The 208,974-nt window shown below is 42.7% G+C and overlaps 6 protein-coding genes and 1 pseudogene across 13 annotated transcripts in view; 6 read left to right on the forward strand and 1 right to left on the reverse strand.

Moving 5' to 3' along the window:
• Positions 1–15,687, forward strand: part of LOC110500629 (protein phosphatase 3 catalytic subunit alpha) — a 150,898-nt gene extending 135,211 nt beyond the window's left edge. For 2 of the 7 annotated variants that reach the window (XM_021578104.3, XM_090214741.1), the window contains 5 exons: positions 896–922; positions 3,041–3,125; positions 4,415–4,512; positions 10,506–10,535; positions 13,638–15,687. In XM_021578104.3, coding sequence (XP_021433779.2) covers positions 896–922; positions 3,041–3,125; positions 4,415–4,512; positions 10,506–10,535; positions 13,638–13,828 — 431 coding nt within the window. In that variant the 3' untranslated portion in view covers positions 13,829–15,687. The remainder of the gene's footprint in view (positions 1–895; positions 923–3,040; positions 3,126–4,414; positions 4,513–10,505; positions 10,536–13,637) is intronic. The other 5 variants (XM_090214739.1, XM_021578109.3, XM_090214740.1 and 2 more) reach the window with 3 other exon arrangements.
• A 7,910-nt stretch (positions 15,688–23,597) lies between these two features.
• LOC110500631 (uncharacterized) lies at positions 23,598–30,956 on the forward strand. 2 transcript variants are annotated; one of them, XM_090214742.1, is made up of 12 exons: positions 23,862–24,041; positions 26,073–26,132; positions 26,355–26,490; positions 26,536–26,561; positions 26,890–26,997; positions 27,371–27,460; positions 27,587–27,607; positions 27,713–27,757; positions 28,829–28,930; positions 29,038–29,062; positions 29,459–29,541; positions 30,556–30,956. In XM_090214742.1, exons 1-12 carry the CDS (start codon positions 23,978–23,980, stop codon positions 30,567–30,569), a joined length of 774 nt encoding a protein of 257 aa, XP_090070868.1. In that variant the 5' UTR covers positions 23,862–23,977; the 3' UTR covers positions 30,570–30,956. The 2 variants fall into 2 exon arrangements, with proteins under 2 accessions (XP_021433786.3, XP_090070868.1); XM_021578111.3 differs by having other exon boundaries at positions 23,598–24,041; positions 26,355–26,561.
• Positions 30,957–42,864: 11,908 nt separating this feature from the next.
• Positions 42,865–45,474, forward strand: LOC110500632 (DNA damage-inducible transcript 4-like protein). Its single transcript, XM_036958096.2, has 3 exons — positions 42,865–43,112; positions 43,414–43,538; positions 43,875–45,474. The coding sequence occupies exons 2-3, from the start codon at positions 43,445–43,447 to the stop codon at positions 44,363–44,365; spliced, it is 585 nt and encodes a 194-aa protein (XP_036813991.1). The 5' UTR covers positions 42,865–43,112; positions 43,414–43,444; the 3' UTR covers positions 44,366–45,474.
• A 24,341-nt stretch (positions 45,475–69,815) lies between these two features.
• Positions 69,816–71,568, forward strand: LOC110500633 (histone H2A.Z). The gene is made up of 5 exons (XM_021578114.3): positions 69,816–69,952; positions 70,240–70,317; positions 70,720–70,833; positions 70,996–71,125; positions 71,229–71,568. The coding sequence occupies exons 1-5, from the start codon at positions 69,950–69,952 to the stop codon at positions 71,288–71,290; spliced, it is 387 nt and encodes a 128-aa protein (XP_021433789.1). The 5' UTR covers positions 69,816–69,949; the 3' UTR covers positions 71,291–71,568.
• Positions 71,569–85,956: 14,388 nt separating this feature from the next.
• Positions 85,957–146,264, reverse strand: LOC110500634 (protein AF-9). Its single transcript, XM_021578115.3, has 14 exons — positions 146,053–146,264; positions 145,249–145,429; positions 110,095–110,177; positions 109,641–109,784; positions 108,746–108,784; positions 107,547–107,675; positions 103,257–103,850; positions 90,969–91,041; positions 90,773–90,826; positions 90,516–90,648; positions 90,153–90,252; positions 89,500–89,556; positions 89,143–89,214; positions 85,957–87,560 (listed from the first exon to the last, which is right to left on the reverse strand). The coding sequence occupies exons 1-14, from the start codon at positions 146,062–146,064 to the stop codon at positions 87,429–87,431; spliced, it is 1,803 nt and encodes a 600-aa protein (XP_021433790.3). The 5' UTR covers positions 146,065–146,264; the 3' UTR covers positions 85,957–87,428.
• A 7,265-nt stretch (positions 146,265–153,529) lies between these two features.
• Positions 153,530–193,519, forward strand: LOC149973256 (focadhesin-like; annotated as a pseudogene).
• A 9,879-nt stretch (positions 193,520–203,398) lies between these two features.
• Positions 203,399–208,252, forward strand: LOC110500635 (uncharacterized protein C4orf54 homolog). Its single transcript, XM_021578116.3, has one exon. It carries the CDS (start codon positions 203,813–203,815, stop codon positions 208,250–208,252), a length of 4,440 nt encoding a protein of 1,479 aa, XP_021433791.3. The 5' UTR covers positions 203,399–203,812.
• Positions 208,253–208,974: the final 722 nt, after the last annotated feature.

The raw sequence follows: 208,974 nt of genomic DNA on the forward strand, positions 1-208,974 counted from the left end.
CTGTATGGCAGGAAGTGGCGTGTTATAGAAAATGGCTTCTAACCCTTGACTCTAACACTGGTTTGCCTGACTGCCAAAACTTCCTGCTCCGGCCAAACGCTGCACCACACCAACCTAAGTACCTCCCCGAAGATTTCAAGAACACAGACACATTCTGACCATTCTGATTGGTCAGAGAAACCGATGGGTTGGGCGAGAGCCAGAACACATGTGGGTAAAGCGGCGTTTTGAAAATGTGTCATTGGCTTTGATACTCTGATTTGTTAGAGATAATCCAATCGCTGATGACTTTGATTTGAACAACACCCCTCATTTTGACGTCACTACAAATGACTTGAATGATGGCAGTCTCAGACTGAAGTATGTAGTGAACATAAAGCAGTGAACATAGGTCATATCCTGTTCCTGTATGGCAGGAAGTGGTGTGTTATAGGAGAAGGATTCGAACCCTTGACCCTAACGTTGATAGCTGACAGACACTTCTTAGTCACTCAAAGCCTTGGTGACTAACATCTCATCATTTCCTAGTTTTCTTTCCTTCACTGTCTTTCTTCAGTAGCTTAATATTCATTTTGTTGATGTTCCTATTCTTTGCGTTATTTATTTGTTTCTCTTCTCTCATCTAGGTCTCTCTCTCACGTCTCTCCCCCTCGCCGATGCTGTGTCATTTCATTATTTCCGTGGTTACCTCATCTAATTTGTCTCTCTTCTTTTCTGTTTTTCAGAGTTTTGTTTTAAGCCATTGCGTTTCTTTATGCTTGATAGGTGTGTGTTTGCCTTTTCTCTCTTTCCTCTCCACCTCCTCTTCCTCCTCCTTGGCTTCCTCTGTCATTCTTCTGCCATTCACTGATCTCTCTTGTCTTTTCTGTTCTCTTCTGGGGGTGTTCTTGAGAAGGACACCTAATATATGTCCCCAAGAAAGGTACAACCCTCAGCTCTACCGCCAATATACCTTTGTGCTGGTGCTTGCTCTTGCACATGCATTTTGGGAGCCAATTAACTAACCCAAGACGTAAATGTGTTGTAACATTTATGCTCAGTTTGGTTATTGATATTTATCAGTAAAAATAGAATATATAATCAATCTATAAAAATATAGAATGTAGACATGCACCAATATTCAATCAATTGCAGGTAAAGGTCAACTGTAGGTTCACTCAGAATGTTGACACTATACAGTATTGGGTCACTTTTTGGATAGTCCAAATGTTCCATCTATTGATGGTCCACCGATGGTTATAATATTAACAAACTATCTGTTGATAAGCAACTGCTTGCTAGGGTTACGGTTATGGTTAGAATATGGGTTAGGGTTAAGTTTAGTGTTAGGATAAGGGTTAAGGTTAGGGTTAGTAGATAGTTAGTGTAAATGCTATTGATAGTCTATAGAGCATCTACAGATGGACTATCCAAATAAAGTGTTACACAGTATTTTAACAGACTGGTATAGTTTTGAGTGGTGAACAGCTTGCACGGTGTGTTGGCTTCAATACTGGTAACTTAAACATAGCTTAAACATTTTCAGCGAACCTGCAGGATGGTTATCTGCACTTGAGTGAATTAGCGTTAGCCTATAGCTTCAATAGAAACAGTGCAGGGTAGTCAGTCCTCGATATGCTTCACCTCTTTCCTGTGTAGAATGCCCAAAAGTCCAGCTAGCTGTAGCTCAATGTGAGAAGATGGGATACTCAGTACTGTCCCTAGTTGTCCGACCAAGGGAACACACTCCACTAGAGTCTCTCACTGTTATCTGCATACTCATTATTCTCTCTCCATATATTTCTAAGCACTTGTATTCATTTCCGTCTCTCACACTCCACCTCACTACCACTTTCCAAGCTGGGTCACAAAAGGGTCCTAGTGTCAAACACAAGTCATCCTGTCACAACATACAAGCTCTTAGACCAGGCTATATTCTAGACCAGGCTATATTCTAGACCAGGCTATAGTTTTCACCAGGCTATATTTTTCATCAGGCTATATTCTAGACCAGGTTATATTCTAGACCAGGTTATATTCTAGACCAGGCTATATTCTAGACCAGGCTATATTCTAGACCAGGCTATATTCTTGACCAGGCTATATTCTTCACCAGGCTATATTCTTCACCAGGCTATATTCTTCACCAGGCTATATTCTTCACCAGGCTATATTCTTCACCAGGCTATATTCTTTACCAGGCTATATTCTTTACCAGGCTATATTCTTCACCAGGCTATATTCTTTACCAAGCTATATTCTTCTTCTCCAAGCAGAAATAGAAACATGGGTCATGTTCATTAGGGCACACCGTAGAAACACTTTTTGCAACAGAAAATTAAAACAAGCGTTTCTTTCAAATAGTACCTCCCCATTTATCTCTGTTGAAATGTTTTCTTCCAGTCCGTGCCAACTGAACACGACCATGTAAGATGACAGTTTTAGATTGTTTACACCTTGTACGTTCAGAACCATTATATAACACGGGCCTCACAAAGCAAAGGGAATTGATAGCAGGTCATCTGCAGTGCTTTTCAATGTCTGATTAGGCCAGGCAGAGTGTTTGAGGGAGTACTTTATCGATTGGTGCCTACAGGGTCCCTCTAGACAGGCTATTTATTGGTGCTGATGCATCGAACACCAAGCTTCACCTCTTTCTCAGAATGCCTTTCATACTAAGACATAACCAGGGAATCGCAGTGGTGGAGTGAGATTCAAAGTCCTGGTTCGGGTTGGTTTTACTTTGAACTTCAATACTACATAGTGTATTTTGATGTGATATGACACTCCTGTGCAAAAAACATTTGCTAAATTATTCAAGTGTCAAATAAATGTCAACTAAACATTTAGGAAACGATTCCTTTGTATCAGTGGTAGTCACTCAAACATGTTCTCTACTTAGACACACAAAACACAACTTAGTGTTAAGTTTTACTAGCTCATGTCTGGTAATGAGCACACCTTAAAGAAAATGCCTTACCCAGATAAGCAGACATGTTGTGATGGTTTGAAACAGCCTGCCTGTCTGACCCTGAGAACTGCGTGCGTGCGTGTGTTATAGGTGCCACAGCCTCTGCACGCAAGGAGGTCATCAGGAACAAGATCCGTGCCATTGGCAAGATGGCGAGGGTATTCTCTGTCCTAAGGTATTTATTAGGAATCATCGCTGTAAGTCTGGGTGTGCATTTCCATTATACCAATGTTTATGTATTTTATCATATGTGCCCAGTTACATGATCCTAGGCAGAAGTCATTGTACATTGTACATTACAGGAATGCCGTTTTACATAAACAATGTCTACATAAACAGGTCTTAATAACAACCCACTGGGCACAGACGTCAATTCAACGTCTATTCCACGTTGGTTCACCAACATTTCATTGAAATGACATGGAAACAACGTTGATTCAACCAGTGTGTGCCCAGTGGGAAACTCACAGCTGAGAATAAGGCTGCAATGAAAAGCTTTTAACAAAGGCTTATTTATACAGTATAACTTACTCAGGGGTATTCAAAGTCGGTGCCGTGACCCCTGGGGGGGGGGGGAGTCACCAGTGAACTGCAGTGGGGTATGCAATTTATTTGTCTTGTGTACATTTTTATAAGAACAAAGACTTAAGAATACAGATTATTGTATGGGACAGTAGCTCTGCCACTAGAGATTCTGGGTTCGAGTCCAGGCTCTGTCACAGCCAACCGCGACTGGGGCGGCGCACAATTGGCCCAGCGTCGTCCGGGTTAGGGGAGGGTTCGGCTGGCAAGGATGTCAAGGATGACACGGTCGCCAGGTGTACAGTGTTTCCTCCAACATAATTGGTGCGACTGGCTTCCGGGTTATGTGGGCATTGTGTCAAGAAGCAGTGCGGCTTGGTTGGGTTGTGTTTTGGAGGACGCACGGCTCTCGACCTTCGCATCTCCAGAGTCCGTACGGGAGTTGCAGCGATGGGACAAGACTATAACTACCAATTGGGGAGCAATAGGAGCAGTAACTTTCATAAACATTGAGAAATCAGATAAATTTGTTGAATCATGTGTGCTAGTATAGGTCTAGGAACACAGGACATTGGTGGCACCTTAATTGGGGAGAACGGGCTCATGGTAATGGTTGGGACGGAATAGGTGGAATGGTATCAAATACCATTGTTCCATGTGTTTGATGCCATTCCATTAAATCCGTTCCAGCCATTATTATGAGCCGTCCTCCCCTCAGCAGCCTCCACTGGCTAGAACCACAATGTGTGATGTTGGGAGTACGTGAGACTTGAGAAACACTATTTCACATGAACGCATCAGTTCTGCATGCTATATTTCCATCTGAACGTTGCTTAATGTGTTTTTCACATGCAGGAATGAGCTTGCTATAAGGCCGACATGTTCTAGGGGCTATATTTCTATCTGAACTTTTTGTCATTTGTTTGTTTGTTGTCCCTGCAGGGAGGAGAGTGAAAGTGTGTTGACACTGAAGGGGCTGACCCCCACCGGCATGCTGCCCAGTGGAGTGCTGTCCGGGGGCAAGGAGAAGCTCCAGAATGGTAAACCCCACAACACACGCCCTGGACCTCCATGTCCAGCCCACAACACCCCTCACACTGTTATACATAAGATTTTATTAGCAGTACATCTACTTTAAACACCTGAAACTTATTGAGCCTTTTGGGTGGGGGGGGTGTCTAGAATTAAGCCTGCTATATTTTATATGACTTTTATGTCACAGAACACAGTTGCAGCAGTGGTAAATACTATGTAACTACCTGTGGGTCAGCGTTTCCTCAAACTCAGTCCTGGGGACCCCAAGCGGTGCACATCTTGTTATTTACCCTAGTACTAAACAGCTGATTAAATAATCAACTCATCATAAAGCTTTATTTGAATCAGCTGTGTAGTGCTAGGGCAAAAACCAAAATGTGCACCCCTTGGAGTGGCTTTAGATAATACAGATATTAAATGTTAGAAGTTGACCCTCTGTGTCCCCATTGTCTCTTCTAATGCTGTCTTGCTTTCCTTACCCCCCCCCCCCCCCCCCCCCCCCCCCCCCACACCTTTCTCTCTGCAATCTACTGGTTATATCTCAAATATTGTCTGTGTTTTCTTCTTTCTCGTCTCTCCCTAGAAACCACAGGTATAATCTGTTGTGCAAGTATTCTGTCAGCAGTGTTTTGTGAGAATATTGTAGAATTCACCCTCCCATGTTGAATTCCAAACACTCCCAAAACCAGTCTGACGATCGATCGATCTCCTTTACGTGACAGACTAGCATTAAAATATGCTTTTCCACAGGGAAGACATTTCTTCCAAAGATGATGAGTCGAATTGAATAATCTACCCACTGAATCGGGCTACAACATAGCCAATTTAGAATTTCTATTTATGTTCTATAGAACCAAAACGTGGACCTTGATTTTACAAATTGTAAGTCATTTTTAAGAAGTCAGGGAGGCTAAGGATCGACTACGATTCAGATTAATTGGAATTGACATAAACAACTGTGGATGTAAGGGGATCAATATTGTCCACCTTGTCATCCACAAACAAGGCAGAAATCCAAACAACTTCACTCTCCTCTCTTCAGGCTCTCTTGGTCAGTTTGTCTCCTCTGTCAGTTTTTCTGTCAGTTGTTTTAGTATGTACAGTGGTTCCTCCTTTAAATGTTGTGTCATACTGCAGCACACCTTGCGGGCTGCTGCAGCATTCTATGGCACGTTATTTAATTGTCAGCCATTTTTTACATTAATGCTAGTTTGACCACCAGAGGGCAAATTTGAAAATCTCCCATATTGACATTACTAGAGAATTTAAAACCTTTGTTGTAATAACATAGTACATGGGATTGATTGTAAGAAATTTGGCTTAATTCATTGGATTACTATCATGATGTTTCCATTCCGAGATAAACTAAAAACTAAACACTCAGGGTTTCCGTTAGGATAGAATGGGAAATATTGAGCTGTACAACGTGACGGTCGGGAGTAGGCTACAGCATAAGAGGATTGGAGAAATCTAAATTAATATGTAAGGGGCATAACATTTCCACACCCTAATTGTAGTGTAACCAATACTCATTTTGCCTATGGTAGGCCTACATTATATCTAAAAATATTTTTTTCAATGAAGTGACTTTCCGCCAATAATTACATTTAGAGGATTGGAAGATTCTAAATTAAATATCTAAGGGGCATTTTCCATTAGGATCTGTGAGAATACCTAAGGGGCTTTTATATAATTCTAAATTCATTAATAATAATAATAATTGCTTTGTTTAAAAAGTATTGATATTTTGGAGATCGTGTTTTATTTAACATAGAGTGAGCGAGGAAAAAGGCAATTATTGAACATTGGGTGAGCCATTCTCACTAATTTGTGAATAAAGAGTCATCAGAGTCCCTGGGTTCGCGCCCAGTAGCGACCGGGAGGTCCGTGGGGCGACGCACAATTGGCCTAGCGTCGTCCGGGTTAGGGAGGGCTTGGTCGGTAGGGATGTCCTTGTCTCATCGCGCACCAGCGACTCCTGTGGCGGGCTGGGCGCAGTGCGCGCTAACCAAGGTTGCCAGGTGCACGGTGTTTCCTCTGACACATTGGTGCGGCTGGCTTCCGGGTTGGATGCGCGATGTGTTAAGAAGCAGTGCGGCTTGGTTGGGTTGTGTATCGGAGGACGCATGACTTTCAACCTTCGTCTCTCCCGAGCCCGTACGGGAGTTGTAGCGATGAGACAAGATAGTAGCTACTACAACAATTGGATACCATGAAATTGGGGAGAAAATGTTGTAAAATTACAACAACAAAAAATAAAATAAAATAAAAAATAATAATAATAATAATTTATTTCTGGAGAAACCTAACTTGATTATTTAGCAGACATCACATGCTTACATTCAGTCAATACATATAATTATATAATATAATTGAGCATTTTCATTTCTCCAATAGACGTTCACATAGACGTTCACAGCGGGAAGGCTATGTACAAAGATATTTTGGAGATTATTTTGTTTTTAAAAAACAACAGTGAGTGATTGTAATCTGACTAAAGGCCAAAATAATATTTATAAAGGCCAGAATATAGCCCTGCTAATAGCCATAATGACGCTGTACATCGTGACCATGTGTGTTTAAAAGAGTATTTGCCTTCATTTGACAATTTTGTTCCAATATTTCTGTAATTCCTTGATATTTATTCCCATAGTAATTCGTTATGGATCCATAACTAAATCAACATCTGCATATTTTTATCATTATTTTATTAACGAAAGCATAAAGATGCTGATGAAGAAATACAGTACTGCACAGTGTATGCTTTAATAAAGCATTTAAAGCATTTTGAAGATATAAGCCACCTACATTTGTTTATTAGGCTACTGTGCAGTCTGACAAGTAAACATAGCCAGCCATACATAATGTAGTAAATGGGAAAGTGCTTAATTCCTTACATAAGGGAGAGCAGGCCATGTCCAGACTTTCTCGGTGACTTCAAGTACCTTCAATAATGGCTGTACTAGAGAGCGGGGTTCAATTCCCCGACAGGGAGGAAGGAGTAGGCTGTACTTGTAAATAAGAATTTGTTCTTAACTGATTCCGTATGTGTTATTTCATAGCTGTGATGTCTTCACTATTATTCTACAATGTAGAAAATAGTAAAAATAAAGAAAATACCTGGAACGAGTAGGTGTGTCTAACCTTTTGATTGGTACTTGCTTAATTCATTTGATTAATATTATGGTGTTTCTATTCCAAGGAAAACGAAAAACTCTCTGGGTTTCCATTAGGATGGAACGGAAAATATGGCGCTGGACAACTTGACAGTCGGCAGTACAGTACTGGGCTATTTAGCTACAGAATCCCCATGTCGTGCAGGCAGGGCACGTGCGAGACCGGGGTTCAATTCCTCGACGGGGAGGAAGGAGTAGACTGTCCTTGTAAATAAGAATTTGTTCTTAACTGACTTCCCTAGTTAAATAAGGTTTACATTAAGAGCATAACATTTCTGCACCCTCATTTTTTTATTCAAGTCTAACCAATACCCAAACGGAGATTAGGTGAAAATAAAAATCTCATTGATTTATCAAGACCAGTCCCCATGCTTCTCTGAGCTGTGTGAAACGGTGCTAAATTAGTTGTAGGCTTTTGCTTCTAACTTCAATATGCTCTTTAAATAAATAAGACTACGGTAGGCCTACAGTATGTTGAAAAATATAACGTGATTCTCCGAGGATTGGATGACATTTCTATAATTCAGTGATATTTATTCCCATAGTAATTCGTTATGGATCCATAACTAAATAAACATTGGCATTTTGAAAGAGTATTTTTTTTCATTATTTTATTAATGAAAGCATAAAGATGCCATTATTAGTTAGAACATGCAGACTGGTACTAAGAACAGGACCGCGGGAATGTTTCCCAAGTCAGCGCCATTATTAGTTAGAACATGCAGACTGGTACTAAGAACAGAACAGTGGGAACGTTTCCCAAGTCAGCGCCATTATTAGTGCAATGCCCCTTAAATATTTTGGAGATTATTTCATTTTCAAATAACGTAAAACGAGCATGGGGTGAGACATTGTTACTAATTTGTAAATAAAGCCAGTTTGTTATTTAGAATGATTTATTTCTGTTTTTAGAGGGAGAAAAACCAAAAACCTACAGTCATCTCATGGGTCTCCCAGTTGAGCCCGGCACATGTTTTGAACCTGTAACAACACAGCTTGCACTGCTACAGTATGCAGTGTCTCAGACCGTTGCACCACTCAGGCGCTGTACAATGTGACCGGTCAGGAGTGGCCTACAGTACTACAGTAAGAGCAAAATAATCCTAACAAAATAAAATAATAAAAACCTTAGTGTAGCAACAGTTTTAGTAAGTAATACTGAAGTCGTGCACAATTATCAGTTTCTATTTAGGTTTATGTCCCCCATTCATCGTTAGTTAGAGACACAGTAGGACCCAAAAACATAATCAGTGCTCTAACTCCCCCTTGTGCTGGTCTGGTGCAATGAAGTGGTGACGCAGGGTACCGTACTAAACCACAAATCACCTCTAAGTCCCACGGCGTAAGCTAGCAACTTTTAAAAGAGGAATCACTGTAGGCCTACAGAGTATTGTTTTCTAACCTTCACTGCTCTCATCTGACACTCTATTTCTGGGTTCACTATTTCTGGGTTCACTTTTCCTGAAGTTGACCACAGAAATTCTACATGTTTGCCCTCTAACCAGTAGTCTATATTTCTATCTCAAACACACGCACACACCGATGCATATACCGCTATTGTTGATTCGGACTGCATAGGAGCAACCATGTAATTACCAGTGAGGCAACGATGGGCCAAAGCCATCCAATGGAAAGGCAGCAGCGAAGAGGAGCCATTTTGGGAGGCAGAGTGACGTTCGAGAGATTTTCTGTCGCGGCATTGGTAGAATCACAGCTCACCATAGGCTCCTATTGTTCAGACAGTCTGCAATGTGCTTCTACTGCAATGTTGTGCAATCCATCAACCACTTGATTTCATTTGGACCTCCTTATAACTTACCTGTGTGTGTACGTCTCTCCTGTGTATTATGTACTGTGTTATAACTCAATAGCAACACACACCTGTTCAAGTGTAGAGCTGTAGCCGCTGAGTATTTGTTTATTTGCAATGCAACTCGTACCCATTTATTTGTCTGTTTGTGCACCACCTGACTACAGAGTCATTTCTGTATTTCTGGTGATAAGTATTGCTATAAAACAGAAGGATTTGTACGGTAAGTGGTAAGTGTATCAAAGTCCTGCAAATTTTAAAATGCATCATTGGCGTCTGCTCTTTTGACGGTTCATATCAGAAGACGTGGCGGCGCTACAGTTCTAGATAGCTGTTTCCGACAACATTTGAAGAGTTCTTCACCTTTTTATTTTCTTTTACTTGGTCTCGGTTGTTCAGTTGCAGCCGCATTCTTGACTTTGGCAGAGTTGTCTCTGTTTTCACTCACACGTCCTTATGTACTGTACCCCAACCCCAACACCCGTCATGTCACCCCCGTCCAATTGTGTAGTTTGTTGAGTGAAGATACGTCAGACATCCACTGTTCCCCTTTGATTATCACTATTGTAACCCACTCCAGTCCTACTTGTCACGGTGTCCCCCTTCCAGACGTCCATTGTCTATATTCGTCCAGCACCGCTTCTTGTCCCTTTGTCAAACACGGGTGACGTTTTTTACAAAGCTCAAAATACCAGCACACCACACATTTGTCTACAATGGGTATTTGACTGGCTCCATTCCGTCTATCCCCTTTCTTATTTCCTGCCCCCTTCCTCCTTTGTCCGTCTTAACACACCCGCCTAGTCCCTCCTCCTCCTCCTCCTCCCCTGTTTTTGCTTCCATCCATGTGTTGCCTCTGTCCCAAAAACACGGAGAGTTTTTTTTAACATTGTTGTCTTTGCATTGGCTCTCTCTTTTTGCTGCTCATTGACCGGTTGGGAAAACCAAATGAATTCCTCGCTGCTCACCTTCCTTCTCATTCGTTTTGCAACCCCCGTCTTCTTCTCTTCAGCTACTATTGAGGCTATTGAGGCCGATGAAGGTAAATAGGCCGGCAGCCCTCTCTGTTGCTTCTTATCGCAATAGACATGGGAGTTTTCATCCTCTTTGCCGTAGCTTGTTACAGAGTGTGTTGGGTGTTTGGTCTAACAAATTGTGACACAATAATTTACCAAAACCAAACCAAAAAAATTACAAATGAATATACGGGGGAGTACAAAAAAGCGACATTTGTTTTAAAGGGGAACAAAGTTCATATCAGTCAGGTGGTGAGACATTAAGTGCATGACTTTTCTTTAAACCTGCTAGGATATACAGTAGCCCCCCTTCCCATCCCTCCCTCTCACAAAGTTTTTAGTTTAGGGCTGGATTCAATCTGTAGCGTAGAAGATCTGTGTTGTAGCGTGATTGACATTTAAAGGCAATGCTATCATGTTCGCCGAGACTGCATTCACGGTAAATGCTGCATGTGTCTGCTCTATTGGAAATGACCTATGAATTTTAAACCGCGCTAAAACGCAGATCTTCCGCGCTACGGACTGAACTGAGTCTTGGTCCCCTCCACTAAATAGTGCCCAATCATAAGTTTCTATTAAAAAAAAACACCAACCAAGGATATTATGGCACACCAGCATCTTCACACCCCATGCCATTGCACCCACTCACCCACCGACTCAGTCTTGCCATTCGATTTTCCCCTTTGAAACAACATGCAGTTGTGCTTTGTTTTTTCACTAATATACAGTACGTTCGATAGAAACAAATCGGAACAAAATGTGCTTTTCCAACAGAAGCTTTGAAAGCCAAATTGGACTTTAACTCCAGAAGCAAATTGTCAAACAAACCCACGCAACAAAGAACAACCTCAACTACGCAGTAAATAGCGGTTTGTTGGCTAGCTGCTATTTACGTTGGAATTGTTCAGCGACTCCTCTTGAGCACCCCCTAGAGGATTACGTGCATCAGTCCCAAGACTCTTTTTGCCTCTTTTTTCTTGTGGTTCCTCTGTGTCTTGTTCTCTTTGTTGAGCTGCTAATAACCTGTGACTGACCTGTGCTATGCAGCAACACAACTACAAGTCCCATCAGCCCCCTCTCTCTACACCCATAATTCCATAATATGGGTAATTCCTCCAAAATGGTGCCCCCTGATCCAAAAAAAGGATCTCTTGAAAATGTAGCTGCCCACAACCACTATACCCCCCTTGTCCCTTATTTGTAATTTGCTGCATGTTCTGAGCAGGCTTAACAAGTGATTAGCACCAAGTACCTCTGTAGTAGTGTCTATCAGAGAAGGCTGGTGGGAGGAGCTATAGGACGACGGGCTCATTGTAACGGTTGGAATGGTATCAATGGAACGGAGTCAAACACGTCGTTACCATGTGTTTCATGTGTTTAGTACCATTCCATTGATTCCATTCCAGACATTACAATGAGCCCGTCCTCCTATAGCTCCTTCCACCAGCCTCCTCTGGTGTCTATGTATGTGAGCGTAGTCTTTTTGTGGTATACTGTATGTTTCAGTCTAGTGGGCCCCACTCTCTATTTTCCATTTCCTTTTGTTTTGTTTGTATAGTACAGTGGTGGGGATGTCTGGTCCTGGGGATCCTCAGGTGTTTTATTCGTGCCCTTATTCAATATGCACTCCGTTATCTTTAGGTTTATTTTAAGAGAGAGCATCAGCTGCAACATTGTTGTTTTTACTGTTTTACACTATTTCCTTCCGCATTACACTACATTCACGTTCACATTGAAAAGTTGCACATTTATTTTCCCCATGTCATTGTCAAAATGCTTAATTCCATCTCATAATTGACTTACACACTTGTCTGTTTGAGTCAATTATGTGATTTATCAGTAGTGTTTTTTACTTTTTGTAAATCTGTCCTTGATTGACAGGCAATGGCACCTATTGTCCTCCAGCACCAGACACTCACCTATAGTTCAGTCAGATGATGTGTTCCTTTTGTCAATCGGGTTATATAATTGATATATTATGGTAATTGGTGTTGGTATTGTGTTGTAATTTTATTCAAATGAATTGTTCATATTGATTGATTGTTCATACTGCTGTCTTCAAAAGGCAGAATGAACTACATAGGATATGTTATTCATCATTTACAAGGGCAGCAGGTAGCCTAGTGGTTAGAGCATTGGGCCAGTAACCGAAAGGTTGCTGGTTTGAATACCTGAGCCAACAAGGTGAACAATCCGCTGATGTGCCCTTGAGCAAGGCACTTAACCCTCATTTGCTGCCGTAAATACGGTGGCCGACCCTGTAAAACAACACATTTAACTGCACCTAGACATTGTATGTGAAAGTAAAATATAATTGATTAACCTAAGTTACATTTCCCAGCAGAAAGAAGTTAGACTTGTATTAGATTTACACTGAGTGTACAAAACATTAAGAACACCTGCTCTATATAGACATAGACTGACCAGGTGAATTCAGGTGAAAGCTATGATCCCTTACGGATGTCACTTGTTGAATCCACTTCAAATCAGTGTAGATGAAGGCGAGGAGACAGGTTAAAGAAGGATATTTAAGCCTTGAAACAATGGATTGTGTATGTGTGTAATTCAGAGGGTGAATGAGCAAGTCAAAAGATTTAAGTGAGATTTCAACATGGGCCAGCATCCCTGTGGAATGCTTTCGACACCTTGTAGAGTCCATGCCCCGGTGAATTTAGGCTGTTCTAAGAGTAAAAGGGAGGGGGAGGTGCAACTCAATATTAGGAAGGTGTTCCTAATGTTTGGTATATTCAGTGTACACACACTCAGTATCGATTTTTATTTTATTAGATTTTTTCCCACAAATAACTATTTATAATGTTAAAATGGTGTGGTTTCTGTCGGTTGACCCACTAGACCTCTGCTCAGCTACGAACCATCAAGTGACTTTTCCATTCAGTGCAATGGTTTATATAACCAACCAATTCAGAAACAGATTTTCATTCGTTATTCTGTCATCACATAACTTGATTCACAAGTTAAATTCTTGACGCTGAACAAAACATTGATGTGTCTGTGTTTCGGCATGTGAACCAGAAATAACTAACCTCATATTTTACGTGTTCTCTACCTCTAAATCACCCCTCCATCAATTTTCCCCTCATCCCCCACTCCCTCTCTCCATCCTCCAGCCATCAAGGGCTTCTCGCCACAGCACAAAATCACCAGCTTTGAGGAGGCCAAGGGCCTGGACCGCATCAACGAGCGGATGCCCCCGAGGCGGGACGGCGTCCCCTCCGACGCCAGCCTCAACTCCCTTAACAAGGCTCTGTCCTCGGAGACCAATGGCACGGACGCCAAGGACAGCAGCAACATCCAGTGAAGGGGCACACTCCACCGCAGCGGGTGGTGGTGGCAGCCTGTGGCGACCAGGGTGGGGTGTTATACCACCATCCTCCTCGTCGCAGTCTGCCACAGGGCGGAATAGAGGAGAGAGCAGGGTGGAGGAGAAAAGGGAGGGACGAGATCAGGAATGCGCTTACAGGAAGTGGTGCTCACAGGAAGTGGCGCTTACAGTACAACAACCGCAGGAGAGACTGTAGTCTTTGGGTATGCCTTTAAAAAAAATAACTTGTAGAAACGACAAAGTTTTTCGCATTGTTCACTCTTTTGGGCCCTTGGCCTCCTCGAAGCTGGTGATGACGTGCTTGATTCTGTACTTCAGTACGAGAGAGACAGACTGAGAGACCAAGAGAAAGAGATCCTAAAGGAGATGTTTTATGAAAGCCCCTCACTCATTTTACTGCAGGGCTCTCCAACCCTGTTCCTGGAGAATTACCCTCCTCTAGGTTTTCACTACAACCCCAGTTGTATCTCACCTGATTCAGCTCATCAACCAGCTAATTATTAGAATCAGGTGCGCTAGATTAGGGTTTGAGTAAAAATCAACAGGACTGTAGCTCTCCAGGAACAGGGTTGGAGAGCCCTGCTCTACTGGATATGAAAATGTTGTGTAACTTCTTACTAACTATTGTACGTTTACAAAATACAGCACTAAAAAGGACAGAACATTAAAAAAATGTTTTTAACATAAGGGTGTACAAACTAAGTAAAGAATATTTATTGATAACTTTTTTTGCTACTCTTATAAAATAGCTCTCAGATAAATTAGGCAGTCTTAAAAATAATGTTGCAACCTTGTTGAAATGCCAAACATTTTTAAGTTTTATGGTTTTGTACAGATTATGCTTACCCCAGGTTCATTTGGTGTGTGCTTTTGACCCGGATTTCTGTATAATGGCTAATTATTACCTATTTTTGGGGAAATTTCACAACTGGAATTTACATTTATCTATAATTTGCAAATATAAAAAAAATGTTTTTGGGGATAGAGTTTTTATTGTGTCTTGCTGGAATTCTGTGAATGTTAATTTCTCTTTTTAAAGTATTGCGAACAAAGTAAGCGTAAAGAACCGATATTGTGTAAAAAAAAAAGACAAACTGAAAGTGTCTGCCTATGCATGTTTTATAAACTCAAACAAAGGAAATTGATAAATGAATTGAATACCTTGGCTGCCGGGGCCTGTTTTGAAATGTAGTGCGTTTAGTGGACATATACTGGCATTCATTAAATTCCATCATGATAATGCTTTTTCCCTCAACTTCTTTTAAAATTCATGCATTTGATTATCTGACATGGAGGAGGGATCATATTTTTAACATGCGCTTGTAAGTGCACACAGTCAAATTTAGTATGTTTGACCATTCTTGTGAGGTTTGTGGTTACATGTGGAACTCAAAATGCATGATAGCTGTTAATGTCATATAACGGTTAAGACAGTCGTTCTGTTTTGTACACGTGCCACAGAAAGTGTCATTTGATTATTAGGATTATTGTTATTATTTGGAACTCTGCTTTGTATATCAATAAAACAAAAAACTCCATGACCTTTAAAAAAAAAAAATATATATATATATATATATATGCCCAAGTATTTCACTACATGACATGAAGCTTTGCTTTTGTAATTTAACTTTGAAACAGTTGGCAGATGAAGCATGCACACGCAACTATGAAAAAGTATTTTATATTACTGTTCAATAAAAAATGTGCATGAATTTCAACTTAACGAAACAGTTTTTTGGTGTGTGATATAGCCAGAATTTCCTCTTCTCAGATTTCAAGTCTGCGAACTGAAAATCAATGTAAACATATTAAATAAAAATGTATTGCATTCTAAATATTTACTCTTCTGGATATTTTTGCCTGATGACTGTGAGTGATGACACAGCATTCGCCAAAACATTCATAATGAGCTCTTCATAAATTATTATTTATATCATAATGTTTATTTCATAAATTGGATTTCACCGCTGTTTCCCAACAAGTATGTATCTCTCTTCAAAAGGTGAGGACACAACAGTTCACAAGACTGAATCCAAACATTACATTGTTGATCTTATGTGCATTTTACATTTACGATACTTTTCGCCGAGTTCGTTGATAACAAAATCTTAAAATACTCTGGATACATTTAGTAACAAAATAAGAATATTCCTGAAAAATGTGGGGTAGGTGCAACATAAGACAAAAATTACAAGGGTTTGAGAGAGAGGACTAACTAAAAGTGTGAACAGTTCCTAAGTAATTCCAATGCACTTTTATGACTCCAAGAAGAGTTAACTATAAGGTGCTTTTTTGAGCTCTCCTAGCTGTGCCGTTGAGGTAGTAAAGCAATCACGCTTGTAGTTTTGTTTTTAACACAACCCTGCACCCCACCCCCCATCCACCTATAAAGAATCTGATTAAACAGCAGGATCATTACACAGGTGCACCTTGTGCTGGGGACAATAAATGACCACTCTAAAATGTGCAGTTATTGCACACAACACAATGCCACAGATGTCTCATGTTTTGAGGGAGTGTGCAATTGGGATGCTGACTGCAGGAATGTCCACCTGAGCTGTTGCGAGATAATTTAATGTTAATTTCTCTACCATAAGCCACCTCCAACATTGTTTTAGTGACTTTGGCAGTACATCCAACCAGCCTCACAACCACAGACCACGTGCTACCATGCCAGCCCAGGACCACCACATCTGGCTTCTTCATCAGCCACCCAGACAACTGAGGAGTATTTATGTCTGTAACAAAGCCCTTTTGTGGGGAAAACTCTGATTTGCTGAACTTGGTTCCCCAGTGGGTGGGCCTATGCCCTCCCAGGCCCACCCGTGACAGCGCCTCTGCCCAGTCATGTGAAATCCATAGATTAGGGCTTAATTTATTCATTTCTATTGACTGATTTCCTTATATGAACTGTAACTCAGTCAAATCATTGAAATTGTTGCAAGTTCCGTTTATATTTTTGTTCGGTATAAAATATAACAAAAACTATTTATCCCAATCAATGCAGTTTTAAGAAAATACCTAAAAAAAAGTAAGAAATAAAAGTAAGAAATAATTCAATAGCAGCAGTAAAATAACAATAGTGAGGCTATATACAGGGGTTACCGGTACAGAGTCAATGTGCGGGGGCACCGGTTAGTCAAGGTAAATGAGGTAATATGTACATGTAGGTAGAGTTATTAAACTGACTATGCATAGATAATAACAGAGAGTAGCAGCAGCGTAGAAGAGGTGGGGGGGGGCAATGCAAATAGTATGGGTAGCCATTTGATTAGATGTTCAGGAATCTTATGGCTTGGAGGTAGAAGCTGTTTAGAAGCCTCTTGGACCTAGACTTGGTGCTCCGGTACCACTTGCCGTGCGGTAGCAGAGAGAACAGTCTATGCCTAGGGTGGCTGGAATCTTTGACAATTTTTAGGGCCTTCCTCTTATACCGCCTTTAATCTAAATAAGATGTGGGTGTCCATGGTACTGATTTTTCTGTGTGTGTGCGTGTGTGCATGTTGACTCACCCTACTTGTAGAGGAACGCCAATGCCATCCTCCTCTCTTTCATGTTGTCTAAACAGTCTATGACTGTCATACATTACACACTTTTATATTTCGTTGTCCTAGGCTACCTAGCTAAAATACTTGCTCACTAAACTAACTTCCTTTCATGGGCAATTAAATGCCAGGCCAGCTAGTTAACATTAGCATAATACAACATTCAGGCACAATGAATGTATGAATTTGTTGTTGGATCAGAATCACCGTTATAATCATTGGCCAGTACCGAGAATTAAGTAAAACCACAAGTCCAAATCCCTATCTCTGTTGTTGGCTAATTTAGGAAAGGGATGATTTTAGCTAGCTAGCTAACCAGCGGAGGACAACAACATAACACAAATGCAACAATTCAAGTTTTTTTCTGTCAACAATCTCATTTGACTTGTGATCTGATTGGTCTGAAGCCAAATCCAAACTGCCTTCCCTTTTACTTTATTTTGTGCTCCAGGACCATTCACAGCTGAGGTCACTCAGTTTAGCTCAATGCTGATTGGCTATCAAGGAAGGCCAACTGCTCTCTGGCTTCCCTTGCATTCAATGCTACAGGCGGCAACAATGTCAAACTCTTTTTGACCAGACAGCATCAGATAGATGGCCTACACATACAGAGACAGAGGGGTGCGGTTTTGCTCACTCGAATGCTTTCTCTTGCGAATTCAAGGAAATTGATGAAACACAGAGCGATGAAAGATCCATTATTTTGTATGTATTTTTTCCTTGGTACATTTTTGGGAGAAGCCTGGCTTCCCTTGGAACCCATGAATACACGCCACAGGTCAGGTCGGCATCATTTGAGACCTTATTCTAATTGCCAAGCTAAGTTATAAAATTGTACAGTGTTAGGCTTTCACAATGCAATTCAGGGAAACAGATCATTTTGGTGACCAAAGAAAGGAGTCATGAGTGCATTCAGGTGCGTGTCCTATGCAAATGTTCTTCCCAATAGACATAGGTTAATTCTGTTCAGAACAACCATTGGTATGACGCCATGTCATCTTGTAACTACATCAAACATAGTGATCATGAACGTCGACACTGTATATGACATGAGTATTATGATATGGAAATGTGAAATGGATATAAAGTCAAATAAAGGTTACATTTAAATAACATTTTAATAAAAAGTGCATATTTGGACTCACGGGTGTTTGGCCTGCTTATATGACATCAAAGCGGTATTTATTATAATCATCAACGTCTCATCTTTCAAAATACATAGAGTCCTCTTAAAACTTCTTATGGTTGAGATCCCGCTAACGGGATCGATATGACAACAGCCAGTGAAAGTGCAGGGCGCCAAATTCAAACAACAGAAATCTCATAATTAAAATTCCTCAAACATACAAGTATTTTACACCATATTAAAGATACACTTCTTGTTAATCCCACCACAGTGTCCGATTTCAAATAGGCTTTACAGCGAAAGCACCAAAAACAATTATGTTAGGTGAGTGCTTATTCACAGAAAAACTCAGCCATTTTTCCAGCCAAAGAGAGGAGTCACAAAAAGCAGAAATAGAGATAAATTAATCACTAACCTTTAATGATCTTCATCAGATGACACGCATAGGACTTCATGTTACACAATACATACATGTTTTGTTCGATAAAGTTAATATTTATATCCAAAAATCTCAGTATACATTGGCGCGTTATGTTCAGTAGTTCCAAAAACATCCAGTGATTTTGCAGAGAGCCACATCAATTTACAGAAATACTTATCATAAATCTTGATGAAAATACAAGTGTTATATATGGAACTTTAGATAAACTTCTCCTTAATGCAACCGCTGTGTCAGATTTCAAAAAAACTTTACGGAAAAAGCATACCATGCAATAATCTGAGTACAGAGCTCAGAGACCAAAACAAGCCAAACAGATATCCGCCATGTTGTGTAGTCAATAGAAGTCAGAAATAGCATTATAAATATTCACTTACCTTTGATGATCTTCATCAGAATGCACTCCCAGGAATCCCAGTTCCACAATAAATGTTTGATTTGTTCGATAAAGTTCATAATTTATGTCCAAATACCACCTTTTGTTAGCGCGCTTGGTAAACAAATCCAAACTCACGACGCGTGTGCAAGTCCAGCGGAAAGTACGGACGAAAAGTCCAAAAAGTTATATTACAGGTTGTAAAAACATGTCGAACGAAGTATAGAATCAATCTTTAGGATGTTTTTAACATAAATCTTCAATAGTGTTCCAACCGGAGAATTCCTTTGTCTGTACAAATGCAATGGAACAGAGCTAACTATCACGTTATTGCGCGAGACTGAGCTCGTGGCTCTCTGGCAGACCTCTTGACTCATTCCCCTCTCATTCGCCCCTCCTTCACAGTAGAAGCATCAAACAAGGTTCTAAAGACTGTTGACATCTAGTGGAAGCCTTAGGAAGTGCAATATGACGAATGTATCTTCGATAGGCAATGAGTTGAAAACCTACAAACCTCAGATTTCCCACTTCCTGGTTGGATTTTTTCTCAGGTTTTTGCCTGCCATATGAGTTCTGTTATATCATTCAAATAGTTTTAGAAACTTCAGAATGTTTTCTATCCAAATATACTAGTATGCATATCTTAGCTTCTGGGACTGAGTAGCAGGCAGTTTACTCTGGGGCACCTCTGGGCACCTTATTCATCCAAGCTACTCAATACTGCCCCCAGCCATAAGAAGTTAATTTACAACATTTTCTTCACTCAAGTTCAGAACGGCTGACAGTCAAAACCCATACAGCGCTGTGAAGCGCATAGCCAGAGGTTTGACATCATGTATAGCGTGTTACTGTACAGCCACAGTGCTCCAATTTAGGCACTTATCAGTGCCCAAATCTGCCATTTTCAACCTGTACACAAGTACGAGTGTAAAGGGCTAGAGCAATGTCTTAGCAGGCCAACTTTAAGGTGAGTAATGAACAGGTTATTTCAACAAGGGAATGTGGCCTTGACCGGTAATAAATAAGTGCACGGGAAATTAGGACTTGGCAGCACCAAGAAGAAAAGGTGTTTACTTTGGAGCACATTATGAACGTCTTTGATTAAAGTAGGAAAACATTAGGTGGAGTATCAAAACACCTTTGTGTGTGTGGATGTGAATGTTTAATTATTTTGCTATTAAAGGGGTTACATAAGTTTGGTTCATTGCAAATATAATGCCCTTAATGAATACGTTAGAAGGTATTATACAAAGTAACTTTATACACAACCTTTACCCAGTGTTATGCATCCAGTCCCCACTGAATGATGTGGGGAAATGTGACACTCTTTTCCCAGAGAAAGCCTGTTCCTTTGGGAAGATGTGTAATGCCTGGGATGCTTTAGATATTTCCTTAACACACACATTCCCACCCTAATTCTGACCTTTGATCAATGGCTGTATTCCCACAGAGCAAAGTAAAATTACAATAGGGCCAGTCCCTTTACTTTTCTCTGAATTCCCCTTATCGTGATAAGAGCCATTCTGGGAATAGAAATCCAAGAAATTGCTAGATAGAACATGCCAGGAAACAGATTGTTATTCAATGGACCATAATAATAATAGTAACAACAATGATAATGGTCATTGATAGTAATTCGTCAAAAGATTGAAGCTCGGTTAATTCAATAAATTATACTGTATGTTGAGCAATGTTAGCTTTTTAAAGCCACACTCTGTAAGATGTGCATATCATCAAGAAGAAGGCAATCAACATTGAGCTTTGGTGGGGCTCTGACAGTGTCACTTACAAGTCTGAGGTAAAGCTGTAGCCAGATTTTGAGTCCCTCCCAATGGCCCTTGTCAGATGTGTTCAGTACGTGAGTCACAATGCACACTGGAAGGAAGCGGGTTCTAACATCCTGTTTAGGGATAGCATTATAAATAAATGTTTTGTCACATACGCCGGATAGGTGCAGTGAAATGTGTTATTTTCCAGAGTCAGCGATAGTAGTACAGCACCCCTGGATTAAATTAGGGTTAAGTACCTTGCTCAAGGGCACATCGATAGATTTTTCACCTTGGGTATTCAAACTAGCGACCTTTCAGTTACTGGCCCAACGCGCTAACCGCTAGGCTACATACACTACAAGCATTCTTCATAAGAGTGAAGTGAATGTCACCCTCAATACAAATACAATTACATTCCCAAGCAAACAGTGTAAGGTCATCTGCGTGCGTGACACTCTTCTGAAAACAAAGAAGAATGGAAAACAGCATCAATAATATTCGATCTGCTTCGCACTCTTCCGCTTCTTGCATTTCTTCAACAATGAGCTGACTTCACGAATCCCATCGAAAAAATGAATCACTTGTGTATTTGAATATATGAAACATGCCGTTGTTCACTGCCCATCTAAGAATGAGATCCCTTCACAAAGAGATGTGCTGTCTCTGCTCCTACTTTGTATTTGTCAAATAATAAGTTAAAATGATCATATTGATGGCTTTAAGTTGCTACAGGTCATGACGCTGAGCTGTAGCCTATTAGGCATTGTTGCAATAGAGTATTAGGTGATCTCTATAGTGCAATACATTTTGACAGCCATTTTGACATTTACCTTTTTTTTCATTTTTTTTTTTCATGTAACACTTGACACAAAACTTTGACACTTAGTACCTTAAATTGATTTATCAAACAATATTGACTACATTTCTATTGGAATTGATTACATTTTCAATGCAATTACAGTTTGCATAATAATATGATTACATAATACACCTAATAATTGTTTTAGGTGTATTTTGGAGTTATGGGAAAAATGTACAGTACCAGTCAAAAGTTTGGACACACCTTCTCATTCAAGGGTTTTTGTTTATTTGTACTATTTTCTACATTGTAGAATAATAGTGAAGACATCAAAACTATGAAATAACACATGGAATCACATAGTAACCAAAAAATAGTAAGACAAATCAAAATATATTTTAGATTTTAGATTCTTCAAAGTAGCCACCCTTTGCCTTGATGACAGCTTTGCACAATCTTGGTATTCTCTCAACCAGCTTCACCTGGAATGCTTTTCCAACAGTCTTGAAGGAGTTCCCACATATTCTGAGCACTTGTTGGCTGCTTTTCCTTCACTCTGAGGTCCGACTCATCCCTAACCATCTCAATCGGGTTTAGGTTGGGTGATTGTGGAGGCCAGGTCATCTGATGTAGCACTCCATCACTCTCCTTCTTGGTCAAATAGCCCTTACACCTTACACATCACACCTCCTCCTCCATGCTTCACGGTGGGAACTACACATGTGGAGATCATCTGTTCGCCTACTCTGCATCTCACAGAGTTACGGTGGTTGGAACTTAAAATCTCAAATTTGGACTGGTCTAATGTCCGTTTCTTGGACCAAGCAAGTCTCTTCTTCTTGTTGGTGTCCTTTAGTGGGGGTTTCTTTGCAGCAATTCGACCATGAAGGCCTGATTCACACAGTCTCCTCTGAACAGTTGATGTTGAGATGTGTCTCTTACTTGAACTCTGTGAAGCATTTATTTGGGCTGCAATTTGTGAGGCTGGTAACTCTAATGAACGTATCCTCTGCAGCAGAGGTAACTCTGGGTCTTCCTTTCCTGTGGCAGTCCACATGAGAGCCACTTTCATCATAGCGTTTTTGCGACTGCACTTGAAGAAACTTTCAAAGTTCTTGAAATGTTCCGCATTGACTGCATTGACTTTCTGACTCTGGCCTGGATTACCGACCACGGCCTGCCCTTGACCTGTCTTTATCCTGCATAACTGCCCATTAAAAAAAACTGGAACGAAGACGATGGGGTGTGCCTCTCACCATCTCGTTAGAGTTTGGTGCCAAGTCCTAGCTAATAAAATGGTCAAATGAGAGATGCGACTGACCACTATATTGATTTCAATTACCGTTGTTCACATAAGTGTAACACATGTTAGCTTAAATGAGTATGTTTGAAAATGTTGGTGTCTCAAGGGTGAGCTGAACATGTTAAGTTTCAGACAACACTGTTTTCCTGAAAGCCCATCCTGAAGGGTATACTACAAAGCAACGTTGATAAACAACCAGAAATAACTATTGATTTTCTGGTTCATTAAGATAAACTTAAGGTATATGTTGTTGGTTGTTGAGTCAATTAGACCATGCTAATTTCAAGCTTATATTTCTACTAAATAAGCTATTTAAGAATATTAGCCGGTTAACTCCTTGATCCTACTGTACCCTCTGAACTGATACTGTACATGTTTCGGGTCATTCACAGCCCATCCTAGTCAGACACTTACTAAGACTCCTTCACACCAGTACACCACTCCTGCAACGTGAGGGCAGGAAAAAATAAGTCACAGGAGTTGAGGATGGAGTACAAACAGCCTTAAGGGCCGGTGTCCCTATCCAGGCTGGGGCCGGAGAAAGACTTCTCCCACTGCCCGAAGCAGCCTCCCCATCCTCTACAGCCCCCCAACCCTCCGCCCTCGAGGGAAACTCCTCTACTTCCTCCCCTTCTTTAAAGGATGTGCCAAAATAAGCAGCTATGGGCCAGACGATGAACACCTTTTCCACTGGTTGATAGCAGTGGCTCACACAGCTCTGAAGAACCATAAGAAGCAGCCTGGAGGGGAACGCTCAGTAGAACCACCATGGAGACCGTTAAGATAGCCTTACTCATCTTCCTTCTAACCTCGCTCCAGCTCCTCACAACAGGTAAGCCAACAGGGATATTTAGACCTGCTTTTGGCAGTCCAAAATGACTACTAAGTGGCTTGGATAGGAGAGCGCACAAGGTGACAAAGGATTGTCTCACAGACAGAAATGTCGAATTCAATTCATAATGGGTTTTAAAAGTTACACAGTTACGAAGTGTTTAACACTGTTGGACAGATGCGAGTTTTAGTCAGGCAAAATGGATGCTTGAAAAAATAGGCAAAAAGACTTGCCAGTAGTTGCATTGTATAGTGTTTTATGTTATTTTGTAGAATAATTGCTTTTATTAGCTGTTGTATTTACTTATTGTCTTAATCAGACTTGGTTTGCAAATCAAAAAATCTTGCATATGGACATGTGGTTAATTAAATATCTTATATAATAACACACGAAACACAACTGGCGATCACAATCAAGATATCCAGAACAGTGTGTTTGTGAGTTGAACTAAGAGAGGCTCACACTTTGAAATTTTTTCCAGGGACGTCCAATGATGCCTATGTGCATTTTTCCGTTGGTACGAGCCTGAGATACGAGCAGAATTGTTTTTTGTTGTTGTCGATTGGAATCTTGTGTAGTGTGTGTGTGTGTGTGTGTGTGTGTCCCCCCCCCCCAAAAAAAACGGTATATTATCCTTGTCAGCCACGTGTGGAGGAAGGTACAGCCTCAACCCTTAATAAGGTGCTATGAATGTTAATAAAGTAGCATAACACTTCGGGTTAAGGTGTGTCAAGTATTACCAGGATAACTCAGAGACCTCCCCATGGTACAAGTCGCCCAAGAGAGGCATATGGGCATGAAGGTTGACAGGGAGATGCACCAAAGCTGTTGGCAGGACATTGAAACATTCATGTTTTACTAAAAGTCAATTGTAAGACCAGATGCACACCAAAAAATAATCTTTATTAGGTGTGTGTGAGGAACACTGTTCAGCACATTGTGTGCTTTACACCTACACTGAGTGTATAAAACATTAGGAACACCTGCTCTTTCCACGACAGACTGACCAGGTGAAAGCTAGGATCCCTTATTGATGTCACTTGAATCCACTTCAATCAGTGTAGATTAAGGAGAAGTGACAAGTTAAATAAGGATTTTTAAGGTTAGAGACAATTGAGACATGGATTGTGTATGTGTGCCATTTAGAGGGTGAATGGGATAGACAAAATGTTGAAGTGCCTTTGAACAGGGTATGGTAGTATGTGCCAGGCGCAGCCAACAACTCTGGAAAACATTGGAGTCAACATGGGCCAGCATCCCTGTGGAACGCTTTCGGCACCTTGTAGAGTCCATGCCCCGACGAATTAAGGCTGTTCTGATGGAAAAGGGGGGTTGCAACTCAATATTAGGAAGGTATGCTTAAAATGTTACGTACTCTCCGTGTATATTTCAAGTCTCTGCAAGTTCAGTGAATTCCTGCAACAAATTCACTTAAGATTAGCCATCCTTGGCAATATTTTCATTCGACATATTGCATCGGACAACACAGATAATAAGACAGGACCTATAGGAATAAAAAAACATTGTTTGACGTCCAGGCCGAGACAAATGAATGTGGTTACTTGGGCTTGTGGAAAAAATAAAGAGGGAGTCTCCTGATTTGTTGTTTTGCTTGGAGCATGGGCACAGATCCAGGACCTGCGCTGCCCAGAAAGGTGATTGGAGCTGTAGATAGCCAGTGGGAACCAAACTGCTCCTTCTCTAACAGAGGGTGAGAGATCATTGTCCTGACCATTTCGAAGTGAAATGATCCAATCGGCAGCAAATCTCCTTCCTGCATGAATGTAAACATCTGCAGGAAACACCTAAGCAAAGCCCTAGCGACTACAGTGCAAGCCTCTATGGAGTGGACAGAGACATTTTACTTTTTTTCCCTTGCAAATATGTCCCACCATAATATATACAAAACGAAATTGATAAAGAGTTCTCTTAGCAAGAAGTATCCACCTACAATATATTACATCAACAACAAAAAAACTAAACTCACTGAATGATTGAATTGTTTTTGTCTGCCTCTCGTCTGTTGTTCAGATGCTTCTTCTGTTGCCGCACAAAAATCAGCAGAACATTCAACAACAGGCAAACCATCAGGTAGGTAATGTTTCAAGAGACAGTGATAGTAATTTCGAAAAAATCTCGGGGATTCCTTATTTTCTTTTTTATTACAAACAAAAAAGTAACACTCAAGAGGCTGGTTGCATTTTAAAGTCTGAAAGATTTACGCATCACATATGTTTATCCTGCTGCTAAGTTTGGTGATTTGAATCTTATTGTACACTACTGAGTTAGAACATCTTTGATCTGTCATCACAGAAACTACGACACCCGTCACGACTGTTCCTCTTTCCACTGTAAAGAACCTTGGTGCAAATGTTACTGCAGCCAGCGTTACTGCAGCCAGCATTACTGCAGCCAGCGTTACTGCAGCCAGCGTTACTGCAGCCAGCGTTACTGCAGCCAGCATTACTGCAGCCAGCATTACTGCAGCCAGCGATACTGCAACCAGTGTGACCCCAACCAGTAAGTCAAATAAAAACTTTTCAAAACATGGTCTAATGTTACAATGTTCTAGTTCAAAGTGTCAGAACATTAGGACATTGTAACATTAAAAAGTGTTCAATCTTTAGAGATAGGTACAGTATGCTGGTTTAGAAACTGCTGTTAACACAGCATCATAAAATGCATCATACCGGCTGTATTTCTGTATTTTGAAAGTGATATATCTTGTAAACTTGATTGCTGACATGCAAAAAAAAATTGGACTATATCAATAATGGACTAATGAAACAAACACCAAAATATTGTTTTTGTGGTGGAATTTTCCTTTAAGACTGATTTTGCATTCCAGAGAATTCTACCTGGAATTCTACTACATCACCAGTAACAGAAAAAACAAAAATGTCATCCTCACCCCAAGTCCCAGTGAATTCCGCATCTCCATATACTAAGGACAATGGTGAGACTTCATAGACATTTCCTTTAAATTGGCTATTGAAATGTAATCTGTCTTCTCTGTAAACTTTATTTTTATGACAGAGGTCCTACATCATACAATAGGTCTGATGTGCTCACATGTGATTGTGCAATAAGCTCTACAGATGTAAAAAAACAGATAATAGCCAGGGTTCGAACATATATATACATCATCTCGGAGTGCTGATTTAGGATCAGTCTTGTCTTTTAGGTCCCAATGAATAAGATTACATGGACAGGGAGGACCTGATCCTACTGTAGATCACATCTCCTACTCTGACAAGCTTAATACTGGGCCAGATCTTTTAAAATGTTAGACATTTTCTGAACGAGTGCATTCTACCTCGTTCACACAGGAACACAAGGGACCCAGGCCCCAACAACTGTTACCAAGAGTGACTCACTAAACAAAACCACCATTTCTCACCTTACCAAAAAGCTCTCAGGTAGGAGAAGATTTGTTTACCCTCTCTCAAATCACAATAGAGATAGGCTAGAGGATAGCAAGTACTGCATTGGGTTAATGATACCATGACCCCATAACAATGTTTTGCCATGAATGTTGTCTTCAGGTTCAGAGGATGAAAATACAGGTAAGTCTAAAGCACCATCACTGTCCCTCAGTGCACTATTTTGTCTACTACCTGTGTAGGAAGACACGATGGTATAATGATAAAAATGACAATTTTTTCCCCCAGGTCAAGATAGAGTCAAGGACAATAAGAATACGGATCAAGATGTCGGTACGTCCTCTACTACCATCATCTGTATAGGAATAAACTCACATTGTCACGAATGGTGCTCCATTTTCCTTGCACTGAAAAACACACGGTCCGCAAAATAACCATAACATTTTAAATGGACACATTATCCAGATGACAAGTTACCTACACCATATATACAAAAGTATGTGGACACCCTTTCAAATTAATGGATTCGGCTATTTCAGCCACACCCGTTGCCGACAGAAGTGTAAGATCGAGCACACCGCCATGCATTCTCCATAGACAAACATTGGCAGTGGAACGGCCTTAATGAAGAGCTCAGTGACTTTCAATATGGCACCGTCATAGGACACCACCTTTCCAACAAGTCACATTTCTGCCCTGCTTAGAGCTGCCCCGATCAACTGTAAGGGCTGTTGTAGTGAAGCAGCAAAGGGGGGGATCAACTCCATATCAATGCCCATGATTTTGGAATGAGATGTTCGACGAGCAGGTGTCCACATACTTGAGGGTATGTAGGGTATTATGCAACTAGCATCTCCTTCTCGTGGTCGTCGAAAGTTCAGTTACCGCATAAATCACACTGCAGAGTATATGGAGTTTTACGTTATGTTATTGTTTTCTACCAGGTCAACAGGCTGGAGGTGAGAGACGGAAACTCCTAAATCAATTAATGTAGCACCTTTATGGACCCATTTACCTCAGCATCTAATGTTCTACCACACCCACCAGAGGGTGCACACACTTCAAATTTGACTGGGTTGTGTGTGTGTGTGTGTGTGTGTGTGTGTGTGTGTGTGTGTGTGTGTGTGTGTGTGTGTGTGTGTGTGTGTGTGTGTGTGTGTGTGTGTGTGTGTGTGTGTGTGTGTGTGTGTGTGTGTGTGTGTGTGTGTGTGTGTGTGTGTGTGTGTGTGTGTGCGTGTGCGTGTGTGCAAAGTCAATATTCAAGCCATGTTTGATTACAAATCATCATAAATTGCCTACATTACACATTGTCCCAACAATGGTACTAATCCAACTTCTCATGGGATGTGAAAAACAACAGTTTTGTCTGCCACACTAAAAGATATACCTCCTCTTTGTCTTTAGATAAGAACCTGCTGTGGATTCTTTTGCCAGTCCTGGCACTTGTGGGGGCTGCTGTCGTGGTCCTTCTGAAAAGTAAATGCATGAAGGACCACGATCACACAGGTACAACTCAATGACTGAAACAGCTGTGACTCTACACAGCATTATGTCTACATGCTCATTACAAACTAAATAGCACTCATTATTCCATGTTTTTTGTCCCTGAACAGAGATAACTGATAATGGAACAGAAAAGTAAGTATAGTCGTTGTACATAAAGATAGGACTCCATTTGAACAGTTCAATTATAAACTGGGTGTTTCAGGCCCTGACTGCCGATTGGCTGAAAGCTGTGGTATATCAGACCGTATACCACGTGTATGACAGAACATTTATTTTTACCGTTCTAATTACATTGGTAACCAGTTTATAATAGCAACAAGGCACCTCTGGGGTTTGTGGTATATTGCTAATATACCACAGCTAAGGGCTGTATCCAGGCACTCCGTGTTGTGTTGTGCTTAAGAACTGCCCTTAGCCGTGGTATATTGGCCATATACCACACCCCCTCAGGCATTGTTTAAATATACTGTGATCTTGTCAAAAAATACTATTTTACCACCAATATGCTGTGCTGTCTCCTCTTTGCAGTGCCTCTTTCCAGAGCAGGCCGGACAACGCCAAAGACGGTGTCATGCTTCTCGGGGTGAAGTCTTCAGGCGGTGAAGACAATGGTACGTTTAAACTGTTTACTTACTTAGCATCGTCAAACGGTGAGGCGCTGTTATACTGTAAACTTCCAGCAGCTCTGGTGAATGCATAACCAGGCCATTGCAGTAAAGCTCGGCTCAGTAGTGTGAAAATATTATAACAAGCAATTAGTCTATTCAGTTCCCACGACTCCTCCCCTTCAAGTGAAGTAAAGACCAGGAGGAACATTTCAATAAAACTGTAAAAAGTTCAAGAGAATCATAGTCTTCTACTTAACTTTCCCAAGTTCTCGCACTCATTTCCACCATCCCTCTACATTACAACTGTTTCATCAGGCGTGGACCTGCAATTATTGCAGTGAAGCCTGGAGCTTTTAATATCTCATTGTGCACATTCAGTAAATGAGCTTGGGCTGCAGAGAACAGGGGAAGGTGTTTCCTGTGATTTCTCATCCCCACCCTTGAAAGACCAGCAGAGGATGAAAGATGGGGACTTCCTCACACAAACACAGATTATTTTGGACGGGCCCTATTGTGTGGCTCCCTGGGCCGGCAAATGTCAATGTGCCCTGGGCAGACCCTGTGTGTAGTTTGCATATCAGGCATAAATAGGCCTACCTCCCCAAATGGGAATTTGGCTTAAAATCCCTACCTTCCTCCCTTTTCACTCTATCTGTTTGCTGGTAAACTCTGATATCTGGACAATAATACAACACTGAACTACTGTTCTGTTGAGCAACCACGAAGCAAACACACCAGGGCTGAGTTCAACAGGACGCAACGTTATGGAACATTCAGATAGAAATGTACTATACGGAACAAGGATGCCTCTGTCATTTAAAATAAGGAATCACGCTGTCTCTATTCCTGGCATTTCTATCTGCAACGTTCGACAAAGTTTGGCTACTGATCGTGGCTCTGGATATTCCTATTCTAATGCGAGGGATGTTGTAATGTAACCACACCTGTCAAATTAGATCCTGGGTTAGGGTTTTATAATACATTACCAGTTTGTTCATTTTGAACTCTCCATTTCAGCTGCTGCAAGATAAAAGGGATGCCATCCCATTCGAAAGGACCAATGGATGAGGACGAGCTCTTACAACCAAAAAATGGTCCAGATCCCTTCACCTTCAACGATCTAAACCTTATGGACTATCTAATACGGCGTCACAGAATCACAAAAGTTACTAAAGTGGGAACATTTGTATATGGTTTGTGAGTATTGTAGGATATGGGGCTCTTAACTGAACACGTGTCTGTTAGAAGGTATAACATGTTTTATTATGTACTTCATTGTTTTGTGTATTCCTATTTTGATGGTAATTTAGTCAAGAAGGAATTGTGATTTTAATTTAATCAAGACCAACATCCAGACATTTTAGTCAGGAAAACGATGCTGGATTCTGAATTAACATGAATAAATTAACCCAAATTCTCATTGTCTGAGTGTAAGATGATTGTCTCACCCCTGTATTCAAGATACTGGTTTTGATTTGATTAAATCACCCAAACATGCATGAAATCCAAATGTACTGAACCTGAATTCAACACACAATTCCTCGATTTAAACCAGTTAGTGACCAGTACACATGGTTAACAAGTGTTTGTATGCTTTAAATCGGTTTAAAATAATGATTTAGTTTTCAGTGTAAATGCCAGGATTGTAAAGATGAGCTTTTTTACCAGTATGTTTCCTGCTTTTGAACAAGTTATTTTGTATATTAGCTGTTGCTTGTCAGAAAACTTTTGTCATATGTTTCCCAAGGAGGGTTGGGTTTGTTTAAATCACAGATGTATGTTTCCCAGGGAGGGTTGGGTTTGATTAAATCACAGATGTATGTTTCCCAAGGAGGGTTGGGTTTGTTTAAATCACAGATGTATATGTTTCCCAAGGAGGGTTGGGTTTGATTAAATCACAGATGTATGTTTTACAAGGAGGGTTGGGTTTGTTTAAATCACAGATGTATGTTTCCCAAGGAGGGTTGGGTTTGTTTGAATCACAGATGTATGTTTCCCAAGGAGGGTTGGGTTTGTTTAAATCACAGATGGATGTTTCCCAAGGAGGGTTGGGTTTGTTTAAATCACAGATGTATGTTTCCCAAGGAGGGTTGGGTTTGTTTAAATCACAGATGTATGTTTCCCAAGGAGGGTTGGGTTTGTTTAAATCACAGATGTATGTTTTACAAGGAGGGTGGGGTTTGTTTAAATCACAGATGTATGTTTCCCAAGGAGGGTTGGGTTTGTTTAAATCACAGATGTATGTTTCCCAAGGAGGGTTGGGTTTGTTTAAATCACAGATGTATGTTTCCCAAGGAGGGTTGGGTTTGTTTAAATCACAGATGTATGTTTCCCAAGGAGGGTTGGGTTTGTTTAAATCACAGATGTATGTTTCCCAAGGAGGGTTGGGTTTGTTTAAATCACAGATGTATGTTTCCCAAGGAGGGTTGGGTTTGTTTAAATCACAGATGTATGTTTCCCAAGGAGGGTTGGGTTTGTTTAAATCACAGATGTATGTTTCCCAAGGAGGGTTGGGTTTGTTTAAATCACAGATGTATGTTTCCCAAGGAGGGTTGGGTTTGTTTAAATCACAGGTGTATGTTTTACAAGGAGGGTTGGGTTTGTTTAAATCACAGATGTATGTTTCCCAAGGAGGGTTGGGTTTGTTTAAATCACAGATGGATGTTTCCCAAGGAGGGTTGGGTTTGTTTAAATCACAGATGTATGTTTCCCAAGGAGGGTTGGGTTTGTTTAAATCACAGATGTATGTTTCCCAAGGAGGGTTGGGTTTGTTTAAATCACAGATGTATGTTTCCCAAGGAGGGTTGGGTTTGTTTAAATCACAGATGTATGTTTCCCAAGGAGGGTTGGGTTTGTTTAAATCACAGATGTATGTTTCCCAAGGAGGGTTGGGTTTGTTTAAATCACAGATGTATGTTTCCCAAGGAGGGTTGGGTTTGTTTAAATCACAGATGTATGTTTCCCAAGGAGGGTTGGGTTTGTTTAAATCACAGATGTATGTTTCCCAGGGAGGGTTGGGTTTGTTTAAATCACAGATGTATGTTTCCCAGGGAGGGTTGGGTTTGTTTAAATCACAGATGTATGTTTCCCAAGGAGGGTTGGGTTTGTTTAAATCACAGATGTATGTTTCCCAAGGAGGGTTGGGTTTGTTTAAATCACAGATGTATGTTTCCCAAGGAGGGTTGGGTTTGTTTAAATCACAGATGTATGTTTCCCAAGGAGGGTTGGGTTTGTTTAAATCACAGATGTATGTTTCCCAAGGAGGGTTGGGTTTGTTTAAATCACAGATGTATGTTTTACAACATTTGGGGTTAAAGCAAATAAACTAAATGCGTTTATTTTTGTAATGGAGCAAATCCATAAGATTTCCCTCTGGTCAAAGATGATTTGAATTTCTCGAATACAGAACAGCGCTGTTTTACTGATCGGCACTGGTTGAATATTTGTTGTTTTGCACCCGTACATGCTAACAAAACATTGGCGCCATTATACAATGAATGAAGTTCATGTTGATTTTGGATGTTGACTACACCTGGCTACACAGCATATCTGATTGATTTGAATGTGTTGAGTTATATAATGCACCATTGGTTCTTAACGGTATGCAAATAAGCAGACCTTATAAGCATATCGTATTCCCAAATAGTAGACACGTTTTTAATGGACAGCAAAGTCCAGGCCCAGCTGCTCCCATCACTCCTGGAGGGTTTAGTTCCAACCAGGTTGTCTTTCTTTGTCGTCAAACTGCACAGATTATCAGATCTCACAATGATTTGTCTGAGAAACCATTTGAATAGGCTATATTATAACACAGGCTTAGTAATCTTCTGAGATGCGCAGCATCTAGAGCCTACTTGATTCGACACCTGTAAAATGTCTAATTTATCAAAATAAACAACATGGCTAATGTAGCCTGGTAACCTTTCAGAACTGCACAGCCGAAGAATAGCACACCAAAGAGGGTATTGTCCCTTTACGAGACATTACCCTCACTGGGGGGCGAACAAGGAGGAAGCGGTGATGAGGGTGGTGAAAAGCTGAAGAGTGCTGCTAGTGCAACTGGTGATGATGAGGAAGGAGCGTCTGCGATATGTAGGTCTTCAAAGGTAAGCATAGAGTTGTTGTCCATCCAGACACTCAACCTCTCAGTGCAGGCCCTGATAGAAAGGGTGGACAGACTCCAAGGAATACTCTCTTATTGGGCAGGTGGAACATATGAGACTATTTGGATGTACTCCAGTTCTCTCCGAGAATGCTGACTAGGAACACTATGATACACCAGCCAGACCAACAATCACACTGACTCCTCAACAAAAAAGAGCATGATACAACGTTAATATGTATTAAAACATTCAAAGATATGAGCCAGGGAATGACCCCAGAGGACACCTCATAGACTACTATAACTCCCTACCCATGGAGCTTAGCTACTCATTGCCATTTGTTAATTAGGTTTTGCAGAAGAGGTAAGAAGAGACCCCTCTTCCTGGGGTCCACAAAACATGAAAAGTGACAAAACACATTTTAAATACAACGATATGCAATACAACTAAAAAAGGAATACAAACAATACAACTGAAAAAGTATGTGTGTGTGTGTGTCACAGTCCCCGCGGTTCCATGAGTTGTTTAATCCATTTTTTTTAAAGGTCATTTCATTGTTTGCTTGAGTAATTGGACATGGGAGTGCCATTAGAATCATGGCTCTGTATAAAACTGTGTGTTGCCGTGAATTTTTGTTTTGGACTTGGGGACTGTGAAGAGACCCCTGGTGGCATGTCTTGTGGGGAATGTACAGGTGTCTGAGCTGAATGTTATTCGATTATGCAAACAATCTGGAATTTGTCACAGTAATATTTATCATAAAAACTAGAAGAGAAGTAGTTAATCTCTTGTCAACCCTCAACCATCTCAACATGGCACTGGGTCACCTCTATTGCTTTGGCTGCATGTTTGGGGTCATTGTCCTGTTGGAAAGTAAAATCTTCGCCCCCAGTCTATGGTTGTTTGCACTCTGAAGCAGGTTCTCATCAAGGATTTTCCTGTATATGGGTCCATTCATTGTTCCCTCTGTCCTTACCAGTCTCCCAGTCCCTGCCACTGAAAAGCACGGTAGGAATGTGTTGAATGGGTAATGAGCTATGCCTGGTTTTCTCCAAACATAGCACTTTGCATTCAGGACAAAGAGTACAATTTTTGTTTCATCAGACCACATAATCTTTTGACTTGTGCTCTCACAGTCTTTCATGTGTCTTTTTGCAAACTCCAGGCGTGCTGTCATATGCCCTTTTCTCAGGAGTGGCTTCCATCTGGCCACCCTCCCATAAAGCACAGATTGGTGAAGTGCTGTAGAGACTGTTGTCCTTCTGGCAGGTTCTCCCATCTCAGCCAAGGAACTCTGTAGTTATCTCAGAGTGGTCATTGGTTTCTTGGTCACCTCCCTGACCAAGGTCCTTCTTGCCCGGTTGCTCAAATTGGTTGGATGGCCAGCTCTAGGCATAGCCTGGGTAATTCCATATTTTTTTCAATTTCCCAATGATGTGCTCTTGGAATATGTCAACACTATAGAAATTGTTTTATGGCATTTCCTCCCAAATATGTTCTCACTCGCCTATAGTAGGCAACCCAGACTTGCCAAAAGCCCTGAGGGATGCCAACTTTAATCTTTGGCATACTCTAGGAATCAGGACCTTTTCAGACCTATTTCATCAGAAAACCACTACACTGAAATCCTTTCAAGAGCTCTGCAGTGAATTCGATGTGCCAAGATCCCATTTTTTCAAATATCTTCAAATTAGACATGTGATTTCCTCATTTACCTCCAAGAGGAGGTTTAGAACTCAGTTGAATGAAGTTGAAACCCTTCTTGTCACAGCACAATCCATTAAAGGCAAAATATCATACATCTATAGACTCCTTTCTGAGAAAGGAAGCTCCTCCTTTACTCCTTTGAAAATAATCTGGGAAAAGGACCTTGGTCTGACTATCAGTGATGAGTTATGGGCGGAAGTTTGCGACAGGGTATACTGCTCCTCTACCAGTGTAAAAATGAAAGAATCTAATTACAAATGTTTGTACAAATTTTACTATACTCCTTTGAGACTCCATAGAATGAAAACAGATATGTCTCCTAACTGTAAAAGATGTACCTCTGAAAGCGGAACCTATATGCATGTATTTTGGAGCTGTAGGGAGATTGCCAGATTCTGGCAATCTGTACATACTGCTGCACAGAAAATACTAGAGGTACAGTTTGATATGAACCCGTGTATCTATCTTCTTAATGCCCAGCAGGACTTTGTCATTGATCCTGACAGAGAAAATTTGCTTATGACTATTACATACTTTGCTAAGAAATGTATTAGTCTATTGTGGGCCTCTAATACCCCTCCTACATTTAAAATGTGGATTGACCAGATTGTTGACTTTCTTCCTCTTGAAAAGATCACTTATGACCTCCACAAGAGACAGCCCAAGTTTGATAGACTCTGGTCTCCACTATTCAACTATATTTCAAACTGGACAGAGTGAACGGGGTGACTAGGGAAATGCGCAGATACATGTTGTGTAAGGTACTGTAAAACCTAAAAACGAATTATTGGCCCGTCGTCTCAGCGAATGCTTGAAATAGCTGATAAGAACCTTGATAGTGCTGCTGCAAGTGTTATATGTTATTTATTTTATTTTTTTATTATTTTTTTTTTTTCATTTAGTTTTTGAGTACGTGTGCGTATGTGTGTGTGTATGTATATGTGCGTATGTATGTACGTATATATATATATATATATATGTACCAAGGAAAATATATAGATTAAAAAAATTTATTTGTGATTTATTTATTTGACTTTATCATTCATTTTAATTGTATTTTTATTTTTTCAAAAGTATTATTATTTTTTAATTTTTTTTAAAGCCTGTCATATCTGTGAATGTGGAATGTGTTTTGTTGGTTGAATGAAAAACAAGAAAACTTAATAAAACTTTAAATTGAAAAAAAGAAATTGTTTTATACCCTTCCCTAGATATATGCCTCATCACAATTCTATCTCAGGGATTTACAGACAGTCCTTGGACGTCTTCCATTTAAGAATGATGGAGGCCGCTGTGTTCTTGGGGATCGTCAATGCTGATCTATGATCTATGTCTTGACACAATCCTGTCTGGGAGCTCTAAGGACAATTCCTTCAACCTCATGTCTTGGTTTCTGTTCTGACATGCACTGTCAACTGTGGGACTTTAAATAGACAGGTGTGTTTCTTTCTAAATAATTTCTGAACAATTGAATTGGCCAGTGTTGGACTCCAATCAAGGTGTAGTGACATCTCAAGGATGATAAAAGAAAATTGGATGCACCTTTCAGCTCAATATGGAGTGGCATAGCAAAGGGGTATGAATACTTACAGTGGGGCAAAAAAGTATTTAGTCAGCTACCAATTGTGCAGGTTCTCCCACTTAAAAAGATGAGAGAGGCCTGTAATTTTCATCATAGGTACACTTCAACGATGACAGACAAAAGGAAGAAAAAAATGAAGAAAATCACATTGTAGGATTTTTAATGAATTTATTTGCAAATTATGGTGGACAATAAGTATTTGGTCACCTACAAACAAGCAAGATTTCTGGCTCTCACAGACCTGTAACTTCTTTTTTAAGAGGCTCCTCTGTCCTCCACTCGTTACCTGTATTAAGGGCACCTGTTTGAACTTGTTATCAGTATAAAATACACCTGTCCACAACCTCAAACAGTCACACTCCAAACTCCACTATGGCCAAGACCAAAGAGCTGTCAAAGGACACCAGAAACAAAATTGTAGACCTGCACCAGGCTGGGAAGACTGAATCTGCAATAGGTAAGCAGCTTGGTTTGAAGAAATCAACTGTGGGAGCAATTATTAGGAAATGGAAGACATACAAGACCACTGATAATCTCCCTCGATCTGGGGCTCCACGCAAGATATCACCCCGTGGGGTCAAAATGATCACAAGAATGGTGAGCAAAAATCCCAGAACCACACGGGGGGACCTAGTAAATGACCTGCAGAGAGCTGGGACCCCAAGTAACAAAGCCTACCATCAATAACACACTACGCCACCAGGGACTCAAATCCTGCAGTGCCAGATGTGTCCCCCTGCTTAAGCCAGTACATGTCCAGGCCCGTCTGAAGTTTGCTAGAGAACATTTGGATGATCCAAAAGAAGATTGGGAGAATGTCATATGGTCAGATGAAACCAAAATAGAACTTTTTGGTAAAAACTCAACTCGTCGTGTTTGGAGGACAAAGAATGCTGAGTCGCATCCAAAGAACACCATACCTACTGTGAAGCATGGGGGTGGAAACATCATGCTTTGGGGCTGTTTTTCTGCAAAGGGACCAGGACGACTGATCCGTGTAAAGGAAAGAATGAATGGGGCCATGTATCGTGAGATTTTGAGTGAAACCTCCTTCCACCAGCAAGGACATTGAAGATGAAATGTGGCTGGATCTTTCAGCATGACAATGATCCCAAACACACCAATGATCCCAAACACACCACCCGGGCAACGAAGGAGTGGCTTCGTAAGAAGCATTTCAAGGTCCTGGAGTGGCCTAGCCAGTCTCCAGATCTCAACCCCATAGAAAATCTTTGGAGGGAGTTGAAAGTCCGTGTTGCCCAGCAACAGCCCCAAAACATCACTGCTCTAGAGGAGATCTGCATGGAGGAATGGGCCAAAATACCAGCAACAGTGTGTGGAAACCTTGTGAAGACTTAAAGAAAACGTTTGACCTCTGTCATTGCCAACAAAGGGTATATAACAAAGTATTGAGATAAACTTTTGTTATTGACCAAATACTTATTTTCCACCATAATTTGCAAATAAATAAATAAAAAATCCTACAATGTGAATTTCTAGATTTTGTTTTCTCATTTTGTCTGTCATAGTTGAAGTGTACCTATGATGAAAATTACAGGCCTCTCTCATCTTTTTAAGTGGGAGAACTTGCACAATTGGTGGCTGACGAAATACTTTTTTGCCCCACTGTATATACTGTACTCGATACCATCTACTGCATCTTGCCTATGCCGTTCTGTACCATCACTCATTCATATATCTTTATGTACATATTCTTTATCCCTTTACACTTGTGTGTATAAGGTAGGAGTTGTGGAGTTGTTAGGTTAGATTACTCGTTGGTTATTAATGCATTGTCGGAACTAGAAGCACAAGCATTTCGCTACACTCGCATTAACATCTGCTAACCATGTGTATGTGACAAATAAAATGTGATTTGATTTGATTGTTGCAAAAGCCATTATACCATAGAAGAGAAATGCAACCCAACAGAAGAGGCATGCTGGGCCTCCTGTTAGATTCTACAAGAAGGTCAGGGGATGCAATAGGAGTCATGAATCGCTGAGAAGAAATGGGTGCCAGCATACCAGACCCCTTGGGCAGGGAGATAACAAGAGGATCCGCCTCCATTGCACTGGATTAGTAATGTGAAGCTCAACCAGGGATACTTTTGCCTCATTCAGGGAAGCTTATTCGACAAATGGAAATATTTCACAGGCAGAGTTTGGCAGCGCTCGCCTTGCTCACTAAAACTGAAGGTCACACAGGCAAACTGAGGGACTGAAGACTATTGCCCTTATTACAGCCATTTCAAAGTCTTTGACAGACCATAGTGCCAAATACAGTTCTGTCTATTAAAAAGTTATATTTTCTTAATATATTTTATTCAACCAGGCCTCTAAAGCCGGATTCTCCAATTTATAAGTTGGGGTTAGCGAAAAATGCTATCACACAATGTTAGCTCTCACACAAAATGTGGTTTGGAATTTAAGACATTGCAAGTAATTTGCTTGAATGAGGAAGTGCAGTGCAGAGTACACCCAAACCCAATCTGCTCATGATTCAATTGAAATTGAACACTGAACCGGCAGGGGGCAGAGTTAAACATTGTTGTTTTGGTATAACCACGATGCCTCTCAATAACTGCTCATTTCAGAGAAGGAAGTGACCAGGGTGAAGGCTGAGATGGAGGAGAAGAGAGAAGGAGGTGGCCAGTTGTAAAGATCGCCAAATGGCGCAAGAGGGCTGTAGGAGATAGATGGAGAGGGTGTGCCTGTGTACTGTAGGCCTGCAGAGAGATACAGGGAGATACACTGCATTAGGAAAGTATTCAGACCCCTTGACTTTTCCCACATTTTGTTACATTACAGCCTTATTCTAAAATGGATTAAATACATTTTTGTCCTCATCAATCTACACATAATATCCCACAATGACAAAGGGAAAACAGGTTTTTAGAAATGTTTGCACATTTAAAAAAAAATATGTAAATAAGTTATTTTTTAGATAAGTATTCAGACCCTTTGAAATTGAGCTCAGGTGCATCCTGTTTGATCATCCTTGAGATGTGTGTACAACTTGATTGGAGTCCACCTGTAATGAATTAAATTGATTGGACATGATTTGGAAAGCACACACCTTTCTTTACAAGGTGCCACAGTTGACCCTTGCATGTCAGAGCAAAAACCAAGCCATGAGGTTGAAGGAATTGTCGGTAGAGCTCCAAGACAGGATTGTATCGAGGCACAGATCTGGGGAAAGGTACCAAAACATTTCTACAGCATTGAAGGTCCCCAAGAACACGGTGACCTCCATCATATTTAAATGGAAGAAGCTTGGAACCACCAAAACTCTTCGTAGAGCTGGCAGCCCGGCCAAACTGAGCAATTGGGGGAGAAGGGCCTTGGTCAGGTAGGGGACCAAGGCCCTTCCAATCAGGCCTTTATGGTAGAGTGGCCAGACGAAAGCCACTCCTCTGTAAAAGGCACATGACAGCCCGCTTGGAGTTTGCCAAAAGGTACCTAAAGACTTTCAGACCATGAGAAACAAGATTCTCTGGTCTGATGAAACAAGGATTGAAATGCCAAGCATCACATCTGGAGGAAAACTGGCACCATCCCTACAGTGAAGCATGGTGGTGGCAGCATCATGCTGTGGGGATGTTTTTCAGCGGCAGGGACTGGAGACTGGTCAGGAACGAGGCAAAGATGAACGGAGCAAAATACAGAGATCCTTGATGAATACCTGCTCCAGAGCACTCAGGACCTCAGACTGAGGTGAAGGTTCACCTTCCAACATGACAACGACCCTAAGCACAAAGCCAAGATACTGCAGGAGTAGCTCCCCATCTAACCTGACAGAGCTTGAGAGGATCTGCAGAGAAGAATGTGAGAAACTTCCCAAATACAGGTGTGCCAAGCTTATAGCGTCATACCCTAGTAGACTCGAATCGCTGCCAAAGGTGCTTCAACAACGTAATGAGTAAAAGGTCTGAATACATACGTAAATGTGATGTTTCTTTTTTTTTTATACATTTGCAAATATTTCTAAAAACCTGTTTTTGCTTTGTTATTATTCACTGGGGGAAAACTGTCTGACCTCGCATTGGTAACTAAAGAGGGCGGAACTTGACTTTATACAGATGTGGGGGGAAATGGCCTTGAAGGGGATTTTTGGGAATTCTGCAAGAGGGACCTGGCAACCCTGTTTGTGAGTCATGAACACGGTACGTGTATAACTACAACCAGTTAGCAAGTCGGACATTTCCAAGTTTCCTAGTTGCGATTAGCATGTGATAGTGGCATCCTTATCAGCGAATATTAGTCTGGCTGTTGTGTAATGCCCTTATTAAATTTAAAACATTAGCAATGTTAACTGTTCTTCTAGTCTCCAGTTGCACTGGCAATGCATGTGACTGTGTTTTTTTAGGGGTATCTTGTTCTATCCATGTGACAGCCAGAGCTCCCTGGTGCATTGGATTCCATTACCCTCAGCTGTAAAGAGGGAGGGCCAGGCCTGGAGAGTCAGATTGCATGGGGGAAATCAAATGGCTGTTGAGAGGGATTGATAATGGATTCCCAGAGTGTGGCTGTTGCGCTGCAGCTACAGTTAAACATCACTCTTCAAACATCTTATTGAACAATGCACACAAACCTGCCCGTGTCTCTCCATACTGCATAAGTTTGTGATGAGTAACTTTGCCTGAGAACTGAAGACTAGTGATTGCTTCCTGAGCTGAGGATTTAGCTCAGAGTCTTGTGCCGTGCAGAATGTCATGTAAGAATCATCCCAGCTTGAAATAGTTCCCAATCGTTCTGACACAGGACTCCTGGGTTCAAGCCCAGTCTGTCACATTGGTTCCGTGACCGGCATGGGTCTCTGAGAAAGAGGATGGCAAACGGGGGTGAAGTGTAATTTAGGTGGTTTGGTGAGTAATGCTCATGTGATGAGTTAATGAAAACATGTGTAAATTCCCCAAGTCAACGCTAGGCTAGCTCAGTGGACTAACAGTCTTCTGTTGCACAGGAGACCAAAGAAAACATACCATACTGCACTTATCTTGATTTGCCTGGCTACACAGATTCCTTGCTCCAGCCAAACGCTACACCACGCCCACAGACGTTAGTTTCTTCTACGCAATGAGTCTGGATCTGAGTACCTCCCTGATCGACAAATGTTAACACATTCGGGGCTATCTGATTGATCCCGAACCCGATGGGTTGGGCTAAAGCCAGAACACACGTGGCTAAAGCGGCAGTTTGAAAATTCATCATTGGCTTTGATACTCTGATTGGTTAGAGATGATCCAATCACTGATGACTTTGTTTGTAAAATACCCCTTGTTGTACTCATCAACACAAACGACTTCAATGATGGCTGTCTCAGACTAAAGTATGTAGTGAATGACAGAGCAGCGGAATAATTTTGTGTGAGTCGTCATGTGTTCTATTATACTTTCCACCAATTTCAATCCATGACTTTGGGAAGCTGCTCAGTGAGGCTCCCCAGATCCCATTTCCAGAGGTGTCTGGAAGCAACTGTCTCGTCAAATTTTATGCTCAGTTTTCTTAATTAAATTTAGGAGAGCGTCAAACCATTTTAGATCCATTACTCCACCTCTAAAATGTACCCAGAGTGCAAAATGAATGTGCAATCCATCCGTTCATACATTTCTCAGCCACTAATAATATCATGTTATAGATAGACACAAAAGTTAAGGTAGCAACCATTGATTGGCACACATCTCATTAAATTCTGAACATTGAAGTACAAAAAAATACATGAGTTTAAGAGACTACCTGTTGAATATGGTCCTTATGGTAATAATTTGACTACTAACCCTTTTTCCCTGATGAATTATCGCAGGTGAGCGAGTAATTGCAAAATGCAGTTAGCAACAAAGTAATGTTTCTTGATTATTGGTTGACGCAATTTTTTCCGTGGCCAATCATGTGCCTCTGGGCAGACGCTATCTGAGCGCCCTGACAAGCGCGAGGTGTGTTGCTTGGTAAACTTCAGCCAGTACCAGAATGATAAAATGATTCCGATTGGTCAAAGCTGCGTCAGCTGTCAGGAGAACGGTATAAATATTCCCCGACCCTTTTCTCGAGCTGTAGACATTGTTGATGTCAGTGTGGTTGTGGTGGAGAAAATATTATTGTTGACCCTATGTGGGGGAAGTATTTATATAAGAGAACATTTATTTAAAAAAACTAAGTTATTTATTTTGGGCAAACATCAAGGTAAGACATCTCTTTTATGTGATAATCATGTAATACTCTGCAAGCAAATGTTCTGCTACACCATGAGGACTAATCAAATGTTATTATACAAAGTTTTCGAAACATTAGCTAGGTTACGTTAACTTGGTTGTAACGTTATCTAGATGCAAGTTAACAATTTGATTCCATCTAACTTTCGTCAACTTGTCATCAAAACAAAGCTTTTAAGTTATGTAGACTGTCTATGCCAAGTTGGCTTGCAAATTGTTGCTAAATTATTATTGAACATATTCCCTTTTTTTTTTTTTTTTTTTTTTTACAGCACTTTAAAAAGGAACAAACGGTGTGTCACTATGGTTGTTGCTACAAGCACACTGAACAGTAAAAACGCTGAATGCATATCAGAATTGGTTGACCGTAGATACGAACAGGCTTGTATCGACAATGGTAAGCTTGGAAGTAGTATTATTATTCTACAATGTATACTTTCATGTGTAGGCCTATTTTGCAACTGGTTATTTCTATAGTCTCCAGCGCTTGTTTACTTCAATATTGGTGCATAGCTGCAGGGAAGAATGGCGCAGGAGGGTGGGAGGGGAGTGGATGGTGAAGTCAACAAAAGATGAAGTCATCTTTTCTCATCAGCTCTGTGCTAGCCTACAGGACTCAGTTTATTTGTTAATGAAAGTTGTACTTTATGGAGACACATCAAATGTTGTTCAGTGTTTGTTCCATAATGTGCTCTTGCCTTGCCTCAACTATTGTCTTTTTGTCTTCAATTAGAGCTGGATTTCTGGGACCACTGTCTGGCTGAACCCCACCTGAATGTGGAGGTGTCTGAGGACAGGACATGTCAGCAGCTGGCCAAGATGTTCGAGACCTGCCTGTCGCGGGCCAAAAAGACCACGCTGCACTGCTCAAAGGTGCTGGTCCCGGAGAAGCTCACTCGGAGGATAGCGCGTGATGTCCTGCGCCTGTCATCGGGCGAGCCATGTGGCATGCGCGGCTGTGTGCTCTACGTGCACCTGGAACAGGAGAAGTGCTGCAAGCAGCTGGAGCGCATTGTGTATAACGCAGATGTGGTGCCCACCTTTGAACTGACACTGGTGTTCAAACAGGATGGCAGTGCTTGGCCCAGCCTCAGAGACTTCCTGCACATTGGTGCCTGTTTCACTCCAGGCTTCAGGCATGTGCTGAAACTCAGTCCGGGCTTCCGGCTCATCAAAAAGAAGCTCTACTCCTCCTCGGCTGGTACCGTGGTAGAAGAGTACTGAGGCAATGGCGGAAGGTGGGACTCTTGGGGGGGGGGGGGGGTGTGTAAGGGTACAATGCACTTCTACACTTGAGTGTGAATGAAAAATCACTCCTGGAGGGTCTTTTGTTTGTTTTATATGATTAGTTTGTCAAGTGATGGCGTGCTGGTATACGAAGGTTATCGGAGGTGTCCAAAGGCCGGTCAACCAGCCTGTCTGTTCCAATGTCCAGAATGGTACAGCTTATTATTCTAAATGGACAGGCTTGGTTACTGTAATGGATTATGGTCTAATGCCTGAACAAGATTAGCATAACTGTCATTGACTTCACAATATTTGAACAAGCTTTTCCAATCAGCTGAAGTTAAATGTAACATTCTGAATATATTTATATTGTCACATACACCAGATGGGTGTTTTACGGGGTTAAGTGCCTTGCTCAAGGGCACATTGACAGCTTTTATTTTTCACCTTGTCTGCTCTGGTATTCAAACCAGTGACCTTTCAGTGCTGGCTGTACGCTCTAACCGCTAGGCTACCTGCTGCCCTTTAGAGAGTCTTTGGTAATCAATAATTGTCCTACTCATAATTCAAAATTATAAAGATTTGGCAATTCATGTTTTAATGTTTTGATGTCCTGGTTTTCCACATTTTAGTAAGTGTGTTTGTTCAGTCACTAGCCACTTTGAAGTTGCATCAGTCTGGAGTTTGTTTCCAGATTTGTCCACTATGTTCAGCAAAGTGAACACTCCTAGAGGAACAGGACCTGGAATGTGGTCAGGGGCCATAATGTAAGTGTTCAATGCTGATTTGCGGGTATGTGTTTGTTAGCGAGTCATTGAATGTTTGTCCTTGTGAACATGCTGCTCATCAATGGCGCAGGCTCTCCAACCTCGATGCCTTAAACTGCCATTTAGAAAATGTTAATCAGTTCCTTTTTTTTGCACTTGTTTAGATCCAAGCTCCACGGGATTTCTGTAGAGCTTTCCTTTTTAATACCATATTTTCTGTCGTTACAATGCTGTTCTCAATTCACTGTTGCATTGCTGTTTAAGCAACTGAGGATTTTAAAATTCCTTTTGAAGGAAGTGGGAATCTTGTATTTTTGACAATAAAACATTTTAAACTGACTTGTCAAGTGTTTAAATATTAATTCAAATGTTTTCCAATCTGGGTTCAACTGCATTACACGCAACTCAAGTTGGTGACTAATTTAGAAAAATTGGAATTTGACTAGATTGCAAATGTTTTAATGGTAAGAAGTTGACTTGCCACTAGTTTTGTACAAGCGCTTTTGGCTAATCGATCACCTAGCCAGCTGTGGTGTCTCTTCTGGTGCTATGAATGAGACTGACATGAAAAGTTGCACAATCCAGGCTTCTCAAAACATAGCTGCAATATGAACATGACCAGTGGGATTCTCTTTGTGCTGGGGGGCTGGCATAAAACAGATTTTTCAGCATGGTGCATTACTGAAGTACTCTGCCTAGAAATACTAGTGGCCCTTGACTGCCTCAGGTGGGTCTAATGCTGGTTAACTGCATTTCAGCCGGTGTCTATTCCACAAGATACCACTGGCTAAATTTACCGTATGACGTTGAAAGGTCTCTGCTCTGATCAAATCAATTTTATTTGTCACATACACATGGTTAGCAGATGTTAATGCGAGTGTTGCGAAATGCTTGTGCTTCTAGTTCCGACAATGCAGTAATAACCAAATAATCTAACAATTCCAAAACTACTGTCTTATACACAGTGTAAGGGGATAAAGAATATGTACATAAAGATATATGGATGAGTGATGGTACAGAGCAGCATAGGCAAGATACAGTAGATGGTATCGAGTACAGTATATACAGAGCTTTGCTCTGTTCCATCTGACTGAACAATCCACTCATCAGCCCAGCCGGGCACTTCAAACTTGTTCACTATAAAAGGCATCTAGACTAACATTTGTTTTCAACAGCGGAGATTTGTATAACCTTGGCTGTCTGACATTTGCAACATCGCAGCATTAGATGTTAGTTTTCACTAGAAGTACAGAAGCAGCTTTAAACATTTTCTAGATTTGCCTAATTTCCTTTTCCAAATTCTTAAAATTTCACATATTGGGGTTGAATTTACACGTTTTGTTTACCATTTGTAGTGAGTGATCTGTACCAAAGTCCATCTGAAAATACATGTGTTTTGCAGTTTCTTGAAATACTTTGCAAATCCAACTAATTTCTCAAACTGAAATGGTCTATTCATGCCTTTCCATTTTAGTAGACTCTTATCCAGAGCAACTTACAGTAGTGAGTGCATACATTTTCATACTGGACCTCCGTGGGAATCGAACCCACAACCCTAGCTCTACCAACTGAGCCACATCACATAAACCACTTGATGTCTCAATGTATTCAATTACTGTATTGTGCATAGTTTTTCTTTATGGTGATGGAAAGTCTACAGGTACAAACCCAGATGACCAGCGTATGTATAATAACAGCCTCCACTCTTCTGGGAAGGCTTTCCACTAGATGTTGGAACATCGCTGCGGGGACTTGCTTCCATTCAGTCATAAGCATTAGTGAGGTCAGGCACTGATGTTGGGAGATTAGGCCTGGCTCACAGTTGGCGTTCCAATTCATCCCAAAGGTGTTCGGTGGGATTGAGGTCAGGGCTCTGTGCAGGCCACTCAAGTTCTAGCACACCGATCTCAACAAACCATGTATGTATGGACCTCGCTTTGTGCACGGGGGCATTGTCATGCTAGAAAAGTAAAGGGCCTTCCCCAAACTGTTGCCACAAAATTGGAAGCACAGAATTATCTAGAATGCCATTGTATGGTGTAGAGTTAAGATTCACCTTCACTGGAACTAAGGGGCCTAGCCTGAACAATGAAAAACAGCCCCAGACCATTGCTCCTCCACCAAACTTTACAATTGGCACTATGCATTCGGACAGGTAGGGTTCTCCTGTCATCCGCCAAACCCAGATTTGTCTGACTGCCAGATGGTGAAGCAAGATTCATCACTCTAGAGAACGAGTCCACTGCTCCAGTCCAATGGCGGCAGGCTTTACACCACTCCAGCCGACACTTGGCATTGCGCATGGTGATCCTAGGCTTGTGTGCGGCAGCTAGGCCATGGAAACCCATTTCATGAAGCACCCGATGAACAGTTCTTGTGCTGACATTGCTACCAGAGGCAGTTTGAAACTCGGTAGTGAGTGTTGCAACCAAGGATAGACGATTTTTACGCGTTACGCACTTCAGCACTTTGATGTGGATGTTTTGTGTCTTTGCCCATACAGTTGAAGTCGGAAGTTTACATACACTTAGGTTGGAGTCATCAAAACTAGTTTTTCAACCGATCCACAAATTGTTAACAAACTATAGTTTTGGCAAGTCAGTTAGGACATCTACTTTGTGCATGACACAAAGTAATTTTTCCAACAATTGGTTACACACAGATTATTTCACTGTATCACAATTCCAGTGGGTCAGAAGTGTACATACACTAAGTTGACTGAGCCTTTAAACAGCTTGGAAAATTCCTGAAAATTATGTCATGGCTTTAGAAGCTTCTGATAGGCTAATTGACATAATTTGAGTCAATTGGAGGTGTACCTGTGGATGTATTTCAAGGCCTACCTTCAAACTCAGTGCCTCTTTGGTTGACATCATGGAAAAATCAAAAGAATTCAGCCAAGATCTCAGAACTATTTTTTTTAAATTCCACTTGTCTGGTTCATCCTTGGGAGCAATTTCCAAACGCCTGAAGGTACCACATTCATCTATACAAACAATAGTACGCAAGTATAAACATCATGGGACCACGCAGCCGCCATACCGCTCAGAAATGAACGTACTTTGGTGCGAAAAGTGCAAATCAATCCCAGAACAACAGCAAAGGACCTTGTAATGATACTGGGTGAAACAGGTACAAAAGTATCTATATCCACAGTAAAACAAGTCCTATATCGACATAACCTGAAAGGCCACAGCAGGGAGGAAGCCACTGCTCCAAAACCGCCATAAAAAGCCAGACTACGGTTTGCAACTGCACATGGGGACAAAGATTGTACTTTTTGGAGAAATGTCCTCTGGTGTGATGAAACAAAAATAGAACTGTTTGGCCATAATGGCCATCGTTATGTTTGGAGGAAAAAGGAGAATGCTTGCAAGCCGAAGAACACCATCCCAACCGTGAAACAAGGGGGTGACAGCATCATTTTGTGGGGGTGCTTTGCTGCAGGGGGGACTGGTGCACTTCAAAAAATAGATGGCATCATAAGGATGGAAAATTATGTGGATATATTGAAGACATCTCAAGACATCAGTCAGGAAGTTAAAGCTTGATCGCAAATGGGTCTTCCAAATGGACAATGACCCCAAGCATACTTCCAAAGTTGTTGCAAAATGGCTTAAGGACAACAAAGTCAAGGCATTGGAGTGGCCATCACAAAGCCCTGACCTCAATCCTATAGAATATTTGTGGTCAGAACTGAAAAAGCGTGTGCGAGCAAGGAGGCCTACAAACCTGACTCAGTTTCACCAGCTCTGTCAGGAAGAATGGGCGAAAGTTCACCCAACTTATTGTGGGAAGCTTGTGGAAGACTACCCAAAATGTTTGACCCAGGTTAAACAATATAAAGGCAATGCTACCAAATACTGCTACCAAATTCTAATTGAGTGTATGTAAACTTCTGACCCACTGGAAATGTGATGAAAGTAATAAAAGCTGAAATAAATCATTCTCTCTACTATTATTCTGACATTTCACATTCTTAAAATAAAGTGGTGATCCTAACTGACCTAAGACAGGGAATTTTTACAAGGATTAAATGTCAGGAATTGTGAAAAACTGAGTTTAAAAGTATGTGGCTAAGGTGCATGTAAACTTCCAACTTCAACTATCTTTGCACCTTTTGATGTAAATGTTTGAGGACAGGGTTTTGTTATTTCTGATTCAATTAGAATGACAATCCCAGAGAAAATGACAAGACAACAACTCTTACAATTCCAACTATTGAATCCTGCAAAATACTGTTCTTTATTACAGAAAAAATGTTTTTCCAGCACTACAGACTCTCTATATTGTTCCGCTAATACAAGTACAGGCCCAGTGCACTACATTTGTGATCATTTTTTTATTTCTTCTTAATATAATTTTTTCATTACGATTTTTCAGGTGGTGCTGCAACACCCTCAGCACCCTTACTTCCCGTGGCTATGATGATACGTTGAACAATCACATCATGTCCATGATCTTAACGAATACGCTGGTTCTGTAGGGCCTAGGCAGAGGTAAACATGCTCTAGGGCAGGCGACTGGCATTCCATGACGGGTCAAGATGGCGTAGCGGTTTCGGAGGTGGCAGGTTGTGTGTAAATAGCGCAGAGGGATGTAAGTACATCAGATGACCGCATGACCCCTGGCTAATAACCGGCAGAGAGCATGTGACATTTCTTGCTGACTCTTTAAATGGTGGAGGGGCCTCTAGACTGATCTGAGGATAACGTTGCTGGACTCGACTGGACACTTAATGAGAAGGTGTCAAATTTGAGGGCTGTAACTATGTCACTTTTGTGGGACATTCACTAAGGTGGCACAACACAGAGTATGACTACTCTAATGAACTTTCTCACCATTTTGAATGCTTTATGATGAAAGGGTTTAGGGTCAGGGGTCAAATTATTAATCAGTCATTTGTAAGCAGAAATGATACATGGGGCAACATGTATCCTTAACATTACAGAGCCTTGCACACCCTTAAAGGTCAATGCAGCCATTTTTTTCTCAATATTAAATCATTTCTGGGTAAAAATTAAGTACCTTACTGTAAATGTTTAAATTTAATATGGTAAAAAAAACGAAACAAATAGCTTCTTAGCAAAGAGCAATTTCTCAAGCAAGAATTTAGCGAGGCGTGGTTTGAGTGGGGAGGGGAGAACATTTGCTGTTATTGGAAGAGAGGTTTGGATCCATAGCAGCGGGAAGTAGGGATGCTGATGGGTGGTGCAGCAACCCCTGACAAATCAGATCTGTTATTTTTTTTAAGTCCAGTATTAGTAGACCTATATAGCTGTAGCACTGTCAATTTTTTGGTTTACTTTGTCCATAGAACGCTAACAGGGTAAGGAAACAAACTTGTCATTTTGTAATTTGGGTGAACTATCCTTAGATTTCTTGTCCTTAAGTTCTTGAAATTTGATTTGAGTTTGCAATGTATACATCAAATGTTTTATCTTGGCATATATTTCTCTCTGACCTGCTCCTTCCCTGTGGTTAATTGTGGTGTGGTCGTAGCCATACGTAGTCTTGAGCTGGAGTTTCCTAAGTGTTTATGGAACACAGTAAATACTTGAAACTGTCCTTTCCTCTCCTTCCACACCTCTTACCTCAACCCAAACCAATGAATATAATGTCCATTAGCATAAGTTTGGATATGCCATGACTGGAAAACAGATTTTAAGCCAGGTTGAAGTCCTAGTGTGAAAACACTCAACACTGAGACCTAAAGTACTTAGCCTCAAGGCCAAACCTCGTAAAACTATGTTCAATGGAAGATGTATATACAAAAGTTCAAATACTGCACACATATCTCAAGTTAGGGTGCAGCGGGGGCTTCATATGGAAGAGTACTGGAGCCCCCCCCACCCCCACCCAAATGTTTTGTAGGCTGATGGATATTCTCTCGAGCACTCACAGGCTCTTTGTCAACGTGACTGCTTCCTACACGATGTTTCCCACTGGTAGTCTCTCTTCCCAAGTCATTGGATATGGGTATTTAGGAGTCTTAGGAGAGGGGTAGGGCCTTAGGCCATAGAAAATACCCCGGGTCAGATCGGAGCCCCGTTCCAGGAATATTGAAATTTGATTAACTTGGCCAGAGTGTGCATACGTCATACTGTACATCAACATGGTATTAAGTCTTGGCTGTCTGTCTTGTGGGGAATGATCAAGATCATCTTTGTAAACACCAGGACAATCTGAGCTGGAGACGTTTGTGGCTCTGGCAGTACACCTTTTGTTTTGCGCCCCTAGAACCAGTATCTGTGCTCTTAATTTGATATCTTTTTGACGTACTGTCTATCCACGTACTGTCTATTTGAACGTTTATGTACACAGCATCTAGTCTTGTTTTTCTGATGAGAAAATTACTCAATTAAATAAAAAAGTGAGTTCTGTCTTGTTTCAACATATAATTATTGTCTGTAGGTCAGAGATTCTTGAAAGACAGTACGATCTCAACTTTTCTTTCACAAATATTTGTCTTAATATTAACAACATTTGAAATATACAGTACCAGTCAAAAGTTTGGACACAGCTACTCATTCGAGGGTTTTTCATTATTTTTTCTATTTTCAAACTTGTAAAATAACAGGGAAGACATCTAAATTATGAAATAATAAATATGGAATCATGTAGTAACCAAAAAAGTGTTAAACAAATCAAAATATATGTTATATTTGAGATTCTTCAAAGTAGCCACCCTTTGCCTTGACAGCTTTGCACACTCTTGGCATGCTCTCAAACAGCTTCATGAAGAATGCTTTTCCTCATGAAGGTCAGCCTTGAAGGTCAGCCTTGAAGGAGTTCCCACATATGCAGGCTGCTTTCCTTCACTCTGCAGTCCAACTCATCCCGAACCATCTCAATTGAGTTGATTGTCAGGTGATTGTGGAGGTCAGGTCATCTGATGCAGCACCATCACTCTCCTTCTTGGTCAAATAGCCCTTACACAGCCTGGAGGTGTGTTTTGGTTATTGTCCTATTGAAAAACAAATTATAGTCCCACTGAGCGCAAACCAGATGGGATGGTGTATCAGTGCAGAATGCTGTGGTTGCCATGCTGGTTAAGTGTGCCTTGAATTCTAGATACATCACTGACAGTGTCACCAGAAAAGCACCCACACACCATCACACCTCCCCCTCCATGCTTCACGGTGGGAACCACACATGTGGAGATCATCCATTTACCTACTCTGCATCTCACAAAGACAAAGACTAATCAGACCAAAGGACAGATTTACACACATGTAATGTCCATTGCTCGTGTTTCTTGGCCCAACAAGTCTCTTCTTATTATTGGTGTCCTTTAGTAGTGGTTTCTTTGCAGCAATTCGACCATGAAGGCCTGTCTCCTCTGTTGATGTTGAGATGTGTCCGTTACTTGAACTCTGTGAAGCATTTATATGGGCTGCAAATTCTGAGGCTGGTAACTCTAATGAACTTATCCTCTGCAGCAGAGGTAACTCTGGGTCTTTCTTTCCTGTGGCGGTCCGCATGAGAGCCAGTTTCATCATAGCGCTTGATGGTTTTTGTGACTGCACTTGAAGAAACAACTTTTCCAGATTGACTGACCTTCATGTCTTAAAGTAATGATCGACTGTTGTTTCTCTTTGCTTATTTGAGCTGTTCTTGTCATAATACGAACTTGGTATTTTACCAAATAGGGCTATTTTCTGTATACCACCCCTACCTTGTCACAACACAACTGATTGGCTCAAATGCATTAACCTCGGGGGCAGAACTGTCACTTTTGGATAAATAGCGTGTCCAATTTCAACTTCCTGCTACTCATGCCAGAATATAAGATATGCATATTATTCATAGATTTGGATAGAAAACACTCTGAGGTTTCTAAAACTGTTTGAATCATGTCTGTGAGTATAACAGAATTTATGTAGAGGGCAAAACCCAGAGGACTAACTGTTCAGAATAATTTAATTTTTTCCCCCTCTCTGTTCCCTGAGTTGTCTTTGCCAAGGGATATTTCATAGGAACCTATTTTCAGTTCCTACCGCTTCCACTGGATGTCACCAGTCTTTGGAATTTGGTTGAGGTTATTCCTTTGTGCAATGAAGAAGTAGGCCAACTAGGAACTGGGGACACTTTTGTGAGTTGCGCAAGATGTGAAAAGCAGCGCTGGTTTGTTTTCTTTCCTGTATTGAATACAGATTGCCCCGTCTACAATTTGATCGATTATTAACTAACGTTTAAAAATACCTGAAGTTGAATTTCAAAAGTAGTTTGAAATATTTTGGCAAAGTTCATAGGCAACTTTTGAAATATTTTGTAGTGACGTTGCGTTTTTTGTAAGCAGTTTTTTTCTGGATCAAACGCGCTTTATAAATTGACATTTTGGATATATATGGATGGAATTACGGATATATATGGACCAATTGTGATGTTTATGGGACATTGGAGTGCCAACAAAAGAAGCTCGTCAAAGGTAATGCATGTTTTATATTTTATTTCAGTGTTTTGTGTAACGCCTGCAGGGTTGACATATGCTAACTCATTTGTTTACTGCTGCTGCAGATGGTGCAGGCTATCAGATAATAGCTTCTTATGCTTTCACAGAAAATAATTTTAAAAATCTGACATGTTTGGCTGGATTCACAACGAGTGTAGCTTTAATTGAGTGTCTTACTGGCGCTCTGCATTTTCCCTGGCAATTGGCCAGTTGAGACATTTGCGTCCCGCCTATCCCTAAGAGGTTTAAGAAGGAAAGAAATTCAACAAATGAACTTTTAACAAGGCACTGTTAATTGAAATGCATTCCAGGTGACTACCTCATGAAGCTGGTTGAGAGAATGCCAAGAGTGTGCAAAGCTGTCATCAAGGCAAAGTGTGGCCATCTCAAATATAAAATATATGTGTTATTTCATAGTTTTGATGACTTCACTATTATTCTACAATGTAGAAAATCAAATCAAATTATATTTGTCACATGCGCCGAATACTTACAAGTCCTTAACCAACAATGCAGTTAAGAAAAGTATTTACTAAAATAACCTGAAGTAAAAAATAAGAAAAATAAAAATAGAAAATTAACAAATAATTAAGGAGCAAAACTTAAAATAACAGTAGCGAGGCTATATACAGCAGTTACCGGTACAGGGTCAATGTGCAGGGTGCACCGGTTAGTTTGAGGTAATTGAGGTAATATGTACATGTAGGTAGCGGTAAAGTGACTATTCATGGATAATAAACAGAGAGTTGCAGCATCATAAGACTGGTGGGTGGGGTGGGGACAATGCAAATAGTCCAGTTAGTCATTTCATTAGCTGTTCAGGAGTCTCATGACTTGGGGGTAGAAGCTGTTAAGAAGCTTTTTTTGACCTAGACTTGGTGCTCTGGTACCGCTTGCCGTGTGAAAATAGTAAAGATAAAGAAAAACGCTGGAATGAGTAGGTGTGTCCAAACTTTTGACAAGTACTGTACATTTTGATAGACCAAAGTATCAGCTATCACGCCATGTAAACAAACAACTTAATTTTTGTTTTCTTTCATAAAATGCAATAAACTGGACTCCGCCAGACACTATAAAGGCTATTTATTTTTAACAAGTGTTTGGAGGACTTGATTGTTTCATTCTAACATCAGATTTTTCACATTTGTAATATGAATCCACACTTCTTTTTGTTTTGTTTTATAGCACTATATAATGCTTCAGGGCTAACTTCTTTAGCATTTTGGCATGTTTTTCTAGATTCAGAACATAAAACAACGTTTATAAAGCAAACATCATCCCGTAGGTCAACTAGCCCAGCAAATTATTAAATAGTTGAAGCACATGTTTCAGAACAGCTTTTGAAATATTTATTCAGAATATTGACAAAATAATATATCTTACGGGGGTCAGCGATCAGTGACAGAGTTGACAAGCCTCTTATGGACTTGACAACAGATCTCAAAACAGACATAGTATTCAGACCCCTTGACTTTTTTCACATTTTGTTACGTTACAGCCTTGTTAAAAAATGTATTAAATAAAATACAAATCTCAGAAATCTACATACAGTACCTCATAATGACAAAGCGGAAACAGGCTTTGTGTTTTTTTTACAAATGTATTAAAAACAAAAATGCCTTATTTACATACAGTTGAAGTCGGAAGTTTACATGCACTTAGGTTGGAGTCATCAAAACTAGTTTTTCAACCACTCCACAAATTTCTTGTTAACAAACTATAGTTTTGGAAAGTCGGTTAGGACATCTACTTTGTGCATGACACAAGACATTTTTCCAACAATTGTTTGCACAAAGATTATTTCACTTATAATTCACTGTATCACAATTCCAGTGGGTCAGAAGTTTACATACACTAAGTTGACTGTGTGTCATGCCCTGACCTTAGTTATCTTTGTTTTCTTTATTATTTTGGTTAGGTCAGGGTGTGACGAGGGTGGTATGTGTGTTTTTGTCTTGTCTAGGTTTTTATGTATATCTATGGGGTTTTGGTTTGTCTAGGTATATGTAGGTCTATCGTGGCCTGAGTTGGTTCCCAATCAGAGACAGCTGTTTATCGTTGTCTCTGATTGGGGATCCTATTTAAGTTGCCATTTTCCATTTTGGTTTTGTGGGTTATTGTCTATGTGTAGTTGCCTGTCAGCACTAGTGTGATATAGCGTCACAGTCGTTTTTTTGTTTGTTTCTTTGTTAGTTTCTTTAGTGTTTATTTGTTAATTAAAAGAAGAATGTATGCTTATCACGCTGCACCTTGGTCTCATCGTTGTGACGAACGTGACACTGTGCCTTTAAACAGCTTGGAAAATTCCAGAAAATAATGTCATGGCTTTAGAAGCTTCTGATAGGCTAATTGACATAATTTGAGTCAATTTGAGGTTTACCTGTGGATGTATTTCAAGGCCTACCTTCAAACTCAGTGCCTCTTTACTTGACATCATGGAAAAATCTAAAGAAATCAGCCAGACCTCCACAAGTCTGGTTCATGCTTGGGAGCAATTTCCAAACGCCTGAAGGTACCACGTTCATCTGTACAAACAATAGTACGCAAGTATAAACACCATGGGACCACGCAGCCGTCATACCGCTCAGGAAGGAGACGCGTTCTGTCTCCTAGAGATGAACGTACTTTGGTGCGGAAAGTGCAAATCAATCCCAGAACAACAGCAAAGGACCTTGAGAAGATGCTGGAGGAAACCAGTACAAAAGTATCTATATCCACAGTAAAAACAAGTCCTATATCGACATAACCTGAAAGGCCACTCAGCAAGGAAGAAGCTGCTGCCCCAAAACCGTCATAAAAAAAGCCAGACTACGGTTTGCAACTGCACATGGGGACAAAGATTGTACTTTTTGGAGAAATGTCTTCTGGTCTGATGAAACAAAAATAGAACTGTTTGGCCATAATGGCTATCGTTATGTTTGGAGGACAAAGGGGGATGCTTGCAAGCCGAAGAACACCATCCCAACCGTGAAGTACGGGGTGGCAGCATCATGTTGTTGGGGTGCTTTGCTGCAGGAGGGACTGGTGCACTTCACAAAATAGATGGCATCATGAGGGAGGAGAATTGTGGACATATTGAAGCAACATCTCAAGACATTAGTCAGGAAGTTAAAGCTTGGTCGCAAATGGGTCTTCCAAATGGACAATAACCCCAAGCATACTTCCAAAGTTGTTGCAAAATGGCTTAAGGACAACAAAGTCAAGGTATTGGAGTGACCATCACAAAGCCCTGACCTCAATCCCATAGAAAATGTGTGGGAAGAACTGAAAAAGCGTGTGCTACAAACCTGATTCATTTACACCAGCTCTGTCAGGAGGAATGGGCCAAAATTCACCCAATTTATTGTGGGAAGCTTGTGGAAAGCTACCTGAAACGTTTGATCCAAGTTAAACAATTTAAAAGCAATGCTACCTAATACTAATTGAGTGTATGTAAACTTCTGACCCACTGGGAATATGGTGAAAGAAATAAAAGCTGAAATAAATAATTCTCTCTATTATTATTCTGACATTTCACATTCTTAAAATAAAGTGGTGATCCTAACTGACCTAAGAAAGGGAATTTTTACTAGGATTAAATGTCAGGAATTGTGAAAAACTGAGTTTAAATGTATTTGGCTAAGGTGTGTGTGTGTAAACTTCTGACTTCAACTGTAACCATTCAGACCCTATGCTATGAGACTCAAAATTGAGCTCAGCTGTATCCTGTTTCCATTGATCATCCATGAGATGTTTTTACAACTTGATTGGGGTCACCCTTTGGTAAATTCAATTGATTGGACATGATTTGGAAGGGCACACACCTGTCTATATAAGATCCCACAGTTGACATTGCATGTCAGAGCAAAACCCAAGCCATGAGGTTGAAGGGATTGTCCATAGAGCTCCGAGACAGGATTGTATCGAGGCACAGATCTTGGGAGGGGCACCAAAACATTTCTGCAGCATTGAAGGTCCCCAAAAACAAAGTGGCTCCATCATTCTTAAATGGAAGAAGTTTGGAACCGCCAAGACTCTTCCTAGAGCTGGCTGCCAGGCCAAACTGAGCAATCAGGGAAGAAGGGCATTGGTCAGGGAGTTGACCAAGAACCCGATGGTCACTCTGATAAAGCTCTAGAGTTCCTCGGTGGAGATGGAAGAATCTTCCAGAAGGACAACCATCTCTGCCACACTCCACCAGCCAGGCCTTTATGGTAGAATGGCCAGACAGAAGCCACTTCTCAGTAAAAGGCACATGACAGCCCGCTTCGTGTTTGCCAAAAGGCACCTAAAGACTCTCAGACCATGAGAAACAAGATTCTCTGGTCTGATGATACCATGATTGAAATGCCAAGCGTCACGTCTGGAGGAAACCTGGCTCCATCCCTACGGTGAAGCACGGTGGTGGCAGCATCATGCTGTGGGGACGTTTTTCAGCTGCAGGGACTGGAGACTAGTCAGGATTGAGGCAAAGATGAACAGAGTAACGTGCAGAGAGATCCTTGAAGAAAACCTACGCCAGAGCTCTCAGGACTTCGGACTAGGGTGAAGGTTCACCTTCCAACAGGACAACAACCCTAAGCACACAGTCAAGACAATACAGGAGTGGCTTCGGGACAAGTCTCTGAATGTCCTTGAGTGGCCCAGCCAGAGCCCGGACTTTAACCCGATCGAACAGAGACCTGTAAATAGCTGCGCAGCAACGCTCCCCATCCAACCTGACAGGGCTTGAGAGGATCTGCAGAGAAGAATGGGAGAAACTGCCCGAATACAGATGTGCCAAGCTTGTAGCGTCAAACCCAAGAAGACTCGATGCTGTAATTGCTACCAAAGGTGCTTCAAGAAAGTACTGAGTAAAGGGTCTGACAACTTACGTAAATGTTATATTTCTGTTTTTTTATTTGAATAAAATAGCAAAAAAAATGTTTTTGCTGTGTCTTTATGGGGTATTGTGTGTAGATTGATGAGGGGAAAAACAATTGAATACATTTTAGAATACGGCTGTAACGTAGCAATGTGGAAAAAGTCAAGGGGTCTGAATACTTTCGAAAGCATTGTCTATTTGCCTCTAAAAATAAATGTTCTGTTGAAACATTTGTAAAATATGGAAAATGATTCATTTGAATATCTCTAATAAAAACAAACATTCTATCAGCACTCTGTCGGAGTTGACGTTTGACAAGAATTTTAGAGTTGATGTTTTACGGAGTTGACATATTGCATCATTTTCTACATTATTCAAGTGGTATACTTAATAGCAATTTAGTTTTTCCTCAGTTGCTTTATCACTCTAAAATCTAATTAAAATGAACACATTTGAACCAGAATTTAATTCTACCTTAATCTATAGGGGAGATGGAGTTGACAGGTTATGGTTGTGACCATGGTGATTTCAAAATTGTTTATTTAAATCTAGCAAAAGTAGTGGACTTTCAGGACCATGTGTTGTATTGAAGTAGGAGAAGGCCATTGCAAGACACTACATGAGACCCTTTATCAGTTAATATGAGTTATTTCAAGTTTTTTAAATTAAAACACTTTTTGGGGGAGCTTGAAATTGTGATCCTTTGTTCTGGACAAGGGCATTTTCTGGCACAGAGCCGACATGGAAATGAATTTCCCCAGGGCTCGGAAGGTCACCGTCATGCTAATAGCTGTGAACAAAGGGTGGTGTCTCTGTTTGGGTTCCACATTAAAAGCCTTGGGTGCTCATTGGCACGATTAAAGAACCCGCCTCTGTCGTCCATTACTGGTGGCGTGGCGTTCCCCTTTGTTCTGAGTGATCATCAGGCTCTCTCTGTCTCTCACCCTGTGAGGCATAGCTCGATGTGGACGAGTGGGTTGGGTTAAATGTGGAAGACACATTTCATTTGAAGGCATTCAGTTGTACAACTGACTAGGTATCCCCTATTCCCCTTTTACAGTTGCAAATACCTCCTCCAATTACAACCAGGCCACTTTTCAGTCCTTCACTCAGGCTTGTACAGCTGCTGTTGGGATTTTTTTATTTTTTATTTAAAAAAAGACAACCCAGCCACTGGGCACACACATCAATTCAACTTCTATTCCACATTGGTTCAACGTAATTTCATTGAACTGGCGTGGAAACAACATTGATTCAACCAGAGTTGTGCCCAGTGAGCAGTATAATGATATGTATTCAGAAATGTGTATGGTTATCCCATTGTGAATTATTTTTGCAGTCTCATCCTGTGTGTGTGTGTGTGTGTGTGTGTATGCATTTGTGCCTTTGTAAGTGTGTTTGTGTGTACGTGAGCATGTGCGTGTCTGTGTATGTGTGTAAAAGTGTAAGCGTGTGTGTGTGTGTGTGTGTGTGTGTGTGTGTGTGTGTGTGTGTGTGTGTGTGTGTGTGTGGCTGTGTAAGTGTGTGCGTTTGTGTAAGCATGTGTGTGAGCACAGCTGCAGCTGCCTGACCCTGGTGCTGAGGACTGTCTGCTGATCCAGTGAAATGCCTGCCAGAGCTGTGCTGGTCCTAACACAGGGGAGCAAGATCACTCTCACTCTTTCCTCTCAAATGCCAAATGCACTCCACAGGCAAAAACCACTCCGCCCAAACACACTACTACACAGCCTCAAACACTGTACACAGCTCACAACACACCCTACTACTTGTTGCTGTCTGAAATTGTACAGAGATCTTACAGTTATTTCAGAAACTCTTACTCAATCTAATGAATGGCATGCACTTTCTAATCTAGACTTCATAGCTACTGTCAGTTCTATAACAGACCACACCACCTATACAACGCAAACTAAATCCTCAAACAACAACTCTCTGCCAAATACAGTCTAATTCCTCACAATGTCAGACATATAACATTTCAAGTACAGTAATGAGTGACATGTTTACAACGTAAACAAAGAGGATGAGTTATATTTCTAACCTCTCTGACGTAAGTGCCTCAGATATTATTATTTTTTTCTTCATTCTGGGTAGATTTGGACATTTTTCTTCTGCATATAGTACATAGCACCAAGAAAAGGGTTAATCAACCAAGTATTAATAAACCAATATTATAGGCACTTTAATCCACTTTTGAGGCCTTGGCTACCCAACGCTGACTATACAGTATGCCTAATAATAATAATAATAATAATAATATGTTTTATTGTCACATACACCGGATAGGTGCAGTGAAATGTATTGTTTTACAGTGTCAGCTAATCTCGCCCTTCAAAATTTTACCGCCCCCAAGAGGCCCATAGACGTACTTGCCAACTAAATTGAAATAACATCTGGTGATGTTGATCGTTCTTCATTGGGGAGGGAGGGGGGCTTGGCTTGGACATTGACACCCAGGTATGTAGCTTGTATTGGCCAATGGCTGACATTTTACAGGACGTTCCCCCCGGAACGTACCGATCAGAATAAGTACGAGTGAACCTAATAAATCCATCCCTACATTAGGCCCTTGGCTTGAGACCATTCGTTTTTCTGGCGCCACCCAAGTGGGGTGTTGTCTCTCTGTTGACGTTTTTTTGAATGCTGAAAGTATGTCGTCGTCCAACCCAAAGTCACCTCGGGCTAGGATGGTTCCTGCCAATGCACTGTCTGCCACTGCTGCCAAGACTCAAGTACACCAAAATAAGTTGCATCTAAAAAAAATGTTACATAACCATTCGCTTACGCACATCGGTACATAACGTTAGCAATTTGTCCTTGTAAATGTTCATTTGAGGAATGTTTCTAAGTATTCTACGAAGTGTTTACTAAGTGAAGATGATCACCTTCAACAGATTCTATTTGTTAACTTACCTTAAAACACAATGACCTACCAAATCCCTGGAAATATATAAGATTAAAGTGGTAAATCAACAATATACTTCATGAGAAAATGTAGTTAACAGTGACCATAGACTGCTCACATGGTAAGGAAACCAAATGTCATTTTGTAATTTCGGTGAGCTATCCCTTTAAGCTTGCTAGAGGCATGATACAACTAACACCAAGATGTTACCCTGTAAAGGGCGCCTGCATATACTTGACTAATAGAACATCCATTTCCCCATATTCTGAATACTAAAAACATGTTAACCCTCTTGTGCAGGCACACCTTCCCATTCTCCGTAGTGCTAGACTGCTATTTATCACTCATTTTCTAAATCTGGCCTATGTAACCTTCAGACAGTTTAACCTTTTCCAAAAGCACCAAAATAGATTCAGAGCTTGGCACGTGTGTACAAAGTCACATCTCCCCGTTGGGAAGCCAGGAGTAACGCAGTGAATTGAGCCAGTTGTCAAGGGACTGGTGAGAGAATGAGAGAGCACTTCTACATGTGCTTCTACACCTGCATTGCTTGCTGTTTGGGGTTTTAGGCTGGGTTTCTGTACAGCACTTTGAGATTCCAGCTGATATAAGAAGGGCTATATAAATAAATTTGATTTGACTTCTACTTCTCTGCTCCCAGTAACAGTTTCGTGGGGCCCCGAAATATCTGAAAAAGTTATATTTTGTAAATTGTGTAATGGTATTACTGGCAACCTAAAATGTTGTCATATAATCATAAATATTGTTTATGTGGGTTTTATGCAATTTTTTTGTAAAAATACCCTCTAAAATATATGTAAACCAACATTAAAGTCCCCCCCAAAATATTTGTAAAGCTGAGAGTGCTATTATATGATACAATATTAGTACTTGTTGCATTTACAATTAGTCTAAATGCATCATCTACTGACTGTGGATTAACTGCATTGTTTGAATGTAATGTTGGCATATTGGCAGTTAATTTGAAAATCCTTCCTCTAAAACTAGCTAGCTAGCTAACATACAGTGCATATAAATTCTTAAAATTCATTATTTTACACAATATCTTATCACAGCACTGACAAACAATGATTGACCAACTCTCTGACCCAAATGACTGACCTTGGTCCCATGGCTGACCAAGTGTTGGTCCTATGTTTCATGAGATGAAATAAAAGATCCAAGAAACTTTCCATACGCACAAAAATATTATTTCTCTCAAATGTTGTGCACAAATTTGTTTACATCCCTGTTAGTGAGCATTTCTCCTTTGCCAAGATGATCCATTCACCTGACAGGTGCGGCATATCAAGAAGCTGATTAAACAGCATGATCATTACACAGGCGCACCTTGTGCTGGGGACAATAAAAGGCCACTTTAAAATGTGCAGTTTTGTCACAACACAATGCCACAGATGTCTCAAGTTTTGAGGGAGCGTGCAATTGTCATGCTGACTGCAGGAATGCCCAGCAGAGCTGTTGCCAGAGAATGTAATGTTCATTTCTCTACAATAAGCCACCTTCAACATCGTTTTGGATAATTTGGCAGTACGTCCAACCGGCCTCACAACCTCAGACCACGTGTATGTTGTCGTGTGGGCGAGCGGTTTGCTGATGTCAACGTTGTGAACAGAGTGCCCCATGGTGGCTTTGGGGTTATGGTATGGGCAGGCATAATCTACAGATAACGAACATAATTGCATTTTATCGATGGCAATTTGAATGCAGACATACCGTGTCAAGATCCTGAGGCACATTGTCGTGCCATTCATCCGCCGCCATCACCTCATGTTTCAGCATGATAATGCACGGCTCCATGTCGCAAGGATCTGTACACAATTCCTGGAAGCTGAAAATGTCCCAGTTCTTCCATGGCCTGCATACTCACCAGACATGTCACCCAGAGCACGTTTGGGATGCCATGGATCGACGTGTACGACAGCGTGTTCCAGTTTCACAAGCCACAATCAACAGCCTACTCAACCCTATACGAAGTAGATGTGTCGTGCTGCAGGAAAATGGTGGTCACACCAGATACTGACTGGTTTTCTGATCCACCCCCCTACCTTTTTTCTGTGTCTGTGACCAACAGATGTATATCTGTACTCCCAGTCGTGCAATTCAAAAAATTAGGGCCTAAAGAATTTATTTCAAGTGACTTATTTCCTTCAATTAACCATAACTCAGTATATGGGGCATACAACAATCTCAAGTTTGTAGATTTTGTTACGAAGAGACAGAATCAATAGATCACTTATTCTGGTATTTCCCATATGTAGCTTGTTTCTGGCCACAGGTTCAGGAATGGTTTAAAAAAAATCACAACATGCACTTAAAATTAACCGTACAAATAGCAGTGTTGGGCAATTTGGAAAGCCATAGTCAGTCAATAAATAATATAATAATACTCGTAGGAAAGGTTTTCTTCTTTAGCTCACAATCTGTGGATAATATACGATTAGAAAGATTCCAAAATGTAAAACATCACAGTACAATTGAAAAATATATGGCACATGGAAACCAAACAAGGGCGGTCTATGGTGATAGGTGGGATGGGCTGAGAGTGGCTGAGGGTTGGGATTAAAGAGCTGAGGTCTATGGTGATAGGTGGGATGGGCTGAGAGTGGCTGAGGGTTGGGATTAAAGAGTTGAGGTCTATGGTGATAGGTGGGATGGGCTAAGAGTGGCTGAGGGTTGGGATTAAAGAGCTGAGGTCTATGGTGATAGGTAGGATGGGCTGAGAGTGGCTGAGGGTTGGGATTAAAGAGCTGAGGTCTATGGTGATAGGTAGGATGGGCTGAGAGTGGCTGAGGGTTGGGATTAAAGAGCTGAGGTCTATGGTGATAGGTGAGATGGGCTGAGTGGCTGAGGGTTGGGATTAAAGAGCTGAGGTCTATGGTGATAGGTAGGATGGGCTGAGAGTGGCTGAGGGTTGGGATTAAAGAGCTGAGGTCTATGGTGATAGGTAGGATGGGCTGAGAGTGGCTGAGGGTTGGGATTAAAGAGCTGAGGTCTATGGTGATAGGTAGGATGGGCTGAGAGTGGCTGAGGGTTGGGATTAAAGAGCTGAGGTCTATGGTGATAGGTAGGATGGGCTGAGAGTGGCTGAGGGTTGGGATTAAGGAGTTTGTTTGGTAATGTATTGTTGTTATATATAAAAGTACCATGTATGTAAAATGTATGTATATGTAACAAAAAAGCTGTAAAATATATATGTATATATATATATATATATAAATCAATAAAAGTCAGAGATTTTATATATATAACTCAGTAAAATCTTTGAAATTGTTGCATGTTGGGTTCTATTTCCTAATTTTATTGGGGCGACCTGTGTTTGCTCCTGGAGGATCTATATTGATTTAATCTTTCGATTGGAGCAGGGCTGCGCTGAACCTTTTTTGGGGCCCTAAGGGAGACTTTTTAAGTAAATAAAAAAATTGAAAGCTAATTTCCAGCAATTTTACCCATTTTACCATGACTTGATGAACTTGCACCTTGTGTATTCTACTATTGTAACTCTCAACAGTAAGTTGAGACCCTGACTGAGTTCCTAAAAAAAACCTGACTGTTTATGTTGCTTATGCCTGGAGATGCTAGTTTAAAAAATATATGTATATATTTAATTAGGCAAGTCAGTTAAGAACAAATTCTTATTTACAATGGCAGCCTAGCCTGCCTTGTTCAGGGGCAGAAAGGCTGATAAGTCTCCCTTATCAGCTCCGGGATTTGATCCAGCAACCTTTTGGTTACTGGCCCAACGCTCTAACCACTAGGCTACCTGCCACCCCGTAGCTGCATGAGTTCCTCTGAACTGGGTCATGCTCATTGCAACTGCGCAGGCCCCTCAGTTTTATCCAATTGTGCGCTCCACATTTAGAAAGATATTGTTTATTTTATGAATAATCAATTAAAATACATCACATTTGGCAATGAGTGCTAAATTTTTTGCGTGTCATGCACTGCATGACATCTCTGCCTCTGAACCCATTACTTTCCTGAAATGCCTAAAGTCGGTGTGTTGTGCTTGGAGGCCAAAAGGTCAATTTCACAGCACTCTCTAAAGCCAAGCAGGATGTCACACCATTGAAGCTCTTTTGATAAATGCAACAATTATTTTGAGTCATACAGTACGGTCTCTTTTGGCAAAAAAAATGAGGACATGAATCTAGGCCGTCCTGAACCCATACCGCAATTGGTGCCATATAAAAATGGTAAAATAATTTCCCAACTCCTGGATAATGTTTAACCATTGTAAATAAGTAACGAGCTGAAAACCACGGCACAATGGGTAAATGGGTCAGGATGTTTTGAGAAGTCAAAAGTTGGGATGGGAGGAAACTGTCCATGGGTCAACAATATCCCAGTTACTACACAACTGGGCCATACAAATCAAATCAAAGTTTATTTGTCACGTGTGCTGAATACAACAGGTGTAGACCTTACAGTGAAATGCTTACTTACAGGCTCTAACCAATAGTGCGGAGAAAAAAAGTATGTGTGCTTGTGTAGGTAAGTAAGTAAAGAATTAAAACAACAGTAAAAATACATTTGAAAATAAGAGTTGCAAGGCTATATACAGACACCGGTTAGTCTGTACATGTGGGTATGGTTAAATTGACTATGTATATATGATGAACAGAGAGTAGCAGTAGCGTAAAAAAGAGGGGTTGGTGGATGGTGGGGCGCAATGCAGATAGCCAATGTGCGGGAGCACTGGTTGGTCGGGCCAATTGAGGTAGTATGTACATGAATGTATAGTTAAACTGACTATGCATATAAGATAAACAGAGAGTAAACAGAGAGTAGCATCAGCGTAAAAGGAGGGTTGGGGGGGCACACAATGTAAATAGTCTGGGTAACCATTTGGTTACCTGTTCAGGAGTCTTATGGCTTGGGGGTAAAAACTGTTGAGAAGCATTTTTGCCCTAGACTTGGCACTCCGGTACTGCTTGCCATGCGGTGACACCACCTGGTGTAGAGGTCCTGGATGGCAGGCAGCTTTGCCCCAGTGATGTACTGGGCCGTGCGCACTAATTTGAAGCTCGCAACCTGCTCTACTACAGCCCCGTCGATGAGAATGGGGACGTGCTCGGTGCTCCTTTTCCTGTAGTCCACAATCATCTCCTTGGTCTTGGTTACGTTGAGGGATAAGTTGTTATTCTGGCACCACCCGGCCAGGTCCCTGAACTCCTCCCTATAGGCCTACCACTGTTGTGTCGTCAGCAAACTTAATGATGGTGTTGGAGTCGTGCCTGGCCATGCAGTCGTGGGTGAACAGGGAGTACAGGAGGGGACTGAGCATGCACCCCTGGGGAGCTCCAGTGTTGAGGATCAGCGTGGCAGATGTGTTGCTACCTACCCTCACCACCTGGGGGCAGCCTGTCAGGAAGTCCAGGATCCAGTTGCAGAGGGAAGTGTTTAGTCCCAGGTTCCTTAGCTTAGTGATGAGCTTTGAGGGTACTATGGTGTTGAACGCTGATCTGTAGTCAATGAATAGCATTCTCACATAGGTGTTCCTTTTGACCCTAGTGGGTCTAGGGTTTCTGGGATAATGGTGTTGATGTGAGCCATTACCAGCCTTTTAAAGCACTTCATGGCTATGGACGTGAGTGCCACGGGTCTGTAATCATTTAGGCAGGCTGCCTTTGTGTTCTTGGGCACAGGGACTATGGTGGTCTGCTTGAGGCATGTTGGTATTACAGACTCAATCAGGGACATGTTGAAAATGTCAGTGAAGACACCTGGCAGTTGGTCAGCACATGCCCGGAGCACACGTCCTGGTAATCCGTCTGGCCCCGCAGCCTTGTGTATGTTGTGCTGTTTAAACGTCCTACTCACGTCGACTACGGAGAGCGTGATCACACAGTCGTCCGGGACAGCTGATGCTCTCATGCATGCCTCAGTGTTGCTTGCCTCGAAGCGAGCATAGAAGTGATTTAGCTCGTCTGGTAGGCTCGTGTCACTGGGCAGCTCACGGCTGTGCTTCCCTTTGTAGTCTGTAATAGTTTGCAAGCCCTGTCACATCCGACGAGTGTCGGAGCCGGTGTAGTCAATCTTAGCCCTGTATTGACGCTTTGCCTGTTTGATGGTTCGTCGCAGGGCATAGCGGGATTTCTTGTAAGCTTCCGGGTTAGAGTCCCGCACCTTGAAAGCGGCAGCTCTACCCTTTAGCTCAGTGCGAATGTTGCCTGTAATCTATGGCTTCTGGTTGGGGTATGTACGTACGTACAGGGATATGTACGTACGGGTATGTACGTACAGTCACTGTGGGGACTGATGTGGTGTATTTCTCAATGTCATCGGAATATCCCAACAATATCCCAGTTACTACACAACTGGACCATACATGACAGAGTGGAACGAAGCCAGAACTGAATAGAAATAAAAACATCTCAAATACGGAATTGGGTTTCCAACAAACTATTTAAACTACAGTATTAGTGCTGTAATGGAACATAAACTATTTGTAAGGGCCCTAACCATTCTCCTCCCATTGACAGTAAAGGCTATCTATCTATAAGGGCCCTAAGCATTCTCCCCCCATTGACAATAAAGGCAAACCATATGTAAGGGCCCTAAGCATTCATCTCCAATTGACAGTAAAGACAAACTATCTGTTAAGGGCCCTAAACATTCCTCCCATTGACAGTAAAGGCAAACAATCTGCAAGGGCCCTAAGCATTCTCCTCCAATTGACAGTAAAGGCAAATTATCTGTAAAGACCCTAAGCATTCTCCTCCCATTGATAGTACAGGCAAAGAGTACATATCATTCTCAGCAATGGAAACACTATTAACCTACTGCCATCTTGTGGGGGAACGGAAATATTACAGAAATGCATAAAATCTATTTTTATTGCATGACGGAAATTACATCCCTGAATTAGAAGGTGATTGTATAAATGGAAGGTTATTTTTGTTCTGTCATCAACAATGTTGATGTGCCATTTTCTTTCTTTAAAAAAAACCCAAACATTTCAAGGTGTTGCTTGTCTAGCAGGGTGACCAATACGCTTTGCTTCTTTCACCAAATGGTTTCCACCCATGTCTGATGTTAAGGCAATTTGACCAATGTGGGCAGGAAGTGGGAAGGAAGTGGCTCCACTTTCCTTCCTCCCATAGGGAACTCAGTGTGCCAGGACGCTTTGCTACACAGCCCCAATGGAGCCAGTTCAGAGAGCTTTATCCAACAGAAATAAACAGGCAGATGGTTGAGCGGATGGGTTTGGTCATGGCTACACAATACCTTCCTTATCCAATGATGGCAGCTGTTGGCATCAGAACCATTATGGGGTCACTGTTGAAAATGGGTAGCCATTTAAACCCTATTCAGAGGTGTGCAGGCATTTAACTGACCTTTATTGAGAATCAACTGTCCCCTTCCCTCTTATAAGACGGGCAGGGTATGTGTCTAGGACAATGGTGCTTTACTGCATTACAAAGGAAGGAATGCTTGAATTATTGATTGTTGGAGAGTGCATGAGAAACTTTAGGTATCTCTAGTATACCATAGCTTCAATCAGCTTAACAAAAATATAAACGAAACATGTACATTGTTGTACATGTTTCGTGAGCTGAAATAAAAGATCCCAGAATTGTTCCTTATGCACACAAATCTTATTTCTCTGAAATGCTGTGCACAAATTCTTTACATCCCTGTTAGTGAGCACTTCTCGTTTTCCAAGATAATCCATCCACCTGACAGGTGTGGGATATCAAAAGCTGTGGAGTATTTATGGCTGTAACAAAGCCCTTTTGTGTGGAAAAACTCATTCTGATAGGCTGGACCTGGCTCCCCAGTGGGTTGGCCTATGCCCTCCCAGGCCCACGCCCACCCAGGCCCACCCAGATTAAATCCATAGATTAAGGCCTAATGAATATCAAAATCCTCAAAATTGTTACATGTTGCTTTTATATTTTTGTTCAGCATATTTTAAGCTTAGCTCCTAACACTATTTTAACCCCAAACCCTATATACAACTTGACAATGGTATAGTTGTTCATAGAAAGGAAGGGCACTTTAATAAACATTGCCTTTATTGTAGATATACATTGTTCGTAGAGTTTGTATCTAAATGAGATGGCTATCCAGCACTCTGTAGACTTTTTTGTTATCCTCTCAGTAGGCCTATTTCAGTTTGTGAATTGTAATCAATCATGTTTTTTTTCTCAAGGAATCAATTGATTTATCAACTGATGTTTCATAAAGACTTTTTCACACTGGTTGATTATTAATAAGATATATTTTTGGGCTATTTAATTTCAATAAAAAACTGTTAGGTCCACACATAGCATAAACAGAAGTGATGTTATTCTCTGCTATAAAGTCTGCTAAATAAATTTAGAATAAATTAGAAACTACTTTATCCAACATGCAATGAGAAATTACGTGTCAAATTCCCGCACAGTGAGCACTTTTACATTGTGATTGGCTAAGAGCCATGGCCCAAAAAGATTTTCGAGAGTTGATTGGCTGGCTTCTTCCATGCAAAGTCCCGGATCAAGGTCCTCTCAATAAATACATGGCAATCTAAGGCGGGACTTGTTCAAACTAGACAAATAGTCGTGGAAGATCTGTGTAACTGAAAATAGCAGGGACATCTTATACAATGGTATTTTTAATTATTTAAAAAATATATATATACTTCGTTGCTAAATCTATCACTTTATTGAACGAGTGCTACGTGAGGATTAGCCTTTATTCGAGAAACATGTATTCGCTAAAGTTATTCTGTAGCTAATGTTAGCTAGTTACGTTAGGTAACTAACCTTAGCAATGTGAGTCGCCTGGCTATCAACCATTGCACGCGCTGCCGAATAAACTGGCTAATTAAAAATACATGTATATTGCATCAATTTCTCAATACATAAATATACTTCATCAATGTCTCTATTATAGGCTGGTGGCAAGGCTGGAAAAGACTCCGGGAAAACTAAGACGAAGGCCATTTCGCGCTCACAGAGAGCGGGTTTGCAGGTGAGTACATCAGTCATTCATGACATGCTAACAATGCTAGCGCCAACAATTCTGGTAAACGTGTGGCAAGGTAGCGCAGTTACTTGTTAATTTGGAACTTATGTAGCGAACGTATAAATGTTGGCAAACCGATACTATTTAGTTGAGTTACTTGGTGGGTGTTTCGTAAAATCATATTTTGTTGAATTGGCTCTTGACTTTTTTTGACTTACTGATGGTTAACTAGCTGGCTAGGTAGCTACTTGATTGAACACATGGCAGTGTTATTCGGCATCCTTGGGATGACAATCCTTACCTAACGATTTAACATTTCAACTTCAGTGGGGTAGGGACGTATCAAGGATCACGGATAGCACGAACGGGTGCAGGCTTGGCCTTAACGTTTCCCGCTCTGCTTTCCAGTTCCCAGTGGGCCGTATTCACAGACATCTGAAATCCAGAACAACAAGCCATGGCAGAGTTGGGGCGACTGCAGCTGTGTACAGCGCGGCTATTCTTGAGTACCTGACTGCTGAGGTAACGTTGGTAGACATCGCGTCTGTGATTGTATGTTTACAACACTTTGTGGCGGTTCATGACACTAAAACCATACAGTACTGTGCATGCAATCGAAGTTAATTGATGTGCTCGTGCGAGAGTCGGTAACCAAATATTTACCCACGCGCTCCTCAACTTCAGGTTCTGGAGCTGGCTGGAAACGCGTCAAAGGATCTGAAGGTCAAGCGTATCACCCCACGTCACTTGCAACTGGCCATTAGAGGCGACGAAGAGTTGGATTCTCTCATTAAAGCTACGATTGCTGGTGGTGGTAAGTGCAGAAGTTATTTTGTAGTCTTTGCCACTGGGATTGCCTTTGTACCAATTTCCCTGTTTTTTATTTATTTGCATCCACTAATTACTTTTTGTTTCAGGTGTCATCCCTCATATCCATAAGTCACTGATTGGAAAGAAGGGACAGCAGAAGACCGTATAACCCTGGAAACAGTGGCATTAGGTCATATCTCAGGACCTGCTTAAATTGTTTTTAATAATTTTCTTGGTAGTGTTTTAGGACTTTTTATTTTTTTATGTATGAACTTGCATCTACTCATCTGTGGTATTTTTAAAGTGGCTTCAGAGAAGCTGTTTTATTTTGGGCTTGTATGTTTTTGGTACAACTGTGGTTTGGTTTGTATTGTGTACATTTTTGCATACCAGTGGCATTTCCATGTTTTGAAGTTGTCTTTGAATAAAGCTCCAAGGTATTGTGCACCTATGGTTCCTTACTTGCATTCATCTTTTAGCGGGTGTTGTGCCCTATAAATCCATTATGCAGCATTCTGGGTTATTTTTCACAAGGTGAGTGCACATTAATCAACGTTTTAGCCAGCTGGCTAATTTTGAATCTTAGTCCCATGGCAGGTTATTAAAAACGATTACAATAATAGATAATGAGCAGTGAGCACACTCAGCGCAACAGGACATGTAGAACCCCCCCCCCCCCAAAAAAAAATGTAGTATGCAGACTAACAAAACAAAATCCATAGAAGCAAGTGTTTGTATACCTCATGCTGCAATACAGAACTAGGGATTATGTTCAAAGGCTGCTTGCCCTTCAGCCATGTCTTTTTTTTGTGATAGGTGGTGCAGTATGTTCCAGACATGGGAAGCAATCTCATGGCAGACCTTGTGGATCTGCTGCCATAGGTTTGGGTTTTCTGTTGAACAAAAGTACTGAGTGGAGTGGGACGTCAGGCCATGTAGGATCTTGAATACCAGATGTCTATTGCGCAATATTTTTCCAACTCAGGAGGTTATGCTCTCTGAGGGTGTAACAGTGATGCTTTTGGGCTTCCTATCAAGCATTTTGAGAGCGTGTTTTAATGTACAGCAAGCTTGGACCCAATTAAGTGGGGGAGTATCATAGACGAAGTACAGTTTTGCTACCTCTAGTCAACCAATTTTGCATAAATCTGGAATGAGTTACACTTCACCTGCTTTAAGAGGTTGGAATAGTGATGCCAGGGTACTTAATCAGATACCACCTGGAGCTTCTCCCCTGACATCTGGCTCCGTAGCATCAGTTGCCCTCTTTGAAGGAGTTTTTTTTTTTTACATTGAGATAAACATGAGTCAGACACTTTGTAACCGGGACCATTACAGTAGTGAGATCCTGTGCAGCTTGTTTGCTCTTACATGCCCATATCACAGTATCATCTGCATACATTTGAATTTCAGACCCAGTACAGACAGAAGGCAGATCATTAATGTACAAGCTGAACAGGAGGGCCCCCAGTATTGACCATTGGGGCACACCCACATCATAGCTAAGAGTGGGCGACAGCTCAAGGCATCGGAGGGAAATGAAACAATTGTGATAACCTCATGGTTAACAGTATTGAAAGCCTTCCTTAGGTCCAGAAACACAGCCCCAACATCGCCCCCTTTGTCCTTCTTGGACTTTACATTTTCCAGAAGAAAGCAGTTGAACGTTTCTGTGGAGTGTTTTGCTCTGAAGGCAAGCTGCATGGAGAGTAATGTGAAGGGGCTGTTGTTGAGGTGGGCAATCAGTTGCTCTACTACACACTTTTCAACAACCTTCGACACTACAGGTACTAATGGGCCTGTAGTTACTCACTTCAGTAGGGTCACCCGATTTAAAGATGGCTGTTATTCTGGCTGACTTCCAGACCCTTGGAAACACCCCCTCACCAACAGATATGTTGGTGACCTTAGTAATGGGGCCAATAAGTGACTGTAGATTTTAAGAAAGGTAGAGTACAGCCCAAACACATATTTTGCTTTAGAGTTCTTTAGTGAGCTAATCACCTTGTTCACCTCTGACTCAGAAACTTCCCTTATGATTAAGGCAGGTTGAGTGTCATTCACTAGCACTGAGCCCAGGAAACCAGTGGAGGGGTTCTGTGACTGAGTCAACAAAGTAGGAATTGAAGGCTGTTGCTATTTCGACTGCATCCTGTGTTGGATTGTCATTCACCATGATTTCTAATCTTTTTGTGTTACAGTCTTTCTGTTAACTTTTTTAGATTCTCCCAGATCAATTTAGAATTTCCCTTTGCTTCACCAATTATGTTAATCAAAAACTTGCTATCAGCATGTCACTAAACATTTTAATTGATAACTGTCACAAACTGTTCTCGTTCTATTGTGAGTTGAAGACATCAATAGATTCATGTGACTGATGCATACCTGCCTGGAACAAGACAATGATGCGCTATAGCATTGAAATATATTGGCCACTTTTATCCAAAATGTACAATTAGTGCAGATGGGGGGGGGGGGGGGGGGCCCATTCTGTCAATTTAGGGGACGCCTTTTTGCTTACGACAACCCCCTAGTTAGAAGTGTTACCTCTTTATCCAGGCATACATATACACAGGGGAGAAATCATATGGGTGCACAGTGACAAAATGCTTCAGCCAGTACGGGGTGCCTGTCTGTCTGACACCAAAATTGAGGTCTTCAGCATTCCATTACTGTGTACCAGGTGAGTCGTGTCAGTCAGGCTATTGTCACTGCATCAGAAATAAAATTCTAAAACTCTCTCATATGCAGGGAAGGCTTTATCTCAGTGAGCCTGTATTGCACAGGAGAAATTGCTGCAGTGAGCGTGACGAATGCTACAGCCAGAGAGAACCTGAGGAAAGCAAACTTTCATATCTATAAAATGTTTGTGGGAATGTTCTGCTCTCGCATTTCCTCAACACATTCCCAGCTCAGACAGACAGCACGGCTTGGCTATTATTGTCTTCTATCTACATAAAGCCCAAGTTTGATCTGAGTGGTACATTGACACAATGTATCAAACTACATCAGATTTTTTTTTAATGGATGTCAGTAGATGTACAGTGCCTCTTTTCTATCTTGTTAGATAACTATGATGGACATGTTCAGGTATATAAATTATTCTAAATTATCTATTTTATAATGGCCACTAGGCGTCACTATTGCAGCACTGTGGATGTTGGTCTTTTGAGACTAGCAACAAAGACCATCTCTGGCAAAAATGAAGATTATAGCAGTTACCACAGGTTAGATCTTTGCATCTATTTAATATATGCTTGTTTGAATAAAGGGATCACTTCTTGACTTGCTGCTGAAGACCAATACCATCTACCAACATCTAGATCTTATTTAACCGTGTGTCTTTTTAGCCACAGCCACCCAAGTTGTGGGAAAAGTCTGAATTCCTTTTGAGGAGTAACACTTCATGAATGACAATAGAGATCTACAGCTGTTGTGACTGGGCCTGGAGTGAACTAACTATACAGGTGTGCGGTACGACAAAGGCAGGCCCTGGCTTGAGTGTCGACATTATTCCTCACCAAGTAACTTGCCTGAGATATTTAGGGAGATACAGTGCCTTGCGAAAGTATTCGGCCCCCTTGAACTTTGCGACCTTTTGCCACATTTCAGGCTTCAAACATAAAGATATAAAACTGTATTTTTTTGTGAACAATCAACAACAAGTGGGACACAATCATGAAGTGGAACGACATTTATTGGATATTTCAAACTTTTTTAACAAATCAAAAACTGAAAAATTGGGCATGCAAAATTATTCAGCCCCTTTCCTTTCAGTGCAGCAAACTCTCTCCAGAAGTTCAGTGAGGATCTCTGAATGATCCAATGTTGACCTAAATGACTAATGATGATAAATACAATCCACCTGTGTGTAATCAAGTCTCTGTATAAATGCACCTGCACTGTGATAGTCTCAGAGGTCCGTTAAAAGCGCAGAGAGCATCATGAAGAACAAGGAACACACCAGGCAGGTCCGAGATACTGTTGTGAAGAAGTTTAAAGCCGGATTTGGATACAAAAATATTTCCCAAGCTTTAAACATCCCAAGGAGCACTGTGCAAGCGATAATATTGAAATGGAAGCAGTATCAGACCACTGCAAATCTACCAAGACCTGGCCGTCCCTCTAAACTTTCAGCTCATACAAGGAGAAGACTGATCAGAGATGCAGCCAAGAGGCCCATGATCACTCTGGATGAACTGCAGAGATCTACAGCTGAGGTGGGAGACTCTGTCCATAGGGCAACAATCAGTCGTATATTGCACAAATCTGGCCTTTATGGAAGAGTGGCAAGAAGAAAGCCATTTCTTAAAGATATCCATAAAAAGTGTTGTTTAAAGTTTGCCACAAGCCACCTGGGAGACACACCAAACATGTGGAAGAAGATGCTCTGGTCAGATGAAACCAAAATTGAACTTTTTGGCAACAATGCAAAACGTTATGTTTGCCGTAAAAGCAACACAGCTCATCACCCTGAACACACCATGCCCACTGTCAAACATGGTGGTGGCAGCATCATGGTTTGGGCCTGCTTGTCTTCAGCAGGGACAGGGAAGATGGTTAAAATTGATGGGAAGATGGATGGAGCCAAATACAGGACCATTCTGGAAGAAAACCTGATGGAGTCTGCAAAAGACCTGAGACTGGGACGGAGATTTGTCTTCCAACAAGACAATGATCCAAAACATAAAGCAAAATCTACAATGGAATGGTTCAAAAATAAACATATCCAGGTGTTAGAATGGCCAAGTCAAGGTCCAGACCTGAATCCAATCGAGAATCTGTGGAAAGAACTGAAAACTGCTGTTCACAAATGCTCTCCATCCAACCTCACTGAGCTCAAGTTGTTTTGCAAGGAGGAATGGGAAAAAATGTCAGTCTCTCGATGTGCAAAACTGATAGAGACATACCCCAAGCGACTTACAGCTGTAATCGCAGCAAAAGGTGGCGCTACAAAGTATTAACTTAAGGGGGCTGAATAATTTTGCACGCCCAATTTTTCAGTTTTTGATTTGTTAAAAAAGTTTTAAATATCCAATAAATGTCGTTCCACTTCATGATTGTGTCCCACTTGTTGTTGATTCTTCACAAAAAAAATCAGTTTTATATCTTTATGTTTGAAGCCTGAAATGTGGCAAAAGGTCGCAAAGTTCAAGGGGGCCGAATACTTTCGCAAGGCACTGTATCTTAACGGGGTAATATGGTGATGAATAATTGTTATACATTTGTTATAAAAATGCACAATATCAATGTTTTCGCCCCACAATTTCAAGTTTCAATTTAGCTTTTTCATAATGATTATACATTTTGTAGATTTAAATGTGGTGGCACATTGCCATACACTATGTCAAGAACTATATAAACTAAACCATACACAGAGTGTAAAAAACATGAACCTCTCTAGGGTATGTGGGCGTCCCACCTGGCCAACGTCCAGTGAGATTGCAGAGCGCCAAATTTAAATACAGAAATACTCATTATAAAAATTCAGAAAGAATACAACTATTTTAACCCCGGTTTAAAGATTAACTTCTTGTGAATCCAACCACGGTGTCAGATTTAAAAAATGCTTTACGGCGAAAGCATACCTTACGATTATTTGAGAACATCGCCCAGCAGACAAATCATTACAAACAGTAACCAGCCAAGTAGAAGAGTTACACAAGTCAGAAATAGAGATAAAATGAATCACTTACCTTTGATGATCTTCATATGGTTGCACTCAGAAGACATTCATTTATTCAATAAATGGTCCTTTTGTTCAATAAAGTCTCTTTATATCCGAAAACCTCTGTTTTGTTCACGTGTTTTATTCAGTAATCCACAGGCTCAAATGCAGTCACAACAGGCAGACAAAAAATCCTAATTGTATCCGTAAAGTTCATATTAACATGTCAAACGATGTTTATATTCAATCCTCAGGTTGTTTTTAGCCTAAATAATCAATAATATTTCAACCGGACAATAATGTTGTCAATATAAAAGGTTAACAAGAAAGGCACTCTCTCGGTCGCTCGCATGAAAAAGCTCTGTGACACGGCAGGGTCCACTCATTCAGACTGCTCTTACTCCCTCATTTTTCAGAATACAAGCCTGAAACAATTTCTAAAGACTGTTGACATCTAGTGGAAGGCATAGGAACTGCAATTTGAGTCCTAAGTCGATGGATACTGTAATGGCATTGAATAGAAAACTACAAACAAACAAAGAATCCTACTTCCTGAATTGATTTTTCTCAGGTTTTCACCTGCCAAATCAGATCTGTTATACCCACAGACACTATTTTAACAGTTTTGGAAACTTTAGAGCGTTCTCTATCCAAATCTACCAATTGTATGCATATCCTATCTTCTAGGCCTGAGTAGAAGGCAGTTTAATTTGGGCACGCTTTTCATCCAAAATTCCAAATGCTGCCCCCTACCCTAGAGAAGTTTTAAGAATACCTTCTTGCAACTCAATATTAGGAAGATGTTCTTAATGTTTTGTACATTCAGTGTATATTGACTACCTCTTTCGCAAACCACGGGTGTATTCACTAGGAACAAAATGGGGAGGGACCTACCTGAATTTATCCAAATTTTAGATGCAAAACATTTTGCTACGGTGTGCACTAATGAATACACCCTAGATAACTTGCTAGTGGTTACAGTAATGTCCATTGACATTCTATTGTTCTTGATTCATGAGAGAACTCGGTCATTAGAATGAACATTGATCATTGACAGTGCTTGATAATGTAAGAGATGCATGAAGATATGCCAGGTGTGTATTCACTAGGAAACAAACGGAAGCAAATGGAACAAAACAGGAGGGCCCTAACTGAATTTGTCTAATAGAAACACTTTTTCGTTGCAAAATGTTTTCCTTCTAGAGGAAACAGTTTTCGTTGCAAAGATTTTGCTATGGTGAAAAATGTTTTGCCACACTGTGCGACTAATGAATACACCAATGTATTTTCTCCCACACTGTCTGGAAGGTATCACAGCGGACATTTGAAGCCACATAACATGCTGAGTGACATATTGCCAAGATATGCTTCAGTAGATCTCCATGCAGTAATTAACAGCTGGGCTATAGTTTCCCCATTCATTAGAAAAAGGAAACAACTCCTTATCCTATGAGTCCTGAAAATCTAATTTGATGCAACTTTGTCAACAGAAAGCAAATTAAAGGCATGCAGTGGGATGTATGCTCATTACCAGATTGACTCACAATAATCATTGCATTCTTGGTAATGTGGCATTCAAATACATTTTATTGACAAACATGACTTGGGCCTAGATTCAATCAGATCAGTGCTAACCGACGATAGCTGGCTCCCGCATAGCGGATGGAACTGCGTTGGAGTGTCAAATCGGTGTCCATTGTCATGAAGCCACACCTGCCCCACTCGCATTAGAAGTTCAGAGCGAGAAAGTGTAGGCTATATAGAAATAATTACACTCAAATTGAAAAATCATTAAAGGAAATAATGAGTGTTTCTGTCATCATAATGGAGGTGTAGATTCCATCTCACATTCCAGTGTTCCAACTTGTAAACAACGCTGCATTGGAATTCTGTTAATGACTCTGCACGTCAGTTACGAACAAATTCTTATTTACAATGACGGCCTACACCGGCCAAACCCGGACGACACTGGGCCAATTGTGCATCGCCCTATGGGACTCTCAATCACAGCCGGTTGTGAAACAGCCTGGATTCGAACCAGGGTCTCTGTAGTGAAGCCTCTAGCACTGAGATGTAGTGCCTCCAATTCTAAAGGTTCCAGAATTTCAACTGATTCATTACCATGAATGAGCACAGACAGGCGACCTCATTTCTTTAAGGGCGAGCCAGCCAGCCTAGAAACTGCCGGGATCATCAGTGATATGATCATCTCTTTTCTTCTGTCAGGGCAGGAAGACTGCAAGTTGTCAGCCTGTCTGTCAGCCTGTGGGCATTACAGCATGGCCCGATTCAGCCTGGTGAGGCAGGTGGATGAGGGGTTGATTCTCTTGTCCTGCCAGTGGAACCTGGTAGGAGAAATGGAGAGGACGGGCTAATTGGCTTCGCCAGCTCATAAGGTTAGCGCCCAATCTCATTGGATGATGGAAGACCAAGTCCCATACTACCCATACACTGAGTGTGAAGCATTTTACTGTGGCAAGTCAATGTTTGGTCATTCTAATATCCACTGTAAGAACATCAAGGTAATATGTACTCCTTTAAATAGCTGTTCTTCAATTAATCCTATTTTGCAAAGGTGATGAAAAGCAGTTGGTTAATGAGCCTTTTTCCCAGATCAAGACCATTTCAGTCTATACAGTTCCCAAACTGAGAACCGGGCCAACAAAGCACCACAGCATTGAACCATTAAAAGGGCTAATCTGTAGATGCTACATCGATTTTTTTGGACATTTACATTGATATGTACCCATTGATGCTTGTAGAATATAACTTATAAATGCCACATAAGCTTAATTCCACTGTCATACCCCATCAGAACCCAAAATATAAGCTTGTTTTACACAAATGTTTGTAAACAAAGTAGATCTAAATACAGAATGTAGCCTGAAAACATGGTTCAAACTATAATTGTGATATTGTGGATGGTCAGTCCAATCCATAACTCCGTTTATGAGTGGTTACATTTCTCCAGCCCCATTCTTCAGCTTTTTACCAAAACGCTTAGCAATTGTTTCAACTGCTGATTGCCACTTTAAGTTAATTAAGATGAGAAAGAAAAGGGTAATTTGTTTTCAATTACATTGCAGGAAATAAGCAGTGCACACCTTGAGGCTGTACAGTTGTTGTGCATCCCAAATAGCACTCTATTCCCTACATAGTGCACTACTTTTGACCAGGGTCCATATGGCTCTGTTTAAAAAAAAATAGTGCACTATATAGGGAATAGGGTGCCATTGGGAAGCATTCATGGAGTTTCCCTACATCCTGCTGGAAACTATCCTCCACATCTGGGGCCTTCAGAGAGAGGCACAGGGAGTATTTAAGCTTTATGAAGTTTTAATGGAACGTGCATATCAGCGTGTCATCACGAGATTATGGGAATTTACTACTGTCACTGGATGAAAACGCTGCCGTGCAAGACAGGGATTTCCTTTTGACTATTATTATGAACCTTTTGAATCCAGTGTTACAGAACTGAGATCATTACTAACAGGAGTAGGCCTAACTATATATTTAGATAGATAAATATCTAAATATACAGTATATTACTATATGGCTCTGGCGTAACTGAATAGGTTCACTTCTTTATGCTATGACAGTTGTTACTACTCATCCTGGTGTTAAAGCTCATTGTTAATTTTATTATTATATGTTATTACTCCCCACAAAACATTTTTGTCTTCACATGATAGTAATGCAATATCATAAAATGGGTGGTAAGAGCCCTGAATACTGATTGGCTGAAGCCATGGTGTAGACCGTATACGACGGGTATGACAAAACATTTATTTTTACTGCTCTAATTACGTTGGTAACCAGTTTATAATAACAATAAGGCCCAAGGGGGGTTGGGTTGTGGTGTATGGCCAATATACCACGGCTAAGAGCTGTATCCAGGCACTCCACGTTGCGTCGTGCCTAAGAACAGTCCTTAGCTGTGATATATTGGCCATATACCACACCTCCTCGTGCCTTATTGCTTAAGTATAATATCTTCCCAGCACAATATATCTTGAAGGAGGATATGCTTACTGATTAGTAAAAAGAAACGTGTGGTTTGACAAGACAGTAGGGAAGGGAAAGATGGTCAACAAGCATAGTGACTGAATTCGAGATGTTTTCTCTTCCTCTTTCAAGTTCAACACTTTGGTCAGTTTGGTGGCAGGTGGCTGGCTGGTCGCATTTGAATGCTGAGCAGGTCAGGCTAGGTGCTGCTGGTTTCAGCTTTCCTAATATCATCAGCACACGACGCATGGCCAAGTCACCAGAATAGACAGAGAGCAGTATGAGAGAACAGGTCTGGAATCTGTCTTCAGTGGATGAGATTCCATTGAAAGTTGGGGTTCCAACAGATTTGTCTACTTTTCTCCCTTGTGTTCCCCCTCTCTCCTTTTCTGTGGCACGTTTGTGAGGGAGTGTCTGCGGGCTCACACAGACTGGGGTGGGCTGTCGGGGTGAGGGGGGAGCCCACTGCCACTGAAATCAAAAACCAGATCTAGGAGTAACTCATTCCAAAAAAGCTGTTCTCATTTGAAGGGATGGCACAAGGTTTGGGGGTGGAAAGAGGAGGGTGTGGGCAGGGGGGCTGGATAAATAATCAAATCCAGGGCGTCTGGGGACTCGGCCGTTTGGGAACCTTTTATGCAGCCCTCGTCTGGTCTCCCTGTCTGTATGGAGAGCTAGGGGGATCCCCCCCACCCACCCCCTGCAGCGCTCCCCTCCCCATCCTCTTTGATGTCTGCTTGCTTTTGTTCTTTACATAACTTGATCTGATTTTTAAAAAGCTAATTTGTATGCCGCTTTCAGGGCAACAGAGCTGCCACCCATAATTCTACAGGAGAGCTGACAGCAAGGTCAACGCGATTGGCCACACAGAGAAAAAAGAGCCGGGACACAACTAAGCTAAAGCATATGATAAATGCCTTTGAATTATTGTCACTGGGGGCAAATTTAATGACAATGGCAGATTAGTCTGGGAGGATGAAATCTCTTGGCAAATGGGAGGATGCTTCGGTGGTCGCCATTCACCATCAATTTCCTCCCTGAAAATAGATTGTACACTGGAATTACATTTGACATGGCTTATTCACACATTAGGTTCAGTTTAGGTGAACAGTAGGCCTATTGCAACTTGAATATTGAGTCGATTTTAGAAGATGTTAATTCATTTGTCTTCAGATGATGTCCAACTGTTAAATGTATAATGCAATCGATAAAATGGATTTCATGCCCAAAGCACACAACGCATAATTCAGATAACCTATTGTGTCACCTGGTCAAACTGAAAACACAAATTAGCCTTCTCATTGGACACCTACAGGTGGTCATCCTAAAAACAGTCAGTCATTTTTCTTGCCTGCTGAACAACACTGGAGCCAGTGTAAACCTGTGGATGCAAAGGAACACTTTTCTTTGTGATGTCAGCATTTAGGGGGCCTTTGTCGCAAACAGTCTGGAGCATGCCTTTAGGGAGGTAAGGAGGGGGGTTCAGAGGGGAGACTTTTCATCAACCTTCAGCTTTAATTACTTCCTTTAGGTGCTTTTTGACTGCCTTCCAGAGGGTTGGTGGAAGGGAGGGAGAGATCTCTCTCCATGTCTCTTCTGTGGGAGCTTATTTCAGAGGTCTCTCCCCATCCTGATCTTTTTGTTGTTGTTGAGGAATTGTATTTGGTAGCAAAAAAAACAGGATGTCCCGCTGCTGGCCATGACTGTGAACTGCTTCAACTGACCTCGCTCTGTGGCTGGACACTGTGCAATGGCTTAAAGTCATCCAGGATCCCCAAGGCAGACACTAATGGAAAACACTTCTCTTCATCCTCCTCCTCCTCCTCCTCTCGTCCCCACCGTCTCTCTCAGGATTAGGATCTCGTCCTCGGATGGTGTCGTTGCTGCGGATGACGCGGGAGTGTGTCTGCTGCAGTGAATCCCAATGAGTGTAGAGTTGAGAAGAACCATGGCTGGGGAAAAAACAAACTTGTGGACAATATAAACACACTGTCATGAAGAAAGGAGGGGGGAAACGATTGAAGGATCCAGCCATGTCAAATCCATAATTATCAAGTGACAAAAAGCAGCTGGTTAAGCTCTGAAGCTCAGCCCTGTTGCCTCGTAGCCTGCACGATCATGTGTATGTACACGGATACAGAAACCAGGCCATTGAAAATAAGCTGACGTGAATATCTTTGAAGTGATGCAATTGCCAGCACTCAGCATTGCTCAGACAGACCACAATCAAACAAGATCCTCTTCTTAAATGGTGTGACAGAGTATAATGCTCTCAGATATTACTGAAACAGTTATGTCAGCAAAACAAGTGAAGTGTATGCAAGCCCCTTCTTTCCAGTTCCACACAGAGTGATAGAGACAAAATTGCTTGTGTGAAATTGTCTTTAAAAAATGTGACAAAAGGAAATACATAGGCAGTAGATGTTCTGGTTATTTAAACCTTCTCAGTCTCATTCTTGGCATTAAGTAATTTCCCAAAGGCCCAAAAAACAGCAACAATAGTGATATTAGTAAATGATTTCTATAACGAGTAATGTCTTTAAGATTCCTGTTGGGAATGACTTTTTTCCGCTCCTGCAAATAGTGTGATAATTGAATGGCCAATTGGGAATAGCCTCGGGCTCTTAACACAAATCAGAATTGCGGCGTATGATGGAGCCGTGTTAACGCGATTAGAAGTGTATCACATTCTCAAAATACCTTGGCACCACCATCATTCCCACTGTCCAGCTGCTCCAAATGTTGTGTTAAGTTGGCTGGCTTAGCACTTCCGTTAGTGGCCATGGCTTAACACGTCCGTTAGTGACCATGGCTTAGCACGTCCGTTAGCGGCCATGGCTTAGCACGTCCGTTAGCGGCCATGGCTTAGCATGTCCGTTAGCGGCCATGGCTTAGCACGTCCGTTAGCGGCCATGGCTTAACACGTCCGTTAGTGACCATGGCTTAGCACGTCCGTTAGCGGCCATGGCTTAGCACGTCCGTTAGCGGCCATGGCTTAGCACGTCCGTTAGCGGCCATGGCTTAGCACGTCCGTTAGCGGCCAGGGCGTAACACGTACGTTAGCGGCCATGGCGTAACACGTCCGTTAGCGGCCAGGGCGTAACACGTCCGTTAGCGGCCATGGCTTAGCACGTCCGTTAGCGGCCATGGCTTAGCACGTCCGTTAGCGGCCATGGCTTAGCACGTCCATTAGCGGCCATGGCTTAGCACGTCCGTTAGCGGCCATGGCTTAGCACGTCCGTTAGCGGCCATGGCTTAACACGTCCGTTAGTGACCATGGCTTAGCACGTCCGTTAGCGGCCATGGCTTAGCACGTCCGTTAGCGGCCATGGCTTAGCACGTCCGTTAGCGGCCATGGCGTAGCACGTCCGTTAGCGGCCATGGCGTAACACGTCCGTTAGCGGCCATGGCGTAACACGTCCGTTAGTGGCCAGGGCGTAACACGTCCGTTAGCGGCCAGGGCGTAACACGTCCGTTAGCGGCCAGGGCGTAACACGTCCGTTAGTGGCCATGGCGTAACACGTCAGCACCCCTTACTACCATTATAGTGCAGGGCTCTGGTCAAAAGCAGTGCACTACACAAGGAATAGGGCGTCATTTTGGACTAAACCCTGATTCCAGAGAGAACAGGAAGGAAGGTTGTTAGGGGGTGCATCTCAATAGTCTAAAGTGGTATCCCCTTTCACTTATTTTCCTCTCATCCACACCGATTGAAATCAACATGTTTATATTGTGTTGCAGATAGAAATATAGGCTAATGAATAGAGCTGATGTGATTCCATATTCTACATGTCAGAATAATGTCTGAAACGATACATTTCTATCTTAACGTTCAGTGACGTTACATACTCCTGGACAGGGCCCAGTACAACGAATCTTGGCAGCGAGACCTGGAAGGCTTTCGATTTGGCGAGCAACCATTTTGATCTGTTTGATGGAGACAAATGCCATCCTCCTTCATGAAAGGCCTGAGCATGATACTTCCTTCACCTTCCCATCCCATCACCAAAAATGGGGAGTTTGGATGCCTTCCAAACGTTTAGGTCCAACCACCACATTAACAAACCTAAAAACCACATGCTACACAATTCCTGTCATCTTATTGAAGAAGGGATTGACATTCTGACCCGAGACCTGTTATCATTAAACTGTGTTTGTGAACTTTTCCCCTTGTACAATTGCTCATATGTCTCAGCGATAGACTAGCATCCAGGCAAGGGGGTGTACTTGTAGACTACAGAAACAGGAGATGGAGTCCTGCACTAAAAGGCAATTCTGGCTCAGACAAGGCTACCTATTTACTTTAGGTCTCCAAGAATCAAAATATAATGAATCACTGGGAATCAACACCCACTCAGAAATCATCTACACTTGGTTTAAAAGAATAGTGACATTTATATTCAGTGGCTAGTTGAAGAAAACTGGGGTTGTCATCAAATTACCAAGTTGTCCTTGGAATTCAGTGACTAGAAGGAAACATCACAAATGCGAAACCTTGGATCACACAAAACCAGTGTCCTGTTCTAATAACCTCACCCTGTTCATCTTAATAGGTAAGAGATAGGAGACTGATGGAGATGACTGCTAGATGCAGAGGATAACTGGGGTGTATTTAGCAGAGTACATTCAGAATGTTGCCGATAGGAATGTATTCAGTAGAGCAAAACATTCATAATGTTGCCAATATGCAATGTATATGGAGCTGAACTGACTCCCTATACTTGAGGACCGATATCTGTTTTGCACAATATATTTACATCTTAATGTTCTGTAACATTTTACCCTCCTGAATAGACCCAGGCATTAAATAGCCCTTTGAAAAGGTTGGTGTTTATGTCCATTCCTAACACCCCTTCTCACCAAATGGAGGTATTTTACAGGATATTCCTTAGGTAGTCTTGTTTCTCTCCCAAATAAAGCAACAACAAAAAATTGGTCCACATGTAACTGGATAAGTGTTAGTGGGGTCTGCATTTCAACTGTATTACTTTATCTAAGAAAGAAAGTTGAGTGTTTTGATGAAATTAACTGGTAGGAAATAATTCGCTGCATGATGTGGATGCACCAGAAGGCAGTTTGACTTTGACTAAAGCACACATTTGTTGGGATTTTAAAACTAATGGTATACTTTCAAACCTTCCAAAAAATGAAGGATGACATTGTTATCACATATACAGTTTATATGCAAATAAAGACTACATCATGACATCCCAACCAAAACATACATCTTTGGGCTTAGAAATTAAACTGGAGAAATTAGGGAGAAAATGCGAGTCAATCAACAGGACATTGCAACAACATACAAAAAGACTCATTTAAAAGTCACACCGTGCCAATAACTGCTTTCACCACAGGTTGCACATGTCCTCATCTGTACAAAATACACATTTTATTGAATGTCCTAAGAATACACAAGAACTTAAGGCAGACATGGGTCAAGCAAAACACAACATACTGCCTTTGTGTGGCCCAGTGAGTAGCTACGACCACTGGTATTCCCATTGAGGCGTCGCTCGGCAGACTAAACCAAATCAACATTAATTCCTCAGATTAGCAAAAAGGAAAATGTCCTCCAGAACAACGTGAACAAAAACATGTTGTTTTCTCAGTTCTATTTTTTTCTCAATTCTAATGCACAACTTTGATTTGGCAACCAAGGTCCCCGTGAAATAAATAAGATTCAATGTCTTTGAGTACATTTCTTCCATCAAAATTCCAGGATTCAAAATGGTTCATTTTTAGCACAGGCCTGCTGACAATAGATTGGTCAAACACACACACACACACACACACACACTTGGTTTCAACTTGTGGACAGCAAGAGCTGCGGAATACAAGCGAGAGCTTGTAAAAACGACATGCAGCACACTTCTGAAATTTGCCTAGTCATCATCCAATACATCAATTTAAGTTTAGGTACCAAGAATAGAATATAAATTGATGCAATTAATACAATTGTGAGTCCATGATTGGTCTCAGCTTGTACAATTGGGCACTGATAACATATCGTTTGAGAAGGCAGAATTCCTCATAGAGAGAGAGGGACGATTGACTGATCCGTCACATGAGATAATTGAAATCTCAACGTTGCTCCACCATCCTTCCAGAGCCAGAGAGATGCATATTGTGAAGTGCTTGCACAAGACTAATTCTGTTTTGCTACTATTAACACGCACACCTGAAACTCAAACTCAATAAATAAAGACTGACACATGTGGTAAGGCAGTGTTGAACATGCATCATTCATCACAAAGAACAAAAAATTCTACACACATACATGATAATAATATGCACATTCGTTTTAAGAGCAAGGTCTCCGTTTTTTTCCCCCGGTTTGTTTTGTTAACTGTGGAATTCTTTCAAGGCTTTCTGGGTGATATTCCTGGTCGACAGGACTCATCTCAAGGGTGATGCGACACGCCGTTCAGGTCTGTGTTGCTCGCGGGCTACCCTGGTCGTGTGGAGAGCCAGGTTCCAATGAGTAGAGCGGCGCGACCATAACCGCCAGGCACAAGGACCCAGGGCAGGGGCCGGCCGGTAGTCTTTTTTGCAACGCAGACAAAGTTCAAGTAAAAAAACAAATAAGAGGAAGAATCCAAAGTTCTTCCTCGTGGCAGCTTGCTGCTTCCAGACCTCATGACGTCCCAGACGTTTCCAGGTAACTCTGGAGCTTCCGTACCGTGATTTTGTCCAGGGAACAGAGGTCAAAGTCAAAAGTTGTGTTTGTGATGTGGAAGTGTCCAGTCTCCTCGATGAGGTTCACGATCTGGGAGGCAAGAGAAGGCACAAAAAGAAAAGCTGTCAGTTAACACTCAGACTACAGTATGTAAACCCAAATCCCAGCAAGAATGGAGAAAGTGTACACATTATCTTCCACATTCAACATAAACAGACCAATTATATTCCATGCATGTCATCCTCTTCCTAAAACAAGAGGAATGTTGCTTGGATAATATAGTATGTCTAATCAGCTGATATTAAACTATATTGACCAGCAGCTGAGTTCGTTTCTATGTGCACTACTGTCTTAGAGAGCGGCCTAGTCATAGACAAATGTTGGACCTCACACAATACTTATTAAAAACACATTTGTGGGAAATGTCATTGAGCGGTTGGTGGGCTAGTGTCGGTTGAACTTGGAATGGGGACCCCCCCTAATTCACTCCATCCCATCCCTCGCATGCAGAACCCTGTATTAGAGAGGGAGAGACCCAAATGGGAATGATGCTTTTTCCTTGGCTGGTGTCTTATTGGTTCTAGTTCTCCTCCGATAGGAGTGTGTGTCTGTGTGTGTGTGTGTATGCATCTTTCTCGTGGTAATTACAGGCACTCGTGTGTATTTGTTGATGAAGCAACAGCAGTGTTGTAACGTAATGGGGACCCAAAACTGATCCGTTTCACACTACAAAGTACGGAACACATTTCTCCTCCTCCCTCGGAGCGCAGGCCGGATTCAGGAGTGCAGGGAGACTCCACCCATTGTTATGACACAGCAGATAGATGCTTGCAAGTCAAGTCGCAACAACCCCCTCCCCCCGCTTGTATCCGCAGAGATGGAACCACACCAAGATTTTCAGACCTGGTTTTGGTCATGTAGGACAGCATTTTGGCTGATACTTCCATTTTCCATTTGCCATGACAGATTAATTTCTATTGGATATAAACACAGTCCCCATTTTTGGTTTTCATCACAATGACAAAAAAATAAAAAAAATCTCCCATGGGCAGACAGACAATCTACTTTTAAAAGACTCCACAATGACATAAGCCCATTTTTACATTTGTGGTTTTCCTAAACAGAGAGACTGGGGAGGAAAAATAGTGTTGGGAGGTTGGAAAGTTAATCATTCCCATGTCTCGTTTTCTGAGGACGTGGAACGCCGCTCCGAACTCTCCAAACGCTCTAAACGCTCAGAGGATTTGCTTGATTACGCCACGAGTCAGCGCGCCACTTGCTAATGTTGTTTGGGGATGAGTTTTTCCACCGATGCTCGGAGCCAAACTTTTCTTCAGGAGAACGAGGAAGAGCGAGACCACTCCTTGGCAACTGCGGCTGGGAATCGCCATTAATGCGGTCATATGATAGGCCTTGTGAACATAAACAAGAGGACGTTTGCTCTTAGGCGGAGTGGAAAAAAGGTTAACCAAATAATCTATCGTTTCCAGACACACATAGATGAAGTCCTCGACTATAATGTGGCGAGTAACATACAGTATGAAGTTGTTGGACATACAAGCCCAAACAAAACCACCCTAGCAAGTAACATCTATGCAAACATGAACTGCAAACAGGTTGTTTTCTGAAAACACATGTACTACACACACACACACACAGTATTAAACCTCACCTGTTGTAGTATGTGCCTCTCTCTCAGTGTCATCAGTCGTCTGTGTAGCTCCACCAGCTCATCCAGGTAAGCCTGAGTGAGTGAGATACCATTTGAATAGGTCCAAAAGTGCAAACTCAAGCTAAATCAAGCAAACCTTCAAGTATGTATTTGACCCAGGCCTGTTAACTAGTCACACCATCTGGGACTATGACAAAGAGAGTAAAGTTTGGATGGCCAAGGAAGAGTGTCTTTCTCCTGTCCATTTACATGAGCCTTGGTGAACATGAAGACTTCTTCAGTGTAAGATTACACCCAATGTAACTCCACTGGTATGACCTAATCTACGTAAGACCCACCTGCAAGGAAGCTACTCACCTTGTCACAGTCAATGTTTTTATTCTTATCCTGCTTTGTTTGCTTCACCTCCAGTATCTGCGAGACATCAGGGTTGTATTCATTAGTACACAACGTAGCAAAACATTTCGCAATGGCAAATAAGTGTTTCTTTTGGACTAGTTCAAGAAGGACCATTCCAGTTTCAACCGGTTTGCTTCCGTTTTGTTCATAAGGAATACAACCCAGATAAGGAATTACCATACGTGCCCGCTGGAAAACCGCTGATTTGTTCACACAACAGTCATTATTTACATAACAGTGTGGTTGGCGTATGAGGGAAATTAATCGTGGGAATTACGGGATGCTAATACGACAGATGTTTCCCTACGAGCAGCATTGGATAACAATAACAGCCGTGTTCACTTCCATAATGAGGAGCAAAATGGCAAACTACACATTAGAAGGGTTTCCTCCCAGCAGTGTTTATGCTAATACAGTATTTACATAAACATATTTACATAAGGGGGGGGGGGCGTATTCGGTCAATTTCGTTGGACTAATTGTGGTTGGGAACTATTGTTTGGATACTCTAGGATGTGAAACTATTTAACATCAGGGATACCAGTTGATTTTACTGATAACATGTAAGAAACAATCCTCTGACAACTGCTTATCATTTCCCCCGGTCTTACCTGGTTATTACTGGTCTTCAGTAAAGGCGGGGGCTCGTGTCGAGAGTGGGGAGAGGGGGCTGAGCTGTTCTCGCTCTCACTGCCGTCACTCAAGCTGACCCTGCAGACAAAGAGGATGACAAGAATTAGAATACAAAATAGAAATTAGTCCGAGGTTGTTTTTCATCCAATCGTACAACCACACACACCTAGGAGCAGCACAAGGTCAGAGCAGTGTCCCTGAAACTATTTTTTAGATAAAGAGCCTTGCTCAAGGGCACAACGATAGCAGGTGGTACCCGAGTTGCCAGTTCATTACAGCCCTATTGAACACGACAACGAGAGGGGCCAGAAGGGCCATGACAATGGCCAGACGCTAACTACCGGCGATGGCGGTGTGTCATGTGCGTGTGCACCGGTCGCTCCAGGTCAGAGTCCATGTCGTCGTCGTCCTCCGAGTCATCCTCATTGTCTTCCGACTGCAGGTCATGGATTATCGAACGAAGGGGACCTAACACTGTGTGTGTGAGAGAGAGAGTCAGTGAAGAGGAGCTCACAACTTTATATACACATTTCACTGTCAACTCATCATGCTTAGTCTTGTGATTCCATCCAAGGACTGTAGTTAAGTGAGAGTATACCTGTGTGGGCTGTGCCAGGGACGGCCCCTACCTTCCTGCGGACGAACTCGGCCACTGTGTCCATGGAACAAAAACACATGCATGGAAGTGATTCAAAATGTAATACCCCCTTTTGTCGTGACCAATCCCCCCAAAAATGTATAGTTATTTCTGGGTGATCTGGGGAAAAGTGTGTATGCATAGGTTCTGGTGTTACCTTGCCGTTTGTGGCTGGCTGCAAAGCCTGAGCTGGAGCTGGAACTGGAGCTGGCCGGACTGGGCTGCTCCGACTGGGAAAAGGAGAGAGATAAGAGACCCATAAACTATTAGAGATATACTACATGGTAACACCAGCGATCGCAGAGTGAACAAACCCCATTGTGTAGGGTGCAAACACAGTGTGCACAAAACACTAAGATGACAGTGATGCCATCAGCAGCCAATGAGTCCAGTTAGGGGAGCATACAATTACCACAAAGGTGTAGAGGGAGAGAATCTGAAGTCAAATGTCTACTGTCTACTGATGGCATAGCTTCTATGCCATCAAAAGGAACATAAAATTCAACATACCAATTAGGATCTGGCTAAAAATACTTGAATCAGTTATAGAACCCATTGCCCTTTATGGTTGTGAGGTCTGGGGTCCGCTTACCAACCAAGAATTCACAAAATGGGACTCTGCATGCAGAATTCTGCAAAAAAATATCCTCCATGTACAGCGTAAAACATCCAATAATCCATGCAGAGCAGAATTAGGCCGATACCCGCTAATTATCAAAATCCAGAAAACCTTCCATAACAAAGCCATCACCTACAGAGAGATGAACCTGGAGAAGAGCCCCCTAAGCAAGCTGGTCCAGGGGCTCTGTTCACAAACACACCCCACAGAGCCCCAGGACAGCAACACAATTAAACCCAACCAAATCAAGAGAAAATTCAAATAATTACTTAAACATTGTAAAGAATTAACAAAAAAACAGAGCAAACTAGAATGCTATTTGGCCCTAAACAGAGAGTACACAGTGGCAGAATACCTGACCACTGTGACTGACCCAAAATTAAGGAAAGCTTTGACTATGTACAGACTCAGTGAGCATAGCCTTGCTATTGAGAAAGGCCACCAAAGGCAGACCTGGCTCTCAAGAGAAGAGAAGACAGGCTATGCGCACACTGCCCACAAAATGAGGTGGAAACTGAGCTGCACTTCCTAACCTCCTGCCAAATGTATGACCACAGAGATAGACATTTCCCTTAGATTACACAGATCCACAAAGAACTAGAAAACAAATCCAATTTTGATAAACTCCCATATCTACTGGGTGAAATACCAGTGTGCCATAACAGCAGCAAGATTTGTGACCTGTTGTCACAAGAAAAGGGCAACCAGTGAAGAACAAAACACCATTGTAAATACAACCCATATTTATGTTGATTGTTTTCCCTTTCGTACTTTTAACTATTTGTACATCATTACAACACTGTATATAGACAATGACATTTGACATGTCTTTATTCTTTAAGTGTAATGTTTACTGTAAATGTTTTGTTTATTTCACTTTTGTTTATTATCCAATTTCACTTGCTTTGGCAATGTAAAAAAAATTCCCAGGCCAATAAAGCCCTTTAAATTGAATTGAAATTGACTGAGTGAGTGCCACTTTGCAACGTGAGGCGATTTGAGATAATAAAGTTAGTCCCTGATGGGCTTAACAGTCTTTTCCTCCCCGTAAATCTGGGCTTGTCACACACACACACAACCATAATGACGATAGATTTACAATGCTTTCGGCTGAGAACAGTATTCACACCTCACAAACACAGTTGGGCAGGAAGGCAGCCAACAACAGGTAGACTGTGCAGCAGGCTCACAATAAAAAGGGGATTCTGTTCCATTCCCACATGCAAAGGCAATACGTTTCTGGGGCCAGACAAGTACAGTCTAAACAAATCCTAATGGAGATGCCGCAGACACATTACGTTAATCAACAACTCAAGTTCTCTGTGTGGAGTCAGACCATCGTCCATCAGATTAAATGTCATCATGCTACCAGAGTTTCATACAAACCAATTCAAATATATTGATCACTGGTCTCCACTGGGAAAGAGGACTTTTGATCCCACGACACACAGCTTGAGAACCTCTGCTACAGTTTAAGTCGGAAATTAACATACACTTAGGTTGGAATCATTAAAACTCATTTTTCAACCACTCCACATATTTCTTGTTAACAAACTAGTTTTGGAAAGTCGGTTAGGACGTCTACTTTATGCATGACACAAGTCATTTTTCCAACAATTATTTACAGATTATGTAATTTACTGTATCACAATTCCAGTGGGTCAGAAGTTTAAATACACTAAGTTGACTGTGCCTCTTGGATATAGGGGGCGCTATTTTAATTTTTGGATGAAAAACGTTCCAGTTTTAAACAAGATATTTTGTCATGAAAAGATGCTTGACTATGCATATAATTGACAGCTTTGGAAAGAAAACACTGACGTTTCCAAAACTGCAAAGATATTGTCTGTGAGTGCCACAGAACTGATGTTACAGGCGAAACCCAGATAAAAATCCAATCAGGAAGTGCCGCATTTTTTGAAACCACCTCATGCCAATGACTCCTTATATGGCTGTGAATGAGCTACGAATGAGCTTACGTTTTCCACGCATTCCCCAAGGTGTCTACAGCATTGTGATGTCTTTTTAGGCATTTCTATTGGAGAATGGCTGTAAGGGACCATATATAGCGAGTGGTCACATGGTGTCTCCCGGAGAAAATCTTGCGTAAAATACTGAGGTAGCCATTATTCCAATCGCTTCTTATGAGAAACCAATTGCCTCGACGGATATATTATCGAATACATACGTTAAAAACACCTTGAGGATGGATCCTAAACAACATTTGCCGTGTTTCTGCCGATATTATGGAGCAAATTTTGAAAAAAGTTTGGCGTTATAGTATTTTTTGGTCGATTTCTCAGCCAAGCTTTTTCGCCTACAAAAATATTATTTTTGGAAAAAAGGAACATTTGCTATCTAACTGGGAGTCTCCTGAGTGAAAGCATCTGAAGTTCTTCAAAGGTGAATGATTTAATTTGGTTGCTTTTCTTATTTTTGTGAAAATGTTGCCTGCTGCCAGCAGAGCCTAGCATAGCATTATGCCATGATAAACTTACACAAATGCTTGTCTAGCGTTCGCTGTAACGCATATTTTGAAAATCTGAGATAACAGTGTTGTTAACAAAAGGCTAAGCTTGTGTTTGAATATATTTATTTCATTTGCGATTTTCATGAATAGGAAAAGTTGCGTTATGGTAATGCGCTTGAGGCTATGATTACGCTCGCGGATACGGGATTGTTAGTCGCAAGAAGTTTTAAACAGCTTGGAAAATTCCAGAAAATTATGTCATGGCTTTAGAAGCTTCCGATAGGCTAATTGACATCATTTGTGTCAATTTGAGTTGACATCATGGGGAAATCAAAAGAAATCAGCCAAGACCTCAAAAAAACAATTGTAGACCTCAAGTCTGGTTCATCCTTGGGAGAAATTTCCAAACGCCTGAAGGTACCACGTTCAACTGTACAAACAATAGTACGCAAGTATAAACACCATGGGACCACGCAGCCATCATACCGCTCAAGAAGGAGACGCGCTCTGTCTTCTAGAGATGAAGAACAACGGCAAAGGACATTGTGAAGATGCTGGAGGAAACCGGTACAAAAGTATCCATATCCACAGTAAAACAAGTCCTATATCGACATAACCTGAAAGGCCGCTCAGCAAGGAAGAAGCCACTGCTCCAAAACCGCCATAAAAAAGCCAGACTACGGTTAGCAACTGCAAATGGGGACAAAGATCGTACTTTTTGGAAAACTATCCTCTGGTCTGATGAAACAAAAATAGAACTGTTTGGCCATAATGACCATTGTTGTGTTTGGAGGAAAAGGGGGGAGGCTTGCAAGCCGAAGAACACCATCCCGAAGGGAAATTATGTGGATATATTGAAGCAACATCTCAAGACATCAGTCAGGAAGTTAAAGCTTGGTCGCAAATGAGTCTTCCAAATGGACAATGACCCCAAGCATACTTCCAAAGTTGTGGCAAAATGGCTTAAGGACAACAAAGTCAAGGTATTGGAGTGGCCATCACAAAGCCCTGACCTCAATCCTATAGAAATTTGTTGGCAGAACTGAAAAAGTGTGTGCGAGCAAGGAGGCCTACAAACCGGATTCAGTTACACCAGCTCTGTCAGGAGGAATGGGTCAAAATTCACCCAGCTTATTGTGGGAAGCTTGTGGAAGGCTACCCCAAACGTTTGACCTAAGTTAAACAATTTAAAAGCAATGCTACCAAATACCAATTGAGTGTATGTAAACTTATGACCCACTGGGAATGTGATGAAAGAAATAAACACTGAAAAAAATATTCTCTACTATTATTCTGACATTTCACATTCTTAAAATAATGTGGTGATCCTAACTGACCTAAGACAGGGAATTTTTACTAGGATTAAATGTCAGGAATTGTGAAAAAAAAATCAGTTTAAATGTATTTGGCTAAGGTGTATGTAAACATCCGACTTCAACTATATATAGATCATCATGAGAGCACACCTTGTCATATCCTGACTGACACTCATTTTAGTACAGGGAGGAAGATGTGTGCATAGAATACTGCACTCCAAATGTCACCAGAAGTTCACTGAATACACCAACTTCTATATCCAAGTTGCTCTACAACAAATAGTTGTACATTTCGCCAGCTATTTTAAGTCAGCGCAAAAGGGGCTAAAGCTGATGGTTCCTTTCAGGAGAAAGAGAAAATAATTAACCATTAAGTTAATCCTCTTTGGAGGGTGGCCCAAAAGGACATTTGAAGGAGCCATTAAAGTTAATCTGAATTAATTTGTTTACATTCCACTCAGATGACCCCTTGGAAAAACCAAGCCAAGGCAGCACAAAGCAGTGATTTACAGCCAGGACATGGCTAGTGCAAAATGTTTTCAGCTGATAAGGGCTTGATAGGGCCGTCTTACACACACACACAGAGAGAGAGAGAGACACAGAGAGAGAGAGAGACACACACACAGAGAGACACACACAGAGAGACACACACACACACAGAGAGACACACACACAAGAGAGACACACACACAAGAGAGACACACACACAAGAGAGACACACACACACAGAGAGACACACACACAGAGAGACACACACACAGAGAGACACACACACAGAGAGACACACACACAGACACACACACAGAGAGACACACACACAGAGAGACACACACACAGAGAGACACACACACAGAGAGACACACACACAGAGAGACACACACACACCAGCTGAAACAAAGAAATTGTGGATTTAGAGCCTGAATGGAGAGGAAAAACTATTTTCCAGAGGACACAAATGGAAGTAATTAATTTGATTGGACATTTTCCAGGTGTTGATCACTGCATGGCTTCCGTTTCCTGTCTGGCTTGTGAGGTGTGCAGCAAGGCATCTCCATTCCAATTGTGGAAGTATCAACAAATGTCCATTACCACACACACACACACACTACACCCCCCCCCCCCCCCCCCCCCCCCCCCCGAACTTGCCAAGTGTCAGGCTGGCAAGTGGGGTGCACTAAAACCGAGCCCCCTGTGTGGTCCTGGGGAGTCATGCGAGAATCTTTGATTCTCTCCCTCCCTCCCTCTGGAGCGTTTTACAGCCTGTTTGTCTGTCTGGGTGTCTCATCGACATCAAATGCATGGTCAGAGGCCTCTGTTGTAAATCAAGAGGCTTTTCTCTCTGCCTGTCGTTGTCTGGCTAAAAAGTAGACACTTGTAAAAAGCGAGAGAGAGAGAGCGCGAGAGAGAGAGAGAGGGAGAGAGAGAGCGCAAGAGAGAGAGAGAGAGCGAGAGAGAGCGCAAGAGAGAGCGAGAGAGAGCGCAAGAGAGAGCGAGAGAGAGCGCAAGAGAGAGCGAGAGAGCGAGAGAGAGAGAGCGCGAGAGAGAGAGCGCGAGAGAGAGCGAGAGAGAGAGAGAGAGCGCGAGAGAGAGAGAGAGCGCGAGAGAGAGAGAGAGCGCGAGAGAGAGAGAGAGAGCGCGAGAGAGAGAGAGAGAGAGCGCGAGAGAGAGCGAGAGAGAGAGAGCGCGAGAGAGAGCGCGAGAGAGAGCGCGAGAGAGAGCGCGAGAGAGAGCGCGAGAGAGAGCGCGAGAGAGGAGAGCAAGGAGCGAGAGAGGAGAGCAAGGAGCGAGAGAGGAGCGAGAGGAGCGAGAGAGGAGCGAGAGGAGCGAGAGAGGAGAAGAAGGAGCGAGAGAGGAGAGCAAGGAGCGAGAGAGGAGAGCGCTCGCTCGAGAGAGGAGAGCGCTCGCTCAAGTAGGGAGAGCGCTCGAGAGAGGAGAGAGCTCGAGAGAGCGAGCCTTCCAATAGACAGTTGGCCCCTTAGAAACTTCCACAATTCCTTCCTAGGTACAGAGCCACAGAGCGAGGTCAAAAGGCATGGAAACTTCAATGGCTGTCAACTTAGACAACAAACATGCAGCTGGTCAATTGGTTTATTGGTCCAGGCTTCTTCAGTAAGTCTCACCGCCACTCTGCTTTAGGGGCTTTTGTCTTGCCTTGCTCAAAGCCACCAAAGCAGCCCTCTTAAAGGACAATAAACATGACTTTAGTATTAGGTTGCTCCAATCAATCTATCCTCGCTTCTCTTTCAGAAGGTCCCAAAGTGCGAGACAGGCACAAGATGAACGTCGCTGGACTTAGCCAAAACGTCTGTTAATTTGCTCTCGATTCAGCAGGAGGTTGAGCAAACAAGTTAGTTTCGCTGTGAATTAAGGTTCTGTGAGCTCTCAGTTGGTCGCGTAGTAGGTCAATTTAACACAAACTACATTTAACTCTCAGGCACTCCAAAAAACACAAAACCAGCCACAAGCTACTACTGTTTCTCTGAGAAAGGATCAGGACAGCATGGAAGGTGACATGCACACAGCCTACACATTTCATATAGATGAGGGACCAGCTTGTTTACTGTTGCGCAAAATTAGGCAAACGCTAACAAACAGTGCTAACAGACACATCCATGATGCGAGAGAGCGAGCGCGGCGCCAGAGAGAGAGAGCGAGAAAGCGAGCGAGGCGCCAGCGAGTAAGTGAGTGTGGCGCCAGCGAGAGAGAGCGAGCGCGGCGCCAGCGAGAGAGAGCGAGCGCGGCGCCAGCGAGAGCGAGCGAGGGCGGCGCCAGCGAGAGCGAGAAAGCGAGCGCAGGGCCAGCGAGAGCGAGGGCGCGGCGCCAGCGAGAGAGAGGGAGGGCGCCGCGCCAGCGAGAGAGCGGGCGCGGCGCCAGCGAGAGCAGCGAGAGAGAGCGAGAAAGCGAGCGCGGCGCCAGCGAGAGAGAGCGAGCGCGGCGCCAGCGAGAAAGCGAGCGCAGGGCCAGCGAGAGCGAGAGAGAGGGCGCGGCGCCAGCGAGAGAGAGAGGGCGCGGCGCCAGCGAGAGAGCGGGCGCGGCGCCAGCGAGAGCAGCGAGAGAGAGCGAGAAAGCGAGCGCGGCGCCAGCGAGAGAGAGCGAGCGCGGCGCCAGCGAGAGAGAGAAAGCGAGCGCGGCGCCAGCGAGAGCGAGAAAGCGGGCGCGGCGCCAGCGAGGGCGCGGCGCCAGCGAGAGAGAGTACAGCCAGCACCAGCTGTCTGTTCCAAACGTGCACTTTCTTTGCGTGATCAAAACGTGCGCTTTATTTTGTGTTCCAATAACATCGCTGTCATAAGCGAGCGAGAGCAGCGCCAGAGCGAGCATGAAAGCGAGCGCGGCGCCAGCGAGAGAGTGAGCAAGCGGGCGCGGCGCAAGAGAGAGAGAGAAAGAAAGAAAGCGAGCGCGGCGCCAGCGAGAGAGAGAAAGAAAGAAAGCGAGCGCGGCGCCAGCGAGAGAGAGAGAAAGAAAGCGAGCGCGGCGCCAGCGAGAGAGAGAAAGAAAGAAAGAAAGCGAGCGTGGCGCCAGAGAGCGAGCGAACAAGCGGGCGCGGCGCAAGAGAGAGAGAGAAAGAAAGAAAGCGAGCGCGGCGCCAGCGAGAGAGAGAAAGAAAGAAAGCGAGCGCGGCGCCAGCGAGAGAGAGAGAAAGAAAGAAAGCGAGCGCGGCGCCAACGAGAGAGAGAAAGAAAGAAAGCGAGCGCGGGGCCAGCGAGAGAGGGAGAAAGAAAGCGAGCGCGTCGCGGCTCCAGCGAGAGAAAGAAAGCGAGCGCGGGGCCAGCGAGAGAAAGAAAGAAAGCGAGCGCGGCGCCAGCGAGAGAGAGAAAGAAAGCGAGCGCGGGGCCAGCGAGAGAGAGAAAGAAAGAAAGAAAGAAAGCGAGCGCGGCGCCAGCGAGAGAGGGAGAAAGAAAGCGAGCGCGTCGCGGCTCCAGCGAGAGAGAGAGAAAGAAAGCGAGCGCGGGGCCAGCGAGAGAAAGAAAGAAAGCGAGCGCGGCGCCAGCGAGAGAGAGAAAGAAAGCGAGCGCGGGGCCAGCGAGAGAGAGAAAGAAAGCGAGCGCGGCGCCAGCGAGAGAGAGAGAGAAAGAAAGAAAGAAAGCGAGCGCGGCGCCAGCGAGAGAGGGAGAAAGAAAGCGAGCGCAGCGCCAGCGAGAGAGAGAGAACGCGAGCGCGGGGCCAGAGAGAGAGAGAGAAAGAAAGAAAGAAAGCGAGCGCGGCGCCAGCGAGAGAGGGAGAAAGAAAGCGAGCGCGTCGCGGCGCCAGCGAGAGAGAGAGAAAGAAAGCGAGCGCGGGGCCAGCGAGAGAAAGAAAGAAAGCGAGCGCGGCGCCAGCGAGAGAGAGAGAAAGAAAGCGAGCGCGGGGCCAGCGAGAGAGAGAAAGAAAGCGAGCGCGGCGCCAGCGAGAGAGAGAGAGAAAGAAAGAAAGAAAGTGAGCGCGGGGCCAGCGAGAGAGAGAGAAAGAAAGCGAGCGCGGGGCCAGCGAGAGAGAGAGAGAGAGAGAAAGAAAGCGAGAGCGGGGCCAGCGAGAGAGAGAGAAAGAAAGCGAGCGCGGCGCCAGCGAGAGAGAGAGAGAGAGAGAAAGCGAGAGCGGGGCCAGCGAGAGAGAGAAAGAAAGCGAGCGCGGCGCCAGCGAGAGAGAGAAAGCGAGCGCGGGGCCAGCGAGAGAGAGAAAGCGAGAGAGAGAAAGCGAGCGCGGCGCCAGCGAGAGAAAGCGAGCGCGGCGCCAGCGAGAGAACGCGAGCGCGGCGCCAGAGAGAGAGAGCGAGAATGGATGGCCAGCGAGAGAGAGAGAGAAAGCGAGCGCGGCGCCAGCGAGAGAGAGAGAGAGAGAAAGCGAGCGCGGCGCCAGCGAGAGAGAGAAAGCGAGCGCGGCGCCAGCGAGAGAGAGAAAGCGAGCGCGGCGCCAGCGAGAGAGAGAAAGCGAGCGCGCGCGGCGCCAGCGAGAGAGAGAAAGCGAGCGCGCGCGGCGCCAGCGAGAGAGAGAAAGCGAGCGCGCGCCAGCGAGAGAGAGAAAGCGAGCGCGCGCCAGCGAGAGAGAGAAAGCGAGCGCGCGCCAGCGAGAGAGAGAAAGCGAGCGCACGCCAGCGAGAGAGAGAAAGCGAGCGCGCGCCAGCGAGAGAGAGAAAGCGAGCGCGCGCGGCGCCAGCGAGAGAGAGAAAGCGAGCGCGCGCCAGCGAGAGAGAGAAAGCGAGCGCGCGCGGCGCCAGCGCGAGAGAGAAAGCGAGCGCGCGCGGCGCCAGCGAGAGAGAGAAAGCGCGCGCGGCGCCAGCGAGAGAGAGAAAGCGAGCGCGCGCGGCGCCAGCGAGAGAGAGAAAGCGAGCGCGCGCGGCGCCAGCGAGAGAGAGAAAGCGAGCGCGCGCGGCGCCAGCGAGAGAGAGAAAGCGAGCGCGCGCGGCGCCAGCGAGAGAGAGAAAGCGAGCGCGGCGCGGCGCCAGCGAGAGAGAAAAAGCGAGCGCGGCGCCAGCGAGAGAGAGAAAGCGAGCGAGCGCGGCGCCAGCGAGAGAGAGAAAGCGAGCGAGCGCGGCGCCAGCGAGAGAGAGAAAGCGAGCGCGGCGCCAGAGAGAGAGAGAAAGCGAGCGAGCGCGGCGCCAGCGAGAAAGCGAGCGAGCGCGGCGCCAGCGAGAGAGAGAAAGCGAGCGAGCGCGGCGCCAGCGAGAGAGAAAAAGCGAGCGCGGCGCGAGCGAGAGAGAAAAAGCGAGCGCGGCGCCAGCGAGAGAGAGAAAGCGAGCGAGCGCGGCGCCAGCGAGAGAGAGAAAGCGAGCGAGCGCGGCGCCAGCGAGAGAGAGAAAGCGAGCGCGGCGCCAGAGAGAGAGAGAAAGCGAGCGCGGTGCCAGAGAGAGAGAGAGAGAAAGCGAGCGCAGCGCCATCCATGATGCAGAGCCTGTGTCTCAATTACATGACAGGGAAGTTAGCCTGACCTACGAGTCCGTTCATATGATCTAGCCATGTGTACTGGTGGGGCCTTGAGGCTTTCCACTCTCCTTACTACTTTCTCCCTCCACTTTGGTGGTTCCTTGTTTACCCCAGGCCTACACAGCATGGCGGAAGCCCAGATCAAAAGGACGCGAGTAGGGCTAGCCAGGACTGGGCCACCAGGGTCGTCACGGCAGCCTGTGGAGAGGACTGAGCACCTGGCATTTGTCTCCACTCACCCTGCACCCACCCAACTTGCCATTTAAGACCAGTACTGTAGGGTAAATCCCCACCATCACACACACACACACAACTCCTACATCTCCCACCAACACCACCCCGTGGACACGTTTGGCTTGAGGTTGCAATGCCTCTGCTGGTTCTGGCAGGGAAATGGTTAAGGGAGATTAGCGTGCGTGTGTGTGTGTGTGTGTGTGTGTGTGTGTGTGTGTGTGTGTGTGTGTGTGTGTGTGTGTGTGTGTGTGTGTGTGTGTGTGTGTGTGTGTGTGTGTGTGTGTAATGTACTTGGAGTGGGGCCAGTGAACACGCCATGGGCATGAAAGAGAACAGTTGAAAGCAAACAGAGAAAGACAATGAGATGCTTTCTGCCATAAATGCAGAATGTTTGGCCCCTTTTCCCTCCTTTCTAAAGGCAAAAGATTAAAGAGGAACTCTTGGCTATTCATGGCGTCCTTTTCCCATTCTCCTTGGGTGTCGTAAAACCCAGCTTGCTTTTCTGCTAATAAAACAGTCCCTGCTTTGTGTTGAGTTTCTTCACGGAACACGTGAGGAGCTGGCAACCCTCTGAAAGACCTACGGATTCATTTCAAGTTTAAAATTTAGAGGCAGGAGTCGTGTCCGAAATCTAGGCTTGCCTACTACTCGAACTGCATACTGTGTAGTAAATCATACTACATACGGTTTAGAACGTACTGTTAAGTAAAAACAAATGCAGTAAGCAACAAATATCAGTTATACTAGTATCATCCTACTGAGAACGTGTCATTAATGCACAATTGCATTGATTGCCGCCATTCATTCATTTTGGTAGAGTTGATTATCAGCAGTTGTCTATCACGTCGCTCTCGAAAAACTATTCTCGTTCTCAAGTGTGCAGCGAATTCTACTAGATGAAAAGCCGAAATGAATATGACATCCTGGCATTTAAAAGCAAACCTTTTCAAAATTTCACATACTATATAAAAATATGTGCATACCCAAAATGCCTGCAGTTTAGAATGCAAGTACAGGTATTGGGACATGGCCAATGTGAGAGAGAGAGGGGGGGGGACGTTATTTCAGATTTGTTTCCCATCTTGACTCCATCAGCAACATGATGTTTCCAAAGAAACTAGAATGCAGTACAAAAAAAAGCATTCCCAGAACTCTAAGTCTTTGCGTAGAGTAGCAAATTGTCAACATTATAGTCGCTTGGCATGGAGAGCTTTTTGGGCTTTGTCAAAATGGAGCACCGGGTGAGAAATTCATGGAGATGGGGTGGTGGTTTAGGAGGCATCCATTTATTGTTACCATCATCCAAACAAAAGCAGCCCATATGCAGCTGAATACCCACCATGTTTATGATTGCCTCCTCTCTGTTGTTCCTGCATGTGAAGCCGTAACAGTAGCAGAAAGCAATGGAACAATTCATTGATCCGTTAATGTCATGGATTGCTCAAAAAGGTACACATGGTTTCCAAGATCTACATCTGGTTTTCACCATTCACTGATTCGAAGGAAGAGATGAAAACCATCAGACACTGGCCACGAGGACCGGAATTACTCATCCCTGAATCAATCCTTTTTTAAAACTAAAATAATTGTAGGAGCTACAGAGTAGAGCCCAGAAGACATGAAACTATAATTCAACACTTACTTCCAATGTGGTCAAGACAGACCACACCAACCAACAAAAACACCAAGTACAAAAAGACAGACCACACCAACCAACAAAAACACCAAGTACAAAAAGAGAGACCACACCAACCAACAAAAACACCAAGTACAAAAAGACAGACCACACCAACCAACAAAAACACCAAGTACAAAAAGACAGACCACACCAACCAACAAAAACACCAAGTACAAAAAGACAGACCACACCAACCAACAAAAACACCAAGTACAAAAAGCCTTCACTCACCACTGATTTGGTGGACATATTGTCCTCCATGTCAGAGTAGTTGGCGTCCATCAGCTCCGGAAACACCTTTCTGCGCTCCCCCAGCACCTCGCGGCCGTCCACCCGCAGTTTAGCGGGGTGCACCTGGGATTTGTCCTTCAGCAGTTTCTTATCCGAGTGGTGGGACTGGGCGTGCGACAGGGACGAGCCCCCTGTCGGTTTTAACGACAATTCCGCTAAGTTTTTCTTTTTCTTTTTGGCCACGTGGTCCTCGCAGTCAGTGACAGACAGTCGCTTGTTAGTCCCCGCCCCAGACCCGGCCCCATGCAAGTAGCCCCCGTCCTGCCGCTGCTCCTTGGACATGGTCTTGGGCTCCTTGAAGCCCATCTTGGGGATGGGGGGGTTGTCACGAAGAAGAGGCTGGTTCTCTTTGGGTTTCTTGGCGAAATCTTTGGAGGCTTTGCTGGGTTCCCTGCCACTGTCTCGGAAGGCACTTTTGGTCTCTTTTGAAGGCTTGTCTTTGTGGTCCTTTGAGGGTTTGAGTAGCTTGGATGAGCTGCTACTATTAGTAGTGGTGGTGGTGGTGAGGAGGGCGCCAGTTCCTTTGGAGCTGTCCTGCGGCAAAAAGCACAGGCCAAAGATTAGGTCTCAATTTATTTAGATAGATGGTCTATCATTAAGTTATAGGATCCTATAACTTTGACTCTTGATTTGCAACAACTTGCTTGAGTTCGGTTTTGCGCTACCTTTAAGTTTAGTAGATAGTTTAACATTTTATTGATAGTTAGTGAAACATCTTAAACCATTTGGATTACATATAACATTACATACGCTTTGTAAATAACAAAAGGTTAGTTCAGCCCTAACTAATGCTCCAAGGATTACGCACAGGCAAGAGGGAAGTTGATGAATGGAGAAATCCCACTTCAGGGTCAGTGGACACGACAGGGCAAACACCTAATTAGTCTGTTTGACACGCTGGCGATTAGCAACAACATGGGTCAAAAAGCTTGGCTAATAGTAACTCCCGGGATCCTAAGCAGATGGTAGGGGCCAAAAACTAACTTCTTGACCTCAAGGCCTTCTGTACATACAGTGCCTTCAGAAAGTATTCACACCCCTTGACTTTTTCCACATCTTGTTGTGTTGTTACAGCCTGAATTTAAAATGGATTCAATTAAGATATCAATGGCTAACACACAATAACCCCACAATGTCAAATTGGACTTGTTTATACATTTTTACTGAATGAATAAAAAGCTGAAATGTCTTGAGTCAATAAGTATTCAACCCCTGTGTTACAGCAAGCCTAAATCAGTTCAGGAGTAAAACTCTGCATTATTAACAAGTCACATAAGTTGTGTGGACTTACTGTGTGCAATAGGTGTTTAACATGATTTTTGAACGACTACCACATATTTGTACCCCACACATACAGATAATTGTAATGTCCCTCTGTCAATCAGTGAATTTCAAACCCAGAATCAACCACAAAGACCAGAGAAGTTTTCCAATGCCTAATAAAAGAAGGGCACCTATTGGTAATGGATAACATTTTTAAAGCAGACATTGAATATCCCTTTGAGCATGGTGAAGTTATTAAATTACACTTTGGATGGTATATGAATACACCCAATCACTGCTAAGATACATGCGTCCTTCCTAACTCAGTTGCCGGAGAAGAAAGAAACCACTCAGGGATTTCACCATGAGGCCAATAATGACTTTAAAAACAGAGTTTAGTGGCTGTGATAAGAGAAAACTGAGGATGTATCAACAACATTGTAGTTACTTCTCAAAAACAAATGTGAAGAGGAAGCCTGTGCAGAATGACAATATTTCAAAACATGCATCCTGTTTGCAATAAGGCACTAAAGTAAAACTGGAAACAAATGTGTCAAAGAAATTAACTGTGTCCTAGATACAAATGGTCGTGTTTGGGGTGGTGGCTGCATCATTTTATGTGTATGCTTGTCATCGTCAAGGACTACGGATTTATTTTAGCATAAAAATAAACTGAATAGCGCTAAACAGGCAAATCCTAGAGGGAAACCTAGTTCAATCTGCTTTCCAACAGACACTGGGAGTATTGTACAATCCAGGTGTGGAATGCCTTCAGATTTACCCAGAAAGACTAACAGCTGTAAAATCGCTGCCAAATGGGATTCTAACATGTATTGACTCGTGGATACACATGTAAATTAGATATCTGTATTTCATTTTCAATAAATGTGCAAACATTTCTAAAAACATGGTTTTCCCTGTCATTGTGTGTGTGTAGATGAGATTTTTTTTTTTTATTAATTTTGAATTCAGGATGTAACAACAAAATGTGGAATAAGTCAAGGGGTATGAATACTGAAATTAGTCTAGAGTCTAGAGACTGTTGACTAGATATTCCAGGGAAATGTGTAGGGATAATGAAATTAGAGGTTTGCCACGTCACAGTAAGATTTATTGGGGTCAAAATCAAAACAACAAAAACACTCTACTGGGGACAATTTACTTGCCTCCTACATGGGGGGGGGGGGGCTTGATTACAATGCTCAAATCTATACACCCCTGACAACTAAATGAGCAAAGACAATGTTAAGTCTGGCCATAGCATATCAAAGGAATCCTAATAATCAGTGTTCATTCATTTTAGAGAAAGCCCTTGTGCCACCCTGGGGCTCTTGTACTGCTGTGTCAATGAAGAGTCTATTCTAGAACAACAAGATAAAAGTTTGAAAAAGGGATTCCGTTTGCTTGAGAAGAGACCTGGGAACTTGTTTTGTCAAGAATGTGGGGGAAGGGAGGGAAGACTCAACAGCTGTAAGCGCGACCTTAAAAATGTGCGCAGACGGTGAAAAAAAACCTGGAGGTGGAAGCGGAGTGCATTTCCTTTTCTCCAACTAAACGACGTGACCTGTGTGTCCCGGGGTCACACCTTCTGGCCCCCAGTCAATATTTCATAGATGTCTTAAAGCCATTAAGCACGTCTAGACAGTAGGGGTGTGTTACGACCTGCCCAAACCCTTTGATTTTGTCTATCTGCTCCTGACTCCTTGACCTTTTGGACATCTAGCTGCTAACCCGCTCACACAAAACTGTTTAAGACCAGTAAAAGGTGGAGATAAAGTGATGCTCTATCAATAACAGCCCCCCCCCCGATACCAAAAGACTGGCACGTTAGTAGATGCTCCCAGAACATGTAAACCTATAAGAGGCCATGAAAGTGAATGAACTGAGCAAAATCGAAGGTACCCCGTAAATGCACATGTCAACGTTTGCTGAATGTCAAACGGCTACAGTCCTAAGAGTATCACAGGATTCTTTGCAAGTTAATACGATCTTCAGGCATTTCACTGTTCTAAAGAACTTTTCATGCCAAGCACCAGCAAATACATTCCATGTTACTTAAGATGGTAACATTTTAAATTGAGTATATGGATGTGTGCATTATGTACTTTCACTAGTCTCCTTGTAATAATGACCTGCCACTCAGCACTATGTACAGAGAATATTACAATGCTGTACATAACAGTTCTGCTTAGATGAATAAAACACACTCGTTGAGCTGTTTTGGAGTTATGTGCAATAACGGCGTTTCAGCAGTTTTGTTTAGCATATAAAAATGCACTTACAGTAAAAGGGCAGACTGCCATAGCATTCAGTAACACTTAAAAAAGCCATGTGGGGTACAAGTGAACCGGAAGGAGAGGAGACAACAGTAGGTGGGTTGCCATTGGACGTTAGTGGAAGTGTGTGTGTGTGTGACCCCTCTGCTCCATCAGTAATCCATCACACAGTCTGTTTGGATTGGAAACCGTTTCCATGTGCACCGGGCCTCTCGTAACCCAGCCCTTGCAGGAGTGGGCTCTGACGGGCCGTGGTAAATGATACCATTTAAACGGGACTAAAAATAACTCTTAATGGAAGCAACATGCCAGTTAGACCCCATATACATGTCATTTCCATCCATGATTCTAAAAATGGTTCTCTGAGACTGCTAGAGAACAATTGCATCACAATGAAACACTGATACGTACCAAATTTCAACAGGCTTTAAAACTAGTGACTTCTTTATACTGCCTAATGGATACATTATGGCCGTTGCTATAACCGCTATCAGTAGCATACCGTGCATAAGCCCAAGTCGAGCGTCTCTTGTAAATCCACAGACTTCAAATACCCTCAGCATCTTTGAACCTAGCCAACTATGCAGAGATTAAGCTGGGGGAGACTTCGAAGAAGTGGGAATTTCTGGGGAAGAGAGGGAGGAAGGGGAGACTGTCTAGCCCCGGGCTGTCCCTGGAGACCGCCACTGACCTTTGACCCCGGGAAGACCTTGCTCTTCTTAGCATCAGACAATGTCAATGTCAGGGAGCTGCTGGGGAGGGTAGGCAGCTTGAGATGCTGGCCGAACAGAGATGTGGAGCCCTCCTGCATTACCATCACCTGGAAGTAAAAATGGGGTCATTAAAACCGATGCCTTCATCCGAAGTGACTCATAGATCACAGGTGACACCCATTTTAATATATAATATGGGAATCAAACCAACAACAGAAGCAACATAACAGTAAAGACAATAAACCACTACAATAAAAAAAAGACATTCACAGAATTATATTGTCCTGATCAGCATGTGCAAAACTGAGTTTTGTATCTTATTGTGCGCTCAGTCTGGGAGTGAAGAGCTTTATGAATCTATTTTTAATTGAAAGTACTGCATCAATTGGACAGTTTCTTAATTCCTGCTTATAATAGTGGATTCTGTGTGAAACTTAAAACCGCTTTTGTTTGGACAAAAACTTAAGCAAGGCTCACGTATTATCGTAGTGGTCTTGTCGATGCCAAGAGCAGCAAACTTAACATTCGAGCACTTAACACTGCACGTTATTCCTGGAATCCCTCACAGACAGTCATTGCTTTGCATGGAATGACAGTGAGCACGCGAAGAAAAGACAACACAGCTGCTTCACTGTGGGTCTAAATTTGAGGGTGTATTTGTTTGTGGTGTCACTTCAACATAGCAGCCGAGTGAAGAATGAATGCTTCATGTCTTGCCTAGCAGCAAGAGGTTAACAAAGGGTTAAAACGCCACTGAGAACACGCGGCCTGTTTCTCAGAAGCTCCAGTGCCCTGCTGTTGAAATGAGCTGCTGTGAGTCAGCACCAAAACAACTTAGTAAGCATTTCCTTTCATACAACTTTCCCCACCTTCCGGTCTTTCCATTACCCTTTCTCCAATAGAAGAGGGGGACAATAGAGCAAGGCACGGGGGTGGGTTCCGCCTTTACAATGGCAGAGGAAACACTGGGTCAACAACATGCGGAAAGTCTCAGAAATAATAGATGCTCATCCAACTGCGTATTGGACACGGGTCCCAAATTTGACTGTGGGTCACGCTTAGAAGTCTATATTGCCATAGTGAGAGAGTCATAGCATTGGGGAAGCTACAATATCAACACATTCCTAATAAGTAAATGTTTCAATTTGAAGAGAACACTAGTTCACATAAGTCTTACTTTAGAGTCTTCCAAACTTCTTTTGCTAGGATCCCGTTGCTGTGGACACACAAAAAGCATTTCAGTATACACACAGCAATCAGTTGTATTGGAGAAGGCCTCAAAACATCCAGTGGGCTGAAGAAATGTGACTGACAAACCAGTCTCTCAATTAAACCACATCACATTCAGTGTACATCTGTTGCCAATCTTATTCATTTCCTCTGAAAAGGCATCCAATCTACGTTAAGGTGCACGGTGTTGTGTGCACAGCCATAAAGCATCGGTGTGTTACTGGAATGAGCATGGCAGGAGGGCCTGCTAAAAATAAACACACACCCCTGATCATGTAAAGTCCATAAATTCCTGAAGATATTGTCCACTGAAATAAGAAATATATTCCAAAATGGACATTCCTATGTGGGCACACAAGGCTTTCTGGAGGGCACAGGGAAGATAGAATAAACGTGTGTATGAACAAAAAAGTATTTCATTCCAGTCATAAAACATGACAGAGTGGTTTGCCTGCCAACGGCTGACCTGATAAGCCCAGTTTCCTGCCAATGGCAGGTCTGATGTGTGACCGACATGGATGATACCTAGTTGCCAGCAAGGTCAAGGTTGTTTTTTAAAAGAGCTACTCATTGGTCTAAGTTCCATTCAACTTCTGAATTGACATTTAAATCGTTTACCTTTCCAGGTGGCGTTTAGCTCAATAGCGTTAAGCATGGATGGCCATACTGGATGTTCATGGCTTTGCTCCAGCCCGGGTCCTGATGATTACCTCAATCAGGTGTTCAAGCAGGGATGGAGCAAGCCTGTATATCCAGTATGGCTACCCATGCTTAAGGCTAACAGGACAAACACCTGCTATTGAGATATGTGTGTGTCCACCCCCCCTCCAGTCTTGTCGTACCCCGCCGGCTTTGAGCAGCTTCCTGCGGAACTCCTCCGTGGGGTTGTTGAAGGTGAGCTTCTCGCAGCGCAGGTGATTGACAGGCGGGTGGCCGTCCAGGTGTAGGAACAGGTCGTAGTCGAAGCGCACTTTCTTAGGTTCTTCCTGAGAGGTGCAGTGGGACATCCGTAGGAACAAAAGAAAGGAGAGAAGTCAGTTGCATACTAAAGCCCAAAATGATAAACATTCATACAAAGGCAAAGTTGTTACCCATATGGAATTCATAAAGATCAACATCGGCACTGACCACATTAAAATGTGTGACATTTTTCAAATGCTCAACATAGATTATTTAAAAACGACCAATGTGGGATGATCATGGTCACCAATGGCACATAAATCTGGTTAAACCGCATGTTCACAGCTTGGGATCGTTAGTAAGCAAATACGCGTCGAAACCTTGTTAAAAATGTACCTTATTTCTGAAGTAAACTTCAATGGGCAAGATGAAGCCTGCGTATCCAGACTCCTCCACTTTATAGGGTGGATCCTTACACACTGAAACGAAGGGGAGAAAAATCAGCTTTTCACTCAACGCAGGCGTCACTTGTAAAGGTGTGACGTGTCCTATGTAACAAATGCCAGTGTGTGCACAGAGTCCCTCAAGGATATAGAAAATATCTGGGGAGTTGTGTGTCTCCGTGTGCTTCTCACCGATCTTCCACTGTTTCTAATGCGTCTGTCAATAAAGCCTTGAATAAGAAAGGGAGTGATTCTCCCCTCTCCTTTAATAAAAAAAGGTAATGTGAATGTGACAACAGCACCAAGTCTCAAGGTAGCAGTTCATTTGCTAGCATGGCTCTAATATAATAGGTATTTTACCATGCATATTCATCAAGGCTACCTTAAGATTACAAACAGAAAGCCCTTTGTGTGTGTGTGTGTGTGTGTGTGTGCAAGACATTGGCACTAATGGGAATTGGAATCTGTTGCTGCCAGCCAACAGCACTTGAATATAAGTCAACACTGCCAATGCCAAGACACTACATGAAATGCAGCGCTCTCTCATGGGATCTCATTATAAAACATGAAGACAATTTCCGCCAATAATCTGACGCAACGTCGATACCAGAAACCCTGGACTTATATTAGATACAAATACACATCCCAAAGACTTGGATCCACCCAGCAGCACACCACGACACACTTAGTTCCCATCAGGCTGATCAGGACAAACAACCTGCGCTTCAGGTCAGGTGACCCCCTCAGACACCTGTTTGGGGGGGTCTCAGGGGACATTGCAGCAAGACTGCCAGCTAGTCTGCATGTGCAGTCAATATGTATTTACTGATAGTAAAGCAGAATTGAAGAGAAACTACTAACTTAATTTACATTTTTAGCTTTTGTTAGTCTTTACGGATTAGTATGAGCAGCATAACCATAGCCAGTACAGATTGATAAAGCACTAAGTAAATGTCCAATTGCACATTTCATCTCATTTGGAGGGGTAAGTACACTATTTTATTTAAATAGGCTAGTCAGTTAAGAACAAATTCTTATTTACAATGTCCAGCCTACCAAAAGGCCTCCTGCGGGGACGGGGCTGGGACATTTATAAAAAAAATAAAAAAATATAATAATAATAATAATAATAATAATAATAATAATAATAATAATAATAATAATAATAAATAAATAAATAATAATAATAATATAGGACAACACACACACACAACACGACAACACTACATAAAGAGAGACTGAAGACAACACAGCATGGTAGCGACACAACAACATGGTAGCAACACAAAATGACAACATGGTACAAACATTATTGGGCACACACAACAGCAAAGGGCAAGAAGGTCGAGATAATGATAAATCCCACAAAGCAGCCACTGTCAGTAAGAGAGTGTCTATGATTGAGTCTTTGAATGAAGAGATTGAGATCAAACTGTCCAGATTGAGTGTTTGTTACAGCTCGTTCCAGTTGCTAGCTGTAGCGAACTGAAAAGAGGAGCGACCCAGGGATGTGTGCGCTTTGGGGACCTTTAACAGAATGTGACTGGCAGAACGGGTGCTGTAAGTGGAGGATGAGGGATGCAGTAGATCTCTCAGATAAGGGGGAGTGAAGCCTAAAAGGGTATTTATAAATAAGCATCAACCAGTGCGACGTGTATACAGAGATGACCAGTTTACAGAGGAGTATAGAGTGCAGTGATGTGTCCTATAAGGATAATTTGTGGCAAATCTGATGGCCGAATGGTAAAGAACATCTAACCGCTCGAGAGCAACCATACCTGCCAATCTATAAATTACGTCTCTGTAATCTAGCATGGGTAGGATGGTCATCTGAATCAGGGTTAGTTTGGCAGCTGGAGCGATTACAATAGAGGAAACCTACTCTAGATTTAACTTTAGCCTGCAGCTTTGATATGTGCTGAGAGAAGGACAGTGTACTGTCTAGCCATACTCCCTAGTACTTGTATTAGGTGACTACCTCAAGCTCTAAACCCTCAGAGGTAGTAAATCACACCTGTGGGGTGAGGGGCATTCTTCTTAACAAACCACATGACCTTTGTTTTGGAGGTGTTCAGAACAAGGTTAAGGGCAGAGAAAGCTTGTTGGACACTAGGAAATATTTTTTGTCGAGTTTAATCATCCGGGGAGGGACCAGCTGAGTACAAGACATCTGCATATAAATGGATTCCTATTGCCTGAGAAATGTTGAAGTAAATTGACAAGAGCATGGGGCCTAGGATTGGGGTACGCCCTTGGTGACAGGCAGTGGCTGAGACAGCAGATGTTCTGACTTCATACACTGCACTCGTTGAGAGCGATAGTTATCAAACCAGGCCAAAGAGACAGAGACATCAATACTCCTTAGCCTGCCCACAAGAATGGAATGGTCTACCGTCTCAAAAGCTTTGGCCAAGTTAATAAAAATAACAGCACAACATTGCTTAGAATCAAGGGCAATGGTGACATCATTGAGGACCATTAAGGTTGCAGTGACATCCATAACCTGAGCGGAAACCAGATTGCATACCAGAGAGAATATTATAGACATAAAGAAAACCAGTCAGTTGATTATTTTTTCAACACGTTTGATAAACTGGGCAAAAATAAAAAATAAGCCTATAACAGTTAGGATCAGGTTGATCTCCCCTTCAAAATAAAGGATGATCCATGGCTGCCTTCCAAGCAATGGGAACCTCCCCAAAGAGGAGAGACAGGTTAAAAACAGTCAGAGATAGTCTTGGTGATGATAGGGTCAGCAACTTTAAGAGCCTAAAGAGCCCAGATGTTTTTTAGGGTTAAAGTTTAAGGAGCTCCTTTAGCACCTCGGACTCAGTGACCGCCTGCAAGGAGAAACTTTGTAGAGGGGCAGGGGGAAAAGAGAGGAATCGGGGCTAATTGCATTAGAAGGGGTTGGAGATGAGGAAATGTTGGACAGGCAAGGCTGAGTCAAATAGGAATCCTGACTTAATGAAGTTGTGATTAAAGAGCTCAGCCATGTGCTTATTGTAAGTGACAATCACATCATCAACATTAAGGGACATGGGCAGCTGTGAGGGTTTATTCTCCAGGTCTTTAAGGGTTTTCCAGAACTTCTTGGGGTTAGACCCACAGAAAGAGAACTGCTCCTAAAAGTAACGGATAGCCTGAGTGCACTTATTTCTCATTTGCCTGAACGAGAACCAGTCAGTATGCGCGTGTGAGTATGCGTGTGCCGAGCCTTTTGCCAAAAACAATTATTCAGATGGAGTAACTCTGCAAGATCACAGTCGAACCAGGGGCTGAACCTGTTTTTAATTCTCATTTTCTTTATGGTGGCATGTTTGTTAACAAAACCACTGAAAATATCAAAAAAGAAGGTCCAAGCATCTTCATCATGCTGATTCTATACCATTTTACAGAGGTCAGTTCATGAAAGAAGGCTTGCTCATTAAAGTTTTTTAGCACATGTCTATGACAAAATCAGGACAGGACGTTTCACTGAGCAGCCATTACGAACACAGGCTGTAAAACAGTGATCACTAAGGTCATTACAGGAAACAGACTATTACGCATCAGGATTACCCATCAGGATATAACGTTGAGGAGAGTAGTCTTTTCTGGGTGTTTGGAGCCATACCTTGTGGGATTGGTAATAATCTGAGAAAAAAATATTTAGGGTGTCCCATTGCTTTAGGACTTGGTCAGGTGGTTTAAGAATGTTTCAGTTTAGGTCACCTAGCAGGACAAATTCAGACTTCGTGTAAGGGGCCAGGAGAGAGCTTAGGGAAGGTAGGGTACAGGCCGGTGCTGATTGAGGACGATAGCAGCCAGCAACAGTCAACAAAGAGCTATTTGAAAGTTTAATGCTTAAACTTCTGGCTCCTACTTGAGACGCAGACGTCTCAAGTAGGCACCTGGAAATGCAAATGCGCTACGCTAAATGCTAAATGTACTCGTTAAAACTCAAACGTTCATTAAAATACACATGCAGGGTATTGAATTAAAGCCACACTCGTTCTGAATCTAGCCAACAAGTCAGATTTTTAAAATGCTTTTCGGCGAAAGCATGAGAAGCTATTATCTGATAGCATGCAACACCCCAAAATGCCTGAAGGCGACGTAAACAAAATAATTAGCGTAGCCGGCGCTACACAAAAACGCAGAAATAAAATATAAAACATTCATTACCTTCGATGATATTCTTTGTTGGCACTCCTATATGTCCCATAAACATCACAAATTGGTCTTTTTCCCGATTAAATCCGTCCACGAATGCCCAAAATATCCATTTGTATAGCCTGTCTGCATCAGGAAAAAAGATCTCTTCCAACACGCAACGTCATGTTTAAAAATTATATAAGTTGCCTATATTCTTTGACAAAACACTTCAACCTACTTTTATAACCCAACTTTAGGTATTTGTAAACGTTAATAAGCGATCAAATTGATCACTGGGCGATCTGTATTCAATAGCATCAACACAAGAAAACAGTGTCCATTTTTCAATCTTCCAAAATCGATTGAGGTAGGCTGGATGGAATGACGGATCTATTGGTAATGTCTCAAATGATTTTTGTCAATGAAAATGACGTTTTTGGCGACATCGTGTGGAAGCTGTAGGAATTGGATCCGTCTCCATATTAAATTTGGTTTCTTTTAAACAATCCATGAAAGGGGTGCATGGATACTTTTTTCAGATTTCAGTGACCAGTTTTTCTTGCGCTTTTCGATGAAACACACGCTCTGTTATAGTCACAGCCGTGATTTAACCAGTTTTAGAAACTTCAGAGTGTTTTCTATCCACACATACTAATCATATGCATATACTATATTCCTGGCATGAGTAGCAGGACGCTGAAATGTTGCGCGATTTTTAACAGAATGTTCGAAAAAGGAGGGGGTAGGATAAAGAGGTTAAAACCAGCAAATCAAATTGTTTGGGGAAAGACTTTGTGGAGACAACCGAGCACTGAAGTTCCTTGGTAAAGTGCCACTCTCCCACCTTTGGAAGATCTGTCTTGCCGAAAAAGGTTATAAGCTGAAAGGGTTAACATCAGTATTCAAAAGGCTCTTCCTTAACCACGTCTCAGTAATGACCAACACATCTGGATTGGAGCTGTGAACCAACACTTAATTTGATCCATTTTAGGTAATAAGCTTCTAGTTTTAACGTGGAGAAAATCCAGGCTTTTACGAGAGCAGAAATCAGTGAAGCAGATCGAGCACAAGTCAGAATTGGAGATAGCAACGATAGATGGGCCAGGGTAAACATGAACATTTCCAGATATCATCAGCAGTAATACAATCAAGGGACATCAGAGGACAGGGAGAGCTCTGCAGTGTTGATTTGTTACATTTGAATGTGCATTAGATGGCGACAAGATCATATTGTACAGCAATTTCATCAGGTAACATGAATACAAAGCCGACGAGAGCTGGTTAGATTAGGATGGGAGGCCAAAAGTCTGTAACCAATAGAGTCAGAGTCCCGAGTGTGGGAACAAAGTCTGTCCCACGGTTGGGTAAACAAGAAAGTTCATAGTCAGCAAAGCATGCAGGAGTCATGAGGCAAATAGCAAAATGCACAACAAAAAAAATATATACAGTGGATCCTCCTTTTAAAAAGTTGCGTCATACTGCGGCATAAGTATGCTCTCTAATTCTCTCTCTCTCTCTCTGAGGACCTGAGCCCTAGGACCATGTCTCAGGACTACCTGACATGATGACTCCTTGCTGTCCCCAGTCCACCTGGCCGTGCTGCTGCTCCAGTTTCAACTGTTCTGCCTGTGATTATTATTATTTGACCATGCTGGTAATTTATGAACATTTGAACATCTTGGCCATGTTCTGTTATAATCTCCACCCGGCACAGCCAGAAGAGGACTGGCCACCCCTCATAGACTGGTTCCTCTCTAGGTTTCTTCCTAGGTTTTGGCCTTTCTAGGGAGTTTTTCCTAGCCACCGTGCACCAGAGGGCATCTTTGAGAAGCATTTGATGGTATTCCGAATGGTCATTACCAGAGAATTTAAAACCTTTTTTGTAGTATACGGGACATAGTAAACGGGATTGATTAAGAAATTTGGCTTAATTCATTTGATTAATATTATAGCGTTTCAAGTCGGTGACGTCACTCGCTCTGAGACCTTGAAGTAGTTGTTCCCCATGCTCTGCAAGGGCCATGGCTTTTGGGGAGCGATGGGTAACGATGCGTCGAGGGTGGCTGTTGTCTATATGTGCAGAGGGTCCCTGGTTCGAGCCCAGGTAGGGGTGAGGAAGAACAGAAGCAAAACTGTTACATGGGCACCATTTTAAATCAAGAGAATCTCCTCTTTGTAATTATGTAAGTCTGGACAGCGAGCTTGTTTTTTATCGATCGGTAGACCAGAAATAGTCACAAGTTAATTTTTTTCCCTACTTTTCTATTACGCAGACATAAGCACAGCTGACACCAGGAGGTGCGGATGTTTACTTTCTAAACAAGTATTTTTTCCCCAGTTTCGCCCGATAAACAGATTGCAGTGGTAAAATAAAAAGGGATATATTTTTAATGGAATTCTAAGCATCACTTCAGTCAAAACAGGCTATGCGAACGTTTGATTCCATTAATATAGATAGCCAGAGTGAATTTACAAAAGCACCCAAATGTCCATTGAGAAAGCACAACGACTATACCATTCAGCTAAGACTGACAAGAATAATCAAGTCAATAAACATTGGATAGTTAGATAACTATAGGCTAATATACTGGTAAGTTTGAGGTATAACTGCTAGCATATCATTACAGCAGTATGTACCGGTATGTGGTTCGTAAGGACAGCGTAGCTAACAAATTGTCAGCCAACATAACGTTTAAGGTAACTTATTTGAAAAGTCATTACTTTATTACATTGAGTAGCAACCCAGTCTATAGTCTATAGTTCAGCTATTAGCTATTCTCCCCAACTTGCAACAAATCTAATTTCCCTTTTCCACGAGTCATTATTCTGCTGCTGACTGGCTTGCTTGTGGGCGTGCTGGCAGGATACGGCAGCATCTTTGGTTGTGCGTCAAGAATTCTGCATACAGTAGCACGTTTGTATGAAGGTGTGGTTATTCCAGGCAAATTGTTATATGCTATGGAGGTACATTTGTGTCTTTTTATCGAGAGCAAAAGCTTTTTTATTGTCAATCAAAACTAATTGTTCTGAAAGCAACTGTTTTCCGACAAAGGAAGTCATAGCAGACACTTACGAAGAAGGACTCTGGTAAGCAGCACTGGGCTGTACTGACGTATCCTGAAAATGACATCTGCTGCTTTAGATTGAACGGTCATCTCGCAGTTATTGTTTTCAAATCAATAAAAATAAAAAAAAAAGCTGTTTTCTTTACTTTCAGAGAGCGAACTGACCAAGGGGTCGAAAATGTAGACATTGCCAGATGTTCACTGTCCGAGGAACAGGCCGTGGAAGCTTTATTGCTAGCAAGTGTCCATAAGCAGAAGTAACTGTGTTATTTTTCTCCATCTCTGCCTATCTTGTTGTACATGGAACCTGTCTCACATGCATTAATTAAAAAACCCTTAAAATGTCAGCTGCTAATTTTCAGATTTACACCACATAAACACAGCCATTTTCACTGGTCTATCTGTTGCTGCCAAGTCATGATTTCCCTGGGGGTTAGCCTTGCAATAACCAAGTGGTGAGACACATAGCCCTCTATATTTAAGTGTTTCAGGTACACTCCGATAGGTGTCTGCGTCACATACAGTATCTTCTATTGACATTATCTTCTATTGTTTGTCCTCAAGTGTCTGTTTTTCAGCATAAAGTACTATGTAGCCACTTTGTGTGTGTGGTCTCACCTGGTGTCCACACTCAGTCTCTCTTCACTTCATCCCTCTCCCCCTTCTCCCTAAATCCTCTAGATTTTATCAGCTGTTTTGGTGAACCCCTCCCGCATCTGAACTGGCTGATCATAGGTGAGATGTCACTTGGTCGGGTCAACAGGAAGTATTACTAAAGAGATGCTTTACAATGAAATACAGACCGATGTAGTTGTCCCAGAGTTAATGATCCAAGGTCAGTTTTGCATTTCACCTCCTGATTTAAGATGACTAACCATGTTACAATAAAAAAAAAACAGGGCATAATCATGCTCTCTCTCGTCTGCAGGTATGTTTTGGTGTGAGAGAGAGGAAGCCAGTCCCGTCATCGCCACCTCAGCCGCTCAACTTCTTTGGGATAGGGGGCAGCATTTTCACTTTTGGATGAATAGCGTGGCCAGAGTGAACTGCCTCCTACTCAGTTCCCGATGCTAATATATGCATATTATTATTAGTATTGGGATAGAAAACACTGAAGTTTCTAAAACTGTTTGAATGATGTCTGAGTATAACAGAACTCATATGGCAGGCAAAAACCTGAGAAAAAAATCCAAACAGGAAGTGGGAAATCTGAGGTTTGTAGTTTTGAACTCACCCCTATCGAATACACAGTGGGATTTGGTATATTTTGCACTTCTTAATGCTTCCACTAGATGTCAACCGTCTTTAGAAAGTTGTTTCAGGCTGCTCCTGTGAAGGGGGGCCAGATGGGAGCTGTTTGATTAAGGGGTCTTCCAGCAGCCTCGTTCTTAGTCACGCTCTCACACATGAGCGGTATCTCATTCCATTGCTTTTCTCCAAACAATGGAATTCTCTGGTTGGAATATTATTGAACATTTATGATAAAAACATCCTAAAGATTGATTCTATACTTAGTTTGACAAATTTCTTTGACCTGTAATACAACTTTTTGTCCGACTGGACCTGAACGCGATTTTGGATTTGTTCAGCAATCACCCTAACAAAAGAAGCTATTGGACATAAATGGACATTATCGAACAAAATAAGCATTTATTGTGGAACTGCGATTCCTGGGAGTGCATTCTGATGATCATCAAAGGTAAGTGAATATTTATAATGCTATTTATGAATAATGTTGACTACCCAACATGGCGGATATTTCTCTGGCTGGTTTGGGCTTGGAGCGCTGTTCTCAGATTATGCTTTTTCCGTAAAGTGTTTTTTTAAATCTGACACAGCGGTTGCATTAAGGAGAAGTGTATCTAAAGTTCCATGAATAACACTTGAATTTCCATCAACATGTATAATGTGTATTTCTGTGAATTCATGTGGCGCTCTGCAATATCACTGCATGTTTTGGAACTACTGAAAGTAATATGAACTTTACCGAACAAAAACACACATGTATTGTGTAACATGAAGTCCTATGAGTGTCATCTGATGAAGATCAAAGGTTAGTGATACATTTTATCTCCATTTGTGCTTTTTGTGACTCCTCTTTGGCTGGAAAAATAGCAGGGTTTTTCTGTGAGTTGGTGGTGACCTAACAATCGTTTGTGGAGCTTTCGCTGTAAAGAATTTTTGAAATCAGACACTGTGGCTGGATTAACGAGAATTTTATCTTTAAAACGGTGCCTAATACTTGTATGTTTGAGAAATTTGATTTATGAGATTTCTGTGGATTTGTATTTGGCGCCCCGCAATTTCATTGGCTGTTGGCGAGGGGTTCCGCTAGCGGAACGGGGTTCCCAGTTGGCCCGAAGGTTAGGAGACACCGCAATTGTGATGAACTGAGAGAATATTAGGGTAGCACTAATTCATGAACCATATGCTGTCTGTCGCTGTTCTTACCTCTTTCCTACCCCTCTCTCCCCATCTCGTCTTTCTTCCTCGTTTTATAATGTACACCATAGAGGTCGACCGATTAATCGGAATGGCCGATTAATTAGGGCCGATTTCATGTTAACAGTCGGAAATCTGTATTTTTGGACACCGATTTGGTCAATGTTTTTTTTCTTTTTTTAAAACACCTTTATTTAACTAGGCAAGTCAGTTAAGAACACATTCTTATTTTCAATGACGGCCTAGGAACCGTGGGTTAACTGCCTTGTTCAGGGGCAGAACAGATTTTTTACCTTGTCAGCTCGGGGATTCAATCTTGCAACCTTACAGTTAACTAGTCCAACGCTCTAACCACCTGCCTCATTGCAATCCACGAGGAGCCTGCCTGTTACGCAAATGCAGTAAGAAGCCAAGGTAAGTTGCTAGCTAGCTAGCTAGCATTAAACTTATCTTATGAAAAAACTAAAATCAATCATAATCACTAGTTAACTACACATGGTTGATGATATTACTAGTTTATTTGGCGTGTCCTGCGTTGCATATAATCGATGCGGTGTGCATTCGCGAAAAAGGACTCGTTGCTCCAACGTGTACCTAACCATAAACATCAATGCTTTTTTTTAAATCATTACACAAGTATATATTTTTAAACCTGCATATTTAGTTCATATTGCCTGCTAACATGAATTTCTTTGAAATAGGTAAATTGTGTCACTTCTCTTGCAACAGAGTCAGGGTATATGCAGCAGTGTGGGCCGCCTGGCTCGTTGCGAACTGTGTGAAGACCATTTCTTCCTAACAAAGACAGCCAACTTCGCCAAGCGGGGGATGATTTAACAAAAGCACATTTGCGAGAAAAAAAAAGCACAATCGTTGCACGAATGTACCGAACCATAAACACCAATGCCTTTCTTAAAATCAATACACAGAAGTAAATATTTTTAAACCTGCATATTTAGCTAAAAGAAATCCAGGTTAGCAGGCAATATTAACCAGGTGAAATTGTGTCACTTCTCTTGCGTTCATTGTTACCAAAGTCAGGGTATATGCAACAGTTTGGGCCGCCTGGCTCGTTGCGAACTAATTTGCCAGAATTTTACGTAATTATGACATAACATTGAAGGTTTTGCAATTTAAACAGCAATATTTAGACTTAGGGATGCCACCCGTTAGATAAAATACGGAACGGTTTGTATTTCACTGAAATAAACGTTTTGTTTTTGAAATTACAGTTTCCAGATTTGACCATATTAAATGACCAAAGGCTCATATTTCTGTGTGTTATTATGTCATAATTAAGTCTATGATTTGATAGAGCAGTCTGACTGAGCGGTGGTAGGCAGCAGCAGGCTCGTAAGCATTCATTCAAACAGCACTGTCATGCGTTTTGCCAGCAGCTCTTTGCTGTGCTTCAAGCATTGAGCTGTTTATGACTTCAAGCCTATCAACTCCCGAGACTAGGCTGGTGTAACCGATGTGAAATGGCTAGCTAGTTAGCGGGATGCGCGCTAATAGCATTTCAAACGTCACTCGCTCGGAGACTTGGAGTAGTTGTTCCCCTTGCTCTGCAAGGGTCACGGATTTTGTGGAGCGATGGTTAATGATGCTTTGAGGGTGGCTGTTGTCGGTGTGTTCTTGGTTCGAGCCCAGGTAGGGGTGAGGAGAGGGACGGAAGCTATACTGTTACACTGGCAATACTAAAGTGCCTATAAGAACATCCAATAGTCAAAGGTATATGAAATACAAATGGTAGAAAGAGAAATAGTCCTATAAATACTGCTGCAACCTAAAACTTCTTACCTGGGAATATTGAAGATTCATGTTAAAAAGGAACCACCAGCTTTCATATGTTCTCATGTTCTGAGCAAGGAACTTAAACGTTAGCTTTCTTACATGGCACATATTGCACTTCTACTTTCTTCTCCAACACTTTGTTTTTGCATTATTTAAACCACATTGAACATGTTTCATTATTTATTTGAGGCTAAATTGATTATTAATGTATTATATTAAGTTAAAATATGTGTTCATTCAGTATTATAATTGTCATTATTACAAATAAAATATATATATTTTGAATCGGTATCGACGTTGAAAAATCATAATCAGTCGACCTCTAGTACACCATTATATGGATAATGAACTTCTTTCAATACATAAACAATTTGGGGCTTGCCATTGTCATCTCAGTCAAACTGTCAAGGTCAGACAGTCTACTAAAGGCAGTAAAATGGCAGGGCACAGCATGACATGGACAACCAACAAGGATAAACAAAACAGGGTTTTTAAAACCCATTCTCCACCAGTGTATGCCAACCATTCAAATGTGCCAAATCCCATAGAAAACCAGACAAAATGTATATATAAAAACATTGTCATAATGGTCAAAACAGCACTCGTCCCCTAAAGAGTCTTGGCTGGAAGTAGCCTAGAAACAGAAAGCTAAGGAGCCAAACTGCAGTGACAGACAGGAAGCCAGTTGCTCACATTACAACAGCTCCGAATGACTGACTGCTCGGATGGCTAGACAGAGGTCGACCTCACCGCTGGGGTACGGGGGTCGACCTCACCGCTGGGGTACGTGCTGCCCCAGAACTAAATAACACTAAGCAAATATTGTGGGTTATGATTAATTGTGCGGTCAGGTCAGATTCAATTACATGCGGCCAAAAGATTCCATTCACAGTAACCAACTGGCCTTATTTATGTAGAACCTGGGTTGACAAGATCAGCTACACCACCCAGACACACTGTAGGATAGTGTTGAGCAATTATCTTCTTTTAGCCTCTAGCTCCTTTTCCTGTGTGGGTGTGAAGCAAGTGAAGAAGCAGGTGTGTGGACCTGCGAGACCGTCTGGAGGGTGGTTCCTCGGAGGGTTAGCGAGCGTCAAACACCTGGTGTCTCCCTCCTCATTGCCCAGGCAGGATCTCCCCAATCATTTAACACAGCACAACTCAACAATCCATCCACCAGTCTTGAAATCCCCTAGAGCCATTGGAAGCTGTAATTTACATTTTATGGATCAATCAACCAATGAACAGCCTGCCTATTGTATTGCAGCAGTTGGGGTTTCTTAACATTTCGAATCAAACCACTCATTCTGTAGGCTTTGTGAAATCACCACAACCCCAATGTTTTGAAACCATTTCATCAACTCATTTATCACCCACTAAAAAAGTATTACGGCACCAACACCCGACGACGAACCGCTAAAAGCAGCAGGTGGCCGTCCTATCGGTTGATGTACTTGGCCTTCCGTTATGGTGTACTTGGCCTTCCGTTATGGTGTACTTGGCCTTCCGTTATGGTGTACTTGGCCTTCCGTTATGGTGTACTTGGCCTTCCGTTATGGTGTACTTGGCCTTCCGTTATGGTGTACTTGGCCTTCCGTTATGGTGTACTTGGCCTTCCGTTATGGTGTACTTGCTCTTCCGTTATGGTGTACTTGCTCTCGAAGTCCAAATCAGTAGACATCAGTATTTCAATGCAGGATCCTTGTTGCATGGTATGTCTCATGTGGCAACTAAACTGGACAGCAACCTGTGCAATGTAGAGCACCATTATAAGCAGTGTGCTCCTACAACATACTAGAAACAAGTGACCCTAGAAGGAACTCATCAATTTAATGAGAAAGCCAATGTATTGGCTATCTTACCCTCTCTGTGTGCGTCACATCAGACAGGAAAGGCTGGGGGAGTTGGCTTTGCGGTACCATCTTGGCTACGTTTCCCTAGTCAAAGTTGAAAAGGTCACTGTACATGCAAAGGAGCGACTGGAAGAGCGAGGTGCACAATACACTCATTGACCTGTAACAGGAACGTTGCCAACGATTACAGCAAAGTTTTGGAAGGGAGAGCCTTTTCATTGAGCAAGCCCGAGGCACTCACTTTTTCCCCTCTGCAGATCAAGCTGAGATGCCAATCAAAGAACAATGCATTTGTCCTTTCCCCAGAGACGGAGTTGTAATGAGCCAGAGTTGGATGACACAGAACTGAACCGTAAAAGAAAAAGAAAGAAAAATAAAAGCGTCAAGACAACGTCTTGCGTCGACTTCACCAACAGCTCCTTCCGCCCATGAAATCTTTGATTTCCCTATAAACTCCTGCCCTCCCCTATTTGCGCCCCTTCACTTTGAATGGTGAGCGTTTATTAACTTAACGTGCCCTTACTGTATTGTACTTGGGATTAGAATCATCATGCAATTGAGTTCTAACAGGTGCACTTAACATCTTAAGATCAACTGTATTCTAATAGTTATCCACTTAAACTATGCAAGACTTTACCCTAAGGCTCTTTCAAGAGAAAATCTATTTTAAAAATCTGTCAAGTCGATCGGTCAAAGCAGCTGAATAAAACACTGTCATAAACATGCTGTCAAACTCCATATGGTACATAATACAGTAAAGGAGAGCTTCTAGCTCAGACAGGGCCTCCGTCTACCTAAGGAACAATAGAAGAGAGGGAGTAGCCTCCACTGATGGAACAGGTACATGCTGGTAAAATTCAATTTCAAGCTTTATTCAACAATAATAAAGCTAACAGTTTAAAAACCCAAGTCGTTTTAAAGCTAGTCTTCAGTATGACCCTTTCAAGTCGACAACATTTGGTCTGTGACTCAGCTGAAACACTGCATTATCCATGACTCAGCAGCGTCGCCTTTAAACAAACATAATAGGTGCACTAACTGTGTGCTGCATCGTTTATGTAGAACATCTAGATTCTAGTGTCTGAAAAAGGCCATCAAGCCACAGTGAACAATGTCCATTTTTTTTAATTGAAAGACCCAGCTGCGAGGTCTTGAATGACAGACCGTGCTGTACTTATTTGGATCGCCATTGGCAGTAGCTACTCTTCCTGGGGTCCAAACAAGATTTAAACAATTACATCACTACACATGTACAATACAAAAGTGTATAATACCACAATATTACATTGCAATGTATGTATGCTGAAAGGTCAAGCGTCTTCCCAACTAGAAGGGATAGCACAGAATACTTGTTTTAGATGCCTCCAAGTCAACTTTCAGGTTGTCATTCCTATAGGTCTTTTTGAACTTGCTACAAGAAACAATACTTACAACAAGTGTTGACAAAAGCTGTGTTTCACGTGGCTACAAGATATGTTTTGCTCAAAGAGTCCAAATGGTTGTATGCCAAATGGTGAACTCCCACGACAGAGACAAGTTGTGAAAAAGAACACAGCTTATCTCCTAAAAACAAACTTCAGTGGCGGAACAGCGAGTCTGCTTCCATCGAGACGATTTAGTAGTGTTGCGAGTTGCTCAACCTATGGAGAGTAATGATTAGACGCTCCGCAGGGGTGAGACCTCAATCCGCTAATGAACACAGGGGTCATGGTGCCCCAAACAGGATCCAGTGGGGCCCCCCGAGGAGAGGTCACCTGCTCCTCTTTGGACTAATCGAGTTAGCAAGGGACTCAATACGCAGGGGGCCATACGCTAAGCGCTTAGGATCAGCACACACTGCAAAAAAGGTGTCATCCAGGATATCCCCCTCATCAAGCAAGGGCCACGGGGACAAACATCCGAAGGTGGAAGGTTATGGCCTCAAAGGAGTTGACTGAAGAGTGCAGACAGAATTGTCCAACGCTCAAGTGCATCGGGGGAGTGTGGTCAGGCCTTCAAATCTGCTCATTCATTTTCATTTGGCCGAGCTGTGGCCAACCTGAAATAACAAGCCATTTACAAAATCGGTTTGCCGATAATTGGTCCCAGGCATGGACTACTTAATTACCACAGCCCCAACGCTCTCCTCTCCCCGTTCGCTCTCGCTCCAGCCTTTTTTCTTTTGCACTATTGACCTATATGACTGGCTGCACTGCAGACTGCTGTACAAGCCCACGAGCAGCCCAAGACTGATTACAGGAAAATCTAAGCATTTTCAATAGGACTTCATGGCCACAACCTATTTGTCTATCCAATCAAAAAAGACGAGGGAAGTAGAATATCGCTATTGTGATCTGAAAAGAATAGGCATTAACATTAATCTAGGACTAGATCTATCATCATCATCTATGCTTGGATCAAACACCAGTGTAATTCCTCAAGCAGGTGGCTACACAAATATCTGACAGTCATCATCAGCATGCCAACCCTTGTCAAGTTTACCTTCTAGTTTAAGCCAGAACTGTTTATTGTAGTTTTGTCCACTCTTTCAACCACTTGATTGACTACTACTTGTAGTTTTGACCTCTACTACCAAGTGACTTTGGGACTATAGTTTGTAATGAAAAGCGCTGTATAAAAATACTACCACCACCAATCCTGACCTGGCAACTCATGTGCTAATCAAAGCAATTTCAGCCAGTCATCCCAGTTTCTTTCCTGACTCCCATCGGTGCCCAAATCTTTGTATAGGCAATTTGCTCCTATTTGCCAATGTGGACGTTTGGATTAGTGGAGAGACACTCAAATGGCACACTCCTCAGACAAACAAGCAATGAGGAGAGGAGGGAAAACAAGAAAGAGGGGGAGATCCAGGGAAGAGAGCACTTCCTTCCACAAAGCACACCTCACCATATGGGGGGTGGGAACTCTAACACAAAGGTGTAAATCTGCCTACCACATGGGAAGACACCAAAGACAGGGTGAGCTCCCTGAAGCTACAGGGTGTCATGGCAGCAGCCCTCAGGGGGAGTACATGAACAATACAAACCTCTTAACCAAATCATAAACATCTGCCACTCAGATTCACTGGACGACTTCCCCAAGCATCCCTTACAGCATCAGAGTTTGTTGATTTGGACAAAAATCCATATCGCGATAAATATAAAAATCGCCTGAATTTATGCGATAATGATACGTTTATCATCAATGTGCACCGCCATTGTTTTTAAAATTAGCCTTTATACTACTACTTTCATAGTTGTACCCATCAATTGTCCCATTAACAATCACCTATTTAGAAAACCCATTAATTTAAAAACGTCTAATTTCTGTAGTAGACCTATAGGCTACTCATCGTAATGAGCGAAATCAGCAATATGCCTGCGATAAGTGATCAATGTCGATCATTTTTCGGTTTACAGCCCGAGCGCTACAAAATCACATGTCACTATTCTACCTGATTATAGTAAAGGCACGGTGTGAGGAGAGTATTTTAGGGGCATGATGGTTGGATCTCTCATGAGAATAGGCTGGCCTACTCCATGACTACAGCAATAAAAAGTTCCCCCTCCTGCCTTTCTGTTTCCCCATGGCTCCTTCACCTATACCCCGACCCCTCGGTTCAGAAATAGACCACTGATCTCTAGCCTAGATCTTGAAGGTTCAACTTCTAGTCCCATACACCCCTCTACTGATCCAAAACCACTGAATGTGAGCGTACTGAATGACGATTCAGCGGCCAGGCCAATGCTGATGTAGAGGGATGAACAGTGAACACATATCCTCATCCACCAACCACAGCCGAGCACTGGGCAAAAACGCTCTCCTAAAACTAAGCTTAACAGTCCATGGCTGATCTTATCAAAGTAAGCCCCCCCCAAAAAATAGCTTTTTTTTTTTTTCTATCAATATTGGAAAGACTACAATCATTAAAAACTACAATTATTATTTCTCAAATGTTTTCAAAATCACTTAACTTCCATTCACAGCAAGACAATGCATTTTTTGTGCAACACCACCAGCACGTCGTTGCGCTAACAATGGCATGTTACTGGGCCAACAGATTGAGTTAGTCAGTCTGCATGGGACCTGGACTGAATTAGGTATAGCTTCACCAAGCACCTCTTCGATTTGTGATCTCTCCCCGATGCCAGCAGCCATCCCAGATCACTGACCATTAGGAGCGGAGATGGTAAGGAGACACATTCCTTTTTCGCAAAACCCCCAACACCAACCCCATCCCCAATCAACAAATGACAGCAAGATATTTATTAGGAACAGGGCACTCACATCCTGTAATTGGCACCATACTAGGGTGATCAGTTGCTGGGTAGAATTCCATTATGGTTCTAATTAAAAGGCCATTAATGGCGGCCGCGTTGACCAGCCTCACTTCCTTACAAGGTGATTTAATTTCCTGTACAGGATTGTTTTCAGTGCAACTCACTGAGCTCCCCAGCTTGTAAAAGGTTTAAGAACACCAAATCCCCCCTCTGCCATATTTTACCCAGGGAGCTTTGCTGTCAGCGCACCAGCTGGCCATCAGTCAGCAAGGCTGTTGGTGGTCGCTCCATCACTCTCCAAGTTCAATCTGCTCCCCCAGCCTTCAAAGCACTCTCAGACAAGGATGTTTCTTTCTTCAACCTCTGGCCCTCTGTTTCACCGTCCCATTGACTTCCACATGTGTCCGATTTCTTCAAATGCAGTGGGTTTTATACAACCACTGACCTTGGTCCTGTATGGTCCCACTGGAATAACCAAGGTATGATGGGAGATTTCATAAATATCTTCAATTTTTTGGGGATTCTCATAAAATCTGCTTTTGAATGTTAAAATTTTCCTCTAAAATAGCCATCCATTCTGCAACCTCTTTGAAGGCTAAATTGGCATCGAGGTTAAAGGTATAGTTCACCCAAATTACAAAATGACACATCGGTTTCTTTACACTGACAGCAATACATGCTTTCGTTTTATTTCTCTGGCAGTTTCCAAATGCTTACATTTTAGCATTTGTCATTGGACCGATATTAGCATTTTTTGCGCACCATGTCCGAATCATCCGGATGTAGCGTGTGAAATGGAACAAAGCCGGTGTTGCATCACCTGTTTATCATCGCTGCCTCCCTTCAGGCCTGCTCTCTGGGGGACCCTGCCTTAGGATTACCCCCAAACTTCTCTGGACCAGGAAGTATTTCCCACTCACCTTCAACTCCCTGGCCTTTCCTCATTTGGATAAAAGTCCGTCCTCCACCCGCTCTCCTCCTCAGTGACCCAGAAACCGATAAGTGGTCGCGGAGATGACAATTGGTTAGTAGGCGAACGGAAGTGTCATCCCCGCCTCAATAGTCACCTTTCATTGAGGATAGTCATGTGTCCTACCTGAGTCCTTCACCGAAGAGTTTTGAAATCAGCTTTGTTTTTTCCTCTGAGAAAAGCATGCACACGTTAAAAAAAACTATGCTACTTATTGTTTTATCTAGAAAATACCTTGCACAACTAACTTTGTTTTTATCACATTTATTTTGGGAACCACCACTGTAACAAGTAATTTGCCTGATGACGCGCAAGTGGCGAAGGAAAGTCCCATTTCATTCAAGCTAATTTTCATTGGTCTCCTCGATTACCTTGGACTTTTTTCAGAGAAGACAAAGGAGTTGAGCTAATTGAGAAAAGGCCCCTGCGGTGCAGGTAGGGAAGATTAATTGGCCTACACTGCATACATATGGGGATTGATTAAAGCAAATTACAAGGTGGTCATGCTCATGATTAGGGCTGGGACTATACCAGTATCGCAATCTTTTTTGATGCCAAAAAAATAAATCACGAAGCAGACCAAACTCTTTGTTCGTTTAAAAACCTCCTGTGTGTACAATAGTGTGCTATAGCTTGGAAAATAAGTGTGACTCTGGATGACAACAATGTTTGTTTATAACATTAGGTCTGTTTTCCGAAAGAAGTAAAATCCGCTTTGTGTTTTTTTTCCTTGGCCACGATACTAACGAGTATCGCGATACTGGTATTAATTATCTCAGCCCTACTCATGATAGACCTAGTCGAACAATACATGCCTTTATAAAAAAGGCTACTCATTATTAAAGCGTCATAAATTAGGCACAAGTTGCTGTGTGAAAACACTTCCAACTGACAACTTGTACACTTCTCATATTTTACAAGTAAAAACAGTCTTTCCAACCATTCTGAATGGAAAAAAGGAGCATGACAAAAGATGACTTAAATTATGGACTGGCAAAAAACACCCAGACTAATCATTTATAATTCCCATTTTAAAAAGGCAGTGACAGGCCGGTCTTTGTAAAAGTCACCGATTGCAAAAAAATATGATAGAGGGAAAACCCCTTTTCTGGCCAAAAATTCCCAACTGTTAAACTAAAAGAAACATCTTATTTCTTTTTCCTCTGACATTATTGAGCCTGCAGTTTGTGGGATTTATGACAATTTGAGTGGAGTTGAGTTCCCAGCCATGTTTAGAGTTAAGCTTCTCACTGCTTGCCAAACTGACAACGGCCACTGAAGGATTCCCCGTTGTTGAAGCAGCGGGTCGGATTTCTGCCCTTGCTGTGCCCACCACATATCAAGTCCCTCACCCCTCTTGATTATTATACATTGCACGCCTTTGGAATCATCTTGTGAAAACCTCGTCTTTGATGGAAACCTGGAAGCCAAAATGGAACCGAAACCATTTTCATATCAACGTTTCTCGTGAGGAAACTTGTTTAGACCCCACTCTCAAAACAATTAATCAGTTTAGTCAATCAAGACAGTACCCAAGAATAACAAATTGCCATAAGAGTATGGCAGGAGTGTATTAATCTCACACTAATTAAAATTACTCCTTGTGCTCATATCCCAGTTCAGCCAAGCAATTTGGCTCATTATTGAAAATGAGAAGCAATCACTAACAGCAGCAAGTCTGGACTAAAATGTTCCAGCTTTAGTTTCTGGAGGTGCTGTAAAAAATATGTATGGTGAGCATGAGCAGGGAGCAAGAGTGAAAGACCTGCCAACAGACAGCCCTTATAAACTGTGCTTCCATAAAGCACTTCCGCCACCCTCGCTTTCATTGACAAAACCAGGGGAGAGTGAACATTTACGGCTCAGTTCCTGTTTTTCAGGCGGCTGCCCCCCTCTCCATCCCCACCTCCTCCTCCCCTTTCCCAATCCTTTCATGCCAGCAAGAACAGCAGCAGCGGCAGGCAGCCTGCAGTTTCACGGCCCGGGACCTTTGTGCTCCACCTATACAAGTAGGTATGATTTCTGCCGAGTCGTAAAACAATTACTGGCAAATTCCTGCAGCTCTTTGATTTCTGGCCAGAGGCTGGAGGGGGTGAAGAGGAGGAGGAAGGGCCATGGGGCGGCTGACGGTACCTCTGCTATACAGTAAGGGGCGGGGGGGCTCAAGGAAGTAGCGGCAGAGGGGGCTTTGTCCAGCGCTGGGAACATCAAGGAATACTGGATCTTTGTGACAGTGCAGATCCCATGGTCATTAGGAAACAGTAAAATGAACTAGAGGTCGACCGATTATGATTTTTCAATGCCGATACCGATTGGAGGAGCAGAAAAGCCGATACAGATCTAAAATCTGCCGATTAAAAAAAAAAAAATGTATTGGTAATAATGACAATTACAACAATACTGAATGAACTTATTTGAAATTAATATAATAAATCAAAATCAATTTAGCCTCAAGTAAATCATGAAACATGTTCAATTTGATTTAAATAATGCAAAAACAAAGTGTTGGAGAAGTAAAAGTGCAATATTTGCCATGTAAGAAAGCTAACGTTTCAGTTCCTTGCTCAGAACATGAGTATATGAAAGCTGGTGGTTCCTTTTAACATGAGTCTTCAATATTCCCAGGTAAGAAGTTTTAGGTTGTAGTTATTATAGGAATTATAGGACTATTTCCCTCTATACCATTTGTATTTCATTAACCTTTGACTATTGGATGTTCTTATAGGCACTTTAGTATTGCCAGTGTAACAGTATAGCTTCTGTCCCTCTCCTCGCTCCTCCCTGGGCTCGAACCAGCAACACAACGACAACAGCCACCCTCGAAGCAGCGTTATCCATGCAGAGCAAGGGCAACAACCACTCCAAGGCTCAGAGCGAGTGACGTTAGAAACGCTATTAGCGCGCGCTAACTAGCTAGCCATTTCACTTCGGTCACACCAGCCTCATCTCGGGAGTTGATAAGCTTGAAGTCAGAAACAGCGCAATGCTTGACGCACAACGAAGAGCTGCTGGCAAAACGCAGGAAAGTGCCGTTTGAATGAATGCTTACGCGCCTGCTTCTGCCTACCACCGCTCAGTCAGATACTTGTATGCTTGTATACTCAGTCAGATTATATGCAACGCAGGACACGTGATAATATCTAGTAATATCATCAATCATGTGTAGTTAACTAGTGATTATGATTGATTGTTTTTTTATAAGATAAGTTTAATGCTAGCTAGCAACTTACCTTGGCTTACTGCATTCGCCTAACAGGCAGTCTCCTTGTGGAGTGCAATGAGAGAGGGCAGGTTGTTATTGCGTTGGACTAGTTAACTGTAAGGTTGCAAGATTGAATCCCCCGAGCTGACAAGGCGAAAATCTTTCGTTCTGCCCCTGAACGAGGCAGTTAACCCACCGTTCCTAGGCCGTCATTGAAAATAAGAATGTGTTCTTAACTGACTTGCCTAGTTAAATAAAAGGTATAAAAAAATATACATTTTTAAAAATAAAATAAATGTTTTAAAAAATTGTGCCCAAAAATACAGATTTCCGATTGTTATGAAAACTTGAAATCGGCCCTAATTAAATCAGCCATTCCGATTAATCGGTCGACCTCTAGAATGAACTGAAGGTCCCAACAAAACATGAGCAGTTGCTAACCTCTAGCCGTCTTCAAATGCCCAGTACCGCTGACCAACTTCCTGTCTCTCGCCGATTAATAAAACACCTTTACTATGAAACATTCTTGGATTGTAAAATGTATACAACCTCTTTAAAAAGTAAAGAGGGGTTCAATGCCAAAAAAGGTAAATTGCCTCAAATCCAAACAGTTGACACTCGAAACCCAAGAAGGACCGATGTCAAACTACAGCTGACAGCACTGTATTCTCTGCGGTTTCTCAACTTCGCCAAAAGCCTGTCTCTCATATCACAACTTCGTGCCCCCTTAGACTAAATTAACTCAAATCTGTGGAGCCAAAATTCAGCTAGCTGGCAGGAGGGAAGAATGTATGCCTTTCTGGCATGACTGTGGTCTTGGGGTGACGCTGAGGTAAGGATACAGGCAGAGAAAAGGGGAAAACCAAAACAGGCTTTGGCAGGGGAGGGTGTTGCTGACAGACCTCCCAAATCATGAGGGGGAAACCGGGAGGAGCGCAATGGTTTACACTCTGCACATCTCCAATAGGAAATAGGAAATAATCAGTCTGAGGCCAAGAATGTCATGTCAAGCCCCAGGGCTGGAGACCCAATTACCTCAGCTGAGATGTGTTGTGTGTAGAATTGTGTGTGTAGAAATAGTGTGCAAAGTGTGTGCGCGCACACGCAATGTTGGTGTGTACAGTGCATTCGAAAAGTATTCAAACCCCGTCCCCACATTTTGTTACATTACATCCTTATTCTAAAATTCTAAAAAGGCACCTTATTCTAAAAAGGCATCTAAATGCCTCTCAGACCATGAGATTCTCTGGTCTGATGAAACCAAGAAAGCGTCACGTCTGGAGGAAACCTGGCACCATCCCTACAATGAAGCATGGTGGTGGCAGCATTATGCTGTGGGGATGTTTTTCAGCAGCAGAAACTGGGAGACTAGTCAGTACAGAGGCAAAGTACTGAGAGATTGTTGATGAAAACCTGCTCCAGAGTGCTCAGGACTTCAGACTGGTGTGAAGGTTCACCTTCGAAAAGAACAAAGACCCTAAGCACACAACCAAAACAACGCAGGAGCGTCTTCAGGACATGTCTCTGAATGTCCTTGAGTGGCTCAGCCAGAGCCCAGACTTGAACCCGATCGAACATCTCTGGAGATCTGAAAATAGCTGTGCAGCTATCCAACCTGACAGAGCTTGAGAGGATCTGCAGAGAAGAATGTGAGAAACTCCCCAAATATAGGTGTGCCAAGCTTGTAACGTCATACCCAAGAAGACGAAGCTGTAATCGCTGCCAAAGGTGCTTCGACAGAGTAAAGGGTCTGAATACTTACGTAAATAAAAAAAACACTGATGTCAAAATTTCTAAAAACCTGTCTTTGCTTTGTCATTATGGGGTATTGCGTGTAGATGGATTAAATAGTTTTTCCTCATCAATTTTGAAATAAGGTTGTAACATAAAACGTGGAAAAAGTCGAGGGGTCTGAATACTTCGTGTGCGTGTGCATCCCATACCTGTATGGGAAAGACTAGCTTAAAAGACATCACGCTGCTTGCTGAGTGATTAACACTTCTTCCTGATTCAGCTCATACTGGACCCGCAGATAACAAAACACTTTTTTTTTTTAAATCACCATAAAAATCTGTGGTTTTAAGCTAGAAATCTCATTCCACTGCATACCCCGATGTCGGCTTTCCACATCGGTGGGACAAGATGGCGGAGCTACAGTGGTGTTTGTCAGACCATGAGACATTTCGAAAATCGATCTTATCACGAAAACGTCTGTAGCGTCCCAACGGTTTGGCCTATGAACTATTGTCACACCTCTATGGAAAGGTGGATTTTACGAACACGTACACTACCGGACTAAAGTTAAACCATTGAATGAGTAGGTGTTTTCTTTATTTTTTTACTTCTTTTCTACTTTGTAGAATAATAGCGAAGATATCAAAACTATGAAATAACACGTATGGAATCATGTAGTAACCAGAATGTGTTAAATCAAAATACATTTTATATTTGAGATTCTTCAAATAGCCACCTTTTGCCATGATGACAGCTTTGCACACTATTTTGCATTCTCTCAACCAGCTTCACCTGGAATGCTTTTCCAACAGTCTTGAAGGAGTTTCCCAAATGATAGTCCCACCAAGCGCAAACCAGATGAGATGGTGTATCGCTGCTGAATGCTGTGGTAACCATGCTGGTTAAGTGTGTCTTGAATTCTAAATAAAATCACTGACAGTGTCATCAGTAAAGCACTCCCACACCATAACACCTCCATTGCTTCACGGTGGGAAATACACATGCAGAGACCATCCGTTCACCCACACCGCGTCACAAAGACACTGGACCAAAAATCTCCAATTTGGACTCCAAAGCAAAGGACACATTTCCACCGGTCTAATGTCCATTGCTCATGTTTCTTGGCCTAAGCAAGTCTATTCTTCTTATTGGTGTCCTTTAGTGGTTTCTTAGCAGCAATTCGACCATGAAGGCCTGATTCTCCTCCTCACTCCTCTGAACAGTTGATGTTGGGGTGTGTCTGTTGAACTCTGAAGCATTTATTTGGGCTGGTATCTAATGAACTTATCCTCTGCATTAGAGATAACTCTTGGTCTTTCATTCCTGTGGAGGTCCTCATGAAAGCCAGATTCATCATAGCGCTTGATGGTTTTTGCGACTGCACTTGAAGAAACTTTCAAAGTACTTGACATTTCCCGTATTAATTGACCTAAATATCTTAAAGTAATGATGGACTGTCGTTTCTTTTTGCTTATTTGAGCTGTTCTTGCCATAATATGGGCTTGGTCAAAAAGGGCCATCTTGTGTGTAACAACGGATTGCCTCAAAACACATTAAGGAAAGAAATTCTACAAATTAACTTTTAACAAGGCACACCTGTTAATTGAAATGCATTCCAGGTGACTACCTCATGAAGCTGGTTGAGAGAATGCCGTGCAAAGCTGTCAAGGCAAATGGTGGCTATTTGAAGAACCTCAAACATAAAATATATTTTGATTTGTTTAACACTTTTTGGTTACTACATGATTCCATGTATTATTTCAGTGTTGATGGCTTCACTTTTATTCTACAATGTAGAAAATAAAGAAAAATCCTTGAATGAGTAGGTGTTAAAAGTTTTGAACGGTAGTATATGTCAGTGGTTTCGCTCTACGACTCCCACAAGTCACGGGACTGGTCTGAAGTCGGTACCGCCAATCTGCCAACTTCGGTCTGTAGCGTCCAACCACTTATATGTGTCTCGTTTCAGGAAACTAGGTCTTTGTTGCGCATCACTTCTTCACAGGAGAGCCATTTAAATGTAACCTTGTTTTGTCAAAATGTGTTTCTTGGCAGAAATGCTGTCTGGAACATATGAACTTTCACGTGCCTTAATAACAAACTTGTATGCCATATGCAAATAATTTTTATTTTTTTTTTAATTACGAGCCTACTTGGTTTAGCCACAGATAAAGACAGGAATCTTCCCGCAAGCCATGACTGACTGAGATAATAGCCGCTTCTGTCTAACATGAGCTGGTCAGTATGTGTAGGTAATCCTTTCTAACGTGGCTATTTTGAAAGATCTCTCGTTGTAGAACTGCAAAAGTGTTGCTCTCCACTTTATGGGAGGAAGGGAAATCCTTGTCTCATCGCGCACCAGCAACTCCTGTGGCGGGCCGGGCGCAGTGCGCGCTAACCAAGGCTGCCAGGTGCACGGTGTTTCCTCCGACACATTGGTGCGGCTGGCTTCCGGGTTGGATGGCGTTGTGTTAAGAAGCAGTGCGGCTTGGTTGGGTTGTGTATCGGAGGACGCATGACTTTCAACCTTCGTTTCTCCCGAGCCCGTACGGGAGTTGTAGCAATGAGACAAGATAGTAGCTACTAAAACAATTGGATACCACGAAATTGGGGAGAAAAAGGGGTAAAAAATAAAAGAGAACAAAGGCTGTGGTATAAAACACCCATCTCCAGATTACATCTTCAAACTAAGGGCAACCATGGCATCTGTGAGAGAGAAGAGCATCCTTGCATGTATATGGGTAAGGTAGTCTAGCTAGCTACATTTGCAGATATTACACGTTTTGTTTGTCAGAAAGTCATTTACATTTCAAGTTAAAGCATACTGTTAACTACCAAACTAACGTTAGCTGGCTGGCTCGCTAGCTGGCTGGCCCCCTTCAGGTGGTGCCCAGAGTAAACTGCCTTCTGCTCAGGCCCCGAAGCTAATATATGCATATTATTAGTAGATTTGGATAGAAAACACTGAAGTTTCTAAAACTGTTTGAATGATGTCTGAGTATAACAGAACTCATATGGCAGGCAAAAACCTGAGAAAAAATCCAACCAGGAAGTAGGAAATCTGAGGTGTGTAGTTTTTCAACTCTTTGCCGATCCAAGAGTGTAAATTTGGTCCGATTGCACTTCCTACGGCTTCCACTAGATGTCAACAGTCTTTAGAACCTTGTTTGAGGCTTCTACTGTGAAGGGGGAGAGAATGAGAGCTGTTTCAACCAGAGGTCTGGCAGAGTGCCATGAGCTCAGTCAGGCGAGCGCCCGAGAGGTAGCTGCGTTCCATTGCATTTCTAAAGACAAAGGAATTCTCTGGTTGAAACATTATTGAAGATTTATGTTAAAAACAACCTAAAGATTGATTCTATACATCGTTTGTCATGTTTCTACAAACTGTAACGGAACTTTTTTACTTTTCGTCTGGCCTGCGCGTCATGAATTTGGATTTGTGAACTAAACACGCGAACAAAAGGAGGTATTTGGACATAAATGGACTTTATCGAACAAAACAAACATTTATTGTCGAATTGGGATTCCTGGGAGTGCATTCTGGTGAAGATCAATGCTATTTCTGACTTCTGTAGACTTTACAACATGGTGGGTATCTGTGTGTCTGAGCGCCGTACTCAAGATTATTGCATGGTATGCTTTTTCCATAAAGTTTTTTTTAAATCTGACACAGAGGTTGCATTAAGGAGCTGTAATTCCATGCATAACACTTGTATCTTTTATCAATGTTTATTATGAGTATTTCTATACATTGATGTGGCTCTCTGCAAAATCACCGGATGTTTTGGAAGCAAAACATTACTGAACATACCACGCCAATGTAAACTGAGATTTGTGGATGTAAATTTGAACTTTACCGAACAAAACATACATGTATTGTGTAACATGAAGTCCTGTGAGTGTCATCTGATGAAGATCAAAGGTTAGAGAAAATTAATCACTATTTCTGCTTTTTGTGACTCCTCTCTTTGGCTGGAAAAATGGCTGTGTTTTTCTGTGACTAGGTACTGACCTGACATAATCGTTTGGTATGCTTTCGTCGTAAAGCCTTCTTGAAAATCGGACACTGTGGTGGGATTAACAACAAGTTTATCTTTAAAATGGTGTAAAATACTTGTATGTTTGAGGAATTTTCATTATGAGATTTCTGTTGTTTGAATTTGGCGCCCTGCACTTTCACTGGCTGATTTCAGCTGTAAGAAGTTAAAGAGATGGGTGGGGCTAAGGCTTAAGAGGGTGTGAACGATGCTGAATGGGTGTACTGTAGACAAAGAAGAGCTCTCCAGTAGGTGTACCAAGGACCATTTTCTCAAAAGTGAGGTTATCAACTTTCAAAGCAGAATTACTTTCCCATTATTCCTCAACTATTGTGTATGATATACAATTTCCTAGCTTTCATCCAATGTGATTTTTTTTTTAAAATGTTGCTACATAAGACCGAATCGAGCCGCTCGGTTACATATGACCCCTCTATGGAAAGGGAAGTCTCTCTCGAACACATACATGGATGCCCACAAGCCTCGCCTGAAGGTAACCCGGTATGAGTAAAAAGTATATGGAAGTTGTTTAACGCCTAAAAAAAAGGGGGTTAAATCAGGTGTCAAAAATAAATTGTTTACTGAACTCATCTCTCTCAGATAGAGGACAGACTCTTCAAAACAAACTTATTTTTATATATATATTTTTTTTACCATCTGCATATCCATGTATGAATTGGTTATTCAATGCATTTATGGGCTAATAGCAGTAAGGCCAAATTCAATGTTTCATCAAATAATTATATATATTTCATACCTTAAGCGGTAAAAAAAATCTAATCTAAATTATCCTTGGTATGACCATCTTAAAACAATTCCATATGTTAGCTTAGTAGACCACTGAACACCCGGCTTAGACTCTAGAGGATTAACATCCATTAACACTTTTGAAAGTCATTTGTCTCGTAATACCCCTTCAGAAAGTCATTACCACTAGTAAAACACAGGCCTAGTCACGCACACATTCACCCTCACTCCCAATATCCTAACAAACTTGAACATTTAAATTTGACTACAAATTGAACCATACATCTAGGCTACCACAATCTCCAAAGCCAGACTCCCCTAAACGAATCAGAATGTTCTATGTTGCAGACAAAGACAATATGGCCATCAATATCAAAGCCAGACAAGATCACATTCGGGAACCCACAGCAAAGAGAGGAAAGGAACGCAACATCTAAGACATGTTTTAGTCTGAGGAGATCATGTATGGGTTACTCCAGAGACTTGACTTGTGGTATGTGCACACACACAAGCCACAAAAGAATGATGGGGAAACACAAAGAGAGGATGTGGAAAGTGAAGGCTTCATGCTACAACTTCAGGGGCTCAGGAGAGGCCCAAGGGGCCAACATACTGACCCAATCATTAAGCTAAGCCACCACTATGGAGGGAATAGGGCAGGTGTGTGCACTTAGTTTATTTAATCTGGTTATCGGAGAGCTTCTTTTACAGGATAATAACAAAGAGCCTGAAAAGAGCCCTTCACTGTCAGTCTGTTTCCACAGAGAGACCCATTAACGCTTCTGTCAACTTCCCCATTCTGCCCCCGTAATGCCGAAAGGCCTTTTATCTTCTTCCCCAGAGTCAGATGAACTCGTGGATACCATTTTTATGCCTCTGCATGCAGTTTGAAGCAAGTTGCTAACTAGCTCTAGCGCAATTGCAAACTGGCGTGAGCATTCTGACTGGAAGTCTATGGGTAACGCTAGTTAGAATTGGCTTGTGAAACCACCTCTAACTTCCTGCATACTTGACGGAGACATAATAAATGGTATCCAAAAGTTCATCTGATTCTGAGGAAGGGCCTCATTTTCAAAATCCCAAAGTATCCCTTTTAAGTGACACTATTCATTAAATATTACCTGCACATCTTATGATCTCAAAACACAATAAAATTGCATTGACCCATTATTGTACCAAATCAAATATATTATATATACACACACACACACACACACACCTACCTCATACCACTGCACATCGACTCGGTACTGGTACACTCTGTATATAGCCATGCTATTTTTACTTGTTATTGTTATTCACTGTGTATTTTCTCTCATCTTTAACTCTGAATTGTTGAAAAAGGACCGGTAAATAATCATGTCACTGTTAGTCAAAACCTGTTTTTTTACAAAGTATATGACTAAATTTATTTGATTAAATGGCACAAAATAGAGTGCTAGTGCCAAATAGAGTGCCATTGGATCGCAATACAAAAATAGCCCATTCTCGGTTCCAGTCCAGACCCAACTTCGAGGTTGGTGAGCTCCACCGAGACGACAGCGATGCCATTCGCAGCGGCCGTCGCCACGGCAACACCTGAACGCCAGGACCCAACTGCCGGCGATAATGAAGCGGCACTGTGACTTTACAGACTGTTGCATCATTAATTTTAATGTGTTGAGAAGACGCAGCTTCCCCTCCTGGACTGAAACTGAAAATCAGTACAGCTGTGGGGGAACGTGAGAGGAGAGCTACAGCAAAGTCTCCAGTTCGCTTCCTAAGCACCCCATCATGGCCAGGGGAGTAAAAGTGATGTGAGCTAGAACCGTCCAAACAAGTAGAAAATGAAAGGCTGGTGAAACAAAAAAAAATAGGAACAGAGGATAAGATTTAAGATTCGGAACAACGCTCCGAGAGCCTGTTTTGACCAATACCTTGTTGACGTCTCTGCCAGTGTGAACCATCAGTTCACTGGAATCTTTTCACAGGGAAATATATTTAGAGAGTGACACAAATGTGACCCGCTCAGCTCCCTAAAATCAATAAATCAAACTTTTCATAGAGCCAACAGTCATGATATATTACTATCAGGCCTTAAAACTGTCACTGGGGTTTTGAATTACGATTATGACTGAGGAGTAATGGGGAAAGGCCAGCTATTCCCCACTGGCTTTGAAGCAGGTGAGAGCACCCTTACAGCAAACACTGCATATGAGTAAGTGCTCATTTCAGAACCTGAAATGACAGGCAAAATGGCCAGTGAAAGAAATGAATCCCTCGTCATTCTGAATATCGGTAAATATGAATATCATGAATATGCCTACATGACGCACAGACCTATCATTCTTTATGCAAAAATAGACTACTTTACCATGATACAAATACATTTTGTTCAGAAAAGTATACAAATGACAGAATCAAGTCATGTATGCTTTGACAGGTGAAGCCCAATGTAAAAATGTCCGACCAAACCATGTTCCAGTCCATTTATTATGGGGGGGGGGGGTTGGTCTTACACTCCTTCTCACAGCACCGAATATCAGGTTTCCAAGGCTACACAGCATGGCAGCCAATCATAGCCATTTTCTTCAGGTCCGTTTAAATGTCTTGCTGGCCATAAAAGTCCAAATTGGAAGCTTTAACCGGGAAAGCAGCACAGTGGAGAATGGGGACAGTAACTGACCACTCCTGTTGTGACAAATGTTAGCCATTTTATTTTTCTTCCTAATTCACATATAGCCTGCCTTACTCTACATTTTTGCCACATTTTTCACATTTAGGATGGCTAAAAAGTATAACCTCCCACAATACATTTTTCAAAGCAAGGTGAGTGAAAAGATTCCCTTTCAAGTGAGAAGGCACCGGTGTAATCCACAACAGCTGCAAGACGGACTATATTAAAACAGTACAGACAGCGTTTAGCCGCCTCACAAGAAAAGAGAGAAGTGAGAAAGAAAGAGGGAAGAAAGAGTGACCTAATGCAGAGCTGCACATTCTTGACCTAATGCCGAGCTGCACCTCCTTGGAAGGAGTGTCTGTGCGTCTCTGCAGGAGTAGGGGCAGGCAGCTGCGCCCTTATGAGACCACTCTGCGAGACTGTTAGTATTAAAACTGTCAAACACATGCTTGTCTATGCTACAAGGTTTCCCCTCAATTTCTTTGGCTTCTCCCGTCAGGGGCCCAATGTTGATCAAAGGTACAGGAGGGGTAGGGGTGGGGGGCTTCAGCCAGGCTGAAGACGGCTTGTGGACGTCTCTTGTACCCAACAGAACAGAGAGAGGGTGACGATGCCACACTGCTCCTGAAGAGTCTTCAAGCTCGATTCATTCAATTCTACATATGCTAAATGTATCCTGTCATAACATAAGAGTATCTTTCTACTGTTGTCAAATGTAGGTGTACTATTAAAACACAGGTAAACTCCCCAAACAGGTAGATACCACCAAGTTTCAGAACAAGATCTGTGAGACGGTAGTTTGCTAACCATGATACAGCATGAACTTGCCAAGGCAGGTTTCAGCCTAAAAGGAGAGTGCCAAGTGGTCAAATTCAGTGATAAGCTGCAAATACATCATCCTTGCAAACAACATCCAAATGTGCTTTCATTTTAACACAAGTTTAAGCCAGGCTGGAAGAACTCTCCTCGCTCCTCCCTGGGCTCCAACCGGGAACACAATGACAACAGCCACCCTCGAAGCAGCGTTACCCATGCAGAGCAAGGGAAACAACCACTCCAAGGCTCAGAGCAAGCGCGCGCTAACTAGCCAGCCATTTCACTTCGGTTACACCAGCCTCATCTCGGGAGTTGCAATGCTTGAAGTCATAAACAGCGCAATGCTTGACACACAACGAAGAGTTGCTGGCAAAACGCAGGAAAGTGCTGTTTGAATGAATGTTTACGCACCTGCTTCTGCCTACCACCGCTCAGTCAGATACTTGTATGCGCAGTCAAATTATATGCAACGCATGACACGCTAGATAATATCTAGTAATATCATCAACCATGTGTAGTTAACTAGTGATTATGATTGATTGTTTTTTATAAGATAAGTTTAATGCTAGCTAGCAACTTACCTTGGCTTACTGCATTCACGTAACAGGCAGTCAGTCTCCTTGTGGAGTGCAACAAGAGGCAGGTCGTTATTGTGTTGGACTAGTTAACTGTAAGGTTGCAAGACTGAATCCCCCGAGCTGACAAGGTGAAAATATGTCCTTCTGCCCCTGAACGAGGCAGTTAAACCACCGTTCCTAGGCCGTCATTGAAAATAAGAATGTGTTCTTAACTGACTTGCCTAGTTAAATAAAGATTAAATAAAGGTGTAACAAAAATAATAATAATTTTAGACGGCAAAAATCGGTGTCCAAAAATAATTATACGGATATTCCAATTAATCGGTCGACCTCTAGAACATACCACTCACGCAGCGCCGTTTCCATATCAGGAATGCGTTTAGCTTGAAGTTCACACACACCTGTAGAAATAAACACCTCATCTGTTCTCATGAGCTTTGAACTTTGAAATGCATCTATTCCTATGCTATAAATCAGAGTAGTGGATGATAAGTACTTTCGCTAACCACAAACTCTCCTCTCCAGTCAGGTGTTCAGACTAGGGAAGAGATCCGTTGCATACGCCTCAAGAATTCACTGCATGCATTGAAGCATGCAAGCAGCAGCACTTTGGAGCGTCAAGTACAAGCAACACTTTGTATACTAGCCCTTGCCTTGACCCCCTCTCCTCTATTTACACACTATAGATTTATGCCTGTTGAAATGGGAAAAATACATTATCTTTTCAACACGCATGTAAATGGACAGACTTTCCAGTTTATTGACAGAACACGGATTTGCTAAATGACTTAGCAGGAAACTGATGGTCAAGGTGGATTCGTAACCAAATACATCATTTGAAGTACATCACACATTTCTATTTCACTTGCCCCCATGGTCAAATGAAGCTCTGTAGCTCAGCTATTACAGATGAAACAGTACATGACATTGGTGTTATGACAAAATATGTCAACATTTACCAGCAACTGTTTATCTTCGTATTCAAAAGTCCAGTAGCAAGACAACTTACAATTACATTGTTTTTTCAGTATTAACGCAGTGAAAGAAACAAAGCTTCTCTCTTTTAACCGATTTCAACATCATTCCTTGGCACTAGTCTGGCAGGCTGTTCTGTCTCTTTGCACCACAAAGAGCAGACTCAAAAGCAGCCTTTGGTGGGTTGTGTGTGTGTGGAGGGGGGGGGGGGGGGGGGGCAGAGGGGTTTGTACAGTCAACCATGTACGACAGACTGTAGCCTACCTGCACCAGTGAACAGAGACCAAGCATATGCAGCACCAGCAAAACAACCTTATGGTGGTAGCTGGCTGGTTCTATGGTTGTCTTGTTTTCAAATCTACCAGCCTTTTATTGAATATTGTAATAGGCTGTCATTCATCCAGTCAAACTGACAATTCCTGTGACATTTTTTAATTTTAGAAATAGGAGTGAAAATCAGACCACTATGCTTCTATAGGGTATTGGTAACATCATGAAAGCACACAGGGGCCAGCTGTCAACGGAACGCGTCGGACACTAACAGGTGATACTGGTAAACATCACAATGACACCATGTTGTGAACTGTAAAACTCCCTGGATAACGCAACAGGTATGTGGATGTGTAGCCTATGAGATGGCTATCTAGTCCAACTGCCCATGCAACAACATCACTGTGTGATACTAGAAGACATTGGCAGGTTATGTTTAACAGCCTACAAAAATGGACAATCAAGTCACTAATATTTATACTATATAGGGGTGAAAGCATAAAACTATAAGAGTTTAAAAAAAAGAATAGCCTACTCAAAATACTTGATTTATATAGTAAAAGATAGTGGTTCTCCTGCACCTCAGTGGACTATGAACTCATTGGTATTAGACCCATTTTGTACATTGCATATTTTTCTTGATGCAATGACTATTCTTCAGACTGTTGAGAGTAGTTTGGGGTTATCGTTTTAAAAAGGAGTGTAAATAATGAATGGTTAAACAACAGCATGATCTTACAACTGTTCCCAATAAAGTGCAAATGTTCCCTGGTAATCTGAGTCGCATGTAATTAATATGACAGGGTCTCTCCAAGGCATCGACTTTGGCACATTTCCCTGCATTTGTCACACCAAACAACACTCAAACACACCAGCAGGAAAGAAGGTAAAAATACCAAACCAACAAATACTATAATTGATCCCTTCCAGCCATGCCAGAAGTTTAAACAACCACTATGCTCTCCACTGTTTGAACAAGCCCTCTTATGTTTACCATCACCAAATGCTGGGTAGTGGTCACATTTAGCCTTTCTAGTTCTTAATGCCACACCTAGCAACGTTGTTACGGTTTGTAGTTTAGCTCACCTTCATTTGGGTTGCCCAATCTTTTATAAAACTCGTGGGGTGGAATTAGTAAACTATTCTACTAAAGCTGGTTTACAAAAAAAACAAAATAATAATACTTTAATCTAACCTCTCGGGTTAAGTTTTAATTGTAGAGATACACATAAGGGGAACTCTATCCTATGACCATCAAAGATGTTTACAGTACTTATCCAATAGCGCATCTAATTAATTGTGCATGCGCTACAGGTGGGCATGTTCACATGAATTAAACAAGTTTATTTTTGGGGGGGGGGGGTCCATTTACAAACCTTGCAAAGTGAAGGCTATTACAAAAAAAAAGTACTTTCAATGAACCGCCAAGGATGGTCGCGCACACAATTCAATAGGCTTAATTTGTCCGGAGTGGTAGGCTATTGCTATAAGCTTTGCTTTACAAATCAAGCAGTCTATTATTTTATGACAGTAAAACTCAAAAAGCAGGGTAAATTATATGCCTACCTCGTTTTGGTCTTGGGAAGCTTTCGTGCAGGTGAAAAACGACTTTTTCCACAAAGTGCTGAATGTTGCTGTGCTCTGGTCCTCGGACAAACACCATCCAGTCGTGCGTAAAGCCTTCCACGGTGGGTTTCTTTCTGACCTGGGCACGATGTCCGAGTTCTAGTTTCACCTGAACAGCACCCTAGAACATCCAAAATCATATCACATATTGTTGCCAATCGGAGGCTGGCATCATTGCATGCTGTACAACCTACCTAAATCTATCCACGAGTAAAACCATACATTGTCTCAATAGACACCCGTACCAGCCTCAATGCGCGGAATAAGTTAAATAAAACAATCACACGTTAACATGTTTCGATTTGATAGGTCTACTCATAATCATTTGCACTCTATCCTGCTTTGCATTTCAGCTAAGAAAGCAAGGTGTCTATAGCCTCCCCTACACTATAAAGACAGTCATGTATTTATGTTCATGAAGAAGCCTAGGCTACAAACCGCAAATAATTTTGAACAACGCCGAAAAACTATTACAAGGAGACTGTAATTTGCCAGGGTAGACTTTTTCAGGATTTTACTATCCAAGCATCACTTTCACAAACATACTTTATACGTGAGATATGCTACATTGTAGACGCGCCTCGCTACTCAACTAACGTTAGTTCTACTGTACTTGAATATCAATATAAATATGGCTGGACATCTTCGGCTCAGACGCACCGGGCAATACCGCCTTCTTCGAGCAAAGAAAACAATACGTTAGAACACACCCTGCCTAAGCATGGTCGCGAGCAGTGTACTCACCGACGTGGCCATTCTTGAGGCCGCGTGCAACCGCTATTTCATCGAGAATTTGTTCTAAATGAGAAGATATAGGAGTGCAAATGGCTGATGGCGGACATGGTCTCTCCTAATTGAACTCAACCCCCGAGTTTCAGACTGAGGAGCAAAGTAAGACGCATGCGCTGTTTTGTGCACTGACAAGAGACAGACATAGCAGAGGGAAGAGAACCAATGAGACAACGCACACGCGCAGAGAACCAATGCATGGACTCGAGTAAAACCACCTCACAACTTCCCCACATAGGCAAGGGATAATTACCCCATGCCTTCAAACCATTGATGACTAGACCCAGCTACCAGCATGAACAGTCAGCATACATTTACTTGAGTGGAGTAATACTGTAACATTATCCAATATATCCAACATGATAAACAGTCTGCTATTAGATGGGTTTTTTTAAGTATCAATTAGCCTACAACTGGATGTCAATTTATTTAAACATTACCCCAAATAGTAATTGAGTCAACATGATGATTCATACACCATTCTTATCAAATCGAACAACATATTATGAGCCCCAAAATAGATAACTATTCATGTTTTATTTGAGCATCCCCTCCCATAACGCCCATTCCATCATCTCCCCCCAGAATGTGACAACCAAGTAAATAAACACCTTGATTTTGAACCATCCTCCAAATAGCCCACAAATTCTTATCATACCTATGATCTGAATGAGTTAAATACAATTCCTGACTGAGAAATCAATGAATGCAAGGTGTCAGTTTCCACTTTCTTTCAATAGGTGTGTGCTCTTCAGTTGTGCCAGCAGCAAAATAAAGACCTCACCATATGGACCTAAGAAGTGTTGGATTTGACAACTAGCCAACTGTTCATCATTCCCCCGTTGAAAAACGATTGTTTTTACTCTCATTGCTGTGGCAACTTGATGATGCTTCTGCTTGAACACATTGATTACTGTTCAAGTGGTAACAACTACTTTATTGAAGATCAGATCAGGTCTGAAAGCTCTTAATTTCACTAGAATGGAGGCGAGGACAAAAAGGTGACCAATTGCAGGGGGCAGAGGTCATGGTGCCAAAATAAAGCTCCATGAATTAGCATCAACTCCTCATTGGTCCCTCAATACAGGAAGTCCAGAGAAAAGCCAAACCGAACCAAGCCATCTTTGGCCAGACTGACTTTACAATATACCTATCCAAAACACATTAAATCAAGTAAAGTAAAATATTTGATGGAATATTTTAAGTATACTATTGGACTAAAAACAGATCTGGCTAATTCATCTATATGGGCCAAATAATGATGATCCACACTTTTTCGAAAATATATATAATAATCTATTGAGATCACAAGCAACAAAATAATCTATTAATATGGTGGGAGATTATAATACGGTTTTAAGTACCTCAATGGATCGTAAAGGAAATCATTCTACAAACTACCACGCTCACGCACACAAGGAGATCACAAAGATCATGGATACAATAAAAATAGTGGATATATGGAGGTTGAAAAACTCTGACCTAGTGAGATATACATGGAGGCTTCATCAAACTAGCCATCTTGATTACTTCCTAGTTTCGTTCTGGCTTGCATCAAAAGTTTTTAAAAAAGTATTGATAGGAGTCCGAATGTGAACGGACCACCATCTAAATGGCCTCTATTTAACTCTTAAAGAATTTCCACGTGGACAGGACTGTTAGAAATTTAATCAAAGCCTATTGGATGACAATTTGTTCTTAACTAAGACAAAAAAAAGATAAATGACTTTTTTTTGTAGAACATACAGTTGAAGTCGGAAGTTTACATACACCTTAGCCAAATACATTTAAATTCAGTTTTTCACAATTCCTGACATTTAATCCTAGTAAAAATTCATTGTTTTATGTCAGTTAGGATCCCCACTTTATTTTAAGAATGTGAAATGTCAGAAAAGTAGTAGAGAGAATTATTTATTAAAGCTTTTATTTCTTTCATCACATTCCCAGTGGGTCAGAAGTTTACATACACTCAATTAGTATTTGGTAGCATTGCCTTTAAATTGTTTAACTCGGGTCAAACGTTTGGGGTAGCCTTCCACAAGCTTCCCACAATAAGTTGGGTGAATTTTGACCCATTCCTCCTGATAGAGCTGGTGTAACTGAGTCATGTTTGTAGGCCTCCTTGCTCGCACACGCTTTTTCAGCTCTGCCCACACATTTTCTATGCGATTGAGGTCAGGGCTTTGTGATGGCCACTCCAATACCTTGACTTTGTTGTCCTTAAGCAATTTTGTCACAACTTTGGAAGTATGCTTGGGGTCATTGTCCATTTGGAAGACCCATTTGCGATCAAGCTTTAACTTCCTGACTGATGCCTTGAGATGTTGCTTCACTATATCCACATAATTTTCCTACCTCATGATGCCATCTAATTTTGTGAAGTGCACCAGTCCCTCCTGCAGCAAAGCCCACCCACAACATGATGCTGCCACCCCCGTGCTTCACAGTTGGGATGGTGTTCTTCGGCTTGCTGTAAAAAAGTACAATTTTTGTTTCATCAGACCAGAGGACATTTCTCCTAAAAGTACGATCAAAGTCCCCATGTGCAGTTTCAAACTGTAGTTTGGCTTTTTATGGCGGTTTTGGAGCAGTGGCTTCTTCCTTGCCGAGCGGCCTTTCAGGTTATGTCGATATAGGACTTGTTTTACTGTGGATATAGATACAAAGTAGATGTCCTAACCGACTTCCTAACCGACTTGCCAAAACTATAGTTTGTTAACAGGAAGGAAGCAAAATATTTTCCATTACCATCTACCTACCTGGATTACTTTAATTTTGGTGAATCTCTTGTACAATGGTTTAAAGTTATGTACAGCAACCCCAGATGTAAATAATGGTTACTTCTCAGAAAGTATTGAGCTTTTAAGAGGAGTAAAACAAGGCTGTCTGTTGTCTCCATATATATTTATTATGGCCTTTAAAATGCTAGCTATCAAAATTAGATCCATCCAGAACATCAAGGGGTTAGAAAAAAACAAAAGTGTTAATGTATGCTGATGACTCCAGTTTTCTTAAGTTTGCAATATGGATCCCTGTACAGTCTCAATGAAGATCTTGATCACTTTTCTAGCCTCTCTGGATTAAAACCTAATTATTACAAGTATTCCATATTACGTATTGGATCGTTAAAAAATGCAGCGTTTACACTACCTTGTAGTTAACCAATAAAATGGGTGGATGGTGAAGTAGACATACTTGGCATTCACATCTCAAAAAATATAAATGAACTTACCACAATTCATTTCAATAGAAAGTTATCAAAAATAGATCTGATTCTGCAACCATGGAGAGGTAAATACTTGTCTATTTATGGAAAAATCACATTGATTAACTATTTGGTCCCATCAAAGTTTACTTGCTTACTAATGGCACTGTCTAATTCAGATTATTATTTTTTGAAATCATATGAACAAAAAATATTTCATTTTATATGGAATGCTAAACCAGACAAAATTAAACATGCCTATTTATATAATGAATATGAGTTTGGGGGCCTAAAATTATTAAATATTAAAGCTACTACAAAGCTATTACAACAAATGTTATGGTTAAACTCAAATATACTGATTCCTTTAAAAAAAACATTCTTTATGGATTTAAAAATATATATATATATATATATTTATTAACGACATTATGAGTAACAACCGAGGTGTTATGTAACATATGCAGTTATCGAAAATGTATGGGAATATCTGCTCAATCCAAATTTAGAACCAACTGATTGCAGTATTACCACCAAAATGGAGGAGGCAAGTGGAAAAGGGAGAAGTGGGGAACTTGTTTGCCTGCCATATATTAAAGATATAAATTGGCTAAAAGGAACTAGCAAAAATAGAAAATATACCAGTTTAGAGCAAAAATGTTGACAGCCGGCCTCCCGGGTGGCGCAGTGGTTAAGGGCGCTGTAATGCCACCAGAGACTCTGGGTTCGCGCCCAGGCTCTGTCGTAACCGTCCGCGGCCGCGACCGGGAGGACCGTGGGGCGATGCACAATTGGCCTAGCGTTGTCCGGGTTAGGGAGGGTTTGGCCGGTAGGGAAATCCTCGTCTCATCGCACACCAGCGACTCCTGTGGCTGGCCGAGGGCAGTGCGCGCTAACCAAGGTTGCCAGGTGCACGGTGTTTCCTCCGACACATTGGTGCGGCTGGCTTCCGGGTTGGATGGCGTTGTGTTAAGAAGCAGTGCGGCTTGGTTGGGTTGTGTATCGGAGGACATATGACTTTCAACCTTCGTCTCTCCGAGCCCGTACGGGAGTTGTAGCGATGAGACAAGATAGTAGCTACTAAAACAATTGGATACCACGAAATTGGGGAGAAAAAGGGGTAAAATAAAAACAATTAAAAAATAAATGTTGACAGCTGCGCCACACAGGTTACAAATAAATGGGAGGAGATTTTCGATGTACCAATTCCGTGGCATATGGTTTATGAACTGATACAAAAAACTACACTTGATTCAACATTTTGAGTTTTTCAATGTAAATGATCATATACAATTCTTGCCACCAACAGAATCCTACATTTATTTTGGGGCATACAACAATCTCAGCTCTGTAGATTTTGCTGCGAAGAGACAAAATCAATAGTTCATTTATTCTGCTATTTCCCATCTGTAGCTTGTTTCTGGCCACAGGTTCAGGAATGGTTAAAACAATCATAACATGCACCTAAAATGAACCTTACAAATAGCAGTGTTGGGTGATTTGAAAGCCATAGTCAGTCAATAAATAATATACTAATACTCATAGGAAAGGTTTTCATCTTTAGCTCACAATCTTTGGATAACATAAGATTAGAAAGGTTCCAACATTTTGTAAAACATCACAGCACAATTAAAAATATATGGCACATGGAAACCAAACGAGGGTGGTCTATGGTGATAGGTGGGATGGTCTGAGAGTGGCTGAGGGTTTGTCACGTTCTGACCTTTATTTCCGTTGTTTTGTATTTATTTAGTATGGTCAGGGCGTGAGTTGGGTGGGCAGTCTATGTTTGTTTTTCTATGTTTTGGGGCATTTCTATGTTTTCGGCCTAGTATGGTTCTCAATCAGAGGCAGGTGTCATTAGTTGTCTCTGATTGAGAATCATACTTAGGTAGCCTGGGTTGCACTGTTTGTTTGTGGGTGATTGTCTATGTTAGTGGCTTGTGTCTGCACAGGTCTCATTTTGTAGCTTCACGGTCGTATTTGGTTTATTGTTTTCGTTACTCTTTTGCATAGTGTTCAGTCTTTCTTTATTAAAGATTCACCATGGACACTTACCACGCCGCATATTGGTCCTCTGATCCTTCTCGCCTCTCCTCTTCAGACGAAGAGGAGGACGACCGTGACAGGGTTGGGATCAAAGAGCTTATGTTTGGCAATATATTATTGGTATGTGACTGCTTTATATAAAAGTTACATTTTGTATTTATTTACTTCACCTTTACCTTTTGTATTTATTTACTTCACCTTTTAAGGAGCAAAATAAAAATAACAATATGGTGATGAGGTAGTTGGATGGGCTATTTACAGATTGGCTATGTACAGGTGCAGTGATCTGTGAGCTGCTCTGACAGCTGGTGCTTAAAGCTAGAGAGGGAGATAAGAGTCTCCAGCTTCAGTGATTTTTGCAGTTCGTTCCAGTCATTGGCAGCAGAGAACTGGAAGGAAAGGTGGCCAAAGGAGGAATTGGCTTTGGGGTGACCAGTGAAATATACCTGCTGGAGCACGTGCTGCGGGTGGGTGATGCTATGGTGACCAGTGAGCTGAGATGAGGTGGGGCTTTACCTAGCAACGACTTATATATGACCTGGAGCCAGTGGGTTTGGCGAAGGATATGAAGCGAGGGTCAGCCAACGAGAGCATACAGGTCGCAGTGGTGGGTAGTATATGGGGCTTTGGTGACAAAACAGATGGCACTGTGATAGACTGCATCCAATTTGCTGAGTAGAGTGTTTGAGGCTATTTTGTAAATGACATCGCCGAGTCAAGGATCGGTAGGATAGTCAGTTTTACGAGGGTATATATGGCAGCATGAGTGAAAGATTCTTTGTTGCGAAATAGGAAACCGATTCTAGATTTAATTTTGGATTGGAGATGCTTAATGTGAGTCTGGAAGGAGAGTTTACAGTCTAACCAGACACCTAGGTATTTGTAATTGTCCACATATTCTAAGTCAGAACCGTCTAGAGTAGTGATGCTGGACCGGTGGCTAGGTGTGGGCAGCGATTGGTTGAAAAGCATGCATTTAGTTTTGCTTGCATTGAAGAGCAGTTGGAGGCCACGGAAGGAGAGTTGTATGGCATTGAAGCTCGTCTGGAGGTCAGTTAACACAGAGTCCAAAGAAGGGCCAGAAGTATACAGAATGGTGTCGTCCGTGTAGAGGTGGATCAGAGAATCACCAGCAGCAAGAGCAACATCATTGATGTATACAGAAAAGAGAGTCGGCCTGAGGATTGAACCCTGTGGCACCCCCATAGAGAGGTCCGGACAACAGATCCGGACAACAGATCCTCCGATTTGACATACTGAACTCCTCCTCCTCCTCATCATCATCCTCCTCCATCTCCTCATCATCATCATCAGTAAAAGCTAGATCCAAATCAATGCACATTTAAATATATGTATGCAATAATAATGAATGTCAGAAATATAGGAAACTTTTTTTATTTAATTTTAACTTCATTCTTTATTCAAATAAGATTTCATGACATAGCATGGAACTGTCAATTAGTTTCCCATACCCATTTGACCCTTACTGCATACCGTAACTGTGTTTTTGGCAGATTTGAAACAGAGGTCCAGTCTGAAAATATAGATATTGGTCATAGAGAATGATAGAGATCTCTGGTGGCCAAAAAAATCTATTTTAGCATGGGCAGCGCCATTGAGGGCTTCCATCATTTTACTGTAGTCAACTGGGTGGTACTTACATCTTCATTGGCTGATCCCTCCTGGTGACCCTGTTGTAGTCAGATGTCCAGATGTCTTCGATCTATCTCTATGATATTGTTTTAACTTTTTTAGCTTGAAAGTTTAAATCTGTAATGTAAAATTATATAAGTTATAGATACTGTATGTTTTGTGTTAAGTTCAACTGGAATATGTTTTCGTGTGCACCAGTGATGTTGCAGAAGTTCTACAATCTAGCTAACATTATTTAAAAGTGGCCAGCTAGCTAATTTAGCAAGCTTGACAAATGCATAAAATGTAATTATAATTTACACATATGATCTGTTAGTTTGTACTGACAACTGTGCGTGTTCTTTGCAAGTTATCAAGTCCTCAAAATTATTAACCTAGCTGAAAGTGAAAGTGACCTACGACATAAAGTTAGCTGTAGCTTAATAGCTAGCTAGCTCAGCTACATATATTTTGTATTTACAAGCATCAACAGAGGAAGAGGCGAAGCGAGAGGTTTTACTCCGCCCGACATCTGTTCACGAAAATATGCCCACTAGGTGAGGATTTATTTCTAATGGAGGTGAATGAGAGTGTCGAATTTGGTAAATAAATAATGTAATAGCTCATTTGCTACATGAGGCTTATTTGATTGGACAGAAGTTTTATAATTGTTAGGTTGTTATGAATGGACTGATATAAGTGGACACACAAGGCATTTCGGCAACTTACCCAAATCACCCATTTTAGCGTGGCCATTGCAATTGGGGGCTTCCACCATTTTAAATTAGTCAACTGGGTGGGGATTCCTATGAGTTGGGAGCAATCAGCCAATGAAGAAGAAAATTGACCACTTTAAAATGGATATAGACTCAATGCCCCATGCTGTCCCAGATGTAAATGGCACAGATACAAAGTCCTCTACCTAGCTCTATGGCCTGTTGTTCACACAGTTATCCATCAATTGTCCCACCTGATCTCAGCTCTTAACGCCTGCCTTCCATCTTTGAGGACATGTATTTCCGTTGTTAAAGGGTCATTTAAATATCTGGTCAATATAATAGACTATCTTTGGCATATGGGAACTTAGCTCTGTTCCAGGAAACTCATCATGATGTTATAGATAGATATACAGTACATTCGGAACGTTTTCAGACCCCTTGACTTTTTCCACATTTTGTTACGTTACAGCTTTATTCTATTAAATAGTTATTTTTCCTCATCAAACTTCACACAATATCCCATAATGACGAAGCAAAAACATTTTTTTAGAACATTTAAAAAACGCAAATGACCCTTTACTCAGTACTTTGTTGAAGCACCATTAGCAGCGATTACAGCCTCGAGTCTTCATGGGTATGTCGCTACAAGCTTGGCACACCTGTATTTGGGGAGTTTATCTCATTCTTCTCTGCATATCATCCTAAGCTCTGTCAAATTGGATGGGGCGTGTTGCTGCACAGCTATTTTCAGGTCTCCAGAGATGTTCGATCGGGTTCAAATCCAGGCTCTGGCTGGGCCACTCAAAGACATTCAGAGACATGTCCCGAAGCCACTCCTGCGTTGTCTTGGCTGTATGCTTAGGATCGTTGTCCTGTTGGAAGGTGAACCTTCGCACCAGTCTGAGGTCCTGAGCGCTCTGGAGCAGGTTTTCATCAAGGATCTCTCTGTACATTGCTCTGTTCATCTATGCCTTAATCCTGACTTGTCTCCCAGTCCCTGCCGCTGAAAAATATCCCAACAGCACGATGCTGCCACCACAATGTTTCACCATAGGGATGATGCCAGGTTTCCTCCAGACGTGGGTCTTTGCATTCAGGCCAAAGAGTTCAATCTTGCTTTCATCAGACCAGAGAATCTTGTTTCTCATGGTCTAAGAGTGTTTCGGTGCCTTTTTGCAAACTCCAAGCGGGCTGTCATGTGCCTTAACTGAGGAGTGGCTTCCGTCTTGCCACTCTACCATAAAGGCCTGATTGGTGGAGTGCTGCAGAGATGGTTGTCCTTCTGGAAGGTGTTCCTATCTACACAGAGGAACTGCTCTATCAGAGGGAACATCGGTTTCTTGAACGACTACCTGACCAAGGCCCTTCTCCCCCGATTGCTCAGCTTGGCCAGGCGGCCAGCTCTAAGAAGTGTGGTTCCAAACTTCTTCCATTTGAGAATGATGGAGGCCACTGTATTCTTGGAGACCTTCAATGCTGCAGAAATGTTTTGGTACCCTTCCCCAGATCTGTGCCTCAACGCTATCCTATCTCGGACATCTATGAACAATTCCTTCGACCTCATGGCCTTATTTTTGCTCCGATATGAACCGGCAACTGTGGGACCTTATATAGACAGGTGTGTTTATTTCCAAATCATGTCCAATCAATTGAATTCACATCAAGTTGTACAAACATCTCAAGGATGAGCAATGGAAACAGGATGCACCTGAGTTCAATTTCAAGTCTCATATCAAAGGGTCTGAATAGTTATGTAAATATGATATTTCTTATTTTTTCTTTTTTTAATACATAAGCAAACATTTCTAAAAACTGTTTTAACTTAGTCATTATGGGGTATTGTGTGTAGAATGCTGAGGATTTTTTTTATTTAATCCATTTTAGAATAAGGCTATAATGTAACAAAATGTGGAAAAGTCCACAGGTGTGAATACTTTCCAAAGGCGCTGTATATATACATCTGTGGAGGCTGCTGAGGGGAGGACGGCTCATAATAATGTCTGGAATGGAGTATTATGCCTGTGTTTGACACCGTTCCATTCCAGCCATTATTATGAGCCTTCCTCCCCTCAGCAGCCTCCACTGAAATCTATTGTGTCTCTAGTAACCCGAAGCGCAGCAGTTAGACAGATAGCTAAATTAGGCCACTATACAGTCAATGCTACACTGTTGGTAGAGTTTGTGGTGATTCTATCAAATGTACCCCATTGAAAATGTAAAGAGAATGTCCTATGTGTTCTGCCTGCCTTAACCAGTAACTAAATCGTTTTGGAGGACAAGCAACAAGCCATGGATTATTCTGCTGTCCACAAGCGGCAGGACTGTCACTTTCAAAGGCACAGGATTGACCATTTAAACAATGTAACATTGTTTACACTAGCAATGCCGAGCTAGCAGTACAGACCTGTCTACATTGTTAGTGAACAAGTTAAAGGCAGTCTAGAAGCCCCTGGAATAGTTTCATTTACATGTGTTTTGCTGAGTATTATCCCTCTTTGAGTTTGGAAAATGTGCTATGCAGCACAAGTGAAATAACATAGATTTTTGTACTATCTGGGGGTCAAAGCTCGACATAGACATTACATTTAACATTTTAGTAGAAACTCTTATCCATATCGACTTACAGGAGCAATTAGGGTTAAGTGATTTGCTCAAGGGCACATCCAACAGATTTTTCACCTAGTCGGCTCAGGATTTGAGCCAGTGCCATTTCAGTTACTAGCCCAACGCTCTTTAGCACTAGGCTGCCTGCCACTAAGCTAGACTAGACTAGCAAGGTGAATGTTTGAATGTCGTCATTTCAATCCATAAATACTTGAACACCATCTGTCTTAGGCCTAATTCAACAACCACAAACGTGGTTTTCTACTCAAAGAATATGAATGTTAGTTTATTCCTCTAATTGTCTCGTAGTCCACATTTAACTACACACCGCACACAATTTTGTTCTACATTTCAATCCCTTCACAACAAAATGTAATTTCATGGAACGGAACACCTTGTGCAGTGCAATAACAGTGTGGTGGATTCTATCCTCTTTTTAACACAAAGTCAAAGTCACTTAACAAAGAAAGGCCTATGATCAGGTTCAACCATAAACACCAACTTGTAGAAGACAGTTGTCAGAAGTCTACTTTTAGCATTGAATATGAGGACCTTACCGGGTCATAAGCTTGGGCTGCAGTCGTGTGGATGCTGCTGTGGCTGCTTTGTTAAGTCGTTGGGAGTGAATGTTATAGCTGCGTCAGAGGCTGTGAATTGGCTGTTGCACACTGTCGGCCTGTCACTTATCAGTACTTTAATATAGGGGGAACGGGTGGGGCTGGTGTGGGGTAGGGTGCAGTGGGTGGGGGGGCGTCGCTACATTGTTTCCCCCTCTGTTCAGATAACATACAGATCTCCCTCTGGCTATCAGCCAGCCAGGCAGCCAGGGTTAGGCCCTGAGAGTAACCATCTGGTGGTCAGTCCACTCCACTCGTCTGTCCTCTCTGCCTCATTGTCCTTCTATAATGGGAAGTCAACCTGAGATGGTCAAAGTTGCAATGCATTCAATGTAGCAACTAGCAAACTGCTTAGGAGCATGTCATCTTTCTGTATTTGGGAAGGTCAAGGAGTCTCGAGAACAATGCATTAAATTCATTCAAAATTATGTCAGTGGCTGTAGGCCAGTGTCATCTGTCAGAGCGTTAGTTTACACTGCAGGGGTCATCTTTCAAATGGATGCAGGTACAGTACCTGCTAGGGGTACCTGCATTAGGTTAGTTGTATATGGCACAGCAGATGGCTAGAGTTTGGCCATCACTACTGTTTCATAGGTTGTCATGTCAGTCCGCTGGGAGCTAGGAGTAAAAATGTAGTGTAAAATATATCTTTGAAACATGGCCAGAAAGTTTGGTTTTCCACACAATAATCAATAATCTTTGTTTTGTTGTGTTGTGTACTTTTGTTTCCAACAGGAGAGCTCCATTCTATTTGAGTTTTAAGTTATTTGAAAGCACAAAAACAGGAATATTTATCTTCTAGGCCTAATCATTCTCTCTCCCTCCCTCCCTCCCTTACAAGCAGGCATGGCCAGAGGCCCTGTGATGCCGTGGTGCTCCTGGTAGAGCAGGCCACGCCGACCTGCACTACGTACTCAACAGCATCCTCAACCTCCTGCTCTCCACCAGGTACTACAGACACACACACACACACACACACACACACACACACACACACACACACACACACACACACACTGTCAAAACACATAATTATTAAAATGTTGTTCTCTTGCTACGACAGCCTCCCTGCCCCACCCTGTAGAGGTCTTAACAGATCTTATCCACACTGTCAGACATGTCCCTCCTCTATCTCTCTGTGGTGCAACACTGATAAGGACATCCTGCTACACAGCATTGTCACGTCATACTGTAGAGCAGCTGATCACGTTATACTGAAAGTCATTATGAAACTCAACCTAGCTCTCCTATAAGCCTCTTATTAAGCCTTATATAAATCATGCTATATTATTCACTATAGGAAGAAAAGAAAACACAGTACACTCCACGTGTATAGGCCTAGTGGTCATATCCGTGTAGAATCATCACTATGGTTACTATGATTCACTGTATGACACTGATGCACATGTTGTTGTTTATTTTATTTGTATTCTTTTTTTACACCACTTTCATTAAGGTCTGTCACCATGGTCACCAACATTTAACGATGGTCATTTACTTGAGTCTGGGCACCTTGCCCTGGTCTCTTTACATTGTTCGGACACACCATGGGCATTCTCGCTGTAAACAAGGTGATGACAGTCATTTCACTGAGGAAGGGACACGCTGTCCTTGCTACTCCCCAGGCTGCTGCTGCTGCTGACTATTGATCTTGCTTAGGTAATGGCCTTCACAGCAGGAAATGGAACGTCAATCAGCTTGTGACCTTTCCAGCCTCGGATATTATGGCATGCGCCGTCTAACATCATTGTGTAAATGTACAGTGTTCTTCTATTACTGAGTCAGTCATGAAGCGTGCGTTGAGACTGAGAGGGACTGGTTGGTATTTAACATCCCAGATGAAGAGGGATGTGTCTGAGTGTTTGTCAGACTGACTCGGACTGTCAGTCCTCAATGTAAAATAGTTTATTTTTGGGTCAAATTAAAACGTAACAGAGATGCAGTGTTTGTATAGTGCTCTGTGGGCCAGTGTTGAAATGTTTTTCAAAATTAAGATTGGAGCTGTTTCTTCCCCATGTGCTCTCACTCACCAATATCATGAAGGTCCTCGACACAGTATACTGTAAGTAAGTGGTTCCCAACCTTTTTCAGTTACTGTTCCACTAACTGAATTTATCTCTGCCCAGAGAACCCCTGAAGTACCTCCTCATGTGCATTTTACCAGTAGGCCTACTGTCTCATGAGTCTTCTCAAGTAGCCCCTGTGGATAGGGCAAGTATAGGTTGGTTTTCTGTAAATTGCTAGTTATGTCCCTGACCTGATACTTTTTTTCTTCTGTTTATTGTGGACAGAAATGTGCAGAGGTTGATAAAAGTGATAGGAAGGCTTCTCCAAATGCAAGTGGACCAGAGAGACAATGGAGCAAGCTTTCACTTGTCCCTACTCCATCAGGTCAGTCCACCTCACTTGTCTCTACTCCATCAGGTCAGTCCACTTCACTTGTCCCTACTCCATCAGGTCAGTCCACTTCACTTGTCCCTACTCCATCAGGTCAGTCCACTTCACTTGTCCCTACTCCATCAGGTCAGTCCACTTCACTTGTCTCTACTCCATCAGGTCAGTCCACTTTACATGTCCCTACTCCATCAGGTCAGTCCACTTCACTTGTCCCTACTCCATCAGGTCAGTCCACTTCACTTGTCCCTACTCCATCAGGTCAGTCCACTTCACTTGTCCCTACTCCATCAGGTCAGTCCACTTCACTTGTCCCTACTCCATCAGGTCAGTCCACTTCACATGTCCCTACTCCATCAGGTCAGTCCACTTCACTTGTCTCTACTCCATCAGGTCAGTCCACTTTACATGTCCCTACTCCATCAGGTCAGTCCACTTCACTTGTCCCTACTCCATCAGGTCAGTCCACTTCACATGTCCCTACTCCATCAGGTCAGTCCATTTCACTTGTCTCTACTCCATCAGGTCAGTCCACTTTACATGTCCCTACTCCATCAGGTCAGTCCACTTCACTTGTCTCTACTCCATCAGGTCAGTCCACTTTACATGTCCCTACTCCATCAGGTCAGTCCACTTCACTTGTCCCTACTCCATCAGGTCAGTCCACTTCACTTGTCCCTACTCCATCAGGTCAGTCCACTTCACTTGTCCCTACTCCATCAGGTCAGTCCACTTCACTTGTCCCTACTCCATCAGGTCAGTCCACTTCACTTGTCCCTAGGTCAGTTAAGAACAAATCCTTATTTACAATGACGGCCTACCATGGACAATTTTGTCTTAATAACATCTTTCTGTAGTGGTAATATTATCATGATGTCATAATAACATTTAGTAGCCATGATAGTCAAAATATTATGTCATAACTTGTTGTAAGTAGTCTTACTGGGTTTTCATGAAAATACTACTGATGTAGTACATTAGTATTTTCTTACTGGGTTTTCATGAAAATACTACTATGAGGTCATAATAATTCTGTTTCTGAGTAGTAATATTTGAGTTAGTCCTTTGTGAAGTCATGGAAATGCTGCACTGATACTGCAATTATGTGACTATAGATCATGCTTGTGTTCCAAATGGCACCCTATTCCCTAGTGCACTACTTTTAACCAAGGCTGGTCAACAGTAGTTGTTATAGGGAATAGGGTTTCCTATGTGAAGTATAGAATTTTTTCCCTTCGGAGCGATGCTAGTAAGTTAGCATACCGACCCCCTCCATAGGATTGTTCTCTGGCCGACCCATCCTGTTGATAGTGATTAATATCTCATTTGGGTAACATCAACCTACTCTGATGGGCTGTTAAGGCCCAGCTCTGATTTAATTTCATAGTGGAGCAATTTACCATGAATCATGACCCCCTCAGGCGTCACCATAGGTGTCAGGAATAAGGAGCATGAATTGGGGGTAGGGTCGAATTGCGTCATTGGGGTACAAAAGGCCAGCATCTACTCCTCCACTAGTGATCTGGGGCCGTATGTATCAAGATGTCTCAGAGTAGGACTGCTGATCTAGGATCAGGTCCCCCTGTCCATGTGATAATATTACATATGATCTAAAAGGCTAAACTGATCCTAGATCAGTATTCCTACTGTGAGACGCTTGATACATACAGCCATAGAGTAAGTAGGTGTGCACCTTGAGCCATCTAACCAGCATACAACTCTCCAAGACAGACATGGGGATTCTGGTTTTGAGAATGAATGGATATCAACCACCAGGGGTAGAGGAATCTGGAGGTCCGTCATTACTAGGCATGATGAAAAAAAATCTCTTAGCTATACCCAGAACACAAATGGATGCTTTTCTCAGAGTTTGCAGAGAGAACCCTAATTTCCGTCCCCTGGTCTTTGATATACACCTTTGCCCCTGTAATCAGTCACAGAGTGGTGGGAAAATAAACTGAGTTAGGCCTATCCTTTTATTTATTTATTTCTCCCTCCCTTTCATTTTCTCACAGCATCCCCTTGTCTTTCTTTCCATCCCTCCCTTTCTCTATATTCCTCCTCCTTTCCCTCCTTTCCCTTCTTTACCTTTCCTCTCCGTCTCGCTCCCTGTCATTCCCTGGTGAGAAGATTAATATGCTGGGGGCACCAGGGTGGTGCAGCAGGCCCGTCATTGGTGGACCAGCCTCGTTTAAATGCCGGTTTAAATGCTGCAGGATTTATGAAGGATACCCACTAGGTGCCCATTGTTGACTGTCTGCCCGCCGCTGCCCCCGCGCAATCTGCCACAGAGACACTAAGCCACTTAACTACCCAGCGGGACCAGGAGGATGGGGATAGGGTGGTTCAGGTGGGCCGCATTCTCCCAGGATTACGTCCTGGGTATGTCTGTCTGTCCCATTAACCTCCTTGGTCCCTCGCAACCAGACAGGCTTCTCCCGTGCATCTGACCGATTTCCGATTCAGACTTGGTGTGGCACTAAAGCTGTTGGGTCTCCCTCACCCCAACCCCCACCTCCTTTTTTTGTGTTCTGGGTTCATCTGGGAGTCAGTGTAAGCAGCACACATTGCCAGACAGGTGTGTTCTTAAACGTACAGTCTAAAGTTAATGGGACAGTTAAAGGGACAGTTTTTTTTTGTCCAAGGTTTACTGACCTCATAACTTGTCTAATGTGGAGATGTGTTCATGTTGCACGCCATCAGGCTAGATCCAGCTGTATGCCTCAATCACAAATGGATGGAAAAGATAAGCACTATCTTCCTAATTCTATTCAGTACTTACATTTTTGATTCATTAGGATTTAAGCTATATAACTCATATAGACTTTCTACACCACCATTGCCATCGGATGTAGACTCATCTCGACATTAGATCACTTTGATATCTGAAAACATCTGACAAACTTTGGTTTTGGAGCAAACAGTCCCTTTAACGCCCCCTTACCCTCCAACCCAGCGCTCTCTATTCTGCCACTGCCAGTGAACTTGCAGTTCAACAACGGCAAGGTCAGTCTTGTCAGTTTCGCTCCCTCCATTGTCTGGCTGTGAAAGCAGGTAACGGTGGGTCTGTCTGGCCTGTCTAGAGAGAAAGAAGAAGGCCTGATGGATGAGCCGCATTGAACTGGAGGCCGAGACAAGCCACAGGGAACCTGAGGACAGGGATAGAGAGATGGTCAGACAGATTAAGCCATGGGACGCAGAGGGAGGGGGGAGGTAAAGGGAAGGGGGACGCTTTGTCCCTAAGAGTCTGTGGCAGGCAAGCTGGTCAGTCACGCTCTCAGTTAACAGAGCGAGAGACAGACTTCCTTCCCCCGGTGTTTCGGGAGCAGTGATGCGTGCAATGATTGAGGTGGGGCAGTGGTCAAGATCATGCCTGTCTGTCTGCAGGCAGTTTCTCCTTGCCACACTTCAAGTGTGTTGTTTTAACCTCAACCTTTGGTTGGTTCAAAGGTCATATCCAATCTCTCTTGACATTCAGATGTATGATTCTAAAGAGTGGGATTCCTTGTTAATGTAATCCATGAATCACTTTTCATGAAAGGTTCTTTGGGGCTTCGGCTCCACCAGGGGTTTGGAGTTGATCCACTTTTCTTCAACCACTAGACATTCTTTTTTTTCCCAGGAGCTCCTCTTCTGACCTAATTGAACATCATTGTGGATTGTTGTGACTGGAAACACCACAGGCCCTCTGTTTGCCAGTGGGCCCGTGGCCAGATCTTAGCCCGGGTACAGTCTGCCTGACGCCAGCCCTTCCCCAAACCCCAGGTGGCAGGGAGAGGTAGGGGGAAGACGGGGGTGAGGGGCGAGGGCAGGCATTAGCCTCAGAGAGGGTTATTTGGCTTTGGCGCTCTTCCTGGTAATGTTTTTTTGCCTCTTTGTTTTGCCGTCCAGTCTCACAGCAGACAAGGCAAGATCCTGTTACAATGATAGCCAGGCCATTTGTAGGCGTTGACAGGGACTTTGTTGGTTAGAAAGGCTTCCTATGTTAACTGGTTTCTTGTAAAACCTAAACTCCATTAGCCTATGCTTGAGGCTTAGCACCTACATACATTCAAAGTTCTGAAGCTTGGTGGTCAGAAGTGGATCCATTGTCCCGGAGGAATTTCTGTACATTTTGGACAGATCAAGTTACACATAGATTTGTAGACCGAAGAAACGTTAAAGCCTTTGGTTGTGCATGTTCTTAAGGCTAATCAGCATGACAAAAAACTCCTAGCTTACTGTTTAAAGAATCAAAAGTGATAGTCTACCTTAGGCCTCAAAATAAGTTATTCAGAAGAACATCTGTCTGACAAACTCTTAGCCGATGAAGCCCAGAAGCCTCAGTCAGTCACACACATGTCTTCAAGGCCAGGCGTCTGCTAGCACGTCATATTCCAGCATTTTCTTACACACACACAGGCATGAACGCGCGCACACACACACACACACACACACACACACACACACACACACACACACACACACACACACACACACACACACACATACCCACACAACCACCCAGGGAAAGATTAGGAGCCCAACAAGTGACCATAATACATACAGTAGTACCCAATGTGCTGTAATATAATGATATAACTAAAGAAAAACAGAACACATGAAACCATTTACCCATATGTCTTCGTTGGATGCAATGGATGATGGTTCGTCCTGTTTCCACATGTATGTTTTATTTATCAAAGCATATGTGTCACATTAGCTTTCAAGCTAAACACTAGCAGACCAGCACTTTTCCCATGGATGTGAAACCTGAAATCCTGACTGTGTTGCATTGTCCTCAATGAGATGAAACAGGACAGATAACTGATTATGAGTTATTGTTTAAATGTCTAAGCCCAGACATATGGGCTGATAATATACTCAGACAGTCCCAAATGTCACCCTGTTCCTGATTTAGTGCACTACTTATGAACAGGGCCCATAGTGCTGTATTCAAAAGTAGTGCGATATATAGGGAATAGTTTACTGGTTATTTACAGCATGCGAGCAAACGTAACTCATCTTCACATATCCATAGAGATTGCGTACCTGCTGGTAACCGAAAGCATAGCCAAATTAACAAATTAATGTGTTACAGGAGCAGCCCCCATCCACACATCACCGTGCTGGAAAACCGCCCGACTGCTGGCCCGTTCTGCTGCTGGAGATTGATGACTTCATCCAGTGGGCCGCTGACAGGTTAGCTAAAGAGTTTCCGGCCTTGGTCAGACCTGGGCCAGGGGCCTTGAGTGGCCGATAAAACCTCCACAGGAACCAACTAGAAGAGAGGCCAGACTGCTCTCCCTTCTAACATTTCAAAGTAATCTGGTTGTACAGCTGGAGCGTCCTCCATAACTCATGACTGTCAGCTGGCTAACCTGTGTGATGTTTGTTTTTCTTGGAGGCATGATATTATCTACTTGAAATATGCTTTAAAGTTACATTTTACGACATGGATGTGCAGGTGTGTGTTTAACATTGAATTCTCCTGTCAGTTTGTGTGTGTGTGTGTGTGTGTGTGTGTGTGTGTGTGTGTGTGTGTGTGTGTGTGTGTGTGTGTGTGTGTGTGTGTGTGTGTGTGTGTGTGTGTGTGTGTGTGTGTGTGTGTGTGTGTGTGTGTGTGTGTGTGTGTGCGTGCGTGCTTGCAGGGGTGAGCCTGCGCACGTGACCATATTGGCTCCCTTCCTGCTCTACCTGTACTGTGAGCTCCAGCGGCTGCCTGAGTACACCCTGCTCACACACAGCCTCCTCAGGGCCCCTCCAGCAAGGGGACCACACCCAGAACCAGAACCAAGAAAAGAAAGAAGACCAGGAAAAGGAAGAGGACCTGGGACAGAGCCCTGTGGTACGCCACAGAATGGTTTGCTGTCTCTATGAGCTGGTACCTTACATGCAAGTGAGACAAGATTGATTTCCTTTTTATTATTTTGAGGCAACACACCCCTTACAGTGTAGACATGGACCTGTGAGCATAATGTAGCACGGCACAACACAGTACATGGCAAAATAGGTGAAAGACAAAACATATAGCAGGTATGGTGGGACCATTGACGCAACCTGTGTTATGTCTTTATCTCTAGGTGGACTGTGTGAATGTAGTGTTGGAGCTGCGGGGCTTTTCGTGGAGGTCCTGAGCCCGGCCCTGAGCCCGGCCCTGGAGGGTTCCCTGAGGGATGGCTGGAGTACTCAGAGGGCCCATCTGGCCCTTCAGCTGCTGCGTGCCTGTCAGTTCAGCGGGGACTGCAGACTGCTACTCCAACTACTGCACCAGCTTCTCCCAGCCCATACAGAGGTGTGCCAGTCACACAAGACGAAGTAGACCAGGGCTGCATCTCACTAGTCTTAACCCACCTCCTCTCCTTCATATGCGCAGATCAGAAAACAGTTTGTGTGAGTTCTAATGAGATCAGCCTCTTGCTTTTCGATGTTGCACCGCTGTTTATGGTCATGTCATACTGCTGACTCTCGGTATAAAATGAAGAACCCCCAGCAAACCGTTTCCGCACAGACAGACGCAAAGCACAGCAGCTCTTTAGCTTGTTTTTCTGCCTGCAGCTGTGGGAGTTTTGTTAAGGTTCTGTCTACATTGCCCTGCCAGTGTATCCAGATCCGACTCCCTGTGTGATCCTAATCTCTTCAAAGCATTGGATGGGGAGCGCACACAGCTCCAAAGATTCCTCTTGTTGTCAGAGACTGAGATGGAATCTTTTGAGCTCAGTGCGCTTACGATCCCTGCATTGTCAAGACCCCTTAAGGATCTGTTTGTAGTCCCACTTCCTCTAAAGTGTGTGTGTGTGTGTGTGTGTGTGTGTGTGTGTGTGTGTGTGTGTGTGTGTGTGTGTGTGTGTGTGTGTGTGTGTGTGTGTGTGTGTGTGTGTGTGTGTGTGTGTGTGCGTGCGTGCGTCTGACTCTGTGTGTGTCTCTAGGAGTTCCCGGTAGAGGAGATGACAGTGGGTTTGGCTCTGATCTGTCCCAGCAGACAGGGCTTCTCACACTGGGTAATGACCCAATGCTATATCACTCTCTCAGCCTCCTCTCCTTACACACACTGTTACCTCGCTTTGTCCCTGTCTCTTATCTACAATTACTTCTACCACACACCACTCTCTCTCTCTCACTCACCTCTCTCTCTCTCTCTGTATTTCACTCACCTCTCTCTGTATTTCACTCACCTCTCTCTCTCTCTCTCTCTCTCTCTGTATTTCACTCACCTTTCTCTGTATTTCACTCACCTCTCTCTGTCTGTCTTTCACTCACCTCTCTCTCTCTCTTTCACTCACCTTTCTCTGTTTTTATTCACCTCTCTCTCTCTGTCTTTCACTCATCTCTCTCTCTGTATTTCACTCAGCTCTCTCTCTCTCTTTCACTCACCTCTCTCTCTTTCAATCACCTTTCTCACTCTCTCTTTCCCTCACCCCTCTCTGTCTTTCACTCACCACTCCCTCTTTCACTCACCTCTCTCACTCACTCTTTCACTCACCTCTCTCTCTCTGTCTTTCACTCACCTCTCTCTCTCTCTCTCTCTCTGTCTTTCACTCACCTCTCTGTTTCTCTTTCAATCCTCTCTCACTCTCTCTTTCACTCACCTCTCTCTCTCTTAAGTAAAAATACTTAAGTACTACTTAAGTCGTTATTTTGGGTAGCTGTACTGTACTTTTTACTCCATACATTTTCCCTGACACCCAAAAGTACTTGTTACATTTTGACAGGAAAATGGTCCAATTCATGCGCTTATCAAGAGAACATCCCTGGTCATCCCTATTGCCTCTGATCTGGCGAACTCACGGAACAAAAATGCTTTGTTTTGCTATCTATACATTTAAAAACATCTCAAATAAATGTGCCATCATCTGGTTTGCTTGATCGGATCCTATTTTTTCAATTTTCGTCTAAAATGACATACCCAAATCTAACTTCCGGTAGCTCAAGATCTGAAGCAAGGATATGCATATTCTTGATTACATTTGAAAGGAAACACTTTGAAATCTGTGGAAATGTGAAGTGAATGTAGGAGAATAGAACACATTAGCTCTGGTAGAAGATAATACAAAGAAAAAAACATGTGTTGTTTGGTATTTTTGAAATGCAAGAGAAAGGCTATAATGTATTATTCCAGCCCAAGCACTGTTTATATTTTGGCCACTAGATGGCAGCAGTGTATCTGCACAGTTTAAGACTGAACCAATGAACCATTGCATTTCTGTTCAACATTTTGTATCAAGACTGCCCAAAAGTGCCTAATTGGTTTACTAATAACTTTTCAAGTTCATAACTGTGCACTCTCCTCAAACAATAGCATGGTATTAATTCACTGCAATAGCTACAGTAAATTAGACAGTGCAGTTAGATTAACAAGAATTTAAGCTTTCTGCCAATATCATGCTAATCGCATTAGCCTACGTTAGCTCAACCGTCCCGAGGGAGACCCACCAATCATGTAGTGGTTTTACAGTTTTTCTCAATTGCTAAAACACTAAAACCCATTGGCTGAACAAAGTTCTCAGTTGCCTGGACTCATTTAGCTAATTATGCAGTCTGTTGTCAATACCTCAAACCATTTCACATGGTAAAACACAATTTGCAGATCTCACTTAGACTTTTCAGCAAAACTCTAAACACATTCTCATTCTCAAAACACATTCTGCACTCTAATGCACATGTCATCCAAACTGGTAAACACAAGTGGCAACAATCAAATACAAATAGAGAAGACATGTCATTGATTGAACACAACCACTCAAAATTGATTTAACCTGTTTCAAATGATGCAACACAACCAATATAAGCCAGTTCAGAGAGCAAACAGGTTGTTGAAGGTGGAAGGAGAAAGTCTGAGAATGGATACTGTAGTCCAGTGCATTGTAGACTGTATACTGTACAATGGACAAATTGTATGGCCCTGAACATTGTGCTTTCCATTTATTAACAGTACTGACTGCTCAATAGATTTTGACTGGTTGCAGGTTCATATCAACAAAGAACAATAATTAAAGTATCACAAGGACAAGTTTGTGAGATGCAGGGTACAGTACTGTAAAAATAGGGGTACAAGGAGGAGGAAGAACAGAAAACTAAATTGCAAAGAGCAAAGCAGAGTAGTAATTTCTGATCAATTTTGAGCTACTATGATAGAACCTGTTTTCGTTCATCAAAAGACAATGAAGGAAAAATATGAATATTTTTTTTGATTAAAAATGTACTTCTCCCTGAGAATAGTATGTTTTGAACAATGTGTTTTCTATTTTTCGGTGTATTGTTTACTGACTGCTTGAGAGTGTATATCATTTTGATCACATTGTTTATGATTTGAGAGCAGTGTTTGATTTTGAACACAGGTAAAACTGTTTTGAGGCGAATGTTTCATTTTGCAAGCGGAGTCAGAGGTTATGTACAATAGTGCTTGAAGATGAGGTTTTGTGTTTAATGTTTTTTATTTTATTTTATTTTTTTTACCTTTAAGGAAATCAGGAAATGGAGCAAGGTTTCAGAAATTGTGGTTTAGCAATTGAGAAAAACTGTAATATAAGGAATTTGAAATTATTTATACTTTTACTTTTGATACGTAAGTATACAAAAAATGTTTTGACTTTTACTCAAGTAGTATTTTACTAGGTGAAACACTTTTAAAGGAGTTATTTTCTGTTAAGGTATCTTTACTTTTACTCAAGTATGACAATTGAGTACTTTTTCCACCATTGCCCCTTTGCTAATATAACAGCCTCCACTCTTCTGGGAAGGCTTTCCACTAGATGTTGGAACATTGCTGTGGGGACTTGCTTCCATTCAGCCACAAGAGCATTAGTGAGGTCGGGGACTGATGTTGGGCGATTAGGCCTGGCTCTCAGTCGGCGTTCCAATTCATCCCAAAGGTGTTCGATGGGGTTGAGGTCAGGGCTCTGTGCAGGCCACTCAAGTTCTTCCCACCGATCTCGACTAACCACTTCTGTATGGACATTGCTTTGTGCACGGGGGGTATTGTCATGCTGAAACAGGAAAGGGCATTCCACAAACTGTTGCCACAAAGTTGGACATAGAAACGTCTAGAATGTCATTTTATGCTGTAATGTTAAGATTTCCCTTCACTGGAACTAAGGGGCCTTGCCCGAACCATGAAAAACAGACCCAGACCATTATTTATCATCCACCAAACTTTACAGTTGGCACTATGAATTGGGCCAGGAAGCATTCTCCTGGCATCCACCAAACCCAGATTAGTCCGTCGGACTGCCAGATGGTGAAGCGTGATGCATCATCTCCAGAGAACGCGTTTCCACTGCTCCAGAGTCTAGTAGCGGCGAGCTTTACACCACTCAACACTTGGCACTGCGCATGGTGATCTTAGGGTTTTGTGCGGCTCCTCGGCCATGGAACCCCATTTCATGAAGCTCCTGACGAGCAGTTATTGTGCTGACGTTGCTTCCAGAGGCAGTTTTATGCGTTACGCGCTTCAGCACTCGGTGGTCCTGTTCAGTGACCTTGTGTGGCCTATCACTTCGCGCCTTAGCCATTGTTGCTACTAGAAGTTTCCACTTCACAGTAACAGCACTTACAGTTGACCGGGGCAGATCTAGCGGGGCAGAAATTTGCTTTGACTTGTTGGATAGGTGGCATCCTATGACAGTGTGTTATGAACCGGCTCGTAGCCCGTAACAAAGAGGGAGACAACGCAGAAATAAAGAAATAATAAACAGATTTATTTAATAAAGTAAACTATATCCAAGTAACAATGGCGTGTGTGTAGTCAGTAGTGTATGTAAGTGGATGCGTGCATAGATGGTGATAATGAGGGGTGTTGAGAGGTGCCAAAACAAATTAACACAAAGAACCCCCAAAATACCGCAACCAAAAACAACAGTATTTCTGCATTGAGAGAGTCTCCTCAGACTATGGGGGGGAAAGGTGTGTTTATCCCCGGGACACACCTAAATCCAGGTGTGTCCCATTCCACTGATGACCCTCCCGGCTTCTCCCACCGACATCCTATTAAGGAAAACAAGTGCAAAGAGAAAGAATTCGGCAGTGGGAGGGTTGTCACACAGTGCCATGTTGAAAGTCACTGAGCTCTTCAGGAAGGCCATTCTATTGACAATGTTTGTCTAATGAGATTGCATGGCTGTGTACTCGATTTGATGCACCTGTCAGCAATAGGTGTGGCTGAAATATCAGAATCCTCTAATTTGAAGGGGTGTCCACATACTTTTGCATATATAGTGTATCTTTATCCCCTTTATCCCCCCCAGGCAGACCCTGCACAGGTAGCTACTGGAAACTGCATATTGGAACCACAGTTATTGAATTTGACTGTTCAACAAAAATAACAAGTTCAACTAGGTTATTGATACCTGTGGTTCTGCTAGTTAACAGGGACCAGTAGGTTATTGATACCTTTTATATCCATTGTATTTCCATTTCCTTGTAGCAATGTGTATGTGTATGTGTGTGTGTGTGTGTGTGTGTGTGTGTGTGTGTGTGTGTGTGTGTGTGTGTGTGTGTGTGTGTGTGTGTGTGTGTGTGTGTGTGTGTGTGTGCATGTGTGAGTACAGTATAGTGTGTTTGTGTCATTATAGCCTGTGTTTGTGTTTGTACATGCTGTGTTTTGTTTCCCCATATACAGTTTTTATGGGCAGATGAATTTATTTTTACACCATTGGCTCGTAGACTGAACACCCCCTGACCCTCTGACCCCCATATCTCTCAGTAACTTTGAGGCTAAATCACGACACCACCGTGGCTGCTGCAGCATGCTGAAACCAGGGTGCTGCAAACACAAGATTTTACAAGCCAGAAACATAAACGCACTAGGCTAGTACCTACAGTATTCATGTCCCTGTATTCAAGTCTCAGTCTTGTCACTACAATGCTAACTAGTAGTATCTTCAGGCACTGAAGTGCTACAAGTGAAGGAAGGATCAGATGGTTGATTATCGTGTTGGAGAAAACAGGTGGCCATTACCTCTAAAAGGAGAGAAAATGTCCCCCCCTCTCACTGTCCTCTAACCCCCCCACGATAAGCCATGCAGATGTTTGGGTTGCTAGGCAACAGGGCAAGGTCCAGGCGAACTGGGAGCGATATGTGCGTTATGTTAATTTAGGCGTAGCAGTGGCAGAGCCGGCGCTCTCATGGAGCCGAGGGCTCAGAGAAAGACCCCTTTTCTCCTTCTTCTACCCCTGAAGGAAGGAAATTAGAAAGGCAGGAAGGAACGGAGGAAGGAAGAAAGAAAGAAAGGTGAAGAGAAGGAGCAGAGGAGTGCTTTTAACCTCTTTGCTCTGGCACGAACATTCCTGCCTTCATATTATGAATTTGGCATCCTGGCACACTTCCATTGGTGCGTTTAAGAGGATTCCCCCAAAATATAATTAACTGAAAATAGCTCTTTCACAGAGCACTAAACGTAAGTCCACAGCCTCTAATGCCAACATTCTGGGATGAAACCAGAGGTTTTTTTATTTGGCATTTTTTTATGATTCCACAGATAACAGACAGAATAGGTAGACGGCAGAACACACACTGATTCCCTACCAAATCAAACCCACCCCAACCCCCCCATGCTCTAACAGAACACACACTGATCCCCTACCAAATCAAATCAAACCCACCCCAACCCCCTATGCTCTAACAGAGCACCACCCCAAAACCAGATTTAAAGCAGGCATGATATACAGTGAGTAATATAATCAAATAATAAAAAAAATTACAAAGATACTATAAAACAAAATGTTAAAAGAGTAAAAATAATGATCCACATTCTAATTTGGGTTGGTTTATGGAGTTAGCTGGGTCCATGTCTTCTACAAAGGATAGGAAAGGTTGCCAGGTATTATAAAATTGCAGATCCCCTAACGGAGTTACGTATTTTCTCTAGCTTGAGATGTTGCATAACTTCCTTCATCCAATGGTTAAAAGTAGGAGGAAACTGATCCTTCCACTTGAATAGTATAAGACGTCTAGCTAGAAGAGTAGTAAGTACCGGCATGTTGCCCATGGATCTGTTTAGACGGGCCTCCTGTGGTGCCCCTCTGGATAATGCAATAAAGCCAGAAGGTTCTGTAGGTCTCTCCAGTATCTTAGAAGACGTCTCAAATTGATATCCAGATATCTGTCCATTTCAGGCATGTCCAAAACAGGTAATAAAGTATCAGGAACCTGCTTACATCGGTCACAAGTGGGATCTATTTATGGTATAATCTGGGATGATTTAGCCTTTGAACAATGCAGCTAATGAACTACTTTAAATTGAATTACAGCATGTCTTAGACATATAGATGAAGAATGTATTCTCTGAAGCACACTATGCCACGCTTTGTCTGAAAGTTGCTCACCTAAATCCTCTTCCCATTGGCTCTTAAGAGAGTTCAGGGAATCCAGGTTGTGCAAGTTTAATAACGCATAGATCAAATTTATGCCCCCTTAGATTTTTAAAAATGTAACCTTTATTTAACTAGGCAAGTCAGTTAAGAACACATTTTTATTTACAATGACAGCCTACCCCGGCCAAACCTGGACGACACTGGGCCAATTGTATGCCGCCCTATGGGACTCCCAGACACGGAGGCCGGATGTGATAGAGCCTGGATTCAAACCAGGGACTGTAGTGACACCTCTTGCTCTGAGATGCAGTGCCTTAGACCACTGCGCCACTTAGGAGCCCATTTTAAAGGGTTCACTTTAAAAATAGAATCTAGAAGGGAGGTAGGTGGGAGTGATGGGAAGTGGCTAGAGTATGAAGATACAAAACTACACAATTACAGGTGTCTAAAGACATGGGATCTAGGAATATTGAACTTTTGTACTAACTGTTCAAAAGATGCAAAATCCATATCAATGCACAAGTCGTTCAGTGAGGAGATCCCTTTTCCACACCAGATATGAAACGCCCGGTCTAATAATGATGGAGAGAATGTATGGTTCTTTGATAATGGGGCAGAAGTTGAAAATTCACTGAGACCAAACAATCACCTGAACTGTTTCCAGGTTTTTGGAGAATGTTTCACAGTTGTTGTTTTTTGTGCATTTGGAAACAGGCTCAACTAATGCAAGTTTTGAACAGAGTAAGGCAGCTAATGAGGTGGGGCCGCAGGATGATATCTCCAAGGTCAACAATTTCGGACCTATAACATCAGGGATTTCTGTCATCCAATATAGAATGATTAATATATTAGCTTCCCAGTAATAATATTGAAAGTTCAGAAGTGCTAGACCACCCTGGGTATGAGATCTCTGCAATACGCTCTTACGTATCCAAGGGTTTTTCTTGTTCCAGATAAAATCAGATATCAGTTTATGGCTTCTGTGTAGATAAAAAAAAAAATGTTGTCAGAAAGATTGGAATGCATTGAAATAAGTATCAAACATTACGTAATACATTCATTTTAATAATAGTGTTAATTATTCTGCCCAAGGAAATATAAAGTAAATCCCAGCATTCAATATCCTGTTTCAGACAGAGTATCAAGGGAGGGAAATTGGCTTTATAGAGATCTTTGAAATTGTGTGTGATCCAAATTCCCAAATATTTCAATTTCTGTGGAGTCATTCTGAAGGGAATATGACAAAAATAAATTTGCATGGCAGAAAGGTTGATAAGCATCAATTACCTTTTTTTGTAGATTATCCTTATACCTGGATATTTACCAACTGTCTTTAGTAGAACCTGGATCTCTGGAAGTTAAAGGGTCAGACATATATAATAGCATGTTATCCGCATAGAGTGAAACTTTCTGCTCTAAGCCACTCTTCGAATACCTTTGATAGTGGTGTTATTATGTATTGAATGGCTAAAGGCTAAATTGCGATGGCCAACAGCTTAGGGGATAGAGGACAACCCTGTCTTGTCCCACGTTGAAGCTGGAAATAGGATGAAAGGTTATTTGTGCGCACTGCAGCCATAGGGGAGAAGTAAAGGACATAAAATTGGGACCGAATCCAAATTGTTTGAGAGTATAAAATGGATAATCCCATTCCACCTGATCAAATGTCTTCACAGCATCAAGTAATAACAATATATCTGGAGTGTCAGATGAAGAGGGATTATAAAGTATATTATAAAGACGTCTGATGTTGAAAAAAGAATGATGATTTTTAATTAACTTTTTATGGCTGCAGGGGCAGTATTGAGTAGCTTGGATGAAAAGGTGCCCATTGTAAACGGCCAGCTCCTCAGTCTCAGTTGCTAATATATGCATATTATTATTAGTATTGGATAGAAAACACTCTAAAGTTTCCAAAACGGTCAAAATATTGTCTGTGAGTATAACAGAACTGATATTGCAGGCGAAACCCTGAGGAAAATCAAAACAGGAAGTGGCTTCTATTTTGAAAACGCCATGTTCCACAGCCTCCCTTTGCTCCAAATACCACTAAATTAGCGGCAACGTCTTTAAAGAAATGATGAAACCTAATAATAGAACCGTGCTTTATCTACCCTGGATACTGGTACCGTCCATAAATAGAAATGAGCAGCTTCATGGTAATGAAATAAAACATTAAAACAAAAGGAGAATGACTCACCAGAACTAAGGCACTAACATTACTTAATAATAACAATATCAACTGATGCCACTGGCAAAGCTATACCGTATCTACAAAAGAGAGACTGAGTCTGCAGTGGTAGACACATTCGTCCAGGTGAACATTCAGCCATTTGCTTCGTCCGACCTCAGTAGAATGTTCGCCTTTACGAAGGTCATTGCCTTATGGGGGTCTTGGAACTTTTCTCGGTGCCGTTGTATATTATACGGACGCCGTGCAGGAAAGGCTACACCATACCGAACATTTGTTCTTCCACAGAGCAGACTCTTGACATCATTGAAAGCAGCACGGTCACGAGCAACGCTGGGAACATCGTCTGGGAAATAGAGATGGATGCTCCATTGCATTGAAGTGGGCCAAATTCTCTGGCACCACGAAAAACATCAATACAATCTTGATAGCAGTGTAGTTTAGCCACAATGACGCAATATTTTCTGCCTGGCTTTCTTGCTTGAGAGCCCCGATGTGAGCGGTCTACAAGGATGTCTTTATCCAAATTGAAGGGCTTCCTTCATTAACTTTGAGACTGATGAAGTGGAACTTGAGCCCGGGTCCTCTGCTACCCCCATGATCCTGATATTGGATCTTCGCATATGACCTTGTAAATGTATGCATTGTTCCTTAAGGTTAGCCACATCAGTTTCAAGCTTCTTAACCGTGGTATGTAGCGTAGTCGTGTCGTCCGAGCACGCTGACTGATTGTTCCATGTCGGAGACAGTTTTCTTAACTGTATCCAGTTCAGTACGAACTATTGCTGTATGCTTTGCAAGTTCATTCTTGACTGCTTGTAACTCCGACTTAATAAAATTAAAGTCCTCACTGAGTGCCTCCTTGAGTTACGACTTGAGCATAGATGTCCGCTCTGAGGGCAGCAAGAATCTCGGCCTTCAAATCCTCGGTGTTCATTTTTTCACTGAGCCCCGAGGGGAGTAGCCGCTGCTCCCACTTGTTGAAGAACTCGAGCTCTTCGTCTTGGGCCTAGTGTTTTCTCTTTTGCCAGTGACTCCGCTGAATTTAAACTTTTGCAGGTTATGTGCCATTTAAGCATTAAAACAAAAATAAAAGTTGAACAAAGTAAAGCACGTCATTCAAAGGCTGTGTTTCCTAGTTATTTTTGGGTCAAAGTGCAAAGAAACTTTTAGATAAATGCAATTTCAGCAGGAGCTCGGAAAAACGTGATCTACTCCATGGCTTCCTCACTAGCGCGGATGAAACCAATTTAACAAAAATTCTCCCAAACCAGGGGCCAACAGAGTTAGGTGGAGACATGACATAAAAACATGTATAGTAGTGATGAAAGTGAAGAATGGTAGGCACACTGAGAGTAATGCAGAATACTATCTATCCAATACATCCAATTTGTGCTAAGTGGTAAGGGGTATTCTTCATCACACCATGGTGTCCATAAGACCATGTTAATTGGTCAAATCATGAATGGTTCAAAAGAAGGAGCCCTGCGATCCATGGGGAGTGGTCAGAGGTTACAACCCTGTTAATGGGGGGCACAGGGAGGGGTGAGGGTTACACATAACTCAAGGAGTTAATCCTGCATTGTCTCAGTTCAGAGGTTAGAACAGCTGTTGGGGGTAGGAGGGGCTATATGATTTTAGGAGAGAACCACTGAGCAATCCCATTCCAGAGGTTGGTATTAAGCCTAATCTATACCTTACGTACGCAACACAAGAAGGCAAGGACGTTCCACGTTCAACGTAGCAAAAACACGCAAATATGTGCAGCGTATTTTTGTAACTCGCCGCCGCCAGTTTGGCATAGCTCATTGCTTTTTGAGTTGTGTACATTCTATCTGGCCACAGTTTCTGTCTGGCCACATTTGACCCTAGGGACTGCTGTTTGGCAGCCCTGCATGTTACTGTATGGCTGTATGTAGGACATGTGTGCATTACCTCATTTGTCCTGATTGTATTATTTTATATATATAGTACCAGTCAATGGTTTGGACACACCTACTCATTCCAGGATTGTTCTACATTGTAGAATAATAGTGAAGACATCAAAACTATGAAATAGCACATATGGAATCATGTGGTAATCAAAAAAGTGTTAAACATTTTTAGATTTGAGATTCTTCAAAGTAGCCACCCTTTGCCTTGATGACAGCTTTGCACATTCTTGGCATTCTTTCAATTGGCGTCATGAGATCGTCACCTGGAATGCATTTCAGTTAACAGGTGTGCCTTGTTAAAAGTTCATTTGTGGAATTTATTTCCTTCTTAATGCATTTGAGCCAATCAGTTGTGTTGTGACAAGGTAGGGGGTATACAGAAGATAGCCCTGTTTGGTAAAAGACCAAGTCCATATAATGGCCAATTCTGAATAAGGCCTTCATGGTCAAATTGCTGCAAAGAAACCACTACTAAAGGACATCAATAAGAAGAAGAGACTTGCTTGGACCAAGAAACATTATCAATGGAAATTAAACCGGTGGAAATCTGTCCTATGGTCTGATGAGTCCAGATTTTAGATTTTTGGTTCCAACCATCGTGTCTTTGTGAGACGCAGAGTAGGTGAATGGATGATGTCCACATGTGTAGTTCCCACCATGAAGCATGGAGTAGGAGGAGTGATGGTGTGGGGGTGCTTTGCTGGTGACACTGTCAGTGATTTATTTATAATTCAAAGCACTTAACCAGCAATAGATATCCCAGCATTCTGCAGTGATACACCATCCCATCTGGGCTATTTGACCAAGAAGGAGAGTGATGGAGTGCTTCATCAGAGGACCTGGCCTCAATAATCACCCGACCTCATCACAATTGAGATGGTTTGGGATGAGTTGGAGTAAAGAAAAAGCAGCCAACAAGTGCTTAGCAAATGTGGGAACTTCAAGACTGTTGGAAAAGCATTCCTCACAAAGCTGGTTGAGAGAATGCCAAGAATCTTCAAAGCTGTCATCAAGGCAAAGGGTGGCTACTTTGAAGAATATAAAATATAAAATATATGTTGTGTCCAAACTTTTGACTGGTACTGTATATATTATTGAAGGATATGAAACAAAAGTAGTTATACAAGTTCAAGTTGTAAATCCTGTTTGTGTTCTATGACAAACGGCTTCATTTTCCTTTAGTTTCCTTTCCATATTCTCTTGTCTTGGCATGGGAGGATGATACCTCCACTAGAACTGACACTAATTTGGCTTGGGTTGTCTGTTCTGCCCCCAAGGCCCTACACGTCTGTCAGGATTTGTGGGAGGGAGAGAGAGAGAGCTTAGTTAGGAGTCTTGGAATGGCAAGAGCCTCCAGGGAAAGACTCTGCTATAGTACAACTCTCTGTCTGTCTGCCTGCCTGTCTGCCTGCCTGTCTGTCTGTCTGTCTGTCTGTCTGTCTGTCTGTCTATCTGTCTGTCTGTCTGTCTGTCTGTCTGTGAGAGGTTTGAAGGGAGGAATGAGAGAGAGAGTGGGAGAGAGAAACAGAGAGAGAGGGAGGGAGAAGGGTGAGAGAGACAAAAAGTGAGTGAGTGAGATAGAAAGGAAGTAAGGATTAAGAAGCTCCTTGAGAGAGAGAAAGAGTGAGAGACAGGAAAACAGAAAGAGAGTAACTCAGAAAGGAAAGAACAGGGAGCTCCTTGAGAGAGAGAGAGAGAGAGAGAGAGAGAGAGAGGGGGGGGGGCGGGGTTACACCAGTGCTGGAACACAACTTTCGAAGTTCAAAGCCTGACGATTCCTTCGCCACTTCCTTTCCCTGTGCGGGGGCGGCGGGCCAGATGGATCGGGTGTGACAGTGTGCAGCTTAGTGCGGCCCGTAATGATGTGCGAAGACCTCGGCAAGAAAGTAGAAATGTTACCCCCCATTTACTCCCTCTCTCCCCCATACAATAAAAAAGTATTTCAGGTTGGCATGCCCTCCTGTCTGTATGTCTGTCTCACTCACGTTCTTTCTCTTCCTCTTTCCCATCTTTCTCTCTTTTGATTTCTCTCTCTCTCTCTCTCTCTCTCCCTCTCCCTCTGCCTCTCTCTCTCTCTCTCTCTCTCTCTCTCTCTTTCTCTCTCTCTCTCTCTCTCTCTCTATCTCTCTCTCTCTCTGTGTCTCTCTCTCTCTGTCTGCCCCCCCCCCCTCTCCCTCTGCAGGTCCCATCCCTCCTTCCTATTCTGTTGTTTAAGCTGGGGAAGGAGTGAGACCCAGACTTGTTCCACGCTGTGCTGTACTCGCTGCCAAACCTTGGGACCCACAAGGTACTTCGTCGTATCCCCAGACACAGGGGGATATCCTCAACGCAGTGGGAAATGACATACTTTTATCTGATATAGCTAGTACGTCAAAAGACAGCCCTCAGTTTTATAGAAGACCTCCAGCTAATGAAATGATGGGGTTTTGAATGTCTCATGCTGGAAATGACATGTTAGTACTGTGGTCAATTGACATATATTCTGATCAAACACTCAATTTGGCTCCATTATCAGTTTAGCACAAATGCTAAAGTGTAAAAACATAATGCGAGGTAAAGAAAAATGTGAGTGTGTGTGAAAGAGAGACTGAGTTTGAGTGTGTAAACGTGCTGAGGAATAGATTACTCAGGTTTGCATCATTGTCTTTCATTGAATAAGATGCAAAGCCTGCCAAGAGAGCCTGCTTTCATGTATACTAATTCATGCATGAGTGTCTTTGAAAAGTGTCATGGTTGTCGTGTGTGTGTGTGTGTGTGTGTGTGTGTGTGTGTGTGTGTGTGTGTGTGTGTGTGTGTGTGTGTGTGTGTGTGTGTGTGTGTGTGTGTGTGTGTGTGTGTGTGTGTGTGTGTGTGTGGGTGTGTTTGTGTGTGTGGTATTCTCCTCTGACGTGTGTGTGGCTGTGTCAGTTGTGTGTTCCCTCCACTGTCCCCTCTGTGTTCTCCCTAAACCCTCCACTCAGTGTTCTCCCTAAACCCTCCACTGTCTCTTCAGTGTTCACCCTAAACCCTCCACTGTATCCTCAGTGTTCTCCCTAAACCCTCCACTGTACCCTCAGTGTTCTCCCTAAACCCTCCACTGTCTCCTCAGTGTTCTCCCTAAACCATCCACTGTACCCTCAGTGTTCTCCCTAAACCCTCCACTCAGTGTTCTCCCTAAACCCTCCACTGTCTCTTCAGTGTTCACCCTAAACCCTCCACTGTGTCCTCAGTGTTCTCCCTAAACCCTCCACTGTACCCTCAGTGTTCTCCCTAAACCCTCCGCTTCCCAAAAATAGTATGTTCGCTGTGGTGGAACGTTTATTTTGATTGGCAATTTTTTGGGCATTTATCAGAGTGCCATCAGGTAATCTGATGTCAGATGTGTCCATGTAAAAAGGGTTATTAGGGGAATCGTTCTTCTTGCAAAGCTTGTAAACCTTTTAATCGAACTGACTATGCACAGTAATCGCATTATTGTGTGCATGTAACCATACTCATTGGTTTGTCACCCTACAGAAACTCAAAGACAGGTGGTTAGCTTTCTCCGGGGCTTTGCTCTCAACAAGGTTGGTGAAACCAGAGAAATCAGCATACATTTTTCATACACAGTTTTTTCACTACACTCATGTTACAGACACACAACATTGACACATTTGTGTGTGTTCCAGGGCTCTAAGGTAGCCTACAAGACTTCAGAGTTCCCAGAGGCAGCACACACACTCCTTCACCTCCCCAAGCAAGTGAGACAACACATTCAACCATCCAGCAACGTTATGGTGTTGACGTTCTGCTTCCTTCCAAGTCTCGATAGATAGGAATTTAGCCAAAAGAACATGTCAAATATTTTGCCCATCGAGTCTTGCTATGCTGTTTTGTCTTCTTGGCCTAACATACGACGAAGTACCTTGTGGGTCCCAAGGCTTGGCAGCGAGTAGAGCACAGCGTGGAACAAGTCTGGGTCTCCTTGGCCTAACATCCCTCTGAGTCCTACCAGGTAGAAGTATCTGGTAGTACCTGTACCTGTCCAATATATCCCACATCTCTTACTACCTTGGTTCTTTCTCCTTTTAAGTTTAAAAACAAGTCAATAAGCAGATAAAGTCATATAATGAAAAAGGAAAGATGAAAAAAATAACAAAAAATACACCTGGTAGGTGCCGTGAAATGTGTTGTTTTACTGGGTCAGCCAAAGTATTACAGCACCCCTGGAGCAAATTAGGGTTAAGTGCCTTGCTCAATGGCACATCGACAGATGTTTTATCTTGTCGGCTCGGATATTTGAACTGGTGACCTTTCAGTTACTGGCCCAACGCACTAACCGCTAGGCAACCTGTATAGCTGAAGTAAGATAGCTGATGTCAGTCCTGTAATACACGCTACAGCGGCAGTATCGAGCACCGTGCCAACTTTCGGGGTTTCGGGAACTCGATTCAATACGGTATTTAAAGTATTCTGTGTGAAACTATTCAACAATACTCACCAAGGACGGTCTCTGTACTGAAACGCAACACCACAGAGCAGTTGACTCAAATAAATCAGAAATTCGTCCCGATCCTTCGAGACAGACGCTTTTGCCAAATTCTACCCCATCTCCAGTTGCCTGCTCCAATGTAATTTAATGAAGCGTGTCATTTATATTAAACGATAAGGAATTCTGAAAAGTAAACCAACACTCAATGTCCTTCTGCCGACTTGCTTTGTCCACATATGCCCCCGGCCACTCTTTCCCATCTCTTCCCTTCTCTGCCTCATTAAAATAAAGTGTGTTTGTTTACACCATAGTCTCCCATTGCGTGTGAAACTGTGAACACTCTTCCCTGGTTTTACACTGGCTGGGGACATCCATTATGACATCCATTATATAGGCCTGAGTGTAAATAGTATTTGATTGAGGCTTCCAGCTCGCGCACTTGAGCTCATCCTGACATACCTGGTGAATGGGCCAGGTGCTCCGCAGGGGGTACCGCTCTGCCCTGACAGGGGGCAGCCTCCGGTCAGACCAGGGGAAAACCGTAGCGGGGATCCCAGGCTTCATGCTGAAAACCTATGAAAAAAACAAACAGCCTGGTCTCAAGCCTGGCAGGTAGGAAGGAACACACGTACACCCGCAAAGAGAGAGGTTCGATAAGATCTCAATGAAGTCACCTGAATTGAAATATAAGGATTCGTTTATAAAAATTGTGAATCAGTTGAGTCAGTTAAATGTATGCAAAATAAACTATCAGGTTAGCTAGGTTTTCTGTAAATTAAGGTTTATGTGATTAATGTTTGTATGTTCCAGCCGGCCTCCTTCTCTCCTATGACCTGCCTGTCCAGACCGACAACCAATCAACTGCTTCCTCCTCAGCAGGGGGAGGAGCTACCAGCAGATGTTAGCCCATGGTTTTCCAAACTCGGTCCTGGGCCCCCCTTGTTGCACATTTAGTTAACTTTTTTTTTTTTTACCCGTTTTCATGGTATCCAATTGTTTTTAGTAGCTACTGTCTTGTCGCTACAACTTACAACAAGGTTTAAAGTCATGCGTCCTCCGATACACAACCCAACAGCGCGCATCCAACCCGGCCAGCCGCACCAATGTGTCGGAGGAAACACCGTGCACTGGGCAACCTTGGTTAGCGTGCACTGCGCCCGGCCTGCCACAGGAGTCGCTGGTACGCGATGAGACAAGGATATCCCTACCAGCCAACCCAGACGACGCTAGACCAACCGGTCGCGGCCGGTTACGACAGAGCCTGGGTGTGAACCCAGAGCCTCTGGTGGCACAGCTGGCGCTGCAGTACAGCGCCCTTAACCACTGCGCCACCCAGGAGGCCCTCACGTTTAGTTTTTTTGCCCTAGCGCTACACATCTGATTCAAATAACCATCTGAGTATTTGAATCACCTGTGTAGTGCTAGGGCAAAAAAATTGCATGCCTTGGGGTCCCCAGGACCGAGTTTGGGGAACGCTGTGTTAGCCACTATCTTTCACGATGTGAGCTCTGTCCCTCTCTCTCTCTCTCTCTGTGTAGACACCTTTCAATTTTTCCCCATCCAGCTCATGTTTCTTCTGTCTTTCCTTCGCTCATGCTCTCTCTGTCTACTCACATTCAATCTTTCTTCTTTTTCTGCTGCCCTTACTTTTTCAGTTTGTATTTGTCTCCTGTCTCTCTTTCTTTCCATCCCTCTGCAATCATCAGTGGCTGTCTGTCATGTCCATGCCTGAGATATTTGGTTCTCTTGAGGAAAGTAACCTGACCATTTCTTCATTTCGTCAGATGTATTATCTTAATTTGAGCCAGTTTGCTACAGCAGGAAAATAATCCTGCAGCAACAGGAATACAATTATTCCGTGGATTGTAATTAAGGGACATGTTTGTAGGGGTTGATACATTTTTGTAAGGGGACATCAAGTCTGAATTTTCAAAGTAGAAATGACAAACTTCATAAGCCTTTTTAAATCTCAAGCACACCACAGGTTTTAAATGTCCTGCACTGCAGGAAAGTTATCCTGCAACAGGGTGTTCAAATGTAGATCCTACATCTGTACACACTTCCAGAGGTTTCATCTGGTGACCACCTGTGATGCACACAACAGCCATGTTTCAAATTGACAGTTGGTTGTACGCTACAGTAACAGTCTAAGGCATCCTCAACATGCTCCACACACGGTTTATTTTAGCAGTCCATTCATCCCAAGTGTTTTCTATATGAGAGTTTATTTTCTTAATGAGTTTGTGTACATACAGGCTTCCACCTGCCAGGCAAAACGCCTTCCATAAAAACTCTACACCAAAGAGTGTTTTTGTGTGGGATGATCTTCGATCTTTGGAACATGTTCAGTTATGTTCATATGAACATGTTCAAAGATGGACGACCTACGTCGCATGTTTCTGTTCATTTGTACACATACTGTGCTGAAACACATGGAGATGTATGCACATAGACTGTCAGTCTCCTGACCATTCAGCCTTCAGAGTGGCATCGTGCCCGTCTCCTATCACCGGCCTGGCGAGGGGTCAGGAGGCGAGCTAATCACGCCATCCTACAGATGTGTGTGTGTGTGTGTGTGTCGTATGAATGCTTGCATGTCTTTCTGTTTATCTGAGTTTGCTGTTCAGTTTATGGTCATGGTTGCAGTATGAGTACGGTTGATTTGCGATCATGTTGCTCTCATACAGATCCTATTAAATTACTAGAGGGGCTATGTCATCAACCCTAAACGTTCCAGGATGGGGTGAAAATGGTAGCCATATTGGTCAGAGAGAAATCTATACCAGTCTAATTGGAATGAATGGCAGTAGAGGCATAATCCTGATTTTACATATGTAGGAAAATAAAAGTAAGGCATGTGATATATATCAGAAATTGTGTAATAGAATTATTGTCATTCTAAAATATTGTCATATAGCAGTTTATACATGTTTTATATCAATCTTCTGTATAAATAGTTTCTATAATACATGTAAACTGACTATACATTTCTAAATGTTTGTTTTTGTGGAAAGCTGAGAGTGCTATCATGTGATACAATATCAGTACTTGTTGCATTTACAACTTGTCTAAATCCCATCATCCACTGATTTCAACCAGTGTACTGCTGTGGCTTGACTGCATTGTTTGAATGGAATGTTGGCATAAGTGGAGGCTGCTGAAAGGAGGACGGCTCATAATAAGTGGCTGGAACGGAGCGAATGGAATAGTATCAGACACACGGAAACCCCGTGTTTGGTGTACCATTCCGCTCCAGCCATTACCACGAGCCCGTCCTCCCCAATTAAGGTGCCACCAACCTCCTGTGATTGACATACTGGCAGTATGGCATATCACATGCATACATCTAACGTGTACATGTGGAGCACGTGGGGATGTGTGATACTTACTCCCCAGCCCGAAGTGTCCCCTCTTGAGCCAGTGAATAGCTAGATGTTCTTTTCACATGGCACCACCTGGTGAGATGCCTCAGAGGAGGAGTCACGTGCTCGCAGGGTATCGGCCGATTGTGGTACTTGCTAAGCAAACAGCATGACATCTTTTACACATGCAAATATAATTATTTACATTTGAGTCATTTAGCAGACGCTCTTATCCAGGGTGACTTACAGGAGCAATTAGGGTTGAGTGCCTTGCTCAAGGGCACATCGGCATATTTTTCACCTAGTTAGCTCGAGGATACTGGCCCTATGCTCTTAACCGCTAGTCTACCTACCACCCATTCCTCTAAAACTGCATGGCTAGCTAACTACAAAACATACAGTGCAGATAAATTCTTCAAATTCATTATTTTACACAATATTTTATCACAGCATTGGCAAACCATGGTTGACCAACCCCCTGACCCAAATGGCTGGCCTTTATCCCATCATAAGAAGGTTCATGTCCATTCTTGCATTCTAATTCCTAATTCTATGTTTGCTGTGCGGTTATGCTTGTTGTGTGTATGTGGTTCCTGTGTGGTCATAGTTGCTATGACCGTGTTCATTAGGGTAGTCGGACGGAGCTGGAGATGCAGCAGAACGGGAGTCCAGAGCTGCAGTACCAACAACACTGTGCCTGGCTCTGGTACACACACACGCACACACACACACACACACACACACACACACACACACACACACACACACACACACACACACACACACAACCATCCAGGGAAAGATTAGGAGCAAGTGACCATAATACCTACAGTATTCCCCATTGAGCTGTAATATAATGAGATAACTAAAGAAGAACAGCACACATGAAACCACACACACACACACCTGTCTTTAAACATGCCATTATATTCCACTATAATGTAGCCCATCTTCCAACAGAGCACATTTCATTGGTCCCTGCAGCAGACTGTGACCTATTTAAAACTACAGAAGAACAGGGGCTGACTTGACCTTTGTGGAGATGGTCATTTTCTGAATCACTTCCTCTGTGGCCTCCACCATAAAGCCTTGTCATTTCATCCCTGTCCCTATAATCAAAAACATCTCAGCTCTTAACATAGATTACTCTGCCCTTTACTGCTGGGGAAAACACAAATACCTGGTCAAAATATATTTACTTGTTTCTGTCACTGAATTACACTACAAGATTGACAATAGTTTGTATAGTTGTTGCATACAGTTTCACCCAGAGCAACTTACATTAATGCTTGCATACATTTTCCGTATGGGTGGGACTTGAACCCACGATCCTGACATTGCAAGCACCACACGCTACCAACTGAGTCACCCAGGACCACTTTTTTACTATTTATGGCTGGCACTGTGATATGAGGAAAATGTGCAGCGCAGATTCTTCCAGAAAGATAACTGATAACTTATATAGTGCACTATTTTTGATCAGGGCACATGGACACACAGGGACACACACACTGTACTAACCCTGGCCTGCACTCCTCACCCCATGGTGTAGAGCCCCACCCTTTAACTCAAGCCCAGATGATCCACTGTCTAAGCTCTCTAGACTGGTGATTGAATGACTGGCTGGCCAAGACACAGCGCATGGTAGAGACAGGAAGGCTCTGTGCATCATGTGCCAAGCAACACATCCATCTACTGTGTGCATGTGAATGTGTGTGGGCACACACACACGCACACACGCTCATTCCTATACGATATGTGTACATATACACTGTATATGCATACACACACACACACACACACACACACACACATTCCAGCAGGAACATCGGGGTTAGTGGATGCTCTCACTGGGGCAGACATCCGCCATTTCACCCAGCCATGTGAGTGATGTTCTGTGCTCTGATGAAAAGAGACAGTGTGTGTGTGTGTGTGTGTGTGTGTGTGTGTGTGTGTGTGTGTGTGTGTGTGTGTGTGTGTGTGTGTGTGATCATAAATCAGGCATGAGGAGATGAAATGTCCCCCCATCCCCCCCTCCATCCAGCAATAGACTCTAAATTATCCTCCTCTATCCTCCTTGTCTTCTGCCCCCTCTTTTCTCCCTATATCCCCTCTCTCTCTCCCTCTATCCCCTCCCTCCATCTCTCCCTCTATCCCCTCCCTCCCTCTATCCCCTCCCTCTCTCTCCGTCTATCCCCTCCCTCTCTCTCCTTCTCTCCCTTTATCTCCCTATATCCCCTTCCTCTCACTCCCTCTCTCCCTCTATTATCTACTCCCTCTATTCCCTCTCTCTCCCCTCCCTCTATCCCCTCCCTCTCTCTTCCTTTATCCCTTCCATCTATCCCCTCCCTCTCTCTCTCCCTCTATCCCCTCCCTCTCTCTCTCCCTCTATCCCCTTGCTCTCTCTCTCCCTCTACACAGCTGACCGATGTTGTCAAATCTGTGGCAAAGTGAGTCTGTCCCCCGTTTGTCTCCTTGGCACTGCCATTGTGTAATTGACATTGCCATTGAATTTCAAACTGTGTTTCAGATGTTTGCATTCACAATGTAACTTTTTGCAATGATATTAACGTTACAATTATGCTTTGTGATTTCACCAGTTGTTTGTCTATTGTTTATACATTTGGTCTCAACCAAACAGTGGGACTATTCTAGACTGGGCGAATGCCATCCTTCAAACCCTTGATTAGTTGAACCAGGTGGGTTAATACAACACGATGGAAGAGCACTGGCCCATAGCCAAGCTGTATGGTTGACGAGGGCGATCAGTCCTGCTACGGTTGTCATGGTCATCCGGTGCTACACCTGTGTCTTCGTGGCAACAGGGGCAGTCCGATGGTGCAGGGAATCTCTCTATCTTGGCTCTGAGTGGTCTGGTTGCGGTGCTGGACAAGTACAAGAGCAACCTGCCCACTGACACAGAGGGAGGGCTTGGGGAAGAACATACTCCACACGTTATGGGAGCATTGTATTTTACAGCACCGGTACTTACCTGTTATTTACTAGGAAATTATGTGGTGTCAAGGGGTATGATGTGGTGTCAAGGGGTATGATGTGGTGTCAAGGGGTATCATGTGGTGTCAAGGGGTAAATTATGTGGTGTCAAGGGGTAAATGATGTGGTGTCAAGGGGTATCATGTGGTGTCAAGGGGTAAATGATGTGGTGTCAAGGGGTAAATGATGTGGTGTCAAGGGGTAAATGATGTGGTGTCAAGGGGTATGATGTGGTGTCAAGGGGTAAATGATGTGGTGTCAAGGGGTATCATGTGGTGTCAAGGGGTAAATTATGTGGTGTCAAGGGGTATCATGTGGTGTCAAGGGGTAAATGATGTGGTGTCAAGGGGTAAATGATGTGGTGTCAAGGGGTATCATGTGGTGTCAAGGGGTAAATGATGTGGTGTCAAGGGGTATCGTGTGGTGTCAAGGGGTAAATTATGTGGTGTCAAGGGGTAAATGATGTGGTGTCAAGGGGTATCATGTGGTGTCAAGGGGTAAATGATGTGGTGTCAAGGGGTAAATGATGTGGTGTCAAGGGGTAAATGATGTGGTGTCAAGGGGTATGATGTGGTGTCAAGGGGTAAATGATGTGGTGTCAAGGGGTATCATGTGGTGTCATGGGGTAAATTATGTGGTGTCAAGGGGTATCATGTGGTGTCAAGGGGTAAATTATGTGGTGTCAAGGGGTAAATGATGTGGTGTCAAGGGGTATGATGTGGTGTCAAGGGGTAAATGATGTGGTGTCAAGGGGTATGATGTGGTGTCAAGGGGTAAATTATGTGGTGTCAAGGGGTAAATGATGTGGTGTCAAGGGGTATGATGTGGTGTCAAGGGGTAAATTATGTGGTGTCAAGGGGTAAATGATGTGGTGTCAAGGGGTAAATGATGTGGTGTCAAGGGGTATGATGTGGTGTCAAGGGGTAAATTATGTGGTGTCAAGGGGTATCATGTGGTGTCAAGGGGTAAATTATCTGGTGTCAAGGGGTATCATGTGGTGTCAAGGGGTAAATGATGTGGTGTCAAGGGGTAAATGATGTGGTGTCAAGGGGTATGATGTGGTATCAAGGGGTAAATTATGTGGTGTCAAGGGGTAAATTATGTGGTGTCAAGGGGTAAATGATGTGGTGTCAAGGGGTATGATGTGGTGTCAAGGGGTAAATGATGTGGTGTCAAGGGGTAAATGATGTGGTGTCAAGGGGTATGATGTGGTGTCAAGGGGTAAATTATGTGGTGTCAAGGGGTATGATGTGGTGTCAAGGGGTATGATGTGGTGTCAAGGGGTAAATGTTGTGGTGTCAAAGGGAATGATGTGGTGTCAAGGGGTAAATGATGTGGTGTCAAGGGGTAAATGATGTGGTGTCAAGGGGTAAATTATGTGGTGTCAAGGCATACTAGTTCTGAATAGTGCCTAGTGGTGCTTGTATAATGAATTTGAAGAAAAAACAACCAAGTAATTCAGGCTCAAGGTCAGGTTAGGCAGAACAGTCAGGCAGGCGTGTACAGAGTCCAGAAAACAAGCAATGGTCAAAACCGGGAGGACTAGTTAAAGAGAATAGAAAAAGGCAGGATCACGGGAAAAACACGCCGGTTGACTTGGAACATGCAAGACGAACTGGCACAGAGAGACTGGAAACACAGGGATATATACACCAGGGATAACAAGCGACACCTGGAGGGGGTGGAGACAATAACACAAGGACATGTGAAACTGATCAGGGTGTGACACAAACCAGAAGGAATCTATTGTTTTACCTCATCATTCCATGTATGAACTGAAGCAGGACTGCTTTTCTCACTGAGTGTTGCTGTAACTCTCTCCCTCCTGTGTTGTGTGCTGTAGGTGTGTCCTGAGATCCTGGCCCCATCCACCTGGCTGGCCTTGGTCCAGGACACTCTCCGCAGTATCGTCAGCAGGGGTTACAAGCCCAGAGGACAAGTCTTCCCCTGGTTCCTGCACGTCAGCACTGTACAACAACAACCTAGCTCTCCTATAAGCCTTATTGAGACGTCACCCAATCACATAAATCTTGCTATATTATTCACTATGGGAATAAAACAAAATACTATTGACATCTAGAGGCTATAGAAAAAATATTTTATGCTCTATAGTTTTAATGCATATAATTTTGTCTGGCTGGAGAGGCTTTATATGTATTGTTAGTTGTAAAAATGTTTTAAAAAAAAAATAAATAAATAGAAGATGAATTATCGAAGTATAACATTCTCCCATCCCTCCCATCTCAGCAGTCGTACTCAGAGAAGAACACAGGCAGTGCCATCGCCCACTCCTGTCCCTGGTGGTGCCCGTGCTGGTGGCCTGGCACAAAGACAGTGTGCCCCAGGTCCTAGCCACCCTGAGGGCAGGGCTTCCCGGCTCGCCCAACACAGACGACTCCTAGGCCGTCCTGTTCCATTCTGGCCCTGGGATGCTGCTGTCATGCCTGCACCAGGAGAGGCTCAGGTAGGGGGGTCTGCCATGGGACGGAGGGTGTGGAGAGGGGGTGGTTTGTTGTGTTTGTCAGAAATGACTCTTGAGATGTGATGTGTCTGTTTTGTTTTTGTTATGTTATGATGATTGTTGGTATTGTGACGTCGAGTGGCTTTGGGTGTTAATTTATTTATTCAACAGTACAAGTGAATTTGTGTTTGAGGGAAGCCTTCAACAATGTACTCCCTAACATGTTCCCTTCCCCTCCTCCTCTCCTCCCCTTCTCCCTCAGTGCGGGCTGTGAGGTGGGCCTGGTGCTGGGGGCCCTGAGTGGTAGTGGACAGACAGAACACAGGGCCCATGTGGCCCTCACCCTGGACAAGCTGCTGGAGGCCCTAGGGGGACAGCAGCAGCCAGGCTCGCATACTGTAGAAGGTATGTCCCAAATCTTCATAGTAGTCATACAAATATTATTTATTTCCAATAACGTTGTCAATCACTGCTGTTTTACTGGCATTTTTGTTTTGCCCTTTAATAAATCATTTATAAGGTTAATATATCATATTTTTTAATAGTCTGCTCACCTTTTATAAATCATTATTTCTGCATTAGTAAATGTCAGGATGCTCTCCTTCCTTGATTCCTTCCCTCCCTCCCTTGGTCTTGGCCTACTCTGTAGCAGGTGTGGGGTGGTACCCTGGATCTTACTGGCTGGGCCTTCCAAGTGGTGCAGCGGTCTAAGGCACTGCATTGCAGTGTTGCAGTATCACTACAGCCTGGGGTTTGATCCCATGCTGTGTCACAACAGGCCGTGACTGGGAGTCCCATAGGGCAGTGCACAATTGGCCCAGTGTCATCCGGGTTGGAGGAGGTTTTGGCCGGGAGCGGCTTTACTAGGCTCACCGCACTCTAGCGACTCCTTGTGGTGGGAAGGTTGCCTGCAGGCTGACTTCGATCATCAGTTGAAAGGTGTTTGCTCCGACACATTGATGCGGCTGGATTCTGGGTTAAGCGTGCGGGTGTTAAGAAACACGGCATGGCAGGTTGTTTGGGAGGACACATGACTTGACCTTCACCTCTCCCGAGACTGTTGGGGAGTTGCAGCGATGAAACTAGATCGTAATTGGATATCACGAAATTTACTCTGGAGCAGGTGGTTCATGGCCTGTCATCCTGTGCACTCGGTAAGGCTGAAGACATCAAACCCTGCCTTCTGGCTGCCTGGATCAAGATCCTACTGTCTGAGGTTCTGGCTGCTGTCAACAGTCTGGTGCCTCTGGTGGGATCAGAGACTGGCCTTCATTAGGTAAATATTTTTACGTTTGAGAGGGGATTAGTGGAATGTAATGCTGTACTGTACTGTACAAATACAAAAGGTAATCCTCCGAAATGAACAGTTTTTAAACATCCCCCCAGATGGAGCCAAACGTCTACTTATGACAATGTGTTCTGAGGGACAGTGTGTGGCTGTTCTCTCCCTTCCAGCTGAGCAATGAAACTGAGCAGTTCTCTCAGAAGCAGGACAGACTGAACAAGGTCCTTTGGGGGATCACAGAAGAAATTGTTAGAAAAGCTCACAAGAAACAAACAACAAGCAAACCCTGCTCCTGTCTTTCCCCTGTAGATCACGTCGTTCTCTGGGGCCATAGGGCTGCATTGTGACAGTGCATTTCTGGTAGGACACCTCTACCTGGCTCACTTCTGCAGCAGCCACAGCTGCACAGTAGGTGAGGACCACACAACAACATGCCACAGAAGTATCATACCTACAGAAAAGTGGCTTGATAGAGATCCTCCAAATCAGCGATTCTATATGTACTTCTTGTATTAAACCCCCCTGGGAACAAAATGCAGAGTGTGAGACCTCCATGAATTCTTCCTACACTGTCCCCTCTCCCCAGATGCATACTCGAGGCCACTTGTACGAGGGCCTCTCCGTGTGGATGAAACACGGTTCTCAGGACAAGCTCCATATGTATGGGGAGACCCTGGGTCAGCAGCAGTTCCAGCAGGATATCTACCCCCAGTGCCTGGCCCTCTGTTTGTCCCTCCTCCGGGCCCTGGTCTAGGCCGTTGCCCCCACCCCCCCAACACCGTTTGGGCTGTCCAGTGTTCTACTACAGGGAAGATCTTCAACCTCCTTCCAAACCATATACAGGCAGGGAATTCTTTCTTTTTAGACTAGTGCACCAGTCAGTTATTTTTCTGACTGAATCACATGACAAGGAATGTCTGGTGTGTAAGACCAGTGATCACTAAACACTTTGAATTTTGACCATCCACTGAGATGTCTGTCGGTGGTTTATTGTACAACCTAGGAGTGGACCTGTACGTGGACCTGTACTATTGACCAGTCACATTTATTTACGTGGGCCCCCTGCCTCCTCTCCTCCCCCCATCTGATGATTAGCAGAGTGGCAGCAGGCTGTCTACACTCATTAGGAGCGGGCTCCTGAATCCTACTGTGGTTGGCGGTTGCAGTGAAAAAATATAAATATATACTACATATATAATATATACAGTATATATTTCCTTAACAATTATTTTATAAATCCATTTTTTGTAAAAAAAATAAAAATTGTTGCTGCCTCTTGGGCCCCCCACAAGCCTGGGCCCAGGGGCTTCAGCCCCGGTAAGCCCCTGCATTAATCCGACCCTGCCCCTGCATTAATCCGACCCTGCTCCAGGTATTGGTTGCAGCGGTCGTCTCCTGGGGGCGACCACACCATGCCCCTCCTCCTGGGCATCAGGGCCCAGTGGTTTCCATGGCAACAGGGGTGAAGCCGCCTCGGTCTACTTCACGCCATGTGCGAGCAGTCGGTCTCACTATACCTGCTGGGATTGCCCCACAACCTGAGTTAGCTATTGGCTAAGGAGCCCTGAAGGGAACAGTCACAGAAGGTAGGTAAGTGGCCCAGACTTCACATACTCTCGCAGCCCCAACTACAGACACCTTTGACAGGACTTAAGTGGAATATTAATCAGTAATGAAAATGTTTGGTTTATCATGTGTAATTACAAATGTTATATTTGCACATTATTGTCATTAAGGCGCATTGTAGATGCAAAACTAATTTCCAGGCAAGCAGACAAAGTATTTTCTCATCTCATTGACAAAGTAAAAATGGTGTGTTTCTGTGTTAGTTCATTGACTGGCTCTTCAGCACCACAGAGGGTCCTGAAACTGGACTATCAGAGACCTCCATCAACACAGCCAAAGGTGAGACAAAGCACCACACAAAATAAAAAGTATTGCGACAAAAGATATCCCACACACTTTTCCCCCAAAAAAGAACATTTTATTTTAGTTTACATTGTCCGCATACATGCAAATGTTTTGAAACTTTGACCATTCTTCTACTTGCTTCGTAACATTTAGTTCCAACCCATCCCTACAGCTGCCTTGCTGGCTCTGAATATGTGTATTGCGGGTGGTATACCAGGGCAGCAGCTGCATATGGGTGGAGCCTCAGAGGTGACCTGGGGGTTAGGGATGGAATTAGAGAGGGAGGAGAAGATGAACTCCCCCACTCTGAGCTGTCCTGCTTAAGACAATCTTATCTACAAATAATACAATTACTCCTAAAGTGATATATCCTAAGAGAAGAAATCCATGCTATGTCCTTCTCATCTTCTTATTCCAGTTATCAAGCTGCAGTTTTCTCTCCCTCAGTGAATGCCACACTGTTCCATAAGCACCTAGAAAGACAAAAGGTTGACTCACAGTTGTTCCAGTGCTTGAAAGATTCTTTTCAAACTCTTTTCAATACACAAAATAGACAAAGTGGAAGGTAAAATACAAGTAATGTACAGTATGTACCTTCTGTGATGACTGAGACCATGCAGAGGGGGATAGACAGGGTGTATCGAGCCCACAGCATGGCAAAGGAATCAAATCAAACTTTATTTGTCACATGTACTGAATACAACAAGTGTAGGCAGACCTTACCGTGAAATGCTTACTTACGAGCCCTAAACCAACAATGCAGTTCAAAAATAGTTAAGAAAATAAATACCAAATAAACTAAATTAAAAAATAATAAAAAGTAACACAATAAAATAACAATAACGAGACTATATACATGGGGTACTGGTACCGAGTCAGTGTGCAGGGGTACAGGTTAGTTGAGGTAATCTGTACATGTAAGTTGGGGTGAAGTGACTATGCATAGATAATAAACAGTGAGTAGCAGCAGTGTACAAAACAAATGGAGGGGGGCGTGTCAATGTAAATAGTCCGGTGGCCATTTGAATGCATGCCTATCTAACACAGGAGTGCATGTGTATCTGCAAATGTCAGACACAACCAAACTTAACCCTTTAAGCACCCCCTAGGGTGGTAGACATTTTTTGTTTCAGCCCAGCACTTACACACCTTATTTTACTAATCTAGAGCTAGGTGAATAGTTGAATCAGGTGTTAATGCTGGGCTAGGACAGAAATGTGCAACCCTTACTTTTATACAATATGTCTTAGTTCCGATTACATAACTTATCTAGAACGTTCCACAGGTAAAACTGGTTTCCTCTGGAACTCCTCTTGACTGATTATCACCACGAACAGTAGGGTGTTTCTCTCCATAACCTGGACAAGGAAACTACTGAGACTACTTTTGAGTTCTTTGATTTTGGCATGAACTATTACCACAGGAATCAGTGGGGACATACTGAGCTTTCCGATCTGACAAAGAGCATCACTTATCTCCATTTGTTGCTCGCACAATCACATACAGTCACATACAGACCAATCAGACATGAATTGCTCTATCCTAACCTGTCCAATTTTACCAGATTGGTGAACTGAACATCTTCAATTATTGGAGGAAGGTTACACTTTGTAGTATTTGAACAGGGCCCAAAATGCAAAGAGACAGAACACAATATTAGGCTTGGGAGAGGCACACACTTGAACAAACCGTGGCAGAAGGCGTCCCTTCTCGATCTCATCAGCGATATGGAAGAGCGCCAGCATGGACAGCATCTGGCATAGACTCATCACAACCTCTACAGCATTGAACGTGTCAGCTCAACCTGGTCTCAGAGCATTTTATATTATTCTGTATGTAAAACCGAGAAACTCCATTTAGTAGGATATGTTATGTTTCATATGGTATGTATTAATCTGTGGATGTCCATCACCCATTTTGTTTGATATGTTACCAATTACAATTCACGCACCGTACTTTAAAAAAAGTCTCCATCAAAATCCATCAGTTTACGATAGAGATATCTGTTTTTTTGCATTGGATGCGTCTCAATCCACCGCATCCGCTGTGTCGCACTTTTGTTTTGGCTACAAATGAATGGGAAAGGGGAGACTCTCACAAATATGATGGTGTTCTCTGTTTTGCTCTACGACCCCCACAAGTGTCACGGGACTCGCCTGAAGGTAACTGGTTTAAGATGAATGGAGGTAGTTTAGTGCCTACAACAAAAAAGGGGTTAAATATGTGTAAAAAAAGATATATATATATATATTTTTATATATATTTAGTACCAGTCAAAAGCTTGGACACACCTGCTCATTCAAGGATTATTTTTATATTATATTTGGTACTATTTTCTACATTGTAGAGCTATGAAATCAAACTACAAAATAACCCATATGCAATCATGTAGTAACCAAAAAGGTTATATTTTAGATTCTTCAAAGTAGCCACCCTTTGCCTTGATGACAGCTTCGCACACTCTTGGCATTCTCTCAACCAGCTTCATGAGGTAGTCACCTGGATTGCATTTCAGTTAATGCGTTTGATCCAATCAGTTGTCTTGTGACAAGGTAGGGGTGGTATACAGAAGATAGCCCTATTTGGTAAAAGACCAAGTCCATATTATGGGAAGAATAGCTCAAATATGCAAAGTGAAACAACAATCCATAATTACTTTACTCTAAAGAATGAATACAAACTATACAAAATGTAACATACTGTACTAAATGGAGCGTCTCCGATTACATACATAATAATATGAAATTCTCTGAGACCAGGTTGCAACGCTGTATGGATAAACATAGGTCAATGTGTCAATTCAGTGTGTTCAGTCAGTGGTGTCATTGCATGCAGAGACCAGTTGGCTACATTGATGTCAGAAGTGGGAAGACACCATACGGCCATTGGAGTCGCCGATTTACATACAGAATAATACGAAATTCTCTGAGACCAGGTTGCAACGCTGTATGGATAAACATAGGTCAATGTGTCAATTCAGTGTGTTCAGTCAGTGGTGTTATTGCATGCGGCCAATGGAAGAGTGAGCAGACACATGAATGGGCTAGATAGAAATTGATGTGTCGATTATGGGGATGCAATAGCTTATGGAACTTGGCACTCCAGTTATGCATATTTTTTGCTGGTGTGGGCCAGGGGTTTCAGTAGCAGATTTCTGACTGTCTGTCAGATGTGGAGTTAATGCCCTCTAGTGGTTGATTTTGTACATGAGGTATTCAAATACAGGTCTTGGGGGTTTTAAACCTTACTCTACAATCTGGTTTTCAACCTTACCCTGTAAACCAATGGTTCCCAACCAGGGGAACTTGGCCTATCCACAGGGGGTACTTGAGAAGACTCATGAGACAGTAGGCCTACTGGTAAAATGCACATGAGGGGGTACTTCATGGGTAAAATTCAGTTGGTGCTACAGTAACTGAAAAACATTGGCACTGCCGTACACCACCCTGTCTGACTTCATTTGAAGTACTTGAGGTAAAACCATAAACAGTTTTGGTATTTGTTTGGTATTATAAGGATAGCTCAGGCAAACATCTCCACAAAGTCAACTTTGGGCTCATAGTGTAGTATGGAATGAATCCATGTGAATAACATGTTGTGCCTCCCCCACTGTGGGTGTAACAGAAGCCATGCAGCGTGACATGCCAAGGGGTCTGGCCTATAGCTGCAGCCTGCCACTCTGGTACCTCAGGATCGGGGTGAGAACAGCACCCACAGGGTCCAATCAGGGTGGGGTAGGGGTGGTAATGGTGGGGGTTCGGGTTAAGCGTGTGTTACTGCATAAAAGGGGCATCGGGCAATTTGTATTCTTCGGATCACACCGTCTCATCGACGAGGCTTTAGATTCCCATCATACAAGAAGGTCAAAGTGACACCGGAGAAGTACTCAAGTCCATTCCAAGTTTGCAGTTTTTAGATGCCGGTGTCTCTGTCTGTCCTTGCTCTACCACAGTGCGGTATGAAGAAACGGCTCGTTGAAGGGGGACGTTAGGACGCTCTCCACACAATTCCAAACAAAACGACTTCATGTCAATATGACTGCCTAACATGAGATTACTGGTTAGGCTATACTTTATCTTACACTTGGCTATTTATTTACCTGATGTTCAATTTGAAAAAGTAGAAAGATAGATATTACATTATAAGTATATAGTCATTACTGTTTGATTTGTTTGTGATTCATTAAAATAACAACTATTTAGCACCATTTGATAGCAGGTATGTGTTAAAAACTGTCTTGAAGTCCTCAGCCTAAATCAAATCAAATCAAATGTTATTTGTCACACGAATCCAGCAGGTGTAGACATTACAGTGAAATGCTTACTTACGAGCCCTTAACCAACAATGCAGTTTTAAGAAAATACACCCCAAAAAGTAAGAGACAATAATAACAAATAATTAAAGAGCAGCAGTAAATAACAATAGCGGGGCTATATACAGGGGGTACCGGTACAGAGTTAGTGTTAATGTACGTGGGCACCGGTGTCGAGGTAATTGAGGTAATATGTACATGTAAATAGAGTTATTAAAGTGACTATGCATAGATAATAACAGAGAGTAGCAGCAGCATTATGGGGGGGGGGGGGGTTGTTCAGGAGTCTTATGGCTTGACAGTAGAAGCTATTTAGGAGCCTCTTGGACCTAGACTTGGAGCTCCGGTACCGCTTGCCATGCGGTAGTAGGGAGAACAGTCTATGACTAGGGTGGCTGGAGTCATTGACATTTTTTAGGGCCTTCCTCTGACACCGCCTGGTATAGAGGTCCTGGATGGCATGAAGCTTGGCCCTGGGGATGTACTGGGCCGCACGCACTACCCTCTGTAGTGCCCTCTGTAGTGCCCTCTGTAGTGCCCTCTGTAGTGACCGTATAATGGTATTTTAGTAACTGTCAGTTTAGTTCATGATCTTAGAGACAGTATAAGGTCACCCAATCATCATATTCTTAGTAGAAAACAACCCTCCTCAAAACGGATTGATAGATGGACCAGGGTCTCATTACGACCACAGGCTCCAGCCCTTAATATAGTTCTCTGTAGACAACCACAGGAGCCTGGTTGCTAATGGACAGCTCTTCAGAGAGCAACAGACCTGGTGCCCCAAGGAGGCCTGGAAAAATACAAGCCAATGAGGTCAGTGTTGTCAGGGCAGGCCAATGAGGCCCAGTGTCCGCTCAGATCTCCCAGCCAACCAAACCGCTACCAATGTTTTCCATTGCCTCCCAACTTAACCCTAGACTTAGAGGTATGTGGACTTTGTGAGATGGGATCGATCCATGGTAATTCAGGAAATTCATTGAAATTCCAATTCAAGAATGGAGAAATCCCATGTCGAAAATGCTGATTGAAGTAACTATCAATCACCATTCAAGTCCAAAGGTTATTCTTATCACCCACACAACATAGGGTCCAGTAGCAGGTTCCATACCCCCATGCCAGGGGCCATATCAGATAACCTTTACACCTAGTATCTACCCTTTCTTTGGGAATCCCCTGTCCAGCTCCAGCCCTAACCCCATTGGCTGACTGGCTGATAAATACATAGTAACAGATGGTGAAACGGTCAGACTCCCACTGCCCCATTCACCAGGCCTCCTCTGGAGCCTTGCATGCTGCCTTTATTAGCTACTAAGAAGATCTCTTGCCTTGCCTCCAGATAGCTGCTAGATTTTACTGGGCATTTCACAAGACATCTTAGCTCTTGTACTGACCAATAGCAGAGCATAACCAGAGTATAGGTCCTGAAAAGTGTCAAAGACTCCAGCCACCCTAGTCATGGACTGTTCTCTCTGCTACTGCACGGCAAGTGGTACCAGAGCACCAAGTCTAGGTCCAAGAGGCTTCTAAACAGCTTCTAACCCCAAGCCATAAGACTCCTGAACACCTAATCAAATGGCTACCCAGACTATTTGCATTGCCCCCCCCCCCCCTCTTTTACATTGCTGCTCCTCTCTGTTGTTATCATCTATGCATAGTCACTTTAATAACTCTACCCACATGTACATATTACCTCAAATAACCGGTGCCCCCGCACATTGACTCTGTACCGGTACCCCCCTGTATATAGTCTCGCTACTGTTATTTTACTGCTGCTCTTTAATTACTTTACTTTAATTTCTTATTCTTATCCGTATATTTTTTTTAAACATTTGATTTTTTTTGTTTATTTCTATTTTAAATTTTGTTTTATTTTATTTTATGTAACTGCATTGCTGGTTAGGGGCTCGTAAGTAAGCATTTCACTGTAAGGTTGTATTCGGGGCATGTGACTAAGAACATTTGAATTGATGTGCTTTAACTAAATCCATTGGGGTGAATACATTACTGTGCTGAATACCTTGAGGAAGTAAGTAATTGCTATAATAATCACCTTGGAAATGTCTATAGTGACATTGTACACAGTGAATACGCAATGTACAGTGAACATACAGTGTTTGCATGTGATGGACATACACGTTATGGGTTTTGTGTAAAAAAAAGTTGCAAAGTAATAGATCATACCAAATCACTGATCCACTGGAAGTCTGCAGTGTGTGTATTGTGTGTGTATTGGTGAGGGATTGGGCATGTGCAGCCAGGTCACCCGTGATACAAGTCAATATTAGACGTCCATCTATGTCTGAGTATGTTGGGAGATGACGTGGAAACCGGCCACTAGGACAGCAGTGAGCTCTGTTACCTTCAAGTAGGTTTTGGTAAGCATCTGACTCTGATTCCAAAAGTTGCAAGTTCAAATGTAGCGATTAAAAGTTGTTTTTTAGATTTTTGTTTTAAGCCTATCCCAAACCTTAACCCTTACCTTAGTCATTCGGAGTAAATGCCTAACCTTAAGATTTCTGAGTTAATGCCTAAATTTAACCTTAAACACTTTGAAATTTGACATTTGAGAAACATGGACAAATGTCTAATTCTGACGTGAGACTGTGAGAGCTAGTTGGTGTGTGAGTGTGTGTATTCTTGTCATCCACCCGCAGAGGACTTGGAACCATTTACGATTAATGGCCGACATGATTTAACACCTGCTGTTTTGATACGGGCTCCAAAAGTAACTGTATCTACTCCTCAGGACTTGCACAGACCAACTGTCTAAAATAGCCCTCTAAATGTACCCTGTTTCAGTGGGAGAAGGAAGGTTTAGCCTTGGTCACAGCATGGAATAGTGTTTTTAAATGCAAGGGGTCCTCATAGATAGACAGTGAGGTCTTGGTACTAGACAAACAGACAAACAAGTGACAGATATACAGAAAGACAGATAGGCAGACAGACAGAAATATACAGATGGATGAAACCATTTGGATTATGCAACAGAGGCCCGGAGTTATTCGGATGCAAGTGGCCCTGACATAACTGAGGCTCAGACCACTTTTTTTCTCTTTCCTGGGGGTCGGGTACCTCTCTGGTTACCTAGGCTGTGCTTAGACAGGCAGCCCAATTCTGATGATTTTCCATTAATTGGTCTTTTGACCAATCACAACAGATTTTTTTCACAACTGATCTGATTGGTCAAAATACCAATTAGTGAAAAAAATATCAGAATTGGGCTGCCTGTGTCCACACAACCATAGATACCCTTTCTACATGACACTGTTGGCAGGCATTGCCCTGCGGAGCCATGGGGATTTTACAACATGGGCCTCCTTGTTGGATGCCTATCCTGACTCCTCAATGGCAACTTTGCTCTGATTGCTCATGGGCCTATTCAATTGATAGATTATTTTCCTTTCCTTCTTCCCTTAAGGTTATCAATGATCAAACAGAATTGGAAAAAGAAGTGCATGTTTGCATTAAATCTATTATCCGGTTGTGGGATGTAACAAAAGATGGCTTGTAACAGAACGTGAGTCATGGTGAGTCAGATCAGTGAGATTTGTGTCGTGCTAAGTACAGGATCTTAATTTGAGCCAGTTTGCTACAGCAGAAACGTAATCCTGCAGCAACAATAAATGTGAATTATTATGTGGATTATATTGGACATTTTTTGTAGGGGTTGATACATTTTTTGTAAGGACAAATCAAGTCTGAAATTTGAAAGTGGGAAATTACAAACTTTAGAAGCCTTTTTAAACCTTCGACACACTACAAATGTGTATTTCCTGCTGTGGAAGGAAATTCTCATCAACAAAATAGTGATCAAATTAAGATCCTACATCTGCAGGGCGGCAGGCTGGTTGTGATATGACCAGTGCTGTAAGTCTTGGCAGGGGTGTGTCTCTCCAGTACGAGTCTTGGCAGGGGATGGGGCTCTCCAGTATGAGTCTGCAGATGTTGAATCTCAGAATGGAGTGTTGATCATTTCTGGTCGTCAACACTGTCTGTCACAGGGTGAACACGCACAGACGCACACACACACACACACACACACACACACAGATGCATACACACACACAGATGGATACACACACACACAGGACACTATTAAATCTAAACCGGTCTCCGGGTCAAAAAGGGAAAAATTGTGCTCTTCCACATCAGGATACTGTACACAATACAGTATATCACTTTCTACCATGTGGTAACATGTGATCAAACTATTTATGAAGCAGACCTACACACTACACACAGTGCTCCAGGGTGAAGTTTCCCCGAGGTACAGATCTAGGATCACCTTCCCCTCCTCCAATCCTAACCTTAACCACATGGGGGAAATGCAAAACTGATCCAAGATCAGCTTCTAGTGGCGACATCACCCTACTCCCCATCATGCACTTTTATGAGACACTGATAACAGATTATCAGATTGATATGATCAAGAGAAACATATCAGTGTTTAGCGAGGCCAGGTGATACCATGGCCTGTGTGTACAATCAGGGGCACTGTGCCTATTTGCCCTGTGAGTAGCTGCTCACTAACAGCCCATATCTCATACCTAGAGCCCTACAGAGCCATTACCAAACACATCAATCATCTAGAGAAATTGCATATAGCAATATTGGTGTATAATCGATAAGTCTTGACTTAATTCTAAAGGACACTGTCATAATACTGTCAAGTCATAAACTCAGGGCGACTTACATATATGACTGTCATACATAAATAACTGCTTGTATCATGACTTAAGTATATTTCCTGTATGTGCAGCAGCTCTCATGACTGTTGATGTCCACATGTCATTATTATGAGTATTAAGATAAAGTCTTTATCATCAATACATTTGCTACTATCTTTAATTTCACTAGCTGAAAGAAAAGTTATTCTTGGCACTTTTTAAACGTTTTATTTATGGTCAGGTCAACAAGACATAAAGTTTGGAGCAGGAAATTTTTGCACCAAACAAGTGCCAATCAAATGTAGTCTAATTCTGAAATAGAAAGTAACCCTATAATTTAAAAAAATCAGCATGTGATGCATAGCGAATTCTCTTCGATTCCAAGTGAGATACGGTATGCATAACAGTTAATATTGCGAGCTTATTTGCATGTGATTTGACGGAGGCGGTCCTAAGGAGCTGTCTACTACCATGGTTGTGCTAAAACAATTCTGAAAAGGTGGCTTTGAAGCAGAACACAGCAAAAATAGTTGTGTTATTATGACAATCAGTACCTTAAAATTCTATCTAACCCTAATTTGATACATTATGAGTCATATTACATATCAAGAGACATTTGTGTCTATGTATAACTTTACAAAATACGTTAATAAATGTGGTTTTATGGAAAATAAGATTTTAAGTGTTACATTTTATGATTTAATACATTGCCTGTAAAGACTGTCATTCGCCTCACGCAGTGCGATTATTTATCAACACAAATCACTAGGCCTATTCATTGACTCTGAAAGTAGAGAATAAAAAAAATAGAGTAGGTTATTGAGATGCAACCGTGTGTAATCACCATCGCCTGTGTGTATTGCAAAACATTACTGTCTTATTGTGGCATGTGCCTACAAGCAACGCTCACAACATAACTATCCTATTCCCAGTGACACGCATTTCAATTGTCATGTGGCTTAAACCACTGTGCGTGAAAGTGTGATAATACCCAGACACTTTTACAAGCATTTATATTAAGCTCAAAATAACTCCCATCACTTGTTGGACGAGGCAGCTGATGATTTGTTTGCTGGGTGGAATGTATGTGGAGACAGTCACCCTTGTCTGTCGTGTGAAACAAAACACGCCGCACATAACAACTGACGTTTAAAATAGCCGTTTTATAATTTCGTCACCATTTCTATGTTTGTGTTCTAGCGTGTATTTTAAGAAGGGCAGACACGGGTCCGTCTCCACACAGAATGCCACCTCTGTTCAACTCCCGTTCAGGCTTGGAGTTGGAGCAAATACATCCATTATAGTAGGCCTAGCTTAATGCGTTAATTTTGTTCACGCCTGTAAAAGCGCACACCGGTTTGTAAATAGCTCGTAATTTTTAGATGCTTTGCTTACAATGGCTATGAGTTAGACTATCTGGAGTACCGGCGTGTCCAATGGCCTCCGAAGTGACAGTCCCGAGCGCAGCTGTCGGCCAGAGGCTAGCGCACAGCAATACCTCCACTAGGAGCCTGTGGTTGGTTCTCTGGACATCAGGGGGTGAAATAGGAAATCCTGGGGACTTCTATTTCTATTGTTTATTTTCTATCCCATGCCAAATGTAAAATTGCCAGCATACAAGGTGTGCGTAACGCAATGGAAACAATGGACGCGTCCGAGAAGAATCTAACTCACCCAAAGGACACCGATGTGTTAAAAAAGCGCATACCCGATAGCAAGGATACCACTGGGACGGAAGATGAATCGAAGTACGTTGAATTTAACGATTTACTTGATTTGGATACAGACGGCACGAAAACTGTCAACGTTTCTGTCACCAGTGAAGGAAGCCAAATGGCGATTGACGCGGGCAACTGGGAGTCGAGCGCAGAAGAAGAAACTGCTGGATACGGAGACAAGGCGAGTAAGATGACTGATCATATCAACAGTGACACATTTAAGGAGGATATTGTCGCAAAGAAGTGTGCCAAGGGCTATCTATCCGGGTTTCTTGGAACTGCCTGCTGCTCCAAGGTTCCTATTCTGAATGAAAACATTATGGCCAGCACCGAATCACAACGAGCCGTTGGTAATGGAGCGCACACCCGAGATTTTACCCCAAAAGAGGACGCAGAAAATACACCTGTTGATGAACAAAATGACAATGAAGATTTACAATACACTGACATGTTAAGCGAGCAAAGTGAATCGGGTGATGACGTGAGCTTGGTGCTGTCCGGTGATTGTGATGATTGCGCGCCTTGCAGTTGGAAGGATGAGTCTCATTACATAACCTCGCACGAGATCCAGCTCTCCGAGCTTTCAGATCACGATGTCGACTATGATATGGAGCAGGGTTGGGATGATAACCAGGTCTACTCTTTTGTCGATTATGCTGCTTTTGACGGTGATGGAACGACGGCAGGGAGAGAGGAGAGGGTGAAAAGCAATCAGGGTCTGGCTAATAGAGGACCAGCAGTCAGCACTAAGATGGAAAGTGATATCGGTGACGGTGACAAGTGCGCCATCTCAGAGAAAGGTCTGTCAAAGAACCAGAAGAATGTTGCAGGGCAGATCCACCTGTCAATCAAAACGACTTCCCGAGTTATAAATAAGCCTAGCAACGTCCAAGAAAATCAAAATAATATTTATTGTGCCAAGCACGCCGCAGACATGAGTCGCTATGTTTTTAGAGGAACTGGGTATGCAAATACGGAGAAATACTGTGATAGTGCTAAGTGTTGTATTGCCTCCCCCGGACGCTTGCACTTTGGTGGAAAATTAAAAGGGAAAGATGTTAACGACTATTCGAGCGGGGCATCCAGCGCCTTCAGTGATCTTGACGACGCCGATAAGGAAGTGCGCAACTTGACTGCCAGAGCGTTCAAGAGTTTAGCATACCCTTATTTCGATGCCATCAATTTCAGCACCTCCAGCGAGTCCTCCACCTCCGAGCTGGGGGTGAACAGGTGGTCAACTTGTGTTGACCTTAAATATGGCAACATGAACATGTATCAGAGACAGGGGCCGAATAAAGGGTTTAATACAAGTTCTACGTCATCCTCTGAAATTGCTAAGGTTAAAGACAATAAAGGTTATAAGGGTTTGGTATTGGCTAATACTAATCCGCACACGAACAAGCTCTTTGCTTTGAATGGTGCCCTTTCTGGTCACTATAACCCATCTTCCGCAGCAAAGAAATGTGAGTTTACGGGGGAATTTGGGCAGGGGCACAGTGGGATTATTACGATCACAGGGACATTAAATGTTTGTTGTAATGTCACATCCGGGATGTCTGGGAGTGAAAGGCGCTCAAAATGTGCAAAAAACTCAACAGGATCACGTTCCACAGATGAAGTTACCAACGCATTGCCAAGCGGCCAGGGGAGTGAGAACAGGAAGCAACCATGTAATGCAGGGGAAACCATGGAAGACACACACAAGAAAGCAACATTAGCCTCGAGCCTTCTTAAAAATGTAATTTCTAAGAAAATGCAGTTTGAGCAGGAGCGTAAAATGGAGAGGGGGGAAATAAGCGAGCCCTATCACGCGCCATCTCCCTTTCTCAAACAAGAGCCCGAAATTACGCACAGGGAGAGGGAGAGGACTACACCAAAGGAGTCTAAGGATTTTCAAAGGCAGAACTCGAAATACTCAGAGGCGAGTTCTGACCTAACTATTGTTTGTGTGGATGAATTAGGGGATTTAGTGGACACCAGCTCATGCGATGCCAAAGACGACTGTCGGAGACAAGACAGTTTAATTATTGCACCAGAAACTAATTCAGAGTCGACAACTGAAGTAGGAATTGGTACTAAAATAGGAGCATTCGAAGCGTCCAAAAGCACACTGCTTCGAAGTCAAAATAGCGCATTCAGATCCTGGAGGGACGGTGAGCTAGAGTTTCAAAAGGAACATAAAAACGATAAAACTCCAGATGAGAAACCGTCTTCGTCCACCGACAACCAGGGGGAAACGGACTTGTACACCGATCCAGGCAACAGTAAACTTACCAAAATGACACATTTGCTTGTGCCAAATATCCAACTACTACTATCCAATGAGATAGAAGTTTCAAAACCCCTGCCGACTATGAATTATTTAACCCGCGCGCCCGCGGATCAAGGAGAGGAAGGTGTGAAGTTGCGCACCAACAACGTCGCGGATCCTAGAAGTATTGTAACATCTACATCGCCGGAAATTAAAATCAGTTTACGGAGTGTAAAAGAAAACAAAGGCGACCCTTTCAACGTTGCAAAGCTGGTGCCTCCCAATATAGGCTGTAACTCAGTCAAACTGATAAAGCCAGGAGACGAGCCCAGGTGCCAAGCGCTCGCTACGGCATTGAAGGGTGAGTCTTCCGAAAAATTACCACACTTCATGGTCAGAGACATACGAAACCACAGGGCTAAGCTGCAAACACCTATACACAAAGTTAGAGATGTGCGTAAATTGGTTAAAAGTTCTTATCACTTTGTGTCTTTGGATAATAACGTTACCGCCGGCGACTTTCACTCAGATCAGAAACTTTCCAAAAAGGGATCTTATAGAAACCCTTCGTCGCTTCCCCCCATCAAAATAAAGTATCAGTCTGTGAATACCAATAGCAATGAGAATGGGAAGCAATCTGTAAATCAAACAGAGAATTCTACATTTAAGCTCAACGAGGATTCATTTGAAGTTTTCAGGTCATCACCCCAGCAAGAGGCGGCCAAAAGCGGCAACCGACGATCGTCAGGGAGAGTGCCATTAGGCAATACAAAACAACTGAAAGGTGATTCGTCCGAATGCCCCATTGGACTTCTACTTGAAACCAGCACAGCTTCTATAAGACATGAGAAAACACTGGACATCGGTGACAAGACAAAACCTGAGTCTAAATTGTCCAACCTGGCTGCATTCGAGAAATTACAGGATGCAGTCAAAACCATGGAGCAGTTGTATGTTTTTGATAGAAATGAGTGGAAGAGGAAATCCAAGCCACCCTCTATATTATCAGACAGTCATGCGCTCTCTCTCATATCCAGCAAGGAGGATGGGTCAGAGAAGGAGGGAAGGAATGTGGCCAGTGAGGGGGCAATGGAGAGTTCGAGAGAGAGGGAAAGGGCCAACAGTATGGAGGCAGACAGGCCCGTCCAGTTCAGCAGAGCCTCTGCCGAGCCCGAAAACTGCCTCACTATCCCCGTCAAGTCTCACGACACCAGCGCCAAGCAAGCCGCCGTGTCTGCCGGCGGTGGCTATGAGAATACAGCCATTTATACCTTCGCCACCACGGGCATCAAGACCCAGACCCAGACGGCCAGCCCACCTGGTCATGGTGGCGCCCGGAAGCAGGAAGAGACCCGAAAGTCTCCACAGAAACGCTCCACCATCGTCATGAATACGAGAGCCCAGGACACGTTAACGGCCATGATCTACCACATGCCCATGGCTCAAAGCATGGCGTCTGCCCAACTTCAGATGTACTGCTTCTCCCCGGCCATGGCCCCACATGCCGTGCCCCACACTCAGAGAAAGATGCTCTTTGACCCCAGCACAGGGAACTACTACCTGGTAGACACCCCTGTCCAGCCGGCCACCTGCCGCCTCTTCGACCCCGAGACGGGACAGTACGTGGAAGTGCCCATCTCCCAGCAGCCCATGTCCCCCATGCCCATGTCCATGCCCCAAATGCCGCCCGTGCCCATTTCCATGCCCATCTCACCCTTAGCCCTGAGCCCCAGATCCTACGGCCCCACCTACACGATCTACCCAGGTTTCATGCCCGCCATTCCCGGCATTCCTCCCCTGATCCCCACAAGGATGCGGTCGCAGCTCTCCATGCCATCGGAGCAGGAAGACTCCGGAGACAAAGGCGGTTCCTCCCAGCCAGACTACATGGGGAGTCCCTACTACATGGCCATGGGGTCTGGAAAGTCTCCCCAGGCTGGAGGCTCCAGTATGGGCCAGGTCCAGCAGCAGGGACAGCCAGGTGTCCAGGGGTTCTCCAATGGGAAGCAGCCGGTGATCAGCATCACCTCCCAGCAGGGGCCCTGCATCATCGCCCCGCCTTCCTTCGATGGGACCACCATGAGCTTTGTGGTGGAGCGTAGGTAAACGGCAGGACGTGTCACATGATACAGAAGTGATTGTATTTTAGTAGGCTATCGTAAACCGTACCATGTTGTGCATGTGATTTTTAGGTTTTATTTGCTTCCCAGCAAAACTATTGATAGACCATAAAGGGAATGACAAAATGAGAAAAAAATACAGAAAATCACATTGTAGGATTTTTTATGAATTTTTTTTTCAAATTATGGTGGAAAATAAGTATTCGGTCAATAACAAAAGTTTATTTCAATACTTTGTTATATACCCTTTGTTGGCAATGACAGAGGTCAAATGTTTTCTGTAAGTCTTCACAAGGTTTTCACACACTGTTGCTGGTATTTTGGCCCATTCCTCCATGCAGATGCCCGGGCGGTGTGTTTGGGATCAGACCCAGCCACGTTTCATCTTCAATGCCCTTTCTGATGGAAGGAGGTTTTCACTCAAACTCTCACAATACATGGCCCCATTCATTCTTTCCTTTACACGGATCAGTCGTCCTGGTCCCTTTGCAGAAAAACAGCCCCAAAGCATGATGTTTCCACCCCATGCTTCACAGTAGGTATGGTGTTCTTTGGATGCAACTCAGCATTCTTTGTCCTCCAAACACGACGAGTTGAGTTTTTACCAAAAAGTTATATTTTGGTTTCATCTGACAATATGACATTCTCCCAATCTTCTTCTGGATCATCCAAATGCTCTCTAGCAAACTTCAGACGGGCCTGGACATG

This window comes from Oncorhynchus mykiss, chromosome 21 (assembly GCF_057628025.1).
Source record: "Oncorhynchus mykiss isolate SJ-2025 chromosome 21, ASM5762802v1, whole genome shotgun sequence".
NCBI classification, from domain to species: domain Eukaryota; kingdom Metazoa; phylum Chordata; class Actinopteri; order Salmoniformes; family Salmonidae; genus Oncorhynchus; species Oncorhynchus mykiss.

Coding starts and splice junctions, on each gene's coding strand:
- LOC110500631 (XM_021578111.3), top strand. CDS start 23,978: ATGGAGACCGTTAAGATAGCCTTACTCATCTTCCTTCTAACCTCGCTC. Junction 24,042..26,072: donor GCTCCAGCTCCTCACAACAG/GTAAGCCAACAG, acceptor TCTGTTGTTCAG/ATGCTTCTTCTGTTGCCGCA. Junction 26,562..26,889: donor AACCAGTGTGACCCCAACCA/GTAAGTCAAATA, acceptor TTTGCATTCCAG/AGAATTCTACCTGGAATTCT.
- LOC110500632 (XM_036958096.2), top strand. CDS start 43,445: ATGGTTGTTGCTACAAGCACACTGAACAGTAAAAACGCTGAATGCATA. Junction 43,539..43,874: donor ACAGGCTTGTATCGACAATG/GTAAGCTTGGAA, acceptor GTCTTCAATTAG/AGCTGGATTTCTGGGACCAC.
- LOC110500633 (XM_021578114.3), top strand. Junction 70,318..70,719: donor CACAGAGAGCGGGTTTGCAG/GTGAGTACATCA, acceptor TCTGCTTTCCAG/TTCCCAGTGGGCCGTATTCA. Junction 70,834..70,995: donor TTGAGTACCTGACTGCTGAG/GTAACGTTGGTA, acceptor CCTCAACTTCAG/GTTCTGGAGCTGGCTGGAAA.
- LOC110500634 (XM_021578115.3), bottom strand. Junction 108,785..109,640: donor AGCTGCTCAAAGCCGGCGGG/GTACGACAAGAC, acceptor GTGTGTCCACAG/CAACGGGATCCTAGCAAAAG. Junction 90,827..90,968: donor AGCCAGCCACAAACGGCAAG/GTAACACCAGAA, acceptor CCATGGACACAG/TGGCCGAGTTCGTCCGCAGG.
- LOC110500635 (XM_021578116.3), top strand. CDS start 203,813: ATGGAAACAATGGACGCGTCCGAGAAGAATCTAACTCACCCAAAGGAC.